A 286,729-nucleotide genomic window follows, 5' to 3' on the forward strand; every position below is an offset into this window, starting at 1 on the left:
CACCTCTTGATATGAAGAACAGCAAAGTGTCTGCGTCCATCTTCATTCCACCCAACACCATATCTAGGGGGAGAGTAGCCACGATGGTGCTACCTCACCACAGTTCCAGGAACCCCTAGGATGCAAGGCCTCAACTGATGACAGCAGACATCCCCACTCCTTTCCGTATCATGGGAGACTGCTCTTGGACCATTAAGGTAGCATGGAACAAGTTTATGTTTTGCTCATTCAATCGTCATTTGCCTTAACTCAATAAGAAATACACACATAATATAACAAATTATTATGTAGAACCAATTGACAGAATCCATTGAATTGGAAATTGCTAGCTTTTCATTGAAAACAAATGAATGCTACTACGCCCTCTGTTGAGGATAAAACTCAAGTGACACGGCACACCTGCCACGGGGGTGACTGCAGCATGAATGCTTGTCTAGACCCAGGCTTCTGAAACTTGACTGTACAGACGACTGGCCTGGGGATTTGTGAAGAAGTAGCTCCTGATTCCACAGGTCTGGAGGGAGACCTGCAAGTCCTCGTCTCTGAGGCAGCTGCCGATGGTGCCGCTTAGTGGCCCACAGAGGACATGTGTGTCTCTCGTTAACATTGGGCACAATCTGATCACAATGGAATTCAACCAATCGGAGCTCAGTAACTTCCTGGGCACACACGAGCGCCCAGGGTGGTTTGGACCTTCCCCCAACACCGCCTAACTAAACTGGCTTGGAGTTAAGGTGGTCTTTTATAAGGCACAGCAATCAGATGATTAGTGACAAAATAATGTATTTACTTGGCAACCAAGCACACACACACATCTGTAAATGGAAAAGAACATGGCAAGGGCAGAAAATTTAATCCAGGTTAAAATAGAATCTAAGCACATCTGGGAAATGCAGCTGAAATTGTATCGTACCTTACCGGCTCTAAGCAAGGCCCTGGAGGCCGGAGCAGTTTCCTGAGTTGGGATGGAATTTACCTGATAGACCACGTGGGTATTTGATCATACGATCGACACAGGGTTGTACAGATGGGACTGTGCCTTTGTTTTTTTAAAATAAGCACACTTCTTTGACCTCTACAGCCTTTCAAACTGTAGCCTGCAGCCTCGAAAGTGGTGTATGTGTGTGGATGTGCATGCAAAAAGATGTATTCAGTTTACAATTTGACAGTCACCTCATTTAAGTTATAGGTTCAAATTCCTCATTTTTCCCTAACTTTTTAAGTTCAGCCTACAGACTTTAGTATTCTATTGTAAGTCTAGCAGACAAAGGCAATCGTTTATAAGGGGCCTTTGGAGAATACATAGTCCCATTTCAAAATACAGTTAATTAGACTACTTCATACATTTTAAAGTGCATTTTTACCTAATATACTGAATTCCATTCAGTATTGCCTGAATTCACAAACACATTCCTAAGTAAATAACTTTTAAAAATCTGATAAGGAGGCAGATGTGGCTCAGGTGATTGGGCTCCTGTCTATCATATGGGAGGTCCTGGGTTCGATTCCTGGGGCCTCCTGGTGAAGGCAGGCTGGCCTGTGCTGCTGCGGAGAGCTGATGGCAGACAGCGAGCGCAAACAACAAGGGAGAGGGAGAATAAATAAATGTAATTTTAAAAAAATAAATCTTAAAAAATCTGATAAACTTATAAATACAGTGAAACTCACATTACATTAAGATGTTCCCATACTCTATGTAAAATGAATTTGTTTTCAACTAAAATCACAAGTTTAAGTTAAATACCCATATATACATTTTATGGTGATTTCCAAAGTGATCATTCTTAGGAGCCGGATTCTTTTACATTTTACAAATGCATAAAATATCAAATATGCAGAGATTTCTGATTCACCCAAACTATCAATCCTACAGTTGGATTCTCCTCAAAGTTCCTCTACTTTTTCTAAATCCTTTGAAGCTGAAAGTTGCATCCCTTTTCCATGATCACCATCCCAGTCACTGAGACTGTGTCCAACACCCCAGATTTGGGCAGAACTCTTGTGGGTGACCCTGTCCATAATTGGACCCTGTCCATAATTAATTGTTGTGCCCATGACTCCATAGCCCTTGGGACACAGTCTCGAGGCCCCTCGCCTCAGCTGCATGTTGTACTACCCTCCATGGGCCTGTGCATACTTGGACATTCGTAGGGCTGCCTTGGTTCCAGGCCTGGGCCTCTTGACTGGATTTGGGGTTTCTGTGGCTCTCAAGATCATGTACTTTCCCCTCCACTTCTAAAGCCTTTGCACTTGAAGGAGTCCTAGGACATCTGCATACCCTTTCTCCCTAGGAATAAAGGCCCGAGACCTCTGTGAACTTTTTCTGAAGGCTTTGAACAGATTCAGGTTTGGTTTTGGCAGCTGAACTGCCTCATAGGTGGTGATGAGCTCTTCCATAGAGCCACATCGTGTCTAGTTGTGTTGTCTTTGTTTTGGTAATGATAGCAGGAACGTAATTTGTTTGGATATTCCAGATAATATTCCACTTAAGATAGCTCCCATGGCTATCTCTGAACTATGGTCACCGATTCTGAGGTCATTTTAATGATGAGAAGTTATGATGTGCATGATTGCCCAGATAATCATTAATTTATTCAGCAAATGTGTATTTGATGATGTATTCTTTTTTTTTTTTAAGATTTATTTATTTATTTCTCTCCCCTTCCCCCCGCCACCCCGGTTGTCTGTTCTCTGTGTCTATTTGCTGCGTCTTCTTTGTCCGCTTCTATTGTTGTCAGCAGCACAGGAATCTGTGTTTCTTTTTGTTGCGTCACCTTGTTGTGTCAGCTCTCCGTGTGGGCGGCGCCATTCCTGGGCAGGCTGCACTTTCTTTTGCCCTGGTCAGCTCTCCTTATGGGGCGCACTCCTTGTGCCTGGGGCTCCCCTACGCGGGGACACCCCTGTGTGGCACAGCACTCCTTGCGCACATCAGCACTGCGCATGGGCCAGCAGCACATGGGTCAAGGAGGCCCGGGGTTTGAACCGCGGACCTCCCATGTGGTAGATGGACTCCCTAACCACTGGGCCAAGTCCGCCGCCCCATGCTGTTTTGACCACTGTAACTTTGTAATATGTTTCAAGGTCAAGCAGTGAAATTCCTCCCACGTCGCTCTTCTTTTTTAGAATGCTTTTGGCTATTCAGGTGAACCTTCCCTTCCAAATGAATTTGGTAATTGCCTTTTCTAAGTCTGTAAGGTAGGCTGTTGGAATTTTGATTGGTATTGTATTGAATCTATAAATCAGTTTGGGTAGGATTGACATCTTCACAATATTTGTTCTTCCAATCCATGAACGCAGAATGTCTTTTCATTTGTTTAGGTCTTTTTTAAAATTTTCTTTTAGCATTGTTTTATAGTTTTCTGTGTATAGGTCCTGTACTACTTTGGTAAAATTGATTCCTAGGTATTTGAGTCTTTTTTATTGCTATTATAAATGGAATTTCCCCCTGATTTCTTCCTCAGATTGTTCAGTACTGGTGTACAGAAACATTACTGATTTTTGCATGTTGCTTTTGTATCCTGCCACTTTGCTGAACTCATTTATTAGCTCAAGTAGCTTTGTCATGGATACTTCAGAATTTTCTAAATACAGGATCATATCATCTGCAAATAGTGAGGGTTTTTTCCTCCTCTTTTCCTATTTGGATGCCTTTAATTTTTTTCTTTTGTCTCATTGCTCTAGCTAGAACTTCTAGTATAATATTGAATAACAGTGGTGACAGTGGACATCCTTGTTTTGTTCCTGATCTTAGAGGGAAAGCTTTCAACTTTTCCCCATTGAGTACAAGGTTGGCAGTGAGTTTTTCATATGTGTTTTTATCATATTGAGGAATTTTCCTTCTATTCTTATCTTTTGAAGTGTTTTTTTCACAAATGGATGCTGGATTTTGTCAAATGCCTTTTCTGCATTGACTGAGAGGATCATGTGTTTTTTATCCTTCAGTTTGTTAAAGTGGTGTATTACATTGATTGATTTTCTTATGTTGAACCAGTCTTGCACACCAGGAATAAATCTCACATGGTCGTGATGTATAAGTCTTTGATATGCTGTTGTATTCTACTTGCAAGTGTTTTGTTGAGAATTTTTGCATCTATGTTCATTAGAGAGATTGGTCTGTAATTTTCTTTTCTTGTTGTATCTTTGTCTGGCTTTGGTATTAGGGTGAGTGACTTCATAAAATGTGTTGGGTAATTTTCCTTCCTCTTCAATTTTTTGGAAGACCTTAAACAGGATTGGTGTTAATTCTTTTCGAAATGATTGGTAGAATTCACCTGTGAAAGCATTTGGTCCAGGACATTTCTTTGCTGGGAGATTTTTGGTGATGGATTCAATCTCCTTAAATGTGCTTGGTTTATTAAGTTTTTGTATTTCTTGTAGCATCAGTGTAGGTTGTTTGTGCATTTCTAGGAATGTGTCCATTTCATCTAGGTTGCCAGGTTTGTTGGCATACAGTTTCTCATAATATCTTCGTAGTGGATCATCCCTTTTATTAATATATAATGGTCTTGTGTATCTCATAACTTCTTTGCATTTAAAATCTGTTTTGTCCAATATTAGTATAGCTACCCCTGCTCTTTTTTAATTACTAATTGCATGGAGTATCTTTTTCCAACCTTTCGCTTTCAGTCAGTTTGTATCCCTAGGTCTAAGTCGAGTCTCTTGTAAGCAGCATATGTATAGCTCATGTTTTTTATCCATTATCAGCCTGTATCTTTTGATTAGGGAGTTTAATCCGTTCACATTCGATGATATTACTGTAAATGCATTATTAACTTGCACCATTTTATTCTTTGGTTTTCCTATGTCATATCTTATTTTTTCTGTCTTTTGACTCTTTTGGTTATCCTTTCTGCTAGTCTCTCTTCTACACTCTCTCCAAGGCTCTCTCTTCTGTCTTTTTCTTTCAGGATCTAAGGCTTCCTTTAATATTTTCTGCAAAGGTAGATTCTTTTTTGCAAACTCTCTTAGTTTCTGTTTGTTTGTGAATATTTTATACTCACCTTCATATTTGAAGGACAATTTTTCTGGATAAAGAATTCTCAGCTGGCAGTTTTTCTCTTTCAGTATCCTAATTGTATCATACCACTGTCTTCTTGCCTCCATGGTTTCTGATGAGAAATCCACACTAAGTCTTACTGGGCATCCCTTGTATGTGGTTTGTTTCTCCCTTGCTGCTCTGAGAATTTTCTCTTTATTTTTGACATTTGACATTCTGAGTAGTATGTGTCTTGCAGTAGGTCTCTTCAGATTTATCCTGATTGGGGTACAGTGTGCTTCTTGGACATGTGAGTTCATTTCTTTTGTGAGAGTTGGGAAATTTTTTGCTCTTATTTCCTGAAATACTTTTTGTGCCCCTTTTCCCTTCTCTTCTCCTTCTGGAACTCCCATGACATGTATGTTGTTGCATTAGGTGTTGCCATTCAACTCTCTGAGCTCCTGCTCAATTTTTCCATTCTTTCCTCTCTCTTTTCTTTTCTTTCTTTGATTTTAGCTGTTCTGTGTTCTGTATCATTTATTCTTTCTTCTGTCATTTGGAGTCTGTTCTTGTAAGCCTCTAATATATTTTTTAAGATATTTATTTGTTTCTCTCCCCTTTCCCCCTGTTGTCTGCTCTCTGTGTCCATTTCCTGTGTGTTCTTCTGAGTCCACTTGCATTATCAGGTGACACCAGGAAACTGTATCTCTTTTTTGTTGCGTCATCTTACTGCATCAGCTCTATGTGTGTGTGGCGCCACTTCTGGGTGGGCTGCGCTTTTTTCACGCGGGGCGGCTCTCCTTGTCGGGCATACTTCTTGTGCATGGGGCACCCCTACATGGGGACACCCCTGTGTGGCATGGCACTCCTTGCGCACAGCAGCACTACGTGTGGGCCAGCTCACCACACGGGTCAGGAGGCCCTGGGGATTGAACCCAGGACCCTCCATATGGTAGGCAGACACTCTAGTAGTTGAGCCATGTCTGCTTCGCTCTAATATATTTTTGATCTCACCTATTGTGTCTTTCATTTCTGTGAGCTCTATTACTTTTCTGTTCAGGATTTCCAATTCTTCTTTGTGCTCACTCAATATCTTCTTGCTGTCATTTATCTCTTTAGCCATATTGTCTTTCTACTCATTAATTTGATTTTGGAAGTTTGTGCACATCTCACTGGTTCTCTCAAATCCTGTTTCTCTTCTGGGGCTTTAATACATTCCTTTTCTTAGGCCATGTCTTCCATTTTCTTAGTATAGCTCATAATTTTTTGTTGATGTCTAGCCATCTGATTAGGATATATAATAGTTTACTAAGATGCTCAATTTCTTTCTCTTTTGTTGGGATTTGTGGCAGGAGGCTGTGTGTTACCACTGCTCTTTGATTCTTGGCTCCACCTGCATCATTAGGATTGTCCCTGCTAGTTGCTCAAAACTTGGCTCTGGGCCCAGTAATTGGTTGCAGTCCTGCTTCCTAGGGGTTTGGGGAGGGAGAATGTAAAGGGCAGAAAAAGCCTCTCAACTTATTTTGAATTTTCTAATCGCGCTTCCTTGGTCTGCCAGCAGATGGCGCTCTTTGGCAGCTCTCAGTTCAGTGCCTTGTGGGAGTGTATTTTTTGGGATAGAGACCAGATCAACGTGATAGAGCTTCCTGCCTGGAGACTAAGAGCCTTGTAATTTCAAATTTTCTCAGAGACTGTTCTCCAGCCTTCTCTGGCAGCCCGTTTTCCCGGGTAGCAGATATTTCTACTCCCCTCCGAGAGTCTTCAACAATCAGTCCTGGTTAGTAGAGAAGGAGATTGAGAGGGTCGTCTATCTTTAACCCCTTGCTGGCTCCCAAGACAATGGCCCAGCCCCACCTGGCCTGGACGGCTCCTGGGACACAGCACACCAAATTTATGGGTCAAAAGCCGAATCATCCTTAGGCTGTGTCCCTCTCTCTCCCCTTTTCTGGGGAGGTGCATCGTCAACAATCAGTCCCGGCTAGAAGAGAGGGAGATTGTGAGGGTTAGATTTCTCCAGTCCTGTGCTGGCTCCCAGGGTGAAACATGGCATAGTTCCACTCAGCCTGAAAGGGCTGGTGGGACACAGCAGAGCAAATTTGTTTGTCAAAAACTGAATCAGCCTTGGGCTGTGTCCCTCTCTCTCCCCTTTCCTGGGGTAGTAGATCCCTGGAACCCCCTTTGTCTATAGCCACAGGCCCAGAGGCCTGGGTATTCTAGAGTGTCTTTAGTGTGGGGAGGGTGCCGGCAGCAGCAGCCACTGGTTTCAGCAGACAGTTCTGACGTCATGACTCCCCTCCTTTGTCCTTCTCTTCTCTGGGCAGTGTCCAGCGTTTACCTGGTGTCCTAAACCCTAGAAGATCTTTTTTCAGACTGTTTCAGCCTGTCCCCTAGCTAATTTTCTGGAAGAGAAGAGATTCTTGTGTCTTTCAAGTCTGCCATCTTCCCGGAAGTCTATTATTATTATTATTATTATTATAGCACAACTTAAATATTTCAAATGGTCAAATATACAGTGTCTTAATATAAAATGCCTTTGAACAGGAGCTTCCTTTCCAGTATTTTGAGATCTACAAGACATATTTGGGGGAAGCTGATTTGGCTCAACTGATAGGGCATCCGCCTACCATATGGGTGGTCCAGGATTCAAACCCAGGGCCTCCTGACCTGTGTGGTGAGCTGGCCCATGTGCAGTGCTAATGTGCACAAAAAGTACCATGCCATGCAGGGTGTCCGTGTAGCGGAGCCCCATGCACAAGGAGTGCACCCCACAAGGAGAGCTGCCCTCTGCAAAAAAAGCACAGCCCACCCAGCAGTGACACTGCACACACGGAGAGCTGATGCAGCAAGATGATGCAACGAAAGGAGACACAGATTCCCAGTACTGCTGACAGGAATGCAAACGGACACAGAAGAACACACAGCGAATGGGCACAGAGAGCAGAAAACAGGAGGTGGGGGTAGGAAGGGGAGAGAAATAAATAAAAAATAAATCTTTAAAAAAAAGACGTATTTGGGAAATTTACTACTGTGGAAAATGAAGGCTTTAAAACAAGTGGGGATGTGGGGAGAGCCTGTGACTTTTCTTTTTAATTATTTAAAAACACTGTCCTTCAGGCAACTGAGGGAGTTTCATATTTTCTTCAGATATTGTTATGCACCAAAGCTCTTAAAGGACAATTTTGATACTGTTTAGTTCTGTCATTTTGCTAGCGCTGGTTTGGCTCTTGGGTTTGTTATAAGATGAATAGTTCTTGGCACTATTAATTCCATTTGTATTAATGATTGTTATTAATCTCATAAAGTCTTGGGTGCTTCTGGGTATTTAGGTCCACATTCTATTTTATAATCATTTTCATAAATTGTCCAAGCCCGCAGTGGCTGCCCTCTTGCATCACTGTTGTGCCCCTTCCCCAGTCTTGACAATCAAAAATGGCTCCAGACATTGGAAAATGTCTCTGCGGGCAAATTACCTCTGTTGAGAATGGTGTTCCAGCCTGGTTATTGGGAACAGACATTAAACAAATAAACATAAATGTAAGTTTGATAGGGGAAATTAAAGAAAATGATTTGGCACTGTGAGAGATGATAGCAGACAAATCCTGGTGAGGAAAAGCATCTCCAGGAAATGTTTTTCAAGCTCTGATTTAGCCCATTGTTCAGCAGTTTTTCTTTCTTTCTTTTTTTTTTTTTTTGCCAAGGGCCTGATAGTAAATATTTTAGGCTTTTCAGGCCATATGGTCTCTCTTTTTTTAAACTTATTTATTTATTTATTTTATTTTTTTATTTCTCTCCCCTTCCTGCCCTACCCCAGTTGTCTGTTCTCTGTGTCTATTTGCTGTGTGTTCTTCTTTTGTCTGCTTCTGTTGTTGTCAGCAGCATGGGAATCTGTGTTTCTTTTTGTTGCATCATCTTGTTGTGTCTGCTCTCCGTGTGGGCAGCACCATTCCTGGGCAGGCTGAACATTCTTTCGCACTGGGCGACTCTCCTCGTGGGGCACACTCCTTGGGCATGGGGCTCCCCCATGCAGGGACACCCCTGCATGGCACAGCACTCACTGCATCAGCGCTGTGCATGGGCCAGCTCCACACGGGTCAAGGAAGCCTGGGGTTTGAACCGCGGACCTCCTATGTGTAGACAGATGCCCTAACCACTGGGCCAAGTCTGCTTCCCCATACGGTCTCTTTCACCACTACTTGATTCTGCAGTTCATGCTCAAAAGCAATCATAGACAATATGTAAATGAATGGGCATGGCTATGTTCCAGTAGACTTTATTTATAAAAACAGGGAGCCCATAGGATTTGGCCCATGGGCCATAGTTTACTGATCTGTGATTTAAAGGATTACCAGAAGTTTGCCAGGGAAAGGGATGGGAAATTCTTTTTTTTTTTTTTTAATTTCTCTCCCCTTCTCCCCCACCCCCAGATGGGAAATACTTTATGTTTCTATAATGCATTATAGGCACCAAAGCAATTTTCATGTCTTATTGCACAGGTAAGTAAAATTTTTCTCTATTGCACCCCTCACCCATATCATTTTCTGGTACAAGATCTTGTTTCTTTGGGGCATTCCCCAGACTCTCGTGTGATTACCATATGGCTTCATTGATTACCAAGCACCTTCACTTCTGCTATGAGGTAGGCATATGACTCAAACATTGTGGATTGCATTCCTGGCTTAAATGGTGTGAATCAGAGTTCTTCCCCCTTCTTTTATGTACAAAGGCTTGTGTGGAGAAGCCCAGCTCTGTTGATTTGAGGGATGATGTAATCCTGGAGCTGTTTGTGGTCTGAGTTCACACAGCCAGGAATTCCAATGAGTCAAGACTGGAACCTTTTTCTGATGCAAGGAAACAGACCACTGAAGGTACAGAATAGTGCCCTAAGGGTATCAGATGGAAGGAGCTGAGGTAGGATAGTTGAAAACAGAGTGGGCAGAGCTCACCCAAGGACCCACATGCACAATCTTAAGAGTACAGTTTGAACAATGTTTGCACATATGTATACCAGGTAATCCCCACCCAGATTGAGAAATAGAACATTCCAGCACCCCACCCAGGAGATACAACAATGCAAGGAGGACTCACCAAGAAGAACCATTCTGGAGAGGCAAGCCTGGAGCTTCTGCACTCAGATGGCCCTGGCTCTGCCCTTGAGTGTTACTTACCCCTGAGCAAGCACTTAACCTCTCTCTTCTCAGTGCCCCATCTGCCTAACGGAGAGCCTAATGACTTTTTGGAAAATGGAATGAGATAATATATGTCAAGCATTTCACACAAGGCAGGCAGACAAGAGCTATTCATTTCCTCCTTTGTCTTAACTGAATGTAGAAATCATAACAGCGTGACTCTTTTTTGAACAAGCAAATGGTGTTGTTTGTCAGTGTGAGACACTTGTTCTGAATCACATTGACGGCAGACAGAATTATGGTCCCCAAAGGTGTGGCTATGCTACCTTCTGTGGAAAAAGGGACCTCATAGATGTGAATAAATTAAGGATCTTGAGATGGGGATATGACCCTGGATTATCCAGGTATGCTCCATGTAATCACAAAGGACCTTCTAAGAGGGAGTAGGAGGATAAACCGAGAAGATGTGATGATGGAAGAAGAGGCTGAAGTGACATGATGGCTGGAAGGGGGCCATGCACCATGGAATGCAGGTGGCCTCTAAATGCTGGAAAAGGCAAGGAAATAGTTTCCTTTCAAGCCTCCAGAAGCATTGAGTTTAGTCCTGCAATACCCATTTCAGACTTCTGACCTGAGGAAGTGTAAGATAATAAATTTGTACTGTTTTAAGTCAAATTTGTGGTAATTTGTTATAGTAACAATAGAAAACTCATACAACATCCAAAATTCAAATTCCATCAGTTCAGCTGTTTTCATTAAGTTCCAATGTACTTCTAAAACCTTTTCGTTATTATGGAAAATTTTAAGCATATTCAAAGTAGAAAGAATAGTTAATGAACCCCCATGGCCAATCGACAGTGTCAACAATGATCAACTCATGATGACCTTGTTTCATATTCACTTGCTGCCATGCCCCTCCCCTGTATTATTTTGAAGGAAATCTTAGACATAAACTATTTCCCAGTATTACTTCCCAATGTATCTCTAGAAGAGAGAGAGAGATACTTTAAAAATAATTCTTGGGAATTGGATGTGGCTCAAGCAGTTGGGCTCCCATCTACCATATAGGAGGTCCAGGGTTCAATGCCCAGGGCCTCCTGATGAGGGCAAGTTGGCCCATGTGGTGAGCTGGCCCACATGGAGTGCTGGCCCACGCAGGAATGCTGCCCCGTGCAGGAGTGCTGCCCTGCGTGGGAATGCTGCCCAGCACAGGAAAGGTGCCCCGTGCAGGAGTGCCAGCCAACGCAGAGCGCTGGTGCAGCAAGATGACGCAACAAGAGACACAGAGGAGAGGAAATAAGAAGACATAGCAGAACAGGAAGAGGTGGCATGAGAGAGTAATTGCCTCTCTCCCACTCTGGAAGGTCCCAGGATCTGTTCCTGGAGCCACCTAATGAAAATACAGGCAGACTCAGAAGAACACACAGTGAAGGAACACAGAGAGCAGACAAAAGGGGGCACAGGCCGGGGGAGAGAAATAAATAAATAATCATTTTTAAAAATTCTTTACTATCATCCACTATCCAGGGAGTTTTCCTATTCTCTGTTGTTTCCTAAATACCACCAACCTGTTCTAAATAGGACCTCTTGACAGAAAAGGAGAGGACAGCGTTGAGTGATGGGGATGGGGGGGGCACGATACAAGCCAAGGACCCCCAAGCCAGTTTCTCTTTCCTGGGACTTCCTGGCACTGATGAACGGGCCCTGTGAACAGAGTCCCATAGACTCCAATCCCTCCTGAAGCAGCAACAGAAGCCTCAGGCAAGTTTCCAGGAAACGCAGGGAGTCCACGCAATGGCCTTCTCCCTGCCACTGGCCGCAAGCTGACCCTGGGGCAGCAACCAGGCTGCCAGAGAAACCCTGAGTAACAAGTGGTTACATTTTGCAGGGGCAGGGCCTCTTTTCTCCAAATGATATCCTGTGCTGTCCCTTTGGAATGATCAAAGGGCGCGATGACCAGAAGTCATCGGTGCAAACACGGCCAGCTTCGCAGGCACAAGAGCTGTGCAATCGCACAGGGCCCCGTGCTCCAAAGGGACTGCACCTGGTTTAGTGCTCGGCTGTACCTGTCTCAAAATTCGTACTATTTTTTGAGCAAGGGGTGCTGCATTTTCGTTTTGCCCTGGGCCGCACAGATCACGTAGCTGATCATGGGTAGGGACACCAGGCGGGGGAGACGCATGGGAAACAAAGGCAAAAGTCAAACTGGGCTTCCGGTGTGGTTTGCCCGGGGCTGGCCCTTTGCCCATTTCGACCTCTGTGCCAGGTGAATGTGAGCGAACTCGATGTAGACATGGCCTAACATGGGGCCACACACAGATGCAGGCTCTTACATGGGCTGCTCTCTCAGTGCAGGTGGGAAAACGGCTGGTGATGACACTTCGCCCAGTGCCCGGGGTAGGCTTGGCCTCTCTTAAAGGGCGAATGAACCACCTTGTATCGTTGATGACGAGGTTAAGCAAAACACCACCCAAGATGTTCTTTGAATCAACACGGTCCAGATCAGTGTTTTAAAGAAGTCTCCACCCCCACACGTCCCCCGTCCTGGTGGCGTTGGCGTTCTCAAACTAATGGGTGACTCTGGACTTAGTAGGTCTGGGGTGGGACATTTCGGCGAGTTCCCAGGTGATGTCAGCACTGCCTGCCCACCAATCCCGGGAAGAGCAGCGAGAGGAGTAGAGACCAAGGGGGACTGGCTAGAAAGTCAGAAAGTCAGGTGGGAGAGCTGGGGCTCAGTCTCAGGCTGGCGACTCGGATCCTCTGAGCCCTGCTTTCCCACCATAAAGCCGAGGGAGCAGAAAGACTTCCAGAAACTGTACCTGGCTTACAAGGGTTCTCAGCCTCCGCACCGCGTACCTTCAGGGTCATGTGATTCTTTGCTGTGGGGCTGTCCTGTGCATCATGGGAGGTTTGCACCCTCCTTGGCCTCTGCCCACTAGATGCCAGCGGCACCGTCCCCATGCCCAGTTGACAATCGCCTGCGGCTGAGAAGCACTGATGCATACCAGCCATCTCAGGGTTGTCACTTCAGGATCAAATGAGGTCGCCTGGGTTTGGAAACTCTTCCAGTCATGCTACAGAAGAGACTAATCTCTAGCGCTAGTGTCCCTAAATGCAATCACAGTTGTTAATAACCCAGGCTGCTGGTTTCTGCGTGCGATAAATCATCCCTGCTTCTGGCAGCTCGAGCCTCCCAAGCTGCTCTGCCTGGCCTATGTAAGCAGAGAGCTGCAGTTCAAGTTTGTTTTTCTGAATACACAAGGGACCAGCGTCATAACCCTCTGAAGGAGAGAATTCAATGTCTGGTAGTACGCTGGCTCGAAGCGGATGAGTCGTTCTAAAATTATGGCTTGCCTGGAATAAATTTTAAATGGCCTCGTTAGCATTTTTTGGAACATAACTCATGGGTCAGAAAGGAAAAGGAGTCAAAATGTGGCGTTGGGAGGGGCGAACTGGAGAGGAAGGAAGTGGGTGGCTCCAAATGTTCTAAGGTTGGATGAGAATTTAGTCTAAAGACATTTTTAAAAACCTGGATTTTAATAACCCAGGTACGAGTGGAATCAGCCTAAAACCTGTCGGCCATTAGCAGAGTCCAGGGGCGTTGTTTTGTAGGATGAACACCCACAAAAAGGGCAGAAAAAAGTGCTGACTTGAACCAAACTCAGACTGCCTGCTTTATCCGCACGCCTGACTTTTCCAGAATGTCCCGAATCTCTCTTTGGAGTAGAAGATTCGGAAATGCCAAAGGCCTTCATCGTACCACTGGGGACATCTACCCGAACCAAGGTGGTGACCCGCCAGGCAAGCCCTCCCAGGCTCCCCTCCTGCATGCAAAATCTAAACAAGGACTTTTCAGATGGCCAGTCAATTAAGACATCAAGCCGTGAAATAAAACATCAGCAAGTAACCTCGCCCCTCGCCCGGCTCAATTCCGGAGCCTGGGGAGGGGCCGTGGCATTTGCCCGCTTCCTGCGCTGCTCCCAAACCAGCGAGGCAGGGAGGAGCGGGAGCGCGGCCTTCTAGCTCCCAGCTCAGGGACTTCCATCGTGTCAGCACACGAGAGACGCCCTAACGGAGGAACGGCTCCAGCCCTTAAAGAATGCTGGACAACCAGCCACTTCGTGTTCAGACCCAAGTACGGCCGGTTTCTGTTTTTCTCTGAGCACGGTGTGTAGAAACACCCCACGTGCCGCTTCCCAGAACGCTGTTCATGCAAGGTAAAGACTCCTCCAGCGGTAATTATTTTTCTCCTTTTAGCCACGAGGATTGCAGCCTTCACAGTGTTCCCGTTTCTAGAAGCTCCTCTCTCCAAGTATGGAATGTGTGTAGATCCAATTTTGTGCCTCTCTTTTCTAATGCAAGTTATCTTTTGGGGAAGGGAAAACTGGGGAGAGCGAGCTCTCTGATAGAATCCACCTAGGTAAAAACCATCCCACTTGGCTTGGCTGGCAGCAAGAAGTGCCCTGGCTTTACCCGTCAACGGCCAGTTTAAAGAAAACATTCTGCCAGCTCTTCTTCAGGGCATCTCAGCAGCTCGGGGAAAGGGGGTTTCCCAGGGAGGCTGAGAGGAGCAGAACAAAAACATGTGCCTTTCCCTCACCCAGAGCCCAAGTGGCTTTGTCCTGAGCTGTTTTTCCATCAGAAAGCTTGGTGGGAGGCTGGGGCACTGCACATGTTTCCACTTTTATTGTCGGCACGCCTGTGCTTTCAAGATGGAGGAAATCAAGAAGGCCTCATTGTCCATTCAGTGAGGACTGAGCACGTCTTTATTCTCCAGTTCTGCGTGTGCACGTGTTTTTATTCACCCAGGGAAAGCCCCGCGTCTCGAGCACATGGAGACTTCGCCAACTTCCGGCAAAGCTGGGGGCTCAAGTCCCTTCGCCCACCCAGTGGAACCCACTTCCAGGCACAGGTCGCCAAGGCCATTGGGCAGTGCCGGTGGCAAACATTCCAAGTGAGAAACAGAAGGACGAAGAGGGTCCTAAACTGGCCTCGGCCACCTCAGGCTCTGGCCGCCTGCTGTCTGGTTCTGCTCACTTTAAGAGGACAAAGTCAAGGGGCCGCGCCACCTTCCCGCGGCAGGGCGGTCCAGAGGTGGGCGGGCGTGTGGCTGAAGCTTTCGCAGTGGGGGGCCCCCCACCTGCCTTCACTGGCACCCCCTGCCGCCCCCTTTCTCCTCTAGTACGTGCAGGGGCAATTCGAGGGGCGCCGCTACATGCTCTGAGGATCTGCTTGGTGGGCAGCCTGGTAGGGGGACCCTACCTCAGGTCAGGTTCCTGAGAAGCAGAAGCAGAACCTGCACCGGGGACTCTCAGGCCTGCGGCCCCTGAGGGAGCACTGGAGGTAGGACGCGGCCGGGGCGGCCGCAGTCTGATGCCACGGGGAGCTCCAGAGCGTGAGTTTGTCCCACCAAGGCAAAGCAGGCTGTCAACCATGGGGGGTGTCAGCCCAGGGTAATCCTCCAGAGAAGGGTGCTAGCCCCGGGTAAGAGGATCTGGGTGGCGCACGGTGGCACTGGTGCTAAACCAACAGCTATTTGATGACAGCAGCTTCACGGGTCAAATGGCAAGAGCTCCGAACTCAGGAGCCTGAAGACCCGAGCCTCAGTTTCCCCAGCCTCTTCCTTTGGGAAGTTTTCCCCATGTCCCCTACTTGAGGAGGGTGCCCCGGCCTCATCTGCAGACAAGAATTGCCTGGTTTGGTTTGGACCGCAGTTGGAGGGCACAGCTGCTCTCCCGCCCATCCCAGCAGCCCAGCAGCCCGCCGTGTCTGCACAGAGCAGGTCCTGCCACATACTTGCTGCCAGCCCCAAGGGGCAGCGAAGAAGGCCTGGCCTCCTCAGCTGGAAGCCAGGCCCGGCTGGCCTCTGCCCCTGATTGGCCAGAGCTTCCTGCACCCTTACTCATCTTGCCTTTGCCTTTTACGAGCCCTTGTGTGTGCCTGTGTGTTCTCTCTCCGTAGTGGTTCGTTTCACTCCAATCTGCTCCAGTCCCCTTTAGGGTGATTTTGGGTGGTGGTGCCCAGATTCGTGAAATTCTGAAATGCCCAGGTACCTGGGAGGGCCAGAATGCACTTCAGTGCACCACGCCAGGTGGCAAGGTGTCTGGAGGGTGGTTTTGGAGAGAGGGGCAATAAATCATGCCAGTCCAAAAGGAAGATGCCAAAGCAGGAACGCGCAGTGCTGGGGGCGCTCCTCGGCGAGGGCAAGGCAGGGAGGCCTTGGCTTTTTCAGGCCTCTGCCTGTCATCTTTCCCTTGGACATTTAGTAATTGTCAGTGTTTAATTAAAAGGACTCCTGTGGTGGAATTTCTGGCACATAACATTTGGGTCAGATGCTTGGGGAGCTGGGAAATCGCTGCTGGCGGTGGGAGGTGGGGGGGAAAGCCTTTCCTTGGCTTTGTCCCAATTAGCCCCAGTCTCCTGGCCGTCTCCATGCCTTCACAGTTTTGAATTTTTCCCCCTATGAAGGTAATATTCTCACTTACCAGGAACATTTGTAAGATTAACTAACAAATCATGCCGCCATGGGGACGTGCACTCCTGTGAGTGTCTGGGGACATCTAGACTCCTTCCCTATGTCTTTGAATCTGGGTCGCTATCAGAGGTTTCATTAGCTATCTTCATATCACTGCGACAGTTTGTTGTTGTCGTCCTTTGTTTCTTGTTTTTGTTTTGAAACCTCCTGGATACTTTCCTGCATTTCCGGGCATATAGTCTAGTCTTGAAGGGGAGAGGGCTGTGTGAGAGTCTGGAGCAGAAGTAGTTGGGGGACTTGGAGCAGGACCGAGCCCGAACCTTTGGGGCTTGTTTCGCCAGCTGTGAGAGGAGAGTGAAAAGGGAACCCCCACCCAGGGCTGATACCACTGGCTTCTTCTCCAGCAGTGGCCAATTTGGGTCTCTGCTCAAACTGTGGGACTGCAGATTGGAACATGGAGGCGCCCAGGGGAGGTCAGGGGCCTCCTGCAGGGGCCCTAGGCGGCCACCTGCCCTGCTTTCCCCTTCCAGGTGCGTCCTCCCAGCACCATCCAAGAGGCCAGGCTGCGGCTTGTGAAGAAGCCCTCGGCGCCTGAGCTCCCCCGCGGTCCTCCCCTCAGAGGCTTTCCCTGCCTTCGAGGGACCCAGGCCACCGCCACCCCCTCAACCCAGGTTGGGTGGAGGCGGAACACCCCAGGCTTTCAGGACCTGGGAGCAGGTGAAGGTGGAAGCAGAGGCCCACCCCCAGCCCCCGGGAATTGTGTGGCCTTGGGTCAGCCGCCGCAGGCCGCGCCAGCTGCCCTGGCGGGGGCGCCCTGCTCCTCCTCCCCCGCGCAGAGGCCTGCTCTCCCAAGAGGCCTTGGGGAGGACACAGCGGCACCCATCCAGCCCCGAGGGGATTCCCAGGGGAAGGCAGAGGAGGTGGGGGAGCAGGAGGGAGGAAGGGGGAACGGACTCGGGAGGAGGGCCAGAGAGGAGGAGGGGAAGGAGAAGGAGGAGCAGAGGGTGGGAGGGGAGGGGAGAGGTGGCGCTGGGGGCGGGTAGAGGAGCAGGGGGAGGGGGAGGAGAAGCGGTGGGAGGAGGGATGGCAAGTGGGGGATGGAGGAGCAGGGGGAGGAGGAGTAGGGGTAAGAGGGGCAGAGGGAGGAGGAGGAGCAGGGGGAGAGGGGGAGGAGGAGTAGGGGTAAGAGGGGCAGAGGGAGGAGGAGGAGCAGGGGGAGGAGGAGTAGAGGTAAGAGGGGCAGAGGGAGGAGGAGGAGCAGGGGGAGGAGGAGTAGGGGTAAGAGGGGCAGGAGGAGGAGGAGGAGCAGGGGTAAGAGGGGCAGGAGGAGGAGGAGGAGCAGGGGGAGGAGGAGTAGAGGTAAGAGGGGCAGGAGGAGGAGGAGCAGGGGGAGGAGGAGTAGGGGTAAGAGGGGCAGAGGCAGGAGGAGGAGCAGGGGGAGCGCGGGAGGAGGAGGAGCAGGGCCGGGGGCGGGCCGGGGGCGGGGCGCGCGCGGGCCCCGCCCCCGGGCGGGCGCTCCGAGGAATGAAGATGGCGGGGCGCGCCGTGGGCTCGGCGGGGCGGGCGGCGGCGGCGGCCCGGGCGCTGTGACCGGTGCGCGCGGCGGCGTTGGCGGCGTTGGCGGCGTTGGCGGCGTTGGCGGCGGCAGCGGCAGCGGCGAGCCGAGCGGGCGGCGCGCAGGAGGCGGCGGGCGGCGGGCGTTGGGCGGCCGGCGGGCGCCGGTGCGCGGGCGGCGGGCGGAGGATGCGCCGGGCGCGGCGGGCGGCTCCCCGCGGCCGTCCCCGCGGCCCGGGCGCGGGCCCTTAGTGCTGGCGGAGGAGGCGGCGGCGGGCGCGGGGCGGCCGGGCGGCGGCGGGGCCCGCGCGGTCATGCCGTGGCTGAGCGGCGGGCGGCGGCGGCGGCGGGGCGAGGCGCGCGAGTCCCCGCGGGAAGCGCCGTCGCCCGCGCCGCCCCCGCGGGAGCCGCCGCCGCCCGCGCCCGCGGCCCCCGCGCCGCCCGCGGCCCCCGCAGCCCCGCCGCCGCGGGCGCGGGAGAGCGGCGAGCTGCCGCTGCCGGCCGGCTGGGAGGAGGCGCGCGACTACGACGGCCGCGTCTTCTACATCGACCACAACACGCGCCAGACGTCGTGGATCGACCCCCGCGACCGGTAAGGCGGGCGGGCCGCGCGGGGACGATCGGGGCGCCCCTCCCGGAGCCGGGGCCTGCCCCAAGCCGTCGGCGCCCGGCCAGGGTCGGGGCGCCCTTCCCGGGGCCCGGCTCGCCGCCCGGGGTCTGGGTGCAGAGCGCGCGGGCCGGTGCGGGACGCTGGCCGAGGCCGCCGGCCCCGGGGCGCGGGGTCCTCGCGCCCCTCGCCGTGCGGGCCTGGGAGCGGGGCCCTGGGATTTCCTCTCCCGGGGCCGCCGGCTGGCTGCCTCTTCCTCTCCGCCGCGGCCTCGCCCGTCCCTGCGCGGGCCCCGCGCTGGCCAGCTGAGCTGTCACTTTGGAGCCCCAGCGTCGCGCCGCGGCATCGGGGTGTGGGTTCCTGGTCTTGGCGGGCTCAGCTTCCTTTCCAGACGGGATCCTTCAGGGATTCCCAACCCGTTTGGCGTTGGAAGAGCCTGTTCCCCAGCTCCGTTGGAAAGATCCTTGGATCCCGGGGCCAGAAGGGAATCGGATTAGACCCATATGCTTTTGGAATAAATGGAAAACAAAAGTTGCGTTTTAGGTTTCCTTTTGGTGGAAGACATGCGTGTTATTAGTCATGTACATAAATCCAGTCCAGTCCAAACCTCTAAAAGCACTCCCAGATTTCATTTAATTTCACTTAATGGAACTTTTCCTTCCCTTCGTGCCAATTGTCTGCCGGTTTCCATGGTTCTTCTGCTTTGGGAGTGCTGCATTCTTTGTGGACCTGGGAAATCTGTCGAAACCAAGTGTTTCCTTCCACTGGTCATCTGATATCTCGTCCTATCTAAAGTAACTTTTTTTTCAGCCTGGGCCTGAGAGCCAGAAAGGAAATACTGTGGGCTTCGCAGTGATTTCCAGACTTTGAAAGGACCCAGTGTGGGGACAATTGTGCCTGCTTCCTCCTATCCACACAGGAAAGGCAGCCCTGCATGGCCCAGGCGTTTGAAAATAAACGTCTGAGGAGGGAAGCTGCTGGTGGGTTTGAAGATTTCGCTGGGTTCCGCCAGGGAAGAACAAAACAGAGCAAAACAAAGCAAAAGGATCGCGATTCCCTAACATTCTCTGTGGACGTGGCGAAGCTCTGGACTCGGCAACTTTAATGTATATCCTAGCACAATTTTATGGGTTCAGAAGATGCTTAGGGTAAAGTTAATTTGAAAATCAGGTGAGATCATAATATAAATTTAACCAGAAGCTAGAGCCAGAGCTGTTGGACCAAGCCTTGGATGGTTCTGGAATTGGTAGAACTGCTTAAAATGGTGGGACCCTTTTGTGGTGTAGTTTCTTAAAAACTGGAAGCAACTGGGGAAATGAACCAATTAAAAGGACTGTTTTGCTTCGAAAAGGCTAGAGCTCATTTATGAGGGTAATATAAAACAGTTGTGGTTATATTGAGTAGCCATTCACAATGAAAAAATATAATACATAAAAATGGACTGTAATGAAAAACGTAAAGCGGAAGAATTTCTGTTTTAAAGGTAGGACCTGAGATGTGGGTAAGCAGACCACAGAAATCAGGTGGTTAGAAATGTTGTTTTTGTGTAGTTAGTACACATTTACTGGGTTCCTCTTTCCAAAAATCTGTTACTGAATGAGGTTTTCTACCCTTTTCCGCCATCACTTATGTTACACATTTTTCTAAAAGTACCGTTTCCATTGCTAAATGTCGACTGAGTGAACAAAAGTGAATATTTTACATTTTTTTTGTAAAGTGAAAACATTTGTATACTTTCATGAGACAATGTTTTTATAGTGGGTGGAAATTCAACAGGGGCAGCTTGAACTTCAGCTCCCATAATACCTTGCCCGAAATATGTCTGGAATGTTCAGCAAGCCACAAACATTTAAGTGGAGTCTGCTGAAGGGTGTAAGTTGTCCTTGCTTTTCCTCTTTCACAACAGAACCTTGCCGATTTTTATAGGCGATGGCTTATCCTTCAGAGTTGTAATTAATTTTTTTATATGGAAAGAATTGTGCTTCCAAGCGAAATGTTTGTTCTCATCAACGTCTGACACCGTTAAACCCCATTTGGAGTCATGTTTGATTTACACAACCAGTAAACCATGTTCAAGAAATAAGGACTTTTACTGTACGGAACCAACAGGAGAGAAGGCAAATAAAGAATAGCTTAATAGCTTTTTTTTTTTAGGAAAATGCAATTATGGAGGAATAAATGAATATATGGTAGGTTAGGTGAAAGTTGTTGCTGATGTAAAACATCATGTCCTAGCTGATTAAGTCAAGACTGGAATAGATTAAAATGTGCTGCTGAAAGCAAAGTAACTGAGGGCCAAGGATTGTAAAGAAGATCTAGAGTTTTCTGGTGATTCCATTCAGCATTGTGTTTAACAATGTTTGATAGTGCCAGCTCAGGGCATGTTGATGAATTATTGCAACTCTGGTTTCTTTTTAAGTTATAGAAAAGTGGATGCCAGCTTAAGGAAATGTGGTCCAAATCTCCATATTTTAAAAACAGAATTTTAAAATTTTGATGAGGAACCTACCTTTAGGTTTAACTTCACTATTTTGTGATAACTAATATTGTGCATGTAATTTTTTTTTTCAAGAGGTTACGGGGATCAAACCCAGGACCTCATACATGGGAAGCACATGCTCAACCACTGAGCTACATCCGCTCCCTGATGAGAGTTGGTTTTTTCGTTTGCTTGTTTACTTGTTTGTTTTTAGGAGGTACCAGGATCCAGCCCAGGACCTCGTACATGAGAAGCAGGCACTCAACCACTTGAGCTACATCCTCTCCACTGTGCATGTTATTTTTGTGAGTTCATTTGCTCCCAGAGTCATACCTGAAAACTTTGTTAAAAACGTAAAGGTAATCTACCAATTCTCTGGCCAGTAGTTTCTGGAAGAGTCTCATGTGGTTTACATTAGCAGCTTTTACTCTGTATATTCTGCATATATTAGCTTGGAATACAGTGACCACCTTACACAAAAATATTTGCCATCTGGGCAGAAAATTTGGGAAAAACATTTTTGCCTCCTTTGGACAAATTCTGTGCTTTTGACGGTTTATTTGCGCACTTCCCATAGGGGTAGTTTTGATATTAACCTATAGATTGACCAAATTGAAGCTTAATGTTCTGTTTCCTGGAGCTCAGTCGGAGTGGCATGACCCGACCGTGCCAACCGCGGGCAGCCTAAGAATGGTTGGCGATCCAAGCAGAGTGTCAGCAGCCAGGCTGATGGGGGATGACCAAGGTCGTGTCATGGCATAGGTTTTGAAAGGACCAGTTTGTTCCTGAGCCTAATGGAGGGAATCTGTGGTATGTTAGAAGTCCTTTTTTGACCAACCTTTTGCTCTAAGGAGAAAACAATCCATGGTTCTGGAGTCCCACGCAGCAGAGCCAGATGACATCACTGTTACCTTCTTGGAACTTTTATTTAGAATTAATTCATGGGAGGTTTACTGTATCAATTCCACAGAGTCTGCTTCTGGATTATATAAACTGTCCTGGCCAAGCGTTCTGATAAGTAGGTAAGGATTTCTCCATTTTTCATTCCAGTTTGTAGGTAGTGTTTCTAGGAACACAGGGGAACGGCTTGCTTTTGAGGCCACAGGGAGCAACCCCTGGAAGAATTGTCTCTTGCTTCTATTTAGAATGTTAGCAACCACATCTTGGTCTCCTGCCTCCCTCCCTCCCTTCTTCCTCCTCCTCCCTTTTAAAGAAAAGTGAATGGAAAAGTCATTCAGTTCCAAAAATAAGTCCCGGATGTTTGGAAACGTCTAAGTTTCCTTTTCTTCTCTTTCCCTCCAATTTTGGAGGTAGAAATAATGGATATTATCATCTCTGGTAGTTTCTCCTTCAGGATTCTTTGGGGAAACTTAGTTGGGGGTTACCTGGTGAACCAGGGGTGGGCTTCGTGATTCGGCCCAGCTCTTTCTGCTAATGTTGGCTACAGTTCCAAGAAATTTGATAAAGTTAATCCGATGGAGTAAAACCAGAGTTAAATTCTGAGTTCTGTTATCCCCATTTAAATCAAATAAAGCGAAGAAATATTTATGGAGCCTCTTGGGCTCCTGTGTGCTGGGACAGTATACAGAGATCAAAAAGAGATGGAAAACAAACCTAGAGATGAAGACAGTAATAGTCAAAGCCTCCCCAGATTAATTCAATTCCGCAGGTAGTGATTGCTTCCCAGAGGAGGGCGAGGCTCACCTGAGGAGTGGGTGCGAGTCTTCGCCTTGCTCCACAGACCCCCTGTTTGGCGGGATCCTTTTGCTCTCACAGCACTGCTGGGCAAGAAAGAAGGGGAAGCACCTAGAGGCGAGACACGGAGACGAGAAGGTGCTGGAGATGGCGGAAGGGCTAAGGGTGTTGGAACATCAGGGAATCAGGCAGTCTGCGTCCCTGGCCTCCACCCCTTAGTTGCCCGTAACATGTGCCCCTGAGTCTTGACAACGAAAAATGTCCCCAGACACTGCCAGGTGTCTCCAGGGAGGCAAAGTTGCCCCTGGTTGGGAACCACTGAGTTCCCTCTGTCTCCCTTGTGATGGCCACTCAGCTCTAGGGGCTGAGTTGATTTCAAGCAGGTGCCAGTTCCCGAGATGCTCAGTAACAGAGGGGAAGCCACGCGGGCCCGAGTTCTGTGTTCCGATGAAGAACATGTGTTAAACACATTTATACGGAGAGCCCCGAATAGCATACACAGTGAAAAATAGTCCAGGCAGCTGGGGAAACTTTGGGAACGTTCGTTAGTACGAGTGTATTTTTCCCTTTTTAGCCTGTTATCCAGCGATAGGTATTTCTTGAGTCCCCAGGATATACATCTGTCCAGTGGGACAAAGGACAGCGAACCTGTTAATACTTCGAGGCTGCGCGGCGGCCTGGAGAACAGGCCTTGCCTGCTGGGTGCTGGGGGCGTTTAGGCTGTCTGAGATGCCCCCTGCTGGGCATGCAGGAAGGGGTGCCTTCGCTCAGAGAGCCAGAGGCTCAGGGTCAAGGCCTCCGGAAAGGCTGGCAATGGTGCCCTGGCATGGCCACCGTGTTCTGCCTGGAAGGTCCTCTTTCCTATCTTGGCAGTGGAAGGCGCTAAGGGAGAGAGTGGGGCTGGGGGGGCGTGGAGACCTCGACCACCCCTCGAGGCAGGCCCTGCCCTCTCAGCAGGTGGAGAGATTGCCTGAGCCACCCCATGCTACCAGGAGGGGACCCCACCCAGGTGAACGGGACCTTTCCAGGAGGTGAGGGACTTGGGCAGGAGCATGCACGGGGAGGACAGGAGGCGCTCTGTGCTGCGCGGAGCCAGGGGGGGCCTCCGTCCCGGGCCGAGTAGCCGGCCCCCACCTGGAGGAGGCCTCTGCATGTGCAGTCACTTGGATTTGCCCTGAAAAGTATCCCCCCCCCCTTTTAAAATTGAGATACATTTCACATACCGTATAATTTAAAAGCATGTAAGTCACTGGTATTCCGCATATTCCCAAGGTTGTATAGCCATCCCCACTATCAAATTCTGGAATATTTTCATCAACCCAAAAAGAAACGCCTACCTGTTAGCAGCCAGGTGTCACCCTCCTGCCCGTGCCCCTGGCAAGCATGCATCTGCTTCCTGCCTCTGTGGCTCTGCCTGTTCTGGACGTTGCGCATGGCTGCAGTGGTCCGACACGTGGCCTCTGGTGACTGGCTTCTCTTCCTCGGTGTTACGTTTTCAAGGTTCATCCGAGTCGGATCAGTGCTTCATTCCTCTCCTGGCAAATATCACTCTGTAGTGTGGCCCGGCCCCATTTTGTCTCTTTCTGGTTGTGGGGAACCCCTTTAAGTTGGGGTACAGAACTTTCTGCCCTCCTGGTGCTCCCCTGAAGTCCCCTCAGTGTCAAGGTGTTCTTGCAGAATACAGGAAATAGGTAGGTCTTTAATTCCAGTACGTCAACTCAGAATGACTTTGCTGGTGGAAATATAACTATTAATACATTTGTAATGTCACATTAAAACCCTGAGCTCATGCGCTCAATGAAAACGAGGTCTCGAGGGGACTGTGAGCCGCCGCTTCCCTTGTTCATTTGCTGCTCCTCTGGGCTCTTCTGGCTAGGAGCGTGGCCCTCCACCTGGGTGACCCGTTTGGCCTCAGCAGGGGAGCTTTAGAAATCGTGATGCTCAGGCTGCCCCCCACACGCTCTGCCTCGGGGGCGGGCGCAGGCATCCGGGTTTGTCGTGCTCCCCCGGGAATCCCAAGGTGCAGCCAAGGGTGAGAACCAGTTTATACCAGGCCAGTTTATACCAGGCCATCTAGAGGCGGCTCGGTGTTGAAGAGTACTGGAGAGGGCAGCCTTACCTTTGGGAGACTTTACCCATATATTCATTTTTTCTCTGCCATTGGGCAGAGACATCCTCTGTGTTCCAAGAAGAAGGTGCTGGCGTCCTTGGGAGCAGCAGTGCCGGCCTGCGCCGGGGTCCTGCCTCCCTTTCCTCTCGTGTAAACCGGACACAGTGTGGGGCTGCGGTGAGGCTCTGTGAGGCCAGGGGGGCAGCAGCTTGGGGAGCCTGTGGCCACGTCTCAGCATCCCCCGAGGGAGGCAGCTTTTGGCATCTGCTGGGAGAGCACAGGCATGGCTCCAGAGCCCGGCTGTTGTGTGACAAGCCGGCCGGGACCTGGCATCTGTGTTCCAGTTGGAAGATGCCTAAATGTCCTGAAGGACAGCAAGGAGCTAGCAGAAGTGCTCCCCCGTTTGGGGTCAGTGAGCGGAGCTGTGAAGATGGGCAAGGCTGGGAGAGACTTGTCCCTTTGGCTTTTTGAACCAGGTGAATATAGTAACTGCACAAAAATATATTGAGCTGAAATGCACATGATGTCAACTTTACCGTTTTAAAATGAGCAATCCAGTGCGTTCAGAAAGTTGTGCAGCCACCACCTCTGTTTGTTCCTAAATGTTCCCATCACTCCGAAATAAAAGCCTGTGCCCACGAGCAGTCCCTCCCTGTTCCCCCCTCCCCTGCACCCTGGCAGCCACTCATCTGCTCTCTGCCTCTAGATTTGCCTCTTCGGACAGTTCATAAAAATGGCCCATACAGTAGGTCGTCTTTGTGTTTGGCTTCTTTCACTGAGCAGAATGATTTTATTTATTTATTTTTTTTGAGGTACTGGGGCTGGGGATTGAACCCGGGACCTTGTACATGGGAAGCCAGCACTCAACCACTGAGCCGCATTGGCTTCCCTGAGTTGGTTTTTTCATTTGTTTTTGCTTGTTTTTGTTTTTTTCTGGGAGGCATCCAAAACCGATCCTGGGACCTCCCATGTAGGAGGCAGGTGCTCAATGGCTTGAGCCTTATCCACTCCCCTGAGCCAAATGATTTTGAGGTTCATCCATGTTGTAGCAGGGATAGATTAATTTTTCAAAGAAGTAAATGAAAAAATGAAGCATAGGCTAACAGGAGTGTGCTGTGGCTGGGAATTGAAGACCCTCCTCTTTCTCCTCCTCCCTCCTCTTCCTCTTCGCCCTTGCACTTTCACCGCTGCGTGTAGATGTGTTTGGCACATTGATATTCGTCTCCATCCTCCTACTTTTATGTAGTTCTAGTCACAAATTACGCATTTATAAATTGAGTCCAAGCCCACTGATTTCTCATTACATTTTATGCATTTGCCTTTTAGATCCTGTAGGAAGTAAAAAGTCACAATACAGATAAAAAGTAAAATAGTACTGGCATATATATTTACCTGGGTCGTTACCCTCATGGGAAAGCTTTATTTTTTCATACAGTTCATTTATTGTCTACTGTCCTTTCTTTTCTTTTCAACCTCAAGAACTCTCTTTAGCACCTCCTGTAGGTCTGGCCTAGTAGTGACAAACTCCCTCAGCTTTTGTTTAGCTGGAAATGTCTCATTTTTGAAAAACAGTTTTGCCAGATATGGAATTCTTGGTTGGCACGGTTTTTGCTTTTCTGTACTTTAAATATGTCATCCCATTGCCTTCCTGCCTCCACAGTTTCTGATGAGAAATCTGTCCTTAATCTTATCAAGGCCCTCTTGTACATCATATATTACTTCTCTCTTGCAGCTTTCCGAATTCTCTATCTTACGCATTTGACAGTTTGATTATAAGAAGCTGCAGTGGTCTATTTGGGTTGATCCTGTTTACAATTCATTGAGCATCTTGGATGTGTCTATTCATGTCTTTTGTTAAATTTGGAAAGTTGTCATTATTTCTCTGAATATTCTCTCTGCCTCTTTCTGTTTTTCTCCGCCTTGCAGGACTTGCACAAAGTATCTGTTGGTCCATTTGATGGTGTCTCACAGGTTCCTCAGTCTCTGTTCACTTCTCTTTGTTTGTTCTTCTTTCTGTTCCTCAGACTGAATGATTTCAATAGTCTTGTCTTCAAGTTTGCTGATTCTTCTGCCAGCTCCAATCTGCTATTGAACCCCTCTAGGGAATTTTTAATTTCTCTTACTGTGGTCTTCAGCTCTCTTTGGTTCCTTTTTATTTCTATTTCTGTTGATATTCTCTTTGTGTTCATCTGTCATTTTCCTGATTTCCTTTAGTTCTTTGTCCATGTTTTCCTTTAGCTCTTTGAGCATACTTAGACCATTTTAAAAAGTCTTTGTCTGGCATGTCCTAGGTCTGGTCCTCCTCATTGATGGTTTCTTTTTTTAAATTTTAAAAAATTCATTTCTCTCCCCCCCCGCCCTGTTGTCTGCTCTATTATGTCCATTCTCTGTGTGTTCTTCTGTGTCTGCTTGCATTCTCAGCGGCACCGGGAATCTGTGTCTCTTTTTGTTACATCATCTTGCTGCATCAGCTCTTTGTGTATGTGGCGTCACTCCTGGGCGGGCTGCACTTTTTTCGTGCTGGGTGGCTCTCCTTATGGGGTGCACTCCTTGCGCATGGGGCTCCCCTATGCGGGGGACACCCCTGCATGGCACGGCACTCCATGTGCACATCAGCACTGTGCGTGGGCCAGCTCACCACAAAGGCCAAGAGGCCCTGGGTTTGAACCCTGGACCTCCTATATGGTAGGCAGACGCTCTATCAGTTGATCCACATCTGCTTCCTGATTATTTCTAATGCTTTACTTTTCTTCTTTGTCTGGGCCATTGCTTCTTGTTTCTATTTATATTTTGTAACCTTTTGTTGAAATATGGACATTTTGATATTTTAATGTGTTTTTGCTGGAATTTAAACTCTGAGGCATCTGTTCTATAAACTAGAGTTATGACAGAGCCTTACTTAAATGCTAGGAGCTAACAACAACAACAAAAAGAAAAAAAGAAAAAAACCCACCTTTCCCAGTCTTTGCAGATTGGCCTTTGTTAGCCATACAATGAGTTGAAAGAATAGCTCCAGGCCAAAGCATAGGGGCCACCCTGCCCATTCTGCCCACACTGTCTCTTGTCTTGGGCATGTGAGTGTGGCCCTAAGAATTCCCCTGAATCTAGCCCACTGCCCTTTCTTGTACAGCCTATGAGATAAGAATGGGTTTTATGTTTTTAAATGGTTGACACAGAATCAAAAGAAGAGTATTTTGTGAAAGTCATCTGAATTTCAGATTTTAGTGTCCACAAGTAAAGTTTTATTGGAACCCAGTCATGCTTATTTATTTAGCATCTGTGGCTACTTTTGTGCAGCAACAGCAGAGTTGAATTGTCGGAGAGACTGTACAGCCTGCAAATCAGAAAATACTTACTATCTGGCCCTTTATGGAAAAAGTGTGCAAACCCCTGACCTTAATAGTGTATGGGGTCTAATCAAGGACATGGTGGGTAAATGGGGGTGGGAGTGGGTTCCAGGTGGGGAGGCGTGGGAAGTCCCAGGCATCCAGACTGAAAGGCTGGGAATCACAAAAGCCTGTGGGGCCTTTTAGGCAGGGAGGCCTCAGTAGACCACAGTATCCTGTGAACTAGAATCTTCTCCCCTCCCCAAAGAAGGCTATTCCGTCATAGGTCAGAAGACAATAAGGGAGAGCAAACTTAGATAATTTAAAGAACATGCACATTAAGTCTATTTTAAAGAAGGCAGGAAAGTATCTACTTTTAGAAAGATTTTCATCAGAAAATACAGTTACAAAGCTAAGGTTTTAAAGGTAGGAAAGATTTTAGCTCCTGGGAGAATTCTGGCCCGGGGACTCTCCATTCTCTTGTCTTGCCAGGTAATTGAGGCTCCCCTGCACTTGATGAACTTCGACTGCTTTTAGAGGCCAGATCAGGGAGGCTGGGTGTGTGTGCATATGTGCATGTCCCAAATACACAGAAAGAAACAAGAAACAGCTGTTCCCTCCCTCTTCCCACCCCCCATTCCCAGACCTCTAAACTCAGGAAAAATCCTCTGGGACCATTCCCCTTCACAGCAAGCAAAAAGGCAGCCAGACTCGAAACCACCAGGCAGCTCCAGCCAAGACAATGCTCAAAAGGAAATAGGTATGATTCCATTTATAGGACACACTAGAAATAATCAAATTACAGAGCTGGAGAACAGCTTAGTGGCGGCCACAAGTTAGGGAGGGGTCAGAGGTGGGAGTGGTTGTGAAGGGGCAGCAGAAGGGAGCCTTCCCGTGAGGGGACAGTTCTGTGTCTTTATTGTGGGGGTGGTTATAGAAGCCTAACACATGATCAAATGGTATAGAACCACACACTCTCACGTGTGTGTGCACGCACACACGCACACTAAAAAGCATGCATGTGTAACTGGTGAACTCTGCCTAAGCTCTGTGGCTCGGACCAATGTGAATTTCTTGGTTGCTATACTCTACTACACAAGCTGGTACTGTTGGGGAAGGTTGGGCGAAGGGTGAATGGGATCTCACTGTACGTTTCTTTGTAACTTCCTGTGACTCTAATTATTCTAAAATAAAAAGCTCAAAAAGGAATTTGCAAAGTAAAGGAACAGAACAGAGATCCGGTTATTTACAATTTTAAAAAGTTAAACCGTCTCCCACCCTTTCACTCACTCACTTAGATCTTATTATGCTTTTCCCCCACATAGTATGTAGCACTTCTTTTTTTAAAAAAAGAAAAAACACCTTTATTTTCCTAGTTTCCTCCCTCCCCTCCCCCTCCCCCATCCTGCTGTTTTTGCTGTCTGTGTCCATTCCCTGTGTGAGCTTCTGTATCTATTTCTTTTTGTCTTCTCTTCTCGTCTTTCTCCTCTAGGATTCACCAGGATTTGCTCCTGGGGACTCTGATGTGGCGAGAGATTCCCTGTCAGTTGTGCCACCTCAGTTCCTGGTCTCTGCTGCGCTTCACCTTGACTCTCCCCTTCATCTCTCTTTTGTTGCATCATCATCTTGCTGCATGACTCACTTGTGAGGGCACTGGCTTACTGCGTGGGCACTGTTTCACCACATGGGCATTTGGCTCAGCATGTGGGCACTTGGCTTGCCATGTGGGCATTTATGTGGGCAGTCGGCTCACCGTGTGGGCACTTGACTTGCCCTGCGGGTACTTGGCTTGCTGCGTAGGCACTGGCTTGCTGTGCAGGTACTGACTTGCCACGCAGGCACTGTCTCGCCACATGGGCACTCGGCTCATCATGTGGACACTCGACTTGCCACGTGGGTATTTGCATGGGCACTTGGCTCACCATGTGGGCACTTGGCTCGCCGCGCAGGCATTGGCTCACCACACGGGCACTTGTGTGGGTACTTGGCTCACCATGAGGGCACTCAGCTCACCGCACAGGCATGCTTTCTCTTCTTCCACTTCTTTTTTTTTTTTCACCAGGAAGCCCCAGAGATCAAACCCGGGTCCTCCCATATGGTAGGTGGAAGCCTTATCACTTGAGCCACATCTGCTTTCCCCTAATACTTCTTTTTTACACAGCCCCTCAATAAATGTGTTAAATACAAATATCCATGTAGAAACCAGTTCTATCTATTCATAACTGTTAAAGAATTTTTAATTTTGCTATTTTACTTAGTTTTTCTCACGTGTTGTAGAATTCTCAAGAGATCCCCTCCTCTAGAGCTGTCCTAGCCCCCTTTTGGTTGAGGCGGCCACAACTCGTTCCGTGACCCTCGCTGTCATGCCTGGTGAAGTCGGGATCGCTCTAAGCCGGTGGTTTTCAACTCGGCACGATTTTGCCCCCGAGAGGGCACTTGGCAATGGCAATGGCTGGAGACAATTTTGGTTGTCACAACTGGGTGGCAGATGCTCCCAGCATCTAGTGGGAGAGGCCAGGGGTGCTACTCAACACCCTACAATGCACAGCACAGCCTCCCTCCCCCACCAAGCATGGTTTGATCCCAAATGTCAGTGGAGCCCAGGTTGGGGATCCCTGCCCTAAGCCAGTCATTGAGCATGTAAGCCTGCCATTGGCCGAGACAGGAGCGCACGGCCCACCCTGTCCCGTGAGCCGGGATGGGAGGTTGGAGACAGGTGTGGGCAGAGCCGAGCGCTCCTTGCTCCTAAAGGCCTATGGGGAAGGGATGCCTCCTTCTACCAGTTGGGGCCGTGTCTCCTCAACCCGTGTTGCTGGGCAACCTGTGAAGCTGCTGTCTGAGAAGCTGAGGGTGGCTGAGTGGCAAGACAGACCCTGCGTCCTTGCTGAGGTGGCTGGCTGAAGAAGGAAGATTCTGGAGCTGCCCGCCCTCAGCACCTTTTCTCATGTGGAATAATAGCACTTCCTCATCCTTTGGAGCCAGTTGGATTGGGGTATGCTGTTATTTGCAGCCAGTGAATAAGAGATACCTTGTCCCTCCCTCATGTCCCATGTCGCCATGCAGTTTTCCTGAGTGGCATTCTTATTGGGCACTAGGCTTCCACTCAATGGCTACACCGACGTTTATTCAGTGTTCTTCTCTTTTTGACCATGTGGGTTGCCTCATGATATTTATGATTATAAATACTATAATTATAATGCTGCTTATGTGCAGTTATTTTCTCTGGAGAGATTTTACCCTGTTTGCCTTAGGAGGTGTTTCTAGGCATGGGATCAAGGCAACAATGGTTTTTATTCGTTTGTTTTGATAAATGTTTTTCTTGGAATCGTTTTAGAGTATCTCAGAAAAGTTGCAAAGATAGGAGAGTTTCTCCCAGAGTTAACATCTTGCATCACTGTGGTACATTTATCAAAACGAAGAAACTGACTGTTTTAGTTTGCTAAAGCTGCTGGGAGCAAAATACCAGAAATGGTTTGGCTTTTATAATGGGAATTTACTAGGAGAAAATCGTACAGTTCCAAGACTGCAAAAATGTCCAAATCAAGGCATCGTCAGAGATGTGCCTCACCAGGGTCGGCTGCTGGTGACCCTGGAGCCCTGCCACGTGGCGAGGCACAATGGAGGCCTTCCCTGCCTTCCCCTCCGGACTCATTTTCTCCACAGCTCAGCTGTGGGCGATCAGGCACATGGCTCTCTCCCTTCTCCTCACTTTGGGCCTGCTCCTCTGATTCCAGCCTCTGGCCTCTCTCTCAGCCTCTTGGGGTTTTGCTGTCTTCCTGTCTTTCTACAGTTGTAGGTGGTCCTGGAGTCCTCTCTCACATGGCAGGCTAATATGGCAGCTGTCTTTCTCTTTGTGTCTTCATTTATAGGGCTCCAGTAAAAGGGTTAAGACCCAGCCTGCCCCCCCACCACAATCTAATCAAAGACCCTTAACTAAAGTGATGGAATCAAAAGTAATTGAATCAAAAGGTCCCTTAACTGACTCTAACCTAAAGGTCCTACATACAGTAGACTTCTATGCAGAGGAATGGGTTAGCTTAAGAACAAAGTTTTTCTGGGTCCACAAAAGACTCAAATGAGGACGCTGATCTTGATACATGAATATTAACTAATCAGATTTTACCAGTTTTTCCACTACTGTCCTTTTTCTATTCCAATAGTTTGTAGAACTGTTATATTGCTGATATTTGTATGGTTCAACCTAATATTTGCAAGTTTTTCCTACATCTTTATTTCATGGGTGTCCATTGATCTTTGTTACCTTTGACAAATTTGCAAGATTTACTCCGAGTCTTCATGATGTCGTGCAGTGATTCAAAGCATTTTGAATCACGGACCCCAAGGAAAATCTGATGCAAGGTAGGAATTCTGCATTCAGAAAAATGTTCAAGCACACAGAAACTTGCATATGCTTCCAGGCAGGAGGTTACAGACCTCTTGAGGCCCATCTGTGGCTCCCAGAATAATGGAGGCTGTGTTTGAAATGGGCAGATAGCCCCAGAGATTCCTGCCCCACACTCTGGAAGCATTGTTGAATGAATGAATGAATGAATGAATGTTTACTTATGTGTTTACCATCACTAGCTTAGGTACATCATGCAGCATTCATGGACCAGTGATTCCTGGAGAATCTTCCATGCTTTCCCTAACTCTTCTGCAGCCTCATACCCAAGCCAGCACCCAGTGGTGGAGTGCATGCAATCACTTGTTACAATCCCCAAGAACTTGGTAGATGGCACATGAGAAGGGAAGCTATGGATGAAACTCAAAAACACAATGCCAAGTGAAAGAAGCAAACATGAAAGACCCCATGTTGTATGATTCCATTTATACAAAGTATCCAGAAAAGGCAAATCTTAGAGACAGAAAATAGATTAGTGGTTGCCGGGGTTTGGGAGGAGGGCAGGGGAGTGACTGTAGAGGTGCTCAGGGGATCTTATTGGGGTAATAGAAACGATCCAAGATTGGATTGTGGTGATGCCTGTTCAACACAGAAAATTTACGAAAAACTATTGAATCGTACACATACGACAGGTGAATTTCATGGTAGGTAGATTATACCAATTATAAAGTTGTTGAAACATTTCCTTAAAAGTGAAGCTGCTTTTAAATTCAGGAGTTCCCTTGACTTCATAGTTGGACAGCCAGGGTTGGGGAGATTGGACTCGTGGCCTTCTAACCACGTGAAAAGCCTTTAGGCCTCTCGAAATGCCCATACGATCGCCAGGGCAACTTGCCAAGAAGCTCCATGCTGACATTCCCTGGAGCTTTGTCATTTGTAAGGGGAGACTACCACCATGGAACAACCTGGTAATCATTACTGGATTAACAATAGAGTTGGTTTTCACTAAGGCAGCTAGTTTTTTAATTTGAGGGAAATTTTCTCTCGTAGGATAACTTATGAGCATTGCTGTTTGTTATTGTGAAGTTGAAGTCATATCTGGATACATGGCCGTATTTGGAGTAAAGTGAATTTTTTTGTATAAATGACCAGTTGATACTTGGGTCTTTAAGTATCAGCATTCTTTTTTTCCTCCCATTTTGGGATGAAACTCAATATTGGATGATACATTTTTGTTTCTTTTTAGATATGTTAACATAAGGTAACGTTTTCTTGATAATCAGGGTTTGTTAGGGTGAGCAGTAGGTTTTCTATGCCCTGGAATATACCTTTAATGGCAGGGACCACCCAAATATGGGTAAGGACGTTGGTTTTGGATGTGGACAGCCTGAGTCTGACTCTTGCTCTGTCCCCTTGGGCTGGTCATTTGGTTTCTCTGAGCCTCAGCTTCCTCTTCCATAAAATGGGGGCAAAGCGCTTGCTTCCCAGGTTGTTTTGAAGATTGGGTAAAGCATTTAGGTCAATGTCTAGTGCATAGTAAACCCTGAAATTTTGATTTTTTTTTGTGGTCATATTAAATAGGCATGCCGCTTTCCTTTTGGGATTTTTTTCAGTGTCTTTGCTCTCCTGTCCATCAGAATTTCTGTCCTTTGTTATGTCACTTCTGCTTCTGGATTGCTTACTTATTTTATTCCTAGTTGTGTAGCATGCACTTGCTGGAGGCCCACAGTGTGAAGACAGGCGCTTGGACTTCATACTCACTATTTTTTCTCTCTACTTGGAGCTGTTCTTTGAGTTCTCTTGGTTTTGTGGCTGGGTTGAGTGAAGTTGCTGGAAATAGAATATTTCTAGAGCTGATAGCTAAGAGTAGAGGCCGTGAAACTTTTTTTTGTAAAGGGCCAGATAGCAAATATTTAGACTTTGAGGGCTGCACAGTCTGTGTCGCAACTATTCAACTCTTGCCTCTGTAGTACAAAAACAGCCGTAGGCAGTACGTAAAGGAATGGGTCTGGCTGCGTTCCAGTAAAACTTTATTTACAAAAAACAACAGGCAGGCCAGGTTTGGCCCAAGGGTCAGTCGTAGTTTGCCAGTCTCTGATCCTAGTTTGCCAATCTCTGATCCGTGCCATGCTTGTCAGTGTGCCATGTTGGCACCACCAAAGCTTTCATGTCTTAAACTTTGATTGTTGTTGTATTAGCTTGGACCCAAATCCAAAATATCCCAAATAAGTACAGAATTATTGGTTTCCAAGTGTGGACATCATTATGTTCCAAAACTTGGTATTTGTAGCCTTCAGTGATGTTAGAGACGTTTAAAGTTCACATCGTGTGTTTTGAACCTGTTCCATAGCTAATAGACACTTAATTATTGGACTAATATTAAGGATGGGGAAGTTGATTCAAAGTAAAGCAAAATCTCTGCAACTTTCCCAAAATGTCTATGGAATAGTTCCCTATGGGTATTAACAGCCTTTAGATTCACATTTACATGCACTTAACCAGCACACTTACTTTGGAGATAAAATGAAGGTTGCCCACTTGCATTGTTGTTGGGGTCATAGAAGGTGTTTTCGTCAGGATTTGCCGAAGAAACAGAACCGACAGGAGAAGTCTATGTATATATATATATGTAAGTATTAAGAGATTTATTATAGGAATTGGCTTACACGATCGTGGGGATTGGCAAGTCCGAATTCCGTAGGGCAGGCTGCACGCTGGGAACTCCAGTGGAGGTTTCGGTGAATTCCCCAGGAGAAGCTGGCTGGCTGGCGCAGAGACTGAGTTTCTTCTTTTTGCCTCCTGAAATCACCAGTTCTCTATTTCAGGCCTTGCGCTGATTGGATGAGATGCTTCTCATCATCGAAGCCAGTCTTTTTTGATTGTAGATGTCATCAGCCATAGATGCAGTCAGTTGACAAATGACTAAAATCTACAAAATAACCCTCACAGTAACAACCAGGTTAGTGCTTGCTTGCCCAAGCAACTGAACACCATAACGTAGGCAAGTTGACACCATCACAGTCCTCCTCTTGTCACCTTGGCACAAATACACATCTCCTTAAACCAAACTTAACCTCTAAATAAAAACAATGACAGTCAATATTTTCCTCTAACATCATTCAGCTCTCCTATGTACAACCAGGTGTGCACTTACTCTTTTCCCAGAAGAGCATGCAAGTCCTTGGGTAATATTCACTGAAACTCAATATCCTGTAACTTGAATACTATGGCATAAAGTTAATACAACTTATGCTGTATGATGAGGGGATAAAGTAGGGAAAAAAAGATATTTGCTTTACGTATATATACAAGCATATTCATAACAAAACAGGGAAGAAATACTCATAACCATTACTGTCTTCATTTCTGCAACTGGTCACATGGTAATAGCTCATATTTATAACTATCTTCTTCCAGTACCCATTCTATATTCCCTTTACCTTCAGCAAGCACCTCAGCTTGCTCTGGTTCTTTGCCTGCTAGGGTAACCCAAACCTTCATTCCTGAAGGTTCTGGGCCATTAGAAGTTCTGCCAGGATTTGGTTGTTACAGTTTTCCGTTGACATTAGTCACAGAGCATGGTAATACTAAAAGACACCTTAAGGGATCTCTGTATTCCAGTCAAACTCTTCTTGACCTCCATTGTGTAGTCACAATCCAATTTCCCTTTGATACTCTGGATCAGTCACCCTGGCCAGTACAGTAATTCCCTTCTTTGCCAGTTGCTTCCGAGGTATGAGGAGCCCCATGTGGCCAGGTGGCTGTCTTAACTTCCAGTTCAGTGGAATCTTTGTGTCTCTTGGTGGAAGCAGTACTCCTTTTGGAACTAAGACCTATAGACTAGCAGAGCTTAAGGTTGCAGGGATAGGAAGCAGAAATTTTCCTAGTGGATCACTAGGGGTAATAGTGTGTCGTACCACTCCCATTTCCACTCCTTGATTCCTGGACCTGTGAATCCTGGTGTGGCAGTTTGTGATTATTTTATGAATCCCAAAAAGAAAAAAGATTATGTTTGTAAACTATTCTTTTCCTCTGGGTGTGATACCCTTTGACTATATTAAATTCAGTTGAGAGGACTTTGATTAGATTACTTGATAAGATTGCTTTAGGCTTTTGATAGTGCTATATCAGTGAGACCTGACTCAGGTTGAGTCTGCACCCCCTTGCTGGGTCTGCTATAAACAAACTCACATGGACAGACACAGGAAAAGAAGGAAACTATCATATTTGATTCTGCAATGCGAAAGAGAGGATTGCGTAAGGACAAAGCCCCCAAGAGGCTGTGTCCATGGAGCAGCTCAAGAGGATACCAGCCCTGTTGTATGCCTGAAAGCTTATAGTTGTGCTTGGGAAGAGAGCAGAACAGCCAAGACTGATATAGGAGGCCTGCAAAGAGACAAGCCCTATGCCAGCTTGCAGCTGATGTATGGAAGAAAATGGAGTAGCTGAGTCTGAGAAAGGCAGCCCAGAGGAGAAGGAGAGACCTGGCAGAGATGCCCACCATCTTGATTCAGCATGGGGCAACTGACTTTGGTAAGAAAGTACCTCTTATGGTGCCTTGAGTTGGACTTTCCATGGTCTTGGAACTGTAAACTTTTACCCCAAATAAATCCCCATTATAAAAGCCAACAGATTTTTGGTACTTTGTATTGGTAGCCTCTTGGCAAACTTTTAAAATACCTGGCTATGGGAAAAACAGTACCACAGAGGGGATGCTAATTTAGAGCATACACAGCCTCCTAGAGAAAATTGCCCAGCCCTGCAAGGTATTTCCACCCAGTTGGCACTGTAATTGAGTCTTCAAAAGGCCATTCCACTGCTCTATCCATCCACCTGCTTCAGGATGATGGGGAACATGGTAAGAGCAGTGAATTCCATGTGCATTTGCCCATTCCTGCTTTTCATTTGCCGTGAAGTGGGTTCCTTGATTAGGAGCAATGCTATGTGGAATACCATGATGGTGGATAAGGTGTTCTGTAAGTCCATGGATGGTAGTTTTGGCAGAAGCATTGTGTGGAGGGAAGGCAAACCCATACCCAGAGTATGTGTCTATTCCCGTTCAAGCAAAACGCTGCCTCTTCCATGATGGAAGTAGTCCAGTGTAGTCAACCTGCCACCAGGTAGCAGGCTGATCACCTTGGAGATTGAATATTGGTCTCTGCTGCTGGAAGATTGGGTGCTCAGCAGTGTCTGTACCCAGCTTGGCCATGGTGAGTGGAAGTCCATGTTGCTGAGCCCATGCATAACCTCCATCTGCACCACTGTAGCCACTTTGTTCATGAGCCTATTAGGCAATGACAGGAGTGGCTGGGGAAAGAGGCCAACTGGTATTTGCAGAATGGGTCATCCTATCCACTGGATTATTAAAATCTTCCTCTGCTGAGGATACCTACTGATGAGGATTCACATGGGACACAAATATTTTGAAGTTTTTAGCCCCTCAGAAAGATCTATCCACATACTTCTCCCCCAGACCTCTTCGTCATCAATTTTCCAGTCATGTTCCTTTCAAGTCCCTGACCATCCGAACCACTGGCCACAGCCCATGAATTAGTATACAGATGCATTTTTGGTTATTCCTCTTTCCCATCAGAATGGACAACCAGGTGCACTGCTTGAAGTTCTGCCCACTGGCAGGATTTTCCTTTACCACTCTCCTTCCGGGCCGTCTCAGAAAGGGGCGTCGAGTTGTAGGTATCCACTTCTGGGTGGTACTTGTATATCATGCAGAACCCTCCATAAACCGGGTCTGAGTTTTCTCTTCCTCAGTCAGCTGATTGTAGGGAACTCCCTAAAAGGCCATGGGTGTTGGCTGGCAGAGAGAAGGTAATGTGTCAAGAGTAGGGACCAGGGGCCTTTAGGCCACTTCCTTGTGTAACTAGTGCTTCAGGTCCTGCTCAAGCTCTATCTCATATATACCATTTCCATTTGATGATGGAATGCTACTGTGTACACACAACTTTATGGCTTGGTGGATTAGAAACATTCAGTTCATGATCGAAAACTCAGATCTCATGGTCATTTGTTGGCTTATGGTCAAGCATTGGGTATCTCCTAAGGCCCAGTAGCAATCCAAAAGCTGTTTCTTCAATGGAGAGTAGGTATCTGCAGAAGGAGGCATGGCTTGGCTCCCAAATCTTAAGGGTCTGCATTTTGATTCTCCTATAGGGGCCTGCCAAAGGCTCTGTGACAGTTCGATATTATTTATACATTCCAAAAAGAGATATTGATTATATTTGTAAACTGATCTTTCTTTGGGTGAGATACCCTTTGATTGTATTAGACTCAGCTGAGATGTCTGATTAAATTATGTGAAGGTTAGGGCTTTGATTCAACCACATTATTAGAGTGTGACCCCTTGAGCTGATAAAACAAATTCTCACATGGAAGGAGATATTCGGGAAGAGAGTGCTCCACAGACACGGCCCCAGGAAGAGGGATGAGCCTGGTAGTCTACAGCTGACCTTGTGACGAGATCAGAGCAGCTGAGCCTAGAACGAGACAAGGCCCAGAGGAAGAGAGACGAGCCTTATGCCAGCCTACAGCCTCCAAGCTGGGACCACAGAGCCTTAAGAGGTAAGGGGAAGGCTGAACCCTCGCAGACATTGCCTGCCATCTGCGTCGACATGTGGCAACAGACTTAGGGTGAGAGAGTACCTCTTATGGTACCTTGACTTGGACTCTTTAGGACCTGGTAACTATAAGATTCTACCCCAGATAAATACCCTTTATAAAAGCCAACAGAGTTCTGGTACTTTGCATCAAGCACCCCTTTGGCTGACTAAAACAGTCTCCAAACAACATCTCTGTTTGCCATTGAAATTTCCAGCACTACTGGGTCTGCTGGATCATATGGCCCAAGTGGCAGAGTAGCTTGCACGGCTGCCTGGACCCCTTCTAGAGCCTTCTTTTGTTCCAGTCTCCACTCAAAACTAGCAGCTTTTCAGTTCACACAGTAAATGGGCTGATATATCGTGCCTAAATGAAGAATATGCATTGTGCCTGTTTTGGTTGTAGGAGGGACCATGTACAACAGCATATTCTTCACCTTAGAAGAGACAATTTGACCTGTCCCATACCAGCGGACACTTAGGAATTTCACTGAGGTAGAAGGCCCTTCAATTTTTGTTGGGTTTATCTCCCATCCTCTGATGCGCAAATGCCTTACCAATAAGTCTAGAATAGTCGCTGCTTCTTGCTCACTAGGTCCAATCAGAATAATGTCATTAATATAATGAACCAGTGTGATGTCTTGTGGAAGGGAAAGCAACCATGTTCCCTGCAGACTAGATTAGGATATAAGGCTGGAGAGTTGATATAGCTGACATAGGACAGTGAAGGTGTATTGCTTGTCTTGCCAGCTGAAAGCAAACTTTCTGACAGTCTTTACTAGCAGGTATCAAGACAGAAAGCATTTGCCACCTCAGTAGTTACATACCAGGTACCAGGCAGGGCATGTGTTGATTTGCTCAAGCAACGACACCACATCTGGAACAGCAGCTGCAATTGGAGTCACCACCTGGTTAAGTTTACAGTAATCCACTGTCATCCTTCAAGACCGGTCTGTTTTCTGCACAGGCCACATAGGAGAGTCGAATGGGGATGTGGTGGGAATCACCACCGCTGCCTTCTTTAACTCCTTGATGGTGATACTAATCTCTGCAATTCCTCCAGGAATGTGGTATCACTTTTGATTTACTATTTTCCTAGGTTGAAGCAGTTCTAGTGGCTTCCACTTGGCCTTTTTTTTTCTTTTTTTTTACCACAATAGCTCTCCACAATCAGGGAACCAGTGTTGGTTTCTGTTAGTTGCAGAGTATGTCTGTTCCAATTATGCCTTCTGGATCTGGGGAGTTAACCACAGAATGGATCTGGGACCCACTGGACCTACTGTGAGACAGACCTGAGCTAAAACTCCACCAATCACCTGACCTCCATAAGCCCATACCCTGACGGGTGGACCATGGTGATGTTTTGGGTCTCCTGGAATTAATGTCAATTCCGAGACAGTGACTAATAGTCTCTGAAATGTGTGATCATTTCCTTTGCCCCAAGGCACAGTCATTCTGGTAAAAGGCTGTATAGGTCCTTTTGGGGAAGGCTGGGAGGAAGAATAACAATATAAATTTTTGGCAGTGTAGCAGGGTCCTTCCCCAAGGGGGCCTGGCCTTCCCCTTATTCAAGGAGCTTGGGTCTGTAAATGGTCACAAGTCTGGGAAATGACCGAGGGGCTGTTACTCTCCGTTTTTATGATTCAAGCTAGCCTTTTGTTCTCTTGACCTAGAACCTTTCTGCTTTTTCAGATCCAAGTAAGAATTTAGTACACTGCCCCTCTATTTCATTTCTAGGTACCCCATGATCAACTAGCCAATGCCACAGGTTTCTGCAAGTCAAGCAATTTGATTATTGCTTGGACTCTGCTATTCATATCTTTGGCGATTGAGTGCTGCTACTTGACTCCTGCCAACTCAGGATGGATCCTCCCTTTTGTGTTTAAGGATCCAAGTTCAGTGGCAGCTGTTCCCACAGTAATACCTGACCTACAGAGACAAGTGGCCACCAAGCTTTTCAGGGATGATGGAACTGCTCTCATAGATTTATTCCTCAGTCCTGGTGAAAGGTGTGTCCTCTAGACATTCCTGGGGTGGATGAGCTGATCTGACATGATAAATCCACTCTAACACTCCAGTCTCTGGAAGCCTTTGGATCCCATTATCTACATTATCTACAGTTCTGGCATTTTTGACATAAGGCAGTAGAGACCACCTTCCTGGTCCATGTTTCAGGCAACCACCCAAACAAACTGGCAGAGCCCTTTCTAAAGACTCGGGCTGCAACACTGAATCCAGCCTCTCTGTTTAGTGGACTCATATCAATAAATTTCAATTCCTGATCCAACTTTATGTTCCTTCCACCATTATCTCACACCCTTAATATCCATTCCCACACATATTCCCCTGATTTGTATCTGTGTAAATTAGAAAAATCACTCAGTTTTCTGGGAGTGTAATGCATATCCTCAGGGGTCACACTTTGTTCCTCATCTTTTGGGACCTTTGGAACTTCAGTCTAGCTATAGGTTTGGAAGCATAGAGGGTGGTGGGGGTGGGTGATGAGAGAATGAAAAGTGTCTTGCAAGCCAGCTGTCTCAGGACATTCTGTTGCACTTTAAACAGAAACAGGGTTAATTTCTTAAGTTGGAGTTGTGAGATCTGTTTTCTCAGGGGAGGCAGTTACAGGTTTGTCAGGCTCAACAGGATCAGTATCTTCAGAGGGAGGCAAGATGGCTGATTCTGGTGGCTGATTTCTCAGGGAAGACCATTGCAGTTTTATCTGGCACAGAAGACTCAGAATCTAGAGTTTCAGTGTGCCCTCCCCCCATCATCATTATTAGCCCATATGTTGCCATTCCAATTTTCAGGATCCCATTCCTTCCCAATCAATGTCCTCTCTTTATCAGCAGACACCCTACAAGGTTGGGAATTCAATTTACATTGTAATTCAGCCCCTTGCAATAGACTCTGGGTCTGCTTTTTCAGAAATCTCCAGTTGATGGCTATAGGAAATAAAATTTTCTTTCAGGGCACATGTAGAAACTTTCATTTCCCTTCATGTGGTGCTAAAGTTTGGAATTTGAAGCCTTGAGCTTATCCCTTTCTATAACAACTGTACTTACTTTACTTAGGAACAACCAGTCAGTGCCATAATACTTTTCAAAACCACGAAACTCTGTTAAGGTGTCAAATAAATGGTCACCCAGAGCCTTGCCTCTTACAAGCTCTGAAGTAGTGGTATCCAGTTGTGATATTTTGTATATCTCTATTGCCATTTCATGCCATGAACAGTTAGTGCCATCTTGATAATTGGAAATGGAGTCATTAGTACCTTTATTTAATTTTTAAAAAATTATATATTTATTTATTTTATTTCTCTACCCTCCCCCCCCCCCCAGTTGACTGTTCTCTGTGTCTATTTGCTGTGTGTTCTTCTTTGTCCGCTTCTGTTGTTGTCAGCGGCACGGGAATCTGTGTTTCTTTTTTTTTTCTTTTTTTTTTATTTCTCTCCCCTTTCCCCCCACCCAACCCCAGTTGTCTGTCCTTTTGTGTCCATTTTGCTGTGTGTTCTTTTTGTCCGCTTCTGTTATTGTCAGCGGCACAGGAATCTGTGTTTGTTTGTTGTGTCATCTTGCTGCATCAACTCTCCGTGTGTGCGGCGCCATTCTTGGGCAGGCTGCACTTCTTTCGCACCGGGCGGCTCCTTACGGGGCGCACTCCTTGCGCGGGGGGCTCCCCTATGCGGGGGACACCCCTGCATGGCACGGCACTCCTTGCGCGCATCAGCACTGCGCATGGGCCAGCTCCACACGGGTCAAGGAGGCCCAGGGTTTGAACCGCAGACCTCCCATGTGGTAGACGGACGCCCTAACCACTGGGCCAAGTCCGCTTCCCTCTGTGTTTCTTTTTGTTACGTCATCGTCATCTTGTGTTAGCTCTCCGTGTGTGCGGCACCATTCCTGGGTAAGCTGCACTTTCTTTCGCGCTGGGTGGCTCTCCTTACGGGGCACACTCCTTGCGTGTGGGGCTCCCCTACACGGGGGACACCCCTACGTGGGGGACACCCCTCTGTGCATGGCACTCCTTGCATGCATCAGTACTGCACATGGGCCAACTCCACACGGGTCAAGGAGGCCCGGGGTTTGAACCCCGAACCTCCCATGTGGTAGACAGACGCCCTAACCACTGGGCCAAGTCCGCTTCCCTCATTAGTACCTTTAATCTAACCAGATTAGAGAAATAGTTCCCCAAACCTGAGAACTAACTCAGAAATCCATCCTTAAGATTTGGTGTCTCAAGAACCACTCTCTGTGCCAAAATCTGTATTAGTCAGGGTTCTTCTGAGGAGCAGAACTGACAGGATATATACTATATATTTTTTTAAATACGAAGAGATTATCGGTATTGGCTCAGGCAACCACGGGAATTGGCAAGTCCGAATTCCAAGGGCAGGCGGCAAGTTGGGAACTCTGGTGAATGTTTCAGTGAATTTCCCAGAAGCAGCTGACTGGCTGAAGTAGAGATAGAAATTCTTTGTTCTGACTGCTGAAATCAGCAGTTCTCCCTTCCAGGCCTTCACCTGACTGGTTGAGACGTTACTCATTGCTGAAGGCACTCTCCTTTGTTGACTGTAGATGTAATCAGCCATAGGTACAATCAAATGAGTGATGATTTCAATCCATGAGATGCCCTCACAAATCCAGTGCTTACTTGACCAAACAACTGGACACCATACCCTAGCCAAGTTGACATATGAGCTTCACCATTCCAGAAGGGGTCTGAAGAGGTGTCAGGAGAAACTCCCAGAGGGCAGAGCCCAGGGAAGAGTGGGTGACATGTCCATCCCAAAACCTCTAGAAATTCCTTGCTCTTGTGGGGCTCACATGCCAATAGTGAGAGATGGAAAAGTGGGCCAAACAGGGGATTAGAGGGAGGCAGTGTAACGTGGAGAATGGTTCAGTTAAACAGTTGCCTTTACTATCTTCCCTGGGCCATATGCCCAAAGCCCTGAGACATATTCCTATGCTTAGGTTTACTAATCCCAGTCAAGCAGTGTGCTCCATCAGGGCTTGTTCTGCCCCGCCTCCCCCGCCCCCAGCAGATTTGGCAATGTCTGGAGATATTTTGTTTGTCAAAATGAGGAGGGTGCTGCCAGTACCCCGGGATGCTGCTAAATATCCTCGTCAAGTCCTTGCCCTTGTGAAGTTTCCATTCTGGTGGCAGGAAATAGTGGGAAGCAAGGAGGCCGATGCATTACCAGGAGGAAACCACACAGCAGGGGGCAGTTGATGCGAGTGTGGCGGGTGGGGGCTGTCAGATGTGGGGGTGGTCAGGGGAGGCCTCACAGTGCAGGTGGCCTTTGGGCCAATGCCCGCAGTGTCTGGGGACAGAGGCTGTCAGGGAGATGGAACTGCAGCTGGGGCCCGGCAGGAGGACGGCCAGGGAGGGCAGGGCCTTGGGCTTATTCTGAGCCATTCAGTTGGAGAGACTGAAAATTTTATTGGGCTTGCTCTGAGGGCTGCTGCCAGAGGACTGGTCTGGGAGTGGAGGCTCCGGCCAAGGAGGGGGAGCGGTGGCGGCCCCCGCAGTCCTCGGCGCGGTCTCGTAAGGCCCTGGCCCTGTCTTTTAGTCCACTGTCTGAGTCATCCCTGAGCTCCAGGCCCGCCCTCAGAGTCCTGGCAGGATTGGGGAATAAAAAAATCTGCCCAAACGCACACCATTGGTGTCACGTTTGGATCTGCACAAAAGAGCTGTTTCTTTCTCTCTTTTGTGCCCTGTACTGTTGCACAGCTTGACTGACGGGGGTGCGAGGAATTCCATGGAACAGGACATGTTGTACAGCGGGTGCATTCCGTTCTTGTTATTTTAGCAGTCAGGATGCATACTTGAAGACCCTGGCTTTTAGAAAAGAGCTGTGTGCTTTTGAATACCCATCTAATGTTAAAAATTCTTGCTCTTAGAAACGGATACTCTATTATTATCATTTTGTTTCCTAGTGGTTGTGTGGGATCTAAAATGATAGGGCCCCAGCCCATCTTGGCCAACTCTCCAGAGCTTTTCAAACCCCCACCCCCCAGAAGAACATTAGGAATTTTCTTCAAAAGCTCTGTGGTGACATTTTGTTTGCCTTAGATATAGTGACTCAGGAGGCATTCCAGATAATTCCTTCTGTGATTTATCTAGCCCAGGTTGACCCTAGATTGTCATCTCGTTAATCAGAAACTAAACCCTCCCCTCTTATCATAAATCTCCAAAATGGCACACGTAATTACCATCACTGAATTATATATTTGAATGTGGTTAAAAGGGGGGAAACTTTAGATTTTATGTATATGTTAGTAGAATAATATTTTTTTAAAAATCCATGGAACTGCACAACACAAACTGTAAATCTTAAGTTAAATCATGAACTGTAGTTAATAATACGATTATAAAGATGCGCTCTTGTCAATTGTAACAAATGTACCACACCGATGCAAGGTGTTAAGTATATGGGAATCTTATATTTTATTCCATAACCCACAACTTCTCTTTAAAAAAAAATAAAGTCACCTTGGAATTGGCATATTGACAAAAATGTCAAAGATTACCAAGAATGTCTTACTGCATTTGAACAAAGTTCCAGAAGGTGCCCATCTTGGCCAGAACCAAAGATTCCTGTTTGAAGAATGGCCAGCGCTCAGGCCTTCTGACATCCAGTTTTTAAATGAGACGAATGTACTTATTATGCTTTTAAAATTATTAATAACATTATTTTTGTGAAACCATTTATTATCCAGCCCCATTTAAATTATGGGTCACTACAAAGGTGTATATAAATATGTGACTGATAAAGTAATTTTTCATGAGTCATTGCGAACGTCTCAGCTCTAAACTTAGTGCCCACTCTTTAAATATTTGATGGAATCCAGAGTCTGCATTTCCTTCAGATGGATTGATTTCTGTCTTGTTATGTAAAGGAGAGAAAAGCAAGCACCTTCCTTCCCTGCATTTTAGGGGTGGTGAGCAGCCAGCCTTTCATGGGTTGGCCTGGCCATTGTCATCCCTCTTTTGCACCAGTGAAAACCACACCCTAGCATTTCACTTTGAGGACGAATGCTAGTTTTATCTCACTTTTGGAATTAGAAACCCAAGGGGACTAATCCCAACCAGCTGGTGGAGTAGGAACAAGAATGAAGCTGTTTCTCTTCATGACCTGTGGGATTAGGTTGTGGAAAAGTACTCTCCAAACCCATGGGTAATTCAGAGACAAATGGTTTCCACAGGAGCTCTTCAATGTCAATGGGGAGCTCGTCATTGATTGTATAACCAAAAAATGAGCCAGCCTCTGTACCTCTCTTCCCACTCTGTGGTCGTTTTTATGTCTCAGATTGCTTTACCTCCCCCTTGTGGAGTTAAAGAAGGTACCTTGGCATATTCCTAGCTACTAAAACAAACAAAAATCAGGAAAATTTCCATGATGCAAACCAATGACATCGTGTTACTGTAAGCATATGAATGACTGGAATTTGTTTTGTGAAGCAGTTGGCCGTTAATATTTGGTAAGCCGAGGTATGGAGAGGTGTAAGAAGTGGTTGGGTTATTTATTTTTTATTTTATTTTTAACTTTTTATTTTGAAATAATTTCAACCTCACAAGACAATTGTGTAAATAATACAAACCCCTTACAGAGAACTCCAGTATAACAACCCTCCCATCCACCAATTTTAACATTTTGCCTGCCTGCCTTCCTTCCCCTCCCCTTCCTTTCCCTCCCTTCAACATTTGAGTGCAGGTTGCACACATATTCCTTGAACACATACTACTTCCATGAACTTTTCCTATGAACAAGGCTATTCACTTATGTAATCACCGTAAATGCAGTTATCAAATTCAGGAAATTTAACATTGATTGTAAGTTTACATTCTATATTCCAGTTTTTCTTATGTCCCAGTAATGTCCTCTTGAATCTTTTCTCCTCCATTTTTAGATTTCACCCAGTATCATGCACTGCATTTAATTGTCATTATCTCTTTATCTTTTTTGTTTTTAAATTGTGAAAACATGCACACAACATAAATTTTCTCTTCCCAGTCCCTCCTAAGCATACCATTCAATGGGATTAATCACATTCACAATGTTGTGATACCCTCACCACCATCCATTACTGCTTCTTCCCCTTCACCACGACCAGAATCCCTGCAGTCATTTTGAATTAATTCCCCGCTCTCTGCCCCCCACCTCTGTGTACTCTACTTTCTGTCTCTATGAGTTTTTATATTCTCTCTATTCTTTGTTGTTACCATGAGGCTTAAATTTAACATCCTAAATCTGTAACAAACTTATTTGTTTTTATACCACCTTAACAACTTCAATACCGTACATAAGCTATGTTCCTGTAACCCTCCATTCCTCTACCTTTATGTGGTTCTCGTCACAAATGACATGTTTATATACATTATGAATCCAAAACCATTGATTGCTCATTACATTTTATGCATTTGCCTTTTAGATCCTGTAAGAAGTAAAAAGTGGCATTACAAAAATAGTACTGGCATTTATCTTTACCCATGTCATTTATCTTTACCAGGCATCTTTATTTCTTTGTGTGGCTTCAGTCAAATGTCTGTTGTCCTTTCCTTTCAACCTGTAGAATTTCTGTTTGCATCTATTGTAGGGCCGGTCTTATGGTGATGGGACTCCCTCAGCTTTTGTTTGTCTGGGAATGTCTTAATCCCTCATTTTTTGAAGGACAGTTTTACCAGATATAGAATTCTTGGTTGGCAAATTTTTGCTTTCAGCACATTAAATATGTCATCTTACTGCCTTCTTGCCTCCATGCTTTCTGATGAGAAATTATCTTATTGAGGCTCCCTTGCAAGCGACATGTTGCTTCTCTTCTCTCTTGTGGCTTTCAAATTCTCTTTATCTTTGGCATTTGGTAGTTTGACTATAACATGGGTTGGTGTGGGTCTATTCAGGTTGATCCTTTTTGTTTGCACATCTTGGATATGTATATTCACATCTTTTGTTAAATTTGGGAAGTTTTCAGCCATTATTTGAATATTCTTTCTGTCCTTTCTCTCTTTTCTCCTTCTGGGACTCCCACATATGTATATTGGTACACAGGTTCCTCAGACTCTGTTCACTTTTCTTCATTCTTTCTCCTTTCTGTTCCTTACACTGAATGATTTCAGTGGTCTTATCTTGAAATTCTCTGATTCTTTATTCTGCCTGCTCCAATCTGTTGTTGAACCCTTCTAGGACATTGTTAATTTCTGTCGCTGTGGTTTTCAGGTCTCTTTGCTTCATAATTTTCATCTCTTTATTGATATTCTCTTTGTGTTCATCTATAGTTTTCCTGATTTCCTTTTAGTTCTTTGAGCATATTTAGGACCATTTCTTAAAAGTCTTTGTCTGAGGGGAGCAGATATAGCGCAAGCAGTTGAGTACCTGCTTCCCACATACGAGGTCCTGGTTTTGATTCCTGGAACCGGGTTTGATCTCTGGTACCTCCTAAAAACAACAAACAAATGAAAAACCAAGTTGGGGGAGTGACGTAGCTCACTCAGTGGTTTTTTTTTATTTAATTATTTATTATTTTTTTTTAAATTACATTAAAAAAAATATGAGGTCCCATTCAACCCCACTGCCCCCGCCCCCCACTCCCCCCACAGCAACACTCTCTCCCATCATCATGACACATCCATTGCACCTGGTAAGTTCATCTCTGAGCATCACTGCACCCCATAGTCAATGGTCCACATCATAGCCCAGACTCTCTCACGTTCCATCCAGTGGGCCCTGGGGGGATCTACAATGTCCCGTAATTACGTAAATCCGTGAAGCACTATCCAGGACAACTCCACGTCCCGAAAACGCCTCCACATCTCATCTCTTCCTCCCGTTCCCCACACCCAGCAGCCACCACGGCTACCGTTCCCACACCCATTCCACATTTTCTCTGTGGACATTGGATTGGTTGTGTCCATTGCACACCTATGTCAAGTGAGGGCTTAGATTCCACATGGGTACTGGATGCACTCCTCCCGCTTCCAGTTGTAGACACTCTAGGCTCCATGTTGTGGTGGTTGACCTTCTTCAACTCCATGTTAGCTGAGTGGAGTAAGTCCAATAAATTAAAGTGTAGGAGCTGAAGTCTGTTGAGGCTCTGGGCCTGGGTGTCATATTATCAGTCCAGAGATTCGAATCCCCTACATATATCTTAAACCCAGCACCAACTACAATTCCAATAAAGTAGCATGCAAGTCTTGTGAAAAGAGATCCCCTCTGAGTCCAATTCCATCATGCAGAAACACCAGCTCCAAAGAAGAGCCATCTGTCATGGCAGTGAACCCCTTCTGCCATGACCATAGAACCCGTGGGTCTCTTTATCCCTCAAAAGAACCAATACCTGGGGTTGTATCTACCTTATCTGTCTCTTAGACTCTGTTCAGTTGTACATAGGGGTATTCCTTCTGACAACCTCCAGACTCTTTTTTAGAGACTCACAGCCTTATAATCTCATTTCTCCTTTCCATTTCCCCCTTACATTAGGTCAAACCGCTTCCCGAAGTCATGTTATTATATGTAGACAGGTATATTCTGCTGTTCCGCATTGAATCTTTAATTCAAGGTCATTTTCTAGTTGCTTCTTCAGCTGGTATGTGGTAGTGATCCCTCGGTGCCAGGGAGGCTCATCCCCGGGTGTCGTGTCCCACGCTGGGGGGAATGCATCGCATCTACACGCTGAGTTTGGCTGTGAGAGTGGCCACATTTGAGTAACATGAAGGCTGTCAGGAGGAAACCCCCAGGCACAATGCTACTCTAGGCGTTGTTCTTATTGCAGGTGTATAGGCTCAAAATTGTAGCCATTAGTATCAAGAGCCCACTGTTGGGCCCTCCTTCCTTCCTGGTTCTTGCCGTTGCACCTGGAGGATTGCCGCTGCTCTCCCAGGGCCCACAACAGTGACCCCCCGGCCAGGAGCCCAGTACCCCCCCAGCTGTTGTTTTTAATTGTTTCCACTATGTTCACTCAGTGGTTAAGTGCCGGCTTCCCACATACCAGGCTCTGTGTTCATTCCCTCGTCCCAGCATCTTATAAAAAAAAATTATTTTCTGGTATGTTCCAGGTCTGGTCCTCCTCACTGATATTTTCAAATGATTTAATTTTCTCCTTTGCCTGGGCCAACACTTTCAATTTCTTTGTATGTTTTGTAATCTTTTGCTGAAACCTGGACATTTTGGTATTTTAACGTGTTATTGCTGGAATTTAGACTCTGACGCATCTACTCCTTAAGCTTGTACCCAGTTAGTGTTAGGACAGAGCTTTCCTTGAATGCTAGGAGCTAACAGCAACAACAATAAAGAAAATACCTTGCCCAGTCTTTGCAAATCAGCCTATATAAGTACTCTCAGGCCTTGGCTCCACAATGAGTTCAGAGAATAGCTTCATGCCAGAGCACAGGGGCCTCCCTGATCCTTTCTGTGCTTGTATCTTGTCTTGGACATGCATGTGGCCCTAGGAATTCTCCCCTTTACACAGGTATGAATGTCCCCTCCACTTTACAGACCAGTTTCCTCCTGGTCTGGGGCACTGCCCTGTGTGTCCCACAGCCAGCAATCCCTTGTCCCAGGCAGCACTTGACTGCTCTCCCACAGCCTTCCGTGGCAGAGCTCAGTGAGCCGCCTTCTACACGCAGGTCAGGTTCTGGGAAGGCATGTCCCTCAGGCCACCACCAGACAGACTGGGCTGGACATATATGCACCCAGTATGTGCACAAGGGTTCCTCTGCTCCCTTTGAAACTGGGGCCAGGAATCCGCAGTGGGAGTGGGGCTGGCTCTGCGCTGAGCTTGTGAGAGAAGGAAGAGGCACCAGCCATGGTGCCCTGAGATCCTTCCGCTTTGAAGTGGACTTTTTCTTGATTTGGTGCTTGCCCTGTTCCTGCAGTCCTTTAACTGTTTTCTGGAGCTGTGAGAAAGACATTTCTGCCAGTTCTTGGTGGTTGCTCAAAGCTTCTATGGGGGGCCCAAGCCTCGAAGCCTTCACTCCGCCTGTGAATGGGTTTTTTCCTCACCAGAACGAAACTAAAGTTACAGTTCTCTTGTTAATTAATGGTTTTGGCAAAAACGGATGTTCTTCAGTTACCTTTTACTTGCCCTGACTTGGGTGGTCTGAGAAAGTAAAGATGAGACAGAAGTGTGCCCTTTAGGCCATCATTCTTTGAATAGTTAGATCTCATGCTCATTGGAGAGATGAGAGCAAAGTCAGAACTCTTCAGACACCTGAAAGAGAAGGTGCTGAAGAGCCACTGCCTTTGCTGCTATAGAGCTGTTTACCAAAACGGTGCCTCACCAGCGCCGATCAGCTTTCATAACATCAGATTTCTGAAATGCCTTTAAGAACCATCGAAAATTAATAGAACTTGAATGACCTAAAGCCACAGGCATCATTTCTATTTTGAATTCAGTCCCCTGGTGTCCATTTGTAACGATTTTTTTAAAAAAAATTGAGGGCAAAATTCACGTAATATGAAATTAACCACTCACTGTTTTAAAGTATACCATTTGGTGGCATTTAGTGCATTTACAGGGTTGTGCAACCAGCACCTCTATCCAAGATATTTTCTTCACTTCCCAAAGGAAACCCCATGCCCATTAACAGTCACTCCCACTCCCGCCTCTCCCCAACCCCTGGCAACCACTAAGTAACTTTATGCCTCAGCGGATTTACCTGTTCTGCATATGTCATATACATACAGTCATATAACGTGGAACCTTTTGTATCATGTTTTCAAGGTTCATCCATCTCATTGTATGGATCAAAACTTCATTCCATATTATGGCCAAATAATATTCCATTGTATGGATAGACCACATTTTGTTTATCCATTTCTCTGTTGATGGGCATTTGAGTTGTTTCTACCTTTTGGCTATTATGAAATAGTGTTGCTAAGCACATTTTTGTTCAAGTATTTCCTTGAATACCTGTTGTCAATTCCTTTGGGTATACACCTGGGTGTGGAATTGTCGGGTCATATGGCAGTTCTATGTTTAGCTTTCTGAGGAACTGCCAGACTGTTTTCCATGGTGGCTGTACCATTTCACATCCCACCCCCACCCCCAGCAATGCACAAGGGTTCCATTTTCTTCACATCCTCACCAATGCTTATTAATTGTCTTTTTGATCATAGCCATTCTAGTGGGTGTGAAGTGACAGTACATTGTGGTTTTGATTTGCAATTTCCTGATAGTACTAATGACATTGAGCCTCTATTCACCTACTTGTGGCCATTTGTATAGCTTCGTTGTCTTCTTCTTTTTTTTTTTTTTTGAGGTACTAGGGGCTGGGGATTGAACTGCGGACCTATTGTGTGGGAAGCTGGCTCTCAATCACTGAGCCACATCCACTCCCCTGAGTTGGTTTTCTAGTTTGTTTTGCTTGCTGCTGTTGTTGTTTTTTAAGGAGGCACCAGGAAATGAACCTGGGACTACCCGTGTGGGAAGCAGGCACTTAACCGCTTGAGCCGCATCTCCTTCCCATTTGTTTTTTTTTGTTGTTGTTGTTGTTGTTTTGTTTTGTTTTCTTCTTTATTTTCTTTAAGATGTTACATTAAAAAAATATGAGGTCCCCATCTACTTGCCGTGTGTATATCTTCTTTGGAGAAATGTCTATTCAGGTCCTTTGCCCATTTTTAAATTGGGTTGTTTGCCTTTTGGTTGTGGAAACGTAGGAGTGCCTTAGGTATTCTGGATACTCGATCCTTTACAAGTATATGATTGCCACGAGGATCCATTTTTGAAAAGTGCTTCTGGTGAATTTGGTTAGCAACCAGGCCCAAGAACTACTGCTGTACACCAGTGATTCTTACGGGGTCCTAAAAACAGCCAGGAAGCTTTCTAGGCAAAGCACAGCCCCCTACCTCGAGCTGCCTGGGTGATTCTGGGAAATCCCCCTTCCCTCCAGAACAAACATAAAACTACATGGCAAAGCAATCGTTTACCTGGATGAGCAGGTATCATCAGAAGAGACTCCAGAAGTTCCAGAGAGAAGCAGCCTGTATCAGCTCCCGCTCCCTTTTCCCCAGAAGATTCTGAGCAAAGCCTTTGCTAAATGTGCGGTTGGCTGCCCTTCGCCATGACTGCTCGCCTTTCGGGGCTGTCTGGCACCTCTGGAGCACCCCCACGACTTGTCATGTTGCTCGGGCTTCTCCGGAGATGGCACCCTCCAGCCTCCTTAGTACAACTTGGAGCTGGGCAATCACTATCTCTTTGCGTTTTCTCCTACTCAGGAGAGCCTTGTTGGTACTTGTTGAAATGTCACTTTAATGATGTTCACATGACTGATAGGGTCTCGTCAGCCTTCTCTCTCCCTTCCTCCAGTACCCTTTCCTTCCCAAGGATGGCCGTGGGCCTGGCTCGAAACGGAGATGGTGAAACGGTTCTGGGCTGGTGGTGGCTGTTTGCAGTGAAAGAAGTTCTCTGATGGGAAGCTGGGCCCGGGGGGGGGGGGGCGGGCAGGAGAGGTGGGCTACCGGGGGCCAGGGGCCACGGGCCACGTCAGCTCTGACCTTCACTCCCTATCAGCCATGTGGGGCCTACCTGCTCCGGCTTGCTCCCCTTGCTCGTTCCTGTGCTTGGCATGTGGCCCAGGCTGTGCTAGTCAAACGAGTCAATAATTACTAGATTGCCATTCTGAAAATATTTTACACGCTCATGTTGTAGTTCTCAGTTTTAGAAAAAGATGCCGGTTAGAATGGGTGATGGTCTCTTCGCCGTAGTTGGTTCACAACTCCGCTGCCCTTGTCTTGCCAGCCCATTTCAATGTCCAGTGCCTGGGCGACAGCTGATCCTTACCTCGGCACGTCACTTGTCCAAGTGGTCCTCAGCCCTGCCTTGGGCCCCACCACCCGCCAGGGAAGTTCAAAGCCCTGCGGGAATCCAGAGCTCCTTGGGGATTCAGGCTGTAGCCAGGGTGGGGGTCCCCTGCCTTGCAGGGCACTGTCTTGCTTGGGGTACCGATCGAACCTTGGTTGATGACTGCAGCCCTTTTGTGAGAGGGGGGAGGCTTCTTGTCTAAGCTTTTCCCTCAGAAGCTGGAAACGTAGGCACTTGCAGAGGTAAAAGAAAGGCCAAATAGCTATAAATGCTGTTGTATTTTTAAAAAATGTATGGAGGGGTAGAGTATGGATTAGAGTGGACTTACTGGTGTTCTGCTGTGGAGCTATTGTGATTAGTAAGGGAAGAGACTGTAGCACTGATGTGGAGAAAGTGGCCACGGTAGCTGCTGAGGGCAGGGAGAGGGAAGAAGAGATGTGATGTGGGGGCATTTTCAGGACTTGGAGTTGTCCTGGGTGGTGCTGCAGGGACAGATGCCGGACATTGTGTGTCCTGCCATGGCCCACTGGGTGGACTGGGGGAGAGTGTGAACTACAATGTAGACCACTGTCCATGTGGTGCAGCAGTGCTCCAAAATGTATTCACCAGGTACAGTGAATGTGCCACGATGATGGAAGAGGTTGTTAATGTGGGAGGAGTGGGGTGAGGGGGGTGGGGCTATATGGGGACCTCATATTTTTTTAATGTAACATTTAAAAGAAAATAAAGAAGAAGAAAAAAATGTCTGGAGGGGTCAGGGTGTCCTGCGGACGGTAATCTGCGTTTCCGTTGACTCGCCCCCTCCCCTGAGCTTCCGCAGCTCCCTGCCTAGGCTGTCAGGGAGTGGTGATTTGTGATTTATTTGCTCCCTGCTGGAGCTGAATTCCTTGAGGTTCCCTCCTGGCACTTAGTACCTCAAAGGGTTTTCGGGCAGTGAATATTTAAGCAAATGAATAGCACTTTACAGTTTTCTTAGAGCTTTTCCAAGGGCGGGGTCCCCAAGCTCTGTTAAGCGTAGCCAAGATTACATGCCAGAGGCTTGTGAGCATAAATTATCCTAAGCTTCATGCATGCCTCACTTGGCAGAACCTCCGGACATACCGTCTCCTTGCTGGTCCATTCCCCTGGAAGAATTTTCCCACCTCTGCTCCTCCCCTTGGCATTGGCGATGACAGACTCAAATGCTCCCCTCTCCCCAGGGCGCCGGGCCCACAGCCAAATGGCCAAATGTCAGAGTAGCAGGGAGTGGTGGAGACAGTGGCAGGCTGGCGAGGGGCCCCTTCTAAAGGGGATGGCCCTAATCGGCTTTAGCCGGATTTTGTCTTCTGGGACTGTGGTCCCAGGGTGCCAGCTTTCTGAGTTGCCAAGCGAGGTAGAAATGGTGAGTTTTTGAAATGAGATCTCCTGGTTTTCAATGTTGGCAGCCTGTTGAGATTTTGGTTCAATGCTACGGGGCCAGCACCGCAAAGCGGACACCCCCTCTGCAGGCTGGAGTTGGCCCTTGGGCTGCCTTGGAAGCATGTGGTTCCAGCGTGCTGTCCCTGGCGTGCTCCTCTCCGAGGTGGAGAGAAACAGGAAGAATTCAGTGATGGCCACGCCCGGCCTCTGGGCTCATGGGAAGAGGAGGGGAGAGGAGGTCATGTCGGGCTCAGGTTGGAATCTTTCTTTTTAAAACTGGCTTATATATTTTTTAAACACAGTCACCCCATCCCATCCACCCCCTTGACAACTATGGCTGTGTCTGGGGTCTTCCCGAGACTTTTGTCCGTGTGTAAACAAAGGAGCCAAAACATGCATAGGTATCAAGTAATCTTACAGCCTCCCCCTCTCCCTGACCATTTTAGCCAAAGCGTTTTCCAAGTTATTACAAAGTCTTGTTCAACACGCTTTAAAACGTTTAAATGGTCCCGTGTAGGCCTCGCCGGGGCGGAGACTGTGTTTTGGTTTTTGCTCCATCCCCAGGATGTAGAGCAGAGCCTTGCTTGGAGGAGGTACTCGATAAAGAACTCTTGCTGCTGGGAGTAATTCACTGACTCCCATCCCTCTTGGGGCTTCTTCCTTCCTTTCTGCTAGTGTGAACAGTGCTGTGATGTACCTCTTGAGGCATTCAGTCCTTTGCAGATTTGAGAGACTTTTCATAGGTGGTATGATGGACATGTTTTTGGAGAGAAACATTGTTTGTTGCAGGGCGAGGGCCATCCTCGCGCACTGTAGGGTGTTTAGCAGCATCGCTGGCTTCTACCCACTTGCTGTCATAGCACCTCCTTGTAATGGGACCACCCAGCTGTCTCCAGTGGCATGGCAGCCACTAGCCACATGAGGCTCTTGAGCATTGGAAATGCGGCCAGGGCAACTGAGGACTAAATTTTCTTTTCTTTTTGCCTTTTAGTTTTAGTTAATTTAAAGTGAAGCCGCACGTGGTGAGCGGCTACTATATTGGACGGTGCGGGAAGCCTTTCTTCACGGTGCCAAAAACAGCCGGCCGTTTTCAACACATAGACCTGCGGAAAGTCAAGGCATCATTGAATTTGGGGGTGACTTCTCCATGGTTGGCATGTAGTTGCCCCTGAGCTTGGCTCCTTCCTTCATTGCCTTCAGGCATCCCAGTTAGGAGATCAACTAAATGAAATCAATCCCTTTTGAGATAAGAAAGAACAGTGCTGCCTTCTGGCTCCTTGAGCCTGCCCGGGAATGTGTTTATCTGGAAGTCCTAAAGGACCTGCTTTGGGAATTCTGGTTTGCAGGAGAGATCTGAGAGGAGGAGGGGCTTTTCCCTTACCTCCTACCATTCACCTTCCCTCTCTTCAAGAGGTCCCCTTACCACTGGCCTATGTAGATGGGCTCATCATCTGTCTGTTCCTCTGTCCATCTTTCTGTCCATCTGTGCATCCCTCCATCCATTCATCCGTCCATCTATCCCTTTATCTACCCATCCATCCATCCATCCATCCATCCATCCATCCCTGCATCCCTCCCTCCCTCCATCCCTCCCTCCCTCATCCCTCTATCCATCTGAGCATATTGCACTCCTGCTGTGGGATCAGGGGCTATGCTAAGTACTGGGGACAAGACCTCCACAATCCTTGACTTCCATACAAAGGCTAGTGGGGGCATCCGGGGACTCTTGCTCTTAAGTGAAGATTCAGAGTAGAGTCTTGGGATCAGGATCGCCCAGGCAACTTGTGGTTAGGTCACCTCTCCAGGGACAGGGGGCTATGGATGCTTGGTGTGAGATGAGTTATGGTCACGGTCATTTCCAGGTTTACAGCCCTGGCCTGTTATTTTTGGAGGATACAAAGAGAAAAGGTCTGTGTCCTTTCAGTCCTGTTCTCTGCCAGAAGGTGGCTGGGCCATCATGTCCAGGAGCCAGGCAGGCTTGGCCCCTTAGCTTTTCTTGGTTTCGATGAATAGCTCCTTGCTTCTCTTGAAGCAGACCTCAGGCACACAAGGTTTGCTTCAGCAAAAGGAACTCTCACTGTAGTCCTGACCGTCAGTGAGAGGCGAGCACCCGAGCTCAGCACGTCTGATGCCCTTTCCTGTTTTCTTTGATGACAATACTGAGCTCTGCTTCGAGGGACTCAGGCTTCCAGTGCTGGCCGCTTGGTCTTGGGGATGTGCCTAGACCCGTTGGAGAGAGCAAATACATTTCAGAAAAATAGTGTGTCGCTTGTTCGGAGTGTTGTTTCCAGTTTTGCAGACAACTGGGTGGTATGTTTTTGTTTTACCCAGCCAGCAAGCCTCCACAGCCAGACCTCACTGTCCCCCACCAGGGCTTAAGATGGGACTTTATTCCTGCATGGTGGCCACATGCACGCACCAGTAGAGAGAACGGACGTGGGGCACCACCACAGCATGTGCCTGTTGGCAGGGTTGAATGGAAGACGCCACGGTCTTCCTAATGGTGGTTTAAAAGATGGGAGGGGCCTTTGGAGAGATCCCAGAGTGTGTCCCCCAGGGGTACTAACCAACTTGTACGACTGGTCTTTCGGGTGTACTTGGCTCCAAGCGGATGTTGGCCAGGCCAGGAATTTGCTGAGCTCCCTGGGGCCTCTGTGTACATTTCGGAGCTGTTACCTGGGAGGCCCATTGCATATGGTGATGGCTTTCCAGGTGCTTCAGTGTCCAGAAGTTTCAGCCCGAATGGCAGGGGCATGGAAGGAACTCTAAAGTGTGCCTGCTTATGGTGATGGGTCCTGGCTTGGTTCCATGTTTCCATGTAGCGTGTAGAAGTTGAAAGAGTTGCTTTGATGCAGAGTATTCGCTGTGCTCCTTCAGGTGGGAAATGTGAGCTGCTTTCCAGTTCTGAGGGAGACTTTTTCATCTGATTAACTTGGGTGGAACTTGGGTAGGGAGGTCTTAGCCACAGTTCCTGGTTCATGGGAGGTGCTCAGTAAATACATGCTGAAAGAATTTCTAGCCTAACAAAATTTTCGTCATAGGCAGACACAGAATTCTGAAAGAGGTACTGGTTTTTTGTTGTTGTTGTTCTGGCTTGTATAATTTGGTTGTTTTTAAGTGAAACTTCTTATTTCAGATAATTTCAGATTCACATTCCGTTGTAAGAGATAATATGGAGACCTCAAATACCCTTTACCCAGCTTCCCCCAATGGTAACGCCTTGCAAGACTATATACATTGCCACAGCCAGGATATCGTTATAGTCCTGCTTCACAGCTTGACCTTCACACCATGGAGCCCTCAGGTTGCCCTTTGATAGCCATACCCACTCCCCTCCAGCCCCCACCCTCTCTTTAAATCCAGGCAACCATTACTCTGGTCTCCATCTGTATAATTTTGTCTTGAAGCATGGAGACCAGATTTTTTTTTTTTGTATTATTTTTTTTTTATTGACTTTGTAATAATATTACATCAAAAAAATATATATGTGAGGTCCCATTCACCCCCGCTACCCCCCCCCCTCCCCCCCCCCCAACAACACTCGTTCCCATCATCATGACACATCCATTGGATTTGGTAAGTACATCTTTGGGCACCTCCGCACCTCATAGTCAATGGTCCACATCATGGCCCATACTCTCCTCCATTCCATCCAGTGGGCCCTGTGAGGATTTACAATGTCCGGTGATTGCCTCTGAAGCACCATCCAGGGCAGCTCCATGTCCCAAAGACACCTCCACCTCTCATCTCTTCCTGCCTTTCCCCATACCCATCGTCCACCATGTCCACTTTTCTCAATCCAATACCACCTCTTCTATGTGGACATTGGATTGGTTGTGTCCATTGCACCTCTATGTCAAGAGGAGGCTCAAATTCCACATGGATGCTGGATGCAATCCTCCCATTTTCAGTTGTAATCACTCTAGGCTCCATGGTGTGGTGATTGTCCTTCTTCAACTCCATCTTAGCTGAGTGTGAGACCAGATTTTTATTCATCTTTTTATTCCAGGCATTTAGTCTTTTGCCTGCCAAAGTTTAGTTGCTCATTTATTGACTTAGTTAGGTAACATCTCCTATGCATTATCAGTTATATAAGATAGAACACAGCAGGAATGTCAAATATGTATCAAATTTTAGTGAGTTCGCAGATCATTTTTTAAAATGGTGATAACGTTGCACATTTCTTCCTGTGCAAGGGGGTGGGTAGCCAATGTTGTCTATGCTGTTAATAATTTTATTATGTGTAAGATTTAATTTTGTTGTGTTTTTTGGAAACCAAAGATTTCTCTTCAAAAAATAAAGTTTATTTTTAACTAAAAAAAAAGAATGTTATATAAATAGAATCATACAGTATGTAGCTCTTTGCTTTTTGGGTTAGGATCTTGTACTCTCCACCACCCCCCCCCCACCTCCAGGGCATAATTCCCTGGAGATTCAGGCAAGTTTTTTGCATGTATCAATAGTTTGCCCCTTTTTATCCCTGAGATTTTCCATGATGTGGATGTACCACACTTTGTTTAGCCATTCACCACCCGCTTTAGGACATCTGCATGTCCTAAACAAACAAGGCTGCCATGAACATTCGTGTACAGGTTTTTGTGTGAACATAAGTTTTAAAATTCTGAGATGAATAGCCAGGAGTACAATTGCTTGGCCCTCTGATGGTAGCATGTTCTGTTTTATTGGAAACTGCTAAATCATTCTTCGGAGCATGAACACCATTTTACATTCCCAACAGCAATGTATGAGTGATCCATTTTCTCAACATCTTTGCCAGCATTTGGTTTTGTCACTATTTGCTTTTTAAATTTTTAGTGTGGTATCATGTTCACAACACAGAATTTCCCATTTTAACCACTTTCATGTGTACAATCAGTGATATCTGTTGCAATCATACTATCACCACCATCCATTACCAAACTTTTTCATCACCCCAAACAGAAACTCCATACCTATTAAGCGGTTACTCCCTACTCTTACCCCTCCTGCCCCTGGGAACCTGTAATCTACTTTCTTTCTCTATGAATTTGCCTATTCTCGGTATTTCATATCAGTGGAATCATACAATATTTGTCCTTTGGTGCCTGGCTTCTTTCACTCAACATGATGTCTTCATGTTTCATCCATGTTGTCACATGTCTCAGCACTTCATTCCTTTTTAGGACTAAACAATATTCTATGGTATGGCTTGATCACATTTTGTTGATCCATTCATTCATCTGTTGATGGACACTTGGGTCGTTTCCACCTTTTGGCTGTTGTGAATAACACTGCTCCGAACATTGGTGTTCAACTATTCACATCCCTGTTTTCAATTCTACTATTTTTAATTTTAGCCATTCTGATAGGTGGGTAGTGATATCTCATTATGGTTTTAATTTACATTTCTTTAATAGCTAATAATGTCGAATATCGTTTCTTGTGTCTAGCTGCCATATGTATATTGTTTTTGGTGAAATGTCTTTTCATGTCCTTTGCATATTTTACTAATTAATTTGTATTTTTTCTGTTGTTTTTGAGGGTTCTTTATATATTCCTGACACAGTTTTTGTCAGAGATGTGGTTTACAAAGATATTCTTCCAGTCTGTAGCTTGTTTTTTTTTTCATCCTCTTAAAAGAGTCTTTTGTAGAGCAGAAGTTTTAAATTTTGATGAGGTCCAGCTTATAATTTTTTTTTCTTTTATGGATTGTGCTTTTGATGTCAAGTCTAAGAACTCTTTGCCTAGTTTGTAAGTCCCAAAGATTTTCTCCTGTGTCCTATAGTTTTACGCTTTACAGTTAAGTCTGTGATCTGTTTTGGGTTAATTTTTGTAGGCTCAGGTAATTTTTGTAGAAAATGTGATATTTAGGTTGAGGTTCATTGTTTGACTTTGGATGTCCAGTTGGTGTAGCATCACTTGTTGAAAAGGTTCTTCTTTCTCTGTTGAATTGCTTTTGCACCTTTCTCAGAAATCCTTTGGGCATATTTGAGTGGATCTTCTATTTCTTGGAGTATAGTTTATTTTTATGAGATGGGGAGGTATTCTTGGCAAACTGGGGTTCAGTGCAACCAGCCATGTTCTTTTGGGCGGGCTGCTTACTTGCTCTGACCTCAGTTTCCATTTTGCTGTAAGAAGGTGAGCAGAGTCTTTCGAAGACATCTTCAGTTCACATCTTTGAGCTCCTGACAAGGACCTCCTGGGCATCGTGCTGGACTGGACAGGGTGGGGTTGGGAACTCCTGACTAAGCACCTTTTGGGGCTGCTGACAGCTCTGCCTTCTAGATGGTGTGAATCAAGTGTTATTGCCCATGTTCCTGCTCTTGGGATTTCTAAATGATTCTTCTGACTTGATAATGAGCAAAACGACAGAGTCCCTGTATCAGTGGGCCATTATTTGGGGGGGGGGTGTGTGGCTTCCTGCATTACAGAAAGTCCTGGGGCCAGCCTGGTAACCCCTGGACTGCTTTGTAAGTTCACATTGGTGTGCTGGGTCCTTGCTGGGGCTGCTGTGGTCAAGGCATGAGGTGGCTCCATGCCTGCCTCCTTGGAGGCGAGCAGGGGAGCCTGGCACTGTAAAAGTCTTTGCACCAAGGATCAATTACTGGGCTGCCGTGCCTGCGCTGGTGCAGAGACACTACACAGGAACTCAGCCTGAATGCCTTCAGATGGCAGTGGGGGGGGGGACCCTCAGGGTAGCAGAAATGGGCAGAAACCGTCCCCAAGGGCGTGTTAGGACCCCTGTCACGGTTTGGAGTGTACGGCTGAGTTGCTGCTGTACCACCTCCCTCTTGGTCAACATCCTGGGACTGTCTTCACAAGGGCGCCACCAACTGGCCCCTCGTCGCCGCTCCCCTCGCCCAGCTCAGCTCAGGCCTTATTGCTCCCTGCCCGCCCGCCCTCCGGGGCCGCCCGCGTGCCAGCGCCTGCCTGCCCCCTGCTCTTTCTGCAGCCAAAGGGATCTTTCGACAAAGCCCACCTGCCCGCTGCTCGCCCTGCTTCACCTGCCTCAGTGGCTGCTCGCCACCGGCAAACCTCGGCCCCAAGGCAGTCGGGATGCCCCACGCTTTCTAGAGGCACCTTCTCCTTTTGCAGCTTGCATGCCCTCACCCACCAGGAAGGGCTAGGGCAGGTCCCCAGTCTGCCCGGGACCGACCCATCACAGCCCACTCGCCCTTGCCTCCTGCCCTGACCTCCTCCAGCCAGTTAGAAGCTTCCCTGGGGCTCCTCTGGGGCCACGAAGCCACCGCTGTCAACCCAACACCGCCCCCTGAGCCGGGTGGTCTTCCTAGGAGACTCTTCCCTTGGGCGGTGAGCTCTGGAAACAGCTTGCCAGAAACAGGGGTGCCCGGCCGGCAACATTTTCCATATGGATGAGGGCACCCGTTTGGGAGGATAGATAGGCACGTTTTTCTAGGGAGGCCACCGTTGCCCATCGCACATTCCAGAGAGATCCAAAACCTGAGAGTCTTCTGGTCCCTGTGCCCATGCCTGGCACAGAGTTAGTTAAGGCGGGTTTTCTGGATGACCAGCATGTCTGGATATGCTTTGCGCCCCCCCGTGTTTGAGCTCATGGATTCGGTTGGTGCTCTATGCAAAGCTGCAGCTGCACATTGTGGGATTCAAATGCCCGAGAGGAAGCAGCACATCAGACAGCAAATCATTTTTTGGGGGGCAGTGGTAGGGCATAACTCTCAAAAAGGTAGGAGATAAACCCTTTTGCTCTTGCGCTTAGAAGCCTGTGCAGGACCCTCAGCTCCTGGGCGGCCCCGGAAAGGGGAGGACCCAAATGACTTCAGTTGCTGTAACAGAGCACGAGGACTGTCACGGCTGCCACCGCTGGCTGCTCAGTATCTGAATCATCCAGGTGACCTCTGCGGGGCCAGGCCAGGCTTGTGCCTCTCTGTCGTTCCCCCTCCTCTCCCCTTGGCCACGGTGGTTTTCCTCTCCTCTTCTAGTCAGATCTGCTCTTTCCTATCCATCGTTACCATCGCCCTCCCCAAACCCTTCCTTAAAACCGCCGCTTTTCATTTTCAAGTATTCTTTCCTTGTCCGTTGTATTCTGGAGTAAATTAAGTACCAAAATACTATCTTTTATTTTTATTTTTAAGGGACTGTGTTAGGACATCTATCTAGCATTTTGGCAATATGAAAAATAAAACAGCAGTCACTGACGTTCCTGGGTTCTCATCGGAGTAATCAGCATTAGAGATTTGTCAGGAAGGGAAGGGAAATTTAAAAGAAGATTTGGAAGTGGAATGAGGTGTGTATTACGTCCCTTCTTATCACCGCAATAAAGCATCTTTTTTATAGTGTTCTCAGGGATGGATGTTCCTGACAGGTCGTCTCCTGGTACCCTTTAGTTCTTGCTGCCCTCCCCCCCCCTTCCACCCCCAGTTCAGTGTGGAAGTGCAGGGAGCTGGCCAGTTTACCCTGACTGCTGGCGCCGCAGCCTGGGGTCACCACTTCTTTGGTGTGTGTACCTGAGCACAGCCCCCCTCTGTCAAATTGGGGGGCCAATTCAGAGAGATTGTCCTGGTTTGGCTGAGCACGGCGCCTGGGTGTGCTGTGTTGCTCGTGGTTTGGCGGCACAGTTTGAGTTGTATCTGCAACCCTGGCAGCGTTGAACAGAAGCCCTTTTGTGCTTCTATGATGGGGTACATCCACATCCGCCTATATCCTGGAGTGTTGCCTTTCCAAGTCCCTCTGGCTGTTCCCCAAAGCAGGGACATTTATACCACATGCACCACCACAGCAAAGGTTTCATGCTATAGCCCTTACTGTACTACCCTTACGAGGTGTGAGGTGCTTCTGCATGACCTATTTTTAAGAAAATGCTGGTAGGGACCTACTCCTTTGATTTCACTGCTCATTAATGGGTTGTGACTATAAAATGAGGCACCCTGATCGAAAGTAAGGGGACAAATGAATGCAGAGCATTGAACGTAATGAGTTTCCGGAACATTTCAACATGTGGCCAGACCCTGGGAAGACATCCTGGGACATTGACAAGCCATGACTTGAAATGGATGGATCCAGATAGCCAGATGAGTCTTAACAGTTTAATGTTTCCTTTCTCTTCTCCTGAGGGTTTTGTATGACTTGGAGTTCTGAAATTGTTCCTTTCCACTGTAAATGAAGTACTTAATGGAGTCTTCGGGTGTGTGCTTGTGTGTGTGTGTATTTTTAAAGCAGATTTCTTGATGTGTAATTTACATTACCATATAATTCATCTCTTTTAATACAGTGGGGTAAGCAAAGGTTCAGTAAAGGCAGTCACCCCCCGCCCCCCACGGTCTATGGGTGGATTTTCTGCTAGAGGCTGCCATTGGGGTCCCCACCGAATGCTAACACCAATGGAGAATGGGCTTCCGTGTAGCTTCCAGGCGCCCTTTTACCTGGTCTTTTTTTTTTTTTTGAGGTACTGGAGCCAGGACTTGAACCCTGGACCTTGTATGTGGGAAGCCGGTGCACAACCACCAAGCCATGTTGTCTCCCCCATTTGTTTTTTTCATTTGTTTGTGTTTGTTTGTTTGTTTTTAGGAGGCACCGGGACTGAACCTGGGTGCAGTCCATGTGGGAAGCAGGCACTCAACCGCACAAGCCACATCTGCTCCCTCTACCTGGTCTTTTAAATCCTGTCTCAGTTTCCTGGCCACTAAAGCAAATACCATGCAGTGGGTAGGCTCACACAACAGGAATTTATTGGCTAATGGTTTTGAGGCTAAGAGAAGTCCTCACTCAAGGCGTCATGAAGATGCTGTTTCTCCCAGAAAACTGTGGCACTCTGGGGCTGGCTGCTGGCAATCCTTGGTCCTGGGCTTGTGTCACGACAATGCACATGGCGGCCTCTCCTGGCTTCTCCTTTCTTTTCTGGGTTGTTGATTCCCAGCTTCTGGCTGCTCTCTGTGGCTTTCTGTGGCCTTCCCTATAAGGCCTTCAGTAACAGGATGAGGCTCCACTGTGATTCAGTCAGGCCATACCTTAACTGGGGCTTACTGGTCTTCCAAAATACCTCCCATACTGCTGGGACTTAGGACAGTTCGCTCTTTGCTTGGTGGTAGAACATCTTGCCAATCCCGCCTCTTTGTCTGCCATGGACACTGCCTTGCTGGTAGACAGGCGCACATTCAGGAACGCACCTTCTAGAGCTGAGGTTGGCTGGAGAATCAGAACAAAAGGATAGGGGAGGCCTTTCTTCCTTCTCAGGATGCCTCTGTCTGAAATAGCTGTCCCAGATGACCTTGTGGCTCTCCAGCCACCCAGGTCCTGCTTTTCTTGCAATCGGGGCTTTGTTGATGTCAGTGAAATTTGAAATGCCCTTTTCTTTCTCTATTCTGTCCTCTTCCCATTTTTTTCTTGACCGTCGATTGTCTCCATTCTGGATTTTACATGGTGTCCATTTCAGAAATTGGCCTGGTTAATTTATCAAATACTTTCATGAAGGTCTGTTGGGCTGTCAGGCTCATGCTTAAATTGGTGACTAGAGGAACAGAGAACAGTATCCATACTTTCAGGGAACTCACTGATAGGGTAGGTAAAATAATAATTATCCTACAAAGTCATAAGTGCTTTTCATGAAAGAAATGTGGACCATTGTCTTTCTTATCTACTGCCCTCAAGGCTCCACGGTGGGGGAGGGACAAGCCATCTGACCCCTTCCAAATAAACCTACAGTATAAGTTAAAAACAGTGTGCCAGTTCAGTGTCCATACAAGTCCCCGACCACACCCTGCCGTCAGGCTGACCTACACTAAGCCCCTTTCTCCATATAGAACTTCCATTTATTACATGAAACATGACTTAGATGGTATCATATCCTTCCTATTGTTTGTCACAGAGGGAAACAGACTTTATGTTGTCTCGTCTGTTGTCTGCTTTCGGCTGATTTAATGTGAATGGCTAAAGATGCTCAAATCATCTTTAGCGATGGAAACATTGAGACTTCTCCCAGGCTCTGGCCATTTTCCTCCTTTTTAAGATCTCCAAGTGTGTTAGCCAGCTAACTGCTGTAACAAACAGCTCCAGAATCTGAGTAGCTTAATGGAATAGAAGTTTTTTGCTCATGTCAGTTCAGTCTGGGTTGTGGAGTGGGGCAGGGGCCCTAAAGACTCTCTCATCCACGTAGTCATTCAGGAACTCAGGCTTCTGCCATGGGGTGGCTCTCCCGTCTCTTTTTTTTTATTTAATTTCTCTCTCCTTCCCCCGCTCCCCCCCCCCCAGTTGTCTGCTCTCTGTGTCCACTCGCTGTGTGTTCTTCTGTGACTGCTTCTATCCTTAACAGCGGCACCGGGCATCTGTGTTGCTTTTTGTTGCATCATCTTATTGTGTCAGCTCTCCGTGTGTGCGGCGCCATTCCTGGGCAGGCTGCACTTTCTTTCGTGCTGGGCGGCTCTCCTTACGGGGCGCACTCCTTGCGCGTGGGACTTCCCTACATGGGGGACACCCCTGCGTGGCACGGCACTCCTTGCGTGCATCAGCACTGCGCATGGGCCAGCTGCACATGGGTCAAGGAGGCCAGGGCTTTAAACCACGGACCTCCCATGTGGTAGACGGACGCCCTAACCACTGGGCCAAGTCTGCTTCCCTCTACCATCTCTTAGGCCTTTGCAGTCCTTCATTGGACCCTCTGCTTTTGGATGACAGGCAAGGGAACAGAGAGGGCTTGGAGGATCCTGCAAGAAGTTTAAGGGACAAGCCTGGATGTGGTGTATACTACTTCTGCCCACATTGCCTTGGTTAGAACCTAGTCCCATCACCCTAGCTAGTTGCAAAGGAGGCTGGGAAATGTGCTTTTTCTGAGTGCCCATGAGGAAAATGAAGCAGGGGTTTGGTGAACCCATAGCGTTGTTGCTGCTCCAATGCCTGATTTATAGGAGGTGTCCTTTACATATTGCCTCAACTAATTGAGCAATACTTTTAAAATTGTGATATTGAAAGGTACTCCTGACAGCGATTCTAAATGGGGTTTTGTGATCTGCTTGATGTCCTTGTAAGATATCAGTAATTATTGACCTTCAGACTCAGGTAAGGCATCCCTGAATGGGTTCCACCATCTCCCTTCCTTTCTAGGTGGTCACTCTGTTTCTCCACTGTGAAAAGCAGTATGCCATGGAACATGCTAGCACCTGGCTTTGCATCTGAAGTTCAGGAAGACATAAGCATCCCTAAAAGATGTTTTGTTCTAAGGGGGGGGGGGCTGATTATTTAGTAAAGTCTCAGCAAGATATACCTGGCTAAGGAGCAAAGGATCGATCCTGAAGTGGCGAGGCCTGGTGGTGTGCCTTTAGTTTTTCAGATGGAAGACCTTGAGATTGGAGCAAATGCACTCTTGAGAGTTTCCTGCAATGCAGTTTTCCACTACACGGGGAAGAAGGTTCACCCATGTTCGAGTCTTTCTGGTTATTTGTCTTGTGAACTTACTGCCATGAATAAAACTTCTAGGGAAGCGGACTTGGCCCAATGAATAGGGCATCCATCTACCACATGGGAGGTCCGCGGTTCAAACTCCGGGCCTCCTGACCCGTGTGGAGCTGGCCCACGCACAATGCTGATGCGTGCAAGGAGTGTCCCCTGCGTAGGGGAGCCCCACGCGCAAGGAGTGCGCCCTGTAAGGAGAGCTGCCCAGCACGAAAGAAAGTGCAGCTTGCCCAAGAATGGCACCGCACACACGGAGAGCTGACACAACAAGATGACGCAACAAAAAGAAACACAGATTCCTAGTGCCTCTGATAAGGATAGAAGCGGTCACTGAAGAACACACAGCGAATGGACATAGAAAGCAGACAGCTGGGGGGTAGGAGGGGAAGGGGAGAGAAATAAATAAATAATAAATCTTTAAAAGATAAATAAATAAAATAAAACCTCTAAACCACCTCTTTCTTTGAGATCTGTTTATGTAGTCTTTTCCTCATGAGGTGTCTGAATTTGCCCATGAACTTTCATGGGTTTTAGTTTTGTTTTGGTGACAGTTAAAAGATTGACAATATATACTTTTTTTTTTTAATTTTCAGGAAGACATTTTCACATGGAAATTGCAAATGTCATTTACAAATTATAGTTATTAAGGCTTTGTCAGTAAAAATTGAGCCACTCACGTTGCTAAGACATTAAAATTTCAGTTGCATTGTTTTGCCTCAGTTCTAGGCATTTTTAATTCAGAATTCCAGAATTGGGATTTGATGGCAAATGCTAGCTTGATTGACAGGCATATTCTAAATAAATATTTGGGGGTTAATGCACCAATTTTAAACGATTATTCAGAGTCACTTTTGTGGCCCAACTGGCAGGTTTTGGGTACATTCACCACTCTTTTAACCTTTGACAGAGAAATGAGGAACCTTTCTAAGAGAGCTTCTCAACTTCTTTTCTTTGGAGTGACTGACCTCTCTGGAAATCTACTGGAAGCCATGGGCCTTGCTTCTCAACTTTTGCATACAGTTTCGGGGGATTCAGGGACCTGCTCGGGGCTCGGCGAGGACCCCCTGCTCAGGGCCGCCGAAAGTTGGAGAAGCTGGTACAGTAAACAGGGTGTCGTTCGCCATCTATTGACCACAAACGGGCTGAGTTTCCACCTTCCGGCAGGTTTTGAAATTCGCTGTGGGCCAGGTTACATTAGAAAAGGTGAAGGAAGTCATTATAATTTCTTGAGGATTGGTTTGGAACTGAAATTGAGTTGAATAAGTATCCTCTCTGAAAAGCATAGTAAAAACAAGCATGAATTGGAAATATAAAGGGCGACTTGTCCTGGGAGACTGGGAAGTGCAGCATAAGCTGCAGAAGGTGACTACGGCTTTCTTTCGATAAAGGAAATGTGATAAAAATCATGGTTAGCCCTTTCTCTCTTCTTCCACTTTCTCCGACGCACCTCTGTTCTTTTCTACAATTTGGTAGTGTTGATGCCTGAGCCCTGGCTGGGAAGCCGGGTGTGACTGACCCCTCAGCTGCCTTTTCTGGCCCTGCAGTCTCCCTATTGGCTGTTTTGGCAGAATGTTGGCCCCCAAATATGTCCACACCCTCATCTTGGAACCTGAGACCATGCTACTCTCTGTGGCAAAAGAGACTTTGCAGGTGTAATGGAGTGAAGGATCTTGAGATGGGGAGAATGTTCTGGATTATCTAGGTGGACCCATTGGAATCACAAGGGGCTTTAGTGGAAGAAGGAGGCAAAGAAGAGTGGAGTGATGGTGTTGCAAGAAAGACTCCGTTGGCCATGGCTGCCTTTGAAGATGGAGGAACAGGCTACAAGCTGGAGAATGCGGGCAGTCCTGCTGAGTTGGAAAAGGCAAGGAAATGGAGTCTCCCTTAGAGCTTCCAGAAGGAATGCAGCCCGCCGACACCTTCTGTGGTAATTTGTTACAGCAGCCATGGCAAGCCGATACAGTCTGTGGGAAGTCTGTTGATGAGATGAAAGGGAGGTGGAAGCAGGAAGGGGAGTGGAGGGAGCTCCCTCTCTGCTTTAACGAGGCCCTACCCAGCTAACATGGCCCTCTGAGATTGTCTGCTCGCCTCAGTTTAAATTAAGATTAGGATAAGGAGGCCCAGAGAGAGATGGAATGACTCCTCCAGGGTTTCATGGCAATAAACGGCTCTCTTGGATCTGGCGCTGAGGTGGCCCAGTGGCACCCTGCAAAGAGCCTGGCAGGGTTTGATGAGAGAAAAGGAACAAAAAGAAGCCCGCGTCTTCTCTACCTTCTTACAGACCAGCTCTCGTAAGAATGGCCAGCAGAACTTCATTGTGTGTGCTGCTGAGGCCAAGGAAAGCAATTCGGGAGTCTGCAGATAGGAAGATCTCTGGGTGATGGTAGAGGCTGGAGAAACCAGCCATCTCCCTGGTCCATCTTGTCCATGTTGGGGAAGCAGTGACAATACAGTGGGACCTTGGAGATGGAGTTTCAGAGCGTACTTTGATGGAGGGGAGCAGTGGATGCTGTGCTTCCAATTTCATTGTTTGCTGGTTTCCTCCCAATTCCCCCTGTGTTCTGAGAATGCTGTTAAATGCACACTGCACTCTTTGACCAGCTTGTTCCACAAGGGCAGAGCACTCCTCAGCCAAAAGGATGCAATTAAAGCTACCCCAGAGGCTGGTGAAAAAGAGGGTCTCTTACGCCGCTGGTGAACTTGTAAACTGGCCCAATCTTGTGGTGAAGCACTTTGGCAATATCTATCAAGCGTTTTCTGTAAATTGATAACCATTAATTATAATAAAGAGCAGAAGATTGGACTGTTCCCAGGTGTGTGACTCAGGGTCCTGGGAAATAAATTATGGTATACTGCTCATGATGGAATATTCAAGCATCATAGAAGGTGATTCTGACAAAGAGGAGCTTAATGAATGGGGAAAAATGTAAATGAAAAACTTGGGTATATAAAAGTGTATTTAGAATGTCAAATTGGATCAGCTATGCAAACATGAAGGAAAAAGAAGGGAGGAAAATAAGCTGAAATGTGAGTCCAGGACTTCTTGATGATGGGTGATTTTATTTCCTGTTCTTTATACTTTAATGTCTGAATTTTTTTTTAACATTTAATTTAAGATATGGGGGGGAAGCTTCATCTCCTCTGACCTTGCAAATTTACTTCTGGGACTCTTCAAAGAAAATAATCGTAAATACCGTTTAAGAGCTTTATTCACAGAGATTGGCCAGGACGAAGCCCACCACCTGACTGAAGTTGCTGGTTGTTCCACGGCCAAGTCCGATCTCTCGCGGGTGGCTTCCGGCCTCACCTTGACATGCAGGAAGCACGCTCGCAGCCAACAGCAGCCAGAAAACACGCCTTGCTGGAAAAGCTGACAGCAAAAGACCTCCAGTCTTCCAAACTCCTCCCAGGCATTAGTCCTCTTCTGACATTAAAAAGGGAGCCAAGATTTATGGAGCTCGCTTTGTTGTAGAGATGCAATCAAATAGATTCTGAAACTGAGCGACTTGCCAGAAGTAATTTCCCCACTACCAAAGTCATGTGACCCGCCGACGCCTTTCTCCAGCAAAAAACATCCCTTTGGTATGGGTACAGTTGGGCATATTCATGGTTGTATGCACTGTGCCCGAGAAAGCCACAAAGACTTTGTCCCAGAAGTACTTTAGAATAGTGATTTGGAAAATAAGTTTAGACGTCCTCAATGCTGGTCTTGAGAATCATGCCAGGATTTGTCCATGTACAAGGAAACTGCAGCTATCTGCAAGTCTCAAGGTTGTGTCGTCCTGATAGAGAGGGCAGAATCAGAAGAGCAGCATGGGTGTTTCTTTTAGTGTCCTTGGATAGGACTAAAATGTTCTGCATGTTTCACTGCCCCTTAAGAGAGGACAAGTGTCCGATGCAGTGTTGGAGGGACTGTGAAGGGCTGTCAGGGCTTAGACGTTACTTTAGTTATCTGTTGCTATGTCCCAAACTACCCCAGGACTGAGTGGCTTCAAACTGCAAGGAACATTCTCTCACGTGGTGGTTTAGTTTGCCACAGGCTGCCAATGCAATGTACCAGAAATGGGTTGGCATTTATAGGGGTAAAAGCTTACAGTTCCAAGACTATAAAAATGTCCAAATCAAGGTATATTTGTCTCACCAAAGGTCAGCTGCTGGCAGATAAGGACTCTTGCCATGTGGCAAGGCAAAATGGTGGGTCTGCCAGTCTCTCTCCGCCTTCTCCTCCAGGCTCACCTTTTCTTTCTGCTCCGTGGGCCTAGCCTCCTGGGGGCCTCGTTGCTTCAGCTTCTCTGCTGATTCCAGCCTCAGCCTCTCCCTTAGCCTCCCAGGGTTTCTCTTTCTGCGGCTGGTGGTGATCTTGGAATCCTCTCTCACGTGGCAGAGTTAAAATGGCAGCTGTCTTTCTCTGTGTTCCATTTATATAAGACTCCAGTAAAAGGATTCAGACCCACCCTGGACCTGGCAGTATAAACAAGGGCCTTAAATGAAGTGATGTAATCAAAAGGTCCCTTGACTGAATCTAACCAAAAGGCCCCCTACACAATACCTTCACACACACAGGAATGGGTCAGCTCAAGAACATCATTTTCTGAGGTCCACAAAAGACTCACTCAAACCAGGACACATGGTTTCTGTGATCCAGGGGTTCAGAGCAGTTTAGCTAGGTGGTTCTCTTTTCCTTTCTTTTTTCTTTTTTCTCTTTTAAAATTTTTATTTTGAAATTATTTCAAACTACAGAGAAGTTGCAAATGTAGTACAAAAATGACACACAGAACTCTGATATACTCCATACCCAGTACCCAGTTACCCACATTTACCAAATTTTAACATTTTGCCACATTTGTTCATTCTCTTTCTCCCTCTCTTCCTTCCTCTATTTCTTTCTTTTGCTCTCTTGTTCTTTCCATCACTCTTGCTCTATTTTCTGAACCTTTGAGAGTAGTTTGCATACCTCACGCTCCTTTACTGTTTAATTTCCTGTGTATATTTCCTAAGAACAAGGTTATTCACTTACGCAACCACATTAAGTACAGTTATCTAGTTCAAGAAATTGACATTGATGTATAAAGCATAGGCTATATTCCAATTTTTTTAGTTGTCCCAGTAATTTCCTTTGGGGCATTTCTTCTTCCATTATGAGATCCAGTCCTGGATCTTGTATTACATTTAACTGTTGTTGACTTTTTAATCTCTCTCTTTTTAAAAAATTTGTGGAAACATAGACACAACATAAAATTTCTTCTTCTTCTCAAGCACCCAAGCATACAAATCATTGACAGTAATTACATCCACAATGTTCTGCTTTTCCATCCTTCCAGAGACCCTGTACCCATTGTACATTAACTCCCCATCACCCCGACCCCGTAACCTATACTCTACTTTCTGTCTCTATGGAGTTGCATATTCTGTTATTTCATAATAAGTGCAATCATATAGTATCTGTCCTTTTGTGTCTCCTTTATTTCACTCAACATAATGTTTTCAAGTTTCATCCATGTCTCAGAACTTCCGTCCCGTTTGTTGCTGAGTAATATTCCATTGTACGTATATACCTCATTTTATTTGTATATCCATTCATCTGTTGATGGACATTTGGGCTGCTTCCACCTTTTGGCTATTGTGAATTGTGCTGCTGTGAACATCGGTGTACAAATATATGTTCAAGTCCCTATTTTCAGTTCTTTTAGATATGTGCTTAGAAGTGAGATTGCTGAGTCATACGGTAATTTTACATTTCAATTTTTGAGGAACAGCTGGGTGATTCTTGCTTGGGGTCTCATGAGGTTATGATCAAGGTGTCAGATGGGGCTGCAGTCACCTGAAGGCTCAACGAGCTAGTGGGTCCAATTCCAAGGTGGCTCATCCATGTGGCTGACAAATTGGTGTTGGTTATTGGCAGCCATGTGGACCTTTCCGTAGGGCTGCTTGAGTGTTCTTACAACATGGTGGCTGACTTTCCCCAGAGCCAGCGATCCAACAGGACAACAAGGTGGCAGCTGAAATATCCTGTATGCCTTAACCTTGGAAGTCATATACTGTCATTTCTGCAGTATCCTATTGGTTGCACAGGTCAGCCCTATTCAGTGTAGGAAGGGTTGATGTACAAGGGTGTGAATTCCAGGAGGCGGGAATCATTGAGAGCCATCTTAGAGGCTGGCTTCCACGGATATCCTGCTACGTATGACTGTGTTCCAGATTTGAACGGATGGGTCAAGTGACTTTTTATGTGCTCCTCATTGCTGTCACCTGCTCTTTTGCTGTATTCTACCTGCCCATGGGACCTCTGTCCCTGTCTTCTAATTTACCACTTTCTCTTGGGAGCTGAGTCAGTTCAAACTGTGGTCAAATAAGATTAAACAGGCTCTAAGTGTGGGCCCTACGGACTTAACAAGACAAACGGCAAGAACTTGCTGAGACTGTAAGAGCTGACTTTATGGGGGCAGGGCCTTTGCTCTTGGCGTTCAGTGGACTCTCTGAGTTGTGACTCCCCATTGGCTTGGTTTGAGGTACTGATTCTGTGGATGACAGAAACGATTCCATGTTTTGTTTAGAAAGAAAGTGGAATCAGAGACACATGGATTTATAGAAAGGCAAAATAAAACTCACCAAAACGGTAGAAGTACCATTCTGTTCATTTTTAGAGTAAGGAGTACGGGATTGTAATAATTTAGGTTGTTTTTTAGAGACAAAATTGAAAAAGATGAATTTATAACAATTTTATCACAGTTCTCAATTGTAAAGTAAGTGGATTGGGCTCAATAGTACAGTAGGGATGGTTTACAGCCTGTATTTGTTGATGAAATGAGATTGTATCTGTAAAAGTGCCTAGAATGGCAGGCGCTTGGAGTTTTTCTCTAGACTTCTGTGTGACTCTAGAAGAGAAGAAATATACTCAGGAGTCAATGTGTGTTAAAGTGTTTGTATTCTTGCTGTGATTTGGTTCCTATTCAGGACTCAGATCGTGCACGGTTCTCTGCTGTTACCTGCTCTATTTGGAACTGTGCTGCTGTCAGACCATTCCTGGTGTGTAAAGGCGTCGTGCTGTGCACTTTTGAACCACCAGTCTTGTGTGTCATGTTTGGGAGAATGTCCACATTGTTTGGGGATCCCCATATACCTCATCCCTCCCTTCCCCCACTCTCCCCATTAACAACATCTTTCATTAGTGTGGCACATTTCTTACAATTGATGATCACAAATTGAAGCATTGCCACTAACCATGGTCTATAGTTTACATCATGGTTTGCACTTTGCACGGCACACTTTTATAGGTTTTGACAAAATGTATAATAGCCTGTATCTATCATTGCTGTGTCATGCAAGACAATTCCAATGTCCCCCAAATGCCCCGTGTCTCACTCTTCTTCATTTTACTCAAACTTTTAAATATTCCTTGGAGAGAGAGAGACGTGTTGTAGAAGCAGTTTGGAGGAATCACAAGTTCACCTTTCCTACCAGTGCGGTGGGTTTCAGCTGAGGTCGTGGTGTTTCTCTTTCTTGGGGCTGGGGACTTGAGCAGAAGTTGGAATCCTGGTTGGATGTGGGAGGATCGGGTTAGTGAAATTTAGGTTCTAGGATTCCCATGCATACCGTCAGTGTGTTTTTATAGTCACAACTGAAGAGAGAGCTGCCTAGACTCAGACAAGTAGAGGTGGGTCCGTTTTCTACAGCAGCTGTGTTCCTAAAACTGGCCTGTCAGTCAGCGGCCGGGGGGGGGGGGCAGGGGGTGAGGGGAGGTGCTACCTAAAGATACCACTTGAAAGTGCCTTCCTCTCTTCTCTGTCCCTTGTGTCAGTCCAATCCAAGGCTACCTTCTTCATATTTGCTTCAGTGAGAGGGGTCTGTGGACAAGGCGCTTTTTTTTAAGGAGGTACTGGGGATTGAACCCAGGACCTTGTACATGGGCAGTGGGTGCTCAGGCACTGAGCTATGTCAGCTCCCCGCAATGTGCTTTTGTTGTTTTTCTCCAGAAAACAAAAAGAAAAGACCCTTTGAAAATTCTAATATGTACTGTATAAGGAATACAGAAAGTATTTAGCAGGCATCTTACTGTATTGCTATTTTTGCTTTTTGTATTTGGTCAATGGTTAATATTTTAATTCATTAAATTATGACCACTGGTAGATGTAAACATTACAAATGTATTTTATATAGATTTAAACTGATGTTCACATGTTAAGAAGATTTTAATGTTTTAAGAGGGTATTATTTCTCAGGTAGTGCCAAGAGAACGCAAGTGTTCTCCTATTGTTCTGGAAGAGCTGTGTATTCATTGCTACATTCCATTGTCATCACATCATTAAACATACTGCCTGGAAGAAGCGGCTGGTTTTGCCTGTTTTTTCAGTAACTGTCCATATCTATTTTCACTCGTATTTAAGGGTGTACTTTGAATTATTAATGCTTTTAATTATGAGTGTGCTAATATTTTAACGTTTTCGATGATTATTTTGAATTAATTTTTCAACTGAGCAGTTGGTCAGATAAGATTATATATAATTTTGTAGTGAAACCTAATTCTAAAATCGATTCAACAAACTTATACAGAATTGACCTGACTTCCTCATTTGTCTCCGTGGTTTTATTTTGCAGGATAACAAAGCCATTGACCTTTGCCGATTGTGTTGGGGATGAGCTTCCTTTAGGATGGGAAACTGTATATGATAAGCAAATTGGAATTTATTACATGGACCACATAAATAGTAAGTAGATCTCTACATTTGCGTTCTTATATGAGGATGCATTTGCGTGTTCAGTCTCAAAGCTGCTAAAGACTCATATCGTAGAGCCAAATAATCCTTCTTGCCTGGTGCAGCGTTAAACTTGGTTTTAAAAGTATAATCTGAAGTCTCTATTAGCTGAGTCCTTCTAAAAGTAAAGCACTTACGTAGCTGCACCTTGCTTGTGTTTTGCTGAGGACTGCATGTATTATGTTTTATATAGGGTTTTACTATCTAATATAAGGAGTCAATTTCCCAGGCAGTCTGGGAACAGAGATACATTTCATGATGAGAAGGTTGTTTATTGCCAAATGGAACTTAAATATTTCTGAGAGCAGTAAATGTCCAAGAGTTACCCCTTTGTTTTAACTTCAGTGCACCAAACTTTTTTATTCATTGTGAAGGGGTAAATGTCAAAAAGATTACAGCTAAACTACTGCGTCTTCGACCATGAGGCCTCCTCTGTAGAACTATCTGGTGGGGCAGTGACTCTCCCCGGGGGCGAGTCTGCCCCCCTCCGCTGTCTGGAGATGTGTTTGGTCATCACAGCACAGGGGGGCAATGCTGCTGACATCGAGGGATGCTGCCAACTGCCTGCAGTGCACAGGGTAGCCCCCCACCCAGGGCAGTGCAGCCTCAAATGTCAGAAATGCCGAGGTGGCAAGCCTGATCCGGAAGCTCCATTTCATTCTAGATCACTTCTCGTCTCCTCGCTCTGGTTTTCTGCCCCCTTAATTGGGTACCCTCTGGGGATGTCCATTTCTCTCTCAAATTCGACTTTCTCACACTCTCCCATTTTTATTCTGGCCCCCTCAGGGTTTGTGGCATTGTCATTTTTACTCCTGGGGACAACTTCCCATAAGCTGGAGACCTGGAGCATGGCTTCCCCTTGGCTTGCTTTCTATTCTGTAGGTCATTAAGTGCATGGGCGCCGGGGGCAGCTGAAGGTGAGCAGTGCTCTCCTGCCACTGAAATCCATGCCTGCTCATTTCCTCTTAGTGCCATTAACCCAGGTGGGTGGCTCTGGGGTAGGGTCCTGCCTTGCCAGAGTCTGTTGCAGAAACCTCAACTGGAAATCCTCTCCTGGCCCAGTCCTTGGGCAGTGGGGAGGCAGCCTTGGGCTGGATTGCACATGTTACCCCAAGGTCATGCAGTGGCGACTGGAGACAGGGGTTAAGGAGCACCCAGCCCCATCGCCCTCCCAGCCCACATCAGGGCTAGTCCTCTGGGGACGGGAGGCCCACACGGGCAGGGTGGCTTGTAATCACCACACCTGTTCCTTCCCAGGGCCAGTGGGTACGTTAGTGCACCCCAGAGGCGTTTGCCTTCAACCCCCTTTCCCGCTCAGCCTGCCTGCCTCTGGGGCCCACGCCCCCTTGGACTGCCCCCTCCGGCCGCAGCCCCACTCTGCCCGTGGCCCCACTCTGCCCGTGGCCCCGCTCTTCCCGTGGCCTCCCTCGCTCACTCCCTCCACCGCAGTGAGTGTTTCTAGAGCACCCCTCTGCTCACCGGCCGCTCCTGCCCCACCCTTCCCACCCCTGAGGTTGCCGGGGGTGTCACGCCACCTGTGGGAGGACCCCATGCTCATGACACGGGGCTGGAAGCTATGAAAGCCAAGAAGCTATGGCACAATCAGTTTAGGCCCTGAAGACACGGGAAAACGAAACCTGGTCTCTGCCCTCAAGGAGACGGCACCCAGAAGTGGACGTGGACCTTAATTCTGAGGAATCACCAAGCGCTTTCCTCTTGCCCCCATGAGCCTAGCTGAGATGTGACAGCACTGTAGGGGAGGAGGGTGAGGACATCAGCTCCAGATTACCTCCCCGCCTCCCCCTAAGAAAACCTTCCAGTGCCCAACTTTTGCCCTTTTTTTAGGAGGCAGCGGGGATTGAACCCGCGACCTCATACATGGGAAGCAGGTGCTCAACCACCAAGCTACACTTGCTCCCCAGACCCCCAACTTTTGAGAGCAGAGCTTTAAAACTCTTTAAAAGCACAGGGCCTGAGAAATCAGAAAGTCAAGTTGGAATTGTGCAGGTGGTTGGTGGGTGCGGGACCAGAGGGCATCGGGGGCGATAGCCTTGGAGGGTTCCACCATCTGGGTGGTTCACTGGAGCCAAGTGTGAAAGGTGTCAGTCGCCGGCGGCAGAGGGTGAACAGCCGGGCAGTGTCTGTCCTGGACAGGCCCTAGGGTGGTGACCCGAGGGGTGGGGGATGCATCAGTTAACATTCTCCAGAGAAACAGAACTACCAGGGTGTGTGGGTGTGTGTTTGAAACCTGCGGGGCAGGGCGGAGACCGTGCATTCTGGCAGAAAGGACTGGAGCCATCTGGAGTCTGAAATTGTTAGGGGAGGCCGGCAGGCTGCAGACTGGGAGGAGGAGGAGGAGTCGACCAGCTAGTCTTGAAGCAGAATTTCTTCTTCTTTCTAGAACCCTCAGGTCTTGGCTCCTTAGACCTCCAAGGGATCAGGTGAGGTGCTCCTACACGATGGAGGGTCATCTCCTTTACTTCAAGTCAACCGACTGTAGATGCTAAGCCCGTCTACCAGATACCCCACAGGGACACCCGGGCAGGTGCACACCATCACCTGAGGCTGACGCGGAAAACCCACCAGCACAGATGGGTCGGGGATCTTGGCAGGAGGGCAGGTGGCGGAGGGGGCGGGAGGCAGGGGGACTTCCAGGTGAGGAACTTGCCTTGGCACATCCTAGCAAACAGGCTTTTACAAAAACCTTATTTTGCATATTTCGTAGGATTTAGGTCGGGAAACTGCCAGCATTTCTCTCTTCCAACCTCCCCGTTATTTCCTTTAGGCTGCCGGCAGCCTGAAAATATTTGCCAGCAGTTAGGCTCGTGTCTCCCAGTTTGTAATGAAGATACTGCTTTCCATTTTGTTCCGTACACTTCAGGAGGCACTTCTCTTTGACACCCTGCTAGGAGGAGAGTTTCCATTAGAGGGGGTGGTGCTGTCCCAGCAGGGTGTCTTACCTCTTTGCTACTCTGCCCCCTCGATTTCAGGATCTGATTTCCGGACTGTGGTCCTCTGTCTACAGAGTGAACTTGACCTCCCCTTTCCCACTTAATGAGATGCCTTTCAGTCAGCAATTATTGCCTTCTGGGTTTCAGACTGAGTACAAGGTCCTGAGACTATAAAGACAACTGAAGCTGTGCCCCTGCCTTCTGGGGACTCAGAGTTTAGGTGGAAAACAGTGACATAAGAACACAGTGATGTGCTAAGTGTTAAGAATAGCTGTACCAGACTTTGCAGAGTAGCAACCTAAGTGCTTGGAGAGTCAGAGAAGCTTTTGAAAAGAGAAGTGGTTTTGAGGTGGGTCTTGACAGATGGTGAAGGGAAGTGGATTTGGCCCAACAGAGTGTCCGCCTACCACATGGGAGGTCCAAGGTTCAAACCCTGGGCCTTCTGACCCTGGTGATGAGCTGGCCCACGTGCAGTGCTGATGTGCGCAAGGATTGCTATGCCATGCAGGGGTGTCCTCTGTGTAGGGGAGCCAGCCCCACACTCAAGGAGTGTGCCCCGTAAGGAGAGCTGCCCAGCATGAAAAAAAAAAGTGGAGCCCACCCAGGAATGACACCGCACACATGGAGACCTGATGCAGCAAGATGATGCAACAAAAAGAGACATGGATTCCGGGTGCGGCTGACAAGGATAAGAATGCAAGTAGACACAGAAGAACGCACAGCGAATGGACACAGAGAGCAGATAACTGGGGAGAGAGGGGAGAGAAATAAATAAAAAATAAATCTTAAAAATAAAGATGGCTAACTAGGAGGAAAAAAAAAAGAAAGCAAGATGGTGAAATTTCCTGGTGGGCAGAAGAGGACAGAAGCAGCATAAACAAATGCATTGCTGAACCAGTCCGGCATACTCAGGGGCTTGGGAAAAGTTCAGTCTGTTTGTGGGGGAAAGAACAGAAAATGGAAACGAGGCTGGCAAGTTCGTTTGAGGGCTCGTTCTAAGGAGGTGGGCTCTGTGTTTTAAAAGAAAATGTGTTGAAGTGTTGCAAGCAGAGCTAGGAAGGTAACTTTGGTGAGCGCATAGGTTTTGTTGGAATGTTCCCGGAGGAAGATTGAGGGTTTAAGTGGACCAAGGGGAGAGGGAGAGAAAGGTATGCCATCAGCTATTATTATAGCTAGGGGCAGGAATCACCCATTTTCACGACCAACAGAATATTCTGGGTGAGGGAAAGGAGTGGGAGCTATTTGAGGATGAGTCTCGGTTTGGGTGCCTAGGTCCAAATGAGGCCCTCACTGAAAGAGGAAAGGCAGAAGATGGAGTGGGCGTTGGCTGTCCTTGTCATTTGGTTTCATGGTTTTTGGATGTGAAAGGGCAAGTTGTGCGGATGAGTTGTGCTTTGGGCAAATTACTCAGCGTTACTTTGGGTCCATCTGGAGATGTGTCTAGGAGGCAGCTGGAAATGAAGCTTGGAGCTAAGGAGAGAGGTTGGAGCCAGAGGAAAGCATGCGCCCTTGGGAGAGCCTCTAGAGTGAGAAAGCAAGGGTGGAAGGCAGGGGGATTCATGGATCAGAGGAGACGCAGGAGTCAACGAAGAGCAAGAAAAGGCTGCATGGTCTGGGAGGTGGGAGTAGAGCAGAAGGACAAGGCAAGGCAGAGTGGCAGCAAAGTTTTTAGAACAGCCTTGCTGAAGAAGTCACTGAGAAGGAGGCTGTAAATCTCATTCGTTTGACAGATATGAGCTCATGTGGGTTCATCTACTCCAACATTTATTTACAATGTGGTCATTACCCATGAGAAATCATCTTGTGTTGTCTTCTCCCCTCCGATGAACTAGTTCATATCTGTTTTGTAGTTTTCTCCTCTCAACTGTGAATATAGAGATAGGTGTGCCCCACCCTAGAAAGCTTTGATATGTAGAATCTTCCAAAATGTGCCTCTTGGTAATTAATTCATTTTCTGATTGACTATTGGTATAACCACATGATGACTGGGCAACCTAAAGATTTTCCTCTTAAGTCACTTGTGTTCTTACCCTTTTCATTTCAGAGCTCACCCAGATTGAGGATCCAAGAGAACAGTGGAGGCGAGAGCAGGAACGGATGTTGAAGGAATATTTAATTGTGGCCCAGGAGGCCCTCAATGCCAAGAAGGAAATATACCAGATTAAGCAGCAGCGGTTCGAGCTGGCCCAGGAGGAGTACCAGCAGCTGCATAAAATGTGTGAGGATGACAGCCGCTCCTACGCCAGCTGTGAGTTGACTTGTCTGCTAAAGACTCTTGTGACCCTAAAAGCCATCTTTCTGCTGGGTTATCTGTAAATGGTAAAGGTCACTTGGGCAAGACAGTTTCCACAAGGTTCTAATCAAACTTCTATGTTTAATATTCCGAATTGGTGTCTAGATGGTTCTCTGGTAGCCATTCATTTAGCGAATGTTCCTCACATGCTTCCTCTGTGCCCAGACACTGGGATATGGTGGCAGCTAAGGAAGGAAAGGGCCCTGCCCTCATGGGGGGAAGAGAGACAGTAAACAAACAAACAAATGTTCTTTTTCAGTAAGTGTATCTGAAGTTTTTCAGTTGTAGTGTTCTTTCCAGTAAACCAGCTATCGGTTTTCTTGTTTTTTTCTCTATCTCTTGTCTATTTTCTATTTTATTGGTTTCTGCCCTTTATTATTTCCTTTCTTGGACTTAATTTGGCTCTAATTTGTTCTTCATTTTCTAGCTTCCTAAAGTTTAAACTTAGGTCATTGACCTTTAGACCTTTCTTTTTTTTCACACAGCATTTAAAGATAACACATTTTTCTCTAACCACTGCTTTAGCTGCATCTCACCAATTTTGGTATGCTGTGTTTTCATTTTCATTCTCTTCAAGGTGTTTTCTAATTTCCTTTGGCATTTATTTTTTGATCCATGGGGTCTTCAGAAGGAAGACTTTGGGACCCTTTAAGATGTCTTGTTGGTGTTGGTTTCTAATTTTGTTTCATTGTGGTCAGAGTATACCCTCTAGAAGGTTTCAAACTTCTTTTATGGCCCAGCATATTGTCCTACTTGGAGATTGCATAGGATTGGAAGTTCATGTAATTGGTGCCTCGAGGCCACACGTAGTGGATGCTTTTGCTTAAAACTTGGTCTGAGAACATACAGTTATGATTTTTTAAAAATATGTGTTTATTTATTTCCCCTTCCCCCTCCCCCCGCCCTGCTGTTTTTGCTGTCTGTGTCCATTCGCTGTGTGATCTTCTGTATCTATTTCTCTTTTTGTCTTCTCTTCTCATCTTTCTCCTCTAGGATTCACCGGGATTCCATCCTGGGGACCTCTGATGTGGAGAGAGGCTCCCTGTCAGCTGCACCACCTCAGTTCCTGGCCTCTGCTGTGCTTCACCTTGACTCTCCCCTTCGTCTCTCTTTTTGTTGCATCATCATCTTGCTGCGTAACTCACTTGCATGGGCACTGGCTCACTGTGTGGGCACTTGGCTCACCACACGGGCACTGGCTTGCTGTGCAGGCACACTTTCTCTTTTTCTTTTTTACCAGGAGGCCCCAGGGATCGAACCTGGGTCCTCCCATATGGTAGGTGGAGGCCCTATCACTTGAATCACATTCCCTTCCCCTACGTATGATTTTAAACTTTTCAGAAAGCTACTTGGTAGATGCTAAATTGAGCCATATGAAATTGCCATTTTTGTAGGTAAAAAAAAGATCTGAATACCAAGAATTTCGTGTAGTTCAGCCTAGTGGTGTTTTTTCCCAGTAGTCCTAAGACATCTTATCTGTTGCCTGGTCAGGTTTGGTTAGGTCTTTGGAGACCCTCTCAAATCAGCCTTCCTTAGAATGGGATTGAAGAAGCAGCTATCAGAAAACCTTGGCAGGAGGTTTCTGGCCCGTGGTTGAAAAGACAGACCGAGCAGTAGAAGGCACGTGTTACATCCCGGCTGCTGCTGAAGTAGCCAGGCCTTCGCCGGCGCCGCGTGGGGGCTCTGGACAGTACACGCTGAAGGGTGCAAATAGAGAACTTTCTGGCAACCTGGACAGCTCCAGGCCCATTCTCAGGGGCTGGGGGAGGAAGCCCAGCTTAGGACCCACTGAGGTAGGCCTGGGTGATGTCGAGGCGGCAGTTAAGGGTGTGCAATACTTGGAGTCATGGAGGGCTGGGGCATCATGACACAGGGCCAGGTTTATATTTCCACGGGCTCTTCACTCCCTTGACATTTGGGTACACAGGGACTCGACACTCAGCTGTATCCTTCCTGTGCCTGGTGGAATTTTGTCAGTGCTCAGTAAAAAAGAAATATTCAAGGCGCTTTCTTCAAAAGTGGAAAAGTTTCTTAAGTATAGGAAGCTAAGACGCTTCATCTTGGAGATGGTCACATGCTCATCAGAGTCTTATTTGCATAGACAGGCTCACACCTCCCCTCCAGGCTAGACTGGGCCTGCCTGTTCCCAGGGAAGGGCTGGAGCCACCAGTGAATCTTGCTGGGGTTATCAACTCATCAGAGAACAGATCAGGAATGGAATCCACAAGTTAACCCAAGTGGTGTAGCAAGTTGCTAGGCTCTTTCAAATTGCCCTTTAACCTTACCTGGCCATTACAGTGAGGACAACCCTGCTCGACATGACCCACGTCAGTTATTTCCTGCCACAGGATAAAGTTCAAGATAGTGATCCTATCTTGAATCATTGGGATCTAACTGTCTGGCTGGCCATGTCCATGCGGCAGGTGGCAGTCTCCCTAGAGCTTTCGTCAGCCATGACGCGCTCCCACAGCCCAGAGTGTTTATTGTCAGGTGGCCAAAGCAGAAGGGTGTCTCCTTGCTCTGGTGCTGAGAACAGAATCCAGTTTGGACTTTTATCCTATTACGTCCTTCATTCGATGCCAGAGGAACCAATAATCTATGTACTTGGTGTTTTTTATGCACTGTGATCGCAGCCTTCTGAAGTACAAGCTGTGATCGTCATTGTATACATGAGAAACTGAATATCTTCTTTACAGTTACATACCTGGTGAATGGGAGAACTTGCATTTGAAACCAGACCTCTTTATGTTTGTAGCCTTCAGGAGTCTGTACTGCTTCTTAGCCATGGGGGAGGCAGCTCAGAGGACCTGGTCCTGTGTGGGCAACACCTTGCCCCTGGTTTTCAAGTCATCTGGAAATAAAGAGCAGTTATAAATTGACAGATAGTTGGCCACATTTTGTGACATAAACTGGGGCAAGTGAAAGGCAGACAACTTTCTTCTTCATGAGCTTTCTCGTGGCCCAGGGTAGGATTACTAAACCAGTCACTTATTTTTCACCAGGTGTTTATTTAGCACCCAGTACTGGTTTTAAACATTGGTATTAAATTGGTGCTAGATGTGAGAGATTTGGTTTCTCCCTTTTGGCTGATTGTAGGGGAAAAGGAGCAATAATGGTAAACAGAGGAATTTATTAAAGAGCCTTTTTTTTTTTTTTTTACCCCTCTTGAGATGGCTTCCTCGTCTCTTTGCTCATTGTTTGTGCTCGTTGTTTTTGCTCATCTGCTCATCTTCTTTAGGAGACACCGAAAACCGAACCTGGGACCTTCCACATGGGAGGTGGGTACTCAACTAAAGAACAATTTACTTAATGTTGGAGCACAAGGGTGGGTGTGGGGGACAAAGGGAGGAGAGGAAGTGTATCTCACCAACACCCCTCACTGATTTCCCCCTGAGCTGTAGAAATCACCAGAATAATAAAACTAAAATCCCCATTCATTGGAGAGGAAAGATTTGGTGTCAGCATTGCCACCTGAGCTCTAAGAATTGCCAAGCCTTGACCTCTTTTGCCCCTGACCAGAGCCAATTCAGGTGCTCTGCTGGATTTGAACACACATGGCCCCATGAGCTTACGCGCTACTTGCCTGGTCCCCAGCCTGATGTCTGTACAGCATTGGGCTAGAGCTGTGTCCCCAGTTTGGCACTCATTCTCACAGACACACCTACTCTCTTTTCACTCCATTGTGTAGAGTTTTCTCCTTCTTCCTTTTTTTTTTCAATAATTTTTAGAATTTTTTATTTATTTCCCTCCCCTTCCCCCCCATTGTCCGTTCTCTGTGTCTATTTGCTGCTTGTTCTTCTTTGTCCGCTTCTGTTGTTGTCAGTGGCACGGGAATCTGTGTTTCTTTTGGTTGCGTCATCTTGTTGTGTCAGCTCTCTGTGTGGGCGGCGCCATTCCTGGGCAGGCTGCACTTTCTTTGGTGCTGCGCGGCTCTCCTTACGGGGTGCACTCCTTGCGCGTGGGGCTCCCCTACGTGGGGACACCCCTGCGTGCCACAGCACTCCTTGCGTGCATCAGCGCTGCGCATGGGCCAGCTCCACACGGGTCAAGGAGGCCTGGGGTTTGAACCGTGGACCTCCCATGTGGTAGACGGACGCCCTAACCCCTGGGCCAAGTCCGCATCCCTCCTTTCTTCACTGTGTACCAATTTGTGGTTTTAATGACCTTTACAGTGTTGTACCACTATCACCACCGTCCATGGACCTTTTCATCCCCCTGCAATAGAAACTCTGCACCCATTAAGCAGTAGCTCCCCATTCTCCCTCCCCTTCCCCTCAGCCTCTGGTAACCTGTGATCTGCCTTCTGTCTCGATGAATTTGGTTATTCTAGATAGTTCGTATAAGTGAGATCCTACACTGGTTGTCCTTTCACTTAGCCTGATGTCTCCAGGGTTCATCCCACGGTGTCACATGTATCAGCACTCCATTCCTTTTCAGGGCTGAGTGATAGTCCATTGTATGCATCCCCACATTTTGCTTATCTATTCACCCGCTGATGGACACTTGGGTTGTGTCCACCTTTGTGTCTGCCTTCCTTTTAATACTGAATTCATTTCATGATTTGAGAAACTTTTTTTTCCTGGAATTATTCTGTCATTCTGCTGGAGAAACTCGGCCATCTTGGAGCCTCCAGATGAAATTTAGATGACCATTTGCAGGATCTTTTGGAAGGATTTCTTCTTTGCCGTGAAATTATACTGAGCACAGCTCAGCAAACTATGTACAGCCTGCCGACTAAATCCTGTCTGTGGTGGGTGTTTATAGGTAAAGTTTTTTGGAACACAGCCGCACACGTTCATTTAAGTATCGTCTCTGGCTGTGTTCACCTACAGCACCAGAGCTGAGTGGTTGGGACATAGACTTTATAAGCCCCAAAGCCTAAAATATGCACTCTCTGGCCCTTTATAGACCAAATCGGCCAACTCCTGCTCTGCACCGGTGGCTCCCAACATTGGCTGGCAGCAGGCTCTCCTCTGCCTTGGGTGGGGCCGGGGTATTTCTTTTTTCAGCTCCCCAGCAGATTCCCTGGAGTTGATATCTGGTCTAGATTGACTGTTAAGCTCCCTCCTAGCAGCAGGAATATGACTTTGTTGAGGTGGCTGGGAAAGAGTCAGCCTTATCTAAAGTGCAAAAGTGCTGCCCCACCCTGAGTTCTCCTGTTAGATTGCCTCAGAGTTCTTCCTTATCAGACGGCCAGCCCGCCAACATTCTTTCTGAGGCTAGAAGCAGTTCCCACGAAGGCTAGCTTCCACTGCTTCTTTGTTCCAGGGTTTCTCCGCTGCTCTCTGGGGCAGGCCAGGGGCCATAGCGGGTCCATCCACCCTTTGGTTTTCCTGGGCACAAGCATGGTGAAGCAGATGGGAGGAAAAGGGATCTGCTGCATCTTCAGGGGCTTTAGTTGGCAAACCTCAATCTGGAGGGCCAATTTTATTTTATGTTTGGGCCTTTGCTTACGGTGCCTTTAAAAAAAGCCATCTCTTCCTTTGTTGGCAGCGATTACTGACACAGGTGCCTTTGTCGCTGTGCTGATCGTTAGTACCTGTGAGCCTGGAACCTGTTGGGGCATGCTGTCTTCTCTCCCAGAGTCCTCTTTGCTCCTTGAGCAATACCCCATAGTGCTTTGTCCTGGAGGCACACACCTGGTCCTTAGGGGCAGTCTGCCAGCAGGTCACCTCTGGAAAAGGTTTACTGGTCTTTTTTTCTTTTTTTTCTTCTTCTTTAAGTAAAGAGGACTTTATTTTAAGGACACAAGATGTCTCCTGAAATCCACAAGCAGAAATTCCAGCAGGCCTAGGAGGAGGGAGAGGAGTAATTTGAAGACCAAGAAAGTTCTTTCCCTGCATTCTCATCTGTCTCTAACATCCATTTCTCATGCTACAGACCAGTTTCTCTGCTTCTCCATGGAGAGCAGAACATGCCTGCTCCCCAGCTCCCAAGTTCATGTGTTGTATTTCCAGCCACATGGAAAGACTGGACCTCTTGCCAAATTCTTGGGGGAAGACTCACTGACCAGGCTTGGATCAGCAGCCATGCTGGAGCCAGAATCAGCTGTGGTCAAAGCACAGGATCACAAGGTCTAGACATGGCGACCAGGAGAGCTGGCCCCTGGTAGACAAGTTAGGCAGTCTCCCATTTCTTCTTTCCTCTGAGCATCCTTACCATCTACAGACTGGCTTTCTCTATCTGTCCAGGCTCATGGCAGAGGATGGATCCCAAATTTTGTCATGTCCCTCAGCCCAGCCACGCTTAAAACCCAACTAGAACTGCTGAGTCCCAATGCCGAGTCCCTTGGGGAAAGAATCGAATTAGTCCTGGTGCCATCACCTATAGCCAGGAGAAAGGAGGGGGTCTTCTCCTACCAGATAGCTGTCCTATCCCACCGGTAGGGAGAGGGCAGTTCCCAGATAAAGTGGATTCTTAGGAACTGGGCAGATACCCCACAAGATAAGGGTTCTTCCTGATGCAATTACATCATGTCATAGTTGCTGCTTAAAAGTGTCTTTGTAAGTGAGGGGCTAGCTTCCCTCTCTTCCATGAGAAAGAGGGAAAATGGGGCATCTTTTTAAATACATCAGAATTAGGACTCCTTGAGGACACTAATTAATTCAGCTCAGTAAATATGTTGAGCACCTACCTTGAACTAGATACTGACGGTTCAAAGATGATCAGATACCATCTCTGCCTATTCGTCTCAGTCACCTTCCATTAGAAATCTGTTATTTCAGACACATCTTCCTTGGGAAGTTGCATCCAATTGCATTGAGAGGCACTAAATTGCACGAATTCATCTGAGAGTTGAGATCACAGGAACTAATAGAGTACTTCATCTCCTTGCTCCATCATGATTTTTAAACAAAAAGATTCTGAAGGCCATTGATGGTGAAATTAATATCTAGTCGGGATTTCCCATGCAGCCTCGGAGGCCTGTCATTCCAGAGTGGAACCTGGGCCAGACACGTGTGTGATATCTTCCAACAGGTCACAAGACAGTCTTCCGTTTCCTAGCTGGGTCACTGTGGGAGACCCACTCTGAGCCTCTCCACTCTGAGCCTCGGTTTTCACCTCTTTTGCAAAGGGCCTGAAGGGGCAGGAACCGGGCTGGCTGTGTGGAGAAAGGTGTGGAAGCACATACACCAGGTTGCAAACCCTGGGTACATCAAAGGAATACCTTTTCTGGCCTTTTAAAGGCCTGTCTTCTCCCTGGGGTTACCTCAGGTTCCCACAGCACGGAGAGGGCATGTGTGTATGGGGGGAGTGCATTTCCCCCTTTCGGTGACCTGTAAAAAAGAAGTGCAAGGTAAGCCCTGGGGTTTGCAGAATTTTGAGTGACAAATACATAGGTCGAGTTCATCTATTGGATATGGGCATTGGGGAGGTGGAGGAACAGTGCTTCTTTACATCATAAAAGCTAGTCTTAGGATCTTGGGGTGCCGATCCACAGGAGCCCAAGTTAGACACGCGTTTCCTTGACCAATGGCCTCATGTCGACCATGTCACTACAAACTTACTCAGTCTGTGAAGTGGGAAAACATAATAATTACCTCTCGTTCACAAAGATCTTAGGAGAATAGATGAAATACGTGTGAAAGGGACCCTATAATATAATAGCAAGGTATAATCATTTACATCACTATGGTCCAGCCGAGCTGTAGTGTTGTTATGATATCCAGAACAATATTCTATACCTGAGTGGGCTCCTTTGGTTATTTACTAGCTCTGCCCCAGCAACTCTCAAAGAGAAGAAAGTTTCAGAGGCAAAAGGCAGGTCTTTGTCATAAACCTTGAGGTTGGAGGCATGTCCTAAAAGAGGAAGCTACTTGTCTTTCTCAAAGTGTCGTGCAGGGCCTGCTGTTACCAACGGGCCCTGGAGTCCCGAGCTCTTCCGTGGACCCCCTTTGTTGTTCTCTTGGACTTACTAGCAGATGGGAAGGCATCGAGAATTTGTATTTAGAAATTTGATTATGTTATTCCAAGTTTATGCCAGAGGTCACACACGTCCTTGACATTTGAAGAGGAAAGGATTTTTTTGTGGCAGGTGCTTAGGAATTTTATAGTTTCCTAGACAGTAGCAAAGATAACCTGAGTGGTTTCACTGTGAGGACGGCCTGTTGCAGGTGCAGATCTTGTGGGAATGATTTCTGTCCTTTAAGGGCGTTGTCTGAGGGGTAGCTTTCATTGCTAATCTTAATAAATGGGGCAAAAGAGTCAGGCAAGATGGAAATTGTAGGATGTGGAAATAGACATCCTGGTCTAAGAAAGAATTATATTTTTAAAAAGTTTTATTCCGTGTCTTTGCGCAATCCTGATTCTAAATATACGAGAACTTGAGATAAGGTTGGCAAATATTTAGCTCCTCCAGATATTTATTTTTCAGTACATTCAGTTGTTTGACATTCTGATTGATGGGGCTTAAATAATAAAAATTTCCATAGAACAGATTTTAAAAGAGGAGATATCTGAGCTGCTCAAAAGCGCTTTGGATTTGGTTCTAATGGAGGCTATTAAATAATCCTTCTGCTTAAGCTAGATGATGGCTCTGGGCATTAGAATCCTTCCCAACGTCAAGTCTGAAAACGATTTTAAATTTGTGGTTGTTAGTACACAAGTTCCCTGAGTGAAAGCCAGCTTTGGGTGTCCCTGTCGGAGGGGTAAAGGAGAGAAGGCCCAAGTTGCAGGCAGCACTTCAGAGCAGGTGGGGTGAAGGGCGATAGGCAGGAGGCCGGTGCCCCCGTGTGCTTCTTCACTGAAGGCAGAGGAAGAGACCAGCCAAGAGCCTTCGCGCCAAGGCGGAGCGCTGCAGAAGCAGAGGGGAAAGGAGGGACAAATGGCCAGAAAAAGCCAGGCAGAGAGACCAAAGGGCTGGTAGAAATTACAGCCAGGCCCCAGCTGCAGAGCTTCTGTGCGGACAGAAGTTGGCTGAATCTGCTTCGTGCGTGCACGGCGCTGTGTCTCTTCTTCAGCCGCAGGTCTTGGCTGTTCCTTCTTTAAACTTTGTTTTTTTTAAAAAAAAAAGTCAGTCCGGTTCACTGCTCTGATTAGGAAGGCCTTGAGCTAGGTGATATGATTTAGCTAGATAGCCATCGAAAACAAGCCCTGAGGTGAAGAGTATGGGTATTTCAGTGCAAGTTATGGGGGTGGGGGGCAAAACAACTTGGGGGAATAGCCTCTTCTCAAGCCTGCCAGATACTGACACCTTACCATGAGGTTGTCATTTTCTTTTTACAAAATTTTAATGTTTTTGTTTCTTACTTCAAAAATTGTTTATGAGGAGAATAGAGATATGAAGAGATAAAAATAAAATCAGTTGTTATGCAACCGCTGTATCCGCAGTTAAACATTTGATGACTATCTTTCCAGTGACTTCTATATGTGTATATTTTTGAAGAAAGTAAGAATACTGCACATACTGTTCACATACTAAGAACAGTTTTCCATATCATAATCATATCTTTTTTTTCCTTGTGTGCGTCTGATTTTTAACCCTAGTAGCTGCCCTAAACAGAGTTTTTATTTTCACCTACAGCCATATATGTTATTATGTGGAATCATTTAGAAAGACCTCATGCAAAAACCAATCATGAAGAAAATTTGAAGTTGTGAAATGTGAATTCTTTCGGCACCATTGCTAACTTTTGTGTCTGAGGCTTAGAATTATTTAATATGGTGGACTTGAAGTTCCTGTTTATATGCATTTATTTATTTATTTTAAAAGCTTCATTATAAAATAAAATATGTTCCTTCTCTTTAGCCTTCTCTGGATATTCAACAAATACAAAGTACGATCCATACCAAATTAAAGCAGAAATAGCTGGTCGTCGGGATAGGGTGAGTAAAACGAATATTTTTAAAACTAGTAGCACTATAAGTAGTTTTTCTGTGTACCATCTACTCATCGAGGTTCATTTTGTGGTGGTCGGTATGTCTAAGATTTATAATTTGTTAAGACATTAGGTTTTATGGGTTCTTATTACATTTCATTTCATTCTCTGCTTATTTCCCAATAAAGGGAAAGAAGTCTCATTTTAAAACCTTAATTCATGTAAAAATAGCTCCTATCTCTCTCAGTATTTTGAGGGGCTCAACTCACCCCTTTTTGGAAAGATTTGATGACATCAAGGCCTGATCTCAAAGGGCTGCATCCTTTGTTACCCAGATGCCAACCTTGCCCCTCGACAGCCTTAGCAGTCTGCCGTTTCTCCCCTGGTTGATATTGTCCTAGTGGGGTTGTTCCTGCCAAGGCATTTGGCCAGAAAGGTCCTGGTGCTCCTTCCTTGGTGACACCTGAATTCTTTGTGTGTCACCTTGTGTCATCCCTTCAGACCTTTGTCTTGTTGTCTGAGAAGGGGGACAGTTTTGTTGCATTTGCAATCAAGAACTGAGACATCTTAGAAATGAGCCTTCTTCTTTCGCGATGTCTCAAGGGTTCCCTAAACCACAATGTATCTTTTAATCCAGTGGTTCTTAAATTTTAGTGTGCCTAGGAAAAACCCCTCGGCCTGGAGGGAGACCCAGAATCTGTAAATAAGTACCCCAGGTGATTGAGTTACAGGTGGTCAGAGACCTTTCTTAGAGAAACAGTGATCAATATGTGTTGCCTATGAATAGCAAGTGGAAGATGAAAAAGGTACTACAAAGTTTGCTAAAGGTAATGTGTAGGCTTGAAAAAGAAAATAGTTGCCACTTCCCCACTTGGACAGGAACCTGTCAGTGGTGCGGTATTTTCGTACCTAAGTGAGGCAGTTCTTCTAGAGTGGCTTAGATGAGCCTCGATGATCCACTGAATTGCATGCTATGCAGAAATGTAAATGACAAAAGCTAGTAATTATAGAAATAATTTTTCACAGCTTGTTTTTGGGAAAAAAAAGTAATTTGTGTTTAGCTTTCCAGATTAAAAAGAGAGCTGACCCAGATGAAGCAAGAACTGCAGTACAAAGAGAAGGGGGTGGAGACCTTGCAAGAGTGAGTTGCCGGCCTCTACAGAGGGAGACTTGTCCTGTGATTTCTTTTTGTGATGACCTGTTTGGCACCTGGACATGTGTCCTAAAGCGTCATGGGCTTTTGCTTTTATGCTTTTATTTGCGCTCATCATTTCTCAAATCTAAACATCAGAATCTCTTTTTCTTGAAGATCCTCAGTTCTTTTAAATGGAAATACCTGGCAAACAAGACCCTTATTTTTATATGTAGCACCTTCTCTATAGCTGTACTAACACACACGTGGTTGTTTAAATTAACACCCTTTGAGGGGAGGTTAGTTTTATTCTCTTAGTTTTTTAAATTAAAATTTAGATGAATTGAAATGAAATAAAATAAATTTATTTCTCCAGTGTCAGTAGTGAGGTATGACAAGAGCAGGGATTCTCAGCCTTGACACTATTGACATTTGGACATTAGGGCCAGACCACTCTCTATGGTGGGGCTGTCCCGGGCATTGTAGCAGTGTCCCTGGCTCTGCCTACTAGATGCCAGGAGCCTCCATGCTCACTTGTGACAACCAAAAACCTTTCCAGACATTGCCAGTGTCTTCCCCCATGGGATCCCAGTTGCCCCTGGTTGAGAACAATTGGACTCATGACTACTAAATTGTTCCGTACAGATAAGAGAACGTTTCTACCCTCATAGAAAGTTCTGTAGGGCAGCGCTGGCTGAATTGTCCTCTGGTTTACATGTTCACAACAAGGACTTTATCCCTACTAATTCTGGGGGTGAACTTCTTCCAATTGGCGAATGTTATCAGCTCAGCAAATTTTGTGAACAAAAGTCATTGTTTAACAAATGGCAATAATGTCAGTCTGAAAGAGTTAATTTCCTTAAGGAAGGGTGTGCTCTGCCTGTGGGTTGAGAGCCAGCCTCTCTCGACTCAGACCTGGCTTCGCTTCTGAACTTGGGTACTTGCGCTTCACATTTCATGCCTACTTTTCTCATCCATCACTGGCATCAGTCTTATTAAAAGTCCAGGGAGGCGCACCAGAGCCAAGTAGAGAGTGAGCCTTCAGTAAGCGCAGGGAGCCAGGGTTGGTACTTTTGTTGATTGAGGGGGCAGAATTCTGCTCTTTTGTATCGTGCATACAGACTCAGTTATAATATGTCAAACGTGACTGCAGCGGTGCTCCTTATAGGGAGGTAAGTGTGACAGAGGGCATTTTCTCAGTCTCATATAAAGGAAATTACTGGGCATCTCAAACCGTGTAGTTTATTCCCAAGCTGAGATTTCCTTTTTAAACACATCTGTCCGTTTTTTCATTAAGTACCTGTTAAGGCACTGGGGGACACACGAGGCAGGTGTGCTGGGTCCTGCCCTCTAGGGCCATGGCTTACTCCCATCTGACCCTGGAGCTCTTCAAAGCTGTAATTTCCAACAATGGTTTATTTCAGAAACTCCGCCTCCTGTGTGATGGGGTTTAGATAAGCCTGCTCACATGTTTAGTGTGAGCTGAAGTCTTTTAACCCTTCAATTTTCTGCTCTTTCTGCAATGACCCTGCAGTGTGTTTGGGTGGATTCTGCTGTGATTTTGGATCTACACGAGGGGGTGCCTTTAGTTGGCTTTGGTTACTACAGCTTCTTTTGCATTCAGTTTTGTGTTAAGCAAATCAAGCCTGTTTTCCTGTACTGGCTGCTGGGTTTGGGGCTCGTTTTGTCCATTTGCTAAGGTCCTCCCAATGGCATTGAATGTGCCCTGCAGTTTTCGCCCTTACAGGGCAACCCAGCCTGCTGCCCGGTTTCTGTGTGTTCTGTGTCAGTATCATCCTGCCTTACTGCTGCCAAGTGGGTGGTAAGAAATAAGCAAAAGCAAAAAGCTAAAATTGTTAGGTAGCTAGTACTGACTAGCAAGCTCTGATGGAGGTGATCTTGGGGCCGGGTGGTTGAGGAAGTCTGGCTGCAGAGGACCCCTGAGCCAAGGAGGGGAGCCGCGCTCTGCACCTCTCCCCCAGCCGTGGCTTCTGGGGTGGGATCGTGAGGCAGTGCCCGTCCCTTTGCTTGGTGCACATCCTTCTGGCCATCTCCATCCTTATTTGATCTCCTTATTTGAAGACAAAGGTTCAGTTGCAAAGTCAGCTTAAGACTGTGCAGTCTAGAAAATGAAACATGCAGGGCACTCAGGGGTCTCCGGCACCCCCATCTCAGAATAGCTAGGAAGTGAATCATCTCTTCAGCTGAAGCCATCTCAAGAATAGGTAAAGGTCCCTGCCACTCCATTGTATCGGCAGGCCCAGGGAGAGCTTTCACTTGGCCCCTGCAGCCAGGAAGGTGTGCCAGCTTCCCGGCATGAGAAGGGCCGTGCCCCTTGTGTTTTGCCTCTGTGTTCCTTAGCCAGGTCCCCAATTGGGCCTGGCTGTGGGGAACCTGTCCCTGGCCAAGCCGAGGCGCCTCTTCCTGCCGGTGTACCTGAGGAGGCCGAGGAGTGACTTGGCCTAAGGTGCTGGACCCAGCCTTGGTCTGAGGGACCCACTCGCTTTCCAGACCGTGCCATGGCAAGGGCCAGCCTTTCTCAGGCGCTTGGCCTCCACTTCCCCTTGTGTTTTTGCTGTACCTGCCATGTTTATTCTGTCCCATGACCTCATAGGAAGAAGAGAAAACACCAGCATTTTGGCCACTCCTCAAATTCTTTGTAAGTGAAAAATAGTCTGTTTAGTCTTCCTCCAGGCAACGCCAGTGCTGAGACTCAAACAGCCCGATTCTTTTTCTGATACCAAAGACTGGCTTTTACATTAGGATGGAATGAGGTAAATTTATATTATTTACTGAGAATTTTGGGCAACTTTTTTAAGCACTGACAACGTGATTATCCCACTGCTCCCATAAAATCCCAGCCATCAGCCCAGCTGCTAGATACGCTGTTGTACTCAACAGGCATCCCTGATTTTGTTCACGTACATGCTGATTTAAGGCAAAGGCCCCAGAGTTCCCTCCAGAAAATTTTCTGCTGTTTTTGCTTCCCAGAATATCCGGTGTATTCTTTTCCAGAGCACCTCCTCAGGAGTTCGGCCCCCATAACATTTTAAGCTCGACGCGTTTATCTTGGTGAACTTTGCTGGCCTGCAAAGTATCTGTCATTCTGCCTGGGCCCAAGCCAGGAAAAAAAGAACCTTTGGTATTATTATTTATTTTTAATGTGTGTATGCTGTGAGTTTTTTATAGAGGGGAACTGGCCACAAATGCAGTCTCTGGGTTAATGATGAAATGTGTGTGTGCACATGTGCTATGTGTATGTTTTAACTTTTAATGAAAGAAAAGGCCAAACATACGAAATAGAGAGACCAGCACAATGAAACCATTGCGTCCCCTCCCCTAGCTTGAACAGTTAATAGCACAAGGCCACCCTTGTTTTGTTACCCAGGCCCTTCTCCCATATTCCCATTGGCTTATTTTGAAGCACATCCCAGAATCATATTTAATCCATAAATGTATCTCCTAAAACTATGGGCTTCTTGGGAAAATGTAACTCTAAAGCCTTCATGGTTTCCTTTCTCCAGGGAGTTTTCACATTCCCCTGGTTTGTGTGAATCAAGGTTGAGACAAGGTCGCCACATGGCATTTGACTGATTGGTCTCTTATCCTGTGCTTCCCTCTCCTCCCCCTGGTTATTCTTTAAATTGACCACTTACTTGTTGAAGAAACAAATTGGCTCGTCCTGTAGACTTTCCCTCACACTGGATTTTGTGGCTCGAATCTGCCTGGTGTCATCCAGTGTGTTCCTCTGTTATTTATGCCAACTAGTGCAATTAGCATGCAAGCCTTGATGTGATTCAAGTTCACTTAGTTTTAGGCAAGAATATTTGGCTGTTGGTGGTGTGACGTCCATCAGGAGCCGCATACTGGCTCTCTGGTGAGGTGAAGATTATCGATGGGTTCTGGCATCGTCGGCCCGGTCCATCCATTTATAACATTTCCCACCAGCTTTCACCTTATGTGGGCCCCGTGTGTCTTCCAGGATAAGTGCCTGAAAGTGGGATTGCTAGAGGAAAGGGTCAGTGCGTTCGTGGTATTTTAGATAGTGCCAGGTTGCACCATTTTGCATTCCCACCGCAAATAGATGCGTGTTCCTGGCACCCACAGATCTGCCAACAGAATGTGTCGTCAGGCTTTTTGAATTTGTGCCAGCCCCATAGGTGAGAGCTAGTATCTCAGTGTAGTTTCAATTTGCATTCTTCTCAAGGCCCTTTATAAAAGTCTCCAGAATATATATAAATGTCACAAAATACTCCTTGAAATGGTTATGGAAAATTGGAGCAGTGTTTACCAAGAGTAATTAAAGTTCAGACAATTGGGCTGTCCTTTTCCAGTAAAAGAGCTACTGGACACTGCTGCCCTCAGGTTTCAGAATGTTGCTCTGAAAAATTACTGTAAGGTGAATCAGGATTAGTATCTAGAGGCAAAGCGAAAAAGGCTCGGAACCCTGGTGTGCACAGCGCTTCCCAAACGGGTGATCCCCGAGAAGTGTTACTGGATTCAATCTAGGTTCTTGGCTCTGCTGAAATGAATTTCAAGAGTACACCAGGTGAGTTAGGCCAGTAATTTATTCAGGAAGGGAGGGAAGAGAAATGGGAGAAAATAACAGAAAATAACAGAGCAGGGGTCCCAGGTAGTGAGGAAGGGGATGAAAAGGGATGAAAAGGGCTGATTTACAGGCTACAATTCCCCATTATAGGTTATAAGTGCCCAAGTTTAGCGCGTGGCCACATGGCAGAGGACAACAATGAGTCCAGAGGCCAGAGAGCGGGTGAGCATGCCCAGGCCTCACAGTCTGCTTTATAAACTGTTGATTATTCTACCCCTTTGCTAATGGCAGGGGAGGGGTTCCAGCTGTTGGCTGTTTGGATTGATTACCTCCCCCATCAACCCCCCAGTGAGGAGCCAATGATAGAGTCCCTAGGGAACATCCAGGGCTTTTCCTTGCTCCCAGAAGTAGTCTTTGCTCTGGAGAGCAGAATCCTGGGGGTGGGGTTCTCCAGCAGCCATCTTGGGGTTCCTGATGTCCACGTGGACTCTGCCAGGTTCCAGATCTGTCTGTTGATTCCCTATCTTACTAGCCTGCTTCAAAAGCGGCGAGTGTGCCAAGAGGTAGGGTTTGCTTCGGAGTTGGCCTGCACACAGGAAGCTCGCTTAGCATCGCTTAGCATCGCTTCACCCTGAGTTTCCCACGCTTCCCAAACACCGATACCTCTTCCCGCCACCATGCCTATAATGTCCCTGGGCACCAGCGCCACGGCTGAAGCTGCTGTGGGCCAACACTGCCCCTGCCACCGTTGGAGCACATGCCGCTCTGGGTGTGATGTCTGCCTGCCTGCACCCTGATCGTGTCGCACAGCTTCCCCTGAGCTCGCTCTTGCCCAGGCCTCTATATGGCTCAGCCTTCTCCCACTGCAGCCACAGGGATGCTTAGGAAATAGGTGCTCTGCTGATGACCCTCGGGTGGATTTCTCTCGGCTGGGAATAGACACTCCGACTCTGGATGCTTTGGCCTGGTCCCCGCCTCTGTTCCCCCCAGCTCTCCCCCTTGCTGTACACCCACCACACCAGCCACCCTGCGGGTTCCCAGCATGCCAGCCACACCCCTGCCTCAAGCTTCAGAACTTGCCCTTCTCTGTGCCTGGAATGCTCTAACCCCAATCCCTGCATGCCTCTTCCCTCCCTCCCTGGAGGGCTCTGGTCATGTGCCTTCCTGCTGAGAGCCTGGCTTCCCCACCCTACCCACCCCGCGCTTGGAGTCTCACCCTGTCCCCTAGTTCTGCTTGTTTTCCTCATTTTCTGTAAAACACCTGTTGCTAGCTGACTAGGATAATACAGCGTGAGGACACGGGCTTTGTGTTGTCCTGTGCTCTGTCCTCAGGCCCAGAACACTTCCTGGCACAGGGTAGGGCTCAGCGGGAGGAGTGGGCAGGTGGCCCCGGGCCCCGCAGGCCCCTGGCTGCCTGGGGACCCCGGCTGCCGCGTGCTCTGCTGCTCTGCTGCTCTGCCGCTCTGCCCCTCGGCACCAGGGCAGGGCTTGTGTCAGCCAGTTTTGCCTGGGCTGTGGAGATCTCCTGGAGGTCTCTGTCAACGAGCCGGCAGCCACCTTAACTGCCTCTTAGCATTTGTTTCTCTTCTAAATTTATGTGATCTTATATTTTCGGCCTGTTTTTTTTTTTTAAGAAGTCCTGCCGCTTGTTATTGTCAGTCTTATCACAGAAAAGGGTGGCTTCAGAAACCAGTTTCCGAGCTGTATTTTGAGCCCCTAGGTAAGCTTCAGACCTTTTCATTGCTTAACTGACTCAGATGGTCTCAATGAGGTTAACTCCAAAATTTGGCTCCTTCAGTAACAGTGACCACACGCTTCTGAGCATTTGATACTAGGATGAGGCATTATTAGATATCAGGATAAGCGGTTTTCTGTCACAGGGCATTTAGTAATTTGAGAACAGGTTTAGGCGAACAGCATCCATTAATGTAACACATACAGAGGCTGCAGCCTCTGGGAAAGCGCCTGCAGGACTCAGATGACAGCAAAATAGAAATGGGGCATAACACGTTTTCCTTTTTTATGTTCTGAGTTATGCTCAGGTCTGGCGGTCCACACAGGACCTGCTGTCACTAGAAGACCTGTTGGAAGCTTTCTGGGGATCCCCCAAGGTCCCCTGCTGGAGTGGGTGATGTAAAGATAGAAGTTGTAACAAAATTTCTCATTCTTTCGGGTTGTAATCTGTAGTAGCAATGTGGAATATATTTAGGGGCCTGGCAGCCCGTTTTTTTGAGAGGTGGGGCTGAAAAAAGTCATTCTGTTTTACTCTTATTTTTCCAGTACCATTCATCTTAGGTTGAAGAACAAATACGAAAACTTTTGGGAGAGGGAGATAGAGATTAATGATAAATGTCTCTAAAATGCCTTTCTGAAGGTATTTCTTCCCCTTTTCTCTTGAGTCCATTTCTTTCAAAAGCAAACCCTAAGGAGCCCCAGTCTACTTTGGGACTAATTTGGTTGGTCTTGGGGGTGGTTTTTAGTTTTGACATGACACATGTTGGGAGGCCTTGACTTCGGATGCAATGCCAACCTGGTGAGGAAGGGGACGAGAGCTGGTGTAAGGAAGCCTTGGGGGAAGCGGACTTGGCCCAGTGGTTAGGGCGTCCGTCTACCACATGGGAGGTCTGCTCTTCAAACCCCGGGCCTCCTTGACCTGTGTGGAGCTGGCCCATGCGCAGTGCTGATGCATGCAAGGAGTGCCCTGCCACACAGGGATGTCCCCTGCGTAGGGGAGCCCCACGTGCAAGGAGTGCACCCCGTAAGGAGAGCCGCCCAGCGCAAAAGAAAATGCAGCCTGCCCAGGAGTGGCACCACACACACGGAGAGCTAATACAGCAAGATGACACAACAAAGAGAAACACGGATTCCTGGTGCTGCTGATAAGGATAGAAGTGGTCACGGAGGAACACGCAGCAAATGGACACAGAGAGCAGACAACTGGGGGAGGGGGTAAGCGGAGAGAAAAATAAATAAACCAGTAAATTAATCAATCAATCAATCTCTTTAAAAAAGAGGAAGGCTTGAGAGCACACACTGGGTGCATGACCTTGAATATGTCACCTAACCTCCCTGAAGCTGAGTGGTGAAATGTGAACAGTTGAAAAGTAAAGACTCTGTATACTGATTTTTTTTCACTTCATAAAATAAGGTCCTAAAACTAAGTACTGGCTGCATTCTGTTTGAGCAGTTCTCAATTCTCTGTCATTTTATTTGAGATGTGTGGTATAAGCACTGTCTTGAGCTCTTAATTAAAATTTTAAAAAGAATAAAACCATTTTTTGACAGTCACTGATGTGATTTTCTCTATGAAATTGGACACATTGATATTCTAGAAGATACCAGTTAGTTGAGCACATCATATGAATTTGACTAGTTAAGGAATTTTTAAAAGAGAAAGAGAACGCTCAAAGAAGTGAACTCTGCAGATGTGATGGATGAGATTTTCTTTCCTTTGAAGTTTTTTCCTTTAAATGAAAATTTATCACAATTGAAGAACAGAAGTGGTTTGTGTTTTAGGAAGCGTACCTTGCACTGATAAAACCGTATGAAACGGAAAGAAGCCAGACACCTAAGGCCACCGACCGTATGATTCCATCTAAAGGAAATACCCAGAATGGGCCAATTCATAGGGACAGAAAGCGGATTGGTGGGTGCCAAGGACTGGGCAGGAAGAGAAAGATGGGGAGGCACTGTTTAACAGGCCAGGATGTCCTTTTGGGGTGATGGAAATATTCGGGAGCAAGGCAGCAGTACTGGCTGCACAGTACTGTGAACATACTAAATGCCGGGGAATCAGACACTTCCAGATGGTTAAGAAGGTAAATTTTATGTTTTATGTATTTTACTACAATTAAAAGAAAACTTCTGGAGACAAAGAAGTCCAAATTCATCCAAAAAATCAGAATGGAAAGCACATATGGCCTATACCTTGCCTGCTGTCTGAAGGCCCGTGGTTGCCAGGCACTCAGCGACTGTACGTGGCGCCCCATGTGGTGACTGCTGCACACCAGGACCGCATGCAGGTGTAGCATCGGGAGATGTGGGTTCGAATCCTGGCTTTGCCAGTCGTTGGCTTCTCCTCTTGGACCACCGAGTTAGTCTCTCTGAGCCTTAATTTCTTCATTATAAAATCTGAGAAAATAATGCTCGTCTCACGGTTGTTGAGCAGATTAGATGGGGTGGCATACACAAAGCACGTGGTGAAACCCCGTCTCCCAGGAGGTGCTCACTGCCTTTTGCCAGCCATCTGTATGTCATAGTATTTCCTGATAGCGTTTCAGAGATCCCTAGAGCATTGCAATCACGTGACCTATTGGCTTTCACATGTTTTTGGTAACAGCTTTCTCAAGATATCACTCGCCTTCCAGACAATTTACCCATTTAAAGTGTGCATGGGAAGTGGACTTGGCCCAGTGGTTGGGGCGTCCGCCTACCACATGGGAGGTCCGCAGTTCAAACCCTGGGCCTCCTTGACCCGTGTGGAGCTGGCCCATGCAGTGCTGATGCGCGCAAGGAGTGCCCTGCCACGCAGGGGTGTCCCCCACGTAGGGGAGCCCCACGCACAAGGAGTGTGTCCCGTAAGGAGAGCCGCCCAGCGTGAAAGAAAGTGCAGCCTGCCCTGGAGTGGTGCTGCACACATGGAGAGCTGACACAGCAAGATGACGCAACAAAAAGAAACACAGATTCCTGTGCCGCTGACAACAACAGAAGCAGACAAAAAGAAGAACACACAGCAAATGGACACAGAGAACAGACCACTGGGGCCGGGGGGAGGGAAGGGGAGAAAAATAAATAAATGTTTAAAAAAATATAAAAATATAAAGTGTACAAGTCAATGGTTTCCGGTATCCTCACAGAGTTGTGCAGCTGTCACCATAATCAATTTTAACATTTCTGTCACCTCACAAAGAATTCCTGTGCCCTTTAGCCATCACCTCTTCTCCCCTGCCACCCTGAAGCAACCGCTCATCTCCTTTGCATCTCTGTGGATTTGCCAGTTCTGGACATTTCCTCACAATGGAGCCAGATGGTATGTGCTCTTGTGTGTCTGCCTCCTTCTGCTGAGCATGCTGTTCCCGAGTTCCTCTGTGCTGTCGTGTGTCCTCTTTGTGGCCCGGTTCCATTCCATTAGATGGATAGACCATGTTTTGTTTTTCCATTCGTCAGTTGATGGCCATTATGGTTGTTTCCACCTTTTGGCCATTTTGAACAATGCTGCTGTGAACATACGTTTCACACTTTTTAAAATAGTGGACTCTTTTCCCCTTTTGTTTCCCCAAAACCACAGCTCATATGAAACGGAAATCTCTAAGACAGTGAAGGGAAGCTGCTTGTGGAAGCAGTGGTGAGGGTCCCCCTTAGCTACTCCAACCTCATCTCTCCAGGGTGAGCACAACTGATCCCATCCCCTCTTCTTCATGCCCTTCCAAGGTGTCAGCGCCGAGCCCAGAGCCCAGGGCCCTTCCTCGCAGTCCCCCGTCATAGATGGTGCGCTCCATGGCGTCGCTGGCCCGCTCCTGAGCAGCCTTGGTGTGGCCGGCCGGCCACCGTAGAGCAGGGTGCCTTGAGGCCTGCTGGCTTGGTTCCCCGACTCGCGGATGGCTGCTCTGAGCCTTGCTAGCTCCTCCAAGCCAGCCACAAGGGATCATGACGCTTAAGGATGAAACTGGAGTGGATATGGTTAACGTCTCAAATCGCAGCCTTACCAGTGGGTGTGCGTCCAGACTGGAGATGTGTGTTTGATTAGCACTTATTTCCAGGCACTTGAGAAAAATAGGGTTTTCATTGCAGTAGTTTCATCTCTCTCTGGAAGTATAAATGTAATGTGACAGTTGATTTGCTGAATTTCTAAATTCAGGAAAAGGCGGGTGGACCACTTAGCAGAGGTGCTGGGCAGTGACGCCTCGGATCCATCCAATTTTTCTGGCTTCAGGTTTTCTGCCTGGAAATGGTAGAAATCTTTTCAGCAGACTTCATCAGACAAGGTGTACTGTGATTAGTGCAATTTAAAAATACAAACATATTGGAAAGCCTTTTACCAGGGCCTGAATGCAGTAAGGCCTTGTTATGTAAATTAGCCTAGCTTTTTCCCGTGCCAGGAAAGCTTGGCCACATCATTGGCAGATTTACCACTCTGAGACACGTGGCCTTTTTTTTCCTGCCTTGCTTTAGAGATTCTTGGTTCTCCATAGGGCATCCGAAATGGAAAAACACACACATGGGCTTTCCTTCCGTGCTTGGTGCTCCTGTGCCATGCCTCTTGGCGTCCCTGCACCCTGGTGCCATGAACAGCAGTCGCCAAGGGCCCTTTACCAGCCTCAGCTCCCAGCAGCAGTTGGAGCGGGGAATTCCACCTGCTTCTCACGGTGCTTTGTCTTGGTGTAATGTCGTGCGGGAACGGGTCTCCGTGGCAAATTTCTTTCTGCTCTCCGTGCACTGGCTAGTTCAAAGTGTGTCGAGATCACGTCAGTGCAGTTTAATTATAACCATTATATAACACCCATCAGCTAATAATAGTTAGCGTAAGAATAAGCACCAGCCCAGTGGTTCCGGCCCCTGATTGGTGGATTCACGGATTTCCCAGTTCCACCGGTGAAGGTTTGCCTTCAGCAAGGACCCAGGAATCTGTATTTTTTGTTGTGTTAACTTCCCAGAGAGTTCTGGCAATCAGCCGTGTTTGGGAACCCCACCCTCGGTGTGGCACCTTCACGAAGTCACCAGGGCTCCTGACAGGTAGACTTCTCTAGGCCACATGCTTAATTTGCCTCAGTTGGGACGGAGAGCCTGCCTCTGGCCTGTGACTGCGGGTCCTTTCTCCGTCACACTACCAGCCGCATGGTCCCCCTGCAGCCTCCGGGATGTCCATGCACCTTTGTTGAGGTGGTGATGGGTGAGAAATGAAAAGGTGGCCCTTGCCTCGGTATCTCTGTCCACTTTGGGGTCTGGGTCAGGCACCCACAGTGAGTGGGAAATCCCATCCCTGGGCCGGAAGGGGGGGTGATCCGGGGGTCAGTACAGAAGGGTTTTGAAAGCATCATGAGGGCTAAGGATATTCCGGATGCCGCCCTCCTCGCCAGGGCTATGCCAGGCACTTTTCTGTATGGCGACCCTCAGCGTGAGGTCAGGTGTCAAAGGTTAGCACCTGTCAGGTGGATGGAGCTGTTTTGCACAGGAGCCGAAGTAGGGATTTTTTTTCTTCCTTAAACTTTTTTTTTGTCTTTATTTTTTTAATGTTACATTCAAAAAATATGAGGTCCCCATATACCCCCCATACCCCTCACTCCCTCCTCCTCCCATAGCAACAATCTCCTCCATCATCATGAAACATTCATTGCATTTGGTGAATACATCTCTGAGCACTGCTGCACCTTATGGTTAATTTATTTTGAGATAGTTTCAAACTTACAGGACAGTTGCCGTTGCAGAAATAATGCCAAACCCATACAGAGACCTCCAGCACAAAGCCAGGAGGTCATGAGAACAGAGAGCAAGAAAAACCATGCCCGTAGCCCCAACTTTTGTTCCCGCTCTTGTTTTCTGCATAGAACACTCTCTGGTTAGATGAACACAGCCTTTTTATAAAAATGCCTGAATAAAGAATGCGGCTTTGTAGGAACAGTCCAGCGAACGTGCGTTTTAGCAACTCGGCAACGCTGCCCGCATGCTGCGGCCTGGTAACGCCCAGGAGGTGAGGTAGTGCTGGGACTTGGGGGCATCGCCGGCCCCCGTGGGAGTGCGATGGTGCTCCTGCGTCCGAGGTCCTCGTACAACGACGCGGGGCATGAGTGTTCCAAAGGCAGTGGATGGCTTCCCGCTGCTAGTTGGGTTTCCTCCTCTTCCAAGGGCGCCCATTGCTCAGACCAGCTCTGGTGCTGAGCTTTGCTGTGGGTCATGGTGTGTGTGGCAAGGAGATTGTTAAAGATGAGAAAGTTCTGGAGAGGGCGAATCGTGGACTTTTTCTTCCATGCATAAGTAGAATTCAGCATTGTCCTGATAACAGTAATAATCACCCCAAGATTCCATGCCAGGCACCTGCCAGGGGAACCCTTTCTTAGCCTCTTCTCCTTAAGTCTCATGCGCGCCCTATGAGGGAAGCGCTTTCGGTTTCTCCATTTTATACACGGGTAAACTAAGGTTTAAAGAGGTGACGTTAACTTGCCTCAAGCCACACTGCTAGTGAACGGCAGTGCTGTGCTGACCACAGCCATGCCAGGATGTTTTTGTGAGTGGAAAGTGAGGGGAGTTTTTGGCTGGCAGCTTTGCAAGATAACATGGGGGGAGAGGGCGGGGATTAGAACCGAGACCTGTGTAATGGTGGCTCTGGACCTTGACGGGCAAGCCAATTGCTTTCCGGAGGAGGCGTTCGTTCCGCTTCTAGACTACAGTTTCCCAGCTTCTTTAGCCCTCAGGGCTACCAAGGCTCAAGATTTCAGGCTTGGAGGAGGAAGGACTCAGGACCGCCTGCTCTTTGAAGGCCAGAGCCAAGCCAGGGTTATGGCTCTGCCCCTGTCTCCTAGAACCAGGCCTGGTGCGCACCCGGTGGCGGATGGATGGATGTTCGGCAGGCAGGGAGGGAAGCTGGATGGTTGGATATTTGAATGGAAGGAAAGAATTGAGGAGGTAGGTAGGAGAGAGAGTGATAAATACAAGAGAGAGGTAGAGGAAACAGAATTTTCCAATGTCCACATAAGGCATCATTTTTGAAAGTTCATGCTTTTTGCTGGTTCCCGTCTATTCTCGTGGGACACAGATCTTATTTCTATATATAGTTAATATACATTTACGACTGTTAACCCAGATGCTGGGATCAACAAAAAAGGTAAGGCCCTACCTTCGGGGAGTTTACAGTCGCAGGAAAATATCCCCTTGCCTAACTGGGATTGGTAGAGGGTGTGGGGGTCCCAAGTCAAACCTTCTTACCTGCGTAGGCTGCTGGGTACAAAGGCCACCACTCACCCAGCCAGGCCTACTTCTTTGTATTCTCCGCAAGGTGGGAGGGTTCCTGTGGGGCCTTATTTTTCGCTGCTCCAGCCTTTCTTTGACCTCCCTCGCACCTTCCTCTAAAGCCTGCTTTGCTGATTTGTTTAATGGAGTGCCTCCATCCCAAGTGCAACCACCCCCGTCTTCCTTTTGAACCAGGATTGATCGTAAGATGTCAAGCGCCCACACCAGCTATAAACTGGACGAGGCCCAGGCTATCATGAAGGAGCTGCGGACCATCAAGAAGGCCATCTGTACGGGCGAGAAGGAGAGGCGGGACCTGATGCAGGTGAGGGCGGGGCTGCGGCGCTCCTCCCGTCCAGCAGCTGCTTGTCCGTCTGCCTGCTCGTTCATCTTTTTATTTAAAAATATATGTGCTATCGCTCATAGTAACACACTAGACTATATATATATTTTTTACAGATTTTTTTAAGCATTTATTTCCCCTCCCCCTTGTTGTATTGCGCTTGCTGTCTGCCCTCTGTGTCTGTTCGTTGTGGGCTCGCCTTCTTTTTAGGAGGCACCGGGAACCGAACCCGGGACCTCCTGTGTGGTAGGTGGGCACCCAACTGCTTGAGCCACATCCACTTCCCACTAGACTGTATTTTTACATAGGTAATACATTTGCCTGCTTCAACTGTCAAGGTACTTCATGAGGCATAGGATAAGAAGTCTTGCCAGCACCCCATTCTCTACTTCCCCTAGCTAGCTGCATCAGCTTCCAGGGATTATGCAGACACACAAAAGTATGACTGCATGTCCAGCTGCCCACACGCAAAGCTAGTGACTGCATGTGCTGCCCTACCTTAGCTGCCTCACCTAACAAAAAGGCCCTGTACCTTTTTCCAAAGAGCTGTGCCATTCCTTTGGATGGCTGCATAGTATTCCTGTGTGGATGTATTTAAATGACACTGCTGAGTTCGTTTTCTTGCTGGATTTTTTTGCTCCTTGAACTCTTGAAGCTTCCACTACTTTTAGGAATAGCACAGCTTCTGCAGGGGGAGGCACGGTGGTCTATTGGCTGGAAGCTGGAATGCATCTCTCCTTTCAGTTGTAGCTTCTTTCCCTGCTCAGCAGGCCAGGTGAGCACCTAGTGCTTGTAAGGCATCTGTCTAGCTTCTGCAGAATATAAGACAGATAAGGACAAAGAAGGCAGCATGAGACAGGCACGCCAATGACTACCGTCACCGTCACATCCCCTGGGTCCTCACAAAAATGCAGACTACTGGGCCTGATCCCAGAACTACTCTGGAGGTGGTGCCCGGAGATCTGCATTTGAAAACAGCCTTGCCAGGTCACAATAGGTAAATGATGACTGGGTGAGTTTCTTGGAGCCCTGGTAGCAAATAGAGCAGCCGCCATGTCCTGAGCCTCTGGGTGCACAGCCTCAGACAGGGTGCTTGTTATTGGTTGTCCCTGTAATCCTGCCGAAGCCCCCAGGTGTGGGCCAGGCCCAGTTGCTTGGCAGAGGCTGGAGGCTTCTTCACACCCTCCCAGGAAGTCAGGTGGCCTCCCTGGTCTGGCCTCTCTGCAGCCACAAGGGGCAGCATGAGGGCTCGACCCAGTTGCCTCGCTTGGTTCCCCACCATGGAGGCAGGAGATGGAATTTCTGGAAGAAGCCTCGGACCCCAGCATCTTCTCCGAGACCTCCCCAGCCACTTAAACTCTGAAAAGCTCCCGGGAGAGGCAGCAAGAGAGCCCTCTTCCATTAAAACCAAGCAAGTCATTTTGTCTTTCCTACCCAACCCAACTATTGAGCCATCGCTAGAAGACTTTGTCTAGAGCCGCGTTCACTGGTGCTAGCACCTGGCCCTCCTGGGTCTTGTGTTTGTGGCGATATCCACTGAAGATGGATATATTCAAAAGCCTCCATTAAATGGAGGAAATCTAATTTTCCGTCAGACTTTCATGCAAAGGGATTCCATGTACCAGAATACATACTTCCTCTAATTTTTGGTGAACTGACATTGATCTGAGATGAATTTTGACTAAAAAATCTGTTTATAAAAATACATAAGTCTAGCTTGTGAGTTGTTTTCACTGTCTATGTAGTTTATCTGTCAAGACTTTGAGGGGATGCTACTCTCTGTTAGACTCATTTACTGATAGAAACTTCCGGATGGGAGTGTTTTATCTTTTTCTTTAGGAAGCTTGGTTTAAAAAAATAATAAAATGGTGCCACAGTTTTTTTTTCTAATTTATTCATGTGCTGCCAGGATGATTCAATTGCTATCTAGTATCAATTACTAAGAATTTGATTAAAGCCGCCTGCAGTGACACACATTTCTTTCAGATCTAATGAGAATGAGGGGTGGCGTGGCACAGTTCTGCACTCGTAAAGTTGCCGACCCAGAAGCAAAAGGAAATGACTGCTTTCAAAGGGGAGATAAACATTCCCATCTCGATTTAAGTATCTTGTCTCATTCTGTTCCAGAGCCTGGCTAAGCTTACCGATGGCTTCAAGAATAGCTGCTCTATTATGGACGGCCTCCAAGATTTTCCTCCCAATCTGGGTGTGCTTGGCGATTCTTGTTTACCTCAACAGCTCTGCGACGCTGGCTCACAGACCGACATCATTGGAGAGGTAGGTTCGCCCAGGGAGAAGAAACGAGCGTGCCAAGAGAAGAGAGAGCAGTGTTTGTGCCGCCATCGCTCATTTAATTGTCCATTTTTTTTTTTTTTCATATATTTGGTATATTTTTCCCCCAACTCACCCCATTATTATTATTATTATATAAATTCTACATGAACATACATAAACAGTGTGTATATTAAAAGTTGTTAACTTACAAAGCAAACAAGCAAAACATCATACAGGGGTCCCATACATCAACCCACCACCAACATTTTGCATTTTTAGGTCACAAACATTTTGGCTTTTGTGTGGTTAAGTTTGAAGAAAAGATATTGTTCCTCACATCCAGCTGTGGGGGTTCAGCAGCTGGGAAGCAAGCAAATTGCTTATCTCGAGTCTTGTGATTTAGCGTCTTAAAAATGGCAGAATCCTTTTGAGAGTTGAGTTTAAATATTTTCTTGACGGACAGCTGACTTTTTAAGATATGGATTGGCAAACGTTTTCTGTAAAAGGCCAGATAGTGACTATTTTAGGTTTTGTGGGACACTAGTCTCTGTTACCACTATACATACAAAAGCACACACACAAAAAGTACAAAAGCAGCCGTAGATGGTATGAAAGCACACGTGTGTGGCTGGGTTCCAGTAAAACTTTATTTACAAAAGCAGCTGGCAGGCCTGTTTTGGGGGCCAGAGTTGGCCAACCTCTGGCTTAGACCAGTGGTTTCCAAAAGCTCTGTAGCTGTGCCACCCTTGGGTTATACTTTGATGCTGTTCATTATTATTATTCTTCTAAATGAATGTCGTGAAATTGAATTGAGGGAAAATTAATTTTGTTTGAGACTTAGAAGAATTTCATAAGGCCCCTCTTGATAATTAGTGAAGCCTTGAGTTAGCCACAAAAAGCAAAGTTTAGGAATCACCATCTGAAGCCTAGGAGAGTGGATAGTTAAAGATGCTACTTTTGTAATATCATTGAGTACAATATGACGTGAATTTGTTACCAAATGGCAGAGCTGTTTGGACTGCTTATTTAGGAAAGATGAGGTATCATTGGAATGCAGAAAACAAACAATTTTTAAAAAGGGAACAAAAAGAAAATTCAGGGTTTTAGACACTTAGCTAATATTTTTAAAAATTAGTAAATAATGCCTCCTTAGTTTGATATAGTAAATAATGACTCTGTGTCTTAGATTTTCTGAAACAGTCCTAATTTTGATTTTCCTGCCCTTTTTCTCAAAAGTACAGTATTAAAATTTCAACCGCATGTCTGGCATTTTTGCCTAAACATTTTAGAGTGTGGAAAGGAAAGAATTAAAAATGCCTGGAATTCTTCTTACCAAAAGGTTAGAATTAGAGTTTAGATGCTCTTAACTAGTTAGAGAGAAACAGGTAATGTTGAAGGTTCCATATCGGTTTAGGTAGGTCGTCCTAACCACGTCAGATGAGGAGTGGTTGGTTGATTATGCCGTTGTAATAATTCCACTGGTAAATGATCATTGTTTATGAGCGCAGGGGCTGGCACCGGGCCAGCAGCTCCCCAGCTGTTATTTTAATTTAAGTAGTTGTTCCCAGCCCTGTTTTACAGTTGACATGCGGGGTCGCCTGAGGTCACAGAGCTGGGGGAGGCAGGTCCGCGTTTGAACCACCATGTGTGCTGTGTGTTATCTGTGGCTGCGTGAAAATTACCCTAAAACCTAGTGGCTTGAAACAGCACGCCTATCATCTCACACTTTCTGTGGGTCGGGCATCCAGGCTAGAGCCTCTGCTTCGGAGTCTCTCACACAACTGCAGTCCAGGTATCAGCCAGGGCTGCTGTCTCACCTGAAGCCTTGGCTGGGGAAGGATCGCTGCCAAGTTCGCATGGGATTCACTTCCTCACAGGCTGTCGGACTGAGGGCTTTGGCGCCTAGCCACGGGGACCTCTCCAGTGTGGCAGCTGGCTTCATGAAGTGGGCAGGCGAGCAGGCTGTGGAGTCTGCTGGCAAGAGGGAAGGCACAACCTTTTGTAAACTGATCATAGGCCGACTTCCCAGCCCCTTTGCTAGATTCTTTGGGTTAGACTTGAGTCACCAGGACCAGACCCCCTGATTGGGGGCCAGCTCAGGAGTCCACCTGCCAGACTTAGTTAATGCTTTGAGTGAGTTTGATGGGTTGGGTGTTCATGTATATCGAAAATGCTTTCCAACCTTGGGGAGCACGGATCTGGAAGCAATACAGGCATAGCACTGGAATTTCGCAGGTGAGGCCCATGGTGTAGGGTTGCATGTCAGACAGGAACTTGCTGGATACATTTGGCTGTAGATTTGTTTTTTTGATTAAAAGGGCAATTTTATTTTTGAGATAGCTTAGAGGCCTGCAGTTCTTTGAGAGGAGGTTTAAACAATCAAGTTTCTTGGCCTTGGTGAAGAGTTGACCAAGGGGTCCCTAAGAAGAGAGGGTGGCAAGCTGACAGGTAGCTCACCTCCACCTGGACTGTTTCTGGAGATGGGGCGCTACAGCCTAAGTGTGATTCTACTGGGGCGCCTGCGGCAGATGGCTCAGGGGAGTTTCTCACCTCCCTACAGAGAGTTGTCCCTCCTAAGGCACTTCCTGATCTGGCCACTCAAAGCAGTGATGACATAAAGACATTTTCCATTGACCTATACCATAGCTCAAATCATTGAATTCATCACTAATCATTTAGGTAGAATATTCTCAGTTATTTGTTGGCATGAGGTTATTAAAAACAGTACGGCCTCCGTAGGCATAATATTTCGCCTTGTAAAGTCAGATCTGTCCGATCTCTCGTTGGAGCTGATTTATTGAAAAGCCAGCCGTCTGACCTTTCCAGGAATGCAGGCAGAGGTAGGCTCCGGCTCTCCTCTTGTGCCGGTCCTTTTGGTTTGTTCAGGATTTTGTTGACATTGGCACAATTGGTAAAAATATTTACGCACGACTCTTGCTCCGGCCTGAGCACTGCATTTTGAATTCTCACTGCTCAGGTGCTGCTCCCCAGTCCCGAGCATTTTGCCACCTGCTTTTCTTTCCTTTTGCCTTTGCTTCTTCAGCGTGCCGTGGGACAGTGGAAGGAGCCCCATGTCCCATCCCTCCCAGAGCTCGTCTGTCGTCTTCTGGTTTGCGACATCTTAGAAGAACATCATGATCCGGTATTCACTGAGGAATTTCAGAATAGACTGCCCAAAACTGGATCCGTTTTTTTTCTTTTTGCCTGTGTTTCAACTTACACTAAGCAATTCCCTATTTCTTTTAAAATCTAATTTATTGTTGGGGTTTGTAATTACCCAGTAGATGAAATACTTCCATGTTGGGAAAGAAAATTCCAACAGTTCTGGGAAAGCCAAGGTCTTCTTCCTAGCCCCTGTCGGGCAGAGGTCGCAGCAGAGTGGTATTTTGTGGATTTCTTTCCAAACCTGTGAAAAGTTGAAATTGGAAGAGAAAAGAATATTTGTCATGGTTGCTATAAGTTTATGTGAATTTTCTCTTGTGAAAATATATTTTTAACATTGTGCTTTCCATCTGTTTTTGTTCTTCTGTTCCTGAAAGTTTGTCTTTGATGATAAAACAAGACTTGTAGACCGGGTGAGACTTAATTGGCAGTACGAAGAAGCCCGAAAGAGGTAAGAAATTCGGTTTTTAAATCTTGCCTTCCACTTACTTCCTTTTAAAGCTGTGTGATTGTCCACAATTTTATTGCAAAGTGGTGTCTGATGTGATACAAAATACTGGCTCTTCATTTAGACTGAGCTTCCCAATACACATGATGAGATTCCCAGTGCATTTAAATTGTGAAATTCTCAAAATTGCAGTTATAAAGGCTTGATTTGGTAAGCAGAGAGACTTTCAATTTTCCTTAGCCTCCCAGTTAGTTCAGTCCTCAAACCAGCTGATGCTAAACCTTTTCTTTTTTTTTGCTGTGTGTGGCTTCTAACTCCATAGCTTGATAGAAAAATCCACATATCTAGATGTCAAGACCTTTTAATATCGTGTCCACAGGTGATAGGAGTACCTGTTCTATTTCACTTTGTTAGTAGGAATTTAACTGCAGTCATTTAGGCTGACCTGTATTTGTATTCTAAATACCCTGCCTTCTGCAGCTCCAGACTGGACTGTGTCTGCGCATGTTTAGTTCTCTTGCCTCCCCGCCTGCGCCAGCCCTGGGACGTGGGCGACCGAGGCAATGCAGAGCCTTACACGGCGCAGTCTTTCTAGCCTGTCACGTTCTCTGCAGTGCCGCGGGGCCCTCTTGTTTTTCAGAATTCTGACCCTGCCCTGTACCTTCTGGAACCAGTCTTAAAACCGAATTCTTTTAAAACACGTCCTTCCGAAACTTATGAAACCGATCTTTTTTTTTTTAAGTTTCTAAAGTCAGAAACGAGTTATTTATTATCTTGTGGGGTCAAGAACAGAAGGCCTGGCGGAGCACGGGGGATAATTTCTGGGAAGCCAAGCAGCCTGGCCTGCTCAGGAGAGCATAGCCTTCATGGATGTCTGGAGACGCACTGTGGTGGCTTTTCAGAAACTGTAAAAATAGCCCCACGAGCAGATCACATGATTCCCTGCTCCAGGCCTCCTGTTGGCTGGAAGGTTTTATGCCCAGTTCCTGCGTGCTTGTTAGGCTGGCCTGGGCTGGCCTCTCGTGCCCATGTGGACGCTGCCCCCGTGGCCACATCTTCGTGCGGCTCGCATTCCTTCTCTGGCCCTCGCCGGCGCCTGTGAGGGGCTGTTGTTTCTGTGCAGTGTTGCACAGCTCCTTCCCTGAGTCTCTGCTCACATGCAGAGTGTGGGTGCTGGAATTTGCTGTGTTGTGTTATGATGCCGGAAAGGGAGCATGGCTACGCTCAGGAACGTGCTTTTTCCATGTTTGGCCTTGATGTTTACCGGACAGAGCAAGCGATTTCTGTTTTCAAGAGATGGTGTTTGTGCTTTTAAATGTTCAGATAATACATTTTTTTTTAAGATTTATTTTTTAAAATTTATTTTCTCTCCCCTTACCCCCACTCCCCCCTACCCCCGTTCTGCTCTCTGTGTCCACTCACTCTGTGTTCTTCTGTGTCTGCTTGCATTCTTGGCAACACTGGGAATCTGTCTCTTTTTGTTGCATCATCTCTCCGTGTGTGCAGCGCCATTCCTGGGTGGGCTGTGCTTTTTTCGTGTGGGGCAGCTCTCCTTGCAGGGCACACTCATTGCGCATGGGGCTCCCCTATGTGGGGGACACATCCCCTGCATGGCAGGGCACTCCTTGTGTGCATCAGCACTGCATGTGGGCCAGCTTACCCCATGGGCCAGGAGGCCCTGGGTTTGAACCCTGGACCTCCCATGTGGTCGGCAGATGCTCTATCAGTTGAGCCAAATCCACGTCCCAGATAATACATTTGTATGCACTTAAGAAGTCTACTCAGGGGAAGGATGCTGCACTTGATCAGTATCTTTTAAAAAATGCTATGTCAAGGTTGCCAGAATCTTGTTTAGCTCCTTGTCAGAACCTTGCAGGTGGCAGAGAGTAGGGTCACCTCTCCAGCATTTCAACCTCTGGGACAGGAGGGGCTTCTCGGAAATGCCTTTCTGGCTGGAGCAGCAACGTGTAAAAATCAGAGATGCGTTTTAACACCATCCTGGGTCAGCTTGCACAGGCACCTGCCCTTTTCCTGGCAGCACAGCGGTACTCACCAGGGACGGGGGGACTTCACCTGCCAGGGACATTCGGCCACGTCTGGCGACGTTATTGATTGTCATCCCTGGGGGATGCTGCTGACATCTAGTAGGGAGAGGCCAGGGATGCTGCGACACATCCCGCAGCGCCCAGCACAGCCCCGGCCGCTAGTCGTTTGACCCAGTGTATTAACAGTGCCGGGGTTGAGCAACAGCAGGCGAGTGCCAGCCTCTGCTCTTGCTCTGGAATCTTCACTGCACCAGAACAGAAAGGACCTGCCTGGGACAGGGGGAGGGGGGTGTCTGCTCATTCTCAGGCCTCAGCCTCCTCCCTGTGTCCTCACTTGCCCTGTCCCAGCCACGTCGGCCGCTCGATGGGCCTGAGAGCCTGCACACATTGCCAACATGCCGGCCCCTCTGGTGTCCTCCCTGGGCCTCACACCCTGCAGCACACACCTGCCTTAGTGCCTGGGGTCTGTGGAATAACGCCCCCCCCCCAGGACATCCATCGCTAAACCCCACAGCCTGTGAATACATGTGCCCCGACATGGCAAAAGGGCCTTTGCCCAAGTGGTCAGGTCACGGCTCTTGAGGTGGGGGACTTATCCTGAATCGTCCAGGTGGGTGCAGCGCCAGCCCAGGGCATCCTGGAAGAGGCAGGCGGGAGGGTCGGAGGCAGAGAAGGAGCTGTGGTGACCGAAGCAGAGGTCAGATGATGCAGGGCCACGAGCCAGGGGACGCGGGCGGCCTCCAGACACTGCAAGAGACACCGAAACAGACCCCGCTCTGGCGCTTGGGACCTGCGCAGCCGTCGGGGAATTCCTGTGCGTGTGGTTTTAAGCCCCTGAGTTCGTGGTCGCTGGTGGCGGCAGCAAGAGGAGGGCAATCCGGTGTCCGGGCTCTCGCTCTTCCTTCTGCCCGGAACACCGTGCTTTTCAGCAGGTCGCCCCAGGACTGAGAGGTCCCCCGCCACCTTGGCTGTGATAGCGCCAGCTCCACGCCACCCCTCCCGCTTCACTCCCCAACAAAGCTTCTGAGCTGACCCGGTACGGACGCGCCTTTGCCTTTCTCAGGGTCGTCCTTCCCTGCCGAGTGGACAGCCCTCGAAGGCCGCGCCTTTGTCCTGTGCTCCGGGCTGTAGTCCCCGTAGCCTAGCGCTCAGCGACTGTTTCCTGAAGGAGTGCACGAGTGGCCCCGTCTGGCCTCAGTAGCTGGTGGCCTCCGCTGTGAGGGGGCCTGCGACAGCGGTCAGGGCCTCAGGGCAGCTCCAGCTGCTCCTCGCTGCCTTCCACAGCCAGGTCCTTGGTGCGCTTTGGTGGGGGTCTTTCCCCTCAGACGCGGGCAGCTTTAGGGCTCTCCTGGGGGCTGGGGGCGTTTCTCCCAGAAAAGGACCATGTTGACACGATGCAGAAACACACGGAGCCCACCACTGCTCGGGTGTCCCGAGCATTCTGCAGGGCGAGTGGGCGCTGAGGCCTGTGCCAGGGAGTCCCCTGCGGGGCTGGGGGTGGGAGAATACGGCCTCAGGACTGGGCCACGAAGGGGCGGTGGGTCCCTGTGGCCCTCATGCGGGGGAGGGGCTCTCCTGTCCAGGGGTGCCGGGAGGAGGGAGGGAGGGGCCCCACAAGTGCCTCGAGGGGCATGAGAAGCGGTGGGCATCCTGGGTCTTTTGGGTTGGGCATGTTAAGCGTGACCCGTCCAGGTGTGGCATATCCAAGAGGGAAATTGGAGGTACTGATGTGGGAGTCTTAGGCAGAGGGGTCAAACTTAAGTCACAGAGTGGCCGAGCTCGCCTGGGGAGAGAGAAAAAGCTGAGAAACGAGAAGTGAGCACTTCCAGTATTTTGAATCCTGGGAAGATGAGCTTGGCCAGAAGGAGAACAAGGAAGAGGGAACCTCAGACACCTACTCCAGGGCTCATAGCCGAGGAACGGGAGCGCACGTGGCACCCCGCCACCTGAGCTTCCCTCCCCCTGGCAGAGCTGCCCGTGCCTTGGTGCTTCTCAGCTGGGAAGGAGTCACTTGGTTTCTGGGGCCTCTCGATTTGAGATTGTTTTTATGAGATGGGAAATTATCAAAAGGCCGAGTTCTAGACAACAAAGGGATCCCTATATATTTGGGCATAAAGGAAGTTTGTGAACGTGGAACTCAGTTCCAAGTGGTGGTGCAATTTCTAGAGCATTCTGTGACCAAACTACCACTACTTTGGTGACCACTTCTGTGCTTTCAACTGTGGATCATGTGAGATGTACCAGATATGACTGTTCTGTCCTTCCCCTTCAGGAAAGCCTTTGGGTTCCAAAGGGAGACCTTATTATAGGAAGGTTTTCAAATCATTGGTTTAAAAATTGGAGATTTTTCAAAAAGCCGCATTGAAGGAAAACGTCTCGCAGCTGTCGCAGGTGGCTCTTTTCTGTTTCTCCTTTCTTTTTTTTTCCACCTAAGAACTATGTAAAAACTGAAGGTTGTTTCAACAGAAACATTCTTAGTCCAGATACGAAGAAAACATTCGGTCCAGCCAGTTCCTCCTCATCTTTGTTGCCAGGGCTGGCCCTGCTCTTTCTCTGTTGTCAGGCGTTGGTGTGGGGTTAGGATTCCAGTCAAGTTGGATCAGTCACCTGGCTATTTCCTTCATTTCTCAAGTGACTCTGTTTTCGAAGTTTGGAGGGTGGGGCACAGTACTGAGAAATGAAGAAATGCAGCCTTGCCTCCCCAGATGCCTCGTACCTGGTCTGGTCAAGGTACAGAAGCCTGCGGACTTTCTGCTTTTGATTTGAAGAGGTTCTGAAGGTTCCAGACGGGAGAAGATGTAAGGCCAGTGCAGCCGACGCTGAGGTGGCATGGTGGTCGGCCCTTCTTCCGCCGCCCTCTCTTAAGTCTAGCCTTCTCTGATTGCCGGTGGCATTGGAAGGAATGGGCACTGGCTTACTAGCAGTTAGCTCAGTCAACTGAGGTGGCTTCGTCGGTCCATCTGGCTTTGACCTCACCTGGGATTTTCTTAAACCTTTGCCGTGGGCCTGCTAGCCTCCAGAACTAGGAGACAAGCATTCCTGTGGTTTTGAGCCATCAGGTCTGGGTAGTACAGCAACCCTGGCAAACTAAGATACCACCACCTAAGGCTACCCAGGTGTGGAGAGGCAAATACGTGGGAGCAAAGCAGGGTCATTGAAATATTTGCGACAAAAACTTTTCCAAGTTCATTTTTCCAAGAGAACTGAAAGCAACTTAAGACTGGCAAAGTATTTTTTTCCTACAGGCCAAAAACAGTCTTTACTGATGCTTAAATTTGATAGTGAATACACTTTATGGCCTACATACGATATTTCACAAATGCCTTTAAGACACTGAAGGAAAGCAAATCCTCAGTCAAGCATGTGGGTTTCATATTTATTACGTGATTTCCAAATTCTAATCCTGAACAGGCCTAAGGTAGACAGAAGTCCGATATGAATTATTTCTTCACTTACTACTGTAGCCCAAATGCCTTTTCTGTTACTACCCGGGCCACCAGGACCTAACATGGTTTTATGCAGCAAACCATGTGGACACTCAACGATTCACAAGGAAATGTTCTGTGTGATTTGCATTTTCCAAGAAAGAATGCGCTTTTAATCTCACCAAGTTTCGAGGCGCATTTTACATACCAAGAGTAATCCCCAGCTATTTGAACCTGTACCCAAAATATGAAGCCTGTTATCCAATTTCTCACGGGCCTAAAACGCTTCAGAAAGCCGCAGCCTACTGTCCCATCAGAAAAGGCTTTCCTTTAATGTCTTAAGTTGCTTTCAGTTCTCTTGGAAAAATGAACTGGGAGAAGTTTTCCATGTATTTCATTTCACTGAAATGAACTTTCCAAAGAACGGCCTTTCCGGAAATTGTTTTTCCATGTTTTCCCTTTACTACCCAGAATTGGAGTGCCGGTCTAGGAAGGGGGAGGGGGACAGTTTCCGGCGTGTGGACCAGCTGTCTGGCTTGGCTGTAGAAAAAGTGCGCCCTGTCTCTCCATACCTGGGTAGCCTTAGCTGGTGGTATCTTGGTTTGCCAGGGTTGCTGTACTACCCAGACTTGATGGCTCAAAACCACAGGAATGCTCGTCTCCCAGTTTGGGAGGCTAGCAGGCCCATGGCAAGGCGCGGGCAGGGCGGGTGGGCACTGCCGCTCCCCCGAGGGGTGTAGGGGGAGCGTCTGGTCCATGCCCCTCTCCTGGCTTCTGGCAGTGGCCGGCGACCCTTGGGCTTCAATCTCAGCCTCAGTCATCGTACGGTGCCATCTCCTTGCGTCTGTCTGTCTGTGTGTGTCCAGTCGTCCCCTTCTTTTGAGGAGCCCAGTCCTACTGGGTCAGGGCCACCCTACTCCAGCTCGGCCTCATGCTTCACACCATCAAGAGCCTGCTTCTGAGTTTGCTCACTGTCACGGGGCCACAGGTGAGGACTTGAACGTGGCTCTCTGGGGGACACGGCACAGCCCAGAACTGGTGTAGTCTATTTTCTTCAAGTAAACCTGAAACACTGAAGCTGCTCCCTGCGCATGGCACGTTTCCAGGCAGGCAGGGGGTTGCACAAGGCGACGCACTGTGTCTGACCTGTGGACAACGTATGAGGAAGGATTGACGGCTCGTTCTCCTCGTTTTTTCGGCTTGCAGGGCAGACAGACACATGTGCCTCCCTCGGCCTGGCCGAGGCCAGGCCCCCACTGTCCTTGGGAGGAGGTTCTCGAGCTGCTCTCTCGGGGTATGGCTGTCGGGACAGACATTGTACATTGTACTGTCTGGTCTGTGCCAGTGTTCTTCTAGAGGCGTGTAGAGCTCCAAAGTGAACACAATCCTTTGCTGGGTGGTGAAATCGTACTGTCGAGCAAAGCCCCGTTCTCGAGCGCGCCAGGGCTCGCCGGGCATTCAGCACAGCCCAAACCGCTCCTCCAGCCCGGCCGTGCGCAGGCATTGTCATCCAAAGCTTGTTGCTACCGGAAAGGTGGTCCCTCGCCTTGGGTGCAGTCACATTTGTCCTGCCAGCAGAGACAGTCACAGTACCCTGCGGACTTGGGGCTGTTACTGTCTTGGAGGCCAGGCCGGAGGGGCAAGCTTTTGGAAATTTGCCCTTGGCGCCTCCTCCCTCCTGGAATCCATTTTTCCCCTCATCCTTTGTTCTGCTAGTGGCCCTTCCTTGAGGCCTTCCTGGGAAGGGCCCGATTGGGTAGGATGGGGTCGCGGCCACCCTCAGCAGCTGGAATCCAGGTGGAGCGGTGTCTGACCCCGCTTGGCAGACGCAGACGCAGTCTTGGTCCCTTCGGCTTCACCAGTGTGAGCGGACCTCAGCAAACTCCAAAAGGAGTGCTTTTTAAAGTACGTCTGCATGTAGCCCAGGTGTGATAACTACTAGTGGATGTTCTGAGGTCATACGGTGAACTTGCAGTAGGCTCAGGTAGACTCTCATGTGGATTGGAGAAATCAAAATGAGACAAGCAAGAGGACACAATGGCACTGTCATTCGTGTCTTTTATATCTATTCCTTTCCTTTGACTTACCCTGACCCAGAGTAGAATATTCCAGAAATTTCACTGGGTGTCATGTCTCACTTGGCACTGACTTTATTTATGGGCCTGCCTGGAGTGTATTTTCCTTGGGCTTCAGTTATATGGCTGCCATAAATTCTAATTACTCTAATTAGACCTGAGCAGACACTTAAGCTCAGTTGGATGTCCAGCCCTGGTCAGCTGCCTCTGTCATTAGTTTTTTCAGTGATACCATTTGGCATCAGTTTGCAACACGTTTTCAGGAAATTAGTAGTTTTACATTAGAGAAGAAATGATCTGATAACACTCCTGCTGTGAAAGCTGCGTTCTCACCTTCACAGGGACCGGGCCTGGCATCAAGTAAAGCTGGAACGAGTATACCCTCTTCCGGAGTGCCGTGGTGAGCCCTGTGCTGCTCCAGGGGCCGACTTCTCCAGAGTCTTGTTTCTGTTTTTGTTGTAAACAGCTCTGTTGAGACCTAATTCACATACCTTCAGTTCCCCCACGTGAAGGGCATGACTCAGCGGGTTCTGAATGTACTCACAGACGTGTGCAGCCATCAGCGCAGTCCAGTGTTTAGAACATTTTCATCAGCTCACAGAACACCTGACCCCTTGAGCTGTCACCCCTCTATCCCCCAAACCCCCTTCCCTCACCCCCCGGCAACCACCGATCTACTTCCTGTATCGACAGATTTCCCCATTCTGGATGGTCATATGACTGGAATCTTACAGTCTGAGGTCTTTTGTGTCTGGCTTCTCTTATTCAGTGGCATGTTGAGTTCATCCAGGAGGTATTCCTGCTCTCTGGATTTGGGAGCCTTAAACGCAGCTTTGAAGGATGCCCCTTGGCCCCCCTTCCCCCCTCAAATGGCTGTTGAAAGGTTAGCATGGGGCTGGCAAGCTCACCCATGACCTTGGGTCAGGTTAAGCCTGATGCCCTTTGTTTCCACCCAGAAACAGATAGCCTTCCCCTTTAGCCATCCTTACACTTCGAGGGCTTAGAACTATTCCACTCCTATTTTGAAAGCTTGCTCCAAAAATACATGCCACTTCCTTTCACTGATGCTTCCTCCAGCACTACCTCAGGACAAAAAAAAAAAGATGCAGTCTGTTTGCCAAGCAAGCACTTGAGAGTTGAGAGAAATGGAAAGTGACCTCACAGCCGGCATTTCCCCACCTTTCAGTTGCTCACACTGGTACGCTCAATGAGATTGCTGGTTTGCATCCAACTAGACCATCTCATGCCAGCAGAGCGTACCCCAGGGCTGCCTCTCAGTCTTTCCCATATTTGCGGGTGCGTTTGTGTGCTCTTTAATTCATCCAGCTCTTGTCGAGCAGCTGCTGTGTGCTGGGGGCCTTGAATTTCCTGGAGGGCCAAGGTCCGTGGTGCCAGAAGAAAACCTAGGTACTGGGTGCATTTCTTCTGGATTTTCTCAAGGCAGGTGTTATCAGAAAGGCACAGCAGGGAAGCCAGAGAGCTAGAAGCTTCTCTCAGGGTAAAGCACGGTATTCAGCTACTGAGAAGGTAGGGCTGGGAGGAATGAGCCAGCTCCACTCTGCTCTCCAGCAGAGTCAAGAAGGAAAGCACGGCTCTGCAGTAGCACGGCGTGGAGCCAGTTGAGACCTGCCAGCCTTTCTTTCAATTCTTTGAAGCAGACACAGTGTGGTTAGCCCCATGCCAAATGCCCCTAGACCAGGCAAGATTATGTGAAGGTTTTGTACATCAGTCTTATTACCCATCGCTTCATAATCCTTTCTTTTTAGCAGGTAGGGCCTACTTAGCAGAACAATTTCAGTATTTACTCAGCGAAGCGGGTTTACAGAATCCGAGCGGTGGCGCGAGAATGTGTTCGGATGATTCATGGAGTGTACGGGTCTCTCTGTGTCTCTCTCCAGGGTCTCGAGTATCCAGCAGCAGCTGGCCCAGCTGGACAGCGAGTCCTGGCCGGGAATGGCCGAGGCCGACAGGGACCGGCTGCAGCTCATCAAGGAGAAGGAAGCCCTGCTCCAAGAGCTGCAGCTCATCATTCAGCAGAAAAGGTCGGCGGAAGACGTGGTGCGGCTGGAGGAGGAGAAGCGGCGCCTAGAGGAGGAGATCCAGCGAGCCCGGGCCACCTCCATGCAGGGCGCCACCGAGAGGTGGGTGGCCTTGGCCGTGCCCGAGTGGCCAGCGACACAGCTCCCAGCCAAGAACCGATTCCCAAAGGGAAAGTGGAGAGCTTTTCTAGGCTCTAGAACATTCTTGATTATTCCTCAGAGCAACTACTGCCTTGCGTGTTTCCTTGCCCAATGAACGAAAGGCAGGGTGGCTGGGACCGTGGGCCTTCCCTTCTGTAGGAGGCTCCTGGCACCCATTCTAAAGTGGGATCTGATTGAGAAGGGGGGTGGAACGAGGAAAGAAGGGTACCTGTCCCCACCCCCAAACCCACCACTTCCTGGTGTAGGCACTTGGTGCCTTCCCCAGCTTTGCAGGCCAGTGCCTGCACAGGCTTGGTGTCACGGGCCTGGCTCTCCAACAGGAGGACAGGGAGGCAGGTGGTGGCGACTCTGGACAGGGACGGCTCTCGAGCCCCGATTCCTGACCTTGTCAGCCACGGGGAACGGACCTGGCTCCTTTTCTCGCTGACCCCTTGCTCCCCAGGAAAGTATGCTCTTTCTTACGTAGTAGGAGGCCAGCAGTCTGCTCTTGGCCCGTTGCCCAATGCTTCTCCTCAAGTGGTCCTTGGGCTCCATCGCAGCGTGGGCAGTGTGAGGCCAGCCCGGTGTCTTCTGTGTTCTTCAGTGCCGAGCTCTTCGGCCTTTCCTCGTGGGCTGTTGGGGTGGCATGGCTGATTTGGTGGAAGACTGTTGTGCTTTCCACGTGGAACAGCTGTTGGAAGCGTGTCTATGGCCCCCTGCTGAGCTTCGTGGAAGCCCCCGCCCCCACCCTGTTTGGAACTATCCTGGCTCCTGAAGTTCATAAGCTGAGCGTTCAGTCATCCTGAGCCGGCCCATCCGTACAGATGCCCTTGTAACTCTTCCTTCTTGGTGCTGCGACCTTCATCGTTGACCTTTACAGTCCGTGGGTCTGGGCGTTCGCAGCAGTGTTGGAGGGAAACTTTGGGATCTGAGAGGCTGATCCACAGGACCAGGCGAAGGGCACTTGGTTTTGCCCAAGACGGCAGCATGCCCTGTGCTCTGGCTGCAGGTAAACCCAGAGGTGATGCCAACTCTACATGGGGGCGCTTGAACGCCAGTCCTTGCCTTTTCCTGGTGCTTTGGGGGTTTTTTTGGTTTTGTTTCTTGGTTAAATATTCACCTCTGCCCTACCCTTGGTATTCTCTTGTGAATGCTCTAGGTAGGAGGGCCTGGGAGTTGCACTTGGTCCTCTGCTTAGGGGGATGGATTTGGTTCCTGAACGACACCTGCTACTCAGGCCCCCACATCCTCTGCATGTGTCTGCTGTCCCCATGTGGAAATCCCAGCCATGGGCCCAGGTTAGAAATCCATGGAACCTGAGCCAGTGGAACCTGGCAGAGCCGGCATCACCCTTGATGCCGGGCTTCAGAGCCTCAGTCACCAAAGCTTGTCCAGCTGTCCCGAGCCCTGGATGCCAGGGCTATGGTGTCAAGAAGGAAGCATGCACTTGGCTTCCAAGTAGGCAGTATGTCTGGCTTGGGTTTTAAAAAAGAAAGGGAAATAGGTGACTCTAGAATCTTCTATCTCCTCTGGACCCTGTTCTTTCCCCTGGAGTCATCTTCTCCCCATGCCCATGGCCTCTGCGGGCTTCCTCCTGGCCGCTGTGTCTGCACCCTGCCAGGCTGCCAGCCCTCCAAGGTCGAGAGTCCCCTTCCATCTAGCAGCCCCCTTTCTCAGAGCTCCTTACTTCAGCCTGGGCTCAGGACCCGGCCTTCCCAAAACAGGCCGTCCTTCCTCTGGACCCTTGGCCTTTAGTAGGGAGAGATTCTATTTTGGGTCTCCAAATGGGCTTTTCTTTGTAGTTGTGGCAGGTGTGGGGGTAGGATAGGATGAATGGAAGCTGGCCTAGGCGCCACTTGCCAATTTTTCTCCCAGAGTAGAAGGAGAAAGTCTTGAAAGCATAGAGGAAAGAGCCCTCAGCGGGACCGAGTTGAGTTGAGTTGAGTTGAGTGTGCTTCCTGAGTCTGCTGCTCAATGACTTTGGCCAAGGAGGTCTCGGGGCTGAGAAGCATCAGCTGTGCACCAGGGCCCAGCCTTTGCTATCTTGGCATCACGGTCGTCATCTGTCACGTGGAAAGTGTGAGTGGCTTAGTGAGTATTACTAGGAGTTGGAGGGGTGAAAATCCTTGTCACATCCCCCTGCCACTGGCGAATGACACCCTGTAGGCGTCCAAGCTGCCAGGAGGCAGCATCACTGGAGGGAGCTTGTTCACTTCTCCCCGTGATGTGGGAGCAGGTGTGCGGCTAAGACCGAGTAAACACCAGGTCATCTGTGATGTTTCTTCTCTTAAGACCGAATGGCTTCCTCTCTTCCTTAGGCCGTGCACATTATGGCGTGGCAGGCATTTATGCAAGATGTGGCTATTCCCCCCGTGAAACTGTCCTAAGATGCCAACCTAAGAAATTGTCTCTCATAGGGAAATACTTTTGTTATACATCAGATTGTGAAAACGAAAGAGCCGTCAGAAAGCAGAGTTGGGTTTTGTTTGATTTTTGTTTGTTTGCGTGTTTTTTGGGAAACTTTGAGTCACATTTTGCTTTCAGTCACAGTCACAATGTCATGATGGTATTAACATTAACAATGTCCATGGTTTCCAGCACGGCTCACTCTTGTTGTCTAATTCTATGGTGGTTTGTGTGTGTGTGTGTGTGGGGGTAACATACATTCAACATAAAATTCCCCATTTTAACCACTTGCAAGGATGCCGGTCAGTAGTGTTAATTCATTCACCACCATCCATTACCAGAACTCTTCCATCACTGCAAACGGAAACTCTGTACCCATTGTCCCTTTTCTAAGTGGGAAAAATGTGTACAGGACTTAGGCAAATGTTTATGATTCCTGTTTTTCTACAAGAACAGACTAGAAGGCATAGCTTAGGTCCCACGCAATTTTTAGGCATCTCAGTAATCAGTGGCTTAGCCTAGTGGGAAGGTCCCCATGCCCCTTCGGTGAGGAAATCACATTTTTAAGCTTCTACAACTTTCAGAGTAACCAGCATAAAATTAGACTTGGCACTCTGTTTCATGCTCTCCCCTGCCCCATGCTCGCTCTCTCTTTGAAATGCACCTGTGCAGTAGAATGACAACTGTGACAGACAGAAGGGAGTAATTGGTTCTCAAAATTTTTTCACTAAGGATAAAAGAACCTGAAAATAAGTCATGATTAAGCCAAGATGATCATAAATGGCTGTGCTCACATGTAAGTGTGTGTCTGTATAAACATAGAAGTATACCTCTCCGTTGATAAGTGAAAATGAAGCTACACGAAGAAATGGGAGGATTCGGTAATCGGTTGGAACTCCTGCCCTGGTGGCCCAAGAGGGAAGCTGATTTTCAGTGAGACCTCAGTGTAGACGCTGTTCAGTGGGCATTGGAGGTCATAGAATCCAGCCTGGGTTGGACTTTATGCAAAAGGGTTCAGAACCCCCTCACCCCGGGCCTGGGTCCATTCCCTGTGGCGAGTGGCGGTCAGCAGCCAGTGGCTGCGTGCCGGAGCACAGTCCCCGTCCCCGGGGCCCTCCCTGCAGCAACGGGTTTCCTGTGGTTGTGAGACGTAGGACACAGCACTTTCCAAGTTCGAGTCTTAATGGGCCCAGTTTGAACCCCCTCCCACCATTGCTGTACCGCTTCGGAAACAGAATTTGCAGATGGGGTTTTTGAGGATAAGCCCTAGGCAGGAATTTAAGTATAACATAAAATCCAGAAAATGTTTAGCTATGGCAGGACGCCCCCTTCTCTCGCCACACTAAATAACAGGAGAGTTGCAGGGCAGGAGGCAGCTATCCTGTCTTTGCGAAGCGTCTTGACTAAGCTTCAGACTTGTACCACCTTCCCAAGTTCCTGTAACTCCGTGGGCATCAGTGTCCTCATCTGTGAGAGGGGGACAAATACCCATGAGTGGTCGGGGTGGATGTAAAGCAGCTGGCATTTTTCCAAGGCCCCTGGTGGTCTTGAGCTTTTTTATGGCACCATACATCTCCTGGGGTAGGACATTAAAAAGAATTCAGTGGAAATTCAGAATTGTGCACTTAAAGTTATTTGTAATTTATACAAGTAGCAGATTAAGATACTTTCCTTAAAAATTAAAATATCACAGGTGAATGGATTCTTTTCTTAAAAATTAGGCTCAGGAGAGTTGATCATAGCAGTTCTCAAACTTATTGGTCCCAGGACCTCTTTGTGCTGTTAAAATCACTGAGGCCCCCCAAAGAGCTTTTGTCAATGTGGGTGGGCGGAGGGGTGGATAGGGAGTGGGTGGGTGGACAAGTAAATGGGTGTGTGGATTTAGAAATTAGAGCTGAGAAATTTAAAGGATATTCATTTATTCATAATAACTATTAATAATAATTCATAAACAACTATAACCCCATTAGATGCTAACATAAATAACATCCTATGAAAAAGAACTTTTTTTAAAAACAACATTTTTATGAAAAATAGCTTTTTGGAAAACTTAGCGAGAGGAGTGGTCTTTGCTGTTTGTGCGCATCTCTTCAGTGTCTGGCTTCCTAGAAGACAGTGGCTGGGGCAGGCAACCTGCTGTAATTAAAGAATCTGAACAAAAATCGGACTGCATACGGATAGGTAGCGGGAGAGGAAGGGATTACTGGACCCCTGCAAGGGTTGCGGGGATCCTCAGGGGTCCTCGAACCACACTTTGAAAACTCACCTTCTTTAAAATTGTTTGTGTGGTGGATGTAGTTACACAGACACTGGGTTCACCAGCAAAAACCATGGTCCGTCCATGCCAGAGCCTCCAGAGAGTACTACATTTTCCACGCTAAACCCAGCAGAGCGCTACACGGGAAGATTTTGAAGCTCTGTTTATAGCTAAGAGAAACAAAGACATGTCAGAATTTACGGCTTATAATTCAGACTTTTTAACTAATTCAGACTGGGCTCAGAGAGGGTGGGATGTTTGCCCAAAGCCACACAACTCTGAGTGAGTGACAAAGCTGAGATTTGTACCCTAGTCTGCTGCCAAAGTCCCTTTCCATCTGGTTTTCCTCCCACTCCTACCCTAACCAAGCTCTGTAAAACCCTCGGGCTCATCTCCCTCCTGGTTGGTGGGAAGAGCAGCTATTGTAGGGTTCCTGTAGTGGCCACGTGCCACAGCACCATTGTTTTGATTTTAAATGAGGAGTGTTTCATTCTGGAGGTAAACATCTACATTCATGCACTCAGTCAACAACTACTGAGTCCTTCACATGCAGGTTTCTATCTAGTCAGTGCACTCACTGCAGTGAAAAAAACAAACAAAAACAGGTTCATTCTAGAAAATTATAAAGTAAAAAAAAAAAAAACAGAAGAAATAATTTACCTCCAACTCTGTCACCTAGAGACAGCTGTGTTATTGTTTTTTTCCCTTCTAATCTTCTAACTTTTTAGATTTTAGATTTGGATTTCCTTTTGCTTGGAAGGGATCATAGAATGAGGGAATCAGATTTGCTTGAGGAATGCTGGTTGATTATTACATGCTTTTCATTTGAACCTGTCTTCTAGACTCCCATCCGTCGTCCCACCCACCCACCCATCCATCTGTGACTCCTGCATTCATCCATCCACCCGTATGTTACTCCATCTACCCACCCACCTATCCATCCATCTTTCCACTTACCTACCCACCCATTCAGTCATCCATCCACCTACCTACCCACCCATTCACCTGCCCACCCATCCCTCCATCCATCTACCCACTCATCTACCCACCCACCCTTACCCATGTAGCCATCATCCTACCTACCCACCCACCCATCCATCCGTCCACCCATCCATCCATTCAGCTTCTACCACGTGTCTGGCACTGTTCAGGGTGCTGGGGATAAAATCTCAAACAAGACAAAAGTCTGTTTTCTTGGGACTTACAGCCTAGATGTACTTTTAGAATTTAGTCATTCAAACCTGAATCCGTTTTGAGGGATTGATAGCTGAATTTCTTGTTAAGAAAATATACTTGCTATCTTTGAAATCCACCAGTTGGCTATTTTCTTACCTCTAGGATTCTACTCCAGGAGAAGAAAAACTGTCTGCTTATGCAGTTGGAAGAAGCTACCCGCTTAGCGTCCTATCTCCAGTCCCAGCTACAAAGGTAGGTTACTTTAGAAGAGAAAACTACACTTAATTATTATGTCATAATGACATTTCTATGAATGTCATAATTCCCTTGAGTTTGGATTTTCTCCTCCTGCAACTTGGAGACAGAAGGGGTGTGAACGCAGAATGAGAAAGAAGACAAGTTAGATTTTTAAAGCCAACCTGCTAATAATATATGATTCAAGGACTATGAGGATAACCAATTTTGGCTCCCAATAACAAGTCCAAAGTCAAATTTATAAAGGAGTTTTATAATGTAGTTCACTGCTTCAGAAGCGCATATGTCCATCTACATACATATGCGCTTACACTTTTGTTTTTGGATCTTTTCGACAGATAGGAATAGCTTCAAAATAAGGAAGGTTGGGATGCTCAACAATAGCTCTCAATTTCTGGTACTTACTATAATAGGAAGCATAATGGTGAGGGCTTTCTTGTGACTTATTTCCTTATCTCACAGCCCCAGGAGATGGGTGCTATCATTCTCCCAGTCTCCAGGGAGAAAATTGGAGGCTCAGAGAGGTTAGACAACTTGACCAAGCCCAGTCTACTAGTATGTGTTTGGGCTGGGACTTGAACTCGAGTACTCGGGCTCCAGGGTCCTTGATTGCGACCGCTGCTCTCTGTTGACATGAAAAAGAAGCAAGGGAAGGTCAGTGAAGGCCAGGGCGCTGACGCCTCTCGCCCCTCTGCTCTGTGGTGGAGGGCGGCGGTGTGCGGCCCTGGGCCCAGGCCACTCTCCTCAGGTGGTGGCACCCTCTCCTTCCAGCCTGTCCGCCAGCACCCTGACGGTCTCCTCGGGCAGCAGCCGGGGCTCGCTGGCCTCCAGCCGGGGCTCGCTGGCCTCCAGCAGGGGCTCCTTGAGCTCAGTCAGCTTCACCGACATCTATGGCCTTCCCCAGTACGAGAAGCCCGAGGCCGAGGGCGGCCAGCCCTTGCGCTTCGACCTGCTGCCGTTCGATGCCCTGGGGCGCGAGGCCACCCTCTCAGATTCGCCGGGCCACGCGGGCTTCGGCAAGCCGCGGCGGTCCCTGGATACCCCGCAGTCCCTGGCCTCCCTGTCCTCCCGCTCCTCGCTGTCCTCCCTGTCCCCTCCGAGCTCGCCGCTGGACACGCCCTTCCTGCCCGCCTCGCGGGACTCTCCTCTGGCCCAGGTGGCGGACGGGCTTGAGGTGCCAGGCCTGGGTGCCCTGGACCGATTGCGGGCCCAGGCTCCTGCACTGGGGGACGAAGAGGGGCAGGGCATGGCATCCCTTCAGCTGCACGAGTCCCCTGGCGACGGGGAAGGACCGCCCGAGCGAGGACCCCAGCTGGCTGCCACTCCCCTGGGCGCAAGTAAGTGCTGGCGCGGCGGTGGCTTTTCCGCCCTGTGGAGGAAGGTTTACAAGGCGGGGAAGAGGAGGCTTTTCCCTTAAGAGTGAGCTCTGAGTTTAGGAATCTTGGGAGGACGTGGCAGCGTGTGGACCTGCCCCGTCCAAATAGTTTCTCTGAGACTTGCAGCACCTGTAGTAAGTTTGCCGAGTGTCTGTCATGGAGAGGTCATTGGAATTGGCAAAGTAGGCTTCCCCACGAATTTGGCCTGTTTTCAGAAAGTGCTGAATTTTACTGCAAATGAGCTTGAGAGCCGCCTAGCAGTCCACGCTCAGAGACTGAGAAAGAGGGCCCTGATCAGCTCCGCAGGGCGTGCGCAACATGAGCCTGCTCTGTGTGCCCACTGAGCGCCAGCACTGGGCTGGCTTCTGGTGGTAGCAGAGTGGGCATTTCTACCTTCTTCTCGTTTTGACTTCATCTTCATCCTTTATCCTCCTAGTTATCAAGAAGCAATTTCTGTCAAACATGGAAATGAAAATAATTGGCAGAATTTCCAAAGACGTGCCAGTAAGCCTTAGTTCCACAAAATCGATTGCTCTGGTCATTTGCAAATTGAGAATCGTGTAGCCAGGTGGCAGTCTGTCCCTCCAGTCCGTCTTTATTCAGCTCCTACTTTGTGCCAGGGAAAACTTATAACCCACGTGGAAAACCCAAAGCACGATTCTGGAGAACATTCTGACTGACGGCTGGCATGGCTGGTGCACAAAGCAGTGCCTGGTCTTGCACCTTCCTCATTTTACCCCCGTGTGCTTTTGCGAGCCCACCCCAGGAACTTCAAGGGCTCTTACTCCCTAAGTTTAGCCCGTGTAACTAACTTGTATTTGCACAGCAAAAATGTTTGTCATTCCATTTACGCAAACACTAGATAACTTGTATTACACTGTAGAGCTCAACCAGAACCAATATTATCCCTCAGAGGGACATGTGGCAGTGTCCAGAGACATTTTTGGTGGCCACAGTTGGGGGCAGGGAGGGTGCTCTGGCCAGGTGAGCTTTCAGGTCCATGCCCACCACCTATTACCTGCAAGGTACACCTACAAGAGCAGTCTCTCTTAACACGGGGATGTTTGGCCGGAGTCCCGTCAGGTTGTGAGGCAGCCCTGGCTTTCTGGCCCCTCTAATTTTGGCATCTTCCTCTCTGTGTTTGCAGACACACTTTTCATATCCCCAGATGCATCGTTTCTGCAATTCACATGTACATGTACCCTTCATTCATTTTGTTCTCTACAGCCACAGGTTCACTTTTCCATTTTCACTCCTTTCATTTCAAAAAGAAAACACATAATAAGGACCAAATTGTAGCTGCAAATTTTAGCTTTCTCTTAGTCTTTTTTTCCTCTGTGCCAGCTGTTTCTTTAAAGGTCGATATACGATGGTATCGATGTAATGATGCAAAAAATCAACACAGGTCCAAGGGCCCCTTTTGGCCCAAGGAAAGGCCAGGTGGGAGGGAGAACTGGCTTAATTTCAGATCATCTCCAAGGTATTGGCTTCTGTTGCGCTTTGATACTGCCGTCTGGTGGTGGATTCCTGCATGTCAGTTGCTGTGTTGCCTGTTTCAGAAATTTGAAATAATCGACTCCGTTATGGGTCCTTGTTGGGTCCTCACCCAGGACTGACTTGGGTAAGCAGCTTCAGGGTGCTGAAGACACAGGGTGCTCTTCTGCCTCGGGAACGCCTGAGCCCAGAGTTCTCCTAGTTTTGTAAAGTTGACGGGGTCTTGATGCTAGTCATGCCCCCCCCACCCCACCCGCTTGTGGGTGGATGCCCAAGGTCACGTGGTGCCCTCCACGCTGGACCCCGAGCAAGTTTCCATCAGATTTTAGTAGGGTGGCATTCAGTACTTGCCGAAACCTACGAGGAAGTCTCTAAAAACGATTTCTGCCCTTGAGGTTTTAAGCAGTCTGGGGGGAGAAGGAACAGGGCAGTGGGGAAAGAGACTGTAATCTTTAACCTTTTCACATTTTTAGTACCTTTTTGTCTTCCCTGGATCCCAAGTCCAATGTGTCATGATTTGGAAATAATTTTTCCGTTTCACCTACCCATTAGTATTCGTTCTAAACCCATAAAGGCCTTGACTCTTCTCGTTGTATAGTGACGTTTTATTATAGTCATTCTCTGTCTAAAATAATTGGCTTAAATTCTACTGTTTTTCACCTTTGCTTTTTCTTTATCTTGTTTCTCATGCGGCGTGACAGAAACACTCGCTGTAAGTGACCATGGAATAATCCTTCTCCTCTGTTGCGTAGGCTGTGGGTGCAGATGTGGGTAGGACGTGGCCCAGGAGAGCATATCTTACAGTTGCACCTGGATGGCGCCTGTCAGTTACCCAACTATTTCTTTGTGGGTATGTGGGTATATTTACGCTATCGGTTTCCCCAGAAATAGTGTCTTTCCTTATTTGAGCATGGCAGCGGGAGACTTTGGCCACCATGTAACTTTCATTGCATTTTCTTCCTTTTTGTCAAGTCGTATGGGCGCCCGGAGGTCTCTGTCCATCTGCCTGCCTCGTTTTTGTAAACGATGAAAAAGTCGGAGATTTAAAAACTAGGACTGTTTTAAGATTTATGTTCCTCGCTTCGTTTGTGTTGCCTCCACGGCCACCTCGTTGCCTTGAACCCAGGCCGGCCGGCCGGGGTATGCTGTGCTTGCCGCTCTGCGTTCCTGCACCCAGGGGAGGCCCTGCTCACCGCCACTTGCTCGGGGACTCGGTGACTTTGCCTGGGCCCATTGACAAAGAACGCCTCCATTTCCTCCCCCTTCTTCCCTTCCTTCCCACCCTCAAAGGGTTACCTGCCGCTGCTCGTGTCTGTCGCCTGGTGCTCTCTCCTAAAGGGAGTTTCAGGCCCCGCCTGGGGACCCTGAGGAGTTTCAGGACAGGGAATAAAACCAGAGGCTGGCTGCTGGTCCTGCGGGCAGCCCGGGGCCGTGGGCCCAGGGCTGGGCCAAAGAAAGGAGCTGGACGGAGGAGACCTACAGCGCGAGGGGCAGTGCCCCCGCAGCCTGCGCCCGAACCAGCCCCTCTTTTCCTGCTGACCAGGGCAGGGGCTGGCTCCGCGGGGCTTGGCCCCAGGCGCGGCTCGCAGACCTCTGGAAGTTACTCGCTGTCTTTATTTGAGATTGTGAGGTGGCAGCCCTCAGCCCTGTCCCATTGTCTGTCCCTCTGGCTCGCTTCACATGGTGTTGATACGCACTCGGTGGCCATTGGTGGGTGCAGCCATTTCCCTCCATTTAGGGGTGCACGGAGTTCCAGGTGTTCAGTTTCGAGAGCTTATGCAGCCAGAGGAAAGTAGGAAGCTCCCAGAGGCCCAGGGATGGCTGGCACCAGGCATCATGGTGACAGGGGACCACACATTTTGAGCTTACAGCTTGAATTTTCTCTCTCTGGGTAAAAGGTTGTGACTCTTATGGACAGAGGCACCTGTAGCATGGGAAGACTAGATGTGTATTTTTATTGCATTGGTTAAAGGAACTAGTTTCTTTGAGGGAAGGGGTAGAAACAGTTGATGGATTGGTAAAAAGGAAGACACCAACATTTACCATTGGCTCTCGATTAGAGTAGATATGAAATTATAAAATGAGCTGTCTGGTAATGGTAGTGTTCAAACCCCAAGAAAGAAATTCTGGAAACCAATCTGGCATGCAGGCTGCTGGGGAGGATAGAGAGATAGGCAGGTCAGAGCCCTGGCCCCCCAACTCCTGTGACACCCCCCACCCCAGTCTCTCAGGCGATGCTTTCAAAGTATTTGGGTGTTGTGTGCTTCACTGTGTCCCCTGACTTGAGGGCCACTAATTTTGGTTGGGACTCAAAGGGCAAAGCCTCCCACCACCATCTGGTGTTCTGTGTGTCCCTTATGGATATGAAAAGATAGTTATTCCAAGCGTCTTTCCAAAAGGTTCAGAGAAGTAGCCAGAAGTCCATTTCTTCCATTTTTCAATATTGAAGAAGGTGGGTCTTTAAAAATGTGTCTGCGCCTCTACTGGCATGTCCGGGGAGGTCTCGGTGACCTAGCCTGTGCCCTCACAGCATTGCTTGCTGGGCGCGGCAACCCCCGGCCTCCTGCGCTTTCACCTCCCGACCCCTGGTGTCTCTCTTGTTTGTAGCGGTGACTCTTCGTGAAGACAGTGCCAAGAGGGTGGAGAGGAGAGCGCGCCGCGTGTCTGCGTGCCGGTCGGACTATTCGCTGGCCAGTGATAGCGGGGTGTTTGAACCGCTGCCCAAAAGGTCAGAAGTCCCCCGAATCGGTCCTGCCTTCCCCCCAAGCAGACTTACGCCCCGTTACCTTGAAGGGTCGAACACAAAGGGTACAAACTGAGAGGTCTGCCTTTTGGAGCCTGTTCCCCTCAGGGGCAGACTAGTTTTTTAGCTGGTTTTAGCTGTGCCAGATTGGGCCGTAGAAACCTGCAAAGAAGCCACCTTTGGATTCTCTGTGGCGTTCAGAGAAGGGCTCTCTGTTGCTTTGGGACAGTTTTCCTTTCTCTCTGGCCCTGGTGCGTTATGGAACTGGGAAAGGAGAATCAGTGTGTAAGAGAGACCTGCTTTTCTAGAAAGGAGACCATTCCTTAGCAGTTCAGTTCCTCCCTCCCTCCCTGAGTTCTCGGGGTGCCTTTGCAGTGACCAACGCCTTTTGGAGTTTTGGGCCCCAGTGGGATTACCCATGTTTGATGTCAGTTCTTTCGTTGGACACATGTAAATCTCAGATATCTATTAGATGTTTCACTTAATTGCACCTTTTGTCAAGTTAATTTTTGAACTTGGCCCCTGTATATCGCATGCTTTTGAAAAGAATGCCAAGTTATTTTCTAAGAAAAACAGCACTTTGTAGGCGGGTTACCTGTCGATCCCAGGAACCCATTGAGCCCTTTAGTCAACTGACTGATTAATGGTTTTTTTTATTGCAATCTAATGAAGACCTTCTCAGTAAGAAGTGCTCTTCACGAGAGAGCCTCTGCAGAACCTAGGGTAATGGACTCCCCTTGGAATAAACCCAGTGAATTTCCAATTGGGTTTAGGAATGAAGATGCCGAAGAGCCTGCGTACGGCGACACCTGCGGTAATGAAGAGCCCCAAATCCACGTGGGATTTTTGTGAGTACAGACGACTCCTCCTCTGTAGGTTTTAAGCCAACCTGGAGTTGGGAGTGCACCCAGCCAGTCACACCTCCACCTGCAGGGCGAGGAGGCAGAGGGGGCATACATGATCCTGGGGCTGCTCCCCCTGTCCTCAGCTCATGTCATGTGGGAGGGCAGAGGTGCCATGAGGAGCTCCCAATTAAAAGCTGGGAAGCTGTCGCCTCATGGAGCTAGGGCTTCAGGGGTGGCAGCACAGGCTAACCCGGGGGAGGTTGGCATATGTTTCTGCCAGCACTTGATCCTGTTTGCCACAGCACAGGTAGCCAGGCCGTCCCCCCACTCCAGGTAGGTAGCCGCGCCATTTGTGCCACTGCGCTTTTTGGTTTCTAATTACAGTTTCAGTAAAGGCTGGGGAGGGGAGGATAACATCTGTACTAGTAGGGCAGGATGCTCCTTTCCCAACCCTTCTCTTTTGTTCCCTCTTGTTGTCCTAGTCCAAAGTTCCTCCGCCTCAACCCTCTTGACACTGGGGGGCGGGCTGTCTCGTGCTCTGTAGGATGATGAGCAGCACCCCTGGGCTCCACCCACTATAGGCCAGTAGCAGCACCCTCCCCTGGTTGTGACACTCCAGACTCTCTCCAGATGTGGCCAAGCGCCGCGCGGAGGACCCAGTTGCTGGGTTGAGGGCCATGGGGCTGGCTCTGTCACGGGGATTTAGCCCCACTGGGAATCTGGGGTTTGTGAGTTAGCATTCTCTTGTCCAGGCATGACAGCGGCAGCGAATGTCTCCTGGTGAACGTGCTGCAGCTGAGGAACTTTGCTGGGACGGCCGTGAAGGAAGACTGCAAAATGTAAGCTCCTGTCAGGCAGGGGCCGAGGCATTCTTTTGAGAAATGAAGGAGGGTGGGACACATACAGAGAGAAATGACCCCGTTGTGCTCTCGGGGACATGGCACAGCTCCCTTGTCTGTTCTGCTGGGCAGTTTGGGGAGTGGAAAGACAACTTGGGAACCGAGTTTACCGTAAAACACCAGGCAACATCCATTTGCAGCATAGAGGCTGGTCAGTTTGTACTAGAGTCAAGTGCACTATTTCAGGCAGACGAAGTTGAGGGAGCCAGGCTAGTTAAGCGCTGCACCGAGTCTAATGAGCTACTCATCTTTGGCAGCGCCCGGGCCTCGACTTGTTCCTTCTGGCCCCCGGGATGGCTGTGAGGAGAGGACAAAGGGCTACTCGCTGTGCCTTTGCTCTTGCCATGGGAGTGCTGGCCCTGAGCTCGGTAGCCCTCAGTGGGTGGTGCCAGAGGAGGGCGCTTCCCCGGGGGCGAGCTCACGTGAACCTGTCCGTTCAGGCTCAGGGGGGCCTCCGCTGCCTGAGCCTCCTTTACAAACTAGTGTCCCGAAGACCTCGCGGCAGCCACGCTGCAGCCCTGCTCTCCACTCCCAGCGCTCTCCAGGGTCTGAGCCCCTCGTGTGCCGTTTTCTGGGTGGGGCAGAAACGGCAGGGCCCCCAGCACCGTTGTCACCCTGGTTGGGCCACCAGTCTGAGGGGAGAGGAGAGGCAGGTGCCTGTGGGGCTGTGGAGACAGTGCACCGGGGCCAGGGAAGGAGTAGTTCAGGAGGCGGTTTCCCGCCCAGGAGACAGGAAACAGCCTCTGTTTGCATCCAGCCCAAGTCTTCGTGGCTAACTATACACCGTTCTCTTTGTGATTTTTTTCCCCCAATCGATAAGGGTGCGTCGGTCCCTTTGGACTCTCTCTTAGTTGAGAAAAGAGTTTTTTCCAAAGAACTTGGAATTTCTGCCTTGGGCGTTAAAGAGGGAAAATCCATGCGTGTAGAGCAACTATCTGTGTGGGTCACATACTTCATCATATGGGTCTGTCAGTAAACGTGATCAATGCTCTTTCCTGCCCCCCTCTGTTTCCAGACACATCCGCATCTACTTGCCACCGCTCGACTCCAGCACACCAAACACGTACTGCTCTAAGGCTCTAGATTTCCAAGCCTCGTTGGTATTTAACGAAGTTTTCCGAATCCCGGTGCATTCAAGTGTGTTGACTTTAAAGTCACTTCAGTTATACGTGTGTGCAGTGAATCATCAGCTGCAGGAAGAGCTGTTGGTACGGCCCCCTCCCTCCCTCCTTGCCCTCCTCTTTCCCTCCTTCCTTCCCTCACTGTCTCCCTCCCTCATTTCTTCTCTCTCTTCCTTCACTTTCTTCTGTGGTGGGCTGCTGAGAAATTGTAATAATGTTCAGTGGCCTCTCCACCCGGGAATATAGAGAAGGCTAATAGTACCATTTGTCTAGTCACGTGTTTTCTACTTTATTTTCTCATAGCACTTGCAGAACCCCCATGAGATAGCTTCCGTGTGACTCCCCTTTTCAGTTGAGGGAACTAAGTAGAGTTGACAGATTGAGCAAATAAACACATTCAATATGAATTTCAAATAAACCATGGATAATTTTTAGTATAATTCTGCCCCGTGCAATATCTGGGGCATACTTAGACTAAAAGAAAAGCCATGGTTGTTTATTTGAGATTCAGATTTACCTTGGTGTCCTGTGTTTCATCTGGCCACCTAGAACTGAAGCACCAGGGGACTCGGAAGTTTGGTCCCTGTCCCACACAGCCATGCCACACCCAGGCCGGGGTCTGGAAGCCCAGGTGGTATCTCTCCAAGACTAGCATTCTTTCCACTCAGTCACCACCTTCACAGCTGCGTTAGGGAATGGGGAGTTCAGTTGTTCTTCCTGATTTCAAGACGTGGGAACCAGTGGCTTACCACATGGCAAAGTCCCAGCCTGCCCTGGCACCCCTGGTGTCCCATCTCTATCCACTTCCCTTCCCAGCACTGAGCTCTTTCTGATTGGGCTGAGAAGGAACAAGCCACTTGGGAGCCACCCCATTACCATTCGCCTGTGACCATTTCGTGTTACTGCAACCCTCAGACGGGAATTAAAACTTCTAGATCTTCCCTGGTTAAGTCTGAAAGGTGATAATTTATTAAAAAGGCCTTGGTTGTTCCGGTGAAATCATTCCGTTCCATTTGGGTTTGTTTGTTTGTTTGTTATCCCTGTGCAGGGCATTGCACAGATCAACTTGGCAGACTACGAGAGCTCCAGCGAGATGCAGCTGCGCTGGTATTCCCTGCAGGTCTTCACCAGCTCAGTGCCACAGAGGACGAGGGAGAGCGAGCGAGCAGGAGAGGGCTCCTCCGCGCGCGCCCCCGCACACTCGCTGCCCGGGCAGACGGTACAGCACCCTGGGTGTCAGAGCACCTTACTGCCGCCCCCACGGTGTGGTGCCTGGCTCTTATGGGGGGCAAGCATCCCTAAGGTGCATTCAGTTAGACGGAAAGTCTTAGAATGTAGCGATGAAAAAGTAGACTTGAACTAGCTGGGAGATGAAAAAGCAGAGTTTCCAGGGACATAATCAAAAGGGAACGTATCAGTATATGGCAGTTTCGTGATTACAGTTCTTCAGTGCAAGCGTGTCCATGACCCAGAGAGTCTCGGTGTGGGTTGTTGTTTCATTTGAGCCCTTGGAGCCGTAAGAAAAGGCCACGTTAATATCTTGCTGTGAATGGTCACCACTTTCTGCTTTTGCCACCGTAAGCTGCGGGGTGAGGGCAGTTCCCGGCGACGTCCATTCTCTCCTCATCCAGGACGCGGTGACGGTGCTCTTGGCCAGAACCACAGCCCAGCTGCAGGCGGTGGAGCGAGAGCTGGCGGAGGAGAGGGTCAAACTGGAGTATACCGAGGAGGAGATCCTTGAGATGGAGCGGAAAGAAGATCAGGCCGAGGCAGCATCCGAGAGGTAAGCGCAAGCCGCTCGGTGCCCGTTGCACCAGCATGTGCTTTATTTTTCACAAATCAGTTTTGCTGTGACATATTAACAACACATAAATCCATCCGAAAAGTACAATCAGTATCATCACGTATCTGTGCATCACGTATGTGTCATCACGTATCTGTGCATTCATCACCCCAGTCATTCCCAGAGCATGCTCATTATTCCAATAATAATAATAAACAAAACGCATCCCCTCTCAGTCTCTTAAGCTTCCCCTGCCATACATAGCTGCTGCTCTTTTTCCTTCTCTCCAGTGTATTTGTATTTGTGTATTGTAGGGACAGTCTTACACGTGCAGTATCCCCCGTATCCGTGTCTACATGAGCCTTTACTACCTTTAGCAGCCCCATGTTAGAGCTTTTAGCTTGCCTTCTAGTAAGACACAGGAGCTTAGACTTTCCCTTTCAACCATTGTCCTACCAGAATGCTCTTTAAAAGAGGTGACTGTGGGGATGCTTCTTGGGGACGCGAAGGAGCTTTCCTGGGGGTCGAGGCAGCCGCTGTGTTTGTCGGCCGTGGCCGTGCCCCAGGAGCTCTGCATCCTGTGCCAGTCGAGTCTTCAGGACCGTTTCCCAGAAGTCGGGGTTTTTAACAGCTGGAGCTCTGTGCCCCAGTCTTCCATTTCTGAGTTTCACCTTTTTGTGGAGAATAAGTCTGTTCTTTCTCATGGCAAATGGGACTATGGAGTGGCTGCCCTTGCCAGCGTTGACTAAAATCAGGCCCCTTTCAGTGTTTGGGGGAGCAGCTTTAGTATTGGCATCCCACACAGTTTACCCATCTAAAGTGTCCAGTTCATTGGATTTTAGTATCCGCACAGAAGTCTGCATCTGTCACCCCAAAGAGGAACTCCCTACCCCTCAGGTCATCCCCAAACTCTCCAGCCCCTGGCACCCACTCATCTACTCTGTCCTCAGATCGGCCTCTTCTGGGCACTTCATGTAAATGGGAGCCCCCGATGACCCTTTCCGTCTGACCTTAAGCAGCCTATGGCTGAATCAGTGACTCGGGACAGCCCTGGGCAGTGGGTGGATAACTGCAACGAAAAAGCCTCTTGAGGGCCCCAGTTCCCACCTGCTTTGCCCGCGGGCTTTCCTGGGGCTCTCCCGCCACACTCCTCCATGCAGGGAGCCACACTTCGAGAGCTCTCTGCTCCTTCCCACTACTGCCCCTGCACTTCTTGAGAGGGGGGCAGGGCCTGGCTGAGGGGGGCTGTGTGTGGGCCTGGCAGGAAGCTAGCTGAGGGGCCTCCGGGGAGTTGCCAGGGTTCTGGCAGCTTCAGCGACTGCAGTCGGGTAATAAAGAAAGACCTTTACACACCACCTTGGAGGCTTGGCCCTAGAAAACCCAAGTGTCCTTTTACGTGACGAGAGCGGCAGCCGTCCTCTGTCACTGGCAGCACGGTGGACTTTTGGACACACCCCTGCTCCCGTGTCCTGAGCGCAGCAGTGAGATAAGGCCCTTTGGAGGAATGTTTTGTAAGTTTTGTGACAACCCCTTCTAGGAGCTGGCAAGCCGACTCAGTGGACAGCGGCTGCAGCAACTGCACCCAGGCCAGCCTCCTGTGCCCAGAGCCCTGCTGCGCGGACGTCGAGGCCGTCCAGGGACACCCACTCGCTGGCCAGACGGAGCCATTTGGCCCCGAGCGGCTCCAGCCCCCGCCTCTCAAGGTAAGGGGCAAACGCCCCAGGACTTTACCATCCAGCACTTGGCACTGACCTGGCAGGAGAGGGGCTGTGTCGTCCAGTCCTTTGTTGTGGAACATTAGGAAGTGGGTGGATGAGCTGAACTGCAGGAAGCTGCAGCTGGTAGGCACAAGGAAAGGACCAGAACAGTATGGTTTGCCCACGGGTGCACCCGGTGATGGTGCTGATGGTAAGTTGTGGTAGAAAGGGACAGTGCCATTGGATTTGGGGACAATAGCTAAGGGGGTATTTTAGTGAGATCTGAGAAGATCTGAATGGCCTCATATTGTAAAGTCCTTAAAAACGATCTAGTGTGTAGCACATAAATAGTCGTCAACCTAAAATGAAATGACGAGGAAAGGCAGCCTGAGAAAGGTCGCTCCTTCCTCTCTTCTTATGGCAGCTTGTGACGATCGTCCCCGTCTTCAGGATGAGGGAGGGCCACAAGGTTTCATGGGTCCCAAAGGTTCGGGGTGACGCTAATGACAGCGAAGCCTCCTTTCCCCCTTCCATTTGTGTTGTCTCGGTTGGGCTCGTTGCCATATCTTCGGTGGAGCGCCCCCACATTCCTGGTGACCAATGGCTGAAGAGCCCCGGGAGGTGGCGGACACTGTCTCCGAGCTCTGTTGTAACTTTGTTCTCAAACTTGTTACAACTTAGGAAAATATCTCATGGTGCCCCCTGCCCTCACCCTGAAACACAAACACTGAGCTCGGTCAAGTCTGCAGCCTCAGTAGGTGCCCAAGCTGGCTTGGAGAATGTCATGGTGTGAGGACTTATTTTGGCCTGGGCTGCCAGGAACGTCACTCCCCGTTCTAAGACCTTTAGAAGCCTCGGCCCACGTTGGGCTGAGTGGCCGTGGGAGGCTAGTTCAGTGGTTTTCCTGCCCCTGTTTTTTTTTTTTTTGTCCCCCAACTTTGAATTTCTAAAATCTGTAAGCCAAAGACGAGATTGCTAGAATAATCCAAGGAACACCCGTGTGCCCATCACCTAGCTTGTTTGCCCAGTTAATAATCCTGCCATATGCAGCTCTCTTGCTGGGTATCCTTGTGTACACATGAGGCACGACAGATGCAGCAACCAGCCAAGCCAAGGGAAACCCTGCGCGTGGGGGCGAGGCTGACCGCAGACAGGCTAAGTCAGTAGGATAGGCTTGTGTTTGGGATAGTCTAAAGACCAGTGGAGAAGGCTGGCGGGTCAGCAAGTTTTGCATTTCTAGAAAGGGTGGTCTTGGGAAGCCTCGCCGAGAAGGCACATTTTGAGTGAAGATGCTAAGGGAGAAGGGGGCACAAGGAGGCTCGCGTGCTGGAGCAGGTGAGCGGGGTGGTGTGGGAGTCAAGGACAGAGGCCATGCAGGCCCGTGGCACGCAGGGCACCTGCAGAGCTCTGGCTTTTTCTCAGAGAGGCATGGGAAGCTGGATGGGAAGTGGTGACATGATGTGACTTCATCTTTTGTTTTTAGGAGGTACCAGGGACTGAACCCAGGACCTCGTATGTGGGAAGCAGGCGTTCCACTTCAGCTACGTGCGCTCGCCTGACTTCATTTTTATCAGGAGCCCACTGGGTGCTGCGTCCAGAACACACAGAAGGGGCAGTAAGGGTGGGCCCGGGGAGATGAGCGAGATGCCTGTTGCACCAATCTGGGCAGGAGATGCAGTGCCTTGGAAGAAGGGCTGGTGGCGGGGGATTGCCGCCCCCCTCATTTTGAACCTAGAGCCAGCAGGATCTTGCACAGGATGTGAGCGAACAAGCAGGGCTCACGATGCCTCTGAGATACTTGGCATGAGCAAATGGGAATTGGAGATCCCTGCGAGAGGAGGAGGTGTGGGCAGAACATCCAGAATTCCGTTTTGGACATGTGGAGTGTGAGACGCCTGCGAGCTGTCCGAGTGGAGCTGGCCAGGTGACAGTGGTTGGTGACGATGCTAATCTGTGGCTTGTATTTATAAAAAGTAATGGTAACAAATGACCCACTGTCTAGGTGGATAAGGAGACCAACACAGAAGACCTCTTCCCGGAAGAAGTCGTGAGCCTGCGGAAGGAGAGGGCCGGCCGCCGGCCCCGCGGCGCCCCCTTCGTTCGGAGTAGCACCATCGTTCGCTCGCAGACCTTCTCGCCAGGGGCCCGGAGCCAGTATGTTTGCAGAGTAAGTCGGGATCCCTCTGCCCCCTGTCTGGGAGGTTTCCTACCAGTGAGCGAGCACCAGGAAGTCTGGAAACCCTGGGCGACTAGATCTGAAAGGTCGCCCTGTGGGTGGGCAGCCGGAGAGACTCGGGACCCTGAGGCTGTGGGCTTCTGGCTCACCACGTGTGCATCCGCACCCACTGGTGGTGGCAGGGGGCCTCGGCGGGCCTCAGCCTGGGCCGCCCCTTGCACTCACATCCGTGGGGGCTGCACCTGATACCCATGCCCGGGTCCCACTCCTCAGAACTGTTGGTCGCGAGTGGGGCTGGGCCTCCGAGTCTGAGGAAGCGGCCAGGGGAGTGAATGGTGCAGGCAGGTCGAGAGCCCTGAGTGAGGTGGGAGGGCCACCTGGCGCCCTGCAGTCGTTGGCTTGTAATGGTAGTGGGGTCTCTGCACTACCCCCCCTGCTATATTACCTGAGTATTTCGACTTAACTGACATGGAAAATAAGGGCTCTGGCGTCAGCAGAAATCACATTGATCCTAAGGTGAGAGGCACCACCAAACGAAATACAGGATGGCTTGGCTCTTATAACCGAGGTGATATTTCTTTTTATCTTTTTTTGAAGATCTTTTCCTTTGACTGGCAGGGCGGCAGTTAGTGATGTTGGCTTGTCTTGCTAAAACGAGTGAGGCTCCTCTTGGAAAGCCATTTTCTTCCAGCTCCAGTCAAAGCCGAAATACAGCAAATGAGAATTAATAATAAAAATGACAAGCACCAAGGGCAGTGCTGGCTCTCGGGAGCTTCACACAGAGTATCAGGTCGTGTTGGCATTTATAGGACAGAAATGTTCTCGACCGTGTCCGCCTGGAAACATGGCTTAGTTCCCTGGATGAGGAAGGACCAGACTGGGTTGTTGGTCGATTTAGTTGGTTGGTTTGGGTTTGGTTTGGTTTTTCTTCTAGTTGAAATTCTTGTGTAGATTATGTTTGAACTGAAACTCAGAGATGTGGTAAAAGCCCCAGAAGTCATAAATGTGTGCGAGGACCTGTGAGGAGAAATGAAATCATTCTATTCAGAGTTCACACAGAGAGAATGAATTTTGAATTTTGGGGACACTGTGTTTCTGATTTTGTTCTTTTTGTGCAGCTTTATCGTAGTGACAGTGACAGTTCAACGCTGCCCCGGAAATCCCCCTTTGTCCGTAATACTTTGGAGAGACAGACCCTTCGCTATAAGCAGGTGTGTGCCACGTCAACTGATTTTCCCTTAGAGTTGTTTTTATAAACCTTAAAGGGTAATATTTTAGGCAAGAGTCGAGGAAGTGTTAATTGAAAGGTAATATTTTTTCTGTGTTTGTTTACTTAACATGTGATTTGTGAAACATATGTTATCCAGCATGAATATTTCCTGGGATAGTATAATCCGTACATTTTTAAATACAATAAGTTAATAAGCAAGCAACCTTCTCTATGTAATAGGAATTTCTTTTTTTGACAGGATGGTATGTATAGTTTGGAAATTTTTAGTATTTCAGCATAGTGTTCTTCTACATAGATTCTATGGTTTTCATATTCTTTAAACCAAGTTTTCCCCCCACCTCACACCAGTATATGAAGTGCTGCTATTAGTTTGGAAGCTGGTGTGTGGTTCCCTCTTTCCCAGGGAAGTATCCTTTTAAACAGTATTTAAAAACAAAAAAAAAGGAAGCCCAGATTTCCACAGGGTAATTCCTTAGAGTCGCTGCTCCTTGAGAATTATAAGTACATAATTCAGCTACGTGAGTGTTTCTCAACAGCAACACAATCGACATTTTGAGCTGTACAGTTCTTTGTGGGGGGGACTGTCCTGTGCATTATAGAGTGTTTGGCAGCACCCCTGGCCCCTGCCCACTTCATGCCAGTAGCACTGCCACCCAGTTGTGACAACCAGAAATGCCTCCAGACACTGCCAAGTGACCCCTCAGGGGCAAAATCGGCCCAGGTTGAGAACTGTTGAACTACCATGAATTCAGCAGTGCCTTTAAATGAATTTGTATTTATTATAGTGCAACATATATTTCCATTTAAGGTGTGTGTGTGTGTGTGTGTAAGGCATACTATTATTCTGACATGTTCATGGATTTGTGGTTTTGTTGCAGTAACTGCCACCCCCAGCGAGGGGTGTGTTTCCCATTGTATGGGAACTACTACTCTAAATGCCACATATTGAAGTCCTTTCTTACAACTTGTGGGAACTCTGCACATCTGCTTACCTGAGGCTTATATTGGGAGGAAAGTTTTTTACAGCTTGTGTGTGTGTGTATGTTTGTATAATTTTTTAAATCAAAAAGGCACTCATATGGTCTCTGGCCTGCTTCTCCCACCCACATACAGTGAATTGTGCAGATCTTTGCATATCAGTACATTTTTTCAACTTTTTACAGTGGCTATATTTTTTGCTTGCCTTGTAATTTATATATATTTCATCAGTTCCCTGTTGCTGTGTATTTAACTTTTCCCCATCATAAACCTTAATAGGACAATTTTTGCACATCTATAGTTGAGTCTTCCACATGCAAGTCAAAAGTAAAATTCTAGAACCATAGAAAGTATGCATTTTATGTTTTTAATACATCTTTTCAAAAAGCGCTTCAGAAAAATTGTACCCATTTTTGATGCTGCCAGCCCATTCAAGGTAATCTGTTTCTCCACCCTTTGCATGTCTGTCACCATTCAAGAAAACTGGTTACTGTCACTCACCTTGATATTGAACTGGAGATTTGAATTGTTCTTGCCAAAGTCTTTATTTTTAACATGGGACCATGCTTAGATACTGTTCCTATAACTGTGTTTCACCTTTCTATTGTGAAAGAACCTTCTAGAAGGCCAGAGCTTGCCAGCAGTGTTGCATTGCAGTGAGCGCGCCTGTGTGCCTGTGTGGGGCATGTGCTCACAGCTGTGTCTCCTGCAGTCCTGTAGGTCTTCCCTGGCCAAGCTCATGGCCCGCACCTCCCTCGACCTGGAGCTGGATCTCCAGGCGTCCAGGACGCGGCAGAGGCAGCTGAACGAGGAGATATGCACCCTTCGAGAACTGAGGCAGCGGCTAGAAGATGCCCAGCTCCGAGGCCAGACCGACCTCCCCCACTGGGTGCTTCGGGATGAGCGATTCCGAAATCTGCTGAAGGAAGCAGAGAGGCAGGTGAGTGGGGGTGAGCTGTTCCAGGGTTCCAGTGCCATCAAGGTCAAGACCCCCTTCTCCAGTTGTACTTGGGTTCTGAAGTAAGCATCTCAGAGAAACCCCTGGTCATTTAACCCACCCGAGCATGTATCTTGAGGGCCTCGGTTTTCACCCTCCGTGGTCCAGGAGGCCCGGGGAGAAGGGGCCGCTGTGTGTGATGGCAGCCCCAAGTAAATTGAGCCTTTGGGGCTGCGCGGTGGGGGCTGGAGGGAAGGCGCAAAGGGCACAGGGGCCAGAGCCCGTGAGCCCCGGCTTCGGGCCCTCCTGTGGGATCCCCATGTCCCCTCCTGGTGGTGAGAATGTTCCAGGTCCCTGCAAGCTGAGGCCTGACCACAGCACAGCCGAGGGTCTCCTGTGAAGGAAAACCCGGGTGAGAGAGTCGATAAGGCAGGACTTTCTCCCCTCGGCGTGCCCACTAACTGGCTAGTTCTTTCCTGGTCCCTAAAGATGGGCGTGCATTCATTCACTCTTCCTGTTAAAAAAAAAATTAAGTTGTGTTAATCACATGTTGCCATTCCAGACAAGACAGACCAGACTTGACCCCCATCAAGAACAGACAGCTGAGAAGATGCTGAAGAAAGCCTCCAAAGAAATCTACCAGCTGCGTGGACAAAACCACAAGGAGCCCATCCAAGTGCAGACCTTTAGGTGGGCAAAAGGCGGAAACTGGCGTTCGGCCTCACCGTCCCGAGTCGCATTTACTGCTCTACCTTCATTATTATAAACAGGAAAGGAAATTCGTTTTTTTTTTTTTTTTACAAAACCACAGGAAGTTGAGGACATGAATCGACTGTAACCTATACCCCACTACTATTAGCATTTTGATGTTTTCTTCTGATCATTTTCTGTGCACTATTTTTCTACAGTTTCTTCCTTTCTTCCTTTCCTCCTTCCTTCCTTTCCATTCTTTCCTTTCTTTTTTTTTTTTAGAAAGCCTCGGGGGCTTGAACCTAGGGCTTTGAACATAGGAAGCAGGTGCTCAGCCACTGAGCTACATCTGCTCCTCTTAACATTTCCCCCTTTTTTTTTTTTTTTGGAGGTACTGGGGATTGAACCTGGGACCTCATATATGGGAAGCAGGCACTCAACCACTGAGCTACATCCACATCCCATAGTAGCTATCTAGAAGCTATAATTTACTTAACAGCTCTAGTTTATATCATGTTGCTGCTTTCCAAATGTCTGCTATTGAAAACAACACGATGATTTATGTTGTATAAGTGCCACCTTTCCCTTTTAAAATGAACTTTTTTTATTTTTATTTTTTTAAAGATACATAAATCATACAAAATGTTACATTAAAAAATATAAGAGGTTCCCATATACCCCACTCCCCACACCCCACACTGCTCCCACGTCAACAACTTCTTTCATTAGTGTGGTACCTTCATTGCATTTTAGGAGTACAGTTTGGAGCATTGCCACATGGCATGGATTATAGTTTACATTGTAGTTGACACTTTCCCCCAGTCCATTCAGTGGGTTATGGCAGGATATATAATGTCCAGCATCTGTCCCTGCAATATCATTCAGGACAACTCCAAGTCCCCAAAATGCCCCCATATCACACCTCTTCCTGCCTCTCCCTGCCCTCAGCAACTCCGGTAGCCACTGTCTTCACATCAATGCTATGATTTCTTACATTCTAGAGTCACAATAGTTCTATAATAGAATACCAGTAAGTCCACTCTAATCCATATTTTACTCCTCCACCCTGAGGACCCTGGGATGGCGATGTCCACTCCACGTCTAAAGCATAATCTATATGCAGAAAAGTGTGCATGTCATATCTATATAGTTAATGAATTGTCACAAACTGAATACCTCAAGAATCAAAACATGAGCACCCCAGGTTCCCCATGTGAAAGTAACTTCTCTTGAAATCTAGTAGCAATGCTTGGTTTTGTCCGTTTGTTTTTTATAGAAGGTGCTTTGCATAGCAACTCTTTTGTGCTTGACTTGAAAAAAAAACAAAACATAAAACTAACCATGTTAAAGCGAACAGTTCAGCGGTGTTGAGTGCGTGCTCAGTGTTGGGCAGCCACCACCCTTATCTAGTTCCAAAGCATTTTGGATACCCCGCACTCATGAAGCAGTCTCCCCTTTCTGCACCAGCCCTGGCCCCTGACAGCCACCCATCTGCTGCTTTTCTGTGGCCTTACCCCCTTAGATGTTTCATTTAAGTGGAACTGTTCAGTGAGTGGTCTTTTGTCTCTGGCTTCTCGCACTTGGCGTGATGTTTACCCGATTCATCCACATTCTAGCCTGGATCAGGACTCCATTCCGTTTGTGGCTCAATAGTATGTGCCTGACTCGTAGCTTTCCTTTTGTGTGCCCTTGATTTTCACAGCCCCAACGTAAACTAGCTTACAGTGCTCTAACTGCCTTCCTTTACTTACGCCTGTGAGCTCCTTTGTTCAGAGTTCTTCATTTATCCATTCATTTATGGACCAAACAAGCAGCCCTGAGTGCCCACGCCATGCCAGGCCTTCTTCTAGGCACTGGAGATCAACAAGTCCCCTTGCTCCGGGGCCATTGTAGCTCAGAGTGGCACTTGGAGACTCTGCAGAGGAGCAGGTGTTGTGGAGATTTCAGTCCCATTGGCTCCATGAGTGAGCAATGCCACAGTGGATATGAGATCTCAACGCGGCCTTGCAGTGTCTTTAGATCATCTTCTAACCTGTGATTCTTTCCTGCCCCAAGGGAGAAGATGGCCTTTTTTACAAGACCAAGGAGCAACATACCTGCCCTGCCAGCTGACAATGTTTGATGTACTGCATTGTACACATGAAGTATTTATCTGCCTGTTATATTTTCATTAAGTTCTTAGACTAGCTAAATTTATCTTTAAAATGTTTGTGCAAAGCTAATAATATACACCTTTTGTAAAAAACAAAAACAAAAACAAAAACAAAGCACATATATCTATACATATATATTTTATAATAGCGACGGCAACAGGGCTTGGTTTTTCCTTGTTGTGAAATTGGCATCTCTGAAAACAGGTTATTTTATAAAAGATCAACTATCATGTTAAGAATGTACAGTTTTTATGCTGTTTTATTTGACTTAAAGGCTGGAAGACAGAAACGAAGTGAGTTCAGGCAAATTCACTATATTGTAATTTATTTATAGTACCTTTTTTTTTCCTTGAAGGAAAATACTGACTTTAAGATGTATTTTAAGACTGAAAATTTTGTTCTTCAGTGTGCATCATGCAGTAGAATGGGACTTTGGGGCCGGTTTCGTTTCTGACACCTGAAATGAAAACATGAGGTGCTCAGTCTGTCACTCATCTATCAGTTTCTCAGATAGGCATTTATCATGTATATTGTCTGCCTTCACGCTCTGCGCATAATGTTCAAATAGCTGCAGTGTTGGCATTGCCACCCTAATGCCATGGATGCCTGGCACAGCTCAGCCTCATCTTTGTACTGCGTGCTAAGAGCTTTTCGCTCCTGCATTGTCATATCATGCATCTTTGTGTGCTCACTGTGAGTCAGGGGTGCTGGTGGAACTCCTCCTGTATACCAGTTTTTCACGAAGGAAAGGGAAAGGGAACTGGGAATGTGCATTTTCAGGGAAGCCAGTGGTGAGTCTGGCTACGACAACCTTTGAAAATGCTGTTCTGTGGAGGGAAGGACATGTGGGTAACTAGAATCACCCTACGAGTCACGTACAGTATTGTATTGATTGAAATCAGAATGCCCCCTCCCATACTGGCGTCTGCTCAATATTTCTCCAGAAATGTTACAATTAGCTCATAAGGACAAAAAATTTTTAAATTAACAAAAATATACCATTATTCTTTTGAAATGCCAAATGATCTAAATATTTTGCCTAATATATATTTATTATCTATGACCTGCACTCTCCTTTATGAGGCCTTACGTGAGAAGACGAGGTGGAGCTCATGAAATGGAAAAGAAAGCAGAACTCTCTCTTCCTTTCTATTTCTTCTCCTCCTTTGGAAATGCCCCTTTGAATCAGGGTCCCTCGCTTCTCATGAGTCTGTAATCTGCCCCCCCTTGTGTAGCCAGCCTTCCTTTTTACATTTATTATAAATGAATTTTGTAAAAGCATTTCATTGACACACGACCTGCCACGGACAATGGAATTTGTCAGTGGTGGTGAGCCAGAGCTCTTTCTGCTTCTCACAGTTGGCCTCTCTCGCTAGGTACTTCTTACTCTAGTCTCACTTTGCTTGCATCTATTTTTTGGTCAATTTCTTTGTACATATACCCACAACAGAGGTGGAGACCAACTCACCAAGCATCTGTCCTCACCAGAACCACCAGGCAGCAGGCAGCCTTGCTGAGCAGGTGAACACAGCGGCAGGCACTCTCTCTCCACCCAGCTGCTGAAGCTTCAGACACCCACAAGGAAATGCCTGTCGCTGGACTCTGGAGTCTGCAGGGGGCTGAGCCTTCTGGCTCACATGCATGGCTCACACGAGGAGTGCCGGGTTCCCAGGAGGTATGGCCTGGGCACGTCTTTATAGCTGATGCCGCACATAGCTCTCTCTACTTTTCTGCCCACCCACATTAAGGAATGATGGGGGAAAACCCACTGTGCCAATACTGAAAGCCCCCAAGCAAGTGTTTTTAAATGAATGTCACTGCCCCAGGTTCTATAGATATCTGTGGGCATGCCCCACCCCCCCCACCTGAAGAGTTTTTCAAGTTTTTAATTCCCACCTTTCTCCCATGAAAAACAAGTGCCACCCCTCTTCAGTGTCAGTCCGGCACATTCTTGTTTCCGCTCTCTCCTCATGTTTGCTTTGCAACTGAACGGGACCACGATAAGAAAAGGGAATCCAGACAAATAAAGGTGGCAGAGCTCATCGATTCTGTGCCACCTGCGGATGGCCCCCCACGGCCGCTTTCCATCTGTGCCATTGGGCCGGCGGGCACGAAGCGCCAGACTTGGCTGCTCGCTCGCGGCTGGATTTTGCAACTTCCGACTAGTTAAGACAGCCATCCTGCCACCTGCCCCCCCCAGAATGTCTCACACAGAAGAGTGAAGCCCTAGCAGCTAAGGGTGGGGGTTGTTCATCCTGTGTCTAAATTTGTTCATGTACTGTGTGCTTTCTGCTGAAGGTAACTGCCGTGTTTTACCTGCAAATTCTAGTCAGAAAACAATCTGTATTCTGCCATCAAGGTTCCTTAAAACAGGACTATGAGTAAAAGGGAATTTGGTTTTCACTTCCTCCCATCATTGAATTGTCAAGCTTTGGTCAATAATTGCAGAAATAAGTTTTCTTCTGTTGTGGGAATAAATTATAATCAGTATTCATCTCTTTGTTTTGTCACTGTTCTCTCAAATTGTGTCATTTGTATTGTTTGTATTGTTTGAAAGTATCTCTTCTATAAAATTAATCTGCCTTAAGAACAGAGTGGAAATACGTGCTTTTTTTTCAATTTTAATCATGGTGATGTATAAGTATATAATAATATTGGTATTATTATGTAATATAAAAATAGCAGTATAAAAATAGAATACAGGCATACCTTGGAGAGACTGCAGGTTCAGTTCCAGACTGCCACGGTAAAGCAACTATCACAATAAAGCAAGTCACATGAATGTTTTACCTTCCCAGTGCATATAAAATTTATAGTTACACTATATTTTCTATTAAGTGTGCAAGAGTGTTATGTCTAAAAAACAATGTACATACCTTAATTAAAATATGACACAGAGACACCTGTTAAGCACATGCTGTTAGAAAAAATGACACCAATAGACTTTGCTTGACACAAGGTTGCCTCAAACTTTCGATTTGTAAAAAATGCAGTATCTGCAAAGTGCAATAGAAGAAAGTGTATCTGTCGTAAAACGAAGCCCATACAGCCCCCACTCGGCTTCAGCTTGGATCGGGCACGGCCAGTCTTGTTTTGTCTACACTTCCATCCACTTCTCGTATTTCCACTTACTGGAAATTTTGGTCTCTATTTTTGTAACAGCTTTCTTAATATCTAATTCATACAGTGTGCAATTTACCCTCTTAAAGTTTACAATTCAATGGTTTTTTCGTATATTTAGTATATTTGCAACAACTATCACCACAATCAATTTTGGGACATTTTCATTATACGTCCGCAAAAGAACCTCCAAAACCTTTAGCAATTATCCCGTTCCGCCATTCCCCTGAGCCCCTGGCCACGACTGGCCAGCTTTCTCTCTCTCTGGATTGTGTCTTCTGGACAGTTCATAGGGAAGGAACCATACGTTTGTGGTCTTTTATGACTGGCTTCTGTCACTTAATGCAGTGGTATCAAGGCTCGTCATCCATTCTGTAGCCTGTGTCAGTATCTGAATAATAGTCCGTTGTATGGATAGACCCAGTTTTAGTTAATTAACTCTTCACCGGGGGCAGACATTCGGGTTGTTCCCATTTCTTGCTGTTAGGAATAATGCTGCACTGGACACTGTGACATACAGGTTTTTGCATGAACGTAGGCATTTTGGTTCTCTTGGGTATGTACCTAGGATTGGAATTGTCATATGGTAACTCAGTACTTTACCATTTGAGGAACTGCCGGTTATTTTGGATTTTTATGGATTATTATTTTAAATTTAATTTTTAAAAATAATGGTGTAAAATACTGACCTGGTTCCAAAGGCAGATAGACAAATCATGCAAGATAGAGTCAAAGGAGTCTAGTTTTTCTCCTTGCCCCTTTACCATATTCCTTTCATCTCCTTACAGGGAACAATTTTAAAAATGTTTTTTTCCTTGAAGTGTTTACTTTTCAGTATAAGGAGAAATGAGTTTATATAAGTGTGTATACAAATATATGCACATGGGAATATATATACACAAATACACATTTATATTGGTATTTGCTCTCCTTTCTTGGATAAATGATATCACACAAACACCCTTTTCATCATTTAACAAATATATCCCAGAGCCTGCCACACAGTAGTATAGATAGATACACTTCATTCCTTGTTAACCTTTGTAACAAGCGGATGAACCACAGGTTATGCAACCAGCTTCTGGTTGTTTCTAGTCTGCTATTAAAACTAATTCAGAAGGATTGTGGGAAGATGGAGTAGGACTTAGTGCCTCCACCACAACAACTGTTAAACTGGCAGGAACTGTCTGAATCAACTACTTTGGCACTCCAGAGTCTGGCGGAGCACTGTGCAGCCTCCAGGGAAGAACGGGAGGAGAAAGCTGGTAAGGTGCTGTAACGACCGGCGAATTTCACTCTCCCTGCAGCTGCTACCGTGGCCCGGGCCCCAGCCGTGCAGCGTGCACTCTGTGAGGGTGAGAGACTCGACCCTGGCGCCTGGTGCCCCTTACTGGTGCCCGAGTGGCATATAAAGACCTCGCTCCCCAAGAATGAGGGTGTGCATTCTGAGAGCTTATAACTGCTTTTTTTTTTTTAATGAAAAAATTTTTTTCTCTCTTTTTTAAAGATACATAGATCACACAAAATGTTACATTAAAAAATATAAGCGGGGGAAGTGGCTGTGGCTCCATTAGGTGGGCTCCCGTCTACCATATGGGAGGCCCTGGGTTCGTGTTCCGGGGCCTCCTGGTGAAGGCAGGCTCACCCACATGCCGCGGAGTGCTGCCCAGCCTGCCAGCACTGCGGAGAGCCAACTCAGCAAGGTGATGCAACAAAAAGAGACAAGCAAAAACAAAAAACAGAAGAATGCACAGCAAATGGACACAGAAAGCAGACAACAAACAAGGCCCGGGGTGGGGGATGGATGGAAATAAATAAAAAATACACAGAAGGACACACAGGTGAATGGACACAGCAGACAGCAAGCAAAAAGCTGCAAGGGAGGGGGGATTTAAAAAAATATATATATATATAAGAGATTCCCATATACACCACTCCTCACCCCCCCACACTCCTCCCACACCAACAACCTCTTTCATCAGTGTGGCACATTCATTGCATTTGATGACTACGTTTTGGAGCACTGCTGCACTGCATGGATTATAGCTTACGTTGTCGTTTACACTCTCGCCAGTCCAATCAGTGGGTTATGGCAGGATATATAATGTCCTGCATCTGTCCCTGCAATATCATTCAGGACAACTCCAAGTCCCAAAAATGCCCCCACATCACACCTCTTCTTCCCTCTCCCTGCCTTCAGCAACTCCCGTGGGACTGTCTCCACATCAATGATACAGTTTCTTCTATCACTAGAGTCACAATATTTCTATAGTAGAATACCAGTAAGAACATTCGAATTCATATTTTATTCCTCCATTCTGCAGACCCTGGAATGGCGACATCCACTCCACCTCTAAATCAAGAAGGGACTTAGATCCCACATGGCTGATGGATGGGATTCTCCTGCTTGCAGTTGTAGATGCTCAGTTCCCTGGTGTGGAGGCTGATCATCCTCACCTCCCTGTTAGCTGACCTGGGAAAGTCCAATGAGCTGGAGAGTAGGTGTTGCAACTCTGCTGAGGCTCAGGGCCCAGCTGTGTAACTGCTTTTGATGAGCTGTTTCAGATCACTGGGGTGCCCAGCTCTGAAGGTGGCTATTGATTGTTCCAACCCGGCCCAAGCAACAGTGACAGAGAAGCCTTAAGGACCGTACCCCTCCTTAAAACTACAAAAAGTGGTTAGAAGGCTGCATTGACTGGGCAGGTGCTGAATGAAGAAAGCACAACCTCAGAGAGCCACAGGAGAAGCTCCTGGCCGCTCCCGCCCTCCCCAGGCCTGCCTGGAGCCAGCTGTCGCTTGCTTGGTGCAACCCTGGCCTACTTCCAGTTGGGAAACACTGACCTGGGAAACTCCTCCCCATCTTAACACCACCTCCCTAGAATTTGCCTTCCAGACAAATGCAGCCGTGTAAGAAACATTAAGCCCTACCTTAGCCTGGGGTGGAGCACTTTGCACAGGGAGAAAGTCTGTTTCTTGGGGAGGAGGAGGGGCATTCAGATTCCTGTAATTCCCAAGGTCATCAGCAAGCATACGTCCAGGACAAGACACAGGCCCAGAAAAGACAGCAGGACCCTGCACTTTGCATTCACTGTGGGCTGACTTTGTTAGGAGGGCTAAATGCTGAAGGAGAACACTCACACTTCCTGATCTTGAAAGTTACTACAAAGCCACAGTAATCAAAACAACATGGTATTGGCACAAGGACAGACATGTAGACAAATGGAATCAAATGGAGAGTTCAGCAATAAACCCTCACATTTATGGCCAATTGATCCTTTTAAAAATAAATCGATTTTATTGGTACATATTAATAAAGCATACAATCCTTCCAAAGTGTACACTCAATGATATCTGGTATAATCACACAGTTGTGCATTCATCACTTCAATCATTATTAGAGCATTTTCATTATTTCAATAATAATAAACAGACAAACTAGTAAATCAGAAAATTCCTCACCTCTCAAATTCTGTTCCCCTGCTGAACATAACTGCTATTTCTGGCTCTTCCTGCACAATTATTTATTTATTCAACAGTTTTACTGAGATATATTCACATACCATACAATCTATCCAAACTGTAATCCATGGCTTTTAGTATAATCACAATGTTCTGCTTTCATCACCACAAAAAATTTTAGAAACATTTCAGTACTCCATAAAAAAAAAAACACCCCTTAGCATGCCTTCCCCAGCCCTACTTAACCACTAATCTAATTCATCTTTATAAATTGATTTATATTTACATTTTATATAAATGGAATCATACAGTATGTCACACAATATATTTAGTTCATAGTAGCACAATCACACAGTATTTGTCTTTGTGTGTCTGGCTTGCTTCACTCAACATAATGTCTTCTGGGTTCATCCATGTTGTCATATGCTTCAAGACTTCATTTCATCTTACAGCTGCGTAATATTCCATATGTGTATACACTGCAATATGTTTATCCATTCATCCCTGATGGATACTTGGGTTGTTTCCATCTTTTGGCAACCATGAATAATGCCACTATGTACATCGGTGTGAAGTTGGCTGTTCATGTCACTGCTGTCAGTTCTGGTTATATACTCAGTAGTGATATTGCAGTGTCATGGAAAATCTATATTCAACTTCTTTAGGAAGTGCCAAACAGTCCTCCACAGTGACTGTATCATTCTACGTTCCCACCAACAGGAAATAAGTGTTCCTATCTCCCTACATCCTCTCCAACACTTGTAGTTCTCTTTTTAATAGTGGCCATTCTAATAGGTGTGAAATGATATCTCATTGTAGCTTTGATTTGCATTTCTCTAATTGCTAGTGATAATGAACATTTTTTCATGTGTTTTTTCACCATTTGTATTTCTTCTTTGGGCAAATTTCTATTTGGGTCTTTTGCCCATTTTTAAATGTCTTTTTATTATTGAGTTGTAGCATATCTTTATATATCATGGATAGTAAACCCTTATTGGACAAGTGATTTCCAAATATTCTCTCCCATTGAGTCGGCGACCTTTTTACCTATTGGACAAAGTCCTTTGATGTGCAAAAGTGTTTAATTCTAAGGAGGTCCCATTTATCAATTTTTCTTTTGTTGCTTATGCTTTGGGTGTAAGATCCAAGAAAACACCACCTACCACAAGATCTTTAAGATGTTTCCTTGCATTTCCTTCTAGTAGTTTATAGTCCTGGCTTTTATATTTAGGTCTTTGGTCCATTTTAAGTTGATTTTTATATAAGGAGTGAGAGAGGAGGCCTTTCTGCCAACTCTGCCAGCACCATTTGTTGAAGAGACTATTTTGTCTCATTAACATGGACTTGGTAGGTTGTCAAAACCAGTTGACTTTAGAGGTGAGGATTTATTTCTGGACTCTTAATTCTATGCCATAGATGGATAGATCAGTGTGTCTATCTTTATGCAAATACCATACAGTTTTGACCACTGTAGCTTTGTAATATGTTTCATTGTCAGACAGAGAAGGTTCTTCCACATTGCTAGTCTTTTTTAGAAGATTTTGGCTATTTGGGTGCACTTTTCCTAACAAATGAATTTGGTAATTGCCTTTTAAAATTTTGATTGTTATTGCATTGAATCTAGAAATCAGTTTGGGTAGGTTTGACATCTCCACAATAATTAGTCTTCCAATCCATGAACATGGGACATCTATTCATTTGTGTAGGTCATTGTTGATTTCTTTTAGCATTGTTTTGTAGTTTTCTGCATAGAGGTCCTATACTTCTTTGTTCAATTTCTAGGTAGTTGAGTCATTTTGTTGCTATTGTAAATGGAATTTCCCCCCTGATTTCCTCCTCAGAATATTCCATACTAGTGTACAAAAACATTACTGATTTTTGCATGTTGATCTTGTATCCTGCCGCTTTGCTGAACTCATTTATTAACTCAAGTAGCTTTGTTGTGTGTACTTCAGAATTTTCTAAGTATAGGATCATGTCATCCATGTTATCTTTTCCTATTTGGATGCCTTTAATTTTTTTCCTTTTCTAGTTGCTCTAGCTAGAATGTCTAGTATGATATTGAATAACAATAGTGACAGTGGGCATCCTTGTCTTGTTCCTGATCTTAGAGGGCAAGCTTTCAACCTTTCCCCATTGAGTACAAGGTTGTCTGTGGGATTTTCATATATGCCTTTTATCAGATTGAGGAATTTTCCTTCTATTCCTATCTTTTGAAGTGTTTTTTATCAAAAAAGGATGGTGTTTTTTCTCGAATGCCTTTTCTGCATCAATTGAGATGATCATGTGTTTTTTCTTTTCAATTTGTTAATGTGGTGTATTACACTGATTGATTTTCTTATGTTGAACCAGCCTTGCATATCAGGAATAAATTCCACTTGGTCCTGATGTATAAGCCTTTTGATATGTGCTGGAGATTTGGACCCGAAGGGTATCAGGAATGAAAGAAAGAGAAAAAGAGAATGAAACAAAGAAAGAAAGAGAGAAAAAGAAAGGAAGAACGAGAGAGCTGTGATCAGGGGGTCTGTGAGTAGAGACTCATCAGACGACTTTATTGTTTACAAGGGGCTCTCTATATACCCCAGTCTACGTGACCACAAGCAGGAACATGTAGCCTATGTGACAACAAGCAGGAACACATAGCCTACGTGACATCAAGCAGGAACATGCAGTTAACTATCAGCATTACCCATAGTCTAAGGAATTTTAAAAAATCTTACCTCGTGGTACAAAGTCTAAGTGTTCTATTCACTACAAAAGGTGTATGCTCATCTTTTCTTTCAGCTTTTAACAGCTTCATCCCATTTGCCGGGAACTCTTAATTACTGCATTCCTTAGGTTGCAAGCGTAGCCATGGAGACAGCACATCTCTCCTTGTAAGGCCACTGTGCCTCAGTTTCCAAGAATATGCTGTTGGATTCTATTTGCAAATATTTTGTTGAGAATTTTTGCATCTATATTCATTAGAAAGATTGGTCTGTAATTTTCTTTTCTTGTAGTATCTTTATCTGGCTTTGATATTAGGGTGATGTTGGCTTCATAAAATGTGTTGGGTAATTTTCCCTCTTCTTCAATTTTTTGGAGATGTTTAAACAGGATTGGTGTTAATTCTTTTCGAAATGCTTGGTGGAATTCATCTGTGAATTCATCTGTTTCTGGATTTTTCTTTGCTGGGAGATTTTTGATGATGGATTCAGTCTCTTTAAATGTGATTGGTTTGTTTAAGGTCTTGTATTTCTTGTAACATCAGTGTAGGTTGTTTGTGTACTTCTAGGAATTTGTTCATTTCATCTAGGTTGTCTAGTTTGTTGGCATACAGTTTCTCATAATATCCTTTAATGATCCTTTTTATTTCTGTAGGGTCAGTTGTAACTTCCCCCCTTTCATTTCTGCTTGTACTTATTTGCATCTTTTCTCTTTTTTTCTTTGTTAGTCTTGCCTAGGGGGTTGTCAATTTATTGATCTTCTCAAAGGTTTTGGTTTTGCTGATTTTCTCTATTACTTTTTTGTTCTCAATTTCATTTATTTCTGCTCTAATCTTTATTATTTCTTTCCTTCTGCTTGTTTTGGGATTGATTTGCTGTTCTTTTTCTTGTTTCTCCAGTTGTGCAGTTAGATCTTTATTTTAGCTCTTTCTTCTTTTTTAACGTAGGAGTTTAGGGCTATAAATTTCCCTTTCAAGACTGCCTTTGCTCTTTCTCCTAAGTTTTGATAAGTTGTGTTCTTGTTTTCATTTGTCTCAATATATTTACTGATTTCACTTGCAATTTCTTCTTTTACCCACTGATTATTTAGGAGTATGTTGTTTAGGCTCGACACCTTTACAAATTTACCTTTTTCCTGTCTATTATTGATTTCCAGTTTCATTCCATTAAGATCTGAGAAGGTGCTTTGTATAATTTCATTCTTTTTATATTTATTGAGAACTACATTGAGCCCTAACATGTGGTCTATCCTGAAGAAAGGTCCATGGGCACTTGAGAAGAATGTATAACCCCCTGAGTTTGGATTTTGTGTTCTGTATATGTCTGTTAGGTCTAATTCATTTATCATATTGTTCAAGTTCTCTATTTCCTTGTTGATCATCTGTCTAGTTAGTCTTTCTAATGATGTGATTGGGGTGTTGAAGTCTCCAACGATTATTGTAGAAATGTCTATTTCTCACTTCATTTTTGCCAGAGTTTGCCTCATGTATTTTGGGGAACCCTGATTAGGTGCATAGATATTTGAATGTCTGGTGTATTGTCCCTTTTATTAATATATAATGGCCTTGTGTATCTCTTATAATGTTTTTGCATTTAAAGTCTGTTTTGTCAGATATTGGTATAGCTACCCCTGCTCTTTTTTGGTTATTATTTGCATGGAGTCTCTTTTTCCAACCTTTCACTTTCAACTGGTTTGTATCCCTGGGTCTAAGGTGATTCTCTTGTATGCAACATATGGATGGCTCATGTCTTTTTATCCATTCTGTCAACTTATATCTACTGATTGGGGAGTTTAATCCATTCACATTCAATGATATTATTGTAAATGCATTATTTGCTTCCACCATTTTATTCTTTGGTTTACATATGTCATATCATATTTTTGTCTGTCTTTTTACTCTTTTGGTTATCCTTTCTGCTATTCTCTCTTCTATACTCTCCTCCGGGCCTCTCCTGTCTTTTCTTTCAGGTTCTAGTGCTTCCTTTGATATTTCCTGCAAAGGTGGATTCATTTTTATGAACTCTCTTAGTTTCTGTTTGTTTGTGAAAATTTTATACTCACCTTCACATTTGAAGGACAATTTTGCTGGATAAGGATTTCTCAGCTGGCAGTTTTTCTCTTTCAGTACCCTAGTTGTATCATACCACTGTCTTCTTGCCTCCATGGTTTCTGATGAGATATCCCCATAGAATCTTACTGGGCATCCCTCATATGTGATGGTTTGCTTGTCCCTTGCTGCTCTGAGAATTTTCTCTTTATGTTTGACATTTGACATTCTGAGTAGTATGTGTCTTGCAGTAGGTCTGTTTGGACTTATTCTGATTGGGGTATGGTGTACTTCTTGGACATGTAATTTTTCATTTCTTTCATGAGAGTTGGGAAATTTTCAGCCATTATTTCCTCAGATACTCTTTCTGCCCCTTTTCCTTTTTCTTCTCCTTCTGGAACTCCCATGACACATATGTGACAAAGTGTGTTTTGTGTTGTCATTCAACTCTCTAAGGGCCCTCCTCGTTTTTTCCCATTCTTTTCTTTCTCTTTTCTTTTCTCTCTTCAATTTCAGCTGTTCTGCCTTACGTGTCACTTATTCCTTCTTCTATCATTTTGAGTTTGCTGCTGTATGCCTCAAATGTATTTGATTTCTTCTATTGTGTCTTTCATTCCCATGAGCTTTGCTATTTTTCTCTTCAGGTTTTTTAACTCTTTGTGCTCATGCAGTGTCTTCTTGATGTCATTTATCTCTTTATCCATATTATCTGTCAACTCATTAATTTGATTTTGGAAATTTGTGTGCATCTTGCTAATTGTTCTCTCAACTCCTGCATTTCTACTGTGGCTTTGATATATTCTTGGGCCTTGTCTTCCATTTTCTTAGTAAGGCTCGCAATTTTTTGCTGATGTCTAGGCATCTGATTAGGGTGTAGTTTACTCAGATGCTTAATTTCTTAGTGGCAGGAGGCTGTGTGTTACTGCTACTCTTTGATTCTTGGCTCGACCTGAATCATTAGGATTGTCCCTGCTGTTTGCTCAAATTGGGCTCTGGACCCAGTAATTTGTTGCAGACCTGCTTCTTAGGGCCTTGGGGAGGGAGGCTATAAAGGCCAGAAAAAGCCTCTCTTACTTATTTTGAATTTTCTCATGTGCACTTCCTTGGTCTGCCAGCTGATGGCACTCTTTGGCAGCCCTCCCAGTTTGCTGCCTGGTCAGAATGTGTTTGTTGCAACACAGACTGGATCAAAGTGATAGAGCTTCCTGCCTAGAAGATAAGAGCCTTGTAATTCAAATTTTCTCAGAGACAGTTCTCCAGCCTTCTCTGGCAGCCCCTTCCCTTTTTCCAGGTAGGAAATATTTCCACTCCCTTCTGCATCCTCAACATTCAGTCATGGTTAGTAGAGAAGGCGATTGGGAGGGTCATCTATCTTTAGCCCCTTGTTGGCTCCCAAGACAAACAATGGCCCAGCCCCACCTGGCCTGGACGGGCTCCCGGGACACAGCAGACCAAATTTATGTATCAGGAGCTGAGTCAGCCTAGGCTGTGTCCCTTTCTCTCCCTTTTCCTGGGGGCCCCCTTTGTCTGTAGCCACTGGCCCAGAGGCCTGGGTATTCTAAAGTGTCTTTAGTGTGAGGAGGGTGCCGGCAGCAGCAGCCGCTGGTTTCCAGACACAGTTCTGTCGTTGCAATTTCCCTCCTTTGTCCCCCTCTCCTCTGGGCAGTGTCCAGTGTTTGCCTGGTGTTCTAAACCCTAGAAGATCTTTTTTGAGGCTGTGTTTCTGCCTGTCCTCTAGCTATTTTTCTGGAGGAAAAGAGAGTGCTGTGTCTTTCTAATCTGCCAACTTCCCAGAAGTTGCTCTGTTGTTTGATTCTTTTTATTTTCTTAAAGATTTATTATTTATTTATTTCTCTCCTCTTCCTCCCGTTGTCTGCTCTGTGCCCATTTGCTGTCTGGGTCCACTTGTATTATCATGCGGCACCAGGAAACTGCATCTCTTTTTGTTGTGTCATCTTGCTGAGTCAGTCCTCCGTGTGTGCAGCACCACTCCTAGGCAGGCTGCACTTTTTTCACATTGGGCGGCTCTCCTTGCAGGGTGCACCCCTTGTGCGTGGGGCACCCCTATGCCAGGACACCCCTGCATGGCATGGCACTCCTTGTGCACGTCAGCACTGCACATGGGCCAACTTACCGCATGGGTCAGGAGGCCCTGGGTTTGAACCCCGGACCCTCCATATGATAGGCGGATGCTCTATCAGTTGAGCCACATCGGCTTCCCTGTTTGATTCTTAGTTCAACTTGTTTTGAGTCTTTAGGATTGTCCCTGTTAGTTGCTCAAATCTGGGCTCTGGACCCAATAATGGGTTGCAGAATCAATTCCAAGGGACTTGGGGAGGGAGGCTGTAAATGTTGGAAAATGCCTCTCTCTCTTTTTTAAATACATTTTAAATTTTCTTTTTAAAAAGATACTTAGAGTATATAGATGTTACATAAAAACACAGGGGATTACCATATGTCCCGCTCCCTACACTTCCCACATTTTCCCACGTTATTGACATCCTTCATTAGTGTGGTACGTTTGTTGCAAATGATGAAAACATTCTGGAGCATTGCCACTAAGCATGGGTTATAGTTTACAATGTAGTTTACACTCTCTTCCGCACAATTTTATAGGTTATGGCAAGATATGTATGTAATGACCTGTATCTGTCATTACGATGTCATTCAGGACAATTCCTGAAAATACCCCCATATCTCACCTGTTTGTCCCTCTCCCAGCCCTCACAACCTTCTGTGGCCACTGTCTCCACATCAATGATATAATTTCTCCCATTGCTAGAGTCACAATAAGTCTGTAGTAGAATATCAGTAAGTCTACTTTAGTCCATAGTTCACTCCCCAATCCTGAGGATTCTGGGATGGCGCTGCCGACTCCACCTCTAATTGAGAGTTAGGAAAAGCCTCTCTTACTTTTAATTTACTCATGTGCATTTCCGTCTTCCGTCAGCAGATGGCACTCTGCAGCAGCCCTCTCAGTTCACAGCCTGGTCTGAGTGTGTTGGCTGCAGCGCGGACTGGATCAAGGTGACAGAGGATCCTGCCTGGAGGCTGAGAGTCTCGTGATTCAGACTTTCTCAGGAGTTGTTCTCCAAGCTTTGCTGGCAGCCCCCTCTCGTTTCCTGGGTAGGAAATAGGAAATAATTCCACTCCTCTCTGCGTCCTCAACAACCAGTCCCGGTCATTAGAGAAGGTGACTGTGAGGGTGGGAGCTCTTTAGTCCCGCGCTGCCTCCCAAGGCAAACAATGGCCCCACCTGGCCTGGACGGGCTGGTGGGACATGGCAGACCAAATCTGTGGTTCAAAAGCTGAGGCAGGGAAATGGATGTGGCTCAATGGATAGAGCGTCCGCCTACCATATGGAGAGCCCAGGGTTCAAACCCAGGGCCTCCTGACCCATGTGGTGAGCTGGCCCACGCGCAGTGCTGCCACGTGCAAGGAGTGCCGTGCCATGCAGCTGTAATTAAACTTCCAGGAAGAAGTGGGGAGCCCCATGCACAAGGAGTGTGCCCCGTAAGGAGAGCCGCCCAGTGCGAAGAAAGTGCAGCCTGCCCAGGAATGGCACCACACACACGGAGAGCTGACACAACAAAACGATGCAACAAAAAGAGACACAGATTCCCAGTGCCACTGACAAGAATAGAAGCGGGCACAGAAGAACATACAGCAAATGGACACAGGGAGTGGACAATGGGGGAAGGGGAGAGAAATAAATGAAAAATAAATCTTTTAAAAAAAGAAAAGCTGAGTCAGCCTTAGGCTGTGCCCTTCTCTCGCAGGGAGGTGGGTCCCTGTGGCCCCCTTGTTGCTGGCAGCTCAAGGCCTGAGAACTCAGCATTATCTGTGGGGTGGCGGGGCGCCAGCAGCTGCTGCTTTAACTCACAGTTTCGCTGTTGAGATTCTTTTCCCGTGCCCCTTTCTCTTCTGGGCACTATCCAGCCTTCCCCTGGTGTCCTAAACCCTAGAACAGTTTTTTCAAGGCTGTTTCTGTCTGTCCTCCAGCTATTTTTCTGGGAGAGGAGAGAGTCCCAGGTCTTTCTAGTCCATCTTGTGTCTGCCTTATTACACTCAACTTGATGTCTTCAAGGATAATCTATGCTGTTACATTAATCAGAACTGCATTTTTGATACTTTTTTCTGTATAGGTTATTGCCACCTGTGAATACAGAAAGTTTTATTTATTCCTTACAAAATTTGTATAAATCTTATTTCTTTTTCTTGCCTATATACACTGATTAGAAAGTCCCGTGCAGTGTTGATTACATGTGATTAAAGCAGGCATCCTTGTTGTTTTCCTGCTCTTAGGGAAAAGGCTTGCAGTCTTTGCCATTGAGCATATTACTTGTTGGTTTTTCATAAATGCTCTTGATCAGGTTGAATAAGTTCCCTTCTACTTCTAATTTTTAAAATTATTTTTATCATGAAATGGTCTTATGTTTTGCCCAATGTTTTTTTCTCTGTCAGTTGAGATAGAGGATGTTTTTTTCTTCTTCGTTCTATTAATGTGTTCCATTCCTTTGATTGATAGCATATTTTCTGTTGTTTTTTTTTAGGTTTTTATTTTTTATTTCTCTCCCCTTCCCCACCCCCACCCCAGTTGTCCACTCTCTGTATGTTCTTCTGTGTCCGCTTGTATTCTTGTCAGTGGCACCCAGAATCTCTGTCTTGTTTTTAGGTTGTGTCATCTTGCTGCGTCAGCTCTCCGTGTGTGCGGCTCCATTCCTGGGCAGGCTGCACTTTTTTCGCTGGGTGACTCTCCTTACGGGGTGCACTCCTTGTGTGTGGGGCTCCTCTACACGGGGGACACCCCTGCGTGGCAGGGCACTCCTTGCGTGCATCAGCACTGCGCCTGGGCCAGCTCCACACGGGTCAAGGAGGCCCGGGGTTTGAGCCCTGGATCTCCCATGTCATAGGCGGACGCCCTAACCACTGGGCCAAATCCACTTCCCAATTGATAGCATGTTGAACTACCTTTGCTTAATTGGGGAAAATTCCATTTGGTCATGGTCTATAATCCTTTAATATGCTGCTGCCTTAGTTGGCTAGCATATTTTTGAGTATTTTTGCATGTATAATTTTATAGGGATATTGGGTTAAAGTTTTCTGTGATGTGGTTGTGTGGTTTTGGTATCAAGGTACTTCTTTTTTTTAAGATTTATTTATTTATTTATTTCTCTCCCCGCCCCCCCCAGTTGTCTGTTCTCTGTGTCTATTTGCTGCATCTTCTTTGTCTGCTTCTGTTGTTGTCAGCGGCACGGGAATCTGTGTTTCTTTTTGTTGCATCATCTTGTTGTGTCAGCTCTCCGTGTGGGCGGCACCTTTCTTGGGCAGGCTGCACTTTCTTTCGTGCTGGGCGGCTCTCCATATGGGGCGCACTCCTTGCATGTGGGGCTCCCCTATGCGGGGGACACCCCTGCGTGGCAGGGCCCTCCTCACGTGCATCAGCACTGCACATGGGCCAGCTCCACACGGGTCAAGGAGGCCCGGGGTTTGAACCACGGACCTCCCATGTGGTAGACGGACGCCCTAACCACCGGGCCAAGTCTGTTTCCCTCAAGGTACTTCTTGCATGATAGAATGAGTTCGAGAATATTCCTTTCTCTTCCATATTTTGAAAAAGTTTGAAAATAATTAACTATTCTTATTTCAATGTTTTCTAGAATTCACCATTGACATCATATGGTTCTTGGCTTTGTGTTTTGGGAAAGTTTTGATTAATGATTCTTTATCTCTACTTGTTATTTATTTCCAATTATTCATTTCATCATCAGCCATTTTTGGTAATTTGTGTTTCAAGGAATTTGGCCATTTTGTCAGACAAATCTAATTTGTTGGTATACAGTTATTCATAATAGTCTCTTAAATACATTTTCTTTCTAAAGTATCAGTAGCAACGTCCTTATTTTCACTACTGATTTTGGAAATTTGAATAGTCTCCCTCATATTTTGTCAGCCTTGTTGAAGTTTGTCAATTTTTTATCACCTCAAGGAGCTAGCTTTGATTTTTCTGTTGGTTTTCTTTATTGTTTTTTATTCTCAATTTTTCCCTTGTTTCTCAATTTTTCCCTTGTTTTACTCTCTGTTTCCTTTCTTCTCCTGGCTTTGAGCTTAACTTTCTCCTTTATGTCTAGTTCCTAAAGGTGTAAGCCTAGGTTATTGTTCATAGCTAGCTCTTCTTTTTTTCAATGTAAACATTTAAAGCTACATATTTTTTCTTGTTTGCACCAGTTTCACTGTATTCCATAAGTTACTTTCTTCTGGTATTAATAAAATTTTTTGAGAAGTTGTAGGTTTACAGAAATATCATACATAAAATATGTAAAATACTGAGTTCCCACATGCTGCCCTATTTTGAACACTTTGCATTAGTGTGGTACATTTGTTATAATTCATGAAAGCATATTTTCCTAATTGTCTTATTAATTATAGGCCATTTTTTACAAAAGGGTCCATTGTATTGTACTCTCCTATGATTTTTCTTTGAATTTTTATTCTAGTAACATGTATTTCATAAGTTTTTGCATGTGATTATTTTATTCATCTCCAAGTATTTTCTAATTTTCCTTGTCATCTTGTCTTAGACTCATTAGTTGTTTAAGAGTGAGTTTAATTTCCATGTATTTGTGCATTTTTCATTTCCCTTTTATTATTGACTTCTACCTTGATTCTGTTATGACCAGAGAAGATACTTTGTATGATTTCAACCTTTTTTAAATGTAGAGAGACTTGTTTCCAGGCCTGCCATATGGTCTATCCTGAGGAATAGAGCATGCACAACTGAGAAGGATGCATACTCTGTGGTGTTCAGGGGGACGCTCTGTATTTATTTGTCAGGTGAATACCTTTGCTCAAGTCCTCTATTTCCTTTTTGATCTTCTACCTGTTGTTCAAAGTGGGGAGCTGAAGTCTCCAACTAGTGTTGTAGAAGTTTCTGTTTCTCAAAGAAGTTCTGGATAAACGGAGGCTCGTACCACCTATTCCTGCTGGGGGGAGCTCCGGAGACCAGAAGAATGCTGTACCTGCTCCAGGGAAGTGTGGGAGGAGGACACTGGCAGTCTGCAAGAAGAATCGTGAATAAATCTACCCTCCCTGTGGAGGCTGCTGCAACGCCCCACTAGCGTGGTGGGCCACCCCCGAGCCACCCCCTGGCTAGACTTGCAAGCGCTGCCTACCGGAAGCAGGGGCAGGGGCCACGGCTGGGTACAGTCTGCAGCTCCTGAATGACACATTCGGCTAGTTAGATTCCAGTGCCAGTTCTGAGCACAGCTGAACTTTAAAGCTGCCAAAGTCAGGAAGACACTGGCAGCCTCCATTTTAACTCTGCCCTCTGCTCTAATCACAGGTTTTAGCATCTGTGCAGTTCTATTGCTTTCATTTTTCTTTTGGGGGTTCTCCTATTATATGTGTGTATTTGCTCTTTTTTTTTTTTTGCCTGTTTTTATTATTATCACTTTCTCTCAAAGCACTTCTTTGCTCACTCCCCCCCGCCTTTTTTAATTTTTTTTAACTTTTTATAGTAGTAGCATGTATACCACTCAAAAGTTCCCATTTTAACCACTTTCAAGTGTACAATTCAGTGGCATTAATTACATTCACAATATTGGGTTACTGTCACCAGCAACCATTACCCTGATGTGTTCACACCCCAACCAGGAACTCTGCACCCATTAAGCAATACCTCCCCATGCGCCCTCCCCTTACCCCCCTGGTAACCTGTCATCTACCTTTTGTCTCTACAAATTTGCTTATTCTAGGTATTTCATCTCAGTGAGATCATTCCTTCTGTGTCTGGCTTATTTCATTCAACATGATGTCTTCAAGGTTCATCCATGTTGGAGCATGTGTCAAAACGTCATTCCTCTTCATGGCTGAGTAATAATGTTCCCTTGTGTGGCCAGACTACATTCTGTTGATTCCTCCGTCTGTTGATGGACACTTGGGCGGCTTCCTCCTTTTGGCTATTGTGAATAATGCGGGGATGAGCAGTGGGGTGCAGGTATCTGTTCGAGAATTCATTTCTTTTTGATTTTTAATATTTTATTCCTTTTCACCTTTTACTATTTTAAGGCACTATCTTCTGTTATTGATTCACTCCCATATTCCTTCTAGTTTAGTTCTTATTTCTGAAATATTTTCTTGCTTGCATTTCTAGTTCTCTTCTGAGTTCTGCCACCTCATTTCAGAATTTTTCTAATTCTAATTTAGGATGCTCTCTCATACATATCACTTTCTTAGTATTTTTAACTCTGAACTCCTCAGATCACACTTTTTCTCTCTTTGCTGGACGTGGCTTTCTGGCAGGTTCATCCATGTTGTTGCACCTATCAGAAATCCTCTCCTCCCCTGTAGGGATGTGACTGTGTTTCATATTCTCCTTTCTGATCACTTTCTTTGGAAAGTCCATACTGTGGCCAAATCTTGCAAACTTCCATCAGCTACTGGAGCATAAAGTGTCCCTCTCCTGGCTGCCTTGGGCACAGCCTTTCCTCCCACTGGCCGTTCTTCTCTGACGTCCCCCCAACGTACTTGTCCTTTGATACACTTCAACATCACTTTCTCAGGAAGGCTGGGACAGACCTCCGGCCAGAAATAAATTCGGCCCATCTGCTTCCTATATGCTTCGCCATCATCCAGCACTTCTCTTTTAGAACATTCCCCTCCCTTGATCAAAAAGAATTGTTTCCTGTCTGTCTTCCCACAGACCATAAGCTCCGAGGGCTGAGGGGCCGGTCTCAACAACGCCTTGCAGATTCCCAGGCCCCGCACTCTACCTGGGGCACGCCAGGGGCTCAGTAAATACGTATGGCGTGAATGAATTACCCAGGCAGGGTGAGCTTCCTCTTGCTGCAGTAACTAATGATCAGAAACGCAGTGGCTTACAAAAACCCTCACGTATTCTTTTATAGTTCTGGAGGTCCAGAGTCTGAGCGGGGTCTCCCTGGGTGAGAGCCTTGGCGTTGGCAGGGCCGCACTCCTTCCGCAGGCTCTAGGGGAGAATCTACCCCTTGCTTTTTCCAGCTTCTAGAGGCTGCCTATATTTGTTGGCTTGCAGCCCCTTCCGCCATCCTCAAGGTGGGCATGAACCCCTCCCCCATCTCCACTCCCATCATCCCATCCCATCCCCTCCGTGATGGTTAGGCTATTGTGTCAACTCGGCCAGGTCATTGTGCTCAGTTGTTTGGTCAAGCAAGCTCTGGGCTAACTGTAATACAAGGGCATTTCTGGACTTCAGTCACCATTGACTTCACTGCAGTGGTAAACCATAGATAGCTGATTACAATTACATCAATCAGGGAGATTGCCATCAGCAATGAGGGACACTTCACCCAATCAGTTGAATGTCTAAAAGGGGAAGCAATTCCAGCATTGGGAGAGAATTTCCCAGCTTGTCTTTGGACAGCCAGCATCTCCCAGAACTCGTCAAGAACCCTCATTGGACTTTCACGACAGCCGCTGGTTTCAGGCTGCCTGTGGAACCTGGACTTGTGCATCTCCACGGCTGCATGAGAGGCTCTTATAGAATCGCATACTATTGATAGATATCTCTTGTTGATTCTGTTTTTCTAGAGAACCCTGACTAATGCACCCTCTGACTCTGACCCTTCTGCCTCCCTCCCATAAAGAAACTTCCATTTTGCCCACTTGGATAATCCTGGATAATCTCCCCATCTTCAGGTCCTTGACTTCACTTCCACAAGGTCCCTTTTGCCATATGAGATTACAAATCCACAGGTTTCAGGGATGCGGGTAGACTTCTCTGGGGGGGCCGTTACTTAGCCTACTACAAAGACGCCCACCATTGAAGGACCTGTTCCTTCATTCCGATCATTCTACGCTCTTGTATGCCTGTCAATTCTTGCTTTGGAACAAATGAGCAGATACTTCCCTCTCCTTTTGGAACAAGATTCATAGGACTCAGGTGAAGTCCAAAGGCAGAAGCTGCACATTTCATGGCATCTGGAAGCAGCTGACAGGGACTTGAGGCTAGAGGCACACAGCCTTCTGGAATCTGTGCCTTTCCATCATTCCCACCACCAGACATCCTCTCCAGATTGCTTTTCTTGCCCTGCAATTATAGGCAGGATCCCATGGGTAATAACACAAATGATATTATTGCAAGGGAATTAATTTAAAAGAAATGCTTTACCGTGTTGTCCAATAGAACTTTCTGCAATGATGGAAGCATTCTCTATCTGCATAAAAGATTGTAGCCCCAGCCCACGTGGCTATTGAGCACTTGCCATGTGGCAAGTTTGAATTTTATTTAATTTAAATTAATTTAAGTGTTATTAGCCGCTGGTGGCTGGTGGCTGCTGTATTGTAACAGAGCAGCTTTCGAAAAATTGAGTTTCCATTCTAAAGCAGTAACAAGGAACAGCTTTTCTCAAGGGCCCGGTTCAGGGTGAGAAGAGCTGTTCCTTGTCCAGGTGCAAAAACCCATTTACTTCTATTGCCTGTGTGTGGTGGAGCCATTACATAGCGATGGCTTCTGTACATTGCTTTCCAACTCCATGTTCAGTAGCTTGGAATCAACCACGGTGGGAGAATTTACACCTCGGGAATGGGCAAATGCTACAATCAGCACTTCCCTTGACCCTTGGCAAGTTGGGCTATTTCACGTTCACCAGCACACCGCCGTGCATATCCCAGTTTGGGAAGGCAGGCCTACTGAATTGTCTCAGCACGATCTAAGTTTCCTGGTACCCAGAGAGAAAAAGGAAACACTGTCAGCTACACAGAGCTTACCATCAGAGGGGAAGAAAAGGTACCGGTTTCTCGGGAAGCAAGGCTTCGCTCAGCCCCTTGTGCTACATGAGGGATGCCCTCTCAGGTTTCCTGGGCTAGTTTACCAATGCTGCTATGACAAAAACTACAAAACTGGTTGGCTTAAACAATGAAAATGTAGTGTCTCATGGTTTTGTCTTCAAGTCCACAATCAAGATCTCAGCGGGCCATGCTTTCTCCCACAGTTGGTAGCATTCTGGTGGTAGCTGACAGGCAATCCTTGGGGGTCCTTGGCTTGCAAGAAGCATGGCCATCTGGGTCATTCTCTGGCTCCTGCTGCTTTCTGGCTTCTACTTCTATGTCTGAGTTCCTTTGCTTTTAAGGACTTCAGCCATATGGATTCAGTTGCCCCTTGATTCAATTTGGCCTCATCTAAATAGGATCTTTGAGGATCCAAGTCACAAATGATTCCACACCTTAACAAAAATAGCACCTTCAAAGGTCCTATTTACAAATGGGTTTGCACCCAAGGAACACAGATTAAGACCTGAATGTGCCTTTTTGGGGGGACACAATTCATTCCCAACAGATGGACAACATCCTTGACAACAACTCCACTGCAGCTAACAGTGCAGGGGGGTTTCTAATGGTGTTGCTCGTCATGGCTTTCAGACAGGGGCATCCCTTTTAAAGATGTCAGGGCCCTACACCATCTCAGCTTGCAACTTTCAGATGTCTACTGTGATCTATGCACACAGTTCAGAATGCCTAGAAAAGGCTAGATTGCATAACCTTATATTTCACATCATTTACTTATACCCCAAATATTTTATTATGCTCGCCATATGCATAGCACCAAGCCATGTGTGTGTGTAAGGCGGGAACTCATTCATTCATTCAAGAAAATGTGTTCAAGTGTGAAGGCGCTCAGGTCATAAAGTCAAATGAAATACGGTCCTCACCTCCAGATTTTATAAGACCTACTCTTCATAGAATACATTACCAGTGTCAGGACTGGGATTCAGAGGAGTGAGTGAGTAAGGCATTTACCTTGGGCACAAAATTTAAGTGGGCAGGAAGTGGATGTGGCTCAAATGATCGGGCTCCTGTCTACCATATGGGAGGCCCTGGGTTTGATTTCTGGGGCTTCCTGGTGAAGGCAGGCTGGCCCACACCGCTGCAGAGAACAGATGGCCTGCGCCACCAAGGAGAGCTGAGAGCAGACAGTGGGCGCAAACAACAGGATAGGGAATAAATAAAGAAAGTAAAAGTTTTTAAAAAATTAAGGGGGCACCAGAAAACTCAGTAATCAAGATGTGATGGTTAAGGTCATGTGTCAACTTGGTTAGGTAATGGTGTCCAGTTGATTGTCACTGTAACAATGTTTCATGGATTTAAATCATTATTCAGTCAATTGCATCTACAAGCAGCAAAGGAGATTGTCTGCAGCAATGAGAGAAGTTTCATCCAATCACTTGAAGTCTTTAAAGAGAGAATTGATGATTTTGGCAGTCCGAAAGAAGAATTTCTATCCCTACTTCAGCCAGCCAGCTTCTCCTGGAGAATTCATCAAAACCTTCATCCGAGTTCCCAGCTTGTCACCTGCCCTGCTGAACTTGGACTTGTCAGTCCCCGTGGTTGTATGAGTCAGTTCTTAGAATAAATCTCATAATATTTGCATATCTATAAATCTCATAATAATTTACACATCTACATATATGTATGTGTGTCTATATATCCTGCCGGTTCTGTTTCCTTGGAGAATCCTAACACACAAGATAACAAACGTATTATTTTAAAAAGCAAAACAATGAAAAAGTCACCATGAACACAATATCAAAATTTTAAATAAAGACAAGCAGTTGTTTGTTTATTATCATGCCAGAGGAACAGTTATTACCAACCAGCTTGGGTGGGTTTATATGGGTTGACAATGGTGTGTGAATAAATTGGGCAGCTTGGCACTTTATATATTGTGCTTTTTTGGATCACAGACCTTTTATTAACTTTTTCCACTTGGCTCAAAATGTGGGAGGGTATTTCGATAAGCATATTTAGGGGTGCACATTTTCCCTTGCATCTCAGGTTCGCATAAAGCTCTGCAAAGTACTGCCTACTCTTTCCATATCTTCACCTAAGCCTCACAGAGCACCCAAGTGGTGAACACTATTCCTCCTCCTCCCCATTTTACAGAAGGGAAAATTGAGGTGTGCAGGCTTGACAAAACAGTACAGACAGAAACGGCCATGCACTACTCCCAGATGGCGTATGATGAAAGGCTCTAAGTTTCGGTGGAGAACATTTGGGGACCTCCACTGTATAGTAATCATGCCTTTTAGGAGATTGAGGAAAAATAAAAATGATTCAAAAATCCAGCCTGAAATGCCTTTCAATGGATTTGTGTTTTGTTCTTCAAAACAGTGTCTACGTACATTCAGAAAATATGAGGATATCTATGTGGAGCATTATTTAGATTCAGTCCTCCGGCAATATTTGCTGCTCCCGTGGATGTGTGACTTTATAGCAATGGCCAGGCCCCCAGGGGTCTGTGGCCTACTGGTCGGCAGCTCCTGGCATGGCCCAAATGTACAATTTTTGTTCTGAGAAATAGGAATGAGGACTGGACCCCTGTCAGGAAGACTTTGTGAAGGACAGTCAGTGTTAATTGAGTAAATATGCATGTGCTTATTATATTTCTATTTTTAAAATAGCAAGGTCTTTAAGCCTCAAGTCAGTATAAATATTTGTTGATGGTGAACATCTACATGAAGAAATTTATGATCAAGTCGCTTTTGGGGGTCATTACTACCGGGCATGGTACCAGGACTAAGAATTAGGTGACATAAATTAAAACATGGACCTTGCCCCAAAGAACTCACCAGTTAGTGAATTGACTGGCATGTCAACAAATTATTTCAGGGTCCACTCTCTCCCCCCTGAAATCTCTTTTGCATATTATTTGTGTAGTTTTATGCAGGTTCCCAATCCACTTCTAATTTCCTTACAATATTGTGTAAGTTGTTGATTCTCCTGGGAAGAATCACCTCCAGGTGTCAATTTAGCTGCTCAACGAGAGGGGCCCTCTTCCTTCTCTATTGCTTCACCACCATGACCTAGGAATTGGTCATAGAAGATGACCTGCCAGGGAGAGTCAGCCTCCCTGTTGGACCCTGCCCTGACCACGGGTCCTGGGGCCCTGAATCCCAGCAGCTCGGGGGCTCCCTGCTGTTGCAGGCAAAACAATGGCCCCCAAAGATGTCCCTGTCCTCATCCAGGAATCCAGTGAAGAGGTTATGGTACATGACCAAGGGGGATTAAGGTGCCTGTGGAATTAAGGTTGTGTGATGGTTAGGCTATTGTGTCAACTCAACCAGGTAGTAGTGCCCAGTGGTTTGGTCAAGCAAGCGCTGGGCTAACTGTAATACAAGGGCATTTATAGACTTCAGTCACCATTGACCTTACTGCAGTAGTAAATCAAAGATAGCTGGTTATAATCACATCAGTCAGGGAGATTGCTATCAGCAGTGAGTGAAGTTTAATCCAAACAGTTGAATGCCTTAAAAGGGGAAGTGATTCCAGCATTGAGAGAGAATTTCCCAGCTCGTCTTTGGACAGCCAGCATCTCCCAGAACTCATCGAGAACCTTTGATGGACTTTGATTGCAGTCCTTGGTTGCAGCCTGAGGAACCTGGACTTGTGCATCCCCACAGTCACGAGAGACTCTTACAGAACCACATACTGTTGACAGATATCTCTTGTTGAGTCTGTTCCCTAGAGAACCCTGACTAAAACAGGCTGCTAATCAGCTGAGTTCGTGCTGGGGAAAGGCTCCTGGATTATCTGGGTGGGCCCAGTGGAATCACAAGGGGCCCGACCCGTGGAAGAGGGAGGCAGAAGAGAGAGTGAGTTAGAGCCAGGCCATGTGAGAAAGACTCCATTGGCCATCGCTGGCCTTGAAGATGGAGCAAGGGGACCATGAGCCGAGGGATGCTGGCAGCCTCTAGATGCTGGAAAAGGCACGGAAACAGGTCATCTCCTGGAGCCTCCAAAGGGAATACAGCCCTGCCGACACCTAGAGTTTAGTGCAGCAAGGCCCATGTTGGGTCCAGAGCTGTTAGATAATAACTTTACATTGTTTTATACCCGAGGAAAGGAATATACCTGATCTATTTCAGATGAAGGGTATAATTAGGAGGGGGTGATGAAGGAAAAGAATCAGGTGCCTCTGAAAACCTGTAGAAGAATTTGCTGGCAAGCGGGAGAGGAGACGGAAGAAGGGCTTCTGGACTGACAAGAGAATCTAGAGGGTAAAGAGAAGCAAATAAATGAGATGCCGCTGAGCTCTCACCCACATGAAGGGAGCAGCAAGAGCTGGCAAGCCACGAGGAGGGAGGTGACGCAGAGGCAACATGGAGCGCCTTGGCACTTTGGACCAAGATGTTGGGTGTTTCTTCGGAAGATGTCTGTGATGGAAGCCAAAGAAGGGCAAAGAAGTGTGAGGCAGAGCCGGGGGAGGCTGTGGTCTCGATTTGGTGACACTGCCTCTTCAAACTGGCTTTGCAGTTTGCCTGGGGGAATGGAGAAAATGTGCGTTCATCACTGTCTTTTGTAACACTCTTTCCCCTTCACAAATGGAATTGTAACATGCAGTTAGGCAGAAGCACCCATCACACACGTGAGCTCAGCCAATTTTCACTAGCTGAACACACCTGCTTGACCCATCCTTGGGTTACCAGCACCCCAGAAGCCCCTGTCTTCTCTGGCCATGCCCTCTGCTTCCTTCCATACCGCTACCCCAGTCTCTGGCCACTTAGATTAGTGTTGTCTGTGAAACTCTTTGGCCGTACCCCTTAAGATTTTGGATGTTTCCAGACTATTTTTTTACTTTTAGATATCGTTTTTGAACCAAGAAAGTAAAAGTCTTTGCTCTTGTGAAGTTTCAAGTATATGGCTATGGCTGGGACTATTAGCCAGCCACCAGCATCAAATTCTCATTGCTAGACTTTCCTGAAAGTGTTTTGAAAAGAGCCCCCTTGTTTGAGAAACCTGGTATTTTATACAAGTTAAGAATTTGTTATAATTCTGGGCATTTCTGCGCGGTGAAGGCAATCCTTGTGTCTGATGCACGGTGGTAGTTGTGGTATAATCAGTGTCCATCTTATCTTCCTCCAGGAGCTCAGGGGTTAATGGGAGCAACCTGGCAAGTGCTGGCCAGAGGGGTGCGGGGGGCCCTGGCAGGGCTCTTCCCCCACCTGTCTGCAAAATGGGAGCATCATGCCTGCCCCATCCTCTCCATGTGCCGCTCCTGTTCGCAGATGTGCTCCTTGTACACGGTGCATGTGTTGCAGTAATCCAAGGTTGCCCCAAAAGGTTCTGCTTTGAAAATGAAATGCATGTTCAAAGTCTACAGTCCAAGGTCTACGAGAGTTCCACTGGGGAAAACCTCCCTGCCGTGTCTGTGCCCCAGCCCCGGGCTCTCCTGCCCAGAGCTAACCCCCGTGACCCCTGTCTCCTGTACCTTTTTTTTTAACGAATCAATTTGATTGATACATATTAATAAAGCATACAATTCATCCAGAGAATACAATCAGTGGTATTTCACATAGTTGTGTGTTCATCACTTTAATCGTTATAGAGCATTTTCATTATTTCAAAAATAATGAACAAAAACCAGACAAACCAACAAGAACATTCCTCCCTTCTCAATCTCTCTCTGCTTCCCGCCCTGGACATAGCTGCTGTTTCTGGCTATTCTGTCCAGAGTGTATATTCGATGGCTTTTAGGACAATCACAATGTTGTAGATTCATCTCAAACATTTTAGAACAAGTTCATTACCCCCAAAAGGAAGACTCTGCAGCCCTTAGCATGCCTTCCTCAGCTGTACATAACCACTAATCGCATCTCGTGTTCCTTGTCAGAGACGGTGTAGGCACGTGCAGGCGATTACGCTTCCCACACCCCAGGAGTAGGTCTACACGGAAGGCATCTGTTTTAGCATCCTGGGCTGCGCGAGCAAATCCTGTGCAATGGCTTGGGTTAAACAACGGGAATTTATTCGCGCACAGTTTTGAGGCGAAAAGAAAGTCCAAATCAGGGCGTCATCCAGATGAAGCTTTCTCCCCATGACGGGAGTTCTGGGCCTGGCTGCCCGCGGTCCTGGGTCCTGGGTCCTGGGTCCTGGGCTCCTCGGTCGCGTGGCAGTGCACCTGGCGGCCTCACCTCTCCGGTCTCCTCCGGTTCTGTTGAATATCAGCTTCTTGCCTCCGGGGGCCCTCTCCCGTCTGAATTTCACTTCGTTTATAAAGGACTCCAGCGGGCGGACTTGGCCCAGTGGTTAGGGCGTCCGTCTACCACATGGGAGCTCCACGGTTCAAACCCCGGGCCTCCTTGACCCGTGTGGAGCTGGCCCGTGCGCAGTGCTGATGCGTGCAAGGAGTGTTGTGCCACGCAGGGGTGTCCCCCAGGTAGGGGAGCCCCCACATGCAAGGAGTGCACCCCATAAGGAGAGACCGCCCAGTGCGAAAGAAAGTGCAGCCTGCCCAAGAAGGCATGGCACACATGGAGAGCTGACACAGCAAGATGACGCAACAAAAAGAAAGATTCCCGTGCCGCTGACAACAACAGAAGCCGACAAAGAAGACGTAGCAAATAGACACAGAGAACAGACAACCGGGGTTGGGGGCGGGGGGAAGGGGAGAGAAATAATAAATAAATAAACAAATCTTAAAAAAAAAAAAAGGACTTCAGCAATAGGATGAAGCCCCATCCTGATCAGGCTGAGCTGCACCGTAACTGAAGGAACCCCATCAGAAGGACCTGCTTCCAGGGGGTTCCCATCCACAGGAGTGGACTAGGCTTCAGAACACGTTTTTCTGGAGTACAGGCAGCTTTCAATCACCACAGCATCTGTTAACAAAGCCGAGCCACCAGCACATTCTACCGTGGTGGATTCGTAAAAACAGGGTAGACATGGAAATTTCTGGCATCAGTTATCCTTGATAAATAATTCTAAACACAGGCTCCTCCCCCTCGGCGCTGTTGGCAATTTGGGCTGGATGGTCCTTGGCCGTGGGGGCTGTCCTGGGCTTTCTCTTGAGGTGTGACCACTGAAACTACCTCCCCACGTGGCCAAAAGACCCCTGCAGGGAGGAAATTGCCCCCCATGGAGAAGGACTCCGCGGAGAGCTGGGTAAGGTTGTGGAAAGGCAGCAGAGATCAGGAGGGAAAACTTGAAGAGTCAAAGCGATGAAAACTAGAAATCAGTGAAGAGACTGGAAAGAGAAATGAAGCCTCAGAGATAGTGATATAACTCTTTGAAGAATCTTTTTGTGAGGCATGGTAAACGGCTATCTTTCTGTCTCCACACAGGGCAGAATAAGAAGTACATTTAAATGAAAGAAATACTGAGACTGGACATCCAGGAGATCAGACGGGAGCACCGGTTATTCTGTTTTTCAACATCCTCTTGTCTGAAGTAAAATCGTTAGATTATGATGAGCAGGATCATCTACAATGACGACTGGAATTGTTCTCTTTGGGCTTTGGGGTTAAATTGCCTAATAAGCCTTAAGATTAGAAAAATCTTCAAATCGGGAAATCTGCACTGAGAAAATAGCTACAAATTTTTTGCCAGGATCATGTCTTCTCTGGTTCTTTTAAGATGACAAACACTTATTTTTTTTCTTGTTACAAAAGCAGTAGAGAATTAGAAAATACAGCTAAAATAAAAAGAAGGAAAACTTAAAAACAAAACAAAAAATGCCCTTAATCCCACTAACAGTGAAACAGCACATGGTTGGAACTTTAGTGTATTCATTTCAAAATTATTTCCTGTGCTCATTTAGGGAGGGGTCTATGCAGGTAGAAATATATTACACCTATGTACAAAAGATGGAGTCACTTACACAGAATGCCCTGGAACTTGCTTTTTTTCACTTATTTACACTGAGAGTGTCGTCTTTCCACGTCAGTGAGTATCTGCTACCATGTTAGAGTTCCTCCATTGTATAGCTGCCTTGTGACTGAACACATCCTGTTTGGGGGGATTGAACTTGCTTCCTGTGCTTTTATATCATAAATAGCTTTGCAGCAAAACTTCTCCTGGTACCCCCTTATTATTTCTTTCCCTAGAGCAAATTCCTGGACATGATGATACAGAGCAAAATGATACCAACAAGCAGGTGGGCCCACAGTAACAGGTCAAACTCAGCTACTGCCTCCGTGAACGGCATTTGGGCGGAACTGCTAAAAGGCCCACCAGAAAGAAGAGTGCGTCCATTTATATTCTCGGGGATGACGTTCTGTTTATTTTTAAATTTTATTTTTATCTTTGCAAAATTGACAGTCTGATAGGCGGGGATGGAGGGTGTTGGAAGAGAGATCTCATTCCGTTGAAAATGGCCTGGCCGGTTCTAGGTCTTTCCTGAGCCGCCGGTTTGCTGCACCCCTTTTCCCAGTTGAGCAATCGCCTGGCCAGGAGACGAGAGCAACCTCTTGCGAAAAATCCGCCCCAGGCCGGGGCAGGCGCCTGCGGCTGAGTCGCTTCAGCCCGGGCCCGCCGCAGAGCGAGCGGGTGGCTCTGTCCTGCTGTCCTCTTCTGGCCGCAGGCGGCAATGGGTAGTGGCCCCGCCGCCGCTGCCCCTGGGAACTCCGGTCCCAGCAGCGGGGCGGCCCGGCCTCCGGGGGCGGGGCGGCCCGTGCCAGGGACGCTGGGCTTCCTCCGGACCCGGCTCGGCCCCGCGCGTCGCGGGAGCGCAGAGGTGACCGCGCCGGTGGCGCGGCGGCGGAGTGGCTGGGCCGGGCACGTGACGCCCCGCGCGCCTGGGTGGCCGGGGTGCGCGTCCGCCGCGGGCAGGAAAATGGGCGGGCCAGGGTCCGTCTCCAGCTGCCCCTGGGCGCCGGGGAGCAGCGCCCGCCGGTAGCATTTCAACTTTCCCTCTCAGGACGCGGGCAGCCCGAGGTAAGTGCTTTCTCACCCAGGACTAGCCCCAGAGGCCTGCCCTGGAGCGCCCCGCCGCCGCCGCGCTGCGCTTGGGAAGCGGCTGTTGACAGTCGTGGAGCGGCGCGGTGGCCCTTCAGGAATTTGCTTAAGCGGGCGGGAGTGCTGTGAAAGGGCCAGAGTTGCGTACAGAAGGACCTGAAAGCCGCTGGAATAAAGAGGAAGTACCTTGAACACCTGCCAGCCGGCCACTCAATCCACTTCCCAGCTCTTTCTGCGGGTGTGAGCCAGGGAAATGTGACAATTGTGACCGACGCTGAAAGCGGACACGTCTATATGAACCTGGACGACAATACAAACGGATTCTGCTTGTGTCCTTAGAACTTTCAAAAACGTTTCTGTGTTTGGCAAAAGAAAAGGTCATATGTTCACCGCTGAAGTTTGAAATAAGCGATTTCAAATTTCAGAAATGATCACAGTTGGACTTTTCTAAGGCTTTCTAGGTAAGGCTGTTTCAGGTGGGAGTGAGAAATGTTGACATCGGATATACTTTCTGTATTTGTAAGATGACCCATTCCTTCAGGCCGTGATAAAACTGAGAAAACGGGAAATAGTGACTTACTGTGAATTAGCTTTTGGATGTTTGAGCGATTAAATTCCTTACCAGAAGACATAAGAAAATAGACTCCAATGCAACCATGCTCAGGCCATAGTGCTTGCTTTCAAATAAATTTTCAAGTAAGCAGTCTGAAAAGAGGGTGTCACCATTTTTGTCTTTTGGCCAATACAGGTTAATAATGAAATTTACCTATGGAGAATAGTGAAAAGCATTCGTCATCAAGGCCATTAGAAACTATTTCATAACCAATACGCTGCAAGGTGAAATAGTCGATAAAGTATTTGCCGTGGGATTGGAAACACTGACCATTCATGCCAAATATGGATGGACATGCAGTCTATATTTTAAGTGTCGTTTTGATTTGCACCGAAAATACATTTATTTCTCCATTCGAGAAATCCTGGTTTAAGAATAAACCGGGAACTCGCGTTGCCTTTACTGACTGCTCTGCTTGCTGCTTGTTCGGTGAAATCCCATCACCTGCTCGGCACCGGTGAGAACTGAGGCTTCGCCCCTGTGCTCTTTCTTTCCTCCCCAGGGAGAGGCAAGGCCAGCCGCACCCCCCGAGCCGAAAGCCCGGACCCGCAGCCAGAGGGCCAGGGTCCCCGGCCCCTCCCGGCGCCCTTGAGGGTCTGGCCCCCGCGTCCCCCGCCTCGCCCGCAGGCGTCACGCGGCGGCGTCGGGCCCGCCTCCGGTGACGTCAGTGCGCTCGCCCCGTCGCGCCGAAGAAAGGATGCTGCGGGAGGCCGGCCAGGTGGGCGGCCCGCGGCGCCCTGCGGCTCTGCAGGTAAGCGGCGCGCCGCGCGCTCCCCGGCCCCCGCCGCGCCCTCGCGGGTGCGCCCCGGCCCGCGGGCCTGCGGGCGGGCGGCGCGCGCGAGCCCCTGGGTGGGCGCCCCCGCCGCCCCGCGCCCGCCGCCCCCGGCGCCTCCTGCCGCCCGCGGGCCCCGGGGCCCGCCGCAGGCCCCCCGCGCCGCGCGCCTCTTGGCACGCGCGTCCCGGGGAAGTGAGCCCGGGCGCCGGAGGAACCAGCTGGAGACTACAATCCCTGCCTTATGGGGAGAGAGAGGCTTTTAAAAAGATAGCCATCCACTGTTTTCCAAATGTCACTGTGCTTCTGGACCAGTGACACATCTGCGAATTGCCCTTAGGTGGGGTTGGTCATCAGTTGTCAGCCGGATTAATTAGCGTGGTGGTGCGCGCAAACTTCTTCGTTTGCCATTTAAGAGGGCGATGTGCCGGCGAACCCGTTTTGCCTTGTTTTGCAACGTTGCAACATTTAAAGGAGGTATGTGGGAAATGATTTTCCTTCCAAGTGTTTAAAGTAGATTAAAAAAACAACAGTATCCAGATAAAATCAAATGCAGCCTCCAAAGAGAACAGGCAGGTGAGAGAGAGAGTGAATCAGCTACATCTGAGAACAAAATGGTCTTTAGAGGGGGTGGGGTGGAGACCAGAGGGGAACGTGAAGAATTGCCAGCGTTCTTCTTGTTATTTCGCTTTGCGGAATAATCAGCTCGCTGAGAGAAGGGGCTGGGTGACTCAGCGGCAGATGGAGAGGGTCAGGTGACTCTTGGGTTCCAGCGTGGCTGGGGGTGGGATTTTAATGGACTCTCTAGAGTTCCGACCCGTGTTTCCTCTCTTTTCTCTGGCTCAGTAGGAAAAGGCGGCCAGAACACGTGGGGGCACCCTTAGGAGGAGAACGTGGTGTTATTTTGTGACAAACGTGACTTCTTTGAGAGCTGTGCTGTCGGTAAACTAGTGGAACTCATGCCATTAGATAAGGAGCCCCACCAGCAACCTTTGGGGGCCCTGTAAAGCAATCCCATTTTGGTCGCTATTTGGAGAAGGCATTGCTTTTGGAGTTCCATCCACCCTGCTGTGTGGCTGCAGGAATTCAGTAATTCATTTATGGCATCTTTCTGAGGGACAATGTCATCGACAGCCCCGGATTCCACTTCTGACTTTGCAGTTTGTAACCTCGCACGGGTCACTTCGAGCCTTTGGGCCTTTTCCGTCCTCAAAGTGGCAGAGTGACTTAGATAGGGGTTCTTACGAGCGTGCGTTGTGGGACGTTTAGCAGCCTCACTGGGCGCCACCTGCTAGTGTCCTCCGGCAGTGGTGACAACCCAAGATGTCTCCAGTTGTTGCTAGATGTCCCGTTGGGGACAGAATTGCCCCCAGTTGAGAAGCACCGATTTAGACGATCTCTAGATATTCTTCAGGCTCCAACATTTGTGGATGAACTTGTCGTTATTTGTTCAATGCCGAGCCTTGGCTCAGAGGTCCAGTTCCCTTTCCTAATGTCCTATGTATTGGATAGTACAAGGTGAAGGCCTTTTTATGCTGTGGTTTCCAGCATAATGTCAGATGAAGGCCTGTGTGGATGATAGAGCTGGGCAGCCAGCTTGGCAGAAAGGAGTGCATGAGGGAGAACGGCAAAACGCGGTAGACCCAAGGTGTGGGGGGAGCTGCTGTGTACCCCTCAGTGCTCAGCGGAGCTGGAGGATGGTCCTGGTCCTCTGCATCTTGACCCTGAACCTGGGCTGCACCCTAGTAGCGGAACATCCATGTCCCAAGGTATAAAAGTGGGAGTAACAGCACCCACTCGGGGTCCAGTGAGGATTCAACGAGATTGCGCTCAGTGAGGGGTGCTGCCTATGGTGACAGGAAGATGGTGGTGATGGCTAAAGCAGCCAAGGAGAGGGCAGCACGAACTGCCCGCGGAACCCCAAACACGGCTGCTCCCTCCACGCGGAGCTGCTCGTGTCACATGTGCAGCTCGGGACTTGCTGGCTCAAGGTGTGGACTTGACCTTCCTCGAACGATTCTGGCAATATCACTTCACCTCTCGCAGCGGTTGCCAGATCTGTGAAATGGGGCCTGCCGGCCTCACTGTCCTGCTTCCTTGGCGTTTTGGGAGGACTAGATGAATGCCAGAGGGTCTGCAAGCTGGAGGACTCTGGAAACGTAGGGCAGTGATAGCAGTGGCCTGGCAAGGTGGGGAACACGCAGGTGTGGGGAGGGGAGTGAGAATGGCTAGAAACTGTTTCCTTGTCCTCCTTCACCCGTCCCCTTTGCCTCCTGCTCTCTCTGACCCTTCCTGGGCCCTGTTTATATGCAGTGGTCTCCTGAGGGAGAGGGAGAGGAGCCTTCCGGGGGGAAGATTGGCTCTCAGTGAGTGAGAGTGGATGTGCAAGAGCCCAGGACCAAGCCAGCCAGCTCTGCCCACTCCCCAGGGCCATTTTCAAGGCTGGCTCCTAGCCTGAGCATACATCTGTACAATGCATTTTGGAAAAAACTGGGGACATTTTTGGCTATTAAATGATTCGAGAGATGGTTGTGAATTTTACTAGACATGGTAGCTGTGTGGTATGGTAAGCAGCCTAGCAGTTGGCCCCCAGGGGCCACCCTCTGGCATTCACAGCCTTGCATAATTCTCTCCCCTGGAGTGTGCTCTGGATGGGTGAGTAGTGAGGCTTCAAGTCAGTACAATGTGGTGGAGGTGACGGGATGTCACCCCCTAGAGTAGGTAATAAAAAAAGCCTTGCCTCGGCTGTGTTTTCTCTCTTGGATCATGTGTAATGAGTGAGCGAGCGAGCTACCATGTTGGGAGCAACCCTACCTGGTATGGCGAGGAACCAGGGCCCTCATCCCCCAGCTCCTGGAGAGCTGGAACCTGCCGACAACCACATGAGGGAGCTTGGAAGCCGATCCTTCGGCCCTAGTTGAATGCAGCTTTATGAGAGACCTTGAGCCAGAGGCATGCAGCTTAATCACTTCTGGGTTCCTGATGCAGAAACAGAGAGAGAATACATGGTTGTCACGGCCATCGACTATATTTCCGGGTAATTGATTATGCAGCAATAGATAACTAATACATACGTTCATATAGAAGAATCTTACATTTCGTGTTTTGGAGATGGGTGTCGAAGTATTTAGAGACCAAGTGTCATGATATCAATCATTTACTTTTACCTGGCTCCATTACAAGGGGAGAGAGAAAGAGATGACGCAAATATGGCACAATGTGATTGTTGGATCTGATTGGTGATATTCATTGGTCTCTTCTAGATATTATTCTGTATATTTGAAAATGTTCATCATAAAAAAAAAGAGAGACATAGATTCCTGGACCCTGCCCACAGGGACTTTGACTCAGTAGGTCTGGGAGTGAAGCTCCAGGGGTGCCTTTTTAGCCCTCTCTCCAGGTGTCCTGATCACGTGGGCTGAGGCCCCTCCTTGGTTCACACCTTGCTCACCTCCTCTCCACTCCTCAGCCTTGACCCATCCGTCTGAGGGAGTCCACCTCTAGCATGTTGGCTGTGGAAAGGGTCTTTGGCTTAACCACATTTTCAGTAGGGGGCTGGAAATGAACCCTCCTTCTTAAGGGCAGTTGTGGGCTTCCTTTATAGGACAGCGTTTAATTATTCGCTTTTATTTGAAATAGTAGTACGTGGACATAGTAACAATTTTGGGCCATATCAAGGTTACATAAATTAAAGTCTGCCTTCTGTTTGCAACCCCTTAATATCCCTCCCCAAAGGCAACCACTAAGTTTCTCATAAATTCTTTCAGGCAAGATCGCTGTGTGTACTCATCTATATAATTATATATATCACTTTCTTCCTTTTTTGCTTTATGGAGATTTAAATTACACAGAAAGGCAGCGGACTTGGCTCAGTGGTTAGGGCGTCTGTCTACCAAATGGGAGGTCCGCGGTTCAAACCCTGGGCCTCCTTGACCCATGTGGAGCTGGCCCATGCCCAGTGCTGGTGCACACAAGGAGTGCCGTGCCATGCAGTGGTGTCCCCGCATAGGGGAGCCCCACGTGCAAGGAGTGCGCCCCGTAAAGAGAGCCGCCCAGTGCGAAAGAAAGTGCAGCTTGCTCAGGAATGGCCGCGCACACACAGAGAGATGATGCAGCAAGATGATGCAACAAAAAGAAACACAGATTCCTGTGCCGCTGACAACAACAGAAGCAGACAAAGAAGACACAGTAAATAGACACAGAGAACAGACAACTAGGGTGGGGGGGGGAGAAGGGGAGAGAAATAAATAAATAAATCTTTAAAAAAAATTAGAGCAAAATGTGTGGATCTTATGTTAGTTGGTTTTGAGAAGTCAAGAAAGAGAACATTCCTGGGTCTCCAGGGTGTCCTATCTTGCCCTCTTTAGCCAAACCTGTGTTACCTGTTTATGTTTGCCTGCTCTTGAACTTCATACAAATGGAATCCGCTAGTCTATCTGCTTTTATATCTGGCTTTTCACGCAGCATGATTTTGTGATTCATCCATGTTGCTGCAGTAGTTCATTCCATTTTCTAGTAAGTAGCACTTTTGGGTTAGTTTATCTTTTGTGATAACTAATAATGTTTGTGACAGTTTGAAGTTCTTTTGTGAATCCCCAAAAGATTTAGATGATGTTTTCAACCTAATCCATTCCGGTGGGCGTGAGACCCTTTTGTTGGACTAAGTCAGTAAAGGGTGACTCAGGTTGAGTCTCTGCCCTCTTACTGGAGCTGATAAAAATGGAGACACAGAGACACACACAGGAAAAGGGAGCTTTCCCTGCATGTGCAAGGATGACTCAAGGAAGGCCAGCAGCCTCTAAGTAAGTTCTTAGAGGGCCTGCTGCATTTGGGGAAGAAGGAGCTTCTCTTTGAGCTGCTTGAGGCAGGGAATTGAAAAGTGACCTCTTGGGCTCCCCCTCTGACTCTGTAATAATATCAGTCCTATAAATCCAAGCCGCTATCACCTTTTGAGCTAAAGACAGAAGGTAACTGATAGGCCTGTCGGGCCTTTTGCCAAAGTTAACTAAAGCCTCTCCTGCCCCTCTCCCCAAGAATGTTGTTAAGGGACAGAAGCTAAAGGGGGAATTTATTCTGTTTGTAAAAAGCCCCAGCAGAGTCCCCGGATCTGCTCTGGTTGAATAATCCCCAAGTAGACATTTACCCCAGTATATACCTTCCATTTCTTCCTGTAGATAGAAGGTTTTTTTTTTTTTCTCTTGTTCTCCTCTAAGTGAAGGCAGGTGATGCTTGGGACAGTCACCCTCTTGGGTACCGAGATGGTCATGACAGCTTCTCACATTCTTTTAAAGGGTCTTGGCCATTCCTATTGATAAGGCTGCCATCCGAGTCTCCACCTTTTCAGCCAAAGCTGAAGCACGAAGCCCCCCAGGGGCTGGGCCCACGGAGCAGCTCAAGGCTGAGGAAATGGGCCCTATGCTTGAGCTATACTCAGGAAGAAGGTGGAGCAGCTGAGACTGAGAGAGGAGGCCTGTGCCTGGTCGCCTACAGCTGAGCTCCGAGAGGGGGTAGACTCTGGAGGGGCAGGCGGGGACCTCGGCAGAAATTGCCTGCCATCTTGCTTTACCACGTGGCAGCTCGCCAGGATCCCCAGTAGCTGACTCTGGTGAGAAAGCATCCTGATGGTGCCTCGATTTAGACATTTCACAGCCTTGGAACTGTAAGCTTTTACCCCAAATAAATCCCCTTTATGAAAGCCAACCCATTTCTGGTACTTTGCATTGGCAGCCCTTTGGCAAACTAAAACAATGGTATGTATAAATACTCGAAAGAGGAAAAGGTCCCCTGGGATTGCTTAAATGAATATGATTTAGATGTTGAAAGCAAGCTTCAAAAACAAAGCAACCCTTCCATTTTACCCGTGAGGAACAGATGCCCAGAGGAGCTGAGTGACCTGCCCAGGGCACACAGCCGATAGTGACAGAGCTGGGCAACAGCCTAGGGCGTGTGGTGCCCTACGCAGGATTTTCTTTTTCCCCGCTCTTGGCCCCATGAAGCCAGGAACCATGTTTGTCTCGTCTGTCACTGGAAACAACAGCACGTAGTAGGTGAACAAATTAGTGAAATGCTAGTATCCCAAGAAAAGGCCTTCGATATCATGGGAATTGTGAAGGTATTTCCAAATGATGTGAGCCTCAGTATTGGCTCACCCATTGACCCCTCCTTGGCTTCTTCATTCAGCAGCCATTCGTTGGGCCCCTACGATATGCGTAGGTCACAGTTTCTCCACCCTGGCATATGGACCTTTCGGCCTGGATGATTCTTGGCTCTGGGGGCTGTCCTGTGCATTGTAGGATCTTTAGTGACATCCCCGGCTTCTACCCTCCGAATGCCAGGAGCACCCTTCCCTTCCCCAGTGCCAGCCCAGAATGTCTCCAGACATTGCCGGATGTCCCCTGTGGGCCACAGCTGCCCCTGTGGAGAACCCCCGGTCTGAACTGAATGGACAAGGTTCACGCCTTCGTGGAGCCGATGTTTGAAGTGAGACAAGAGAAAGAAACTGTTGCGTAGGTTGTGCCGTCAAGTGAAATAAAGCAGGGGGCAAGGCTGGACAGCGATGGGCTTGGAATGCTGGTTAAGCCAGAAGGTCAGGCAGGGATCTCTGAGGAGGTGACACTTGGACAGAGACTTGAATGAAGTGAGGGAGTAAGCCCTGTGAACATCTGGGGAGGAGTGCTCAGGGCCCTGGGGCAGCAAGGAGGTCAGTGTGTCTAGAGAACACGTGGTAGGAAGGTGCTTGGAAGGGTGGCCAGGGCAGACCATGAGGGGACTTGGAGTTCATGGCATCAACTCTCGATGGTTCTAAGAAAGTCGCTCAGTGCCTCTGGGTGGGGAAGCTCCATATTTGATTGATTGGCTACTGTGAAGAGCAGGCTCAGAGGTGGGCGAGAGAGAAAGCAGAGTGGCCAGCAAGGAGGCTGGAATGGTGACCAGGCGACTGGGGACCTGGGTAACCAACTGAGCTGGGCCGTGCCTTGACCTTATCCAGCAGTGGTTTTGTGCTAGACATCGGGGTGGCCTCTCAGTTCTCCAAGAAGCCTGGTCCGGTAGGTCACGCCGTAGATGTGTAATTCCTGTGTTCAGGATCGAGGACACAGAGGCCACCCAGATCTCCTCTGCCCTGGAGCAGGGCCAGCATTCTGCTCGATGGAGGTTGGGTCCCAGGGACAGCGATGGCGACGGCATGTGCGTTCAGCCTCCTTGCAGCTGTCCCGTTGTGGATGATGACAGCGTGTCCTCAGGGCTGCTGTTTGGTGGCAAGGATTCTTGGGGTCATCGCGGGGGCCGCCAGGCACAGCTTTCTTGCTGCCCTTGGGCCCACTGCTCTCATTCCTGTCGCCGGGTACGTGGCCTCGCTGTTTTCTGAGCCTGGAATGCTAAGCCCCACTCCTCACCTGCTGGCCGGCCCCTCGTCACCCACGCTCCAGGCCCCTTCTCCTGGCGGCCTTTCTGCATCACTGTACCCCAAGTTCTCCCTGCCCTGGCCCTGCCGCTCTTCCCCCATCACTGTTACATCTCCTTCAGTCACGCCCTTGCTTGATGTCACATGCTGCTGGAACTGCACTGCTGCTGCTGGAACTGCACTGATGAGACCAGGACCTTCCCTGGGGGAGGCGCCGTTGCCCCCTCCTGACCTCCTATAAGGGAAGGTCCTGCGGGGCCGGCCTCAGGCCTCCAGCCTGCGCTTGGGGTGACCCGGGGGACCCAGCAGCGAAAGTGAGAGCGGGAAGAGAACGTGCAGGCCCGAGTGGGTTTGGGCTTTGGGCTTTGGCTGAAGCGAGCACTGCACATAAATGCCTCATTTTCTCCCTCCCTCCCCTGGAGAGGCTCTTCGCCCTGCATGGGGCCTGCTGACTCATTCTCGGGGTGCCACCGTTCCCCTTCCTTGTGCTTGCTGTGCCGGCTTTTACGGTCTTTCCTCTGGGCGCCTGTGTTTACCTGCCTCTTGGTTCTCAGTTCACCTTGTTTTCATTTGACAAAATGTGAAATCAGGTTTTTTCCTCCACCTCAAGCCGAGATGGCATGGGCTGGGCTAAAAGTGCTTTGCTGTTGGTGCAGATTACAGATGAGCTATTTTGCCTCTTGGCTTTGTCATGCCCTCCCACAGCACCTCTTTCCCCCCCAAATGTAGGAAGTGTCTGAAACGCCAGCACTGACCTTGGTCATGCACTTGGAGCACGGCTAAGCCCCGCCTTGCTCTCCAGCAAGGCCATGGCCAGTCCCAGGACGGCAGGGAGAACGCAGAGCCAGGCTGAACGGGATGCCTCCCTTCAGTTCACCTTTACAGAGTTGGTAGCCATGAGCGGCTGTGCAGATGCCTTTGAACCCATGAGGGGGTGCGCCTCACGACAGGCCTGTCAGGAAACGGGCACTGCAAGGCCAGAGTGAGGGGCCCGGGAGGTAGAGGGAAACGGATGGGCATTTCCTGCCAGGGTGGCCTTCAGGGGCGTGTGAACCTTCGCCCACCTGGGAGGCCCGAGGGTCTGCACGCGAGCCCTCCCCACAGTTTGGGGGCCCTCTCAGGGGAAGCAGCTAGCTCTCTGGCCCTGAGGTGACAGGCCTGCTGGGCTCTTATCTGAGGAGGAGCCCTGGAGGGGCCGGGCTGGGCTGGAATCCGCCACCCGCAACCCCCAACCTGTGTGACTTGGGCATGGGACGTAACCTCTCTCTGCCTCAGTTCACTCCTGGGTAACATGGGTCTGAGGGTGACAGTGCTGAACTCATAGGAGGTTGGGGGCCCTAAATGCCATAATACATGACTTAGAATGGCACCAGGACCACCCTGAGCCCTGGACAAAATTGTTCTTATCTTGATTATGTAGTATTAGGGAAGAGAGTCTCTGGGGAAATTCTCCATCTTCCGCTTTTGGCACCAGGGACACAGAAACCTCTACGCCCCCTCCCAGGATGGGGGTGGGGAAACACTGAGTCTGTTGTATCACCCGAGGCCACACCCAGCTGCCCTGTCCCTGTCTCCTTTCCCACTCGCAGGCTGTGTTCCAAAATGTGACAAGTGGCCACGAGGCTCCGGCTCCGTGCTGTAGGGGCATGCACTGAGGGGATGTCACACCAGTTCCTGACTCCTACGTAAGCCAGATTGCAGTGGAAGGAGTGCCAGAGTGCTGGCGCGGGGAGATGGACAGAGGAGGAAGGAGAAGGAGGAAGCAGGAAGCACCCCTCCTCCCTTTCTGGGTGGCGAGTTGGCTTCAGGCAAATTTTTGAGCCGGGCAAAGTTGAATTCCCACGCCTCTCTTTGCACGTTCTTTTGCTCTGAGCTCCTCTCTCCTTGAGACTCTCCTTTGGACTGGTGACCCTTGCCCTTCACCAGGGGACTCCTCTCCCTGTCAGGGCCTACCTGTTTTTTCCCCTCTGGGGAGCCCAGCTTGATGTTTGGAGGAATAAGCAGGAAGGGGTGAATGGATCATGGCCACGGCACCTCCTGAAGTGCCCCTATTTTCAAAAGTGCAACTCCATGATCTCAAATGAATTTGAACTTGGTAGGGTTTCAGGCAAGGTGGGAAAGTGAGGTGAAGAGCTCTGATTGGCATGGGAACTGGCCTCCAAGATGGCCCCCGAAGATCCTGTCTCCTGGTATTCGTGCCCATGGGTAGCCCCTCCCACAGTGAGTCACTCAAAGTTGACCTGTGTCACCAATAGGATATTGTAGAAGTGATGACTGGTGACTCCCAAGGCTAGGTCATAAGAAACTTTACTGCCTTCGCCCTTCTCCCTCGGATCACTTGCTCTGGAGAAAGTCAACTCGTGTGTCATGAGGAACCTTAGGCAGTCCTGTGGAGACACTGGCATGAAGGGAAACTGGGACCTCCTGCCAATAGCCAGCCCCAACTTGGCCAGCCAGGTGAGTGCGCCATCTTGGAAATGGATCCTCCAGCCCTTGTCAAGCCTTCAGATGCCTGTAGCCCTGGCTGACATCTTGACTGCAAGTTCTTGAGAGACTCTGAGTCAGAAAGACCCAGCCAAACTGCTCTGAATTCTGGACCCACAGAAAGTGTGTAAGGCAGTAAAGGGTTTTTGTCGTTTTAAGCTGCTAAATTTGAAAGCAGTTTGTCACGCGGCTTTAGATAACTGATATACCTGGTAAAAGCCCAGAGTTTTTGGGGAGGGAAGGCCTAGTGCTGACCTCTCCCTGGGCTGGCTCCCCAGGCTAGGGCTGTCTCCCTTTTGCCCTTTCAGAAGGTCCACTTCTTGCTCATTGGTCTAGAATTTGTTCACGGTTCTCTCTCCCTCTCCTTTTCCCTCTGTACAGTTGGGGAGGGGCACTTCATGTAAGATGTAGGTGCGTTGATTATAAACCAGGGCACACTGATAATCAGTTTGGATATTTTGATTTTAAGTAAATGAACAACTTCCTATATTTCATGAAAATGTATATCTCTTTGTACATCTTCATAGCCTGTAGCCTTCCGTAAAACAGCCTGAAGTGCCACGGGGGTTTGGGTATGTGGTCGTGGCTTCAGTACCCAGCAATTGGAACTGTGGGATGTAATTTCCTGTGTGAGCATTCTGCTTTTCCTCCAGCCCCAGTGAAATGTCGCCCACTGTGCAGTGCAGCGTGAGTCCGCCATCCTCTTCCCACCCCACAGTGGTTCTGTCAACCCCAGTACCTTTGCTTTGTCAGAGGTTTCAGACTTTTGACTGAATGGTTTTCACAGGAGATGTTTTTGCAAGACATGATGCAATAAGTATCATAAAAGGGAAAGAAAGTATTTCATGGGCACCTCAAAGAAATGTCGTAGCATGCCAATTAAACATTTAACTTTTGAAAAGTATAGCAGGGAGATTTAATTTTAGTCTGATGGCTTTTCTGGATTGTTTTTAGTACATATTTTATTGAAATGTAAGATACATAGAAAACCACATAAATTGTGTTATACTTGATGAATTTTCCCTAAGTGAACACACCTGGGTGAGCAGCTCCTAGCCCAAGAAACAACCTGAGCAGCCCCCCAGAAGCCCCTCACATACCCTCCCATTACTCCCCAGCCCAAGGGTAACGGCTGTCCTGACTCCAATACCACAGCTTAGTTTTGCCTGTTTGGAACTTTCTGTTAATGGAATCCTGTATTCTTTTGTGTCTGGCTTCTTCTGCCCTTGCTGTTGAAAAGAGTCTAACAGTTTTCTCTGTCTGTAACAGGTCTTGCTTCTCTCACTCTTATTCTTTATCACTCCTTTTAACAATTTGATGATGATATGCCTGGGAGTAGTTTTCTTCATTCTTTTGTGCTTGGGGTTTGTTGAGCTTCTTCTGTCCATTGGATTATAGTCTAATAGTTTAAATATTTGCATAGAATAGGATTCCCTTCAGTGAAAGTTCTGGTCAGCTGATCAGAATTTATTTCAGAGGAATTTCTTGAGAGAGTTGAAGTATTAAAACAACTGGCCTCTAAAGTAAGGGGGAAATGGAAAGGAGAAATGAGTTTATATGGCTGCGAGTTTCTAAAAAAGAGTCTGGAGGCTGGCAGAAGGATTGCTCTCATGCACAACTGAGCAGAGTCAGAGAGACAGATAAAGCAGATACAACCCCCAGATATTGGTTCCTTTGAGGGCTAAAGAGACCCACGGGAGTTATGGTCATGGCCGATGGGGTTAACTACCAGGTCAGATGGCCCCTCTTTGGAAATGGTGTTTATGTGTGATGAATCTGGACTCAGATGGGATCTTCCTTCATAAGACTTTCATGCTAATGTGCTGGAGGTGCAGTTAATGTTGGGGTTTAAGATATATTTAGGGGATTTGAATCTCTGGACTGACAATGTGATAGCCAGGTCCTGAGCCTCAACAGACTCCAGCACCTACAATCTGATTTATTGGACTTACCACACTCAGCTAAGATGGAGTTGAAGAAGGACAACCACCACACCATGGAGCCTAGAGTGATTACAACTGAAAGTGGGAGGATTGCATCCAGCATCCATGTGGAATCTGAGCCTCCTCTTGACATAGAGGTGCAATGGACACAACCAATCCAATATCCACATAGAAGAGGTGGCATTGGATTGGGAAAAGTGGACATGGTGGCTGATGGGTATGGGGAAAGGCAGGAAGAGATGAGAGGTGGAGGCGTCTTTGGGACATGGAGCTGACCTGGATGGTGCTTCAGAGGCAATCACCGGACATTGTAAATCCTCACAGGGCCCACTGGATGGAATGGAGGAGAGTATGGGCCATGATGTGGACCATTGACTATGAGGTGCAGAGGTGCCCAAAGATGTACTTACCAAATCCAATGGATGTGTCATGATGATGGGAATGAGTGTTGCTGGGGGGGGGGGGAGAGGTGGGGTGGGGGGGTGGGGTTGAATGGGACCTCACATATATATTTTTAATGTAATATTATTACAAAGTCAATAAAAATAAATAAATAAATTAAAAAAAAAAATAAAAAAAAAGCCACAATAAAAAACAAACAAACAAAAAAAACAACTGGCCTCTTGAGCTCTTACCTCCTCCAGTTGGATAAAAATGGCAAAGAAGGGGTCCTCTCCTTGGGCTGCTTAAGGAGCTGTCAGAGGGTGGTGCTGTTAACTGCCATTATGGGTTCAAATTCCCTCTTCTGGGCCCTAGTGATTCTGGGTCCAATGCCTGTGGATGGATGCCAACCAGGATGCTTGCCAGCTGGAATTGGGATGATATCTGTCTTTATGTTTGTCAGTTCAGCATTTGCGTGGGTGAAAAGTAATGAGAATAATCAAGAACAATAATAAGCGAAAAATCAAGAAGAATTCAGAAATTAACAAAACAAAAAACAAGCAGGGGAAAGCAAATAATGCCCTTGAGACATGCATATCTGCAAATAATGAAAATGCTATAATAATGATTGAAATGATAAATACACAACTATATAATTATACCAGATAGCATTGATTGGATGGATTTATGCTTTATTTATATGTATCAATAAAATTATATTGTTAAAAAAGATAGAAACTCGATGACAATAGTCAAATAAATGTGTAAATAATACAGCACCTCCATGGTACATTGTCATTAAATTTATGAGCTGAAATGAAAAAAAGGCGGCAAAACTGGTAGATGATGGCCCATGGGAACCATGATGTCCTTATATTCAAAGAGATGTTTTAAAGTTGCTCACATCTTGTATATCCGATGACTTCCATTTGGTTCATACATTCTTTTTTTTTTTAAAGATTTATTTTTATTTAATTCCCCTCCCCCGGTTGTCTGTTCTCTGTGTCTATTTGCTGCGTCTTGTTTCTTTGTCCGCTTCTGTTGTCGTCAGCGGCACGGGAAGTGTGGGCGGTGCCATTCCTCCGCAGGCTGCTCCCTCCTTCGCGCTGGGCGGCTCTCCTTATGGGTGCACTCCTTGCGCGTGGGGCTCCCCTACGCGGGGGACACCCCTGTGTGGCACGGCACTCCTTGCGCGCATCAGCACTGCGCATGGGCCAGCTCCACACGGGTCAAGGAGGCCCGGGGTTTGAACCGCGGACCTCCCATGTGGTAGACGGACGCCCTAACCACTGGGCCAAAGTCCGTTTCCCCATACATTCTTTTTGTCCTATGTCCACAGAAAAAAATCCCTTCTGTGTGTACTTGAGCATGTCTGTGTGCCGGTGTCCCAGGCATTTGGCTGACCGCGTGATTGAGTTTCCTCTCTATAGCTGAGTATGGCACTTTTGACAGAGCAGAGGTAGTTCTTTGTGGCAGGCTCAGCGTCTTCGGTTTGATGGATGCTATTACGATTTCGCAGGTTCAGCAAACATTTCCTTAGAGCTCCAGAGAGTAAACAGAAATGACTGCGGCAAGCTTCAGCTCTCAGGTGCCTTGTAGTCAAATGCAGGAGTAAGCGAGGTTGTAAGTAATTATTCCCACACAGTGCAGTTGGTAAATGACATTGGTAGTAAAAATGTTGACAGGTGAAATAGCACTGAAAAGGTGCAGGGAATGAATAGAGTGGGGAGTCGGGAGCAAAGGGTTCCGTTAAGCCAGTGGTCATCAAAATGTGGTCCCTGTTCAGCAGCCTCAGCCTCCCCTGGGAGCATGTTAGAAATGCGTGCTCTCGTGCCGCACCCCAGCCTGCTGAATCTGAACCTGGGGTTAGGGGCGGGCCCCCCTGGTAGTGCTGGTGCCCACTCAAGTTTGTGAACCACTTGTCTGGGCAGCGATGGGCTGGCAGTGTTCTGCTGGGGTGTGTGCGACCAGCCATTTTGACCCTCAGCTTGTCCCTGAGTGACTAGTGTGTTAGTCAGCCAGAGGGGTGTTGATGCAAAATACCAGAAATTGGTTGGTTTTTATAAAGGGTGTGTATTTGGGTAGGAGCTTGCAGATACCAGGCCATAAGCATAAGTTACTTCCCTCACCAAAGTCTGTTGCCACGTGTTGGAGCAAGATGACTGCCGACGTCTGTGAGGGCTCAGGCTTCCTGGGCTCCTCCCTTCCAGGGTCTTGCTTCTGTCTGGGTTCAGGGTTCCTCTCTTCCAGGGCTTGCTTCTTCCTGGGCTCAGGGTTCCTCTCTTCCTGGGGCTGGCTTCTCTTTCCTCTGTGAGCTTACTTCTTGGGACTCCAGCTTAAGTCTTCAGCATCAAACTCCAACATCAGAAACCCTCAAATCTGTTCTTTTTTTTTTTTTAAAGATTTATTTTATTTATTTCTCTCCCCTTCCCCCCCTGCCCCCCGTTGTCTGCTCTCTGTGTACATTCACTGTGTGTTCTTCTGTGTCTGCTTGCATTGTCAGGCGGCACTAGGAAACTGCATCTCTTTTGTTGTTGTTGCATCATCTTGCTGCGTCAGCTCTCCCTGTGTGCAGCACCACTCCTGGGCAGGCTGCGCTTTTTTCACACAGGGTGGCTCTCCTTGTGGGGCGCACTCCTTGTGCGTGGGGCTCCCTTATGGGGGGGCATGCCTGTGTGGCATGGCACTCCTTGCTTGTGGCAGCACTGCGCGTGGGCCAGCTCACCACATGGATCAGAAGGCCCTGGGTTTGAACCCTGAACTCTCCATATGGTAGGTGGACGCTCTGTCAGTTGAGCCACGTCCACTTCCCTCAACTGTGTTTTTTGCGATGCTTTTTATCTGTGAATCCTCACCCACCAAGGGGTGGGCACTCAACGCCCTAATCATAACTCAGTCATGCCCAGGTACAGATCAGATTACAAACATCATCCAATGTCTCTTTTGGGATTTGTAACCATATCAAACTGCTACAACCAGCTGGGGCCCTTTTGTTGTGGACGGCTCATTGGTGGCAGTCAGTACAGCCCGTCAGGGAGCCTGTTCTGGGGTCCCTACACAGAGGGCAATTGTGACTTTGCGCATTAGTACGACCTGACCATTTTTCCCTCCTGTGGCTCGTGTATTTGGTGTCGGATCCAAGAACTCGTCACCTAACCTTGGGTCATGAAGATGTTGCGCATTTGTGCATGGCCACAAAAATCACTCACCTGGGTCTTGCAAAGCTGGTGGGTAGAAAGTGCCACCCAGTCCTCCTGCCCCTTTGCCCTGGGCTGCTGCGTCTCCCCGCACGCTAGTTCTTTCTCCGTCCCCTGCTTCCGCCCGTCTCCCCAGGTTTCTACCTCAGCCCAGTCTGTCTTCTTAATCTTGACTGTGTGCTCCACAGAGCAGCAGGGTCAGCATCACCTGGGTACTTGGTGCTCATTAGAAATGCAGCTCCCCAGGCCCTGCCTGCCCTGCTGAATCAGAAGCTGCGCTTCAGCAAGGCCCCAGGTGATACAAATATACACGAACTGTGGGAGCGCCGGATGAGGTGCCACAGCTGGGCAAGAGCCCCGTGCACCCAGGCCCGGAAACGGCCCGGCTTGCCTGCCTGCTCTCGGGCTTTGCCACCTCCACTGGCACTGCTGCTACTGGGGCCGGAAGCTTCTGTGTGGTGGGCGTGGCCTGGGCATCGCGGGACGCCGAACTGCAGCCCCGATTCTACCTGCTAGATGCTGGGAGCACAGCCATCCCCAGTTGTGACAACCAAAAATGTCTCCAGACCTCGCCACGGGGGACCTTTCCCGGGGGGCGGGGCAGATCACCTGTGAGCTCTGCTCCAGAGCGCGGCTTGTCTGCCGTGTTGGGCCACACTGGGCGGACGTGACCTGTGGACCTGCACGGTTGGCTCTGGGGCCCCCAGATTTATCCCCGCAGAGAAGTGCCTGCAAGTCTCCTTTGATGCCTTTTTGGCTTGAGGCCGGACCCTCCGCCTCGGCGCTGTGGCCGTTTTGGTCCCCAGCAGCCCTGGCCTCTGCCCGCTAGGTGCCACGAGCATCCCTCCCCATCGTGACAGGTGAGCCCCAGGTCGGGCACTCCCCTGGAAAGAGAGACATCCTTTCACCCCTTGGCCGAAGGCGGCCTCTTGTGGGTCCCAGGCTCACCCCCACGGCCTGTCACTGAGCCAGGGGCCCAGAGTCTTGCCCTTGGCCTGCGTGGGTTAGGTACCCATGCCAGGGGCCAGGTTTGTTCCCAAATGAAGGGGACGGGCCAGTTGCAGAGAAGTGACAGAAATGACCCCTGCCTGCCGTGCTAGTGCCCCTTGGCTGAGCTTTCATCCAATGACCACAGGCCATTTAGCAAAGACCTGTTGAGGGGGCCAAGGGAGGCCACCGTTCGGGGGCTGACCTGTTGGAAAAGCTGTCAGGACTCTCCAGGGGGGTGGGCTGAGCGCCACCCAGGTCCCATCTAGCCGCCACTGCCATGCCTGCAGCCCTTGTGCTGTTAGCTTAGCCCTTCATCAGAGCGCTGTAGTGCAAGCAGCGGTTTCTTCTCACAATGCCCTCAGGCCTCGAAAAGAAAACGAGCAGATGTGGCCACCCTCGCCTTCCAACGTGGCCACCCCCTGCCTGTCCCATCGCATCACACCCCCCAGGTGCTCTCCCTGCCGCAAGCCTTGGCTTCTAGCAGCATGTCGCGCCTCTTTCTGGAGTGCTCCAGGTCATCTCATCAGCCCGGCTTGGGCCACACAGCTCTCCCGAAACAACGAACGGGTTGGCATCCAATGGGCCAGATTTGAGTGTCGTGCACCTGCCTGGAGCTGGACCATGCCCTTTCTACCTGAGCCTCAAGGGCTGCGGAGAGCCAGGAGGGGCTTGCAATGCCAAGGAAACTTGTCTTGGTGACGTCGGAGAGAGGCCCAAGCGCCACCGCACCTGGAACAACGGGTGGCAGCCGTGCCTAAGAAGCCGCGTTGACTGTTTCACGTGGGGAAGTCTAACGAGCGTGCCGAAGTGCGCCGAGACCTAAAGGTGGAGCTGACCGAGTTGCAAAGTGACACACCTGTGTGTTCCTGACCACCCTGGAAATGGAACACGTGGCACCCCGTACCTTCCCCCCAGGGTAAATTGCCACCCTGGCATCGATGGAGTTTACGCCTCTGCTTTTCTTCACCGAGGTACCGCTGACGGACGCGCGTCTGAGCATCGGCGCTTCCTTCAGTCTGTTTTTGAACTGCAAGGACATTTTGGGGAGCCCTTGAGCTACCAAAGGGTGGGTAGAAGAAGAGAAGCCATGGAAGGTGACCGCAGAGGAGTGGGCCCAGGTGCGGGAGGGACTGCCGGGCAGAGGGCTGGAGCCCAAGGCTGGGGCGTCGGGTGGTCCCAGAGACTCGATTTAGGAGTTCGGGCTCGAGGTTCCGAGGCTGAGGGAAGAACGGCAGGGAAGGCAGGGCCGGGTGGTCCTGTCACTCGTGAGAACAGTTGGAGGTGTGTCCCACCAGCACCGGCCTGCCGCTGGCTGAAGGGCCCTTTGGCAGAGCACCCTCTGGTGGCCACTTGGGGTAATGACACTCCTTTGCGGCACCGAGTAATCGGAGACCGCAAGAAAAGGGAGTTTGCGAAACCTGCAGGTGAGGAATGTTTGGTGTTTCAGGAAAATCTGTGAGATGTGAAGCTTTTCCGAGACTACTCTTTTTGGCGCCATCTAATCAAAGCCTGGATCTGAACTCGATGTTCTGGGGTCCTTTCCTCCAGCTTTGTGGTTCTAGATTTCATCATTCACATTGTTTTGCAAAGCAGTATGGGTCACCTCTAGCTCTGATGACCCTGAGTGCTTTGTTAAAGCTTCCACACCATCATGTTTTTGTTCTTGAGCACCAAGGGCACCTGGAATCTCGAAGCGCTAGAATCAGATAATTCTGGTTGCCGTTTATAATAGCAGTGGGTGGGTTTCGGTTAGGAGCCACCTTTCATTTTCCCAGTGCTTCAAGGTCAAAGGTTGCTAATGAGATCCTTTAGTTGAATTTCCTGGGTCTCATTATTCCTTAAATAATCCCATGACGGAGGACTGCCACTGCTTACCTTTGTACTAACCACACTGGATCAGGAGAATTTCTGTGCGTGGTTTTGTTGGAAGGTGAGGGTCGTAGGCAGGCTGGGGCCTCAGAAGGGGTCCCAGCAGGTAGCAAGGGTTGGCAAGCCACAGCCCCCTGGCCAAATCCAGCCCACCACCTGTTTTTGTAAATAAAATTTTATTGGCACCCACCCACACCCATTCATTTACGTATTGTCTGAGGCTGCTTTCACAGTATAATGGCAGAGTCGAGTGCTTGAGGCTGAGACTGGCCCCGAAAGCTGAAAATATTTACCATCTGGCCCTTTATGGGAAATTGTTGGCAACCCCTGAATGCCAATTAAGTTGCCTTGGGGGCGGGGGACAGGAAGGAGAAAGGTGGCTTGAACAGCTTGCTGGGAGGGCTCGGAAGAGCAGGAAGAGACTTTGGCGGCAGTGTCTCCCAGTGCCGTGCTGCCAGAGGAACCTGCTGGCAGTTGCCACCTGCGATGGCCAGCCCTCCTTGCTGGTTGGATGGAGACGTTTCATGTTTAAACCCGAGTTATGACCTTTCTCTCCATCTGCCCACGTCACCTGGGCACTAGCTAATAGAGAAAGTTGGCAGATAATGTGCCGTGGCCTGATAAGGGGGAGGAATACTGGCATAAATATTATCAGGTTCTGAGGGCACCTGGCTGCTGCTGGGCAGGGAGAGGAGGACCAGCGGCAGGTCTTCAGCGTTCGATGACTGGGTGTCAAAAATGCTGGGAGCACGGCGTGGAATGGCTCCACGTGGGAAACAACCCCAACGGCCATCCGCAGTAGGATGGGTAAGTTCCTTGTGGTTTATTTCCATGATTGAATTTGAGAGAGTAGGGGTTGGCCAACGACGGCCTGTGGGCCAAATCCAGCCCTCTGCCTATTTTTGTCTGGCTCATGAGCTAAGAATGGTTTTTACATTTTTCAGTGGTTGAAAAAAAAATCCAAAAAAAAAATACTTCATGACATGAAAGTGGCCAAGTTGAATAGTCCCGCCAGAGACCCCAGGGCCTGCAGAGCCTCAAATGTTTACTATCTGGCCCTTTACAGAAAAACCTTGATGACTCTGTTAGGGAGTGAAGAGGATGAATGAATGATGATGACACTCAACAACATGGATGGGTCTTGCAGCAGCATGTAGAACAAAAGCAGGTGGAAACAAAAGATTTCCTTTATATCCAGTTCAACAACAGGGAAAACGTTATCTGTGTTGGGGAGCAGACGTGGCTCAAACAGTTGAGCACCTGCCTCCCATGGGAGGTCCCGGGTTCAGTTCTCGGTATCTCCTAAAGGAGACAAAACAATGAGTAGACAACAAGTGGACATTGAGGAAAAACAACGAGCAGACAATGAGCCAAAAAAAGTTAGATCTGAGTTGAGAGAGTCAGGATGGTGGATACCCTTGGGAGAGGCAGGGACTGAAAGGGGGTCGGATGGGGTTCCTGGGGGCTGGTCACGTGGGTGAGTTCCCTTTGTGAAACTTCATGGTACTGATCTCCCATGATTTGTACTTTGTAATGGGTGTATGCTTACTGCAATAAAAAGTGTACTTAAGAAAAATGTTTTCCTTCGGGCCCTTCCTCCAAAGGTTAAAGCTACAGTTACCAGCTGATCCAGTGCTTCTACTCCTGAGGACATGCTCGAGAGAACTGAAGGCACGTGCTCAGGCAAGCAGTTGTACACAATGTTCATAGGAACATTACTTGTGCTAGCCCTGAAGTGGAAGCAACCCAAATAGCCACCAGCGGGTGACTGCATAAATCAAATGTGGTCTCTTCAAACAATGGAACATTAACTGGCCGCGAAAAGGCATGATGTTCTAATACATGCCACGGTACGGGGGAACCTGGAAAGCGTGATGCTGTGTGAGGGCAGCCAGACCCCCAGAGTCACAGGTGAGGTTCCACCTCTGTGAAATGTCCAGGACAGGCCGATGCACAGAAACGGAAAGGAGGGTCCTGGTGAACGAGCGCGGAGGGGTGGGGTGGAGGGATGAGGAGGGACCGCTGATGGGTGCGGGCCTCCTTGTGGTGGAGGGAATGAAACGTTGTGGAATTGGACAGTGGCGATGGTCGTGCAGCCTTCTGACTCTCCTAAAGTCCACTCAGGTGTACGCTTTAAATCTCAACTTTTAGAACTGCTTGAAAAACACGGAGATTGCTCCTGGAGCGCCCTGGGCATCTGGGCAGGGCGGGAGGAAGGTGCAAGGCTGGGCACCTCACCTGCGCGCTTGCGCTGCTCCTCCAAGTGCGGGGAACTCGCAGGTGGTCGGGGAGGGCCTGACTTTCCCACTGGGTAACCCTGACCATCCAGCTTCTCCAGGCGACTCCCGGGCTCATTGAGGAGCTGGGAGCAATTTCTGGAAGTGAGCAACAGTGGGTACCTTAGGTTTGATACTTTTGTTTACTAAGAACTGCACGTCTCAGAAAAACAGGACAGGCTGATAGAGCTGTGATAACCCACTTCCTGTACTTCTGCCGATTCTGCCCCACTTTGCCCCCATTTCGCTGATCTCTGTTCCTCTGGTCTGACTGGAGGGGAATTGGAATGGTCTGGTGGCGGCGTGGCCGTGCGCACTTCCCGTTGAGAAGCAGGGGCTCGCTGCGGTGACAGCGAGCTGCCATTGCTCACCTCTGGGTTGCTTTTTCTGTTTATCCGTCTCTTCTGGGTTAAGGCTTGCGGTCCCCACCTCTTGGCGTTAGCGCACGCCTGCTCACCTATGTCAGCTAGCCTCTGTGGGCGTCCTTTGGAGGTGATGAGATAATCCCAGTGTCCCTGACGCTGCTCAGAAAAGCAGCTGGCAGTGAAGATAACGCTGGAATTTCTGGAAAGCCCCAGAGGTCTACACATTATCTGTGGCAGAAAGAAATTGTTTTGATGAATAGAAACAGGTTTGTTGGACCTGGAGAAGGTGAAGGGCTGGTGCTAACTAAGTTTCAGTCTTTTGGAGAGGAAGATGAAGAGGGTCCGGGAGGGTAAGCCAAGGGTGTCCCGTGGCAATTCAGGGCCAGCCTGGGGGCTCAGACATAAATCTCTCCTTGAGTGGCCTTCCCATTTCAAGTAGATGCGTTTCAGATTTGAAAGAAAAGAGTTTCTGACAAATGTAAATGCTCGGAAGAGGTTTTAGGAAAAGGTATTTAAGATGGCAGGCATAGATTCGTGTTTAAAGGCCTCACTAGTTCCTTTTTTGTTTTAAACTAGAGAAGTTGTAGGTTTACAGAAAAATCTTGCAGAAAGCACAGATTTCCCATCTCCCCCTATTATGAACACGTTGCATTAGTGTGGTATATTTGTTACAGCTGGTAGAAGAATATTATTATACTTGTTCTGTTAACTCTAGTCCATGCTTTGCAGTAGGCTTCCCTGTTTGTGTTGTATAGTCCTATGGCTTTTTGGCTTTCTGTTTTTCATTTTGTTCTAGTAACATATATACAACCTAAATTGCCACCTTTTAACCACGTTCAAATATAGGATTCAGTGCTGCTAACTACATTCACAGTGTTGTGCTACCATCACCACTTTCCGTTGCTAAAACATTTCCATCGACCCAACCAGAAACTTGTTGCCAAGTACCCAGTCGCTCCCTGTTCTCTACCCACCCTGGCCCCTGGTAGCCCGTGTTCTACTTTCTGACTCGATGAATGTGCTTATTCTAACTAGTTCTTATCAAGGCCTCACTAATTCTTGGTCAGCAGAAATCCCTAGCGGGTCCTCACAAGGCCGGGGTGTACCCCCTCTCCTCACTGAGCCGAGCTGGAGTCCCTGGTGCCCCTTTTTGGCCAGCAACCGACTTCAGAGGTGGGATTAGGTAAACTTGAGAAGTGAGGGAACAGGCAGGATGGTAAGCAAAAGGCATTTTCCTGAAGCCCTTAGGGACTGTTTTATCATTCTTTTTTAAAGTCGAGAAGTTGTGAATTAACAAAACAATCATGCATACGGTTTGCCCCCCCTTACATTGTTGTGATACATGTGTTAGAAATGAAGAAAGAACATTGTCATAATATTACTGCTAGCTATGTCCATAGCTTATATTTAATGTTTTCCCCACAAACCATCCTGTTATTAACACCATGTATTAGTATTGTGTATTCGTTACTGCTCATGAGAGAATGTTCTCATATTTACACTGATAACCACAGCCCATCATCCACCAAGGGGTTCACTGTATTTTATGGTCTCCTGTCTTGTACAGTCCATCCAAAGTGTGCAGCCAGTGGTTCTCAGTTTCATCGCAGAGATGTGCTGTCACCAGCTCAGTCTATAGTGGAACATTTTTCTTACTCCAAAGGAAAAAATCCCATACTCTCCTAGACCCCCATAGTTGACCCTTAAAATTGAGATAAAACTTTCTTTGACATTCCTATAAAGATTTATTTATTTAATCCCCCCCCCCGTTGTCTGTTCTGTTCTCTGTGTCTATTTGCTGTGTCTTGTTTCTTTGTCCGCTTCTCTTTTTTTTTTTTTTTTTAAAGATTTATTTATTTATTTAATTCCCCCCCCTCCCCTGGTTGTCTGTTCTTGGTGTCTATTTGCTGCGTCTTGTTTCTTTGTCCGCTTCTGTTGTCGTCAGCGGCACGGGAAGTGTGGGCGGCGCCATTCCTGGGCAGGCTGCTCTTTCTTTTCACGCTGGGCGGCTTTCCTCACGGGCGCACTCCTTGCGCGTGGGGCTCCCCTACGCGGGGGACACCCTTGCGTGGCACGGCACTCCTTGCGCGCATCAGCACTGCGCATGGGCCAGCTCCACACGGGTCAAGGAGGCCCGGGGTTTGAACCGCGGACCTCCCATATGGTAGACGGACGCCCTAACCACTGGGCCAAGTCCGCTTCCCTACAATATTACTGTTAACTATTGTCTATACATTACATTAGTTGTGTTTTTCCTATCTCCATATTTTTAACACCTGGTAATAGAGGAGCATTCTTATATTGTACTATTAACGGAAATCATCATCCACCACTAAAATCACGATGTTATACAGTACCTAGATTATTCTCTAGCTTTCTTTCAACTGACATTAGCCTCCCTAGGTTTCAACCACAAACATGTTTATAAATCAGCAGTGTCGATGATACTCACTATAATGTGTTACCCTCAACTCTAACCATTTCCCCACATTTACAACCCCCTTATTAAACATTCAGCAGACATTCAGCACCAGCTCCCCCTTCTCAACCTATATTCTATCTCTTAGTAACCTATGCTCTATAATTTAACTCCATAAATTTCTTAGTAACCTATGCTCTATAATTCAACTCCATAAGTTTACTCCTCATATTTAGTTCTTATTAGTGAATCCTTGCAATAACCGTCCTTTTGTGTCTGGCTTATTTCTTTCAACATAATGTCCTCACGGTTCATCCCTGTTGTCGCATGTATCGATACTTCATTTCTTCTTACAACTAAATAGTATTCCATTCCATTGTATGTATATACCACGTTTTGTTTATCCATTCATCAGTTGATGGACACTTGGGTTATTTTCATCTTTTAGCAATTGTGAATAATGCCACTATGTCACTATGAACATCAGTGTGCAAATGACTGTTCGTGTCCTTGCTTTCAGTTCTTTTGAATATATTCCTAGTAATGGGATTTCTGTATGGAAATTCTGTATTTAGCTTCCTGAGGAACCACCAAACTGTCTTCCTCAGAGCCTGCACCATTTAACACTCCCACCAACAGTGAAAGAGTGTCCCTATTTCTCTATATCTTCTCCAGCACTTGTAGTTTTTTTTTAAAATAATTGCCATTCTTAAGACATGAAATGATATCTCATTTGTAGTTTTGATCTGCATTTCCTTAATATCTAGTGATGTTGAGCATCTTTTCATGCACTTTTTGGCCATTTGTATTTATTCTTTGGAAAAATTTCTGTTCAAGTCTTTTGCCCATTTTAAAATTGGGTTGCTTGTCTTTTTCTCTTCGAGTTGTATGACCACTTTTTATAACATGGAAATCATATCCTTATCAGATATGTGGTTTCTAAAAACTTTCTCCCAATGAGTAGACTGCCTTTTCACCCTCTTAACAAAATCATTTGAAGCACAAAAGTGCTTAATTTTGAGGAGGTCCCATTTACCTGTTTTTCCTTTCATTGATTGTGCTTTGGGTGTAAGGTTTAAGAAACACCACCTGGGAAGCAAATGTAGCTCAAGTGATTGCACTCCTGCCTACCACTGGAAGGTCCCCAGTTCAGTCCCCAGTTTGCTTTCTGGTGCCTCTTAGCAAAGATGAACAAGACAGTGAACTGGTGTGATGGGCAGGCATGGCGAGCTGATGCATCAAGGAGACACAAAGAAAGACAATGAGAGATATAACAAAGCAGGGAGCTGAGGTGGCTCAAGCGATTGAGCACCTCTCTCCCACATGGGAAGTCCCAGGTTCAGTTCCCAGTGCCTCCCAAAGAGAAGATGAGCAGGCACAGAGAGAACACAGTGAATGGACAGAGAGAGCAGACAGCGAATGCAAACAACAAGGGGGTGGGAATATAAATAAAATAAATAAATGAAAAAAAGGCCACCACCTACCAAAAGATCTTGAAGATGTTTCCTACATTTTCTTCTGGGAGATGTATGGTTGTCACTTTTATATTTAGGACCTTGATCCATTTTGAGTTGATTTTTGTGTAAGGTGTGAGGAGGGGTCCTTTTTTTTCTTTTGGATAAGGATATCCAGTTCTCCCAGCACCATTTATTGAATAGACTGTTCTGGTCCAGCTGGGTGGGATTGATAGCTTTGTCAAAAATCACTTGACTGTAGATGTGAGGGTCTGTCTCTGAATTCTAAATTCAGTTCCATTTGTCAATATATTTATCTTTATGCGAGTACCATGCTGTTTTTACTCCTGGAGCTAAGTAGTATGCTTTAAAGTCAGAAAGTGAGAGTCCTCCAATTTTGTTCTTCTTTGTAAAGGCATTTTTGGCTATTTGGGGCCCCTTAACCTTCCAGATAAATTTGATAATTGGCTTTTCCATTTCTGTATAAAAGGCTGTTGGAATTTTTATTGGGATTGCATTGAATCTGTAAATCAGTTTGGGTAGAATTGACATGACATGATATTTAGTCTTCCAGTCTGTAAACACAGAATGGTCCTTCCATTTATTTAGGTCTACTTTGGTTTCTTTTAGCAATGTTTTGTAGTTTTCTGAATACAGGTCTTTTTGTCCTTGGTTAAGTTTATTCCTAAATATTTGATTCTTTTAGTTGTTATTGTAAATGGAATTTTTTTCTGACTTCTTCCTCAGATTGCTCATTAGTAATGTATAAAAATGCTCCTGGATTTGTGTATTAATCTTGTATCCTGACACTTTGCTGAACTTGTCTGTTAGTTCTAGTAGTTTTGTAAAAATTTTTTTTATTTTCTAGGTATGGGATGATATCAGTGAATAGTGAATATTTTACTTCTTCCTTTCCTATTTGGATGCCTTTTATTTCTGTTTCTTGCCTATTCCTGTCTTTCAGAGTGATTTTATCAAGAAAGGATGCTGTATTTTGTCAAATGCCTTTTCTGTGTCAATTGAGATGACTTTTCTCCTTTAATTTATTAATGTGGTGTACTACACTGATTGTTTTTCTTGTGTTGAACCACCTTTGTGCACCTAGGCTAAAGCCCACTTGATTACGGTGTTTAATTACTTTAATTCAGTTAGAAAGTATTTTGTTGAGAATTTTTGCATCTATATTCATTAGAGAAATTGGTTTGTAATTTTCTTTTTTTTGTAGTATCTTTGTCTGACTTTGGTATTAGGGAGTTTGGTAGTGTTTTCTCCTGTTCAAATTTTTGGAAGAGTTTGAGCAAGGTTAGCATTAGATCTTTGAGTGACTGGTAGAATTCACCTGTGAAGCCATATGATTCTGGGCTTTTCCTTTTTGAGAGTTTTTTGGGTGACTGTTTCCATCTCATTACTTGTGGTTGTTTGTTGAGGTCTTCTCTTTCTTCTAGGGTCAGTGTGTAGGTTGTTCTTAGGTTTCTATGAAATTGCCCATTTAGTTTACATTGTCTAGTTGGTTAGTGTACAGTTGTTCATAGTATCCTCTTATGATCAGTTTTATTTCTGCAGGGTCAGTGATAATGTCTGCTTCTTATTTCTGATTTTATTTATTTGCATCTTCTCATTTTTTCTTTGTCAGTCTAGCTAAGGGCTTGTCAATTTTGTTGATCTTCTCAAAGAACCAACATTTGGTTTTGTTGATTCTATTTTTTTCCCTTTCATTTCATTTACTTCTGCTCTAATATTTGTTATTTCTTTCCTTCTCCTCACTTTGGGATTAGTTTACTGTTCTTTTGCTAGTTTTTCAAGGTGTGCAATTAGGTCTTTGATTTTAGCTCGTTCTTCTTTTTTAATGTAAGCATTGTGAGCTATAAATTTCCCTCTCAGCACTACCTTCACTGCATTCCATAAGTTTTTTTCCCCCCTTTCTGAAAGCAGTTTTATTCACATGCCATATAATCCATCCACAGTGTATTATCAGTGGCTCTCAGTACAATCACAGATTTGTGCATTCCTCATCACAATCAACTTTAGAAACCCCACACCCTTTAAACTCCTCTATTATTGACACTTGGCATTGGGTGGTACCTTTGTTATAATCGATAAAAGAATATTAAAATACTGCTGTATTTTACTATAGTCCATAGCCTTAGGTATATTTTTCCCCATATACTGCCCTGCCTTAATACCCTGTAATAGTGACATACATTTGTTCTAGTTCTTGGAAGAACATTCTTATGTTTGTACTATTAAGCACATTCTTCATCCACAACTGGGTTCACTATGTTATATAGCCCATATTTCATCCTCTAGCAGAAATGGTGCTTTTTTTTCCCTTCCATCTTCCACGTTGGTTTTTAAATTTTTCTTTAAAAAATAAAGATATTTAGATTACATAAATGTTATATAAAAAATATAGGGGATTCCCATATGCCCTGCTCCCCACACTGCCCACATTTATCCCCATGAACATTTGTCATTAGTGTGGTACATTCATTGCAATTGATGAACACATTTTGGAGCATGGCCACTAAGCATGGATTATAGTTTACATTGCAGTTTACACTCCTTCCCACACAATCTGTAGGTTATGGCAAGATATATAATGGCCTGTATCTGTTGTTGCAGTGTCATTCAGGACAAGTCCCAAGACATGAAAATGCTCGTGTATTACACCTGTTTTCCCTCTTCCTGACTTCAGAACCTCCACTGGCCACTGCCTCCCAATCAATAATATAAGTCTTCCATTGCTAGAATCACAGTAAGTCTATAGTAGAATACTGGTAAGTCCACTCTAGTCCATAGTTCATTCCCCAATCCTGGGGATTCTGGGAAGGTGATGCTTACTACTCCATCTCTAATTGAGGAGGTTTCAGTCTCACATGACTGATGGATGGACTCTTGCTTGCAACTGGCTCTCTCGGTTCCAATCCATAGGTTTTACTATGCTGTGTTCTCATTTTTATTGGTCTTGAGATAATTTATTGATTTCTCTTGCAATTTCTTCTTTGACCCACTGATTATTTAAGAGTGTGTTGTTTAATCTCCATGTATTTGTGGATTTTACAATTCTCTGCCTGTTACTGATTTTCCAGCTTCATTCCATTATGAGCAGAGAAGGTGTTTTGTATGATTTAAATTTTTAAAAATTCGTTGAGACTTGCCTTGTGACCCACCATATGGAATATCTTGGAGAAGGATCCATGAGCGCTGTAGAAGAATGTATATCCTGCTGTTTTGGGGTGTAATGGTCTATAAATGTCTATTAGGTCTAGCTCATTTATCATATTATTCAAGCTGTCTATTTATCCTCTGTCCAGATGTTCTATTCATTGCTGAGAGTGGTGCATTGAAGACTTCAACTCTTATTGTAGAGGCATTTATTTCTTTCCCCTCAGGTTTGCCAGTGTGTGTCTCATGTATTTTGGGGCACCCAAGTTAGATACATAAATATTTATGATTATTTATTCTTGGTGGATTGCCCCTTTTAGTAATATATAATAACTTCATCTTTTATAACAGTTTTGGATTTAAAATTTACTTTGTCTGATGTTAGTGTTGCTACTCCAGATCTTTTATGGTTACTATTTGAGTGGAATATCTTTTTCCAACCTTTCACTTTCAGCCGGATTGTGTCCTTGCATCTAAGGGGAGTCTCTTGTAGATGGCATACAGATGGCTCATATTTTTTTAATCCGTTCTGTCAGTTTATGTATTTTGATTGGGTGGTTCAATGCATTAACATTCAGTGTTATTACTGTAAAGGCATTACTTTGTCTATTTTTATCCTTTGACTTTCTGTTGTTTTATCTTACTATTATCTGTCTTTTCCCTCTTTTAGTTACCCTTACTAATATCCTTAATTTTTACATTCTTTGCCAGGTCTCTTACCCTTGTTTTTTCCTTTCAGCGTGCAAAATTCCCTTTAGTATCTCTTGTAAATCCAGTCTTTTGGTAACAAACTCACTCAGTTTTTGTCTGTCTGTGAACACTTTAAACTCACCCTCATTTTTGAAGGACAGTTTTGCTGAATAAAGAATTCTTGGCTGGCAGTTTTTCTCTTTCAGAACCTCAAATATATCATACCACTGTCTTCTCACCTCTGTGGTTGCTTAAGAGAGATCAGCACTTATTTTTATTGAGGTTCCCTTGTGTATGATGCATTGCTTTTCTCTTGCTGCTTTCAGAAACCTCTCTTTATCTCTAGCATTTGACATTCTGAATAGTAGGTATCTCAGATTAGGTCTATTTGGATTTATTCTGTTTGGGGTGTGTTGTCCTTCTTGGATAATTGATATTTATGTATTTCATAATGGTCAGGAAGTTTTTGGTCATTATTTCCTCAAATATTTTTTCTGCCCATTTTCTGTTTGCTTCTTCTGGGGCGTCTAGTATGCATATGTTTGTGCATTTCACATTGTCATTCAATTCTCTGTGATCCTGTTCCATTTTCTCCGTTCTTTTCTATTTCTGTTCTCCTGTATTTTCAAGTTCAGATGCCTGTCCTTTAACTCATTTATTCTGTCTTCCACAAACTCAGATCTGCTGTTATATGCCTCTAATATATTTTTAATCTCATCCATTATGTCTTTTATTCCCATAAACTCAGTTACTTTTCTTTGCAGGCTTTCAAATTGTTCTTTATGCTCACCCAATGTCTGCCCCCTTACCCCATGGCTCCCTTGTCTATTGGCTCATTGTTTTTGCTCATAGTCTGCTCTTTTTCTGCTTGTTGTCTCTTTGTTTCTTCTTTAGGAGGCATGGGGAACTGAACCTGGGACCTCCCATGTGGGAGGTGGGTGCCTCTCTGTTTGAGCCACATCTGTTTCCTGCTCTTTTTTTATTTTGCTCTGTCTGCTTGTTGTTTTGCTTTTGTAGTGCCTGTTGTTTTTGCTTGTTGCCTGCTTATTGTTTGTTCATTGTTTTTTCTCATCTCCTCATTGTGTTTGCTCATTGTCTGCTTGTTTTATTTTGCTCAGTGTCTGTTCATTGTCTGCTCATTGTTTGTTTGTCTTCTTTAGGAGGCATTGGAACCGAACCAGGACCTCCCATGTGGGAGGTGGGCACCCAACTGCCTGAGCCACATCTGTTCCCCAGTGTCTTCTTAATATCATTTATCTGTTTTAGGAGATTTGTGGGAACATCACTGATTAGTTGTCTTAAATCCTGTGTCTCATCAAGTTTTTTTTTTTTTTAATCCTTTGGATTGACCATATCTTCCTGTTTGTTAGTAAGGCTTGTAATTTTTTGCTGATGTCTACGTAAGTGATTATTTGGTGGATTTACTCTGATGGTCGATTTCTCTCTCTTGGCTAGTGGTCTTGTTTCACAGCTCTTCTTTGATTTTTGGTTCAACTTATTTTAAATCTTTGCATTTGCCCAGGTTAAGTTATCAAAAAGGGCCAGGGATCCATAATGGGATCCAGACCGGATCCAATAGTGCCTGGACATGAGGGACTCTAAAATGTGTTTTTACTTCTTACAGTTTCCCAGCCTGCTAGCAGATGGCACTCTTCAGCAGACCCTTCCATGGAGGGTCTCTTTTAGCCTCCACTTGCTGGTGGTTCTGGTCTTGCCAGAGCTGAGATTCAAAACTGGCTCCACTGACCAAACTCACTGATGAGGAACCAATTTTCGCCCTGCATCCTCCCAGGGAGGAAGATATCCATTCCCCTCTCAGTTGGCTGCAGTGAGCCATGGGTTTTCCTCAGGCTGTTTGCCTTGAGGGTGGAGATGGGTACAGTTCCCAGTCGTGGGGACTAGTAACCCATAGTTTTTGCTTTGGCCTCTTTGTCTCTCCATTGCTCTCCTTCCTGGATGGTGCATAGCCCTCTCCTGGTCTGCAGACCCCCAAAGCAACTCCCTTGTACAGCTTTTTGCCCTTCCTCCATTGTTTTTATAAGAGGGCTAAGCTTTGTCACCCTACTCTGACACCATCTGCCTGGAAGTCCAACAGGGATTTTGATTTTAACCAACACTTCTGAAGCATGAATCATGTGCCAGGTGTGAAGTGCTTTACAAACGTCAGTTCATTCTTCATGTCAACACTCTGAGGTAGATGCCACTACTACCCCCACTTTCTAGACAAGGAGACTGAGGCCCAGAAAAGTCATGCCACCTGCCTAAGGCCACATGGCTAGTAAGTGGCAGAGTTGGGATTTGTACCCAGGTGGCATGGCTCCAGAGTCTGCATTTTTAACTACTACACAATACCACTTCTCTTGTGATAATGTTCTAAATATAGAGGGAAAAAGCTTAATATTGAGGAACCAAATATATGATCCTTCCACTTTTTTGGAAAATATGTCTAAGAAAAATACACCAAGATGTTACAGCAGTTCTCTACCTAGGGCATTGTATTAGTTTCTTAGAGCTGTCATAACAGGTTCCCACAAATGGGGTGGCTTAACAACAGAAATGATTTCTCTCCCAGCTCTTGAGGCCAGAAGGCTGAAATCAAGGTGTTGGCAGGGTTGGTTCCTTCTGGAGGGTCTAGGGAGGAATTCTTCTGTATTAGTCAGCCAAAGGGGTGCTGCTTCAAAATACCAGAAATTGGTTGGTTTTTATAAAGGGTATTTATTTGGGGTAGGCACTTACAGATCCCAGGCCATAAAGCCTAAGTTACTTCCCTCACCAAAGTCTATTTTCATGTATTGGAACAAGATGGCTGCTGACGTCTGTGAGGGTTCAGGCTTCCTGGGTTCCTCCCTTCCAGGGTCTTGCTTCTCTTTGTGTTCAGGGTACCTTTCTTCCTGGGGCTGGCTTCTCTTTCCTCTGTGAGCTTATTTCCCAGGGCTCCAGCTTAAGTCTTCAGCATCAAACTCCAACATCAAAACTCTGACATCAAAAACCCTCAAATCTGTCCTTTGCCAACGCCCTAATCATAACTTAGTCATGCCCAGGTACAGACCAGATCAGAAACATAATCTGTTGTCTATTTTTAGACTTCATAACCATATCAAACTGCTACACTCCACCCTCTGAATTCCAAAAAGATATTATAATATTAAAAAAAACTTAAATCAGTAACAATGCAAGTATTAATCATACCACAATCAATTTAAAGAAATATAGTTTGTCTTGGGGCAATGTCTTGTCTGCTATAGACCTCTGAAACTTAACAAAACAATTCATCTGTTTCCAATACACAAATGGATAAAGGAAAAACATTTTCATTACAATAAGGAGAAATTGGGAGGGAAACAAGAGTCATGGGTCCTCTACAGTTCAGTAAACCCACAGGGCATCCTCCGTTCAATTTCAAAGCCTGAGAGTCATTCTTAAGAAGATGGTTTCTTCTCCTTGGGGCCATATGGGGACCCACCCTTTCCACTGGCTTGCCCAATGGCCATTTTCTTGGCTTCACCGTCATCAAGCATCTTGGTGTCGACCAAGCTCCAGTCCTCTCCCTCCAAGAGTGTTGGTGTGATTGCCATACCTTATCCAATCGTTGGGTTAGAGTTTTAAACCCCTAGTACAGTGATGTAAAGACAACATTCCCCCTAACCTTTGGCATGCAGGCTCAACCTTCTCAGGAGCAATGAGTTGACCACTGGCCTTCCTTAACCTTTGGTATACAGGCTCAACCCTCTCAGAGCAACAAATTGACCACCTGGCCTTCCCTAACCTTTGGGGGACAGGTCCACCCCTCCCAATCCTGCGGAGTGCTGACCTTAACCGCCCTAATCCTTGGGTAATGTGCTCCATCCTTTCTGTACGTTGGGGCAGCAAAATTCTCCCAGAACATCAGACAGGAACATCCACCCTCTTCAACTGCTGGGGCAAACTCGCCTTCTCTGTACACATGGGTGGGGTTCTTCTCTTGGCCCAAGGTGATGTCCAAATTCCAGATCTCAGCTTCCATGGTTTTCCTCTTAAAGCTGTTTCCCCTTCAGTCTCTCCTTTCCATGTCCCTTTTTGTTCCATCTGACAGTGGTTTTGTTCTTATAGCTCTTTCAAAAATCTTGTTGGTTTAGCATGCAAGAAGCAGGGGTCCAAGCCGTCAGACGGTAAAACTTTTCACAGGTCTTTCCTAGATAACTGCATCTTTAATCCTGATTTGCAAGTTCCAAGTTTAGTTAAGTCCTCCAGTGGGGCACTTTCATCTGGGAGCTTGATTTCCAGGGCTTGGAATTTCCAGAATCAGTTTTTGTTTTCTTTGTACCTGACAGTTCAGTCCTCAGCATACCTCTCTCGTCTAGCATTTTGCTATAAGCTGCACGCAGAAGCCAAGATACGTTCTCTGGGTTTACTTTGGAAATTTCTTCAGCTAAATGCCCAGGCTCACCATTTTCAAATTCTGCCTTCCATAAAACGCCAGGAGTTAATCTTGCTAATAAGTTCTCTGCAACTTTAAAACATGGATCGCCTTTCCTCCAGTTTCCAATAATAGTTTCATCATTTACATCTAAAGCATCATAAAAAAGTCTCTTTAAGTGTCCACATTGTTATCAACAGTCTCTTCAAAGCACTGTAGGTCTTTTCTTCCAAGCATCTCACAATTCCTCCAAAAAATACCCCTTCCCCATTTATAAAACCATTCCAGCATTTCGGTAATTGCAAAAGCACTACCCCACTCCTCAGTACCAAATTCTGTATTATTCAGCCCAAGGGATGCTGCTTCAAAATACCAGAAATTGGTTGGTTTTTATAAAGGGTATTTATTTGGAGTAGGAGCTTACAGATACCAGGCCATAAAGCCTAAGTTACTTCCCTTACAAAAGTCTATTTTCATGTGTTGGAGCAAGATGGCTGCCGACATCTGTGAGGGCTCAGGCTTCCTGGGTTCCTCTCTTCCAGGGTCTTGCTTCTCTCTGGGTTCGGGGTTCCTCTTTTCCCAGGGCTTACTTCTTCCTGGGCTCAGGGTTCCTCTCTTCCTGGGGCTCATTTCTCTTTCCTCTGTGAACTTACTTCCCAGGGCTCCAGCTTACAGGTCAGTATCAAACTCCAACATCAAAACCCCCCAACTATGTCCTTTGCCATGCCTTTTATCTGTGAGTCCCCACCCACCAAGGAGTGGGTACTCAACGCCCTAACGACATGGCCCAACCAAAGCCCTAATCATAACTTAATCATGCCCAGGTACAGACCAGATCACAAACATAATCCAATATCTATTTTTGGAATTCATAACCATATCAAACTGCAACACCTTCCTTGCCTCTTTTGAGCTTCTGGTGCCTCTTAGTAAACCTTGGTACTCCTTGATTTGTGAACACATTAGGCCAGTCTCTGCTTCTGCTGTCACATGACCTTCTCCCCTGTGTCTGTCTGTCTCTATGTCCAAATTTCCCTCTTCTTATGAGGACAGCAGTCATTGGATTAGGGCCCACCCAACTCCAGCATGACCTCATCTTACTTTGATGGATAGCTGCAAAGACCCTATTTCCAAACTAGGTCCCCCTTTCAGGTTCTGGGTGGATGTGAATTTTTAGAGGACACCACTTAACCCAATACAAGTTTCATGACAGGTCATCATTATTTTCTCTTGATCCTTTTCTGTATTTTCCAAGATTTTTAGAAAAATAAGTTGTATGGTAGTTTGTAGTTTTCAAAAATAGCCATGGCAATATTTCTGGTTCTGGGTGTTCTTCTAGAAGCTTGCCAGTTTCCCTTTAAAAGGCGGGGAGTCTATTTCCCCTCCCCTTGACTTTTGCAGTTGCCTTCATGAATAGAATGTGGCAAAAGTGATGTGTGTGACTTCTGAGCTAGGTGAGACCAGGTGGTGCTGCTTATGTCTGGTCTCTTGAGGCACTTGCTTTGGAGCCCTGAGCCTCCATGTAAGAAGTCCTGCCATCTATGTTAACTAGTTTAATCCTTTCAGCAAGTCTATGAGGTATAGGCACTACTCTCATCCCTATTTTATAGATGAGGAAACTGAGGCACAGAGAGCTAAAGGCTCTCAGGCAGAACCCAATGGCAGGGCATGGTTTGGGACCATTATTCCCGTTCATGGTCTGATCCTCAGCTCAGATGTCTGTTTTCTCAACTCCCTTTTGGGATTTCACCACAAGCCCCACAAATGGGGTGAAACAGAGCAGGGTTCTAGAGGGTGAATAGATGCTTTCCAGGCAGAGAAAAGGAAAGGCATTCTAAAGTTAGAGGGAACAGTACATTCAAAGGTGTTTGGTCATGCTGGTAGCCTTGATTAGCCTGGGTATTCAGTCAAGCCTTGACTAGACTTTCTGTCTCAGTCCTTCTTGATCTTGATCTGGGTGATTTCTTGCCTTCTTTCATCTTCTGGAAACCATTATGTTATTGCAAACACCCAACTAACTCCACTAACTCCAGGTTCCCTTTCCATGGCGCAGATATCCTTGCCTCCTGTTCTAAGGGTGAGCTACCCCTTACATACTTCGTTACCATCCCAGTTAACACAAACTCATCTTCCTCACGCCCTGGGGGCAGTGAGGTGTTTTACTGGACAGAGGCTGTTGGAGCCTTTGAATCTGGCCTCTTGGGGTCTTCCTGCTGGGAGGCCACACCTACAGGTACTTTCTTGCCTTATGGGATTGACCAAAAGACCTGGGTATCCTGCGTGTCTCTCAAAGCCCCCTAGGAGCTGAATAATGGTGGGATGGGAAAGATGTTATCTTGTCAGGCAAGATATAAACTGGTGTGAATTCCATTTTTTTTAAAGATTTATTTTATCTATTTCTCCGCCCCCTTCCCCCCCCCCCCCCCGCCCCCCTTCCTTCCCCCCTTTCCCCTGTGATGGTTAGGCTATTGTGTCAATTTGGCCAGGTAATTGTGCCCAGTTGTTTGGTCAAGCAAGCACTGGGCTAACTGTAATACAAGGGCATTTCTGGACTTTAGTCACCATTGACTTTACTGCAGTGGTAAATCATAGACAGCTGGTTATAATTATATCAATCAGGGAGATTGCCATCAGCAATGAGTGACTGAGTGATGCTTAACCCCATCAGGTGAATGCCTTAAAAGGGGAAGTGATTCTAGCATTGAGAAGAGAATTTCCCAGCTTGTCTTTAGACAGCCAGCATCTCCCAGAACTTGTCAAGAATCTTCATTGGACTTTCATTGGAGCTCCTGGTTGCAGCCTGCCTGCGGAACTTGGACTTGTGCATCCCCACGGCTGTGTAAGAGACTCTGATAACCTCTTACTATCAACAGATATCCCTTGTTGATTCTATTTCCCTAGAGAACCCTGACTAATACACCCCTGTTGTCTGCTCCTTGTGTCCATTTACTGTGTGCTCTTCCGTGTCTGCTTGTATTCTCATTAGGCGGCTCTGGGAACTGATCCTGCAACCTTCCAGAGTGGGAGAAAGGGTTACTATCTTGTGCCACCTCAACTCCCTGTTCTGCTACGTCTTCTTTTTTTTTTCTCCTCCGTGTCTCTTGTTGCATCATCTTGCTGTGCCAGCTCTCAGCGTCGGCTGACACTCCTGCATGTGGCGACTTTCCTGTGCCCAGTGGCATTCCCATACAGCGTGGTGCTCCTGTGCAGGGCAGCATTCCAGCATGGGCCAGCACTCCATGTGGGCCAGCTCGCCTTGTGGGCCAGCTTGCCCTCACCACGAGGCCCTAGGCATTGAACCCTGGGCCTCCTATATGGTAGATGGGAGCCCAGTTGGTTGAGCCACATCTATTTCCCTGAATTCTATTCTTGGTAACTGTCATCTATTGCTGCTCCAATCCTCCTTCCCTGGAGTTGCTCTGCAGTGCCTTAACTAACTTTCTATCTTGTCTTCAGTTCTCCTTTTCCTCAGAGCATCGGTAAATTGTATCTGTTATCCACTGTTACTATGTTACTATGAAACACCCCCCTCACAAAACCAAACAACCACAAAACAAACAAAAAAACTCAGTGGCTTAAAACAGTGACCATTTATTTATTATTCTCATGAGTCTACAGCTTGGCTGGGTGGTTCGATTGGGCCAAATGACACTGATCTTGGCTGAGCTTGCTTGTGAATCTTTGGCTGGCTGGAGCTGGTTGACCTAGGATGGCCTCAGCTGAGATGACCCAACCTGACGTCAAGGCTGCTTCTCATGGCAGTGGTAGAGTTCCAAGAGAAAAAGTAGAGGCTACAAGGTCTTTGGGGTCTAGGCTCTGAACAGGCACACTGCCACTTCTGTAGCTTGTGACACAGCCAGCCCAGGCTCAAGTGGTGGAGAAATAGACACCATCTCTGGATGAAGAGGCTGCAAGGTCATATTGAAAAGGTTGTGAATACAACAACTTAACAATGAAGAGACACCTCAATTAAACAATGGGCAAAGGACTTGAATAGACTTTTCTCCAGAGATCTACAAATGCCAATAAGCATGCAGAAAGGTGCTCGACATCATTAGTCACTAAGGAAATGCAAGTCAAGAGATACCACCTCATACCCACCAGTATGGCTATTATTAAAAAATGGAAAATGGAGTGTTGGTGATGATGTGGAGAAATAGGAGCCCTTGTACTTGGTGGGCTGGTAAAATGGTGCAGCTGCTGTAGAAAATGCTTTGGCAGTTCCTCAGACTCTTAGACATAGAATTACCGTATGATCCAGCGATTCCATGTCTAGGTATATACTGCAAATTGAAAATAGGGACTCAAATCAGTACTTGCACAGCAGTGTTCATAGCAGCATTATTCACAATAGCCAAAAGGTGGAAACAACCCAAGTGGCTATCAGCAGCTGAATGGATGAACAAAATGTGGTAAATCCACCACATGGATTATTATTCAGCCCTAAAAAGGAATGAAGTTCTGATGCATACTGCACCATGGATGAATCTTGATGACGTCCTGTTGAGTGAAAGAAGCCAGGTGCCTAAGGACCGATATTGTATGATTCCACTTATGTGAAATACCTAGAATCAGTGAAGTCATGGAGACAGAAAGTAGATCTCAAGTTACCAGGAGCCAGAGGTAGGGTGAGGGGAATGGGGCATTATTGCCCAGTGGGGACAGAGTTTTGTTTGGGGTGATGGAAACCTCTTGGTTATAGATGGTCATGATGGTGGCACAATATTGTGAATGTAATTAATATACTGACTTGTACAAATGAAAGTGGTTAAAATGGGAAATTTGGGTTTGTATATATGTTACCATAATTTAAAAAAAGGAGGGGTGGAGAATAGGAACCATTTTTGCTATCAGTCTACCGCATGGTAGAATTTTTCTGTAGAGGGCCGGGCTGGAAATATTTTGGGCTTTGTGGGCCACAGGGTCTGCCACGGAACTACTCACCTCTGCCGCCATAGTGCGGAAGCTGCCACAGACAGTAGTGAAAGAGTGGGAGTGGCGTGTGCCAAAAAACTGCATTTCCCAAACCAGGCGGTAGGCTGGATTGGGCCGGTGGGCTGGATTGGGCCTGCAGGCTGCGGCTTGCCGACCCCTGGCGTGGGTGATCAAGACCAAGTAGGAATTTTGGATATAGGCTCTGGGCCACTGTCTTTTCCTGGAGCCATGGCTTTAAGGCCATCAACAGAGGTGTCTTTGCTAGCAGAAATGCTCTTGCTGGAGAGAAGAAATAGAAGCAGGTGAGAGGACCAAGGCTTCCCGTCGAAGGTGCACATGAACTCTCACACCTATGGCGGGTTGTTCCTTTTACTTTATTGACCTGGCAAAGGTTAAGTTCATTCCTTAGTTCAGGCCTCAGGGCTCACCCTGCGGCCCCCTCATCTGGCCGGATTCTGGTCCTCATCCCACCGCACCTCCCAGATGGCTCCCCCTTGAGTCCTTTCTTGCCCTTCTCCTGGTCCTCCCTGTCTCTCTTCCCCAGGGATGCCACCCCTCCTCTTTGCACCCCCTGGGAAGCTGTGGGGGGGCCGATTCTGTTTATTTTCCTGTGTCGGTCCTGAGCATGACATACTCTCCCAGAGTTTAAAGATGTCATGGTTCTGTTTCAGGCATTATTGCCCAGAGGTGTTGCTCGATCCGCGATTTGGTGACATTTCCGGGATGCAGAGTCTCCTTATTTCAGGACACCGCCCAAATCTGGGCTCTCCTATCTTCTGGCTGCCCACTGGGGGTCACCAACCTGCCGTCTTATTTTTCCCAATTGTGATTTTCTTCACCACCTGTCAGAGGCTCTTGCCATTCTGCTTTTATGGAAACAAGCCTGGAGTCTTTCCCTCCCAGTTTGCTCCTTCCCTTACGTGACTGGTTGCTGCCAACGTATGCTGCGTGCTGCTTCCCCAGAGCCCAAGTGGACAGGCAGTGTTTTTGGCTTGGCTCCGCTCAACCCTCAAGCTGGAAGGGCCTTTTCAAGTGTGAAAGCAGCCGAGTTGCACAGAAGGGCCATCAATCAATCACGATGGCACTCTATTGCTTGTGAGGTGATTACCCCAGTTTGCCCTGAGTGACTTTTTGATTTGATTAAAATGCAGTTTCATCAGCTCATGGCTGGGGCCCCTGATAGAACCATCCATCGTGGCACAGAGAGCAGGCTGCAAGCAAATATTTTTATAACCGCCTTTTAGCTCTTTAACCAGCTCTTCCAGCACTTTTGTGGTCTTCCCCTCGAATTCAAATTTCCTTACTGTTTGCCCAAGTTGTTTGAATTTCATGCCCATTCCAACCTCTTGTGTTTGTAAGAGCTTATTCTTTTTTCTGCTCACTGTAGGCATACTGGTAGCACGCGCCAGGCCTGCTCCAGAAACAGTGTCTGCATCTCAAGTGAGCTCCCTGACGATTTTATTGTCCTGTTTTTTTAAAAGATTTTCTTTTTTATTTTATTTCTCTCCCCTTCCCCCTGCCCCCGCCAGTTGTCTTCTCTCTGTGTCCATTCACTGTGTGTTCTTCTGTGTCCGCTTGTATTCTTGTCAGCAGCACCGGGAATCTGTCTCTTTTCGTTGTGTCATCTTGTTGTGTCAGCTCTCCGTGTATGCGGCGCCACTCCTGGGCAGGCTGCACCTTCTTCACGCTGAGTGGCTCTCCTTATGGGGGTGCACTCCTTGCGCATGGGGCTCCCCTACATGGGGGTCACCGCTGCGTGGCACAGCACTCCTTGTGCACATTAGCCCTGAGCATGGGCTAGCTCATCACACGTGTCAGGAGGCCCTGGGTTTGAACCCTGGACCTCCCATGTGGTAGGCAGACACTCTATCCGTTGGACCAAATCCGCCTCCCATGTCCTATTTTTTAAATTGTATTTTTTCTGAAGATACATAGATCACAAAAAATGTTACATTAAAAAATATAAGAGGGTCCCATATAACCCCCACCTACCTCCCCCCACTCCTCCCACATCAACACCCTCTTTCATCATTGTGGCACATTCACTGCATTTGGTGAACACATCTTGGAGCACTGCTGCACTGCATGGATTATAGTTTACCTTGCAGTTTACACTCTCCCCCAGTCCATTCAGTGGGTTATAGCAGGATCGATAATGTTCAGCCTCTGTCCCTGCAGTATCATTTAGGACAACTCTGTGTGATTTTGAAGGTGGGCCAAGAAGTTAGCAATGGGATGTGGAAGATGAGATGCGATGATTAGTTGGTGATCGTTTTCTAGGCAAAGAGCTGTCGGAGTGGAATCGGTATCTTGGGCAGGAAAGAAAGACACTTTCGACCTTGCTGCTGGCCTGGGAGCAGGATGCCTTTTGAGTGTATTTTCAGAAAAATAAAAAATGAGCTTCTGCCCCGGGAGCTCGAGGGAGGGATGCGGGCTACCCTCACAGCAGGAGGCCTGCCCCCTGGCAGCCCTCTTGGGGGGGTTTCCATCTCAAGGTGGTCTCGCCCCACACCTGCTGATCGAGGTCTGGCCGGCCTTCTTTCTCTGCTGCCACTGTACATTGTTAATATCGGCTGCCCTGACGATCCCACAGCCTGCCTGCCCGAGCTGTGCACTTTTTCTCCCCAGAGCACCAATTCTGGAATCAGTGCCAATGTCGCCTAGGTCCCGAGTGTCCTGCCTCACCCCTGGTGACCCCTCCAGCCTCTCAATTATATGCCATGCTTTGTAGAACACGAGGTTTTTCACAGCAGAGACACCCAAGTGGGAACACTTCCTGATCGCAGGAAATAAGGCGCAAAGTAGCCCCCTGGTGTGTCCCGTGGGGGTCCTGCTAACCCCTGCAACCTCCCCCCTTTACCCCTCCAGGCGTAACTAGTATGGTCCACGCGGGAGAGATGAGCGGCTCAGGTAACCTGATGGATTTCCTTGACGAGCCGTTCCCCGACGTGGGGACCTACGAGGACTTCCACACCATCGACTGGCTGAGGGAAAAGTCGCGGGACACCGACCGACACCGAAAGGTCTGTGCCTCTGCGAAGGCCACGTGGCTGGGATCCCCTCAGGTGGCGGCAGCGTGTTTTCACGCAGCAGCATGCTTGCGCTCAGCCCTGCTCAGGGTGGGTGAGGCTTCTGCGCCCCACAGCAGCCGGGCTCTTAGGAAGGGCAGGGCTGCAGGGAGAGGCAGGGAGGTGGTCGTCCTTACCATACCAGGCGCTTCGGGGGCGCAGAGGACCAGGAGGGGAGCCGAGAACCAGGTCCATCTGGGGTGACATCGTGCCCGGAGTACCTGCAGGCTGGGCGACTTGGGGGTGCCATTTCCGGGCCCCATTTTCTCTTCTGTGGAGATGGAGGGAATTCTACTGAAAAAGCGAGCGGGACTGCGTGCATGTGAGCATGGCAGGGTACGGTACCTGGCCTCCAGCTGGTGGTCAGTGTGTCCGAGTGGGCTTTGGTGGCAGCCAGGGTCCAGGCTGTGGGTCACGTAGGGATGGGGGGAGTCCTGGTCAGAGAGGGAGATGTGGCAGCTGGGTCTTCAAGGGGGCTTGTGCTTGCTGGGCAGATTGGGGGAAAGGAGTCCAAGCACCCAGGCGGCCCTTTCCAGAAGACACGGGCAGGAAAGAACGCGGGGAAAGGAGGAGGAAGGTCTGACTGAAGAGGCTGACGCGTGGGTGCACCGAGGGCATCAGGTTCAAGAGCTGTCCGGGGGAGCTGTTGACAGGCTTGAGGGGGCGACTGGCGTCAGGAGGGCAGTGGAGGCCCGGGAGCCCCCCAGGGGCTCTTGCTGTTGGGGGAGGATGCCCTTGAGCAGAAGGAGGAGGGCGGGGGGGGCGCAGCTGCCGAGGGAGGACGAGGAATTCTGTTTCGGACGCTTCGAGTTGGAGCCTGCAGCCCAGGGCGTCTGCTTGGCGTGTGGGGCTCCCTCTGTGCAGTTGAAGGGAGAGGTCAGGGCTGCGATGGAGAACGAGGGGTCCCTGGCGGAGGCGAAGGTGGCCGAGGACAGAGAGGGAGAAGGTAAGTAGGCAGCCAGGCCCCCGGGCAGGGCTGTGTTTAGCAGGTATGGGTGGGAGAGCTGGCAGAACACTTAATGGCATGAGGGGGAGGTGCAGCAGGCCAGAGTGGCCCCCAGGCAAGGAGGAGAGGGTGTCGAGGAGCGGCTGGTGACAGGGTCGCCCTCCACGGAGAGGTGACGTGGGAGGAGAACCAAGGGGAGGCCACGTGGGGCTTGCGGGTGACCTCAGGACGGGGAATGAGACAGGCAGCGTGACGGCGTCTCCATCCTTTCCTGAAGGCTGGCAGTGAGAGGGCGAGAGTGGGGTGTGGGGAGCCAGGTAGAGTCAAGGCAGGGTTTTTAGAAGGAGGGAACACAAACGTTTCCAGAAGGTAGGGGAGGAAAGCCACTGGCTCCAGGGAAAAATGACTGCATCAAGGTGATGAACTCATTCATTCATTTCTTCATTTTTCCATACAAAATGTCTCGAACTTTTACAATATACCAGTCATAGGGCTGGCGTGTACCCCAAGCTGAATAAGCCCAGAGTCCTGCCCACGGTGCCCTAGAACAGGGGGTGGCCACCTTTTTCTGTGAAGGGCCAGACAGTTAAATATTTTAGGCTTGAAGGGCCCCTGTTGCATTGTTGCATTTTTTTTTTTACAACCCTTTAAAAATAGAAAATCATTCTTAGGTTGTGGGCCGTATGAAAACAGGCTGTGGGCCCCGAGCCGGGATCTGGAGTCTAGCGGGGAAGCCGGGCAGGGGACATTTAGCTGATAGAGCCTTGAGGGCCCTGAAGAGAAGACCAAGGCACTGTGGGGCTGCCAGAAAGGGGCAAAGGTCAGATTTTCCAGCTGTGAGAAAAAGCTTGATGTCGTCTCCAAGAATGAGCAGGGGTTGGCCTAGGCGAAGAAGGGCGAGGCTGCGTTCCACTCAGAGGGCTGTGGAGACCCAGAGGTGGGTGAGACGGCAGGAAGTAGCGCACTCGGGCCGTGGCAGGCAGGTGGTTCCCTTGGCGCCGTCTCACGGGGCCCATGTGGGAGAGTGGAGGAGATGAAGCCAAGTGTGCCTTATCTTGAAAGTGCTGGGGAGCCCTTGGCGGATTTCACGCAGGCCATCAGCACTCCAGGAGGAAGAGAGGAAAACAGCCAGTTCCTGAGCGTCCCTCTGGCTGGAGGAAGCTGCCTGGGCTTGATAGGTGACAAGGGCAAGGGGTCAGTGGTCGAACTGGACATCCATGGGCCAAAGACGGATGGACTTGGGACTGTTGTTGGCAGACTAATGGCCCAGTATTGACATTGGGGATCTGCCAAAGAGGATGCAGCCTCTTGGCTCCAACATGGAGGAATGTGGAAGAGGGGCAGATGCACTCTAGAGCAGGGATCAGCAGACTACGGCTCCCAGGCTGAATCCGGCTTGTCACTTGTTTTGGCAATTCAAGTTTGATTGGCCCAAAGCCACACCTTATTCGTCTACACATCAGCTATGGTGGCTTTTACGCCACAGTGGCTGAGTTGATCCTTGCGGCAGAGGCCACATGGCCTGCCAAGCCAAAATATTTGCTATCCTGCCCTTTATGGAGGTTTGCTGACCTCTACTCTACAGGGTTGTTAGGGGGATGATGGTCTCAGGGGAATGCAGGCTTCTGTTTATGAGTGAAGGGGCGTTCTGGGGACAGGGATGGACATGTACTTCTGGTATGAAACTGCCATCCAGGCCAGCACGTTCAGAGCTCTTGCTGTGAAAATTGAACCGTGAACACAAAAGAAGGAAACGAAGTCTGTGCTAAGCAGGCTCTTTTATGAACAGACCTTCCAGTGTCGGGTAGAGTAATGATAACTCGCACTCAGAGTAACCCTGAATTGAGGGCTCCCTTCGGACTGCCTTTTAAATGATTAAAGCTTAAATCAATGGAGTAGGTTTTTTTTTAATTAAGTGCAGTTTTTGGTGCTGTAAGTCTTTAGAGACTATTATGGCACGTTGAGAGCTGTGTGACCAGGAAAGCCCATTTTGTCATTGTGGTGGGTAACAGAAAGAATCCTGGAATTGGGACTTAACTTAGTTAACGTTACTTTTCTCAGTCACCCCGTTTCTCAAGGAAACAGTTTCAGGGAAGGAAGCATGAATGGGAGGATGTGTCCAGCCCGACTTCTGTGCTCTGCTCCGCTTCTAGATCACCAGCAAAAGCAAGGAGTCCATCTGGGAGTTCATCAAGGGTCTGCTGGACGCCTGGTCAGGCTGGGTCGTGATGCTGCTCATCGGCCTGCTGGCAGGTACGTGGCAAGGGGCCCGGGGCTCCCGGGGCGAGGGCTGCACGTCCTGCTACAGCGGCAATGCATCGACTGTTGGGGATGAGAATCAGAATATGGAGTTTCCTTTTTACTCCTGTCCCAGAGATCTTTTCCTTGAAGTATCAAAGAGCAAAATACATGGCCGCATATTTTGATGTAAAACTCCATCATTACTAAGGCATGGCCCCGCACACAGTCATTGGGAGAGCTGCAACTCTTGCGGTGACCAGCTCTTTCCACTCAGTACAAGGGTTTCTTACCATACTGGGTTTTACTGAAAGCACACGGTTTCCACTCTATAGTACTTGTGTATGTAGAAGGCAACAAAATACAGGAAATTTTAGAGCCCCGAATAATAAAACACCATATGAGATTGGCTTTTATTGATACTGGCAGGCCATGTAATGAATCATAAACAGCCTGAGAGCCTCAAAATAATGCTCGTCACCCTCGGGTCTGAGTTGGACCCAGGGGAACCCCGTCTGGCCCATACATTGTTCTAACTCTGCGTCCTGCATTTTTTTATAACCCCGATTCTATATTTGTGAGCACTAGATGCTTCCAGAGTGAATGGAGCCATGACTGGATGAGAAAGCTGCCCTCCTAAGATTAAAACACACCAACTTGTCCTGGAGATGGCTTCTGGAAACCTACTTCTGTTCAGAAGGCTGTGAATACACAATTTTGAGCATGCTAAACAGATCCCCTTAGTAACAATCCTCCAAAGATAACAACAGATGAGTTCTTTTAGAGGCTTGGAGCAGGCTGCCTGTAGGAAGGGCTCTAAGGAAAACAACATGGAAGGGGCGGAGAGATTCTGTGATTGCAGAGATTTTAGATTTCTGGGTGATATTGGATCCCTTGTGGGTACAATTGAAGGAGGGGCTTGGAGGCCAAGCAGTGCTCCGTCTGTCGTGGCATGTCATTCGTGAAGGTGTTTGAAGGTGGAGGGAATGGGAGATGACTGTGGATTTGGATGTCCTTATTTAGAACAGATCTGTAAAATCTTACAGCGTGTCATTATTTCTGGCTGCTAAGGAGGAGAGAGAAATCGGGGAATGGAAGAAACTTGGAATAGATATTCTGGTATCCAGCTGGAGTAAACAGCCCAGCCCAGATTTATTGATCTGATCTAAGAGCCAGACTGGGCTGTCGGGAACCAATCTGGATTTTGACCAGCTGGCTTTGGTCGCAACCGATTCTTTCAGGAGGATGCACCTGGGGAATTAAAAAAAATTCTGCTGCCCGGCTGCCCGGGCAGACCAGTGGAACTGTACTTCTGGATGTGATCCCCTGGCCCTGGGGGCTTTCACCTTTTCCCACTGGCCCCAGGAGAGGACTCAGGGGTCCCACTGCCTGGCCTTTCGACCCACCGGGACACCCTCCATGGAGAGGACAGCAGTCTCCTCTGCAGGGCCTTTTACAGGCTGTGGCCACTGGGTGCCGCTGTTGTACCGCAGACCAAAACCGCTTTTTCCCCGCGCAGCCGGGCTTTGGCAGAGCGGTGGGTGGGGAATGGGGTGACTAGGAATGGGCGTACAGTGGTGGGATTTGGCGAACTCGTAGGTCTTGCCCCAGAATATCTGCACGACCCTCTCTCTCTGCCTTCTTCAGAGCTCTGTTGAAAGGCATCTCCACCCGAGGTCTTCCCGCAGCATGCTCTCTTCTAGGCCCTCCCTCCCTCTCCCGCCTCTGCCCACCCTCCCCTGCTCTGTTCCTGTAGTTTCGAGATAGTTCCCTGTGACAGGGCTCACGTGCCCTGCAGTCCATTCCCTGAAACCAGGCTATGTCTTCACTCCAGAAAGAACCTCAATACCCTACGGCCCTCACTCCCCAGCCCCCTCCCCACATCCCGTCTCTATAGATTTGCCCCTTCTGGGTGTTTCCTGTCCGTGAGGTCCCAGGTACGTGGTCTTCCGTGACCGGTGTCTTTCGCTGGGCAGAGGCCGTGTGGCACCCACCTGGGGCCTGCATGCCTTTTGATGACCGAGTGGTAGTCCATCATGGGGCTTGGCCACATTTTGCCTAGCCATTCATCTGCTCGTGGGCACTTGGGTGGTTTCCGCCTTTTGGCTTTTGTGAATGGTGCTGCTGTGAGTGTTTGTGTACAGGAGGTTTCCATGTGGACACACAATCTCGGGTCTCCTGGCCATGTACCTGGGAGTGGACTTGCTGGGTCCGATGGTAACTCCATGTTTAACTTTCTGAGGACTGGCTCGACCTTTTGCCAAAGCAGCTGCACATTTTTGCCTGCTTGGTTTTTCTCTCTAGCACTGATCACCTTCTCAGGAGGTCCCCACTTTTCTCATTTATTTGGTCTGGTGTCAGGAGAGGAGGCTGTAGCAGGGGCCCAGGCCAGGAGCAGTTCCAAAATGGTGGTCTGAATGGCAGCAGCGGCAGATGGGAAGGAGAGAAGGAGGGTGAGCTAAGAGAGGTTTCAGAGGGGCCATTGTGTGGGTGGGGACGGCCTGGAAGACGGAAGCATGCCCAGATTTCTAATTTGGACAAGCACCTGGCTCGGCTGGGACTAAAGCTGAGGCTGGGAGGAAGACGGGCCCAGTGAGTGTGAGTGGAGATGCCCAGCCAACCCAAGAAGCCAGGCAGACTTCTTCTCACTCAATGGTTCCCACTCGGTGGCACTGATGCCCTGGCCTCGGTTAGCCAGGTGCCTGAGGGCACATCCACAGGAGCACTGTGGTTGGTTATGACGTTTGCCGTGGGCACGTGAAGGCTGGTGGCGCAGGCAGTCTAGTTTTTCACCTGCAGTAGGAGGTGGGATTTATGTGCCTGGAAAGGGCATAGCTAGAGAGAGACGTTTATGGCTCCGTGGCAAAGAGAAGGCTAGGCTGAGAGCCTAAGGTGAAAAGACAAAGAGGGCCTGGCTCACGCTTTGAGGCCACGTGCCTTTTAGAAGTTGGGTGGCTGGGTCGGGAAGAGCAGGGAGACTGGAAAGAGCAGCGAGCCAGCAGGAAACCAGGAGGGGATAGAGTTGTGGAAGCCAAGGGAAGAAGTGTTTCTGGAAGGATGGAGTGGTCAGCAGTGTCCAGCGAAGCCAAGAGATTTGGAAGAGGGGTTGGCAGACTTGTGCCGTGAAGGGCCGGAGAGTCGGTCGCCACTTCCACAGGAAAGCAGGCAGGGACAGGAACAAGTGGGTGGGCATGACTGTGCGCCAATAAAACTTTATTTATCCAAACAGACGGAGGGTGGGGTTTGGCCCGCAGACCCCTGGTTTCCAGCAAAAGGACTGAACAGAGGGCATTGCCCTTAGCTGCATGGAAGTCTGGTGGCCGAGGGGGCCGAGGAGCAGGTGGGACATGAGCCCTGTGAGGACAAGGAAGGAAGGTGGAGTGGTGGCTGGAGGGGCCAGTGGGCTGGACAGAGGGGACTTTTTGATTTTTGATTTTGAAATTTGTAAAATGTAAATGCTGATGGGAAGGAGCCAGCAGAGAGAGAGAAAGGAGGGGGTGCTGTTAGCCCAGGGCCCAGAGGGGGTGGGGGGTTGTGCTCCAGGGCAGAGGCGGGGAGGGGCCTGGAGCCAGGGGATGCCGTGGAGACACAAGGGGCGAGCACAGCGTGAGTGTGCGGTGCCCTTGGCGGCGACACGGGTGGGGAGTTGACGCTGTGGTAAGGACCCGTGGATCTTGGAAGGATGAATTGGGCAGAACGCATTCCCGCCTTCCTAAAGGACTGGGAGGGAGGGTCTTCTGTGGGCCCCGCAGAGCCACAGGCCCTTAGCCCACGTTCAGAACATCCAACAAGTTCTAACGAGCGAGGCTTTTCCCAAGCCTGCGAACCAACCCCCTGTGGTAGGAAAAGCTTGTTTAGGCCGCGTGGGCCCCGTTTGGAAGAGGGGCACAGGGATGGCCTCGGCGAGCCCCTTGGCACCAGTGGTTCTGACGGGTGTGTGGACCCGCGTGTCCCTCTCCCACCTGCCTTTCCGCCACTTGAGGTCCACGTGTGGTTGGCCCTTGCATCTGTCATCGGGCTGGGTGCTGCCTTGGCCACACCATGAACATTGAGACTTTGAGATCAATCAAGATGCTCCCTCGGGAAGCGACAGGCTCCCTGCACGTCTGTGTCCTCCTCCGGCTCCGCCCTGGCCTCCTGGCTCTTGAGTGGGCTCTGCTGTTGTGGCTCTCAGCACCTCGTGGGCCACGTCCTCTCACTGTCCCCTGCCCCTTCTTCCAGGCACCCTGGCCGGGGTCATTGACCTCGCTGTCGACTGGATGACGGACCTGAAGGAGGGCGTCTGCCTGTCTGCCTTCTGGTACAGCCACGAGCAGTGCTGCTGGACCTCCAATGAGACGACATTCGAGGACAGGGACAAGTGCCCCCTGTGGCAGAAGTGGTCGGAGCTGCTGGTGAACCAGTCGGAGGTGGGTGGCAGAGTAGGGCCTTGGCTGGGAACCGCTGCCCTTCCACACACTTTGGGAGACATCCGGGCATTTTCCCAACGTCTGTGACGTGACCCTTGCGTTGTGATCACAGTCCTCGCTGTAGTGCTGACATGCCTTGGTTTTTTCTTGCTCCGCTGCTACCACTCAAATGCAGTTGGAGAGCTCTTCCCCACTGGTTCACAGGCACGATTTCCTTTGAAAGCTTGGTGCTCGGCTTTAATTTTCGGACTGAGGGTGGTTTGTTGATCATGCTTTTAATTGAGGAGAAAAGATATCTTTTTTTTTTAATAACAACTTAGAGATATAATTCACATACCATACGATTTCCCCCATTTAAAGTATACAGTTCAGTGATTTTTAAGTATGTTCATAGAGTTGGGGAACCATCACCACAATCAATTTTAGAATGTTTTCATCATGTCAGAAAGAAACTACCCATTAGCAGTCATGCAGTCACTCCCCACCCACCATCTCTGGTAACCTCCAGTCTATTTTGTGTCTCTATGAACTTGTTTATTCTAGATATTTCTTGTAAGTGGAACCATACACTGTCCTTTTGTGTCTGGCTTCTTTCTCTGAGCATAATGCCTTCAAGTTTCATTCATGTTGTAGCAGGCATCAGAACTTCATTCCTTTTTAGGGCTGAATAATATTCCATTGTGTGTGTCTACCACATTTTCTTCCTCCATTCGTGCATTGGTGCCACTTGGGTTGCTTCCACTTTGAGGCTATTGTGCAGAATGCTGCTGTGAACATTGAATGTGACCATATGTTTTTATTTCTCTTGGGTCTCTATCTAGGGGTGGAATGGCTGGGTTGCATGGTAAGTCTATGTTTATTCTGTTTTCCAAAGTGACTGCACCAGTTTACATTCTGACCAGCAATCCATGAAGGTTCCAGTTTCTCCACTTGTCATTTTCTGTCTTTCTGATTAGAGTACTCCTAGGATGTGCAGTGGCATCTCCTTGTGCTTTATTATCTTTCAGTGCATTTTATGACCTCATTTAAGAAAATGTTTCTGAGACTGCCCCAGGCACAGGGGATCCAGTGGTGAACCACGGGGTGGGTCCTTGCTTTCCTGGCATCTGGAGCTTCTTAGCTCAGGGAAAGGGTTAACTTCTAACTGAATTCAGTTGTTGCCACCTGACTAGGAACCATTGGGTGATCAGAACCCCAGGTGAAGGGGAGCTAGGTAGTCAAGGTTCCCACTAGGGCAAAGGTGAGCACCGTTCACGCTACAGCTATTCTTGGAAGATACATCTCATCCATTTTTCCTCTCTTCCTTCCCATCCCCTACCCCATGGGGTTTTTTTGGTGTTTTGTTTTTCCTGATTGCCTTACCACAGCTGAAGACATTTGAAATGCACTTTGCCAATTTGCTAAACCTCTTTCTGGTGGAATAAAAATTCGATTCCTTCACATCTCTGAAGTAGACAGGGATCTTGAAATCTCACACCTTCTCTCCACTCTCCATTATGTCCAAAAATACCCCCTCTGCTTGGATTGATGGGAGTAGGCGGGCGGAATTGGCTGGGCTCCATATTCGGTTTATTTCCTCTCTTCCTTGCAGTACTGCTTATACGGCCATCCTTCTTTTCAACCGTTTTTAAGATTTATACTTTGATTCAAAGTATTACCACTAGCAGGAGTGAGAAGTTCGTTTTAGTCTCCCAGAAAAGGCCATGTTTAGGTGGTTGACAGATATTCTCAGCCCAGTTTTTCAACACTCTGGGTGTGAATATATGTGCTCGTGAGGCCAGAGCCGCCTCCAGAGTGGGGTTTTGCATCTTAGCAGGCACACATGTGGCTGTGGCCATGGCCTGACTTGCACGCTACCTCTCTTTCTTTCCCCTGACTTGAGTAAAATCCAGATGGGGGCAAGAGGCGGAGGCAGCGCACCATGTGGTCTCCCCTTGTGCACCAGGTGCTGGCCCACAAGACCGTTCGGTCCAGAACCTGTTCTCTCCACACCAGAGGACCTGGCATCAGTAGCTCAGGAAATCGTTCTGAAGGAGACAATGCCTGTCCCCCTCTCGGAGGCCTTCTCAGTGGTCAACGCATCAGAATCCGCCGGAGGGCGGCTTCGCACACCTTTTGCCGGGCCCCTCCCCCGGAATTTCTGATTCAGCTAGTCTGGGGTGGGGCCTGAGAACGCGCATTTCCCCCTGGCGCCCAGGCGGTGCTGTTGCGCGGCAGGGTGCCCAGGCTCGGAGCCCTGTTGCCTGACAGGGGGTTGCTTGCTGGGGCATGGCTGTGGTCAAGAGAACCCAGGCCCCCGCAGACGAGGCCCAACAGAGCCCAGGGGCCACGGGCAGGCTGTGCTGCCCCGCTCCTTCCCCTCCCTCGTGCCAGGGGCCATTGCAAGGCATGTGTCAGTCACCGTGTCCTTTCCTGCCCAGCTCTCCCTGCAGCGTAAACAGCTCCCAGGGGGACAGCCCACTGTAGCCATAGCAATGGCAGATCCCAGCGGCCTTGGCCTTGGCGCGGGCCCAGGTCGGGAATGGGAGTGCCGTGGCGTCAGTGCTGTGCCCTCATGGCCAAGGGCGGGCTTGGGTGCTGCGCGCAGGTACTCGCAGCCTCATGTTTTCTTTCCTGTCTGTGTCTGCTGTGCAGGGCGCCAGTGCTTACATTCTGAATTACCTCATGTACATCCTGTGGGCATTGCTGTTTGCCTTTTTGGCCGTCTCCCTGGTGCGCGTGTTTGCGCCGTACGCCTGTGGCTCTGGCATCCCGGAGGTGAGTCGTGGCCCAATTTCTTTTGCACCAATAATAGTAGCGACTCCTTGGCTAGTGCTTGGGTGCCAGGCACAGTGGCAAGCATGCTCCAGAGGTTAACTCCTCTCCTCCTGTGAGGTGGGGGCCCTTGGCATGCATCTTTGTTCGGTGGATCAAGTGGCCGAAGCACAGAGAGGTGACGTGACTTGCCCTAGGTCACCAAGCTGGTAAAGCCGGAAGCTGCACAGAGCAGTGTGGCTCCCGGAAGTAGATGCAGACCCGCTGTGCTGTGTCACTGCTCGGATGCTTAAACCCTGGCCTTTGCAAGCCTGCCTGACTCTCACCACTAAATATGTGTACAATAATGCTTTATTTACAGTTTTTTTCCTTTATTTTTAAAGGAGCTTGAGATTACGTAAATGTTACACTGAAAATATAGGGGATTCCCGTTTACCCCACCCCCTCCCACACTTCTCCCATTAACAACATCCTTCAGCGCGATACATGTGTTCCCATTGATGAGCACGTGCTGAAGCACTGCTACTAACCTGGCCTAGAGTTTACATTATGGTTTACACTTTGCCCCACACAATTTTATGGGTTTTGACAAAACCTGCCTAACTCTTAAAGGCTGCGGAATCAGAGTTCACTAACCACAATGCAAAAATGTGGTTCTGTAACGATGTATGATGCATCCAGAAATCACGGAGGCTGGTTGCTGAGAGTTTACTGATGATTAAACTCCCTGCCACGCTTTGCTCTTTTTTGTGACAAGGTCACAGCCATCTTTAAACAGCTGCCTTCCACATCCAGTGTGGGCACTGCACACGTTCCCCTGGGGATTTTGAATTCTCAGAAAGAGTTTTCAGCACCTCCTTGTAAAAAAAGGAAGAAGAAAGCAAGGTCATGGTTGAAGGAGAATGCCTGAGACCAAACCTGAAACCTAGGAGGATCTACTGAGTAGAAAGACGGCAATTGAACCGATTCCCTGAGAGCCCAAGCAGTGAGAATTTTAGCTAGAAATAATTTTCAAAGTTCTCATCTTCTCTGTGACTGTTGTAGTTAAGTTCTCCTTCAAGTTGGTGCTTCAGCAATGGCTGTAGGTGGAGGAGAGAGGGACTTTGAAGAGGGCTTGTGGTCTGATTACAACCCGGACGCCCTGTTTTCCCTGCTGCCGGTGTCCACACCCTTTGGCGGCGCCCTCCAACCCTGATGCCGGGCTTGGCCAGTGAGACCAGAGAAGCATCTGTGTTCCTGGAGGCCCTTGCCTGTCTTGGAAACCTGAGGCCCTCGTGAACACGCCTGGGCTGGCCTGCCGCAGGACGAGCAGTCCCCAGGAGAGAGGCCCCGGTCATCCCAGCCTGCCATCCGGGGCTCAAGGCCCGGGAACAAGCCCAGCACAAACTGGACGACTGCCCCACTGCTCTGGACCCCAATTGCCAACTCGTAGTATCACCAGCTAAACGGAGCCATTCTTTGAAGCCACTACATTTTGGGGTGACTTGTGCAGCTAAAGTGGATTCATGTGCTAATGGAAAAATTTGTAAAATTTAGGCAAATAGTGTTGAAAAATAGTTACTCAAAATATTAGATAATCAACTGAGTAGAAGACACTATGAAATGATTTTTTTTTCTAAGAAGATAGAAGAAGCAATAGCCTTGAAGTTGGAAAGTATGCTAATAAATAAAAGACAGCTTGCCAGGATCTTAGTAGATTGGAAGAACAACACTAAGGAAACTTACACAGGTAGGTTGGAAAGGAAATGTTTAACATGGAGAACCTTGGCCCTGGCATACGTAGAGGCCCAAGGCAGCTTGGAGGCTTGTCTTCAGAAACCCAAAGGAAAGTTTACAAAGTTCCTAAACTAACAGAACAAAGGCCAGATACACAAAGAACCCCCTGGAGGGTCTTACAACGTTGGAATCAGCATGTCACTACATATTGTTGTATGGTGCCAGGCATGCAAGGAGAGCTGGACGGTGAAAGAATTAGCATGGAAGAGTGAAGCACTGTTGAGGTTCTCTTCCAACTGTGCTCTCCAAATAGACGAGACACTTTACTTGCAAAGAATTCACAGAGGGAAGAGAGATACCAGAACCCCAGACCCTCTCAGCTCCAAGGTTCTTTCCCTAATGGGAAGAAGAAAAAGGTAAAGAGGAGAAAACCAATGATGCCTGGGGAAAGCTAAAGCCAGTATCTTTCCTTGATTTCTGCAGTGCTTCTGCAATTTCAGGCATGTGGATGTGATAAAAAATAATGGCGACAAAGACCTTGATCTATATTTACCTTTGGTACTGGGTCTTTATTATCCTGCTTTTGAAGATAAAATAAAGTCTTGGGTTTAAGGCCAAAAGGTATGTAACTCAGATGGAAAGAGGGGTGTTGAAAAAGGGGGATGGGTTTGGGTATGACTTAGGCCTGGGGTCAGTAAATGTTTTCTGTAAAGGTCCAGATAGTAAATGTTTTAGGCTTTCTGGGCCCTAGAATCTCTGTTTTGGCTACTTAACTCTCCTACTGTAGTATGAAAGCAGCTGTAGATAATATGCAAATTAACGAGCACTGCTGTGTTCCAATAAAACTTTTGTTAGGACCACTGACATTTACATTTCATATAATTTTCATATGTTCCAAAATAATTTTCCTGTGATTTTTCCCCCAACCATTTAAACACGCGAAAAGAACTCTTAGCTTGCAGGATGTAAAAAACAGGTGGTGGACTGTACGGAAACACGCAACTGACTGAATTTGGCCTATGGGCTGCAGTTAGCTGAGCCCTGACTTGGCCACATGTAGACGTTGCAGACTCAGCGTAGAGGACAGGATTCAGTCTCCAGATGTGGGTGTGTTGGCTGACCTCAGTATTCTCAAAAGCAGCTGAGATATCTGGCAACATATAAACATGGAGAGATTCCATGCAAATATTTGGATTTCCAGCTTTTCACAAAGTAGGAAAATGTGGCAGCCCTGGACTCCAATTCCTAAAGGGGTAAAACTTGCCTGGAGCCGAGCAGACAAGTTTCTGCTCTTCAGTTGTCCACTGGCCTGGCCTGGCCACCTGCTTCCCTCATGTACATTACCTGCCTGGCCCTGGAGGCATCTGAGTGGGCAACCCCTGACTTAGAGTTTAAGTATGTACCACTACTTTCTAATATTGGAGTTTTGTAAATGCTGTTTCAATTCAAGGCTGGCCAGTATTTTTAGTATGAGAATGGTGGAAATATTTTAAAAAAGCATTCATTCATTCAGCAAACATTGTCTGATGTCATTTACTGGATCTACAGAATTGAAACTCCATGGCCCATGTCCACAAGTTGCTCACTGCTGTAGGTCACGACGAGAGGGCTGCAACATCTAGTCCTTCTTGTCACAGCAAAGTTCAGTGGTTCAGGCAGTACATGGAAAGGGCTGGAGTAATCAAAAGATTGTCAAAGGAGATCAAGGATCGTGAGGGTGGAGGGGAGACATTTTAAGGCTCCGCCCCCACCCCACAGAAGCTTTGAGCAACCAGCAAGAACTGGCAGAAACTTCTTTCTCAAAGCTCCAGAGAACAGTTGAAACTCTTGCAGTAACAGGGTGAACACTGAATCAAGAGAAAGGCTACTTCAGAGCAGGAGGATCTCAGGGTACCCTGTCTGCCCCATCCCCATCCCTCACCAGCTCATTGTGGAGCCACCAGTGCTCTCAGTGTGGATCCCTGGTCCCAGTTCCAGAGGAGCTGCCTAACCCTTGTGCACATGCTGAGAGCATGTATGCTTGGCCCAGTCTGTCTGGTGGTGACCTGAGGGACATGCTGTCCCAGAACTTGCCCTGTGTGTAGAAGGTGGCTCACCAAGCTCTCCTACAGAAGGCTATGGGTGAGCAGTCAAGTGCTGCCTGGGACAAAGGATTGCTGCTGTGGGACAGATAGTGCAGTGCTCCGGACTGTGAGGAAACTCTTTCCTGGGAAGAGGGGCAGTTGGAACTGTGTGTACTGGAAATTCCTAGAGCCACATATGCATGCCCAAGACAAGATGCTTGAGTACAAAGGATCAGGGAGGCCCTTCTGCTTTGGCCTGGAGCTATTCTCTAAACTCATTGTATGACTAAGCCCTGAAGGAGAGTACTGGCACAGGTCAATCTGCAAAGACTGGAAAAGGTGTTTTGTCTTTTCCCTTTTTCTTCTTTGTTTTTGTCAGCTTCTGGCCTTCAAGAAAAGCTTCGTTGTAACACTAGCTGGATGCAAGCTGAAGGAACAGGTGCCTCAGAGTATAAAATCCAGCAATGACATACTAAAATCTCAAAATGTTCAGATTTCAACAAAAGATTACAGAGCATGCAAAGAATCAGGATGTGATAGTGTAGGCAAAGGAGATTAAAGCATTAGAAACCATCAATGAGGAGGACCAGACCTGGGATATACCAGGCAAAGACTTTAAAAGAATGGTCCTAAATATACTTAAAGAACTGAAGGAAAACATAGACAAGGAACTAAATGAAATTAGGAAAATGATAGATGAACACAAGAGACTACCAATGGAGAGCTGGAAATTATGAAAAAAGAACCATAATAGAACCAAATAGGTGTTCTGTTGTAGACCATTGTAGTAGAAATTTAAAATTTCCCTGGAGGGGTTCAGCAGCAGATTGGAGCTAGCAGAATAAAGAATCAGTGAACTTGAAGATAAGACAATTCAAATCATCCAGTCTGAGGAACAGAGAAAAGAAAGAATAAAGAAAAGTAAACAGAGCTTGAGGAACTGTGGGACACCATCAAGCATACCAGTATATGCATTGTGGGAGTTGAAGTTGGAGAAGAAAAGGAGAAAGGAACAGAGAGAATATTCAGAGAAGTAGTGGCCAAAAACTTCCCTAATTTCATGAAAGATATGAATATACACATCCAAGATACTCAATGAAATCCAAACCAATTAAACCCAAATAGACCCATACCACACCATATTATAATCAAACTGTTGTGTGCCAAAGATAAAGAGAGAATTGTGAAAGCTGCAAGAGAGATGCAACATGTCATGTACATGCGGGCCTCAATAAGATTAAGCGATGATTTCTCATTGTAAACCACGGAGGCAAGAAGGCAGTGGGAGAACATATTTAAAATGCTGGAAGCGAAAAACTGCCAACCAAGAATTCTATATCTGGCAATACTGTCTTTCAAAACTGAGGGAGAAATTATGACATTTTCAGATAAACCAAAGCTGGGGAAGTTCATCACCATTAGACTACCCCATGAGAGATGCTGAAGAGAGTTCTGCAGGTTGCAAGGAAAGAACAACAGACAACAGATAAAGTTATATGAAGAAATGAAGATTCCCCTTGAGGGTAATGATGGGGGTAAATCCAAATGCCAGTACTAGTGTACTTTTGGTTTGTAACTCCACCTTTTACTTCCTACAGGATCTAAAAGGCAAATACATAAAAGTTAGTGCTAAATTAGTGAGTGTTTGGACTCATATATGCTAAATCAGTGAGTGAGTGGACTCATAACATGTAAACATGTACTTTGGGACAAGAATTATGTAAGGAGGGGGTAGGGCAGAGGGGTATAGGAAAGTAGTTTGTGTATCCTATTGAAGTAAAGTTGGTATCAAAGCAAACGAGATTGTTATAGATTTAGGATGTTATATTTAAGCCGCATGGTAACTACAAAGAAAATGTCAGAGAAAGTACAAGCTCAGAGACAGAAATTTTAGAGTACAGGTTGCCAGGGGTGGGATCAGGGGGACAGGGGGGATGGGGAGTTAATGCAAAATGGGTGTAGGGTTTCTATTTGCGGAAATGGAAAAGTTTTAGTAATAGGAGGTGGTGAGGGTACCACAACTCAGTAAATGTGATTCATCTCATTGAATAGTGTGCTTGGGAGTGACTGAGGAGTGAAAGTTTATTTGTATAAATGTTCCCACAATTTGAAAAAAAAGGAAAAAGAAGGGCAATTAAAGAGACAGTGACAGTTAAATGCCATACATGATCCTGGATGGGATCTATGAAGGGAGGAGAAAAGGCTCAAAGGGACATTATTGGAATGTATGAAAACATCAGGATATAGACTGTAAGCTTTATACTGATGTTAAAGTTCTTGAACTTGACAACTGCATGTAAGGTGGTTACATAAGTGACTACATGAAGAAGTAACAGATCAAAACACATGAAGAACACTCAAGTGTTCAGAAATTGGATTGGTAAATACGCAAAATGATATGGTGAATGTGGCAAAATGTTCAAATTGGTGATCTGGGTATCTGGAAGGGGGTGGTAGGGATATGTTGGAGTTCTGTGTGTGGGATTTGTATATTTTTGTAACTGTTCTGTAAGTTTGAAAGTATTTCAAAATTTTTTTTAAAAGTCAAAGGAAAAGCTCAACATGGTCTTGTGTCTTTTGTTGGTTTATATTAAAGTATTGCCTCAGGAACCAGCATGCTGAATTGCTCTCCTACAGCCGAAATACAGTCAGTTCTGCTATAACACTGCACATGCCACCCAAGGATCACCGAGCTATGCAAAATTACCCAATAAAAACCACAGGTTATGGGGAAAATGGGGTTAGGGGCACAGTACTAAAAACTTTGTCAGTGACACATCTGAAAACCGGGCTACCATTTTTATTTTACGCAATAAGAATAGTAACCCAGTTTTACATGTATTAAATGGTTAAGAAATATGTAAATACAAAATGATTATGTTGCTTACCCTTGAAAAAGACCTGAAGTGGGCATTGGAAAGGTTGCAGCTTATGAGTTACTGTGACATCTGTAATGGGAAGGTGAGTTCTGTCTCCAGAAGTGGACGACTGTAGCTCCCAGCATGTGTGGCCGGTCCATGTATGAGGTGGGTACCTGCGTGTGTTTTGTATATTCCTGGGTGGTTGGGTTCAGCAGAGCGTGGTATTTGCATTCACCTGCTGTTTCTCCTGGGTGAAATTGCAGGTAAGCAGATGTGGAATTTGCGTTATGATCAGATTGTTCCCCAAGATAGCAACTGCACTGGAACAAATTTGCGATTTCAAAGCAAGCATTATAGAGGGCTGACCATCTTGTATTGGATACCCGGAACAATCAAGGGAATGTATTGTTGGCGTCTCCGTTTATGATCCTACTGCCCAATAGTGGACATTTTTGACTCAAGCCTTTCAAAGATAAGGAGATGGCCAAGGGAGAATTGGTGGAGAATTTAATACAGCACTAAATGGCCCTGTGGGCCATTTCGCCTTTTCCTCCCAAGAACTGGCGCTGTGTGGCTCAGCTTGCGCGAGTCTCTGGGAAGCTTAGAGACAGCCAGTGAGCTGGAGTCTGAGCCTTCTCTGTGAAAGGCTAACTGGACTCTCTCTACCTTCTTCCAAAGAGGGCATCTCTTTTGTCAGCAGAACTCAAAGGAAGAAAATACTACATTCAGCACAAAGTTTCCTATGGGATGAAAGCACCAGGAGCACAGTGATATGAATACAACTCCACAGAAATGTCATTGAGTGGAAAAGTACATTGCAGGAGAATACCTAAAGTATGATTCTATTTCTGTAAAACCATCAGCCACCCATAGGAAACCACATACTGTTTAGAGATAAACATATATAGTAAAACTACAAAGACAGGCATGGGAATGATGGGGGGATATCAGAAGTTTCCATTGGGGAAGGATATGTAGGGCTTTTGAACGTACCCACTCTTCTTTTCGTTAAGCTTGGTGGTGGGTACATGGGGGCTTGTTTTATTAATACAATTTTTTTTACCAGATTGAAGTATGTAATAGATGTGTTTATTTATAAAAGAGCTCACAATAACCTTTTACAGTATCAGGAGACAAAATGGAGGTTTGATAATTAAGTTCAATTAGTTTAGGACTAACAATTCAGTTAATGGCAATGTTTTCATAATTTCTATAGTAGAGCTTTAAATTCCTAAATTAAGGATGCAGTGTGTACTCCAGTTCTTGGTAGAAAGGGGCAGAGCAAAAACTAAACGTAAGTACATATTTCATGGATAAAAAGAACCTCCTCCCAGTCCAAACCCTACTAAAAATGTACACTTTCGTTCCAGTGGAGTCCTGGAGCTGTCCCGCTTCATTTTAGCCAGGAGACACACTGTGCTATTTAGAACATGTATTAGCATCATCAGAGGTGAGCTTCCAGAAGCTGTTCTGTGATGCGCTGGGTAAGATAAAAACTTTGAGTGCAGTGCGCACCTGTGCATTTTTTTTCCTATCTGGTTGCGTCATCATCTTTTTGGTGTGTCACTTTGTGCAGGTCTGGGACACCTTTTTTCTTTTCTTTTTTTTTTTTTACCGGGAGGTCCCAGGGATTGAACCCGGGTCCTCCACATGTTAAACGGGAGCTCAGTTGCTTGAGCCACAGCTGCTTCCCTATCTGTGCATTTTTAAAGTTGCTCATCCTCTCTAGCATTTGCTCCTGAAACATTCTGATTACTTGGAATTATGTTCCTTTGGAGACGTTCTTTTAAAATGCAAATTGAAAGAAGAGCTTTTTCCTGTTTAATAAATGCTTCATGTTTTCATTTCCTTGGCTGCTTCAGTAAATACCGTGCACTGGGTTGGCTTAAACAATGGGAACTGATCAGCTCGTGGTTTTGAGGCTAGGAGAGGTCCAAATCAAGGCATCATCAAGGGGATGCTTTACCCCGAAGACTGGTGTTCTGGGGCTGGCCGCCAGCCATCCTCGGGCCTTAGGTGTTCTGTCCCATGGTGGGGCACATGGCGGCCTCTCCTGGCCTGTCCCTTCTCTTCTGCGCCCTCAATTTCAGCTCCTGGCTGCTCCCTGTGGTTTTCTCTCTTATTTGCCTGGATTTCATTCTGCTCATGACAGACCCCAGTGGCAGGAGTGAGCTGGGCCACACCTTACTGAAGTCACCTCATCAAAAGGTTGTGCTTCTGATGGGGTCACACCCACGGGAATGGGTTAGGGTTAAGAACATGTCTTTCTGGTGTACGTACAGCTCCAGGCCACCACAGACTGCCTTGGGACCCCAAAAAGACCTGTTCTTTCTACATGCAAAATATATTCATTCCACCACAATATCCCCAAAGCCTGCAGTCATTTCCATGCTAAGTACAAAGTCTCATCACAGCCTGTCCTGGGTGAGGTCTGCCTTGGGGCACAGTTCCCCTTCACCTGTGGACCTGTGACATCTAGAGAAGAAGTTAACTGCTTCTGATATGCAATGGAGGAGCAGGCCTGGGATAGACATTCCCATTCCAGGGAGGGGAAATTGGGAGGAAAACAGGGGTCTTGGGTCCCAGGCAATTCCAAAACCCAGCAGGGCAAGCTCCTTAGAGTTCAAGTCTGAGAGTTGTGTATGGAAGGCTGCCCTGTCCTCTGGGCCTGATGGAGCAGCAGCCCCACCCCTTCCCAGTGCTTGCTCAGTGGTCAGGATCTCCACGAATGCCCGGGCAAACTTCTATAAAGCCCATGTCAAAGTGAACAATCATAGTTTCTTGGACATGGGAAATTACAGAGGAGCTGTTCCTCGCTCTCCTTCTCTTTGCTTTATCTGTAGACCACTATCAACTATGTAAAAAATCACATTGTCTTAGAACTTAGTTTGAGTTGATGTTTCAGTTCATTTCAAAACCTTAACATTCTTACAAATATTTATCTACCAGAAAGCATTCTGGTCTTAAAGTTACCACCACAGCATCACAGCCCTGCTTGGTTCAGTCTCTGTTCATTCAAATGCAAGCAAGTGCGTTTTTGGCATCTACTGGGAATGAATTTCCCTCCTCTGCTGCCTAAGTTTAATAAAATTATTTTAGAGAATTACAAAATATCTATTACATTGTTCGATTCTCCACATGTCACGGCTGGCAAAAGCTCAGGTAATTTAGATGCTTGTAATCTTCTAAATGGTATTATGCTTTTAAACTGTGCCCTGGGGTCTAAATCCACATTAACTAATTGACAAAAAATTATACATAATTTTATTCAAGGCAACAAAAAAGGGCAGGATTGTGGCACGCATAATAAAACATCTCTTAAATAAAGGGAGCTGGGATCCCCAGAGCACAGATGCAATTCTACTAAGTACTGCTAGTTAAAGACTAATTTTAGCACCACTAGTTTGTTTGCCATTAGTTAAAGGCTAAAGATTATACCATCTGACTCTATAGCTAGAGGACCTCACTTAGACTCTATAGGAAGGTGCTCCTCAAGTTCTCTGATCAGTGTGGCAGCACACACACACTGTACTTGAATGAAGGAACTGAACTCCGTCAATAATTTCTGAGATGAAATGGTCCCATTTGCAGCCCTTTAAAATTTGGTGGCTCACTTTACTTCCTGACCTACCCGAGATGGTCGAAGGTGACATGTTGCTCAGTGAAAGAAACAAAGTGTTTCAGGGCCATCTCTTAAATGATGAGACACGTGCGGCAGAGCTCTAGGAGTCTGTGCTCCTCTCAGGAATGGAGCAGCATTTCTCCTTGGCTGCATTTGAGGATTATCTGGAGAAGTCCTAAAACTCCCCATGCCCAGAATGCACGTCCGACCAGTGACATCAAATCTCTGTGTTCTTTGATTGCCCAGGTGATTTGGAAGAGAGCCAAGGTTGGGAAGGTCTCTAATAGCTATTTTAGAATGTGACTGCTGGCAGGGCCATGCCCAAAAGGAGTACCACTAAGTTATAGAAATGTCTCGACACTGACAAGAGGTGGCACTGTAGTGTGTATTACATAATGGGAAAAGAGAAATTGAGCACAAACTTGATTGAGTAGATTTGATTGATGGACTCGTTCCATGTTACAGATTCAATCACGCCTCCCACAAAGGCACGTTCAAGTTCTAACCCCCGGCCCTGTGGCTATGAACCCATTTGTAAGTAGGATCTTTGAAGATGTGATTAGGTAAGGTGAGACCAAATGGAATCAGGGTATGACTGGAGTTCTTATAAGCAGAGGCAATTTGGACACAGGAGTAGGAGACAGAGGTGACAGATAGCCACATGATGGAGAAAAAGATCGAGTTATGGATTTCTAGCCAGCTGCCACCAGAATCCTGCAGACCTCAGAGGAAGCATTGCCTGCCACCACCTTGATTTTGGCCTTCTATCCTTTGAAACTGGGAAATAGTAAATTCCTCTTGTTTAAGCCAAGGATAGCCTATGGTACTTTGTTACAGCAGCCCTGGCAAACTAAGATATTTGATGTCTTGTTAACCTGTGATAACAGGTTCATAGAAATTGCTAGCTTAGCATTCCATTTCAGCCAGCGTGGGAGAAGCTGGAAGTAAACAAGTTATTTAGCCGTTGGTTATGCTTCTATATCCAAAAGAATACTGTTCAGTGGTAGAGGACCTCTATATATGGAGTTCATCCCTGAGATTGGCACCCAGTTGAATACTAAAAGCGTTGGACAACACTTCTATTGCACCTTTAGGAAAAAAGGTGATCTTTGGTGATGACAGAATTCAGCAGGGCTGAAAATGGAGCAAGACCACTCTACCTGCTTTCCAAGTCCTTTTCAGTACAAGATGGTAGGGTTTCGTGGAAGGGATGGGATCATCAGGGATTGAAGCATCTTTACATCCCCCAGAGGTCCAAAGTACATTATTAGAATGTTGAACATCTTTTGCAGACATTGTGTTATGGAGATTTTTAAACCTACAGAAAAGTTGTAAGAATTGGGTGGGAAATACCCATACATTTATTGCTTTGAGCAGGGGTTGGCAGACTTTTCCTGTAGAGGGCATAGAGTAAACGTGTTAGGCTTTGTGAGCCAAGAGGCAAAGCTGAGTACCTATTCGCACTGAAAAGCTAATAGTCGTTTTTGCCTTTTGCATTGAAAAATGTCCAAAAGCCAGCAGTGAACTGGATTTACCTCGTGTGCTGTCATTTGCCAACCCCTGGCCTGAAGTGTTCAGTGGCCCTTTTGCGCCAAATGCTCCCCACATGCCTACCCATCCCTCCATCTCTTTATACTGGGCATCTTCCAATAGCCAGAGGTAACAGTAAAATCAAAAAAGGTATCTGAAGAAAAAAAAAAAGGAAGGTAGCTGTCTCCTCTCAATATAACAAAGGGTAATGTGAACAGGATAAAATGCTCTAAGTAAAAGGAGACCTTTTGATTATAACTTCTTCAGGTCATTATCAAGGTCCGATGACTTAGGACTTGAGGAATCCTTAAGGTTTACCATGGCTCGGTTTTATTTTGAAGGTTTCCATTAGTAGCATATACAATTATATATTAATAGAATATAAAACCATTCTATATGATACTATAATATAAAGTTATAGCTAAATCAAAATCTAAAGTAGCCTCTCCCCCAGGTAATTTAGTGAATCTAGGCTTTAAAAATGCCTCTTGGAGAAAGGACAGTTGTTCGAGCTACAACGCTGAAGCAGCTCATTTCCTCCCCCCGCCCATTCTCCATCCTCTGTTCCAGATAAAGACCATTTTGAGCGGCTTTATCATAAGGGGCTACCTGGGAAAGTGGACTCTGCTGATCAAGACCGTCACCCTCGTGCTGGTTGTGTCGTCGGGCCTGAGCCTGGGGAAAGAAGGGCCTCTGGTGCACGTGGCCTGTTGCTGCGGCAACTTCTTCAGCAGCCTCTTCTCCAAGTACAGCAAGAACGAGGGCAAGCGGCGCGAGGTGAGCCGTCTCGGGCTGTCTTCACGGGGCCCACTCCGCGCAGCCCACCCGCGCCTCCGTTCTCTCCCGGCAAGCCCTTGGGCTTATGACACCTGTTTGCCTCGTAGGTGCTGTCCGCCGCGGCTGCTGCCGGGGTCTCCGTGGCCTTCGGCGCTCCCATCGGGGGCGTGCTTTTCAGCCTGGAAGAGGTGAGCCTGAGCGTGGTTTTGCGGGGCGCGGGGTATGTGGGTGGTTGGCGCGGTGGAGGCCTCTGGCTCTTCCCCTCGGAGAGCAGATTCAGGGAAGCGCTGAGTCAGATCCCTGCAGTTCAGTGAGAAGCTGCAGTTTCCCCCATCAAATATCTCTTTTCAAGTATTGTTTTTAAAACTGCCAATGTCATTTTTCTTCAAGATTTACAGCATCGTCTCTGGTTCTCATAACCGACGTAGTGAAGCGGTTTTGTTTTTGGCACCCAAGTGGATCTCTTCCAGGGCTTGGCAGACTTTTCCTGTAAAGGACCAGAGAGTAAATAATTTTGGCTTTGTGGGCCAGACGGGGTCTGTCACCTCTGTCGTCGTCATGTGAAAGCCACCACAGGTGACACGTAAAGGATGGGTGTGGCCGTGTGCCAATAAAACGCGCTTTACGGACACTGAAACTTGAACTTCGTATCGTTGTCATGGGTCGCAAACTATTCTTCTTTCCTTTTTAGCCATTTAAAAATGTAAAAACACTCTTAGCTTGTGGGCCCTACAGAAATATTTGGTGGACTGGAATTGGTCCGTGGGCTGGAATCTGCGGACCCCCGATCTAGTCTATGATTGATAGACTCGATTCCAGAGGTTTGACTGCTTTCAGGTGGGTCTCTGCCTTAAACAAAATTGTGGTTCAATATTTTCCTTTTTCTTAAAAAAATGACTCAGTCTAATCTTGGGTAGTGCCCATTCCACTTTCAGACATGGGTAGGTATTTTTGTTGGTCCATTTGGGTCATAAGGAAACCTCGGTCAGTGCCGTGGGGGCCGTCCACCTTTGGCCTTGGAGTGTCTCTCTGGTGCCAAACACCAGCAGGTGGCTGGCGCGTGGGGCTGGCGCCCAGAGCAGCTCTTCCTCTGCCCAGCATCTAATGTCCTCTTTGTCCATCCCAGGTCAGCTACTACTTCCCCTTGAAGACCCTGTGGCGGTCATTTTTTGCAGCCCTGGTGGCCGCCTTCACCCTGCGCTCCATCAATCCCTTCGGGAACAGCCGTCTGGTTCTCTTTTACGTGGAATACCACACGCCCTGGTACATGGCCGAGCTCTTCCCCTTCATCCTGCTTGGGGTCTTCGGGGGCTTGTGGGGGACGCTCTTCATCCGCTGTAACATCGCCTGGTGCAGGAGGCGCAAGAGCACCAAGCTGGGCAAGTACCCGGTGCTGGAGGTCATCGTGGTGACCGCCGTCACCGCCCTCATCGCCTACCCCAACCCCTACACGCGCCAGAGCACCAGCGAGCTCATTTCCGAGCTGTTCAATGACTGCGGGGCCCTGGAGTCCTCCCAGCTATGTGATTACATCAATGACCCCAACATGACCAGGCCCGTGGATGACATTCCAGACCGGCCAGCCGGCTTCGGCGTGTACACGGCCATGTGGCAGCTGGCCCTGGCACTCGTCTTCAAGATCGTCATCACCATATTTACCTTTGGCATGAAGGTGAGTGAAGGGGAAGAGTGATGGCGGGGAGTGGGGGGCAACCGTGTCCTTCTAAAGAGAGCACTTGACTCTCCAAAATAAGATTGTGTTGGAGGAAAAGGGGAACCGGATTTTATTAACTTTTCTATGTGCTGGGCCCTGGGGAGTCTTTATTTTTTTTAATCTTCACAGCAAGCCAAGGAAACAAAGATTTTATTTATTTATTTGTTTGTTTATTTTTGAAAGATTTATTTATTTCTCTCCCTGTTTCCCCCATTGTCTGCTCTCTGTGTCCATTTGCCGTGTGTTCTTCTGTGTCCACTTGCATTATCAGGCAGCACTGGGAATCTGTGTCTCTTTTTCGTTGTGTCATCTTGCTGCGTCAGCTCTCTGTGTGTGCGGCGCCACTTCTGGGCGGGCTGTGCATTTTTCACACAGGGCAGCTCTCCTTGAGGGGCGCACTCCTTGCATGTGGGGCACCCCTATACGGGGACACCCCGTGTGACAGCGGCACACTGTGCGCGGCAGCACTGTGTGCACCACATGGGTCAGGAGGCCCTGGGGATCGAACCCTGGACCCTCCATATGGTAGGCGGATGGCTCTTCAGCCAAGCTGAAGTACACGTGTCCTGTGTCTGTGACCGTGCACCGCAGGTTTGGGCTGGTTGCCGGGCAGTGTGCCAGCGAACGCTGTGTGACTTGGCGTGCTTTTATAAGCCTTGCTATTAAGCTTAAGGAAAGGCAGTTTCTTTTTTTCCCTTGTCTTTTGGAACGCTGTTCAAATCAGGTCATAAAGAGCTTTCTGTAAGGGAACCTGGCATTATGACTGCCTTGTTAAAAAACAGTTGGAATTCATATCCCACGATGTGGCCATTTTAAAGTGTACATTTCCGTGGCATTCAGGACGTTCGCAGTGTTGTGCAACCACCGGCTCTACCTAGTTCCCAAATCTCGTCATCGCCCCCAGATAAACCCCATAACTACTAGCAGTCACTCCCCATCCCCGCCTCCCCCAACCCCTGCAACCGCCGACCTGCTTGCTGTCCCTGGGGATTTGTCACTTGGGGAGATTTCATGTGTGCGGACTCAGATGGCACGTGGTCTTGCGCACTTGGCTTCTTTCACGGAGCAGAACGTTGCTGAAGCTTGGATCCCGGCTGCACGCCTTTTTACAGCCGAATACTCTTCAGCTGTGTGGAGCGGCCACAGTTTATTGATCCTTCCGTCTGTGGATGGACACTTGGCCGCGTCCACCTCCCGGCTAGCGGGACTGATGCTGCTCTGCTTGGTCTTGGTGACCAGCCTCCAGGAGCAGAAGCAGGTCATGTCCAGCCCCCAGAACCCTCGGAGTGTTCCATTACTATTACCTTTTAGATGGTATTCTAAATAATTACTTCTTAAAAAAACCACAACACTATGTATGTGAATGTGTCATGGTCAAACATGAGCCTGAATTTTTGCTTTAAAGAACAGGGACCGGTGGACTTTACTAAACAGCTCACTGTCTCTGGCCATCTTCCAGCAAAGTGATTTTTTGGTGTGTCTATGGAAGATGCTCACGGCATCTCTGGGTGCTTCCAAGAGAGTTCTAGTTTGCAGTTACAGGGGGCGAAGCCACTGAGGAGTAAGGGAAAGCTCGGAAAGGAGCAGTGTGTAGGGAATGTCCCAGATGCTGGAAATCACACACGAGGCTCCACACTGAACTTAGATTACAGGCCTGCTTCCGTCCTCAAATTGATGTCGGGCTGGGGCAGATGGGGATGGGGCTTCTGCTCAGAAACAGCCATCCTGTGTGATCTCCACGGACACGGAGAGCCAAGCTGAAGTACACGTGTGCTTGCTAGGCAAACGGAAAGGTGTTTCCACCCAGCAAAATACGCAGGCAGCCACCAGGCTCTTCCAGTTTACACAGTTGATCTCCTTGCTGCCTCTCACCTGGCAGCCTATGTTGGGGGGTGGGGGTGGGGAGTGGACTTTGCCAGGAAGAGGGACTGGTCTCCCTTGCCACTCTCTGACAGGTGTTCAGCCGCCATCTCTTAAAGAGGGTGGGACGCCCTGGAAAAGGTTTTCAGAAGATCCATGGTGGCTGTGATGATGCGCTCAGCTGCTTTATTTCACCTGTGAGCAGTCACAGCCCCTTCTTTTCTGTTTCCATGCTGGGCCTTGACATTTAGTTTTCAAAGCCAATCTGAATGACACAGCAAGGGGGAGATAAAGTGGCAGAGGCCCACTCTGACTGTTGTTTGCAGTGGGTGTATCAGTCTTTAATCCACAGCAGGCCAGCTGAGCCGGTGATTGAGAGAGTGGAAATGAAAGTGTAAAACTGCCTTCTCTCCGAGCCACAGTAGGTAACTGACCAAGCAGGTGCATTCCCCTGTCCCATGGTTTTGCAGCTGACCTGCCTTGGAGAGTCGTGGCTCCTTTGAACGCAAGCTGATTGAGGGGACCGCGTTGACAGGGTTGGTGGAGCGGGCACCCGGGCTCCTTCTCCTTCTTTTCTCCCTGTGCCTCCTCCAGATCCCTTCGGGCCTCTTCATCCCCAGCATGGCTGTGGGAGCGATGGCGGGCAGGATGGTGGGCATCGGTGTGGAGCAGCTGGCGTACCATCACCATGACTGGATCATCTTCAGAAACTGGTGCAGGCCTGGTGCGGACTGCGTCACGCCAGGACTGTATGCGATGGTGGGAGCCGCAGCCTGCCTAGGTACAGCCCTGGGCAGTGGGGCCAGGGGGCCAGGGGAGAGGCGAGAGAGACCAGACCACAAGGCCTGCGCTTGCTTAGAGGACTGGCAAGGAAGGCACGGACTCGAGCATTTGCCTTACTCAGGATAGGCTAGGTTGTGCTGCTGTAACAAGGAAACCCCGAAATCTCAGAGGCTCAGCACACCTAAGGCCTGTTTCTTACTCAGGACGTAGCTCTGTCTACCTCGGTCTGTCAGCATCTAACCTGAGCTGGCAGAGGGCTCGTCTCTCCCTAGTCACTCAGGAGCCCAGGGATCGCCCCTGTCCTATGGTTTTAGCATCTGGACTGTGGTTGGTCTTTGCCTCCCAGGGACATTTGGCAATGTCTGGAGATGTTTTGGGTTGTCATGACTGAGAGGGAGGTACTTCTGGCACCTACTGGGTGAAGCCAGGCCTGCTGCTCAGCATCCTACAGTGCACAGGATGGGAATGAAGTAGCCTGGACTGTCCTAGTGCCGAGGCTGAGAAGCCCTGGTCTAACCGCATGGAGAAATTAGGAGTCGAGGTGGACTCTCCATTTGAACTCTAGGGGACACAAGTACCTTGGTCATGATGACAGGTACATTCCCTCCCAATGGCCCCAAGTATCTCTCCGTTTGTCCGGCTTCTGAGGTCCAGGGGAGAGCCATGCTGGCTTGCCAGAAGCCTGCGCAGCCCACCTAGGATCCACTCAGGAAAAAGGAGGTAGCCCTGGGTGATTGGGCAACCTGAGCTCCTTCACCAGGGCCTCCCAGTTAGATGTGATTTCCATCTCCCTGGTGGAAGGCCAGGTCTGTTCCAGAGAGCTAAGGATGGGCAGCACTGAGGAATGGCTCCTTGGAGCAAGTCAGCAGGAAATTCATAGTGTACCAGTTTCCACATTGCCTGCCCTCATGCCAGTGCAGAGTTGAGCTTTGGAACCTTCTCCCTCTCTTCCGGTGCAGGTGGAGTTACCAGGATGACGGTGTCACTGGTGGTCATCATGTTTGAGTTGACGGGTGGTCTGGAGTACATTGTGCCTCTGATGGCGGCAGCCGTGACCAGCAAGTGGGTGGCTGATGCCTTTGGGAAGGAAGGCATCTACGAGGCCCACATCCACTTAAATGGGTATCCGTTTCTGGATGTCAAGGACGAGTTCACCCACCGCACGCTGGCCACCGACGTCATGCGGCCCCGGCGGGGCGAGCCCCCGCTGTCTGTGCTCACCCAGGACAGCATGACCGTCGAGGACGTGGAGACACTCATCAAGGACACCGACTATAATGGCTTCCCCGTGGTGGTCTCCAGGGACTCTGAGCGCCTCATTGGGTTTGCCCAGAGGAGAGAACTGATTCTTGCTATAAGTGAGTATAAGGGAAGGAAGCGCACGTTGTCTAAGCTATGGGTGCCAGCCTCTGTACCCCCCAAATTATCCACGGAGTTATAGGAGAAGGTAGAAAGGTCAGCAGGCTTTCAACCAGTGCTCCTCGAGCTGTAAACTGCAGAGCCTGATTCAGCAGGTCTGGGCTGGAATCTGGGACTCTGCATCTCCCACAGATTCCCAGTTATTGCTGACATGCTGGCCTCCAGATTGCACTGTGAGCAACTGGGGGGCTTAATCCCAAGACTTGGTTTGGGCATTCTTGGCTGGTAACATGACTGCCATGTTGACAAGTGGCCTCTCGGGCCCTGCTCCACTAGGAGGCCAGCTGCCTTTTCAGGGACTGGTTGGCTCAAGCTGCGAAAGCGGAGGTGTGCGCCTGGACAGGCCAGGACCCAGCTGGGCGCAGAGATGTACTTTGAGGCAGGCCAGCCTACTTAGACTGTGAGGTCCCTGCCCTGGATACCTCCTGTGCCACTGCCCCAGCCTTCCCCTCCACTTTCTTACATTATGTAAGAAATACCTTAGAGCCCCATCTGGGTTAACAGACAGGCATTTCTGGAAGTCAGTTCTGTGCGGTGATTTTTTTTGTGTGCTCTAGCTGAAATCAGCTGTACTCTCAATGTGGGGGAGAAGGGAAGGAGATGGTGTCTGGGTGGGGTGTCCCGAGGCCAGCCCGTGGGCACCATCAGCCTAGGGTGACTACCTTGGGAGGGGTGGCGGGAGGTAGAAGGCTCCCCAAGACGAGAGGGCCACGGGCAGAGGCCTGGCTGTGAGGGTTGTTGGGAGCAAGGAGGAGCCCGAGACGCTTCAGGGTGGGGCCCCGGGGGACCTGATGGTGCCGAGGACAGCCTGTCTGCAGACACGAGCGAGCTCCCGCTCAGCAGCCCTGCTCTGTGACGGTGCATAACTTCCCAGCATCCCGTGGGAGCTGGGCCCGTGCCAGGGCCCCCACGTGCCCTGGAAGGTCTCCCCACACTGTCCACCCTCCAGATGACTGCAGCAGCTTTGCCACTGGCCTCTCCCCAGTAGGCGTGCAGGCCACCTGCTGGGGCCACGCTCGGCCACACGCCTGTTTCTTGATCCCTGCCCTGCGATGCCCATTTCTAGGGCTCTTCCTTTGAATTCATAAGACCTCTTCCCAGTGTGAAATCACTTTTTAACTATCTTCATCAAAGGCATTTTTTGGAAAAAACACGATTTTAGCTCATCTCTCAAGCTTACTTACCTGCCCCCCGTTGATTTTGTACTTTAGGCATGATAGCGTGCCTCCCCCCGATTTCTGTTGAAGTGTCCAGTGATGCTTCTCTTTATTAGGGGTCCTGTTGATTAACAAGTAGATGCCTTTGGGCAGAAATGCTGCCTCGTCAATAATGAGTTCTTTTGAACTGTGTAAGGAGGGTTGGGTTTGTTGTAAAGTAATTTAATCAGCAGGCTCTAAAAAATGTATTCGTTTCCTAAAATCTTGTAAGCAGACATTGAAATTTAAAAAGGAAGGCAATAAATGTCAGGGTGTCATTACATATTGTGGCACTCCGGGCACACCTGCTGGGACAGCTCCCTAATTTCCCCGAAACCCATTACTGTAATCAAGTGGGAGGCAGTGATTGTCATCAACCCGTTAGAGGAGGAATGCTGCTAGCAGCCGCGTGTGAACCGGCTGAAGAGGCCGCACGCGGTGTAAGTGATGTCTGGGTGCTCTCAGGCAGGCCGCTGGGTCATGGAAGTGCTGGTAACCTGGAGTCCTGAGCTCTGAACCTTCAGAAGAGCCGTTTGCCTCATCTGTGGACACAGCGGAATCCCTGTCCTGTGGTGGGGAATTCTTGACCTGTCCTTTCAGAATTAGATGCCTTTCCGTGAATTCTGAGCCCTGGCGTTCGTCTTTAGCTAGTTCCTCTCCCAAGCCCATTGCACCTTCAGGACAATTAGGAGCAAAAAGGAGAGTCTCCCAGCTAGTGTGGATAGGAACAGAAGGGTAAATGTGGGAGCTACAGCTTTTTCTTACACAGCATGTTTGAAATGGTAGCAACGGCTCACACTGAAGGGAAAAAATATTTTATTTTCTTTGAGTCCGTCTCTGGAATGCCAGACCACAGCTGTGTGCTCGTTGGAGAGCAGTTAGTAGCCCCTTCTGGGAAATGTGGCCCTCTTCACCTTCGTGTCTTAAGACACGGGGCCATTTGTCATCCTTGTTCAGATTCCTGGCCAGTGGCCTGTAGATCTCATTGCTATTTGCTCATATGTGGCTCTTTGTTTACTCAGCATGGCTCAAGCTCTTCTAGCCTCAAATTCTGCAATTAAGCATGTATGGATTCAGAAAGGACTCAGTGGGAAGCCGCAAAGATGATTAAAGGAACGGAAAGTTAGGGTTACGGGCAAGAGTTAAGGGAACTCTCATTTTTTCGGTCTGGCTGCATGATTTAATAATGATTCTCCAGCATGTGGAAGATGCTTGCTTGCAGAAAAGGATCAAGGACTGAACAAAAAGAGAGGTGTCAGTCTGGAGGCCAAGGTAGATAGGTCAGGGATAGATTTATTTCTGCTGGGGAGGCCGGGTAATTAAGGGAACAGGCCTCAGGGAAGAGTGGGGTCATCTCTGTCCTTCTGCTGGGCATGTTACGTGACATATGCTGAGGGGCTTCTGCAGACCTCAGTGAGGTGGCACTTGTCATCTGAGAACCTGCCTTTTTCTCGTAAATAGTCTCTTTCTAGCACTTCATCTTTGTAATGACCACCCCAGTGCTTTCCTCCAGGTTTCAGTTGTAACCTTTCTCGTTAATTATGTTTGCTTTATGGAAGCATTTTAAACTAGCAGGATGCTAGAGTGTTACCTTCCTAAAAAGAAACCATTTCTGGACAGTAGGGTTTCTCCATCTTAGGAACCAGTGTCCTTTGGGGCCAGAGCGTTCTTGGCTGTGGGGGCTGCCCTGTGCATTGGGGCAGGTTGAGCAGCGTCCCTGGCCTCTGCCCACTGGGTGCTGGGAGCACCATCCCCCATGACAGGCAGACATGTTGTGCAGGTGTTGTCAAGTGTCCCTGAGGATGGGGAGCAAAAATTGCTCTAAAGTCGGGAATGGCTCGCCAGATGTGTCATTATTTCCAACCCATCTAGATTTCCTGGCCCATCATCATTGGGAAAAGTCATTTTACTAGTGCTTTGTTCACCACCCTTTCTGTGCCTGGCATTGTGAGGGTATTGCCAGCTAGAGAGTGGACTGTCAAATGGAATAACCTTAGCAAGCACTCATAAAATGTGATAAAACATCGTTTTTCAGGAGCTCTAGCCGCCGATATGAATGGTAGTAGAACACACCTCCTATGTTAAAGTCAGTTTTTAAAAGTTTACTTGAACCTAAAACATGTAAAAGTGCCATTTATTACAGCTTTTAAAAGTAAAAGTAATACATAGTCAAAGAATATTGGGGAAATCAGAAGCAAAAGGAAAAAAGAAGTTGCCTATATCCTTAACACCCAAAGAACGCTTTTGGTAATATTCTGTACATTTCCTTCCTGTCTTTTGATTCTTTGTGAAATGTACATTTCCGGCTCTATTTCTGGGTTCCTCTTCCAACATGAGCTCCCAAGAGCTCCTGGGGTTTGAGAGTCCATTCTCTCCTAGCACTGGATCATCCCCTGGCTAGGTAGCTTGTTTGTCCTTTGATACAGGAAATGTTTCTTAAGCGTCCACGTGTTCTAGCACTGTCCTTGAAGCTGGGAATAAGAGATGACAGAACACAGACGCTGCCCTCTGTGAACTTGCCTCCTGTAGTTTCCTTACAGGCATTTGGGGACTGATGAAGATTTCCTGTAGAAACCAGAATAGAGAGTCCACCCTACTGGAAAAGTGGAAAGAGCTTTCTTTCTGATTCTTTTTCCGTTCACTAGCCTTTTGACTTGTAGCTAGATAGCACCTCCACCCCCAAAGTTTGAAACCTTTAAGAGACATCTTTATAATGGAGTTCCAAAGTGGCCTAGTCGTGCCCTTCTGGAGAGAGCAGCAATTGTCACTCTTGATGTAGCAAAGAGCACGGCTCATCTCTCCAGCTCTGACCCCAGTTGATGCCTATGGCTCTTGCTTGGCAGTGAATAGCTCCCAGGCTCTCCTTCTTAATGCCTCCTGTATGAAGTAAGCTTTGTTCTACGTGGCAGGCAGAACTGGCCATGCTGACATGCAGTAGATGCATGCATTCATTCATTCATTCATTCATGCATTCACTTGTTGATTCATTGATTCATGCATGCATTTGGCAAATATCTGCTTAATGTCTGCCGTGTCCTAGGCATTTTCCAGGCACTAGGAATGCCCCGGTGAGTAAGAATTCTCTGACCTGGCTGCTTTTAGAATCAGGGCATCAAGCCGAGTTTGTAGATTCAGAGGAAATAGAAGTTTGCTATATATTTTAACAGCTAGATGGACAGTTCACTAAGATGTATCTGGTTTTAGAAAGGGTTCAGCAAATCCACGTGATCAGTTCTGGATTGGGGTTCATGGCTCAATCCAAGCTTGGCATTTAACCAGATTATTGACGTGGATGGAGTTCCCATTATGTGGGACTTTTAGAGAATCAACCAGTTTGTGCAAATGAGCAAATAAATATCCCTTGACTGCTGCCTCCCTGCCTCGGTGCTTAAGGAAAGAACATCTTGATTTAGGACAGACATGTGCAGAATGCATCACACAGCATCTACCTTTGAAAACATGTGCATCGGTGTCTTATGATGTTTGGGGTTGAATGGCATCCTGTTTGATGTAACTGGAGTTAACCTGACCCATAAAACGTGCAGGCATTTGCCCAGCGGGCCCTCTCTTCGTCTTTTAAACAGAGACCCTTTTTCAGACTCAGCCTGACCCCGACTGCTGCCAGTTTTCCATTAGAGTACTCTATTGCAATAAATGGCCTGAGAGGAGGCAGCTAGAATTTTATTTTTGAAAGAATGATGCAGGTGAATAGTGGTCTTTGAGAAGGCAAAAATGTATTAGAGAAACCAGGATCCATTTTAAGGCAAGCCCGGCTGTACATTTTTCCTAACCTTTTCCCATGAACCAAAAGAAAGATTAAAATTCCAACAGAAGGAAAATTGCCTTGGAGAAATATCTTGAGACCGATGGATTTATTTCATGTGTGACTTAAAATAGCCTGAGATTCTAGCACCACATTAAGTCGTATTTCTAATGAGTTCCTGTTAGCCTACTTTTCTTCAGCTTTCTTTCACGTGGCCTTCTCTAAAGACAGAAATAGGCTAATTGCTACCATAACAGTTTTACTATCTTTCTTTGAGAAATCCACAAAATGGCCCATTTTGAAGAGAGGAGATTCAAGTGGGGAGGGGGCGGCTTTTCTCAGGTATTGCTTCGGTCCCCATTGTCGTATTTGAGATTGAGCAGCGTCTCTGGGCTGTGAGCCTGGGCCGTCCTATTGGTTTCTCATTCCTCTCTGGATTCGTAATACCCTTTGGGCCAGGTGTAAGTTAGCTTGGCAAAACAACAGGTATTAAGTTCACTTACTGGCAGCTGAGCAAGGTTTCTTGTCATGCCGAGCTTCAACCTGTGATGAGGTGAAAGAGTGTTTGGGAAACAAAAGTGGGGGCCCTGCGCTATTTTGGGTGTCCTAGAGTCCAGGAGGGAAGCCAGGAATTCCCCCAAAGGAGCCATCTTGATCAGACCCATCTTTTGAGACTTTGGCAGGGAATGATCCGGGCACAGCAGGGGGGACCCTCGCCCAGCATTCGCTGCGGAGAGATGCAAATTTCACACGTTTGGCCAAAGCCCCTCAAGAAGAATGTGCACTTTTCCCTCGGAGCCCCTTTCCTCGGGGATTCTAGGATGCTGGTGGAGGGAAGGCGTGTGCATGTGTGGCTGGGGAGGAGGGCTGTGGCTAAGAAAGGGCTTTTCAGGCGGCTCACGCTTCCTGCACGTTCCCCCTGCTCTAGAGAACGCCAGGCAGAGGCAGGAGGGCATCGTGAGCAATTCCATCCTGTACTTCACCGAGGAGCCCCCCGAGCTGCCAGCCAACAGCCCACACCCCCTGAAGCTGCGGCGCATCCTGAACCTCAGCCCCTTCACGGTCACAGACCACACGCCCATGGAGACGGTGGTGGACATCTTCCGGAAGCTGGGGCTGCGGCAGTGCCTGGTGACGCGAAGTGGGTGAGTGGCCGGGCGAGGGTTCCCGGACTATGCCCTGTGGCCAGACACTGGGGAGAAAAGGCCGAACACGACCCGGTCCCGTGGTCTGCCTGGTACGAACAGTGTTCGACAGATGACGTCAGTGAGCTGTGGGGCGGGCGGTGCGAGGGAAATGTCCAAGGAATCGGGGAACTCAGAGTGGGGGTGGCCTGCGTACCCCAGGAAGTTGGGATCATTTTCCAGGTTGAGCCACTGCCTGGGCTGAGTGCGAAGGGCAGGAGCTGGAGGAGCAGGACTGTGTTGCCTTTCTCCTGTGGCTTATGCGCTCCTCAGAATCACAGTGCTGCATGAAACCTGCAGGGCTTATGGGAAAAATGGGTTTAGGCACACCACACTCATGAACTTCATCAGTGATACATTAAAATGAAAGGAGTGTACTAAAAACGGTAGCACCGTTTTACACACATTAATTGGTTAAAAAAATGCATCAAAACTACCATGCATATGGCACCCTGGGTGGAAAGCACCTGGAGTTTGCTGGTGTGAATGGGTGTTGGAAAGGCTGCAGCTGGTGAGCGCCTGTGAAGGGGTAGAAGGAGGGTTCTCTGTGGTCTGAGAGAACCTTCTGGTCCCAGATGGGGATGGGTGTGGCTCCTGACACACAGGGGAGCTGAGATAGCTGGTCAGCGTTTGAGGGTGTGTGTGTGTTACTTAATCCTATGCCATTGGGTCCAGCTGGGTGCAGTACTCCGCATTCAGAAATCACACCTAAGTGAATGCTAAATTTGCCTTACGCTCCAGTTGGTCCCTGGCATCTCCAGCTGGTAGCATCAAATTCATCCTTGCAAAACAATTGTTATCCGGGGACAGAGATTTGTGCCCCTGTGACGTTGACTCAGCCATAGCAATATAGGGCTTTTCTTTGGTTTCACCCCAAACCAGGAAACCAGTGATGCAAAGTGTACACACTAGATCAAAGCTCCTTGGTGGGGAGGGGGCTGTCCTTTCGCTCAGCTCAGTTGTGGGGGGGGGGAGGATTGGCTAAGTCAGGGTAGCCTGGAACCTAGGAGTTTCTCCCCAGTTTATTCCTTCACGGACTACAGGCAGGAGGTTGGGAATGGGCCGTGGAGACACCGGCACTCAGTCCAGGTTAGGCCTTTCGGAGTCCAGAGGCTTTGCCCTCTAATGTAGATGGCATTTCCAGAGCCAGCCCACTCTCAGCGCTTCTCAGCCGCAGCGGTTTTGCTCCCTGCCCCCCAACCCCAGGAGCATGTGGTGCTCCTGGCATCGAGTGGGTGGAGGCCAAGGATGCTGTTAAGCCTCCTACAGTGTACCACAAAGAATGATCCGGGCCCACATGTCACTAGCGCCGAGCTCCAGGGACCCTGGGCTAGCTGCCCGTGATGAGCGGCTGCCTGTTTCTTCCTGCTCTCCCCATAACAGGGGCACGGGAGTCGGCCAGGTTTGCGTATTGACTCGTGACCTCCTGGCAGGCAGGACGCCCATCTGCCTCAGCACCGGCTGCAGCTAGAGGGGCAGTGTGCGCAGGGGAGGGCCGGTAAAGGGGACAAACGAGTCCTTGTCTTTGAGGCCAGAGGACATTTCTTCTGGGGTCTTGAAAGGTGCCCAGTAGTTCTCACACATGAGGGCACAGCAGAAGCCCCTGGAGGACTTGTTCAAAGCAGACTATTGGGCCCCACCCTGGAAAGACCAGTCCTGAAGGTATGGGGCGAGGGCCTGAGAATGTGCATTTGTCACAAGCTCTCAGGAGTGGCTGCTGCTGCTGCTCTGGGGATCCCACTTTGAGAATCACTGAAGGAGATGTTCTGGACTTGAACTTACAGTGCTCGGGATAAATGCCACTCTGATCACCAGTGTCCTCTCAAGTGTATCGGAGCTTCGCCATTCCTTTAAAATAATGACCCCATGTCAGTTACCATTGGAATCTCCAGTTTAGCCAGGAAATTTTGCCCTTCATGCCTGCTTGCAGTGCACAGAACCCCATGAGGATTTCCTGTGAAGATGTGGGTGCTGAAATTGGCTCGGAATGTTCTGCGAGAAAACAAAATCTCACTCTCTCTCCCCCCATGTATTTTAAGCAAACACAGATGCTGATACGCTGGCGCTGGCAAGGGATCCTTGTTTGTGGGCCTTTCATCTCCTCGGGCTTTCAGCCAGGCAGGCCTCTCTTCTCGAGCCAGCTTGCATTTTTGATGAGTTCGTTCCCTCTCCTTGCACCTTCCCTGTGCGCCATGGCCGAGAGTGGGAGTGGCCCAGGTTTACCTGGCTCGACTGTGGTATTTGTCAGAACTTGGGTCCAAGGCCATCATGAAACCAGATCAGAAACCCAGAGAAGTCTGTCTGTCCCCACAATGCTGACGACCAGAAAGCCTCCAGGGGCTGAGAGAGGATTTGGGTTAGATTTTCCCGACAGACGTTCTAAAAAGGCAAAGAGGGTAGGGGAGACGGTATCAGATGCACACTGGAGCCCTGCTCGGCGGGCCACAGGAGCTTGGACTGGGTGGTTTTCTCCCAAGAGCCCAGCTATACTCTAATCTCAACTCTGTTCTTGGGCAAAGATCTGGCTGTTTATAATTCACTAGATCCACTCCATCTGCTACCCAATGGTCCGAAAGTACAAACATTTGATTTCAATGAAATTAGACGTTTCTGCCACTAACGAACCCTGCAGGATTGGAAGTTGCCCCCTTCTGGGTTGATGTCAGCTTTCTTCTTTTATGATAATTACTGTCAGCAGGCCAGTGTGGACTGAAAGAAGCTCCTGAATTCCTCTGTCCCCAGTGCATGGTAACCAACTTCGCTTTCAGACATGAAGTCTTACCAGGACTGCTTTAGGCAGATGACTTGATCTTTTGATACTGTCTCCCAGGTGAAGATAAGGAAGCAAAAGTGGCCTTTATAGATTTGGGAGGGTTTTGTTTGTTTGTTGTTGTTTTTCTAGTGGGGAAGATGTCCCAGCAGTTTGCAAACACTAGCATCATCACCTTTTCAAAGCAACTTTGGCTTCACCAACATCTTACCAAGCATCTCTTTTGATGGAGAACCTGAGAAGGCTCCAAAAGAGGAAAAAACCCAAAAACCAAAACGACAAAAACACTGCAAGTTGCTTGTCATCTACTGAGGAGCACAGACATAATCCAGTTTAAGTGGCATTGGCCAGGCTTTTTAGAAGGGATCCTGCTGACCCAGGCTTGTAAGTGGAAAATCAGGGTCGAAGAGGAAGGAGAAGTGTTTGGCGCTGAGGGACCGCCCGCTCATGGGAGACGGCCAGCACCGGGGCCTCTTCCCAGGACACAGGATTGCTTCGGGTGCCCTCCCGTGGGGACTGGTCTGCCACAGCTGCTCTGGTTTCGCTTGTGATCACGCCTTTCTTAGTGGGCTATTCCAGGTATAAGCTCCTGGCCTGGTGTTGGTTCCTTTTTGTTTTTAAAGGACAGTCGAAATCCCAGCACTCATTTGTAACCTCCATCCCCTGTTCCCTTGCCCTTTATCTTGCAATTACACTTTCTGAGAGAGAAGGCAGGAAAAGAATTCTTTTCTGTGTGCTTTGTTCCTAGCACTGGGTTCTTAGCACAGGAATGGGAGTATAGCACATGGGCCACTGCCTTCATTTATTTATTTGTTTACCTTTTTATTTATTTTACACCTTTATTGAGACAGATTTCACACACCCTACAATTCACCCATTGAAAGTGCACATTTCAGTGGTTTTTAGTGTATTTAGAGTGGTGAGTCTGTCACAATTTCAGAACATTTTTATCACCCCCAAAAGAAACCCTGTATCCCTTAGCTATCACCTCCCCAATTCTCCCTCCCCAGGCTTGTCCCTTGGCACCCACTAGTTTCCTTTCCATCTCTGTGGATTTGCCTGTTCTGGACAGTTCATATCAATGGGATCATAGGGTATGGAGCTTTCGTTTCTGACTTCTCTCACTTGGCATAATGGTTCAAGGTTTATCCGTGATCTAGCATGTATCAGAACATTACTTTTTTTGGGAAACGGACTTGGCCCAGTGGTTAGGGCATCCGTCTACCACATAGGAGGTCTGCGGTTCAAACCCCGGGCCTCCTTGACCCGTGTGGAGCTGGCCCATGCGCAGTGCTGATGCGCGCAAGGAGTGCCGTGCCACACAGGGGTGTCCCCTGCGTAGGGGAGCCCCTCGTGCAGGGGAGCCCCACGCACAAGGAGTGCGCCCCATAAGGAGAGCCACCCAGCGCGAGAGAAAGTGCAGCCTGCCCAGGAATGGCGCCGCACACACGGAGAGCTAACGCAACAGGATGATGCAACAAAAAGAAACACAGATTCCCGTGCCGCTGATAAGGATAGAAGCGGTCACAGAAGAACATGCAGCAAATGGACACAGAGAACAGACGACCGGGGTGGGGGTGGGGGGGAAGAGAAATAAATAAATAAATGAAATCTTAAGAAATAAAAAGAACATTCCTTTTTATGGCTGAGTACTAGTCCGTCATATGGCGAGATCACATTTTATCCATCCATTTGCCGGGTGATTGCCATTTGGGTTCCCTTTATTTTCTAAATATGTTTTTTATTTATTTTTAAAAGATACTTAGATTACATTAAATGTTACATAAAGAAATATAAGGGATTCCCATATGCCCCATTCCCCACGCCTCCCACCCTTCCTCACATTAACAACTTCTTTCATTAGTGTGGTACAGTCATTGCAATTGATGAACACATTCTGGAGCATTGCCACTAAGCATGCATTATACTTCACATTGTAGTTTACACTCTCTCCACTCCCTTCTGTAGGTTATGGCAGGATATATAATGGCCTGTATCTGCCTTTGCAGTGTATTTTTTAAATGAGGATCTGAGATCCAAAAGTAACTCAAAAGTTACAGGAAACTGGTGCCGAGCCTCTCCCATCTGGGGCACACTTCCAGGTACCCTCTTTCCCTGGGAATTATCAGGTACCCAGCTTTGGGGGCAGAGCCGTGTGCAGAGGGCCTTGTCAGGGGCCTTTGCTGGAGGCCACTGCCTGAGAGCCGCAGCCAGGGAAACAAGCCCACAAGTACCGTCTCTCCCCTTGGATTACTGCTCTTGCCATGTATTCACCTCACCTGCCCGGAGGCCAGCAGGCATCAGGGCACCATCCGGGTTAGCCTCTTAGGGCCAGGAATATCGGAGAGTAGATCCAGGCAAGTAAGAGCTACGCAGCACCGGCTTCAAGTGTCCAGAGTTCCAGCCTACCAGCATTTTTGGAATACCTGTTGAATAAAATACTGAGATCATGGGGCCAGGTAATGGGATGCCTGTGTTCCAGTGAATGACATGTTGTTGATTCACCCAGAGATGCCTACCATTTTTGGAACGCTCCCAACTAGGGGTGACATGGAAGGGGTCTAAAAGCTGGCACTGGGGAAGCAGATGTGACTCAACTGATAAACCATTCACCTACCATATAGGAGGTCCAGGGTTCAAATCCAGGGCCTCCTGGCCTGTGTGATGAGCTGGCCTGCGCGCAAGGAGTGCCATTGCCACGCAGGGATGTCCCCTGTGTAAGGGTGCCCCACGTGCAAGGAGTGTGCCCCTCAAGAAGAAAGTGCAGCCCACCCAGGAGTGGCACCGCTCACATGGAAAGCTGACACAGGAAGATGACACAACAAAAAAAAGAGGCAGATTCCTGTGCTGCCCGACGAGAATGCAAGCGGCCACAGAAGAACACACAGCGAATGGACAGAGAGAGCAGACGGGGCGGGGAGGGGAGGGAGAGAAATAAATAAAATAAATCTTAAAAAAAAAAAAAGCTGGCACCAGACATGAGCCCTTTAGTTATGGATTATGTGGAGATCAGTGGGGTTCTAGAAGTAAGATGAGCATGACACGGGACATTCCAGGGTGTCCAGCACAGTGGCTATAAAGCAACTGGCGTGCAAGTATTTCAGTACTTTTTAGTCCAGCCAATGGTTCTCCTTCATTGCCCCCACCACAAGGACCATGTGGCACTGCCTGGAGACAGTTTTGGTTGTCACAACTGGGTGGTGGTGGAGGTTGCTCCTGGCATCTAGTGGGTAGAGACCAGGGATGCTGCTGAACATCCTGCAGTGCACAGGAGAGTCCCCCACTGCAAAGAGTTGTCGGGCCTCAAATGCCAGTGGTGCTGGGGAGGTCGAGAACCCTGCAGCAAAGCTTTCCTGGGCGTGGAAGGGTGGAGAGAAGCCTGCATTAGGGCCTCCCAACTACCCCTACATCTGGCCCTTCCCAGTGCAAAGCTGCCTCTCTTGGCTGGCACTGCTCCATTGCAACTGGTTAGAATCATCAGAGCAGGAACAACGTTTCGGTGACCTCAGGAGGAAACTTCTTTCCCTGGGCCTCCCAGCCTGCACTGTGCCTCAGCTGAGTCTGGAGGCTTGGGCTGGGTCTGCTGATGCCAAAGGCAACTCTAAAGAGGCAGGGGCTCCCAGAAGCTTCTGCAGCCACAGAAACAGGGTTATTTGGCAAGAACTTGGGCAATAGCACTCTTTAGAAAGTTTTTACCTTTAGTTGAACGAATACAATGGACCCTTGCTGTGGCAGTTGGTCCCAAGCAACTGAGGCCAATCAGGAGAAAAGAAGGTTCCCAGGAGCCTCTAATGGGCTAAGCAATATTCTGGAGAGAGGAGACCTTGTTAACCTTGATTTCATTCTTTGTGTTTATTCTAAGGAGGGTTTTCCCAGGAGAACCAAGAGCTTACCACAAAGAAGAGTGTTGACTTGTGCTCCCTGTATGTGTGGTAACTTGGAGCTGTGTGTCCTAGTAGACACACAGCTCCTTCAATTTCATCCATCCCTTTGGGTGTGAACCCATTGTAAGTAGGACCATCTGATGAGGTGTGGCCCACCTCCATCAGGTTGGGGCTTCATCCTAGTATTGGAGTCCTTTATAAGCAAAATGAAATTCAGACGAGAGAGTGAGCCACCCACAGGAAATAAAAGCTGCAGGTCAACAGAACCCTGATGAGAAAGGAGAGGCTGCCGTGTTCATTGCCATGTGACAGAGGAGCCCAGGACCAGCATTGAAAAGAAAGCATCGCCTTGAGGATGCCTTGATTTGGACTTTTTCCTAGCCTCCAAATTGCGAGCGCATAAATTCCCATGCTTAAGCTGAGCCATTGCATGGTATGTGCTTAAGCAGCCCAGGAAACTAAAAACAGTATGTCTTTTTTTAAAATTTTTTATTTTTACAAAATCTTACAAACATTTTGTGGAACAAGCAAGGTTTCTTTAAATCAGTTCTCTGGGTCTTATTACAGATTTTAGAATTTCACACGGTGTAGAGCAGGAAGCATTCTAGGTGGAATTGTTTCACTTTACCTGTTCAGTACAGAGAGAGTTGAAACATCCACACTCAGCTGGCACTTTTAGTACAGCAGCATCTGCTTTTGTGGGACCTCATTCAATTTTACTGTATTTTGATACATTTTAGAAAATTACTTAAAGTAATACATGACTGTGGTTAAAGTCAAGTAGCCCTAAAAAGTATGAAAGAAAAACAGAAATGTCTGGCTCTATCCTTCCTTACCTCCAATCCTCTCCCTGCAGGTAACCACTTCCCCCCAAGGTTTTATTTCACAATTTTCCAAATTTACAGTGAAGTTTGAAACAGTGGTTCAATGAACACCCATATGTACCCTTACCTGGAGTTGCCTGTTAACATTTTCCCACGTTTGTTTTCTCTTTCCTTCTCTCTCTCTCTGTTCTCAGAATTGTTTGTGAATAAGTTGATAGTGATGATTCACCTCTAAATATTTCAGCATACATCTTTCAGGAATAAGGACATTCTTTTACATAGCCACAAACTGTAATTATGCAAAGTTAACATTTACTTCATATTGGGTATTATGGTGATAGAATGGGCAGCATTTTGAAAGTTTATTTGGCAATGGAACTTCAGTTTTCTCAAAGAAGCTGTACACATCTGCTTCTCTCAAGCTTTCTCTCTTACCCCACAGGGCATGATTTGTTCAAGCAGGTAGTCATTTCAGTATTTCATAAAATTAAGAGTGAAGTAAGGGCTGCCATGAATGGCTGTGCAGTTGCGCACTGCATAATCCAGGGGGCACTGTTTAAATTATAGTGTTTGTTAACGGTACTTCCTGGAGTTGTGCAATGTACAGACCAGGGGCCCTATACCAGTGAGTCTGGTATGTGGAATTGTTTGTATAAGTTGAAAGTAACAATTCTGAAAGAGGAAGCACTTTACATCTATGGTCGGAGGTGAATGTCAAGCTTAACCATTCTGGTAAGATAGAATTCAAAACAATCATTTTTTTGTCTTATACTTAAAATGTATTATTCTTAAAATATCTTCTCCTTAAAATTTCTGTGGTATGGTCAGGTTTTGACAATAGTTTTCGTAGGGCCTTTTTTAATTGACCATAATCTTGAAATTTAAGTGTGTGTTTTAGTCATCACAGGCTGACTGTAGTAAAAAAAAAAAAGCTTGCCATCTCAGTGACATAACACGCTAACGGCTTCTTTCTTGCTCACATCACATCCCATGTGGAGTGCAGCAGCAGCGGGCTCTACTCCACATAGTCTCTCAGGGACCAAGGTCCTTGTATCTTGTGGCTCCCAAGTCAAGCCTCTGTGGCCTTGGAGTCTTTCACTGGCTCCTCTGCCTCTGGTTGGCAAATGAGGAGAGAGAGAATGTGGGAGAAATGGATAGGAGACCTGGGAGCAGCGTCTTTTACTTCCACCCACAGGCTGTTGGCCAGAGCTCACTCACTTGGCTTTATCCAACCACAGAGGAAGCTGGGAGATGTCTACCCATGTTGCCCAGGAGAAAAAGGCACTGGGGTTTAGGGATAGGCATGGGTCAGTATTGCAGAGGTGACCTCTTCTTTCTTAATTTTTTTTTTCTCCAGGAGACTTCTTGGCATCATCACGAAAAAGGATGTTCTGAGACACATGGCCCAGATGGCAAACCAGGACCCCGAATCCATCATGTTTAATTAGCAACAAGATGGCACTTCTTTTGAGAAAAACAGAGCGACTGTCATTTTAAAAGACATAAACCAACCATACGTTATCCAAATGAAAGGTCATGCACTGGGGGCAGTAGAAACATAAACTTTGGTTGAAAGGAAGAGAAGAAGGATGAAACCTTTTGTTTTTAATACACATCAATAAGTAGGCATTTTGTAACCCTAACCCCTTATGGGTTTCAAGCTGTGTTTCTTAATGAGTTTACTAACTGCTGTGGGGGCATGCGGGTGGGTATAAGCAATGTGATTTGTCCAAGGACGGGGAACAGAAGAACCGAGGGGAAGAATGTTTTCCCTACCGGCTCAAGGCTGATGCTTCGAACTTAACACGTGTGAAGCTTTGAGCCCAAAAGGCAAAGGGATATTGGTGTGTGAGCTTCCTTATTTATTTGTTCCTGAAGATTTGCTGCTATGTTACTGAATTATACTAAAGACATTTGCACTTACTTTGTTGGAAAAGAAAAGGCATTTGAACGTAGTGAAAATGGCAAGTATGGAAATGGGCCCACTCCCATCCCATTTCTCGCTCCTGCTGTCAACCTTTTATGTTGCTTATCCGTCAGTTTCAGATCCAACACCAGGGGTGCCCACTATGATGAGTGTGAAGACATCATTTCTCTGCTCAAGACCAGAGTCTTGGTAGTGCATGACAGGCTAGTATAGCATTGAGTTCTGTGCTGTATTTCCTCCCATAAAAAGGAATGCATCCTTATGTTGAGGCTCTATGCACCCAAGCTTCGAATCCCATCCCCTTTGCATTTGCTTCATTTCTCTATGGCTGTTGCTTATGTATTCCTAAGTATTAGTCCAGCATTTTCCATGGGCCATAGCCTGTATGTTCCCAGCTGGTCATAAGTGTGCTTTAATTTCCAAATAGAGTATACAAGAGTCAAAAACAGGCTACCCAGTGTTATTACTTATTTTTCCTCTCAGGTCTTATCAGGCATGGCTGTGCAGAGGGTAAGTTCTCAGTGGGAACTCCTCCAAATGGATTGCAAGAGAAATACTAAATTGATTTTAAATCGGTTCCATTCTCTTCTCTGTAGGATGCAAAACATGGAGCTTTAATGTATAAGCATGCACTTTCATACTAGCAGTAAAAGCTAGAAAGGCAGAGTTCAGTTTGAGATAACCAGTTTGAGTGTTGGGCATCTCTGTGTTTGAACCTAATGACACATTTATTCTTCTAATCAGGACATCTGTCATTTCTGCCGGAGGGAATTAAGCTATAGTTTATGTCCACTGTAGAATGATCTGCATAAGACGTATCCCAGTTGCCCTTTAATCTTTGTCCCTCCCTTTTTACTGACTCATCCTCATCCTTTCCAACCTCATGGTCATTGGATATTGATGCTTCAGTTAGGTGTGCATTTGACTGCAAATAACAGAAAACCCAACAGTGAAATGCTGAATAAGAAACCTGGGGGTGGGGGGGGGGGCCCTCCAGGGCTGTCTCAGTAATATTGTTGAGGATCCAGACTCTTTGGCATTTCTTCTCCACCATCTTTACTCTTTGTCCTGTAGCTTATGACCCCATAGTCACAAGATGGCTGCTGTACTGCCAGGAATCATGTCTGCTTTCTAAGAAGAAAGGAGAAGGAAGAGGGAAGTAAAAACATGCAATGTCTATATCAGGAAAACAAGGCTTTCCCAGAGACCTTCAGCTTACGTCCACTAGCTAGGATTCTGTCCCATGGCCCCCCTGGGCACTTTATTCTCTGAATAAAACTTCAGTTCTCTTAACAAGGAAGGGGGATTGGTCCTTGGGAAGGGAACGTGCCTGCAGTATTGGATGCCGTCCCTGTGTCCCTGTTGTTGCCCTTGTCTTCTTTACTCTCTCGCTTGCTCAACCCCTCCAAGTGCTCCTCCTTTACCCTTCCCTACCACCCCCACTTCTCTCTCACACTTGACCTAGAACTCCCGATCAGCATCTTCAACCTAACAAAACTTTTCATTTTGGGTATAAACCTAGCTACAAGTGGATTTCTATGAAACTTGTAGTTGATGAAAGGAAATATATATTCTTTGGGTCAAAAAAAAAATGTTAAGTCAGACATTGATGACAAGCTATGGGAAATGTCTTTCTGTAATTAAGTGGCACCCTCAAAAATAATATCAAATAGTCACTCCAGTGTGGAAATGTCCAATCAGTAGCAGTGAATTTGATCTTTGGAAATTACCGTGCAGTGTAAATGTTGAACAATATTAGCGTTGTTATTGGAGTTTGCACAGAATAGCCACAAGTGAAGCTGGATTCTCCTGGAGTTTAAATCCTAAGAAGTCAAAGATTGCCTCATGGAGTTTCCGTCTTTTCCCCATGTGGCTCTCCTCAGAGTTTGCCTGCAATGGGAAATAGAGCATTAGTCACAGCCTGGCTTTATATAATCCAGGAGGCCCTTTGAGCTGAAACAAGTAGTTTCGAAAGGGAACACACGAAACAGTGGAAAGATAGCCAGGAGTCAGCCAAACCACAGAATTGCCTTCTCCTCCTCCAGCTAAGGCAACGGACTCTGGGCCAAGGTCACAGTGGGGACATTTGGGAGTTGTGTCCGCCTCCCCAGTGCTTAGGATAGAGATGTTCTGGAATTCAGGGAAACTGTTGGAAGTGTCACGTGAGTTAAATAACCCGGCCTTGTTTTCCTTTGCAAATGGAGCCTCTGCTATGTCGTGGGGTTCAGCCTCTCCCATGGGGCAGGCTGGCGTCAGACAGGCGAAGTTAAGGCCAAGGATGGGGTAGTCCTTGGGGGGGTTGTTTCCCACGGCGAGTCACCCTCCTCATGTGAGGCCCTAACTCGGCCAGGGGGTCCCTCGCCCACGGGCTTGGGGGCGCAGCCACCCTCCATGGGGAATGTGCTGCCACTCTCTGACACTCAAAGCGCATGGGTAGGGATTCTGACAGTGTTTCCTATATCCAGATGCAGAACTTCAGTCCATTTTACCTGGTGACATGATGGCATGGATGTGTAGGTGAAAAAAACATTTTTCCGAATAATGTTTTTTTCTTTTCCAGTACCAAAGGCTTTGTAGAACTTCCATCCTGAGTTTGAATCAGTTTTTAATGTAAAAAACATAAATACTGAGTGAAAAGTTCTCTAAGTAGCCATATCAGCCTGTTTCTTGTTCTCCCTCTCCTTTACTAAGGCAGTGTGTTTGTTGTAGAATGACATCAAATAAAGGGTACCCTGAAAGTGATGTGCAGATTTCTTCACGGTGGTTTTCAGAGAATCCCTTGGGTGTCCAGAGGTGGGTGTGGCGATGAGAGAAAGGTAAACGTGCTGGAAGTAAATCAGTCTGAATCCCATTTTTGTTGTCACTAGACCCAGGCAATCTCAAAGCTCTCTATGAAGTATTTCCTGAAGACCTCACAAAGAAGACATGTAAATAGATAAATTTTAGGCCTTAATAAGTCACAGCAACTGAGGGTGTGAGGGCAATTTGCTTCACTTAGGTGAGACCTGGCCACTTGGAATTATTTGAATATGCAAAGTCCACTCAGTATTCTGTGTCAAATGCTGAGCTGGAAAGATCAGAAACCGGAGGAGGAGCTCTGTTGAGTTACCACGTCACTGTAAAGGAATGTCTTCAGTTTAATTTCGCGTGGGCAGTGTTTCATCAGACTCAGCTTCTAAACTTCGAAATGATTTACACGAGGCGAGAGCCTGTATATCTAACCCGGGAAACATTAAGCAGACCCGATTCTCACTGACCCTGTGCTAACTATTTCTTTGCTGTCCTAGGTGTGCTGGGAATGAATCCACGTGTGACTTTTACGAGATTATTCTCGCCTTTCGTGTTGGAACGACCACATAGTAATGTGGTGTGTGTGTGTTTAAATTTTAGCACTATGTGTAAACATTGGCACCTTATTAAAAATTAAATGTTGAACTCCTCTTTTTTTTTTTTTTTAAATGAAAGAAGCATGTTGTGAACAGAAGAGATACTGATTTCACAGCATGTTTCTACCCAATAGAACTTCTGGAAACCAGACCTTGGTGGGTTGACTGAAGCGTCTGGCAGAGTGACACGCCCATCCTTAAGATTGTTGCACGAGATTAGGACGTTAATTTGGTCAGCTCTAAAATCCCTGGCTCTTAGCCCTGGCGAGCAGAGGCCAATTATAAAAATTCAGAATGTGGTGACAAATGCCCAAGGCTGGGGTAGGACCACTGTCCCCAGGCCATCTGTGTGTCCGCCCTGTGGGCTGACTGGGGACTACAGCTTGGGCAGTGGCCAAACATCCATTCATTCTTCCATCCTTTCTTTTAACAGAAATCCATCTATTGAGTGCTTTGGGAACCACAAGGTTTCGAATTTTATCTTTCTCCCACCAACATTTTTACTTAAAAACCTTATGAGAAATTGAAAAAAAAATACACAAAGAATGCCCACGTACCAGAAGAGGTGTTGCTTAATGGGGGTGTTGGGAGGAGTCCCCTTTAATTCGAAGACCCCTCCAGTTGGGGGAAGGAGCCAGCTGCAGGGCTATCTGGCAGGGCAGGGGGTGGGGAACGACACATCATAGGTTGAGGGGCAGCCGGCAAGTGCAAATGTCCTGTGGTGGAAGTGGGCCTGGCCTGCTGGAGGCCCAACCAGGGGTGAGTGGCTGCAGTGATGTCAGGCATAGGGGCGTTCAACGTTGGTCTAGTTTCTCCTCTCGGGGTGGGGTAGACACAGGCAGATGCTTCATGGTCTTTTGGGGCAAGAGAAAGGCTTAGAATTCAGAAGAGTGATAGGATTTGGCTTGTGTGGTACAAGCATCATTCTGGTTGCTGTGGTATGGCAAGGCTGGAAGCTGGCAGTCTGGCCAGGAGGCTACTGCAAGTGGGTAAGAGATGGTGGGGGCTTGCCCTGAGATGTTCTTGAATTCCAGATATCTTCCACAGGAGAGCCCACAATTTGCTGGTGTACCAGATATAAAATGGTGTAACCTCATTGCTGTTTACTGAGATGTGCAGGACTAGGCCATCTGCCTTAGAGATGCTGAAGTAGAGGGGGCTGTTGGGTAGTCAAGTGCAGAGTCTGGGGTAATTGTTAGGGTTGGAGATAAAATTCAACCCATTAGCATATCACTGGTATTTAAAGCCGTGACTGGAAACTTCCAGGGTCTAATGACATCGCCACAGAATCTCAGCATCGAGTTTTCAGGGAATATGACAGCGTTAGATGCCAATAAGCCTGCTCTTAAATTCCCGCTCCATCATGTCCGGGCTGTGTGACATTGTCAAAGTGATTGAACTTCTCTGAACCTGGTTTCCCTACTTTGTAGAGTGAGCATCAGAAGTTGCAAGGCTGTGAGAGTTCAGTTAAATGAGATCATCACTGTCAAGTGCCTGGCATCTAAGGTGACCCATGCAAATGGGGGCTCATCACCATCTGCCATTCCAGAGCCCTCCCAGTAGCTTCAGTTGGAAATCAATTAATTTGGGGTTGTTAAAGGCCACATTGCACATAAGTTTAATTATAAGACCTCCCCCCATAAACACAATGGGCTAGCCAGTTGCCTTTCTTTCCAACTTTTTCCGCAGCCATTTTTCCAAAATAAAACAAAAACCCAGATCTCTTAAGGGATGTCAAAAAAATTCCTTGCCAACACCAAACTGTAGGAAATTGTTAGAAAAGAAACAAGCTTGGTAGAAAATTCCAACTCTCTCTAGCTTTAGATTGGCTCAGAGAGCACAAAAGCGTATGTAGGTATGGATACCGAACTATTAATGAAGTTCAAACTTGGAGCAAAAGTGCACGAAACACAAGAACGTGTGTAACTGGCTTCTTTTCAGACGATGTAAAAGCCAACACTTACCACACTTCCAGACAGAAAAATCTTTCCAGCATGGTGTTACAGTAGGAATAAGTCTTGCTGGTAAAACCCATGAAAATACAGCCTTTTGGGGCCTTGGGTACGTGCAGTTAAAAGCAGAGGGAGAGAATGACCAGGCAGTGATTTGTCTGCGAGGCACCAGCCCATCAGGCATGCTTCTGGGGGCTTAGCTGGTGCTAGCCAGAATGGTCTCGCAAGTGGACATCTGGGTCCTACCCGTGTCCTCTGGGGCTTTTGCGGGCCGAGACAGGCTAGAAACTGCCAACCCCCCAGGACAGAGAACTCAGGCTGAGCCCAGGGGAGCCGGGTGTGCCTGTTCCAGCTCTTTCCCCAGTTCATTGGTAGTTAATTGGCTAGAAAGGAACTACCATATGTCAAGGCAGATAGGGAGCCTCGATTTTTGGCAGTTTCTCAACATTGCATTTCATTAAAGAAATGGTTTTTTCCTTTCCGAATGAGCAATAAGCAAAGAGCACCTTGTGGGGTTTTCCAAACCCCTTTATTCAGTGCTTGGCTCCCAGAACAGACCAGGGGAGCAGTATCTATTGGGATTCCAGCGTTTGTTATGGAACACATATTTTCGAGATTAAACAACCTTCCTCAATCCAAACAGATGCTGTCGGAGAAGTTGAAACCACATACATCAACGCTCGGCCTGCAGGCTGCCTAGCAGGTTCGGTCCAGAGGATGCGTGCTGGCAGTAGAACATTCCTCCTTTCTGCGGGACTCCACATTCATTGCACACACGTGCACACGCACACTGACTCTCAGGGTTTGTACCCGGACAGATCTCCTTTCTTGATATTTCTCAAACTTTAGCCTGGTCCCAGAAAGCCTAACGCATTTCCAGAAGTGGTGGCTGGGTGTGTTGCCTGACTAACCGGAAAACTTCTCCAGGGATTTGCCAAGTTGACTTGCACTGCGGGGCTGTAGTCTTAAGTAGTTATTCAGGAGTTGGGACAAAATGGCAGATCCCAAAGTGTCTTCAGGGCATGGTATTTCTGCAGGATGCTGCGGGTGTCAGCTTCTTTGGATAGCTAAATTGGGAAGTCCCATCTCAGGGGACCTGCGTTCCAAAGACCAGTTCTTAGGAGCCTTGCTGTGGTGGCATGGGCATGACAGTCCTGGAGGCCTCTTCTTTAGTTTCTTTTCAGTATTTCTCACTGAGTAACTTGGGAGAAATTACTTAACTGCAATGGCCTTCAACCACCTCATCCATAAAGCAGATCCAATCTGCATCAGCTGAAGCTCTTGGTAGATATGCAAAAGTCTAAGCCCTACCCAGGTCTATGGAGTGAGAATCTGTATTTTAACCAGACCCCCAGGTGATTTGTGTGCAAAGTAAAGTTTGAGAACAGGGTCTGATGAGATCATCTCCTTACTTCCAGCTTCAAGATCCATCCTTCTCCAAGATTCTCAGGCTTCCAAAGGAAGAGGGAGGGATGGCTTGCAGTGACCGGGCTGGTGAACGGGCCTATCCAGAAAAAATGTGGAGAGAAACTTGGCGTGGGGGCTCTAAGTCCTGTTTCTTGTGCTCAGGACCCAAACTTTCCCAGTTGCAACTGCATTTCTGCATGATGCTCTAGCTCAGGGCTTCTCAGCCTCGGTGCTGTAGAGCTTTGGGGCAGGATAACCCTGCGGTAGGGGCTGTGCGGTGTAGGACATTGAGCGGCATCTCTGGCCTCCACCCACTATGTGCTAGTAGCACTCTTGCCCCGAATGTCCCCTGAGGGTTGAGAACTGCCCACCCACTCTAATTGTACAAAAGGGAGCACTGTGATTCAGGAAGCACAGAAAAGGAAACCTTCCTTTGGTATAGTTTTGGTGAGTTCTTTGTGAAGCTGCCTGAAAATCCCTAGGGTTAGGCAAAGATGGGATGTGGACTCCCCACCCATCTAGGTGGCTGGGGAAGATCTTTAACCAGAAAGCCACAATTTAAGGGGACGTGGTGTTTTTGGATTATCATTTTGGAGAACCAAATGGTGAGCTCAGGAAAAGGGCGGCTGTCTCACTTGGGTTTAAGTTTAAGTCTTCACTTGGCGGTTGGGAAGCCAATGACATCACCTGAAACGGTCTGCGGGCCCGCCCTGTTCTCCTCCCTCAGTCATCTTGCACTTTCGGGCCACCCACGCAAGCGTGGACCCAAGTCACTCTTTTCAAGTTGTCAGAAAGAGTCCCGGCTGCTTTTTTGTCAACTGTGGACATTTTTACATCTTTATTGAGAGCTGAGCACAGTGGTAGGCAAACTACGGCACTTGGGCCCAATCTAGCCTGCCACCTGTTTTTGTAAATAAAGCTTTATTGGCACAGAGCCCTGCTCATTCGTTTACATACTGTCTATGGCGATCCTCAATTTACAACGGCAGAGCTGAGTAGTAACAGCAGAGACTGCAGGGCTCGCAGAGCCGAATACATTTACCATGTGACCCTTTATAGAAAAAGTGTGCCAACCCCTGGTTTAGAGTAAGTTAGGGTTGCCAGACTTTGGCTAGTCACCAAGAGTAATTTAACTTTCTTCCCTGCACTGAGTGGAAAAGATGAAGAGATGCTTTAAAAACAGAAGTGTGGAGAAGCGTGTGTGTTGGTCAGCTTGTTAAAAATGCCTTTCCAGCCTCTCATTTTCTCCACCGGTTTAACCTGTGCCCAAAAGACCTGTCCCGGCATGACCATTAACAGAGGCATTGATGGCTGCTGTGAAAATCTGAATATGTTTTCCAGGAGGGAAAATAATGGCTACCATTGGAAGAGAACGTTGTCATCTGCAGAGGGATTTTGATGTTTATTCTTCTCAACAGTCCTGTGAGGTCAGAGTTGTTCTCCCCGTTGTTCAGTAGAGGAAGCTGAGGCCTAGCCTCCTTGAGGCCCCATGGGATCACCTGTGGAGCTCGGACAACCTCCTGAAGCCCTGGTGCTGCCCCTGCGTTTCGGCTTCAGTAGGTCTTGGGTGGTGGGGCAGAGTGAGCAGGAGAGGTGGGGGGTGGCGGGAAGGGTGATGGCACCTGGGGCACCAAAGAGGAAAACTGGATCTCCCCAGATCTCCCCAGACACTGTGAGAACGAGCCTCTGCAGAGTGACTTTTCCCAGGCCCCTGCAGGCTTTAGAAAGAATCCCTGTATTCCTGTGCGCTGCTGGCAACCCGAGGGTTTGGGGCTTTGTTTCGTTTGTGGATTTTGAAGTTGTTTTTTTTTTTTAATTTTTTTTAATTTAATTTTTTAAAATTCATTTTTTAAAAATATTACATTAAAAAAATATGAGGTCCCCATTCACCCCCCACCGCCCCCACCCCTCCACTCCCCCCACAGCAACACTCTCCCCCATCATCATGACACATCCATTGCATTTGGTGAATACATCTCTGGGCATTGCTGCACCTCATGGTCAATGGTCCACACCATAGCCCATACTCTCCCACGTTCCATCCAGTGGGCCATGGGAGGACATACAATGTCCGGTAACTGTCCCTGCAGCACCACCCAGGACAACTCCAAGTCCCGAAAATGCCTCCACATTTCATCTCTTCCTCCCATTCCCCACACCCAGCAGCCACCATGGCCACTTTCTCCACATCCATGCCACATTTTCTTGATTACTAACCACAATAGTTCATGAATAGAATATCAGTGAGTCCACTCTAATCCTTACTGTATTCCTCCATCCTGTGGACCTTGGCTTGGTTGTGTCTGTCCCACATCTATGTCAAAAGGGGGCTTAGATTCCACATGGATACTGAATGCAATCCTCCTGCTTTCAGTTGTAGGCACTCTTGGCTCCCTGGTGTGGTGGTTGACCTTCTTCACCTCCCTGTTAGCTAAGTGGTATAAGTCCAATAAACCAGAGTGTAGGAGCTGAAGTCTGCTGAGGCTCAGGGCCTGGCTATCATATGGTCAGTCCAGAGATTCTGATCCCCTAGATATATCTTAAACCCCAGCAGCAACTACAATTCCAGTAAAGTAACAGGAAAGCTTGTGAAAAGAGATCACATCTGAGTCCAGCTCCATCTCGCAGAAACAGCAACTCCAAAGAAGGGCCAACTGACATGGCAGTGAACTCCATCTGCCATGACCATAGAACCTGTGTGTCTCTGTAGCCCTCAGAAGAACCAATACCTGGGGTTGTATCTACTTTTTCTGTCTCCGAGACTCTGCTCAGGTGTGCATGAGGGCAATCCTTCTGATAACCTCCAGACTCTTTTTTAGAGACTCATAGCCATATAAACTCATTTATCCCTTCCATTTCCCCCTTGGGTTTTGAAGTTTTGATTTCTTTCTGACTCCAGCACTTTGTAGAGAGGAACATTCTTGAGCGATTAAATGAACGCCTTCTGCTTGAAGCCCAAGTCACATTCTTCTCTTCGATTTCAGCCCAGGTGCTCCTCTTCAATTGCATTTCACATTCAACTGTGCAGCCCTCCCCTTCCTGGAGAGGGCTGGCCCCTCGATGCAGCAGCGCTCTGCCCCTGCAGCTGGGACTTCAAAGGCCGCCAGAAGTCACATTGTAACCTGAGCCCCGAATTGTTCTGGAGGCAGAGAGGCAGCGCAGCCCTGGCCCGTCAAGGGGAAGGGGCAGCTCAGCGTGGTGTGGAGAGGAGAGAGCCCAGTCCTGCCCCAGGGGCTCTGGGTGCCTCCCCCTCCAGAGCCTGGCCGCTCCCCATTGAAAACCGCAGGAAACCACACAGAATTCAAGGCTGGGAACTGGTCATCTGGTGCTGGGGGACAGACCCTGTATGCCCCAGGAAAGAGTGTTTCAGCGAGCGGTCGCAGCACCAGCTGCCAACGGGAGAAGCAAAGCAGAGAGGGGGACGCCGGCAGACTGACATGTGAAAGTATAAACACTGATTACAGGCTCCAAAAAAGGGCCATTGGTGGGTGAAATCACATCCTCTGATTGGGGTTTTGTTTGTCTAATTACTGGACCTAGAGAATGTAACTGCAAAGCACATGCTTGTTTCCAAAATGGGTGGGAGCCTGTGAGCTCATGACAGTTTCATGTCAGAACGTTGACATTCAAGTTTGACTCGAAGAGTCAACCAGAGCAGGCCTCGCTTTCCGTGGTAGCTTAGTGTTAAGTTCTCAAAGCTCGGTGCCGGGAAGCAGATGGGGTAACTTGTGGATCCATTTCATTTCTTCAGCTCAGAGCTAATATGGAGTATTGATTCCTAAAGTGGGAATTCTGGAGATCAAAAACTGGGATTGGCTTTCTTGGAAAAATCTGTACATTTCTCAAAATGAAGGACTGTATTTTCCGTTTTCTTTCTCCAGGGTCAGTTCTAGTATCTGGTATTTCGATGACAGTCTTTCTATGTTTTGGAAGAATGGATAAATGCTGTAAGCCTGGTCCTTAACTGTGTCCTTTTAGAACAAGGCAGGAAAATAACCCTGGTGAAGTTTTCTGAAAATCATGAGGTGTTTCTCCAAAGGAGACCGATCCATCATTGTGTAAAATGTCACAGAAAGTGCTTGGCATCAAGAGAAAACAATAATTGGCCTGGTGTTTCATGGCCTGAGAGGGGCTGCTTAGTTGAGAGCCTCCCCCCAACTTCCAAAGAATGAATATGAGTGTGGAGTCTGAAGACTCCGTGTGCTCCAGGGCATCTTTGATCAAACTGAACTTGCAAAGAAGTGTGGCAGACTCGAAATGCCGAGGAGACTAACCGCTTGGGAACCCCACGCCAGTAACTCTACTTAACATGTCACATCAAAGGGAAAAATGCCCCACTGCCTGGAAAGCTCTTTTGGTGTTCAATGTTGAGAGAGAATAGAAGTGAGATTAAATTTCAGTATTTCTGGATTTGGTTAATAGATTCTCTCTTTCTTTCAAATATAAGAACTTGGTTATTCTGTTGACTTTGTAGAAATATATCCAAAAAGGTGCATCTAATAACCAGGTCTGAAGGGGAATAAAATTATAACTGCAGAGGCAGAGAGCATAGTAATCTTTAGAGAAGTGGTTCAAAAAATTATTTCCAGCTGTGACATCCAAGATGGCTGACGTTCGCCAGCTCAAACACTCCCATGGGTAGAGTGGGTTTGGAGGCAAATCCCAGGAGACTGATTGCAACTCAGCTCCTCTCTGGAATTTAGGAGGCTAACGCAAAATGCTGGGGGCTAATGTTGGAGGAATAACTATATTAATTTATATTTTATTAAAAGAAATAATATGCACACACGAATACTTCATATTATTGTCAGTTCACTTGGGCCCTCCTTTGCAGCAGCCCACGCAGAGCTGGGTTGGTGGAGGTCTCCTCTTGTAGACTGCATTGGCTGCAAAGGCTGACAATGGCGCCATCTCGTACCCGGAAGAATCCATTCTTACTTCAGGCTCACTGGTAAGATGGAAGACAGGGCGGGGATTTCTTTTCTGTTCTGCCGGGCTTCCCTGGGTCAGAGAGCCCTGCTCCCTTTGTTTCTCTTCTTCCTTTTCCCCTCCCTTCCCCTCCAGGGACCTGGTTTCCATCTCACCCGACCCTTCCTATGCTCAAGCTAGAAAATTCCGTTTCCATCTTCTGTCCAGTCTGTGCTAGCCAAAGAGGCCCCAGTCACCTTGGACTCTCACATTCTTAAGAGAGAAGCAAATGCAAGGTAAATATAGCTCTACTTGCTAAAATCCATCACTGCTCATGACTAGTGTTGAGGGACTTGTGTACTGAAACTCCAGCCTCACCCTCCTGGGGCCAAAGGGTCATGTGGAGAATTGTGTCTTGCCAAAGGAGAATTGCTTTAGGTGGTACCTGTCCAAGGATCAGATTACCTCCATCACCACTTTTATAGAGGTGGAGCCAGGTGAAAATAAAAGATTGTAGAGCTTAGATCTTGGTGTAGGATGGGCATGGTTTTGAGTCTGAGCTCTGCTACTTCTAGCTCTGAAACCTTGGGCAAGTCAACCTTTTAAAGCTTCAGTTTTCTCATTTATAAAAGATGATGATAACCCATCTGTCCAGGTAATTGTAAATGGATTATGTGAGCAGCACAAATGCTCAAGAATGTGATTGTGGCAGAGACAGCTAATGTGCACCAAATCCGTGTTCTCCTTTTCATCACGGGCACACAGACTACATTTCCCAGCCCCCCTTGCAGTTAGGTATGACCATGTGGCAGTTCTAGCTAATGGAATGTGAGTGGAAGTGAGGCCCTCCAAAACCTCCCATGCACAAACTGCCACAGTCTTCTTCCCTGCCTAGCCGGAAGTTAGATGGCCTAGGGTAACCTTGGAAGCCATGTATTGAAGATGGCAGTTCTGCCATCAGCATGGGCCACAGAATGACCAGTGGAGGAGGACTGCCCAGTGACCTGGTCCCCTGCCCAGCACTGTTCTACAAGTAAGAAACAAAGCTCTGTGGTATTGATATATTTTACACTTTGGGGTCATTCGATCACTATAGTTATTTTCATTATGAATTCCTAGGCGTCTGGGCAGTGGTGTGTGGGAGTCACTTTGTACCAGCTCGCAAGAGCTGAGTGCTCAGTTTGCAGGGCTTCTGCAAGCCAGTTGCTGTCACATTCCTAGCTTGAAATCGGCCATGATGGGAGTATTTGCACCCCAGAAATTGGCAGATGCTACCGACCAGGCTGTTTTCCCCCTTGGAGAATATTGACAAGCACACCACTGGCTGGGAAGATAGCCTTTTTCCTCTTTGCCTCATATGTTTGTAAGAATCAAAAAGTGTTTGTGGCTATGAATTGAGGTCAGGCTTGAATTAATGAAGGGAGAAACCATTATAAAAGGGCAGAAATTAATTTCTGGGACAAGAGGGGCACAGGACAAAGGGGGAAAAACACTTTAATTCTTTGGTCTTCTAAAATAGGGATGTTTGGAGCTAGTGATATATTTTTGTGTCTTGAGTTCTTTAGAAATTACAGGTCTTCAACTTTACCTTCCCTTCCTTGCCCAGTTACCATGGGTCCATCTGGCAAATGGGTTCTTCCAAAGCCCCGGCAATTCTCCTTCCCTCCCAAGAATGCAGTCATGAACTCCACGTCAAATCTTCTTCCAGTTCCCACCAAACACACCAGTTCAGTCTGGGTTCCCTCCATAGCAGACCATGAGACAAGGTGAGACAAGGATTCAAGTATACATCATGGACTTGGAGGTGATGCCAGGAAACAGCAGTGGGGAGCGGGGAAGGGGCAAGGTAGGGAAGGGAAGGCACCCAATTAAGAGTGCACTGTCTAGCAAGTTACCTCTGAGGGAGCCAGTGTAGAATAGGCATCTGAGAGCTAATTCCCAGGACAAGGGGGAGGGGCAGTTAGCTCTTGGTTCCCTCTCTCTGTTGTTTTTTTTTTTTTTTCAGGTACGGGGGCCAGGGATTGAACCCGGGACCTTGTATGTGGGAAGGCGGCCCTCAACCACTGAGCCACATTGGCTCCCCTGAGTTGTTTTTTTCATTTGTTGGTTGTTTTTTTTGTTTGTTTGTTTTTGTTTTTTAGGAGGCACTGGAAACTAAACCTGGGACCTCCCATGTAGGAAGCAGGCTCTCAACACCTTTTACCACATCCACTCCCCTTGGCTCTCTTTTAAGTCATTGGCTGAGGACCACCCTATGCCTAGAATGCCTGTAACCTGTCCAGATAGCCAGGCCAGCTCTATTCTTCCATTCAGCCCGCCCCTGAAAATACTACTCCACAAGGACTTCCTTGATTTGTCAGAGGTCAGAGCTTTGTTCTGACCTCTCAGTCTGGACCTCAAATGCGTTCTCTTGGCTGTCCCTGACCATGACTCCAATCACATATGCATCTTGACTTCTGTGAGCATTAGTTCCCTTCAGTGCAGTCAGGTGTAATGAGAATGATTCCAATCACAGTCTTAAATGTGATGTCACTGGAGGGCTCTTCTCTTCTATCTAACATGCTTCTGTTCATCTTGGATTAGCTATGTTTCACTGGAATTTCTGCACTGTGGTAGACACAATAAGGGCCCCGCAAAGTTACCCCTTCCCAAAGCCCTGGAACCGGAAAATATGCTACCCTACATGGCAAAAAGGATTAGCAGATGTGGTGAAGCTAAGGATCTTGACATGGGGAGATGAACCTGGGTTATCCAGGTGGGCCCAGTCTAATCACAGGGGCCCTTATAAGAGGGAGGCAAGAGGGTCAGAGTCAGAGAAGGAGCTGCGACGATGGAAGCAGATCAGGTTGATGTGGAGCCATGAGCCAAGGAATGTGGGTAGCTTCTAGAAACTGGAAAAGGCAAGGAAGGGGATTTTCAATTAGAGACTTCAGAAAGGTCTGCAGCCCTGACACACCCAGATTTCAGTCCATAAACTCCATGCAGAACTGTAAGAGAATAAATTTGTTTTGTTTTCAGTCACGAAGTTTATCATCATTTCTTACAGCAGCAAGAGGAAACTAACACATAGTCAGGTTTTAAAATTATGTACTCTTAATTGCTTTCTGGGGCTGAAAGTGCAATTGGGATTTTGGCAGTCTGTTTTCAGTTTCTGGAATCAGCTTTGTGGATGAACTGTAACCAGATCAAGGCTGGCTTTTCTCTGAGGCCTGCTCTCACTAGTCACACTCAGGTAGGTCAGCCACAGATGGAAGGGAAATCTGCCTTTGAAGCCAGTTGCTGATTGTGGCCTGGTTATTTCTGAAATAACTGCTGCTTTTGATTACCACCACTGTCTGTGGACAATCCCTCATGCAGATAATAGAAAAGTCTCTGCCTGAGCCCTCTATTTCTGGCACTTGAAATCATAAAGTTTTTGTAGCTCCCTTCCTTTGGTGGTGGAAAGTACCAGTAATTTTTATTTTCTCACCAGATTCATGGGCTAATTCATAAATGTGCTTCATTCTGGGTCAAAACAGCAACTATTTCCTGAGCATTCTGCTCTGCTCATTGGTCTCTAGGCCCAACACTTTCTAAGCTTCCTGTGTTTCTGAACACTCACTCCAAGCTGAGGACACTGTTGGCAGCCCCAGATGATGATGATGAGGGGTGGAGAGGTTTTGTGGCTCTGGAAGTTCACGTGGCCAGTGGGTGGCATGGCTCTTCTCTGAAACTATGTCCCAATTCTTGAGCCCACACTTCTAACTAGCAGCCAGACTGTCACCACTGGAAATGGCCAAAGTTTATTCCCAGAATTGGACCTGAAGTTGGCATCTCACTTTAGCTGGTAGTGAATAAGGCCAAAGTTAGGAGGCGAAAACATTAACTGTTACCTGCCCCTGAAAGCAGGGTTTTAGTGAAGGGAGAGATTCTGTGTGTGTGTGATGTCTGCTGGGCTTTGTTCTATTTCCAGAACACTGGAAATAGACAGGGCTTCATCTTTCACCTCCCAAGGAAGCAGCGATGATACTTCTCTTAATGTTTAGTGATCAAAATGGATTAAAGGAAGCTTGTGCTTGGGTCCAAGAATGGGTTCAGAGGGAATGTCTAATTAACAAATAAGAAAATTACTAGTACTTTCTGTACTTCAACTCCCGCACTTTAGTTGCTTCCCCTAATTGTCTAGCATGTCAGTGTTCAACTTGTATGGTGACTGGGTAGCTCCAGGATTCCTTCGTTTTCGAGTGGTTCTCCACTGGGGACACTTTTGCTCATAGGACATTTGGCAATATCTGGAGACATTTTTGTTGTCACAGCTGGGAGGGGGACAGTGGCTGGGGATGCTGCTAACCATCCTCAAGGCACAGGGCAGCCCTCCCCCCACCCGCCTAGTGAAGACATTGAGAAACCCTGCGCTGCCACGAATGGGAATTTGATGGCAGTAAAGCACACTGTCCAGTGTCCACCATACCCTTCAGCCAGGTCTCATGTGCAGTGCCACCCAGTGCACCACCTGCAATCGGGTGCCAGTTTCCAGAATGCCAAGGATTGAAGGATCGGTTCCCATGAATGGAGGCATTTCGTGCCCAGTAGGTGGCATTCAAATCCTCAATATCACCAAGCCTGGTGTGCAAATGACACAAAAGGTAAGCATTGATGGGGCTTTTATAAGCATGTACATGCAGATATATAAATCTCTATTTGCACCTCTCTTTTCAATGTATATGAAGAACCCCCTTCTCCAGCCCTGCTCTGCCTCCTCAGCTTGATGATTAATTGATTTGGATAAATGATTTTATGAGAATCTGTACCAGGAGTCTCAATTTTTTTTTCCTGTAAAGGGCTAGATAGTAAATATTTTGGATTTTGCAGGCCTAAAAGGCCAAATTGAGGCTTTTGCATAGGGTCTGATCTCATAAGAGAGGGAGCTTCTGCCCCTCCCTGCCATTTGCCAGGGGTGAGCAATCCTAGGTGGCAATCATGCTTTGTGCCCACTTGCCATCTGCTGGAGATCTCTGGAGGAAGAATGACCTGTCTGAGGTTGAGGCCAGGCTGGGGCTGGGGGTAGGGGCGCTGCCCCTTTCAGTTTGACTCTGCCTGGTGATGCCCGGATCCTGGTGCACCCCTCTCTCTTCCTGGAGAGCCTGTCCCTTCCACCTAGGTAACTGTCCAAAGGCTCCCCGACTGCTCGGTGCCCTGCAGCTACCGAGAGCAGAGGCCCCACTGTGTAGATGGCAACTGCTGTGGGCCCTCGGCAGTGGCCACTGGCCCAGGGGACAGGCTCTGGGAGCAGAGGGAGGCATAGAGGTGGAGAGCCATGTCCTGGGTTGGTCTCACAGCTCACAGTGCTGGGCTGCTCCAGCTGTGTGTGTGGGCCAAATTTGGCCCATAGACTGTAGTTTGCCAACCCTGGGTAGACCATATAGCAGGTACCCAATTGATGCATTTAGGCTTGAAAACTGCAGATCTCATTTGCAAAAGCATGATGTTAAAAGCAGCAAGGACAATCTGACATGCCTGTTGCTGAGCTAGTCTAGAGGTTTTTATAGCTAATACAAAGCTAAAAAAAAGTGCTGCAAAGCTTCTTTCTATAAATTAATATGCAGGCCAAAGAGATACTTAGACTCAGGAAGCTGAAAGGAATGTTTTGCATTTTGAAGTTTAGCCTCTCTCCTCCATCCCCAACCCCACCCATTGTGTTGGAGTACATAACCTTGCAAAACTAGAGACACCAGAAATCAGATTCTATTTATTCTTGTGATATAGAGCTCAGTTTTGGCAAACTAATGTTTCGAGAATGGTAACCAGTGAATTGATCTTGCCTTTTACTATGTAATCCTTTAAGACAATTATTAGAAGCAGTAGATTTGGAGAGAATCAAAGAACAGAGAACTGCAACATCCAAAGTTTCCAATGTCATTTCGAAGTGTGGGCTACACGCACCACTGTCTGGTATTTGCAATATGGCCATGCTGGCTAAGAGAAGACAAAATGCCTTCCTAGTCAAAGCCCCAGAGAATTGCCTTCTGTCACAGTAGCAACCACTGTCTGTCAGCAAGTATTTTTTTCTAGCTCAGAAACATCATCAAAATGCCTTCTCACAAAACAGCTGTCACCTCGCTTTTTCCTCAGCTAACCTTACTCTATATCCTCCTTCAGATACACACTCACCCATCCTCCCTCAGACAAGTTAGATCAGATTTGTGGAATGTCAGCTTTTCTCCACATCCCCTTTTAAATCTTTCCTGATGCAGTTTGAGCATGATTTTGAGGCCTGGGGCTCTTTCCAGAGTCCTTAACTGTGCACAAGTTTAGAACTAAATAAATTTCAGGCCTGCCTCTCTGTCTGCAAAGTGAGCAACAACCAACAGAAATCTGGGTGGTTTTTAATGGGGAATCTAAGATAACAAATGAGAGCTAGGGGTCTAGGAAACAGGGCAACATACAAAGAGATGAAGCCAGTTGTGACAAAACGAGCATCCAGTGACAGTCCTGCCACCTTCTGGATCCTTCTTTACCTTCTGTAGCACCTGAAATTTGGCTGCTGGTGATTTCTTCTGCAGGCCCATCTAAAAGGCCTGTAGCTTTGGGGAGAGTAAAAATGAGAATGTCTTCCTCCTACCCATAAGTATGGGGCTTGGAAGGCCCCAGCCTTGGCCTTCTTATCTGTACAAGCTCTCTTTCAGTCATCTTGTCCAGGCTTTCAGTTTCGACCATCTCACCCTGATTTCTGACCTTGATCTATCTCCAGAACTCCAGATTGGCTTCTCTAATTTCCTCCTTCAGTGTACCTGGAGGTCCCTCATGCACCTCATGAACTTCAAATTCAACATGTTCAAAATTGGAATAATCTTCTCTCCCAACACATCCTCAGAGCAGACTTTACTACTCTTTTAATTAGCCTCACTAAGATGTAAATGTCATCGCTGACTCTTCCTCATCCTTCTCCTGCCACATGCAACCAAATACCAAGTCTTCCAACCATTGTATATCTTTGATTCTAAAGTGAGTCTCCAGTAGAGAGCATATAGTTGGATCATATTGTTTTTATCCATTCTGCCAATCTCTGCCTTTTGATTGGAGTGTTTTAAACCATTTATATTTAATGTAACTACTGATAGGGTAGGATTTACATATGACATTTTGCTATTTAGAAAATGATATGTCTTAGTCGTTTTTGTTCCTCTGTTACTCCACTAGGGCCTTCTTTTGTGTAAATAGATATTTTCTAGTGCACCATTTTGATTCCCTTGTTTCTTTCATTATATATTTTTTGAGTTATTTTCTTAGTGGTTCCCTAGAGGCTACAATTAACATCTTAATTTATAACAATCTAGTTCAGATTAATGCCAACTTAATTCCAATATTGTAGCAGTTTGATATGGTTATGAATTCCAAAAATAAATATTGGATTATGTTTGTGATCTGGTCTGTACCTGGGCATGGTTGAGTTATGATTGGGGCTTTGACTGGGCCATGTCATTAGGATATGGTGGGTGGGGACTCACAGATAAAAGGCATGGCAAAGGACAGAGTTGAGGGTTCTTAATGTTGGAGTTTTGATGTTGGAGTTTGATGCAGAAGTCCTAAACTGGCATCCCAGGAAGTCAGCATGCAGAGGAAAGAGAAGCAACACCTGGGAAGAGAGGATCTGAGCCAGGAGAAGAACACAGAGGAATAGAGACGGCTCCTTAGACACAGTAGAAACCCCAGGGAGAGAGACAGAGTCATTCACCTGATAGTCTACAGCTGACCTTGTGGAGAAAACAGGAGAGCTGAGCCCAAAGGAACCCAGGAAGCCTGAACCCTCACAGTCACTGGCAGTCATCTTGCTCCAACACATAAAAATAAACTTTGGTGAGGGAAATAACTTATGCTTTATGGCCTGGTATCTGTAAGCTCCTAACCCAAATAAATACCCTTTATAAAACCTAACCAATTTCTGGTATTTTGCATCAGCACCCCTTTGACTGACTAATACAGATAGTATACAAAAACTTTGCTCCTATGTAGCTCCATTCCATCTCCAGATCCAAGCCTTAAACTTCTATTTAGTAAACATTTCTTAGATTCCCACCTGTCTCTTATTTCTTGCTGAGTTAGGTCCTTATCACCTTATTACAAGAACCATCGCAATTTCTTCCCCACTGGTATCTGGCACCTCCAGCCTTGCCTTGTCTTCTCAGATTCAGTCTAAACAACGTACAACTTGGACCATCACTTATTTGCTCTAAAACATCTCATGGATCCTTTGCCCATGTACCCATTGTCTGCTCCTTGCATCCAGCATTCACAAACTCACTTATTTGGCATTCAAGTGCTCCATGTACTGACCCAAGCCTGCTTTCCTTGGCTTTACTCTTGGTTGCCCCTTTTGTACATCCTATGCTCCAGGGATATTGTCCTGTCCTTTGACTTCACCGAAAGATTGGTCCCTTTTATCAGCATGATTAGGTATTGGCAAACTTTCTTCAAGGATCAGATGGCAAATATTTCAGAAGTAGGGGGCCAAGAGGTAAAATAAATATTTATTTGATAATTTAAAATATAACCATTTAAAACTTCAAAAATTATTCTCAGTCCACGAGCCATATAAAAGAGGCAGCAGGCTAAATTTGGCCTGTGGGTCCTAGTTTGCTGACCCTTGAGTTGGCTAATCCATAGTTTCAGAAATAAGTAAGTGGTAGGGTCTGACTCTAAAACTGTTAACACAGAGGGCCGCTGCTGGAGCTAAATTAAGAACTTTGAGGATTGGAAAGTATGTAGGTAAGAGAAGGAAAAAGGAAGTGAGATAAATGGTGGAGGTGGTGGTAATGGTGATGGAGGTGATGGACCACTTAGAGGAGGAAAATGGAGATGTGGTGAATTTTTTATTGATTGCAAATAACAGAGG

General features: G+C 47.5%; 2 protein-coding genes across 3 annotated transcripts; both read left to right on the top strand.

Annotated features, from left to right (window-relative positions):
- The first annotated feature begins 18,429 nt into the window (after positions 1-18,429).
- On the top strand, positions 18,430-151,096 carry WWC3 (WWC family member 3). Its single transcript, XM_058291765.2, has 23 exons — positions 18,430-18,722; positions 76,494-76,603; positions 81,647-81,850; positions 91,644-91,720; positions 92,775-92,854; positions 106,533-106,662; positions 108,808-108,957; positions 112,494-112,567; positions 122,008-122,250; positions 128,291-128,380; positions 129,155-129,720; positions 133,861-133,981; positions 134,770-134,844; positions 135,594-135,680; positions 136,756-136,948; positions 137,910-138,080; positions 138,493-138,644; positions 140,182-140,347; positions 142,344-142,508; positions 143,636-143,728; positions 145,439-145,666; positions 146,226-146,353; positions 148,409-151,096. The coding sequence occupies exons 1-23, from the start codon at positions 18,445-18,447 to the stop codon at positions 148,473-148,475; spliced, it is 3,648 nt and encodes a 1,215-aa protein (XP_058147748.1). The 5' UTR covers positions 18,430-18,444; the 3' UTR covers positions 148,476-151,096.
- Positions 151,097-179,275: 28,179 nt separating this feature from the next.
- Positions 179,276-269,639, top strand: CLCN4 (chloride voltage-gated channel 4). 2 transcript variants are annotated; one of them, XM_004446450.4, is made up of 13 exons: positions 179,276-179,524; positions 180,661-180,909; positions 221,765-221,919; positions 225,064-225,163; positions 229,370-229,557; positions 232,192-232,314; positions 244,674-244,880; positions 244,988-245,068; positions 246,007-246,552; positions 249,049-249,235; positions 250,197-250,595; positions 256,544-256,760; positions 265,635-269,639. In XM_004446450.4, exons 3-13 carry the CDS (start codon positions 221,776-221,778, stop codon positions 265,723-265,725), a joined length of 2,283 nt encoding a protein of 760 aa, XP_004446507.1. In that variant the 5' UTR covers positions 179,276-179,524; positions 180,661-180,909; positions 221,765-221,775; the 3' UTR covers positions 265,726-269,639. The 2 variants fall into 2 exon arrangements, with proteins under 2 accessions (XP_004446507.1, XP_058147343.1); XM_058291360.2 differs by lacking the exon at positions 232,192-232,314 and having other exon boundaries at positions 179,298-179,524.
- The last annotated feature ends 17,090 nt before the right edge of the window (positions 269,640-286,729 follow it).

This window comes from Dasypus novemcinctus, chromosome X (genome assembly GCF_030445035.2).
Source record: "Dasypus novemcinctus isolate mDasNov1 chromosome X, mDasNov1.1.hap2, whole genome shotgun sequence".
In the NCBI taxonomy this organism is placed as follows: Eukaryota; Metazoa; Chordata; class Mammalia; order Cingulata; family Dasypodidae; genus Dasypus; species Dasypus novemcinctus.

Coding starts and splice junctions, on each gene's coding strand:
- WWC3 (XM_058291765.2), top strand. CDS start 18,445: ATGCCGTGGCTGAGCGGCGGGCGGCGGCGGCGGCGGGGCGAGGCGCGC. Junction 138,081..138,492: donor ACTCGCTGCCCGGGCAGACG/GTACAGCACCCT, acceptor CTCCTCATCCAG/GACGCGGTGACGGTGCTCTT. Junction 138,645..140,181: donor GCCGAGGCAGCATCCGAGAG/GTAAGCGCAAGC, acceptor AACCCCTTCTAG/GAGCTGGCAAGCCGACTCAG.
- CLCN4 (XM_004446450.4), top strand. CDS start 221,776: ATGGTCCACGCGGGAGAGATGAGCGGCTCAGGTAACCTGATGGATTTC. Junction 225,164..229,369: donor GCTCATCGGCCTGCTGGCAG/GTACGTGGCAAG, acceptor CCCTTCTTCCAG/GCACCCTGGCCGGGGTCATT. Junction 256,761..265,634: donor TGCCTGGTGACGCGAAGTGG/GTGAGTGGCCGG, acceptor TTTTTTCTCCAG/GAGACTTCTTGGCATCATCA.